General features: G+C 33.1%; 27 protein-coding genes, 1 non-coding gene and 6 pseudogenes across 34 annotated transcripts in view; 18 read left to right on the forward strand and 16 right to left on the reverse strand.

Annotated features, from left to right (window-relative positions):
* The window catches only part of LOC25499069 (RNA demethylase ALKBH10B), a 4,986-nt gene extending 4,120 nt beyond the window's left edge, over positions 1–866 (reverse strand). Inside the window, exon 1 of the mRNA XM_013594221.3 lies at positions 218–866. Within this exon, the coding sequence (XP_013449675.1) occupies positions 218–659 (442 nt within the window). The 5' untranslated portion in view covers positions 660–866. The remainder of the gene's footprint in view (positions 1–217) is intronic.
* Positions 867–14,311: 13,445 nt separating this feature from the next.
* Positions 14,312–23,253, reverse strand: LOC25499072 (SKP1-like protein 1A). The gene is made up of 2 exons (XM_024769424.1): positions 23,231–23,253; positions 14,312–14,777 (listed from the first exon to the last, which is right to left on the reverse strand). Exons 1-2 carry the CDS (start codon positions 23,251–23,253, stop codon positions 14,312–14,314), a joined length of 489 nt encoding a protein of 162 aa, XP_024625192.1.
* Positions 17,556–20,606, reverse strand: LOC25499073 (E3 ubiquitin-protein ligase SP1). The gene is made up of 7 exons (XM_039827532.1): positions 20,517–20,606; positions 20,372–20,424; positions 18,354–18,472; positions 18,168–18,263; positions 17,941–18,078; positions 17,780–17,845; positions 17,556–17,636 (listed from the first exon to the last, which is right to left on the reverse strand). Exons 1-7 carry the CDS (start codon positions 20,594–20,596, stop codon positions 17,556–17,558), a joined length of 633 nt encoding a protein of 210 aa, XP_039683466.1. The 5' UTR covers positions 20,597–20,606.
* A 728-nt stretch (positions 23,254–23,981) lies between the features above and the next one.
* LOC25499075 (SKP1-like protein 1A) lies at positions 23,982–24,457 on the forward strand (annotated as a pseudogene).
* Positions 24,458–29,059: 4,602 nt separating this feature from the next.
* On the forward strand, positions 29,060–29,548 carry LOC25499076 (SKP1-like protein 1A; annotated as a pseudogene).
* A 2,105-nt stretch (positions 29,549–31,653) lies between these two features.
* On the forward strand, positions 31,654–32,899 carry LOC25499077 (probable indole-3-acetic acid-amido synthetase GH3.6; annotated as a pseudogene).
* Positions 32,900–52,806: 19,907 nt separating this feature from the next.
* LOC25499079 (SKP1-like protein 1B) lies at positions 52,807–53,448 on the forward strand. The gene has a single exon (XM_039828009.1). It carries the CDS (start codon positions 52,807–52,809, stop codon positions 53,398–53,400), a length of 594 nt encoding a protein of 197 aa, XP_039683943.1. The 3' UTR covers positions 53,401–53,448.
* Positions 53,449–59,695: 6,247 nt separating this feature from the next.
* Positions 59,696–60,945, forward strand: LOC25499080 (SKP1-like protein 1B). The gene is made up of 3 exons (XM_024771055.1): positions 59,696–59,900; positions 60,015–60,210; positions 60,873–60,945. The coding sequence occupies exons 1-3, from the start codon at positions 59,696–59,698 to the stop codon at positions 60,943–60,945; spliced, it is 474 nt and encodes a 157-aa protein (XP_024626823.1).
* Positions 60,946–63,420: 2,475 nt separating this feature from the next.
* LOC25499081 (uncharacterized) lies at positions 63,421–66,929 on the forward strand. Of its 5 annotated transcripts, none has more exons than XM_039828357.1 (5): positions 63,421–63,665; positions 63,940–64,695; positions 64,779–65,492; positions 65,575–65,893; positions 66,077–66,929. In XM_039828357.1, the coding sequence occupies exons 4-5, from the start codon at positions 65,579–65,581 to the stop codon at positions 66,671–66,673; spliced, it is 912 nt and encodes a 303-aa protein (XP_039684291.1). In that variant the 5' UTR covers positions 63,421–63,665; positions 63,940–64,695; positions 64,779–65,492; positions 65,575–65,578; the 3' UTR covers positions 66,674–66,929. The 5 variants fall into 5 exon arrangements, 3 of the variants coding, with proteins under 3 accessions (XP_039684291.1, XP_039684290.1, XP_013449687.3); XR_005643275.1 differs by having other exon boundaries at positions 63,422–63,665; XM_039828356.1 differs by having other exon boundaries at positions 64,779–65,893.
* A 2,086-nt stretch (positions 66,930–69,015) lies between these two features.
* LOC25499082 (E3 ubiquitin-protein ligase SINA-like 10) lies at positions 69,016–73,270 on the forward strand. The gene is made up of 4 exons (XM_024771056.1): positions 69,016–69,084; positions 70,741–70,881; positions 72,087–72,725; positions 73,040–73,270. The coding sequence occupies exons 1-4, from the start codon at positions 69,016–69,018 to the stop codon at positions 73,268–73,270; spliced, it is 1,080 nt and encodes a 359-aa protein (XP_024626824.1).
* A 2,670-nt stretch (positions 73,271–75,940) lies between these two features.
* On the forward strand, positions 75,941–77,215 carry LOC25499084 (SKP1-like protein 1B; annotated as a pseudogene).
* Positions 77,216–77,778: 563 nt separating this feature from the next.
* Positions 77,779–79,110, reverse strand: LOC120576804 (sugar transporter ERD6-like 7; annotated as a pseudogene).
* Positions 79,111–82,972: 3,862 nt separating this feature from the next.
* Positions 82,973–83,046, reverse strand: TRNAT-AGU (transfer RNA threonine (anticodon AGU)). Its single transcript has one exon. It is a non-coding gene; the product is annotated as a tRNA-Thr (tRNA).
* Positions 83,047–83,883: 837 nt separating this feature from the next.
* On the reverse strand, positions 83,884–88,209 carry LOC25499088 (sugar transporter ERD6-like 7). Its single transcript, XM_013594239.3, has 18 exons — positions 87,759–88,209; positions 87,606–87,668; positions 87,029–87,118; positions 86,856–86,915; positions 86,695–86,760; positions 86,515–86,580; positions 86,301–86,376; positions 86,111–86,175; positions 85,929–86,021; positions 85,724–85,804; positions 85,428–85,512; positions 85,203–85,246; positions 85,050–85,112; positions 84,895–84,954; positions 84,758–84,811; positions 84,610–84,669; positions 84,325–84,439; positions 83,884–84,192 (listed from the first exon to the last, which is right to left on the reverse strand). Exons 1-18 carry the CDS (start codon positions 87,927–87,929, stop codon positions 84,077–84,079), a joined length of 1,428 nt encoding a protein of 475 aa, XP_013449693.1. The 5' UTR covers positions 87,930–88,209; the 3' UTR covers positions 83,884–84,076.
* A 1,655-nt stretch (positions 88,210–89,864) lies between these two features.
* LOC25499089 (elongation factor Tu, mitochondrial) lies at positions 89,865–94,851 on the forward strand. Its single transcript, XM_013594240.3, has 12 exons — positions 89,865–90,123; positions 90,215–90,290; positions 90,415–90,507; positions 90,600–90,674; positions 91,880–91,984; positions 92,097–92,187; positions 92,323–92,528; positions 93,370–93,453; positions 93,682–93,747; positions 93,820–93,882; positions 94,047–94,287; positions 94,490–94,851. Exons 1-12 carry the CDS (start codon positions 89,945–89,947, stop codon positions 94,558–94,560), a joined length of 1,350 nt encoding a protein of 449 aa, XP_013449694.1. The 5' UTR covers positions 89,865–89,944; the 3' UTR covers positions 94,561–94,851.
* An 868-nt stretch (positions 94,852–95,719) lies between these two features.
* On the reverse strand, positions 95,720–100,550 carry LOC25499090 (uncharacterized). Its single transcript, XM_013594241.3, has 5 exons — positions 100,374–100,550; positions 99,674–99,854; positions 98,839–99,256; positions 97,459–97,539; positions 95,720–96,481 (listed from the first exon to the last, which is right to left on the reverse strand). Exons 1-5 carry the CDS (start codon positions 100,452–100,454, stop codon positions 95,989–95,991), a joined length of 1,254 nt encoding a protein of 417 aa, XP_013449695.1. The 5' UTR covers positions 100,455–100,550; the 3' UTR covers positions 95,720–95,988.
* A 4,014-nt stretch (positions 100,551–104,564) lies between these two features.
* LOC25499091 (BTB/POZ and MATH domain-containing protein 2) lies at positions 104,565–108,198 on the forward strand. The gene is made up of 4 exons (XM_013594242.3): positions 104,565–105,301; positions 106,121–106,469; positions 106,744–107,020; positions 107,663–108,198. The coding sequence occupies exons 1-4, from the start codon at positions 104,874–104,876 to the stop codon at positions 107,839–107,841; spliced, it is 1,233 nt and encodes a 410-aa protein (XP_013449696.1). The 5' UTR covers positions 104,565–104,873; the 3' UTR covers positions 107,842–108,198.
* A 1,459-nt stretch (positions 108,199–109,657) lies between these two features.
* Positions 109,658–114,880, forward strand: LOC25499092 (sm-like protein LSM2). The gene is made up of 3 exons (XM_013594243.3): positions 109,658–109,782; positions 109,862–110,020; positions 114,551–114,880. The coding sequence occupies exons 1-3, from the start codon at positions 109,780–109,782 to the stop codon at positions 114,668–114,670; spliced, it is 282 nt and encodes a 93-aa protein (XP_013449697.1). The 5' UTR covers positions 109,658–109,779; the 3' UTR covers positions 114,671–114,880.
* Positions 114,881–117,264: 2,384 nt separating this feature from the next.
* LOC25499093 (NADPH-dependent aldehyde reductase-like protein, chloroplastic) lies at positions 117,265–118,219 on the reverse strand. The gene has a single exon (XM_013594244.3). It carries the CDS (start codon positions 118,178–118,180, stop codon positions 117,413–117,415), a length of 768 nt encoding a protein of 255 aa, XP_013449698.1. The 5' UTR covers positions 118,181–118,219; the 3' UTR covers positions 117,265–117,412.
* Positions 118,220–124,003: 5,784 nt separating this feature from the next.
* On the reverse strand, positions 124,004–125,167 carry LOC25499094 (NADPH-dependent aldehyde reductase-like protein, chloroplastic). Its single transcript, XM_013594245.3, has one exon. It carries the CDS (start codon positions 125,031–125,033, stop codon positions 124,251–124,253), a length of 783 nt encoding a protein of 260 aa, XP_013449699.1. The 5' UTR covers positions 125,034–125,167; the 3' UTR covers positions 124,004–124,250.
* A 5,921-nt stretch (positions 125,168–131,088) lies between these two features.
* On the forward strand, positions 131,089–132,631 carry LOC112416436 (uncharacterized). The gene is made up of 2 exons (XM_024770248.2): positions 131,089–131,683; positions 131,769–132,631. Exons 1-2 carry the CDS (start codon positions 131,555–131,557, stop codon positions 132,066–132,068), a joined length of 429 nt encoding a protein of 142 aa, XP_024626016.1. The 5' UTR covers positions 131,089–131,554; the 3' UTR covers positions 132,069–132,631.
* Positions 132,632–136,051: 3,420 nt separating this feature from the next.
* Positions 136,052–138,792, forward strand: LOC112416716 (mediator of RNA polymerase II transcription subunit 33A). The gene is made up of 4 exons (XM_024771057.2): positions 136,052–136,377; positions 136,538–136,648; positions 138,001–138,348; positions 138,465–138,792. Exons 1-4 carry the CDS (start codon positions 136,079–136,081, stop codon positions 138,790–138,792), a joined length of 1,086 nt encoding a protein of 361 aa, XP_024626825.2. The 5' UTR covers positions 136,052–136,078.
* A 967-nt stretch (positions 138,793–139,759) lies between these two features.
* Positions 139,760–148,565, forward strand: LOC25499095 (mediator of RNA polymerase II transcription subunit 33A). Its single transcript, XM_024769984.2, has 8 exons — positions 139,760–139,889; positions 140,181–140,547; positions 140,900–141,110; positions 141,363–141,477; positions 142,460–142,621; positions 143,299–143,971; positions 146,279–146,485; positions 146,652–148,565. The coding sequence occupies exons 1-8, from the start codon at positions 139,833–139,835 to the stop codon at positions 147,767–147,769; spliced, it is 2,910 nt and encodes a 969-aa protein (XP_024625752.2). The 5' UTR covers positions 139,760–139,832; the 3' UTR covers positions 147,770–148,565.
* A 515-nt stretch (positions 148,566–149,080) lies between these two features.
* Positions 149,081–152,159, reverse strand: LOC25499096 (isoamylase 2, chloroplastic). Its single transcript, XM_024770734.2, has one exon. The coding sequence runs from the start codon at positions 151,989–151,991 to the stop codon at positions 149,397–149,399; it is 2,595 nt and encodes an 864-aa protein (XP_024626502.1). The 5' UTR covers positions 151,992–152,159; the 3' UTR covers positions 149,081–149,396.
* Positions 152,160–154,260: 2,101 nt separating this feature from the next.
* LOC25499097 (CSC1-like protein At4g02900) lies at positions 154,261–158,997 on the reverse strand. Its single transcript, XM_013594248.3, has 9 exons — positions 158,867–158,997; positions 158,193–158,294; positions 157,937–158,056; positions 157,701–157,781; positions 156,394–156,734; positions 155,848–156,093; positions 155,430–155,754; positions 154,949–155,182; positions 154,261–154,670 (listed from the first exon to the last, which is right to left on the reverse strand). Exons 1-9 carry the CDS (start codon positions 158,981–158,983, stop codon positions 154,431–154,433), a joined length of 1,806 nt encoding a protein of 601 aa, XP_013449702.2. The 5' UTR covers positions 158,984–158,997; the 3' UTR covers positions 154,261–154,430.
* A 147-nt stretch (positions 158,998–159,144) lies between these two features.
* On the reverse strand, positions 159,145–160,980 carry LOC120577078 (CSC1-like protein At4g02900). Its single transcript, XM_039828010.1, has 3 exons — positions 160,684–160,980; positions 159,588–159,930; positions 159,145–159,448 (listed from the first exon to the last, which is right to left on the reverse strand). Exons 2-3 carry the CDS (start codon positions 159,899–159,901, stop codon positions 159,145–159,147), a joined length of 618 nt encoding a protein of 205 aa, XP_039683944.1. The 5' UTR covers positions 159,902–159,930; positions 160,684–160,980.
* An 11,929-nt stretch (positions 160,981–172,909) lies between these two features.
* Positions 172,910–194,257, forward strand: LOC25499098 (protein HUA2-LIKE 2). The gene is made up of 17 exons (XM_039828011.1): positions 172,910–173,077; positions 173,201–173,389; positions 174,403–174,494; positions 177,584–179,497; positions 180,662–181,112; positions 182,520–182,628; positions 182,768–182,880; positions 182,994–183,181; positions 183,273–183,738; positions 183,851–184,535; positions 184,723–184,869; positions 190,891–191,015; positions 191,141–191,217; positions 191,430–191,491; positions 191,656–191,774; positions 193,280–193,447; positions 193,915–194,257. Exons 2-17 carry the CDS (start codon positions 173,246–173,248, stop codon positions 193,945–193,947), a joined length of 4,893 nt encoding a protein of 1,630 aa, XP_039683945.1. The 5' UTR covers positions 172,910–173,077; positions 173,201–173,245; the 3' UTR covers positions 193,948–194,257.
* Positions 194,258–212,953: 18,696 nt separating this feature from the next.
* Positions 212,954–217,845, reverse strand: LOC25499100 (putative DUF21 domain-containing protein At1g03270). 2 transcript variants are annotated; one of them, XM_024769862.2, is made up of 13 exons: positions 217,459–217,845; positions 217,286–217,362; positions 216,363–216,446; positions 216,162–216,275; positions 215,800–215,883; positions 215,570–215,641; positions 215,264–215,331; positions 214,860–214,947; positions 214,693–214,766; positions 214,221–214,614; positions 213,852–213,892; positions 213,690–213,750; positions 212,954–213,242 (listed from the first exon to the last, which is right to left on the reverse strand). In XM_024769862.2, the coding sequence occupies exons 1-13, from the start codon at positions 217,703–217,705 to the stop codon at positions 213,231–213,233; spliced, it is 1,416 nt and encodes a 471-aa protein (XP_024625630.1). In that variant the 5' UTR covers positions 217,706–217,845; the 3' UTR covers positions 212,954–213,230. The 2 variants fall into 2 exon arrangements, with proteins under 2 accessions (XP_024625630.1, XP_013449706.1); XM_013594252.3 differs by having other exon boundaries at positions 213,669–213,750.
* An 11,841-nt stretch (positions 217,846–229,686) lies between these two features.
* On the forward strand, positions 229,687–230,723 carry LOC25499101 (uncharacterized). Its single transcript, XM_013594253.3, has one exon. It carries the CDS (start codon positions 229,865–229,867, stop codon positions 230,402–230,404), a length of 540 nt encoding a protein of 179 aa, XP_013449707.2. The 5' UTR covers positions 229,687–229,864; the 3' UTR covers positions 230,405–230,723.
* Positions 230,724–230,965: 242 nt separating this feature from the next.
* Positions 230,966–241,139, reverse strand: LOC25499102 (multiple RNA-binding domain-containing protein 1). Its single transcript, XM_024770511.2, has 16 exons — positions 240,985–241,139; positions 240,635–240,702; positions 240,446–240,553; positions 240,235–240,349; positions 239,389–240,116; positions 239,089–239,220; positions 237,018–237,104; positions 236,817–236,931; positions 235,163–235,486; positions 233,656–233,720; positions 232,917–233,088; positions 232,209–232,313; positions 232,014–232,115; positions 231,734–231,910; positions 231,480–231,611; positions 230,966–231,345 (listed from the first exon to the last, which is right to left on the reverse strand). Coding segments are annotated over exons 2-16 (2,529 nt in total). The 5' UTR covers positions 240,637–240,702; positions 240,985–241,139; the 3' UTR covers positions 230,966–231,180.
* A 5,321-nt stretch (positions 241,140–246,460) lies between these two features.
* Positions 246,461–256,746, reverse strand: LOC25499103 (multiple RNA-binding domain-containing protein 1-like; annotated as a pseudogene).
* Positions 256,747–258,104: 1,358 nt separating this feature from the next.
* Positions 258,105–267,299, reverse strand: LOC112416516 (mRNA-capping enzyme). Of its 2 annotated transcripts, XM_024770537.2 has the most exons (17): positions 267,104–267,298; positions 266,382–266,505; positions 265,864–266,012; positions 265,150–265,233; positions 264,985–265,047; positions 264,647–264,778; positions 264,353–264,553; positions 263,656–263,775; positions 262,612–262,658; positions 260,910–261,072; positions 260,611–260,748; positions 259,954–260,076; positions 259,766–259,864; positions 259,335–259,424; positions 259,173–259,257; positions 258,770–258,900; positions 258,105–258,649 (listed from the first exon to the last, which is right to left on the reverse strand). In XM_024770537.2, the coding sequence occupies exons 1-17, from the start codon at positions 267,116–267,118 to the stop codon at positions 258,506–258,508; spliced, it is 1,908 nt and encodes a 635-aa protein (XP_024626305.1). In that variant the 5' UTR covers positions 267,119–267,298; the 3' UTR covers positions 258,105–258,505. The 2 variants fall into 2 exon arrangements, with proteins under 2 accessions (XP_024626305.1, XP_024626306.1); XM_024770538.2 differs by lacking the exons at positions 259,173–259,257; positions 259,335–259,424 and having other exon boundaries at positions 258,508–258,649; positions 267,104–267,299.
* A 1,710-nt stretch (positions 267,300–269,009) lies between these two features.
* Positions 269,010–271,832, forward strand: LOC25499104 (small nuclear ribonucleoprotein SmD1b). The gene is made up of 4 exons (XM_013594256.3): positions 269,010–269,170; positions 269,257–269,333; positions 271,167–271,358; positions 271,473–271,832. Exons 1-4 carry the CDS (start codon positions 269,157–269,159, stop codon positions 271,535–271,537), a joined length of 348 nt encoding a protein of 115 aa, XP_013449710.1. The 5' UTR covers positions 269,010–269,156; the 3' UTR covers positions 271,538–271,832.
* A 7,461-nt stretch (positions 271,833–279,293) lies between these two features.
* Positions 279,294–279,878, forward strand: LOC25499105 (outer envelope membrane protein 7). The gene has a single exon (XM_013594257.3). The coding sequence runs from the start codon at positions 279,448–279,450 to the stop codon at positions 279,661–279,663; it is 216 nt and encodes a 71-aa protein (XP_013449711.1). The 5' UTR covers positions 279,294–279,447; the 3' UTR covers positions 279,664–279,878.
* The last annotated feature ends 5,658 nt before the right edge of the window (positions 279,879–285,536 follow it).

A 285,536-nucleotide genomic window follows, 5' to 3' on the forward strand; every position in this document is an offset into this window, starting at 1 on the left:
ATTTTCCAAGCCCATTAAAAAATTCATAAAGTATGTGCTTGTGCCAAACCCAAGCTATTACTCCATTAAAAAAAAAAAAAAAAATTAAAAAAATCAACTTTCCTGAGGAAAAAAGAAATTTACAAATCAGTATCAAATTAAAAATAACAAAGCCAAAAGTGAAGCTTGAATCAAGAATACTACTTAAAAAAAAAAAAATCGTTGTACTATTCATTACCCGAATCAGTGATCTCACTGACCAGCGAATCATCTTCCACCGTCACCTCCGCCGGATCATCAACGCCGCCATTTCTGACACTTTCCACCACTTCCTCATCGATCTTCTTCACTCCTTCAACCGATTCAGTTTTGTTCTCAACAACCTTATGAAGCTCGAGAGTCACATCAGCAATAGAATGATACTTCTGCATCTGAATAACAGGGATCCAGTTGAACCGCCGCCGGTGTACGGCCGTAAAAGCTGAATCGTAATCGTTGGAGGATGGAGCAATCTGCGCAAGGTGACCACAGAGAGCATCAATGATCGCGTTGGCGGCGGCGAACTCGCCGTGAAACCAAGCAAGCATTGCATCTTTGGCGTAGGAATCAACAAAAGGCGGCGCTGGTTGAAACGGTGCCGTTTTGGGTTGATCCTTCCGTGATTCCTGGATAGCCGCCATGGTTAGTATTGAGTTCACAAAGAAAAAGAGAAAAGCGAGAGATAGAGAGAGAAGAAAGTGAGATTTTTTGGAGATGAATGAATGGGGTTTTAGTGTGTTTTTGTTAAACCTTTGAGAAATGAGTCACATGCATTGTAATAGATGGAGAAAGGGTTTAAGGAATTAAGGAAAGAGCGTTTTGAGTGAATGCCGTATTGTTGAGTTCTTTTCTTCTTTTAAATTCTAACGTGGCACCCTTGCCACCTCACTTCTCTTCTCTTGGTTGCCCATATCTCAATTATTAATTGTTCTTCAAGAAATCTCAATTATTAATTAGTTGTCAAATTATCATTTTTTTTATCATCAGAATTGATTACTCGTACTTTGTTTTTATCGGTTAAGATTCATACAAATTTTATCAAAATTCAGAGAATGTGTTAGAAATGTTAAGTTGTTAGATGTCTGATTTCAATGTATTGGATTCTACACTTTAGGTAAAATTTAATTGAGTCAAAAAATAATAATATTTTCTTCGGTTCTACATTTTAGGTAAAGTTTAATTGAGTAAAGAAAAAGATAATATTTAAAATATTTAAATGAAGAACGAGGCTAAATATCACGATAATTTCACTCAAGAGATGAGTTATACTTTTCAATGAACCAGTTAAATCATCTCTTCGTTAGAAAACATGTTGAGTATACCATTAATATTGTGTCACATAAGTGATGTTTGTGTGAGTTAGATCTCCGTAAAAAATGTCATTTTTGCAAAATTAAAAGGAATATATATATATATATATATATATATATATATATATATATATATATATATATATGAAAAATAGATTTGTGTGATTTATTTATCTCATTATATAAATTAACAGATAAATATTTACCAAACAAATAAATAAACAGATAAATATAAGCTAAATAAAATCTTAATAACATATATTTGCGGGAATACTTTTTTTTTATTAGCCTTCTAGAAATCTAGAACAGATAAAAATATTTTAATTATGATGAATTAATAAATAAAAATGGGTTAACAAAGGATAAATTATTGAACTTTTTAATGTTATACGAATAATATTGCACAAAAAAACTCAAAGGTATCATACTCATTTGATGTTCAACAAGAAAACCAGTTAAAAATTTTACTCTTAAGTTAATTGAACATAAAAAGTTGGATTATTCAATAAGTTCAAATGAATCCATTTTGGAAGAGGGATTCGGGTAAAATCCATTTTAGAAAAGTTTGGGGCTTCGGGTAAAATCCTTCTCCAATGAGTTTTTATTTTTTTATTTTTTTTATTTTTAAGTTTGGGGCTTCAAAAAGCATCAAGTAAAGGATGAGAAAAAAAAAAAAAAAGTTAACATTAATACAAACCTAACAAAGAATCCATTTTAGACACGTAACAAACAATAATAAATATGCAAACCACTGATCATTACAATTGTTAAGAGCTTCTAAAGATATACGTGGACGTCGCATTGTATTTGTGAGGGTTGATACTTGATAGAGACATGAGAACGAGAGGGGAGAAAAGAAGAAGAGAAGGTTGTGTAAAAAAAAATAAAAATAGAAAAGATAAAGAGAGAAGATAAAAGTGCAAAGTGCGAGAAATCAAATTAAAGTAAATTACCAAAGAAAGCGAGAGAGAATAAAAACGAAAGTGAACTTGAATTTTACATAGAGAGCATTCTCAGAAATTTAGATAAGAAAAATATAAATTTGCTTTTTAATTTTGTCATTAATTTTATATGTATTCAGAACACTCATCAAATTATCAATGCACCAAACCCAATAGTGATGGACGTGGGGGTGTATCGGAAAAAAAAAAAAAAAAAAAGTTTCACATTAAAATGAGAAAGGTCTAAAAATGTAAATAAAGAGAGACATTTATTACCTTATTACAAATCAATTTTTTAATGATGAGTTAGATGTAATATAAAATGATGAATTCTTCTACACATCATCATTTGAAAATGTACGAGTACATTCTGATGTGGCCCTCATCTGTCACACCTCTCCACTGAATGTTATCGTGGAAGCTCAACACCAAACATTCTTCATTTGTTTATGCAATCTACTTCCCCATCAAACTGATTCAAAGCTTAAGCTTTTTCTACTTGTGCTCTTCTCCTTCATCATCTCGTGGAGCAATGTAGATTACACAACCATGGACAACAACGATTATAATTTCGTTTTTGGCAAGTTCCGTCACTTAGTTCTTAATGTGATACTTTTGGATCTATAATTGATGATTCCGAATGCAAAACCTTTAAAATTCGATGCAATGGCCGAACCAACTAAACTTTTTATTTCTAATAATGACAACGAAAACTTCGCATACTTTCACATTGTTGGTCACTTCATGTCCCACACGGAAAAGGTTTTCGACATTGACCTTGTAGGACCCAAGATCCATGATTTCGCTTCTCCAATCGAAATCACAATCCAAATCACCCACCTTTCATCCATATGCCCATTCTCTTTTCTATCGATGACTTCCTTGACCCCATAAATGAAGTTCTCATAAACATACCACACAACTCCTTAATGATTACGTAGAACTCCCTCGCCATAGACCTTGATCTCACAAACATGGCAGAACGAAAATTGCTTTGCCATGTGATCTCCGATATCGACACTGGCATAGGTTGGACTGGGGGAAGCAGGTTTGATGAAGAGATGGAGAATATTTTATGCATAATGTACAATTATATTTTCAAACAAAGATGTACTAACACCATTTAAAAATACGTACTAACATGTTTATATAACACGCTCTTTACTTTAGGAAACATATTCACATACTCCATGCGATCTTAAATATAAACAAAAGTTTAATATAATTTTATTTAAATTTCAACCAAATACATTTTAGCTTTTGTTAGCTAGATTGTTTTGAGTAGACATTGAAAGCTTCATTCAATCATTAATTACGAAGTTAATATATCAATTTATCAACACAACTAAAATGACCATAAAAAAAAAAACCAAGTTGTTTGGACTTCAATGACAAGTAGCTCCTTCCAAGGACATACCCGGGGAATACTGGGTTCGATTTTCAGTGGGAACAACGTTTGGTCAGTGCGCATGTCTCTACGCACGAGCCGGATTAATCGTTCACCATTAGTGGGTCGGAAACCGGTGTGAAAGTAAAAAAAATGACCATAAAACTGAACATGGGAACAACAGAATATTAAGATCTCAACATAAGAAATCATTATAATCTTATATATATGACCAATAAAACCAAATTATTCTCCTTAGTATAGTTACCATCACGCTTTCCAATTTCAATTGGATAAGCTGACAGGAAAAATATATACATATAAACAGAACATATATCATTATAGACCTTATTTTTCAATCCAATCCACTCAAAAACGAATATTAGACACCTAACACATTGAAAATGAAAACCACCAACGAATGTTCACACTATACATCTTAACCTCTTTTCAAGGAACTAGTTTTTCCAACATTTGATGTAGTTCTAATCCTCTTCTTAGCTTGTACAATAAAATCTGAAAAATGGTCATTATGATTTTCCATCTTGTTAACATAATTTGCTTCCTCTAGAACATGGTTGTTCTGCCCCTTACCGACGTTTGACATTGTTCTAATTCTGTTCTTTTCACGTTCAATGAATTCACTAAAAGCATCATTAATATCCAATGATTTCTTATCTTGTTTCTCCAAGTTCACCAACCCAACCTTCATAGGTTTCCCATTATAAATTTTACCCATCATCCCTTGCTTTATATTTACATTTCGATCATCCGGTTCAACCTTGACAATTGTTTCGGACTGGACCAACCTCGGATCAGTAACCAATTTTCCCTTTCTTTCCGATATACCAACATGGGGTGAAGCAACTTTGGAAGCATTGCTGTGTACCATTGAATGATCAAAAGTGATCGGGATTAATCCTTCTCCACCTCCTCCTTCTATGTTAACAATCTTGATATGTTGAGGCTTAAGTTCTTGGTTTTGTTGCTTCATTCGATGCATGGTTTTGAAAGTAAGATTGGTTGCAAGTACTTGACGAAATTTTCTACATATTGAGAAGTTTGAGGTTGTGGTGTTGTTTCTTTCCATTGAAAATGTCTAAAACTTAGAACACAAAAAGAGTAATATTGGTTATATACTTATATTGGTTAAGTGTGATTAGCAAGAGGGTTGCCTTATATAGTGCAAAATATTTGAGTGTGAAAATGACATGGGGGATTTTAAAAGGATTAAAAAAAATAGAACATTGGTTTGAACGGTTGAAATAATTGAATTTGAAGAAGCAATTAATTGGGTAAGATTCCAAACAGCTATTAATTATATAGATAGCTTTTTTTTTTTTTCCTCAAATTTTCTACGGAATGTGATGGCAGGGATCAATTCCTTCTTGTCCCATACAACACTCGAAACTAACAAGTCACGTTATACACGTTATGGCTTTTAACTTTTGTATGAATCTCCAGCGTTTTGTCCCCATATGTTTGTTGATTAGTCCTTTTCTAGAAACTACTAGTAAATCACCAATTTTAAGCTATGTTTGGTAAAAGTTGTGGATGACGTGAGCTGCATGACCGTGAATGAGTTTATAACAGTTAGATAAGTGATAGTACGGATAGAAGATAAATTAGTTGATTGAATTTGAGATGTTTGATAAAATTATCGGTTTTTTTTTTTTGCAGGGGTTCAAACTCATGACTTCACATATACTGTACTATGTTTTTTTCCTTTCAATTGAGTTAAGTTTACGATGACAAATTATCGATTTAACTCATAATATAGAATGTTATATAAATATTTTGTAATCTATATTTCAATTTTTAATTACAATAACCCTTCCGCTAATTTATTTTTTTAATCAATATTTGAATTTGAGATGTTTGTAAATTTAGTGTTTTTTTATTTTTTTAATGGTCGAGGTTTGAACTCCGGACCTTGCATATGTTATGCATTGTCCATACTAACTGAGTTAAGCTCACAAGGACATAAAATTAATGGTTTAACTAACATTTTTATTTTTTTTTATCTTAGTCTTCTTATTTTGGACAATCTAATTTATTAAATCTATAACAGTATATGATGTTTTTGAGTTTGTTTTTTACTTTTCCAATATTACCCTTCCTAAGGAGATAGTTATTATAATTTTATTTAATGAACTCCACTATCTTAAAGGGAAATAATTAATCGTTTGGGAGAGCTCAAGTTTGATTCTTAGTGGAAACAATTATTAATCACACTTTACTTATCTATCGACCGAACTCTAGATTATTAGTGGTCCTTTTACCTTGAAACCGGATGGTTAACAAACCAAAAAAAAGAAAGGAAGTAGTACAGAAAGAGTTTAGCGGTTGGGTGTAACATTTTGTTCTACCAATTTTATCCTTTAATCTTTTTGAATGATTCTCTTATGCACATCTTGTGCGAGTTGAATCACTCTTGTTGAGTTATATTTCATTTTGGTTTCTTCAAAAAAAAAAAATTGAATAAAATTTCACAACCACTAAAATTTTTATAGATAAAAGTGGAAAGAGAATTTTCTTAAATTATAGTATAATTCTGTTTAAAGGATTAATGTGATAAGAGATTTTTTTTTTAAAAAAAAAAATTATATAGTATAATCCATCCTTAAAAAAATGATAGTATAATTTTATTAATTTTTATATATCAAATTCATGGATACTTACAAGATTTGGTGATTTATTTAGAAATTAGAACATAAAGAACGGAGAAGAAAAGAGAAATACAGGCAGGGTATTGGATTCAACAATACTTTGTAGTATAGTATTAGAGAAGTAAAAAATTACTCCATTGCATTGATTAAACTGTTACTTTTTCCATCCTATAGCCTTTTCCCGCGCCCTGTAAAATTTCTAAAAATGCCCTTGTGCATTCCGGATTTTAAAATCCGGATTCATGTTTACTATTTCGGATTTTATAATCTGGACAATTCTTATGTATAATCAGCAATCAGACTCTCTCACATTTCAGCAGTTTTGAGTTTTGCTTTTAAAAACAACAAAAAAACTAAAAAAAAAAATGGTAAAAACCTGTCAAATAAAATCATAAAAATAGCACTAAAAAAAATCTAAAAATCAAATAAAACTAATGCAAATTTTTTCGGATTTTTCTGAGAATATGAAAAATAAAAAAAATAAAAAATGGGTCTAAACGATGGAATTTTGGATTTTGAGGGGCGGAGTCCTGTAAGAAGTCTCTTCTATGGGAGTCATGGTCCTTGAATTTTTTCTGATTTTCTGGGGAAGTTTCGGAGCAATCCGATCAAATAGTCCAAAAACCCAATTTTTAACTAAGAACAGGTAACAATGACCCTCCCTAAAAAAAAAAAAAGTAACAATGACCTAAAACAGAAGGATGAGAGTTAGGAAGATTAATAGTGTTCCTAAAATGACTATCTCTGTTACAAACATGTTTAGAATTTATGCTGATACAGTTCGGATTATATAATCCGAACTGTTTTACCTTGAAAAATGGTGTTTAGGGGGTTTCCGGATTATGTAATCCGGAAACTTCATGTAACACGCCCTATTTTTTGAAGTTTCTGGATTATAAAATCCGGAAAAATCCGTTACTTATTTTTTCACCCTTTAATAAAAGAAAACATCATTTTGGATTATATAATATGGAATGCTCCAAGAATAATTTTGAAAAAAATAAGACGCGTGAGGAAAGGCATTGAGCGGAAAAAGTTACACTCTTGCATGAATCACGTGTTGTGTATGAATCCAGTGGGAAACAACTCAAATGTTGAAATTAAGCCCAGAACGTTACTCTCCGCATAAAGAGAAGAATCCATTATATATATTTTTTAGACTTTAGATTGATGTGCATAAAAACCAACCCTAATCCTATTTTATTTTATTTTTATTAAAAAGCCACTCATTCATTAATTTAAATTGGTAAAAATACTAAAAAACACAATTCCGAATTATTAAAAGCAAAAAAAAAAAAAAGATGAATATGTGAATAATACCACAAAATCCAGACTAAACAAACCAATGTCAAACATAGTAGGACGGCAAAGATAAATACTTAGGGACAAAGTGACAAATGATGTCTCAATTCAAGAGAAAAAATACTTGAGTCCAACATCTCTCTTCCATACAAAATTAAATATATTTGCCATAGGGATTGCGGTGAGTACAATATCTGAAACTATGATTTAGAACTATTTAAGTTATGCCTTAAGAATGATCTCAAAAGGGGTATTTATAGCCTTTCATGGGCTTGTATTTCTGTGACTTAGGCTCCAAACAACTTGTACCCTAAGTTATGTTCGGAGTGTTCTAGACGTTTCTAGAAGCCTTCTGAGGCGGCGCCCTTAGAAGGACGCGCCTATGGTCGTTTGGGCCCTTCTGGAGGGTGTTGTGCCCTTAAATACATATTGCCGGTCCACAACCTCCCAAACACGAGTATTGTTGTGATAAGACAAAGTGATTAATGATTAATTATGAAGGATAGTGCACAACCCCAAGTATGAGTCTTAGGACAAGATGAAATTATTAATTATGAAGTTGATAGTCCAAGTATAATATTGATATATAAGTAGGATATCTTTATCGTTGAAATTACATGGGTTTGTATGTACAAACAAACTCTTGGATTCTTCAACCCAGTCAAGATCAATTGTGTTACGTCGGTCTCACACTTGTCCTTTTCAAACAATCATATAACCCAATAGAAACAGCATCACATAATCATTAGTACTAGTTTTTCATGTCACTGTTATTTGATTTCAGGCCGTTATTTAATTTCTTTTGCCCAAAGTATCCTCAGATAATAGCGAAAGTATAATTTATATGTAAATCAATTTTAATTAAAATCCCAATGTTTATACAAATCAATATGAATTATAATCTTACAGCCATAAAACCCAAATTATTCCCCTAGCTACATTTCATATCATATACTTCAAATAAAAAAAAAAAACCAAACCATGCCCCAATAGTGGGACCTTATTTCATGTTACATTACTCCTCAATACTGAAGATCAAAAGCATAGAACATAGTCAACGCCAAGTCAACACCAAACGTTGCTAACTCATATAATCTTTGAGGATCACCAATTATCATGGCTTCTTCAAGAAACTGTTGTTTCGAATGCTTGATGAAGCTCTCATTTTTTTCTTAGCAATCTGAATGAAATCATCAAACTGGTCCCTTTGGTAATTTTCCTTATAACTGTTATTACCATTAGCTTCATGATCTGGTGCTGCAGGTGCAGTGTTGTTATTCTGCTCCCTATCAATGTTGGACTTGGACATTGTGACGGTTCTGATTTTATACGTAGCACGTTTAATGAAATTGTTGAATGTTTCATCGTTATCAAGCGGTGTCTCTAACTTGGATTTCCCTATATATTCATCATCTCTTAATGTTGCTGTAGTTGTATTACCTTTGATTCTATGGCCTTTTTTTGTTGGAAAATTCATCAGTTTTTGTCTTGGAACATGTTGTTCGAGTGAAACAACCTTTGTTGTCTTGCCATATTGTACTTTTGAGTTTGATGAGTTTTTGTTACCCATGGATGGAGACACAGATTTGGTTTTGCAAGATAAAGAATTTGAAAATTCTTATAATGGTTCACAAAAAGGTTTAAGCTAAGAAGATTATGTGATTAAGTGCAATTTGAAAGAGGTACAATAAACTTGCTTTATAGTGTTTGTTTATGAGGGAGGGGTATAGATGGAAAGATGGAAAAACTATGAACTACTAGAAAGAAATTAAAAAAAAAAAAAAGGTGTTTTGAATTGTATTAGAAGATGCTATGCTATATTATGTAGAACTTAAGTTTCATAATGAGATTTTTTCTAAATTAATTAACAACTTAACAAGCATATTTATAACTAATATAATATGATGGCTTTTTAATTGCCAAATATGGCGGCTTGATAAAAGAAAAGCATTGAGAGATGAAGGTTTTCAAAGGAACAGGTAGATGGTATCGGATTCTTGAAAGACTTGTAGAAATATACAAAGTTCATTTACAACTTGCAATACACAAACAATCACATCATGCTAGTTTCCTATGTAGGAGCTAGGAAACATGGTTCAATTTTTTGGTATGGGAATGTCATATTATTGTTAATTAATGTCTTTCTGGTGGAATACAACTCGCAACACTTCTAGATTGTAGCACCATAACAAGTTATAGTTCTTAGTACCAAATATATGCAAAGGTTGGGGTTAAACCCCAAACCCCACTTATTCACATAAAAAGTGATTTTCTTACGATTAATATACTTTACTATAAAAAGAGTTTGTTGTTGATATTAATTAATCTAAATATAAATAAACTTTCAAAAATATTCGATTCAAATTGAATCAAATACTTTTGACTTTTTGTTTATATTCAAAACTCGAGGGAGTACAAATTTTAGTGAGTTGTATTCTAGAGACTTAAGTTTCGAGCAGTTGAAAAGAATTTACATGTCTCAAGTTCTTGTGAGTTCATACATAGTCACCAATCTATATATATATATATATATATTAGAATTGTAGATATAGCACCACCAAAAAAAGAAAGAATTGTAGATATATTTCGTTTCATCATATGACTTTAGCATTTCTTGGTTGAGTTACTTGCCCGTTTCTTATGACTAAAGGTCCAAATTAGTCTTTAAGTAGAAAACATAGAGACCGGCTATAAAAAGTATTAATTTGGTTTCGAAAATTTCAAATTTTGTGAATATAGTTTGAATTTAATTCATATACATTGTTGGCATAAAAAATAATTACACAGTTAATCAATCATAACCTTTAGATCATTATAAACATTTGATTTTTATCATAACTATATTTAAAATCACACACACGACTGATTGTAATGCGTCGAAGGTTACAATGTATGCAAATTACAAGAGTATATATATATTTTTTTCCTTCAAAAAAAGAGTATATTGATGTAGTATCAAAAGAGTATATTCGATATTGTTTTGTTTCATGAACTATAAAACTACGGACTTGTAAGAGATTTGAGAGTTAACACGGAAATGATTATGTTGGGATTAAACTTCATCAACCTACTCATACGTATTTTCGGATTAGTGTTGCGGATTCCAACCATCAATCGATATTATCACATATTGCTCAACAACATCATTCGTATCCAAATGATGTCGTGATTTCTATTGAACCGTTTAATCGTCGATTTCCCAAACTATTAAACTTTCCAATAGTCAATTGTATCGTTGTATAGTTGATTTCCCAAACTAATATTCAAGGATACAAAAGCGTTGAGTTCCAATATTCAAAGTGATTATTAAATCTAAGTTCCATGTCTAGAACCTAAGCATTGATAGAAGCTATTCTAAACTAGATTCAAAGGGTATTTTTCAATAACAATTCAAATCCATAAGATAGAAATGAAAAGCAAGAATAACATCAATATCTTAAGATAATTTAGAATCACACAACATCCAAATCAAAGGTAATACATACTAATAGAGTTAACTACATTTAATCCCAACAAAAAGAGTTTAGCTACACATTGTCATGGTAACCTTACAAGGAGAAAATAAGAGATGGAATGGAAGCAAGCCATGATGTCTCAATGATCTTGTGAATCCCTTCAATCCTTGTGCCCCTTGCTCCTTAATGGTCTCTCTGTTTTCTTCGTGTTTTCTTGTTTTTTAAGTATCCAGGTATGCATTTTCCTACACAAACAGTTGGCATTAGATGTAAAAAGCATAAATGAATGATTCTTCAATATTTGTGCGCTTTTCACTAGATAACTTGCAAACTAAGTAATCAAAGTGCCTAAAATGTATGTCTTATTTAACTGTTTTCTGACACTTATCATATATATATTTTTTGGTTGCATACAAGAGTATATTTTCTTATAAAGACTAAAATATCTCTAAAACTTATATTTTTAAAAGACAATTGTATGCTTATAAGTTATAGTTCTTAATGTAAGCTTAAATAAATATAAGAGAGTTGTTTAGCTTATTTCTCATGGCAATGGGTCATAATATGTCTTATCAACTTTTAAAATAATCATTAAACACTCGAACATTTCTCTTTAGGCCCTTCAATATCCCCTAAGACCCTCTAAATACATATCTAGTAGTTATCTATTAGATGTATGTTTATTTTAAAAGTTATCTCCCAGACGTATATTTGACAAGGAAAAACGTATAATAGACTAACCAAGAGTGAATGGTAGAGAATGATTAAAATAAGAGATGAAATAAAGCTTTTAAACATACCTTGTACAATGCTCAAAAACCACTCTCGAGATGAAATAAAACTTGATTTCTGCTCTTCCTCCTGCATTTTCGCTCGCACCCAACTGAAATACCCAAACTACCCATGCGTTAGTTAACTGACGCAAGTGTAAAAATGTGTGCATGTTAAGTGATGCTGCGTGACTTAACACTCTTTTTTTTTTTAATTTATTTACTATATTTAAATTTATTTATTTACCATATTCAAATTATTTTATTTACTTTATTCTAATTTATTTTTTCACTTTATTCTAATTTATTTATTTTCTAAATTGTTTGCTCACTTTATTCTAATTTATTTATGAAAATAAAATTAATTTATTTACGTATTTATTTTATTCTAATTTATTTATGAACTTAAAATAAATATTGATTCAAATTTATTATTAAATAAATACAAATACAAATAAAAGGAAATGAACTAAATTAATACATTAACAACATCTCATTATATTAATCAACTTCATACAATAATTGATACATTGATACATTTATTCGAATTCAATAAATAATTTATTTATTTTCTTTTTACCCTCTTGGGGTAAAAAGTTTTTTTTACCCTCTTAGGATAAATAGTAATCAGCCTTGGGATAAATAGTGAGCAGCCTTCTTAGAGAAAATACATCATCAACCATTGGGCTAAATTTAAATATGGTTCTTTTTATATCCCAAGAAGATTCTTTTTACCCACGGTAAAAAGTTTTTGGGGGTAAAAAGAAGCGAATTTAAATTTATCACAAGGGTTGATCACTTCCTCCAAGTTGGCTACTCACCATTTAACTCAAAACTAACCAACATTTACCGCAAGTGACTAGAGATATTGAAGAAAAAAAGAGAGAAATAGAGGGAGAGAGTAAGGAGGGGGAGAAAGTGATATGGTGTGAGAAATTAGAGAAGTATGGAGGGGTATTTATAGGTGGGAATGGTAGTATAGGTTTTAAATACCATTAATGTGGTCAAAAAACGTGTAAAATTTGGTAAAAAAATGTGTGGATTGAATGTTGAAAAACTGACCAAAGACCAAAAAACGGTTGTACTTCAGTTCTGACCACCAGCCAACGTGCGTGAGGTAACTCGCGCACAGGCCAGTGGTGCGTGACTTAAGTCACGCAGAGCTTATAAGGTGCGTTAGTTAGGTTGCGCATAGGGGCTTTTTCAACAAATCATCAGCTGGGTGGCAGCGAAATGTACTGGGAAGAGCTGAATTCATAAAACTTTTAAACAGCTTTAACCCATTATTCCATGTTATTATCCTCCTAAATTTAGATTCCTCTTGAATTTCTACTTCAATACATACCTTTAACTGCTTCCCCGGTGATTCCAGAACCAAAGAACTTGCATACTCAACAATCTCAATTGATCAACTCCGGTAGCAGGTAGCACCTCTAAGTGCAAGATGAAAATTTTCAAGTGTTGAAATCAAGTCTTTCTCAGTGAGAATCTCAGCTGAAGACTTTGGCAACCTCATCACATATTCCACTTTGAGGCGATGAATTATGGAGACAAACAACTCTCACCCAATTTGTATCGATAAAATCCTCTAAGTACATCTTCCAATGTCTTTATTTTCCTTTAAACTATCACCAATTTACATTTTTAAGTCAAAATTTTACATCATAATAAAATCTAAGTAGTCTTCCAATGTCTTTAATTTCATTTAACCTCAAAGGGAGTTGAGTCTACCAAAAGAGACCAGACAACATAACAAGTTAGATTCGCGTTGATCCGAACACATGGACATTTTATAGATTAAATCCAATTTGTGTTAGCCATCAAATAATCTTCATATGTTTTTGAAGGAAAGTGATCATCTCTAATGGAAATGTCATCGAGGGTTCCATAAGTTGACGAATCCATATCTTAAAATTTTCAGCCCATTGAAGTAGTATTTAAATTTGAGACAACATCGGGTAGAAACAAAAAATATATAAAAATGACCATTGCTTAAAGAGTTGCATGATTATTTCATTATTTACCATTAAAGCAAAATGTATATGAGTAACACAAATATGATGTGGCCTTGTGAGACCGCCTATGAGTAGTCTATAAAATTCAATATGAATTCCTTAAAAAATAATGATATTGATTAATAAAAGAATAGTTGTTGATAGATGAGTTGTTTGGTCCACCATGGAACATTACTTAAAATTATAAAATATGGAGTATAAGTAAAATAATTCATGAGATATACCATGTTTATGGTTAAGATTGTGATTTGATTGATATCCTTTAAAAGTCAACTGGAGGTCGGACCACTTGTGAATGATCCATAATAGTTTGGAAAAGAAATTTAGTAAATTAAAGCAAAATCATAAGGAAAACACTAAATTAGATTCTAGTAAATGATTGTGAACAGTCACTCAAGACAAATAATTCTAAACAGTTAAATTGCAATATGAATATTCATTCATTCACTCAAATGCCCATGCGTTTTCGTTTCGAACTTTTGCTTCTTCCTCCGGATTGAAATCATTCTCGACGCTAAATATCTCGCGAATTTCCTCTGGTTTCTTATCTTTGATATCGTCAGCCACAGTCTGGCAGCAGAGATCCAACAAGTTCTTGATATTCAAATAGTTTGCTGCAAGGAGGATTTGGAAAAGCGTTTGCTGATCAACCTCCTTCGCGAAATCAGCATCCCAGTTCTTAAGATCATCCTCTGAAACTTTTTCATCAGAACTCGTCGCCTCGACATGCTTCTTACAGTATTCAATCACCTTCGCCAATATCTTGCCAGTGACATTAGGAACAGGGATTACGTTGTCGGCACAATCATCCTCGATTATGTGCTTGATCGTCTGAGATTTAAGTGCCACCGCCTCGGAAACCTCAAAGGTTTCGCCGTCGTCACTCTTGAGAGTGATCATCTTCTTTGATGTTGAAGACATGGTGATTGGTGAACGTCGAAAGGTGTGAAATCGCTAACCCTAAACTTTTTTTTCTTAATTAGAGAATTTGTGAGCTTAAACAATCGTATTCTCTTATTTATAGGCTATTTTGTTACATATTTTTAAAAGAAATATACGATTTTTCCGCTTATAGATATATATTTCCAATTAAAAAATATACGCAATTTAAATTAGTTGATTATTTCCATAAAAAAGACATTCAAAAATAATTTTATACTTTAATATTTTCATTCATGCTTTACAACATATATTTGTTGAGACCAAAAAATATTGGTTGAGGTATTTTAGGAGTTAAAATCACGACAATGTAGATACATTTCCTTAGACCATCCTCCTCTATTTGGGGGATTTGGATCATCTCCATTGAAAATTCTTTTAAGTTTTCTCCATTTTCAATCTCCACCATTAAAATACAACAACCACTTTTTATTATAATTTAATTCTCATTTTCTCTCTTATGTTTGATGGTTGAGATTCCACTTGAGAAAATTTGAGAGAATTTTCAATGGAGAGAATCCTAATCCCTATTTGGTTGTTTAAGTGGGTCTCACATGTACACATAATTCGTTTTATATTTTTTTTAATGTCAATACTTAATAAGCATCAAATTCCTCCAACCCAGTACCACAACAAAATTTACTAATAAGTCTCACTAATAACTCTACATTGTTACATTTCTAAAACATTCGTTTATTTCATTAGAAAATATTAAATGAAATTACACAAAAAATGAAGAGAGAGAAGGTCCTTCTATAAGCACTATTCTCTATAGATCATCATACCTGATATATATTACACTTAAACAAACAATTTAAAAAAAAAAATGATTTATGGAGACTTTTGCATACACTCGCAATACCTGTTTAATTACGTGAAACAATTCAATTTGGTAAAAAAAAAAAAAAATCAATTCACAAAAAAAATTGAGGTTGATTCATGTGGTTGAACTAACCATAATTTTTGTCGTAAACTAAATTAAACTAAACAATTGCCCTGCGCGGTGTACAAAAAGTAAAGATTAAAATATGGTTTTGGTCCCTGCAAAATGTTTTATTTTGATTTTGGTCCCTGTAATTTTTTTTTGTTGTTTTTGCTCGCTGTAAAATATTTTGTTTTTGAATATAGTCATTGAAGGGATTATTTTCAAAAGTAAAATATTTTGCAGAGATCTTTTTAAAAATCAAAAGATTTTGCAGGGACTATTTTTCTAATAAATGAGTTCAGGCATCATGTGTCACGTGTGCAAATCATCACAAAAGTGGGGCCAAAGACCAAAATCAAAATGAGACATATTTGCAGGGACCTAAAACAAAAAATAAAAATTACAGGGACTAAAACCAAAACAAGACATATTTGGAGGGACCAAAACCATATTTTAGCAAAAAGTGAATGTTTATATATCGTACCGTTTAATAAAACCCAAGAAATGTGATCAAACATTTCAATTTTCTTTGCTATGTTCTCAGGCGAAATTCGAACGTAAAAAAAATTTGGCAACCACTTCTTTTGTGTCAAATTCAAAATACTAGAGTTCTAGATTTTGTTGAATCATAATATCAACCATAGTATCATGTCCATGAGGCCAAGGTTTTTTCAAAAAGAATTCTTGATCGCGATATGCGACATCAAGATCTTTGTTGTCTCTTACTCTCTGCAACCACAACACAATTACAACTTCGACCTAGTTTAAATGCCAATCAAAACACATGTTACTCTTGGATTATTAAGGCATGAATATTCAAGATTCCATGACTTATGTCTAGTTAAGCTTTCATAGTTCGTTACGAAAAATTTTCGCAACTTGGTTTATCCGTCCACGGCAAAGAGGGCAATTTTTTAAGCGCGAGGAGCAAGTTGTACAGCAACACATATGCCCGCACCTGAAATTTAAAGATAGACCTTAGGGATTATGAATTGTATTCACATAAAGAGATTGTTTTAAGAGAAACAAAAATAGTGCATAGCTGGGTGACTGTAGCAACGTAGCATGCTACTAGCCTACTACCATATAAGCAGAATAAATTTGAATTTGTGGTTCAATCGCAGATTGAAAGCTACGGTGAGTATAAGCATTAAACTAGAATAAGATCGGTGACTTACGGGAGAAAAGCAGCATTGTATTTCTCATCAAGGCATATCACACACAAATCTGGCAAGTCTCCTTGACCACCTGCTAAGAAGTTGTCATCAATTTCACCTGAGAAATGGTCACAAATTCTTACACCTATCGAAACAGTCATTACAAAGTTAATAGACTTTTAGCAATTTACCTTCAATACCTTGTTTTGACTTCTTAGCAGCTGCATCTAGTACCCTGCATAAAATTATGAAGTACTTTGTTTAGAATAAGCAAAAGAGGTGGTATTGGAATGTTGACTGGTGTAGAATCGTAATGCAAATACTTTCACTTAAACTCGGGTGAGATTCCTAAGAGAACAACATTGTATAACTTTTTCTGGTTCAACGATAGTATGTGGTTTTTAACCATTAATAAGAAGAATGTTCAGCATTGTGTACCTTTTTAGCAGTTTACATTGTCGCCACCTTAACAAGATGTATTGAATAGTACGGTTAGCTATTAGACACGAACCAACTATTGCTAAGCCAATGGATGCATGCTTAAACCACCTAACAAGGACATCGCAGTAAGAGACACTAGAAAAAGATAAAGACACTTCAATCCAAAACGTATTAGAAGAATCTACCAATTTTTAAAGCAACCTCAACAAATTCCCATTATTTGCAATTATAAGCTGATCAATTGTTTTGGGAGAGACATAAAATGGTCCTGTGCGGGGTTGTTGAATCCGAATGGCGCCAGCATCATCTTTAGTAACCTGATCGTAAAGTTTAAAAATATTTCCAAAGAAATATTTAAAAATGATTGATTAGTCGACAACAATCCCTTTTAATATTGAAACATAAGGAGACCATATATAAAAATGAAAACACAAGTTTAGAACAACTTACCTCACCAACAACTGTTACGGTAGTGCCAATAGGAAGTGTTCGTTCAGTTCTATTGAAACCAAGCTCCTAAAAACATGGTTTCAATTATATTGGTTTTGCAAAATATTTTTGGGGATGATGAAGGAAGAGATAATGGATGGAGGAAAGAGAAACATTCCCACCTTGAGACCTCGGATATAATGCAATGCTTTACTTATAAGCCTTGGATTTGACGGTTTAAATACTTCATGTTTAACAGGTAACACAAAATCTTTGGCCGACTGAGCTCCAACCACATCCACACGATCAGTCGAATCTTCCTATAAATAAAAGTGATGAAATTATATTTAACAACGGCAACAACAAATTGAAAGAAGAATCAACAAGAGGGAGAAAGAAAAAGTCACACCAGATACCAAGGAATCTCTTTACTCGTGAACGACGTTAAAGCAGAATCTTTTATCCAGGAATCATTGTGTTTGTGTTTGAGAAAATGTTGTTCTACCTATTAAAAAATTATACAGTGAGTTAGCATTGATTGTAAATATTAGACATTATTATCATGATTTTAAGAATACTATATGTACATATGTACCGCTTCTTCCACAATTACACCCTTTAAACCACTTAATTCACATTCAATTGTGCTTTCAGATGCAACTTTTCCAGAAATTGCAACGACCAATGCTGAATTTTGAGTATCTAGTAGTTGCTCTGCAACAACACAACTTTAAAAATAAAAATAAAAAGTTTTGATTTCTATACACTATAGAAATAGGCATAAGTTTTGCATTAACAATAAGTACTTGTAGGACTACATATTAACACAATCTCCGATTTGCAAATGGACCTATTTACTCTGCGAAAACATTTTTTGATTTCATTTTAATTTGTTAATAAGAAGATGAAATAATTTTGAAGTGAGGGGTGCATACTATGCAGAGGTTTTGCTTTGTAATAACTTTTTAAAGTAACATACAAAGATTGTAAAAAATAAACTAAAGTGAATAAATATTTACAGAAAAATAGCTTCTGACATAAAGCTCAGCAAAAACAACATAATCACATCGAATTATTGGCAAGCAATCCAAATAGTTATCTCAAGGCCTACTAGCACTTTTCAACAAAATGCTACCAAAACTTAGTCCTAGTAGCTACCAATCAAAAAAGAATAAAATCAAAGTACCAACAACAAGGCATCACTTGAATTAATTAAGCTACAGATTAAGTGACCTTCATCATCATCAATTGATCGCTGCTTCTCATTAACTGGTTTCAGTAAGAGTTTTTGTTTTAAATAGCAGTAGAAAATATCACTCGTTGATACTTCAAAAAAGAAATTAGTATATGCAGTGTGCAGATTCTTTTCAGAATTTCTTAGCTTAAATACCTAATCATATATGGCAACAAAAGCTAAAGAAAGTAGTACACTTGTTGTAACTGAACATAGGAGGGGTGGTTATCATGCAATTTTTGGTAGAGAATAGTTTAATTAGTTGAGGTTCTGTATTGGTGCACTAATAGTATATTTGCAAATTGAGCGTGTTTATAATTGTCCAGGGGTTGCAGGTGCTCAAAATGTCTCGTGTTCAGTTCTGGGAGTGGAGGGAGCAGTGGAGTTTAAGTCGTTATGTGCATTTGTCAATAAAATATGTTAACATTTCTGACAGTAAGCGGAGACAACTGGTATGACAAATATGCGATATCTTGGTGTAAGAGGGATTATAGTGCAAAATATTGCAGTTCTGTCCTTGTGTTGGCTGGTGTATGGTTTTCATCGCTTAAATGTGTTCGTGTCTGCAAAAATTTGGTCTGTCAATATCTAATTCATTTGGAACGAACCAAACCAAATTGATTGGTGAAGGAGCTGATGTATCTGGTTGTTTTACTAATATGTAGGTAGGCAATATGGACGGGATTGTCATGAAAATCGGAGCCTAACTCATCCTTGCAAAACCGGCTTGTAAGTTGAGGAGTGCCTCCTCTTTATAAACTCTTCTCAAGAATCCTATCTATCCGACGTGGGACTAAATCCACCCAGTGAGTGTTGGCTGCTAACAGGGATCAGTACAGTTTCTTTTTTGCAATTCTTCATATTGCATCTTGATTGGTTTGGAAAGAGTTAACTCATAGATGTGTTGATGGATTTTTCTCATAAGGTGAAAGTGAAACTAACTCATGTCTTAGGAGTAAACAAGATACAAAACTAAATTGCTTTAGTCGAGAAGTAGCAGTTTGGAAGGCGGTTTAATTACATGTTTGGTTGCTCACTAGCATGTATGCCCATCAATTGTGGCTGAGGCGTCGGACTCAACCATGTATCTTTAGTTTAGGTGGATGATATATGGCTGTGGTAGGGGCTGATTTTCTGCTGCATAATTTGCAGATTTTTCAGTAGTTAGTCAATTAAGCTTTGGCTCAATTATATTTTCTTATTTTCTTAAAACCTTTTGTTTATCTAAGTTTCTGGACAGTGAAAGTAATGTAATTATAACTGCCATAATAAGCATATCATAGCCTCACACTTTCAGCAAGTATAACAAGAAAAAAAAAAAAAAATTGCAATAATATTAACTATATATGCTACCTTGAGTTTATGAAAAAGACACATACCTAGCTCCTTTAACTGATTGACCCGGGTCACAGATTTAAGAATTTCCGCATCCCTGCCCACCAGTCATGAAAAAGACACATACATAGTTCTTTAACTTTTTTTAATGAGTCTTATGCGTACGGCAGCAAAATATTAAATACTTACTTGCAAATGGTTATTCCGAGACAGTATAGAGCAATTCCACTAAAGTAACAACCAATTCCATCCCAAGGAATCATTTTCATCCAGCTTCAATGGTGATCAATACTACTTCCAATCACCAACATGCAAAATCATTCCAAAACCATCAAAAAATATAAAATTAATCTCCCATTCCCACCCCCAAAATTAAAATGAGAGAAAACTTACAAGGGTTTGCAGCAGATAGTAACGTGTTTGTTATGTTGCTCCTCTTTGTGCATGTCAATTGAGCAAGAATGGTGTCATTTTCAAATATAGGGTTTATACTTTCTTTTTGTTTGACAAAGCGTAGGGTTTATACTTGTTATTAACCAAGAATTATCATTATTTTATTTTTTTTAAGAAAAGAATCAATCAAGTATCAATTTATATTACATTATTAATTATTTTAAGAGTGAAAATCCAACAATCCCTCACAAATTTTTGTACCGAATCCCTCACAAGTTTTTTGTGGACCGATTCGGTCGGTAAAAAAAAAAAATCCAAATTAGTCCATGGTATTTTCATATGTGACATATTAGTCCCTATCTCATTGTGTTATAGGGATTAATTTGTCCCCAATATAAAATTGTCGTAAACTAATTTGAGTTTACTTTTTATCAAGGAGTGAATTGATATCTGAAACAATTGTGAAGAGTGATTTGGGTCTTCAATCTAATTTTAAAGTAAATTTTAACAAATACATACAAAAAAATATGTGAAATGGATTTAATGTGTAGTTTTATCATACTTTCTAAGGTCTTGCTAACCAGTGCTCTCAGGGAAGTGGTTAAGGAAACTATAAGTATAAAATTTATATTAAAAATATAAATTTCGACTTTTGATTAAGAAATAATTACACCATTTTTTTATAAAAAAGTTACTTGTTTCGGTTGCTTAACCATTACCCTGAGGGCAATGTTTGGCATTCTCATACTTTCTACCTAAATTTGGTGAATATACCGTTGGATCACGAGGGGAGCGCGGAGGACCGTCCACATCGAGGCTAGAACAACAGCACAAGCTAGAGAGACACCACACTCTTACCCAAAACCTTCCAACACTCCCCCTCAAGTGTGAGTCCTTCACTTTAACGTGTTCCCCTATAGCGGAAGCTTTTTACTTTGCCTGTCACTTGCTGCTTGTACAGTCGTTGCTGCTTTCTGCGCAACTGACCGGCGGCCTCGGTCGCACCCTTCGTCGAACCGGGGCTCTGATACCACTGTTGGGTCACGATGGGAGCGCGGGGGACCGTCCACATCGAGGTTAGAACAAGCGCACAAGCAAGAGAGACACCACACTTTACCCAAAACCTTAAGGCAATGAGTTTATGGGTCCTCTTACTTATAAGGTGTTCAACCTTTACTATTTTATCCAATGTGGGACATATAACTCACACTTGCAAACCAACACTCCCCCTCAAGCGTGAGTCCATCACTTTAACGTGTTCCCCTAGAGCGGAAGCTTTTTACTTTGTCTGTATCGCCGTTGCTGCTTGTACCGTCGTTGCTGCTTTCTACGCAACTGACCGGCGGCCTCGGTCGCACCCTTCGTCGAACCGGGGCTCTGATACCACTGTTGGGTCACGAGGGGAGCGCGGGGGACCGTCCACATCGAGGCTAGAACAACCGCACAAGCAAAAGAGACACCACACTCTTACCCAAAACCTTAAGGCAATGGATTTATGGGTCCTCTTACTTATAAGGTGTTCAACCTTTACTATTTTATTCAATGTAGAACATATAACTCACACTTACAAATCAACATCTAAGTATTCATCGGTTGGTGACCGTCATACTTTCTACATATGAAAGAGAATGATTGATTAAAATAGATAAAAATAAAAATAAAAACATATGAAAGATAAAAACAAACACATCAAAAGTCAATGACACTCTCCTTAAAAAAAATTATCAATTACACTCATATGAAATCCCTAACTTCTGACCCTATTTTAAATCCTAAAATATGTTTTATCAAGGACTCGACATATATATGTTGTAAAGTATGAATGAAAATATAATAGTATAAAATTATTTTAGAATTTTTTTTTTTCCATTTAAGTTTGACAAAAATGTCGCTTTAGTCTTTAAGTTTTTTTAGTTTTAAATAGATCTTTTAATTTTTTTTAACTTGTTAATTCAATGCACCTATTTAAAGTTTTTTTTTAAGTTTTTCAGTATCACATAGGTCCTTAAAACGGTAATAGGTGCTTTAAGTTTTTTAAAGTTTCAAATTGATCTTTTATGCTGTTAATTTAATGCACCTATTCGAAGTTTTTTAAGCTTTAAATAGGTCCTTAAAATGGTAACAAAGACTTATTTGAAACTAAAAAAACTTGTGTGTTTGTTTCATGTTATAATTGTAGATTCCTGGAAATAAAATCATAAAAACATACATGCATATGTTTGTTACAAGTTTACTAACTTTTATTTCCGGGTATAAAATATTTATGGGAATAGAAAAAATTTCCCAAGGAAAAGGGTGGGAATAAAGTTCCCATGGAGATGTGAATAAATTCATAAATAGTTACTTATTATAATCCCTATTATTATAGTTCCTAAGAATATTATAAAGTTAACCAAACATATTTTTCCTAAATACCTTGAAATAAAATTCTCATCTTTATATTCCAAGGAATGTTATTTCTAGAAATAAATTTGATAAACTTGAAACAAACACAATACTAGTGTATTTATCCGGCGTTGCCCGAGTTAGACATATTCAAGAAGATAAAAAAATTATATGTATGATATCTGCAAATAAAATTTATCACGGATTAGAATAGGATGAATATCTTAATAAATACACACAAATATAATAAAATTATAAATACTCGTAAATTTATAGATGCACATACAAATAAAATTAATTAGATTTAGTAAAAGTATTAACACATATATAATAAAATTAACTTTTAGGAATTTGTGTTATTTCTGTTGAAATATTTCTGTTACATAAAATATTAGGAAAAAATTAAGTAAAATATTTAATAGACAAGATCAATAGTTTGTTGAGATATTTATGCCAATCAAATATTGATTTTAAAAAATAAAAAAAATAATAAAAATATTGCGAATAAACGTGGAAGTGACATGTGACATTAAAAACATTACTTTATGTATATACTATTGTCAAACTAAGAGACTAAGACGTATTTTGCCAATTATTTTTGCTTGTCACGGAAATAATCAATTAAGTTTAAATCCGAAGCATATCCTTTTCAATTGGAAATATATATCCGTAATCGGAAAAATCGTATGCCTCGTTAAAAAAAATATGAAAAATCGTATATCTCGTTAAAAAAAATATGTAACAAAATAGCCTATAAATAAGATAAGTACGATTGAAAAGTTTAAGCTCACAATTCTCTAATTAGAAAAAGAAAAGAAAAAAATTAAAAAAAATTAGGGTTAGCGATTTCACACCTTTCGGCTTTCACCAATCACCATGTCTTCAACATCAAAGAAGATGATCACTCTCAAGAGTGACGACGGCGAAACGTTTGAGGTTTCCGAGGCGGTGGCACTCAAATCTCAGACGATCAAGCACATAATCGAGGATGATTGTGCCGACAACGTAATCCTGTTCCTAATGTCACTGGCAAGATATTGGCAAAGGTGATTGAATACTGTAAGAAGCATGTCGAGGCGACGAGTTCTGATGAAAAAGTTTCAGAGGATGATCTTAAGAACTGGGATGCAGATTTCACGAAGGAGGTTGATCAGCAAACGCTTTTCCAAATCCTCCTTGCAGCAAACTATTTGAATATCAAGAACTTGCTGGATCTCTGCTGCCAGACTGTGGCTGACGATATCAAAGATAAGAAACCAGAGGAAATTCGCAAGATATTTAACGTCGAGAATGATTTCAGTCCAGAGGAAGAAGCAAAAGTTCAAAACGAAAACACATGGGCATTTGAGTGAATGAATGAACATTCATATTGCAATTTGGTTTCATTATCCTTTCTTTTATGTTTTTTTTTGTGTTTATATATATATATATATATATATATATATGTTTAAGATTATGTGTGTTCAGTGACTGATTTGGTGTTTTCCTTATGATTTTGCTTTACTAAATTTCTTTTTCATACTATATACTATATTATGGATTCCCTTATGTTTTTGCTTTACTAAATTTCTTTTCCAAACTATTATGTATCATTCAGAAGTTGTCCGACTAATGCTTAACAAAATATTTAAAACTCCAACAATCAAATCGATGTCTTGACCATAAATATGATATAGCTTGTGAATTTTTTTTTTTCTTTCCAATACTCAACTAAGTCATAAACCACGTTTGTGTTGTGCCAGTTATTTATACTATTTTTTTTAGCGTTGATGCGCTAAAGGTCGACATGGACCTGCTGGTGTCGGCTTGACGATTTTACTAGTAATGTCTGGTTGTTGATTCTCTCTTGTTCTTGCATGACGACTTGTCAATCATTCTCTTCTCTTCTACTTATAACCAAAAGAATGAAGTGGTACTATAAAAACCTTAAGTTTAATGCATGAGAAGATGTACTTTTTCTAGGAGATTACTTTCCTATAATGTTTCATGAACACCATTTTCTCTATACACACATTGTACCACTTTCATGTGAGAGTGTTTGAGAGATACAAAAGATGAGTTTCTTGTGTGTGTAGGGACCGCATGGACACATGTCACAATTATATGTGGGTGTACATGTGATATATGCCACCTAAGATGATTTATGTATCACTACCTTAAATTTAATGCATGTTGACCAAGAGAACGCGTAGGGTTTATATTTGTTGACCAAGAATTATATTTATTTATTTTTTTTACTTTTAAGGAAATAATCAATCAATTATCAATTATATTACATTATTATTTAAGAGTGAAAATCCAACAATCCCTCACAAATTTTTGGTGGACCAATTCGGTCGGTGAAAAGAAATCCAAATTAGTCGATGGTATTTTCATATGTGACCCTAACTCATTGTGTTAGAGGGACTAATTTGTTCCCAATATAAAATTGTCGTGAACTAATGTAGATTTTAACAAATATATAAAAGGGTTAACAGTGTTTTCACCTCTGTAATATGTCATTTTCTGTTTTCGTCCCTATAAAATTTTCGGTTTGATTTTCACCCTCGTAAAATTTCATTGTTATGTTTTTTCAAATTTTGCATTTTGACCTAATAAATTTCCAAAAATTGCAAACTGACCCCTCAATTTTTCAGAAATTATAAGTTGACCCCTCAATTTTTTTTTGAAATTTGCAAATAGTCCCCTACTTTAAAATGGTAATAGGTCCTTTAAATTTTTTGAAGTTACAAAATAGATCATTTAAGTTGTTAATTTAATACACATATTCAAAGTTTTTAAAGATTCAAATAGGTGTTTAAAACAGTAATAAAGTTGTTTGAAACATAAAAAACTTAAAAACTAACCCGATATTTTTGTCAAATTAAAGGACAAAAGAGTTATTTTGTCAATTATTTTTAAATGTATTTTTTTTTACAGAAATAATCAAATCAATTAATTTTAAATCCGAACCATATTCTTTTCAATTGGAAATATATTTCCGTATTCGGAAAAATAATCGGAGAAATCTTATATCTCATTAAAAAATGGTTAAATATGTTTTTGGTCCTTATAAAATTGAGATTTTTTAAGTTCAGTCCTTACTTAATTTTAATAGTATTTTTAGTCCTTAAAAAAAATCATGCACTCAGTTTTAATCCCTACTAAATTCAAATTTGGTTAATTATGCTTAAACTCTTAAGTTTTTGAACAATTTTTTGCATGCGTGTTAAGTGTAACACCCCATTTTCCCAACATATAAATAATATAAAATAGATCAGAGTTCATCACAAACAGGATGTCACATTTCGTTCTTCAAAATAATATTTAACACAAATAGAGTTAAAAACCACTCTTTATTTAAACCATCTGCTTTCAATAATTTTCAACAACGTCGCAGCGGAAAATAATTATTCTTTCAACAAAATTGCCACTAAGGCCTCAACATAAACAACGTCATTAAAATCCAACAAAATTGGTCCAACAATAAATTCATAAGAAAAAAAAAACGTAACAATGGAAATAAACAACAAAGTCCCCATTCCGTTACGTATCAGAGCGACTTCTAAGACGACACGAGGAATCAACTCACATCAGAGGTTACTCTTGGTTATCTGCACGTTACCCACGTAGAGGCAACATTCAAACAGAAGGGATCAGATTTCACATTCAACAATAATAAGCATATAATTCTATAAAAAAATTTAACAACATGAAACAACAACAATTTATCATCAACAATACTAATAAACAATGAGTCAAGTAGAGAATTTAACAACGCAAAACAATAGTAATTCATCATCAACAATACTTCACATAATTCCAACTACAAATCATCAATTAATTTTGCTCAACAATGTATCAACAACGACAACTCAACGATGCAACCACAACGACAACTCAACAACTACAATATGCATGTGGTACCATCAGAGCATCAAGCTCTCTTCGTTAATGTCGTAATTTGACTTGACAGGCTACAACCCCCTTTGCTTAAAATTAACAGAGCATCAAGCCCTCTTCACTTAGAATTAACAGAGCATCAAACCCTCTTCGTTTAAAATTAACAGAGTATCAAGCCCTCTTCACTTAGAATTAATAGAGCATCAAGCCCTCTTCGCTTTAAATCAACATGCATTGACACTACCAATACAACATCATATAACATCATATTCATCAACATATACATTCATATAATAATTCATCAATCATGAACAACATCATATAACATCATAATCATCAACATATACATTCATATAATAATTCATAACATCATAATCATCAACATATACATTCATATAATAATTCATCAATCATGAACAACATCATATAACATCATATTTATCAACGTAATACATTCATTCTTACATCTTCGTAAAAACATATTCAATCATCCACAAGAGAATTTCACAATTTAACAACATTATTCTTCGCAAATAAACAATTATTTCATTCACAGACTTATAATTACGAAATTCAAGCATGCATACCTTAATTATACTCCTAATACTCAAGTTTTGGAGTTTGGGAACAAAACATAAGTTTTGTGTTGACTTGGAAATAGTTATGCCAAGTTTCCTTAAAATTTCTCCAAGACCTACTTGGAGTGTTTTCATAATAACTCAAAATCCACAAAACATTTTTAAGTCAAACCAAAGACATTGGAAAGCTAACAAAATTATCTAAAACTTTCATGTTTACACAAAAGGCCAATTCAAAACAGAAACGTGTGAAAAAGACCCAAGAACATGAAACAGAGTATGCTGTCACTGTGCAATTTCGCTAATGGCGAAAATCTAGCTATTAGCGAAATTGTTATAGAGGATTTCGCCAATAGCGAACTTCTAGCGAGTTTTCCCATGCTGTTACGATTTCTACACACTTTTTCACCCAAAAATCCAAATTTCATCTACCCAAATTCCAAATTTGATAGGAAACTTAACCTAAGATTATTCTACAACCTGAATAACAATTTTCACCATGATTCATTGGATTACCTACACTTTCAACAATCAAATTGAAATTCTAAACCTAATTTCATTAACATCATAATTTCAACAACAACAATGGTAAACTCCTTTTCATAATTATGAAACTCATGATTATAGAATGTTAGTCCCACCCTTACTTTAGATTAGATGATTACAGACTCTACAAGCTTGCTCCTCTTCTCTTTCTCTGACTTCTCACTTTCTCTCTTTTCTCCCAAAAAAAAAAAAAACAGTTTGCACGTATTCTAATTTTTATAACTCTTACTCTCCCCTTTATATAAATCCTTAACCTACTTATTTTCCCTTATTTCCAATTCTGCCCCCAAGCCTCATTATTCTAATTAATTATATTCCTCCACTAAATAATAAAATAGGGGCTACTAATAAATATGAATACACAACAAAAATATCACTCATCAAATAAATCAATTAAATTATAAAAGACTCTAAACTCAATCAAATAAATAAATCATAAAATAGGGCGTTACATTAAGAACATTACTAAAAGTTCCTCTGTAAAAAATTATCTCAAAATTTGATTTCCAAGTCTAATTTTTTGTTGCTTTTATCTTGAACTTTTGTCGTTTAAAAAAAATTCATATTTAATTCATTTCATGTTAAAAAATTCTAAATTTTAGTAAATGAACCTTTTGAAATGTTCTAAATATATCTCGGAAAAATCGTTCAAAAATTTAAAAGTTTAAGGATAATTAAACAAACTTTGTTTTAGCAGGGACTAAAATTACATGTAAATATTTTTTGTATGGATTAAAAAGACTATTAAAATTAAGTAAGGACTAAACTTATAAGTTTTCAATTTTATATGGACCAAAAATATATTTAACCCCTAAAAAAAAATATGTAACCAAATAACCTATAAATAAAAAGAAGTACGATTGAAAAGTCTAAGCTCACAAATTCTCTAATTAAAAATAAATAAATTAGGGTTAGCGATTTCTCACCTTTCGGCTTTTACAAATTACCATGTCATCAGAAACTAAGAAGATGATCACTCTAAAGAGTTCCGACAACGAAACCTTTGAGGTTCCCGAGGCTGTGGCACTTGAATCGCAGACGATCAAGCACATGATCGAGGACGATTGTACCGACAACGGAATCCCAGTTCCTAACGTGACCAGTCAGATATTGGCGAAGGTGATTGAATAATGTAAGAAGCATGTCGAGGCTGCCGCCGCCGCAGCAAGTTTTTATGAAAAAGGTTCAGAGGATGATCTTAAGAACTGGGATGCTGAATTCATGAAGCAGGTTAATCAGGGAACGCTTTTTTAGATCCTCCTTGCTTCGAACTACTTGGATAGCAAGAACTTGAGGGATCTCTGCTCCCAGACTGTGGCTGACGATATCAAAGATAAGAAACCAGAGGAAATTCGCAAGGTATTTAACATCGAGAATGATTTCAGTCTGAAGGAAGAAGCAAAAGTTCGAAACGAAAACGCATGGGCATTTGAGTGAATGAATGAATATTCATATTGCAATTTAGTTTCATTATGCTTTCTTTTATGTTTGTTTTTGTTTTTTTATGTTTAAGATTATTTGTGTTGAGTGACTGTTCACTATAATTTACAAGTTGAGAATCTGATTTGGTGTTTTCCTTATGATTTTGCTTTACTAGATTTCTTTTTCATACTATTATGGATTCCCTTATGTTTTTGCTTTTCTAAATCTCTTTTCTAAACTATGTTATAATCATTCATAAGTGGTCCGACTAATACTTAATAAAATATTTAAAACTCCAATATCAATAAAATCACTATCTTAACCGTAAATATGATATAGCTCATGTTTTTTTTTTGTTTTTTTTTTCTTCTTCTTCTTCTAAATACTCAAGTTTTTGTAATTTTAAGTAATGTTCCATGGTGACCATTTACAAAGATGGTCCACTAAACAACTCATCTATCAACAACTATTCTTTAAGGAATTCATATTGAGTTTCATGTACTACTCCTAGGTTGTCTCACAATGCCATATCATATTGTGCAACTCTTTAAGCAATCCTCGTTTATATATGTATATAAATATGGAGCATATCCGGTGAGAACTAATATACATTGTGAGAATTGAGAACTATTAATAACAATCATTAGATATATAAAACGGCCCAAATTAAAAAACTTCAACATCAAATGAGCCGTGTCGCACTCTATCACCTACTCAGTTATCTTCCTTGTAAAAGTGTTTTGGTAAAAAGTATCGATGGGGAAGGCAACGGTGAAATCTTCATGGTAGAACTATTGAACAAGAATGAATGAGATTGAAAAAAATTAGAAATCATCTAGACCCATAGAGTTCCTCCAATGGACCAAAAAATTAAGATATGAATTGATCAACTTATGGAACCCTCTTTGACATTTCCATTAGAGATGCTCTTATAAACTTTCCTTGAAAAGCAAATCAAGGTTATTTGATCGCCAACACAAATTGAATTCAATTTATAAAATGTCCATGTGTCCACATCGACTCAAATCTAAGTTGTTAAGATGTGGAATATGGTCTCTTACCGCAGACTCAGTTCCTTTTGAGCTTAAAGGAAATTAAAGACATTGGAAGATTACTTAGATTTTAATGGGAGTTGATCAATTTAGACTCTGCTATGGGAGTTGATCAATTGAGACTATTGAGTATGCACGGTTTTTGATTCAGGAATTGAGGATGAAGCTGTTGAAGGTATTTACTATTTATAGAAGTAGAAGTTCAGGAGGAATCTATCAAGTAAATAACCAAACAAAATGAGAATGAACAAACTTTAAGTATTAACATCAAAAGCAGCAAAAAGAAGCCAGCACAAACACAAATACAAACATAACTGAGGTAACTCTGTCAAGAATGGTTTTATGCAATTAGTTATTAAATCATATACTATAAACTATGCTTCTTCGAGTTTATGAAAAAGACACATATCAAGTATTGTATAACCTTGCCAAGAAATTATAGAGCAATTGCACTCAAACAACAGCCGATTCTAGCCCAAGGACTCATCATCGTCCTCACCATTGTGGTGGTGGGTGGTCGTCGTCATCATCCAGAAATACTAATTTCCTTTTAGTAAATTTTATTAAAATATTATTTTTATTTTCCATTTTTTATTATTATAAAGTTCATATTTTATTTAAAATGATAAAGTTCCACCTTTAGACATTTTTGAGAGGTCCATATAGATTGACCCCTTAAAAACTTACAAGGGTTTGTGAAACGTTGCCACAGTTATTGACATTTTTAACTCTTCATTTCAATGAGTTCTTTTTCTAGGCTTTGTCATAGGAGAATTTATTGGAATAACACACTCCTTTTGATCCAAATCATTGACCTCATCACCATGGAATTAAAAATGTATCATTTGTAAATTTTTGTCATTCTTATTGTAGGCTTTATCATAGGATATATTCTTGGAATAAGAGACCCTTCTTGATCTAAAACCTTTACCTCATCACATTTGCATTAAAAATGCAATTTCATTAATTTTAGGATCAAATAATTCATTGCCTATAATTTTGTAAACGAAATTGATGATTTACTCTGATGTGATTGTGATGGATGACTTATGTTGTGTATAACACAATTGTGGCTTTGTCTTTCTCATCTCAGGAACAACCTCCATGAAACCAAAATTGATTCCTTACTTTGATACAAGCCTTTCAAAAGCTGCCTCCTTTCTTGGTCACCGAGGCTGTATCGCTGTTCTTCAAAGGTAAACTTAAGTGATCAATATAATTTTTTAAAAAAAATTTCCAAATTTTGAAAGTTCTTACGTTCATTTAACAACGAGTTTAAATTTGAAACTTACATGATGCAGGATGTTTCCTCCAAGGCCAAATGTAAACAAGATCCTATGGTTTCTCTACGCTGACAAAATTACTACTACAACTAAACGTGGTATTAAGGTTATGGCAGCCTCTTCATACTCTTTACAAAGTGGTAAGGTAACTCCTCGACAACTTGCATTGTTCTCTAGTCCCCTCGAAGTTATTATTGGATCTAATGTGGAACAACAAATGTATTGCCACCTTCTCTGTGGCCTTAGGAATCTTGATGTTATAGATGGAATTAGTACTCCTTATGCCATAGGTTTGATTAAAGCATTTAGTTTTTTTGGAGTTCTAATGGGAGCAGCTATGTGTTGATCTTGGTTGTGGATTTCCAAGTCATGAAATTTCAGATGAGGAAATGAGAGAAGCTGTAATCAACACTATTGGTGGTCCTCAACATGAATTGTCAAATAGAATAAGATTAGTTTGTGAAGGTAAGAATTGGGGTGGGATTGTACATAGATTGTTTCCAAATGTTCGGTTTATCAAGTGCGTTACAACAGGAAGCATGAAGCAGTACTATCAAAAACTTAAGTTTTATGCCGGAGATGTACCGATTGTAGGAGGAGATTACTTTGCTTCTGAGTGTTGTGTAGGCTTAAATTTAGACATAACACAATCGCCCGAGACAACATGGTTCGTACTACTTCCTACTTTTGCCTACTTTGAGATTCTTCCATTTGAGATGAATGATCAGAATGATGAGGATGTTGTTGGTGAGCAAACAGTGGACCTTTGCAGCGTTGAGGTTGGAAAGATGTATGAAGTGGTTGTTACTACTTACCGCGGATTTTATCGATACAAATTGGGCGAGAGCTTTTGGTCTCCATAATTCATCGCCTCGAGTGGAATTTTTGATGAGGGTACCAAAGTCTTCAGATGAGATTCTCACTGAGAAAGACTTGATTTAAGAAGTTGAAAATTTTCAATTCAAATTGCACTTAGAGGTGCTATGGGAATCGATTCAATTGAGATTGTTGAGTGTGACATGATTCCATGAAGTTTTCAAGTTCTTGAAAAATTATCTTTTGTTACAGTATCATGCCTAACCTAACCAATCTGCCACTACTTAATTTTCAATCAGATTACATTTTTAAACATGATGTATACAAGGAGCTTATTTTCTTTTCACAACAATAAAAAATATCTTGTAATTGAAAGATTAGTTGTTCATTAGACATGTAAATTCAGGGAAAGGTTTTTCAATTCTTTATGAAACTGCAGTGAGGGGGGAAGATCATGCTTTTTGTGGTAAAATCCAAGGTAGTTAAAATCCTGATTTTTAATCCTAAAATTCTACGATTTTTAATCATATTGTTAATATACGCGAAATTCATTCTGGTGGAATTATTTATAATCCACTTTTCTATGAAACGATTCTAAGATTATGGCCGCGATAGTGGAACTACAAAAGACAATTTTAGTTTCTATTTTGTTTGAGACTTGTGACTTGTAAGTTTCATTTTACGTTTTAAAACCAATATGAAGCAATATCATCCTTTCATTCTCCAGTTCAACCAATCAACGTATCCTCCCACTATCAACAATTAAAAAACAGTTGCAACACACAGATAAATAATTCACCCATCATAATTAAGGTTACCTCGTGCGTGCTGCACCATCAAATAACCGTCGTTGTAGAGTTCATAACATATCAACGTTGAACAACAAGAAGAAAAAAAATATTTTGATTCACTCTTTAATCTTTTATAGTGATTGATTGAACATCCATAATTGTTTATGGGTGAAAGAGGGTGAAATTTTAGAGTAACAATGAATGAAATCAAGTTTGAAGAAAATTTATATAAAAGGACAATTTTGATATTATTGTTAAATTTTAAGTAAAATTGGGTGTAACAAAAAATACATAGGGTGTGAATAGAAAAATTCGTGTATTAAATCATATATCAATGATTTCACTGCCCAAAGTGTTCCTTCAATTGTTTCCTAACTCTGTAATCTAACCTAAAAAAGAACCAACTCTTAGCCTTTGATTTTTGTAAGGATCTTCTCTTTGATCTCCTAAAATTCGTTCAAGTTACTCACAATGACTTAACCTCTCATGTGTTTTCCATCCCATTAATCTCTCCCCAAAAAGACATCAACATTTTCCAGGAGTTCCCTTTTTGGTTCTCCAAGATTCACATCTTAAACCTTTGAATCTTATCCAAAGATCTCTCAACTTTTAGTCTCTAAGATCCCTAATGGTTTGTTTGGTTTGGAAGAGAAATTGTGAAGAGAGAAATAGGTGAGAGAGAGTAAGAGAAGAGAGAATTAAGTAAAAAATAGAGTAGATTTGACGTATTGTTTGGTACAAGAGAAATAAGAAGAGAAATAGAAAAGAGAGAAATATTGATTGTTTTAAAAGTACAAAAATATCCTTGAATTGGAAAATGTATCGTAAAATAAAATAAAATAAATAAACTATATTATGGAGAGAGAGAAAGAGAGAAGAGGGCAAGAAAGGAAATGTCAGAATTTCATCCCTTGTTTAAAAAACAGGTGGGTCCCATGCCTATTTTTTTCTCTATTCTATTTCTTTGCTGCTCCATGCAAGAGAAATGAGGTATTTCTCTTCAATTTCTCTCCCTATAACTCTCTTTCTCGCCTACCAAACACACCATAAATGTTATCTTTTTTGGTTTCATGAGATTCATGTAACCTCTTCAACAAAAGGGTCAAAGGCGGCTTATACAGTGTTTCTGATCTGGACAAATCACACCACAATTTCCCAATCGTACACAACACTCTTTTCCAATTGTATGTCAATGGAGCAATATTTAATAGTGTCATGTCCAATGCACGGTTTGATACTTGTTGCCGACCAAGAATCAATTACCAATTTTTTTATGAGGAAAGAATCAATTAATAGTTATATTATATTTAAGTAGCAAAAAGACGGACACGTATTACGCTAATGTTTAAAAATTACTAATGGTATTTTCTTTTATGAAATTTTGATTTGGATTAAATACTTGTTGCCGACCAAGAAATCAATTACCAATTCTTTTATGAGAAAAGAATCAATTAACAGTTATATTATATTTAAGTAGCGAAAAGACGGACACGTATTATGCTAACGTTAAAAATTACTAACGGTATTTTTTTTTATGAAATTCTGATTTAGATTAAAACTAAAAGTGTAAATGTTTCATGCTTTCAAGTTATAACATACTAAATTAATTATGACTATTTATTTCAATGACATCAACAATATAACAAAAAAACATAATCTAAATTATTTTTTTGATGACATCAATAACGATCTTTATTATAGAAAAAGTTTTTAAAGGTAAAGTTGAGATAATGAAAAAGTAAGTATAAATATACTTATTTAGTTTGTTACATTTTTTAAATGATAAAGGAAAAAAAACCAGACATATAGTGTTTGTTACATTTTTTTTAATATTTAAATTTATTCTTATCTATTTTTTACATGTGTTATTTGTATTTAAAATTGATGGCATTTTTGAAAAGAAAAATCCAGCCCAAATGAGCTGAAATGCGTTGTTTTCTGCATATATAGTATATATAACAAAAACAATTATATTATAGTATTACATTATTTGTTATTTTTAAATAGATTTTAAAGAAAATTTAACTCACTTCTACCAGTAGAATAATATTTATTGTTCTTATGAGAATAACTCAGTTTTAGTAGAGACAATGCATTGTAATATGGAAAGGTCGTGGTTCGAATTTCGAACACCTTAATTATTCTCTTCAAGATGAATTATAGTCTCAATTACTTGAGTAAAAAAAATTATTATGTCATCTAATTTTACATCATTAGATGAATGTGTAAATAATTGCGTTGTATATTGAGAGTGTATATTAATTAAATTCATTGCAATATAAATGGGTGTCAGGGTGCAGCTATGAGGAGTCAGCATCCCATCTGTTTCTCCATTACGAAGTGTTCGGGTCATTATGGCATCATATCAGGTCTAGGATCGGGGTGTTTGGGGTAGACCCTCTCAATATAAATGAGCATTTCTTTCAATTTACTCACTATACCGGTCACTCAAAGGCACACCGATCATTTCTCCAATTACTTTGGCTTCTTTGTGTGTGGGCTGCTATGGGGGTGAACGTAATAACAAGATATTCAACAACATAGAAACGTCTATTAATATACAACTATTAGATAAAGTTAAATTCCATTCTTTTTGTGGCTTAAAGCTAAAAATGTCACGTTTGTATCACTTTGTTATTTTTAAATATATATTTGAAATCAATAAAAATTTTATGAGGAATGCTAACAACAGTTGGTCATACACTCTCTATTAGATACTCTCTCAATGTATGGTGTCACGTAGCCTTCTTTTATTATTCTTTACTTACTAACCGGAAGACCAGGTTAAAAGGCTTTCAAAACTTTTTTTTTTTTTTTTTTAATATTTTATTGTTATTACTCTCTACCATCATCACTGCAATGAAAACAAACACCGACAGCTCACTCAAATGGAACATCCTTTTCCGTTTGCCTTGTCCTCTTCTTCCATCTACCTTAACAACCTCCTTCACCTCCCGTCGAGCCAAATTTGAGGTGAGTGGTGGATTTCGATTGACCCCCACTACAGGTCTGAACCTCTCATGACTCATCCATGGAAGCCAGAAAAATTGAACTGATGCAAGTTTGAGCAATAGCTGATATTTCAAAAGAAATTAATGGAAACCATAATCGTGATTGTTTGTGGTGGTCTTTTTTGTTAACAATACATCTTTTGGAATTTATTCATTTAAATTAGGCTTAAATAAGTAAAAGGTCCTTGTAAGTTGGTGCGTTTTTGGTTTTAGTCCCTGTAAGTTTTTTTCTTGCGAAACAGCCCTTGTAATTACCAAACGTTTTGGAACTCGTCCCTGCCATCAAGTTCCGTGAAAAAAATGGTTTGCTGGCTAACGGACGCCTACGTGGCACATGATGGTATGGCAACTGGTGCCAACTGGGTTAAGTAGAAGGACTAAAATCAAAAAAGAATTTTTACACACGGATGTAATTAAAAAAACCGTAAACATCAATTTTTGAATTTTAAAAAACTCTTTCCTTCTTCTTCATCTCTTTGATCTTTCATTCTTCTTCTTCTTCAATCCTTCCATATCCAACTTTCAATTGCATGCGCCCTAAAACCAGGGCCGTTCCTAGCATTTTAGGGGCCTTAGGCATAGAATGAAAAAGGGCCCCTACATAATTCTTTTAGCTCTTTTTGTGATTTTATTAGCTCTTCATTTTATTTTTTTTGTTTCTTTTCACTACCAGATAAATCTTTTTTAGGCTACATCTTAAATTAAATCAAATACTCAATAGAAAGCAAAAGAAAACAAAAAAAAAATAGTAAAAGTAAAGAACTGTAGCACATACAAAATAGACTGAAATTTTAGCATTTGAGAAATATAGACTAAAATTTTAGCACTTGAGAATAATAGCACAAAAAAAAGTAGGGTGGACCACATGATCATAAGTGTGTCTCATATGATCTTACTTTGTCAAATTTAAATTTGCAATCTTTTCAATCAATCTAAGAAAGTTGACACTATTATATTAATATAATTTATTTTTTTATCCTCTAAATAAAAGATTAAAATTTATTTTTCAAGTAGACCCCTTTTCAACTAAAATATCGTTTGTTTTGTTACGAAGATTCTCACAATTTCTTAGATAATAAATATTACCAATATTTTATAATTAGTGAGACACACGTTATTAAGAACAAAGGGCTGAAAAAAATCATATCAATTTCTTGACACATAATTAGAAAACAAGAAAACACAATTTTTTTTATAGGTAGGGGGTGTATATAGAAATCAATGTTTAATATGCAAGTATATATAGCAAATCACACCAAAAGGGCCAAAACATTAAACAAATCAGCCCATCATCTATTATTTGACAACTAAGTAGTCGGGCCTCATAATGAAATTTTCTAAACATACCCCAGATAAACCACTTTTTGCTATATGCATCCCTACCCTAAAATTATTTTTGTGGGCCCCCTACGGGCATGGGCCCTAGGCCGTCGCACCCCTGGCCTATGCCTAGGGCCGGCCCTGCCTAAAACCCTTTTCCTTCAACCATGTCTTCTCATTCCATTTCTCAATCATCATATTAGGCAACTCATCAATTCCCTAAAACCCTAAAATGCACCAACTTACAGGGCCCTTTTCCTTATTTAAGCCAAATTCAAATTATCAATGTTGAAAAGTCACTACACACCCCAGATGATCAAATATTTGATAAATAAAGCAACGGTATAAGCACCACAACTAAGTTCTCAATAAACTTGTGGACAGCTGAAATGATTAACAAACAATCATCGGAAGAACCTTAAATTCTTCAACATGCCACACCTTTGAAAGGAAAACAATGCCATATGGGTTCACTTTCACTAGGTTAATTTATGAAAAGGTAACATAGCCTTGTACTTATATCAGATAAAGAGGAATGCTAGCAACACTCTCTTTTGAGCACTTTCTCTAGCACTTACTCTTTTATTGGTTGAATTCAATGTAGGACCTACACTTTGGGGGTGTTTGTTTCCTGGTTTAAAAAGTTATTCCCAGGAACATGGAGGTTGGAATTATAGATTCCTATGTTTGTTACAAAGTTAAAAAAATAACTCCCGGGAATAAAGAATTCCTAGGAAAAAAATAACTTCCACTTACCCATGATTTTATTCCCAAAGAAAGTGGGCGGGAATAAAAGATTCCCATGTAAATGGTACTAAAATGGAAATAACTACCCATATACCCACTATCACAAACAATTCCCATGAATCTGACAATTATTTACCAAACACAATTTTCTAAAAATACTCAGGAATAAGATGCCCATTATTATTTCCCAGGAAAGGTTAATCCCAGGAATGAAATTTTAAACCGTCAAACAAACGCCCCCTTTGAAAATGGAATCCACATAAAGTGGTGGGACATACAATGATTTTACCCAATAAAAGAGTGAGTGCTAGAGAGAGTGCTCAAAAGAGAGTGTTGTTAGCATTCCTCATCAGATACATTAGGCATAAATATAACACTAAAAGGGAAACATCACACAACAATGAGGAAGATCATGAACAGACTTATGCTGCAAACCAATTTGCCATTATACAAAGATCTATGAGAAATCATGAACAAAACACATAATACACTAACCACACTAAAATAGAAAACCAACGTTATTTAATTTTCATAATATAACCAGTTGAACAATTCCAAATCATCACATCACATGATAATCATTTGCTTTCTTACTTCATTCTTTATCATCTAGCATCAAATAAAGCAACACATATGCATTCAATCACACACACACACACACATCTTTTTGTATGTGCCAAAACAACACTCCTTGAAACTCCAAACCTTATCAAACACCAACTACAAAGAACTCAATAATCTTGGTAATGCATATCTCCATAATCATCTCTGGCAGAAGTAAGATCACTCTCAACCATATCCGCAAGACCATGCTCTTCATACCTCACCCCTTCTTCCAGAGCAAGTCGACCCAGCGCCCCAACAACAACACCAACAGCTAGTCCAGCTCCAAAGCCCATTTTACCGCCTTTTGGCCCCGGATCAAACGAGGATGAATATTCAAGTGGCGCAGACGGTCCACTAGGCCCAACAGCAGCATAACTTTCAATACATTCAAAGAAATGGTGTGGCGACGGTGGTGGTGGGTAAGCACCACTGGGATAATAATCGGGAAAGTAACTGCCACTAGAATAGTTATCAGAGTAATTTGTGTAGTAGTTATAAGGTGAAGGTGGTGGAGAAGGTGTAGAATAGTTATCTGTTGGAACAAAATGTGTTTTCACAATAAACCTTATTAAGTTTTGATGATAACAAGGTATTAAAAATTGTCAATTGGTTATTACTAATAATTGTTCAAGTGTACAGGACCAAAGGCTACTCAAGTTATTTCAATAGGTCTTGGAAGAACAATGGAAAGAAAAAGAAATTCTGAGCATCTGAAGAAAACTGCTCCTGAAGCTAAACTGCTCCTGAAGCTAAACTGCTCCTGAAGAGATGACGTCATCAGAAGCAGAAAGTCATCAGAAGCAATATTTTCATCAGAAGCAAAAGTTTTCATCAGAAGCAATATTTTCACCAGAAGCTACATTTGATCCTTTAATCAAACTGAAGATTCAAAGTTGCTGATTCTCAATTCAGTCTTATCAAAGAAGAACGAAGAACTGAAAGGGAGGTATCAACGGATATATGGATAACACTGAGCACTTGTCTCTCATTAATAGAGTTGACAAAGTACAAGTGTACAACCACTACCTCCACTACTCTGTTTTCTGTCTACGCTACAAGACAAAACAACAGCCATGCCTGCAGAATTTGTACAACTCAAGATGGGAATGAATTTGAAGTTTATTCTTCAAAGGACTACACCCAAATCAGGCAAAGGATCACTGGTGGATAATCAAAGGATTTCAAACGACTCTTTAGACGTGCTGATTATCTCAACGTCTCTTTCACGCCTCTATATAAAGGAGTGAAGACTTGAAGATAAAACAGAGATATACATCTGTCAATTTGATACTACAAAGCACACTGAATTTCTGCACTGATTTGATACATCTTAGAAATTCAAAGTCTAGAGTCTTTTCTGTATTGTATTGTGAACACCACTGATTGTATATCAAGTGTTCAATTCAAACTCAATTCTCTGTATTTTTGTTTGATTAGAAGTCTCTTGCCTGCGTGCTTGAGCATTAGAAGTCTCTTGCTTAGTGCTTGAGCATTGGAAGACTCTTGCTTGTGTGCTTGAGCATTGTTTTGTGAAGTCTCATACTTTGAAAGTATTGAGCAGTTGTAATCTTTGTGATTATAGTGAAATCTCCTTGGAAGTGCAAGGGGGACTGGACTACTTCCGTGTTGTGGAAGGAACCAGGATAACTGCTTGTGTCTTTGTCTTTCTTTTCTCTGCTCTGTTCTTTTCCGCTGCAATCTGACTCTGATCATTTCATCAGAAGCAATCAAACTGCTTCTGAAGTTTTATCAGAAGAAGTATTTTTTAAGAGAAAAAGAAAACACAATTCAACCCCCCCTTCTTGTGTTTTTCACCTTCAATTGGTATCAGAGCTTGCTCTGTTATCACAGCACTTAACCGTGTTACAGTTCAAGATCTATTAGAAAAACATGTCTGGAGATGAGGAATCAGTTACTCCAAAATACACAAGCGTCAAGCATGACTATGATACTGCTGACAAGAAAACAGACTCTGGAAAAGCTCCAAGGTTTAATGGAGATCCAGAAGAGTTTTCTTGGTGGAAAACTAATATGTACAGCTTTATCATGGGATTAGATGAAGAGTTATGGGACATACTGGAAGATGGAGTTGATGACCTGGATTTAGATGAAGAAGGAGCTGCTATAGATAGAAAAATACATACTCCTGCTCAAAAGAAGCTTTATAAGAAACATCACAAGATAAGAGGAATCATTGTGGCTTCTATACCTCGCACCGAATACATGAAAATGAGTGACAAATCTACTGCGAAGGCTATGTTTGCTTCTCTATGTGCAAACTTTGAAGGCAACAAGAAAGTAAAAGAGGCTAAAGCTTTGATGCTAGTTCATCAGTATGAACTTTTCAGAATGAAGGATGATGAGAGTATAGAAGAAATGTACTCAAGATTTCAAACTTTAGTTTCTGGATTGCAAATACTGAAGAAAAGCTATGTTGCCTCTGATCATGTTAGTAAGATTTTGAGAAGCTTACCTTCAAGATGGAGACCCAAAGTAACTGCTATTGAGGAAGCTAAGGATCTAAATACTTTAAGTGTTGAAGATCTTGTTAGCTCACTCAAAGTGCATGAAATGAGTTTAAATGAGCATGAAACCTCTAAGAAGAGTAAATCCATTGCTTTACCATCTAAAGGAAAGACCTCAAAGTTTTCCAAAGCCTACAAAGCCAGTGAATCTGAAGAAGAATCACCTGATGGAGATTCTGATGAAGATCAATCTGTAAAGATGGCTATGCTGTCCAACAAACTTGAGTATCTGGCAAGAAAGCAGAAGAAATTTTTGAGCAAGAAAGGTAGCTACAAGAACTTCAAGAAAGAAGATCAGAAGGGATGCTTCAATTGTAAGAAGCCTGGTCATTTCATTGCTGATTGCCCTGATCTTCAGAAGGAGAAGTTTAAAGGCAAATCCAAGAAATCAAGCTTCAACTCCAGTAAATTCAGAAAGCAAATCAAAAAGAGTTTGATGGCAACCTGGGAAGATTTGGATAGTGAATCTGGTTCTGATAAAGAAGAAGCTGATGATGATGCTAAGGCAGCCGTTGGGTTGGTAGCAACAGTATCATCAGAAGCAGTATCAGAAGCTGAATCAGATTCAGAAGATGAAAATGAGGTATATTCTAAAATCCCTAGACAAGAACTTGTTGATTCTCTAAAAGAACTTTTATCACTGTTTGAACACAGAACCAATGAGTTGACAGATTTAAAAGAAAAATATGTTGATTTGATGAAACAACAAAAGTCAACTCTATTGGAACTAAAAGCTTCTGAAGAAGAACTCAAAGGGTTTAACCTCATATCAGCAACATATGAAGATAGACTCAAGAGTCTTTGTCAGAAGCTACAAGAAAAATGTGATAAAGGTTCAGGCAATAAACATGAGATTGCCTTGGATGATTTTATTATGGCTGGAATAGACAGAAGCAAAGTTGCTTCTATGATCTACAGCACATACAAGAACAAAGGCAAAGGGATTGGATATTCTGAGGAGAAATCCAAAGAATACAGTCTCAAGAGCTACTGTGATTGTATCAAGGATGGATTGAAATCCACCTTTGTGCCTGAAGGTACAAATGCTAAAACTGCTGTTCAGTCAAAACCTGAAGCTTCAGGTTCACAGGCTAAGATCACATCAAAGCCAGAGAATCTTAAGATCAAGGTAATGACAAAATCTGATCCTAAGAGTCAAAAGATTAAAATTCTGAAAAGATCAGAACCTGTTCATCAGAATCTGATTAAACCAGAATCTAAAATTCCAAAACAAAAGGATCAGAAGAACAAAGCAGCTACTGCTTCTGAGAAAACAATACCAAAAGGTGTCAAACCTAAAGTATTGAATGATCAGAAGCCACTCAGCATTCACCCTAAGGTACAAGGGAGGAAAAGTAAAACCTCCAAAGCTAACCCAAAAGGACCCATGAAGATATGGGTACCTAAATCTGAATTGGCCAAAAATGCAGGTGTGCTTAAGGGCAAGAGAGAAACAAAGGTCATGGTACCTAGACAGCGGATGTTCAAGGCACATGACTGGAGAGAAAGCTTTGTTCCTTACCCTTACAATGAAAGATGGAGGAGAAGTGAAGTTTGGTGGCAACCAAACTGGAAAGATCATTGGTACAGGTACTATTGGTAATTCCTCCATCTCAATTAATAATGTGTGGCTAGTAGATGGTCTGAAGCATAACCTATTGAGCATAAGTCAATTTTGTGACAATGGGTATGATGTAACGTTCAGTAAGACCAACTGCACACTAGTTAACAAGGATGACAAATCCATTACATTCAAGGGAAAGAGAGTTGAGAATGTCTATAAAATAAATTTCTCTGATCTGGCTGATCAGAAGGTAGTTTGCCTTCTGTCAATGAATGATAAAAAATGGGTATGGCATAAAAGGTTGGGACATGCTAATTGGAGATTAATTTCTAAAATTAGCAAGTTACAACTGGTCAAAGGATTGCCTAACATTGATTATCATTCAGATGCACTTTGTGGTGCATGTCAGAAAGGGAAAATTGTGAAAAGTTCGTTCAAATCTAAAGACATTGTATCAACCTCCAGACCCTTAGAATTACTCCATATTGATCTTTTTGGTCCAGTTAACACTACATCCTTATATGGAAGTAAATATGGATTAGTCATTGTTGATGATTACAGCAGATGGACTTGGGTAAAATTCATTAAAAGTAAAGACTATGCATGTGAAGTGTTTAGCAGCTTCTGCACTCAAATACAATCTGAAAAAGAATTGAAAATTTTGAAAGTCAGAAGTGATCATGGTGGAGAATTTGAAAATGAGCCATTTGAACTTTTTTGTGAAAAACATGGGATTCTCCATGAGTTTTCCTCTCCTAGAACTCCACAACAAAATGGAGTTGTAGAGAGAAAGAACAGAACTTTACAAGAAATGGCCAGAACCATGATCCATGAAAACAACTTAGCTAAACATTTTTGGGCAGAAGCAGTCAATACTTCATGTTATATTCAAAATAGGATCTATATCAGACCTATGTTGGAGAAAACAGCATATGAACTCTTTAAAGGAAGAAGACCCAATATCTCTTACTTTCATCAGTTTGGATGTACCTGTTACATCTTAAACACTAAAGACTATCTGAAGAAATTTGATGCCAAGGCTCAAAGAGGAATCTTTTTAGGTTACTCTGAAAGGTCAAAGGCATACAGAGTGTATAATTCAGAAACACAATGTGTTGAAGAATCTATGCATGTAAAATTTGATGATAGAGAGCCTGGAAGTAAAACTTCAGAGCAAAGTGAAAGTAATGCAGGTACAACTGATTCTGAAGATGCATCAGAATCTGATCAACCTTCTGATTCTGAAAAGTATACAGAAGTTGAATCTAGTCCAGAAGCTGAAATCACTCCAGAAGCTGAGTCTAATTCAGAAGCAGAACCTAGCTCAAAAGTACAGAATGAAATTGCTTCTGAGGACTTTCTAGATAACACTCAGCAGGTTATACAACCTAAATTCAAGCACAAATCTTCACATCCTGAGGAGCTAATCATTGGAAGCAAAGAAAGTCCTAGAAGAACAAGATCACATTTTAGACAAGAAGAGTCATTGATAGGACTGCTTTCAATAATTGAGCCTAAAACTGTTGAAGAAGCTCTCTCAGATGATGGATGGATATTAGCTATGCAAGAAGAGCTAAATCAATTCCAAAGGAATGACGTGTGGGATCTGGTACCCAAACCTTCTCAGAAGAACATTATTGGAACAAAATGGGTATTCAGAAACAAGCTGAATGAACAAGGAGAAGTAACCAGAAACAAAGCCAGACTTGTTGCTCAAGGCTACAGTCAACAAGAAGGCATTGATTACACTGAAACATTTGCTCCAGTTGCAAGATTGGAAGCAATCAGGTTACTTCTATCCTACGCAATTAATCATGGCATAATATTATATCAAATGGATGTCAAAAGTGCCTTTCTTAATGGTATCATTGAAGAAGAAGTGTATGTTAAACAACCTCCTGGGTTTGAGGATCTTAAGCATCCTGACCATGTTTATAAACTTAAGAAATCACTATATGGCTTGAAACAAGCTCCCAGAGCTTGGTATGATAGACTAAGTAATTTCTTAATTAAAAATGATTTTGAAAGAGGACAAGTTGACACAACACTCTTCAGAAAGACTCTTAAGAAAGATATTTTGATTGTGCAAATATATGTTGATGATATAATATTTGGTTCTACTAATGCATCTCTTTGCAAAGAATTTTCTAAGTTAATGCAGGATGAATTTGAAATGAGTATGATGGGAGAATTGAAATTCTTTCTGGGAATTCAAATCAACCAAAGTAAAGAAGGAGTATATGTTCATCAAACAAAATATACAAAGGAGCTTCTGAAGAAGTTCAAGCTAGAAGACTGTAAAATGATGAACACTCCAATGCATCCAACCTGCACCTTAAGCAAAGAAGATACTGGAACAGTAGTAGACCAGAAGCTTTACAGAGGTATGATTGGTTCTCTGTTATACCTCACTGCATCTAGACCTGATATTTTATTCAGTGTATGCTTGTGTGCAAGATTTCAATCAGATCCTAGAGAATCTCATTTAACTGCAGTTAAGAGAATCTTCAGGTATCTGAAAGGAACAACTAATCTTGGACTCCTGTATAGGAAATCCCTAGATTATAAGTTGATTGGATTCTGTGATGCTGATTATGCTGGTGATAGGATTGAAAGAAAATCAACCAGTGGAAATTGTCAATTCCTGGGAGAGAATCTGATATCCTGGGCAAGCAAAAGACAAGCAACTATTGCTATGTCTACAGCGGAAGCAGAGTACATTTCAGCTGCAAGTTGTTGCACACAACTACTTTGGATGAAACATCAGTTGGAAGACTATCAGATCAATGCTAACAGTATTCCCATTTATTGTGATAATACTGCTGCTATTTGTTTGTCAAAGAATCCAATTCTACATTCAAGAGCCAAGCATATTGAAATCAAACACCATTTTATCAGAGACTATGTTCAAAAAGGAATTTTAGATATACAATTCATTGATACTGAACATCAATGGGCTGACATATTTACAAAACCTTTGTCTGTTGAAAGATTTGATTTTATTAAGAAAAATTTGAACATGCATTTTGTGTCTGATTGAAAAATTGCTTGCCTCTGAATAAGAAGTTTGGTTCTGAAGTTTATTCAGAAGCATTTTGGTTCATCAGAAGCTCTTAATTGAGGTTCTGAGGAAAATGTGCTTCTGAAGATGACGTCAGCACTAAAACTTCAGAAGTGTTATTCTTTGCTTCTGAATAGCTTGGTTAGTGGGAACGGTGGAAGTTACTTTATGTAACAGCTGTCTCATTACCCAAAAGGTAGTTTTCTGAAGAGTCTCTGACGTGGTTTATTTGTATTGGAGTATAACAAAAAGGGCAATGATGTTTTATTCGCTTTTTAACATACTTACACGCGCCCCCAATTTGTCATTAATGCTATGTTTGTTTGTCTCTATTGAATTGCAAACGGTTTAATAAAAACACTAAGTCAATTCACACACTACTCACTTCACAACAAACACTTTCTATTTTTCGTCTTAACCCTCTGCGAAAGTAAACGCATTCTCTCATCCTCTCAAAACACCTTAGAACCCTAATTCTACTTCGAATCAATGGCATCTTCAAGTTCTGCCGGTGGTTCTTCATCGAATATGGATATAGATACTCCTGCTTATGAAATCAAAGGAAGAACTATGTCGATTGAGGAATGGGAGCTAATCATTCAAGCGGAAAATCCTGTGGATTTCACTTCTCTAACTCATCATGGATGCGACTTGGTAAGATTCTACAAGAAGCAGAAGCTAATGAGTTACTTCAGTCTTCTCAACGGTCCTACTTATGAAGTGCTTGTCAGACAATTCTGGGTAAGAGCTTCAGTGTTTGACAAAGTTGCTGCTAAACAGGAAGAAGCTCAGATGATTCTGGTTGATCCTACTTTGGAGGGAAAAACCAGAGAAGAAATGGGTCTACTCGCCTTCACTGGGACTGAGATTAGATCAAACGTCATGGGGATTCCTGTAACAATCAATGAGCATGTGATTGCTCAAGCCATGAGAAGGGATGCTTCTGGGACATACGATGGAGAAGAGATTCCTAACCCCAGAACAAGCCCATGGAAGGAGATAGTAAACAACACTATCTACGGATCAAAGGATGCTAAGCCTTACAGCACCTTAAGCATGGAAAAGAAAATGCTGCTGAAGATCCAAAATGAAAACATTTTTCCCAAAGGTGAAGGAAATGATCAACCTTCACTTGGTCACAAAGTCTTTCTGCATCATACCATCTCTCAGGAAACAACAATGAACGTTCCCAAGTATATGTTTAAATACATGATCAAGGAACTCAAGAAGAGCCAGATGGAGAACAGGAAGTTTGTTCCCTATGGAAGGCTGCTCTCCATAATCTTTCAAGAAGGAGGACTCCTAAGTGCCCTGAAAGACGTGGGTATTTATGATAATCAGAAGCTGGGAGCAGTCACAGGAAAAATAATCAATGGGGCAACTCTAGTCAAGATGAGGCTGATTTCAACATGCAGGAAACTAGATACAGATATGCATGAATCTGATGTCATATCTGATCTAGTCACTCATCACATCCCTATCTGCAAGAAAGATCCCCTGGATGTGCAGAGGGCCTACATCTTAGACTACTACAAGAGCTACAACAAGAAAATCAGCCTGAAAGATATCCCAGAAGAAATGTATGGTGGTGAGCTGCCTGTGGCCAAAAGCAGAAAATCTAAGAAGAAGCAGATCACCAAGGAAGAATACCTTGCTGAAAATGCTACTGAGGTGGGTGCTCAGAAGCATAAGAAAGCAAAGAAGGAAAAATCTGCTATGTCCACCATTCTTGAGGAAGTGGAGGATTTGGATGATGTCCCTCTTATCAAGAAAAGGACAAGGAGTACTCAAGAAACAGCAGAACAGCCTGCTTCTGAACAAACTGGTTCTGAACAAGCTGCTTCTGATCAAGCTGCTTCTGAAAAGCCTCCAAGTCCCAAAAATAAAAGAGAAGCTGCTCTTCAGACCATCAAAAGGAAGAGGTCTAATTTAACAAGAAATCTGAAGACAGCTGAAGGAAGAAGGGAACAAATGTTGGAAGAACTGGAAGAGAACTGGGATGAAGACTCAAGCCCTAAGAAAGCAAAAAGGACTGCAACTTCTGAGCCCATAGTCATGCCCAGCTTCGAAATGACTGCAGAAATGGAGCAGTATACTAGGGAGGTTGCTGCATCCAAGATAGCAGAGAAGAAAAGGATGAAGATTTTGTATGAAGAAGAAAGGGATGAACGTCTCAAGGCTGCAGGGTATGTGCCTACTCCTGACATTGCTGCTTTAGCATCGGAGTTAGAAACTGTTAAGTATGGAGCAACTCTGCTTTCTCAAGCCTTGAAGAATAAGCAAGCTTCAGGAGCAACTTCATCAGAACCAGCTTCAGAAGCTCCAGAAGCAGTTCATCCAGAAGCTCAGTCTTCAGGTAATCCATCTAATGCTCCAACTAATACTCAGATTCCATCTCTACCCTCTTCACCCTCTTCATCATCAACAGAATCAGATGACAAACCCCTTAGCCAACACATAGACAAGCTTCTTAAAACCAAACCTACCAAACTAACAGATTTAGGAACACTTGACTGGGAGCAAACTCAAATAGAATTTTCTAAGAATAGAATTAAACTTTGTGAGAAATTCAATTTGCCTCCTACTCATCCACTCTATCCAGATAATCCTGAACCTGTTAGTGTACAACAACCTCAACCCAACCCAGAACCTACAACAAACTCACCACATAACTCAACCACACAAAAAGCCTCTGAAGTAGCTTCAGATGCAACTACTTCAGAAACTCCCCAACACCAAGAATCCTCAACCCTTCACAACTTAGAAAAACATCTAGGTGGTGAAATGCAACCAACACCCACTAAGGCCTCTAAGACAGTTCCTGAAAAGACTGTTTTGGAAACCCAAACAGAAACCCAAACCATCCCTGAGCAAACTGTTCAGGAGCAAACTGCCTCTGAACAAGTTGCTTCTGACCAAACAGCTCCTGACCATCAAACAATACCCTCTGACCATCAAACAACAGAACAACAACAACCAGACTCACCCACTATAATAGACTTAACCTCTGACCAACCAACCACATCAAATACAACTCAAACTGAACCTTCACCCATCCCTGACCATATCCTAGAGTCTGAGTATATAGAGGAACAGCTGATCAGACTTAGTGATGAGATTCAGGCACTGATTCTTCGCAGAACAGTTCCTGCACCTCCTATTCACTATTATGATCAGTGGATGGATCTTCAGAAGAGCTTTGATGAGTTGCTGGATCAACTCAGAACCAAATGTGTGTCATCTCACTCTGCAATGCTGAAGAAGCTTTTGGATGATATGCATGAAGCAGCTAAGGACAAAGAGCTGAATTATGTACCTCTTCTGGACATCACTCCTTTCTATCCTGAAGAAGAGTATATCACAAGAGCTGCAAGAATTCATGCTGGGCATGTAAGAAGAATGAGGGAAAAGGATGAGCTACTTAAGAAGAAAGATGAACAGATCAAGTATCTCTTAGAACAGCTGTATAAGCAAGCCCAACCTTAGTTGCACACCCAACTCTAGCTTGTTTTTACTTTTGTTCTGTGTAGTCTTATCTTTGTACCTTAACCTTCATTTATAAATATTATCATTGTTTCTGAAATATTATGTTCTATTTTTTTTAACTCTAATGATATTTATTGATTTTAATGTCATATGCTCTGATACTTCTTGCTCTGATACTTATTATGTTTTTATTTGGTTATATGCTCTGCTACTCTGTCTTTTGTTCTTATTCTTTTTGTTGATGACAAAAGGGGGAGTAAATGTATAGTATTTTTAAGGCACTAAACCCCACTACAACCACTTCTAAATTTCTTTTAAATACTTCTGATTTGATTTTATGAGTATTTTATTGAAATTTAATTAATAAGAATAGAACTTAGGGGGAGCTTACAAACCTCACCTTAAGGATCTATTAGACTCAGGGGGAGCTTACAAACCTCTATCCCAGTGGTCAACTTATTAATTAGATCAACAACAATTGAACATTTTAAATACTATTGTTTGTCATCATCAAAAAGGGGGAGATTGTTGGAACAAAATGTGTTTTCACAATAAACCTTATTAAGTTTTGATGATAACAAGGTATTAAAAATTGTCAATTGGTTATTACTAATAATTGTTCAAGTGTACAGGACCAAAGGCTACTCAAGTTATTTCAATAGGTCTTGGAAGAACAATGGAAAGAAAAAGAAATTCTGAGCATCTGAAGAAAACTGCTCCTGAAGCTAAACTGCTCCTGAAGCTAAACTGCTCCTGAAGAGATGACGTCATCAGAAGCAGAAAGTCATCAGAAGCAATATTTTCATCAGAAGCAAAAGTTTTCATCAGAAGCAATATTTTCACCAGAAGCTACATTTGATCCTTTAATCAAACTGAAGATTCAAAGTTGCTGATTCTCAATTCAGTCTTATCAAAGAAGAACGAAGAACTGAAAGGGAGGTATCAACGGATATATGGATAACACTGAGCACTTGTCTCTCATTAATAGAGTTGACAAAGTACAAGTGTACAACCACTACCTCCACTACTCTGTTTTCTGTCTACGCTACAAGACAAAACAACAGCCATGCCTGCAGAATTTGTACAACTCAAGATGGGAATGAATTTGAAGTTTATTCTTCAAAGGACTACACCCAAATCAGGCAAAGGATCACTGGTGGATAATCAAAGGATTTCAAACGACTCTTTAGACGTGCTGATTATCTCAACGTCTCTTTCACGCCTCTATATAAAGGAGTGAAGACTTGAAGATAAAACAGAGATATACATCTGTCAATTTGATACTACAAAGCACACTGAATTTCTGCACTGATTTGATACATCTTAGAAATTCAAAGTCTAGAGTCTTTTCTGTATTGTATTGTGAACACCACTGATTGTATATCAAGTGTTCAATTCAAACTCAATTCTCTGTATTTTTGTTTGATTAGAAGTCTCTTGCCTGCGTGCTTGAGCATTAGAAGTCTCTTGCTTAGTGCTTGAGCATTGGAAGACTCTTGCTTGTGTGCTTGAGCATTGTTTTGTGAAGTCTCATACTTTGAAAGTATTGAGCAGTTGTAATCTTTGTGATTATAGTGAAATCTCCTTGGAAGTGCAAGGGGGACTGGACTACTTCCGTGTTGTGGAAGGAACCAGGATAACTGCTTGTGTCTTTGTCTTTCTTTTCTCTGCTCTGTTCTTTTCCGCTGCAATCTGACTCTGATCATTTCATCAGAAGCAATCAAACTGCTTCTGAAGTTTTATCAGAAGAAGTATTTTTTAAGAGAAAAAGAAAACACAATTCAACCCCCCCCTTCTTGTGTTTTTCACCTTCATTATCAAATGAGTTGCCTATGGAATGAGAACACATTGTTGAAGAAAATGGGTTTTAGGGCGCATGCAATTGAAATTTGGACATGGATGGATTGAAGAAAAAGAAGAATGAAAGATCAGAGAGAGGAAGAAGAAGGGAAAAGTGGTTTTTAAAATTCAAAAATTGATGTTTACGTTTTTTTAATTACATCCCTGTGTAAAAATACGTTTTTGGTTTTAGTCCCTCTACTTAACCCAGTTGGCATCAGTTGTCATATCAGCATGTGCCACGTAGGCGTCTGTTAGCTAGCAAACCATTTTTTTCACGGAACCTGACGGCAGGGATGAGTTCCAAAACGTGTGGTAATTACAAGGGTTGTTTCGCAAGAAAAAAAATTGCAGGGACTAAAACAAAAAACGCACCAATTTACAGGGACCTTTTACTTATTTAAGCCTTTAAATTAACATAATCGAAGATGACAAATCCTTTTTTTTATTTTTTTGAGAGAGACAAATCCATTTTCTTGTATACGTCTTCTATGGTGTGAAGCAAATGGCAGCCAGACAATTAATAGATAGTGCAGATTTTTTTTTATCGGCAATATAAAAAATTGCAGTATTATTTGGAAGTTGTAATGGGTCTTTGTCCAAATATTACTGCATTAGTATACCAACTAGTTTCAAATAAAACTATAAAAAAGTTAAAATTGGAGAGAACTTGTAGCACCGTGGAAGATTGTAGTAATCTATGGTTGTGTAGTTTTTATTTCCATTCACATAAACAAAATCTGAGAGGACTTGCAATGTTCTGTTTTGCAGCAGAGATGACCTTTGAGTTTTAAAAAATATGAAATAAACTTTCTCAACTTTCAAAGCTTGTAAACAGGTACAAGTTAAAATATCTGACACGTGGCACCATACATTGAGAGTGTATGAGCAACTGTCCTTAGCATTCCTCAAATTTTATATATGAAGTAGTATGTCTTATATGTTTCTCAAAAAAAATTACTCCCTCAAAAAAAAAAAAAAAATTTTACTATGTTAAATCTTTTATTTTTTGACGGAATTTACAAAATATCATGTTAAAAAAAAATATGTATACAAAACCGCCAAAATATAAGAGAAATTCGATTGAAAGATTGAATCTCACAAAGTTTCTCATTAGGAAAAAAGTTAGAGTTAGGGTTTCCACTTCTTTCTGAAAATCTCAGTCGATCACCATGTCTTCAACAACCAAGAAGATCACTCTGAAGAGTTCCGACTGCAAAAGCTTCGAAGTTTCGGAGCCTGTGGCTATGGAATCGCAGACAATCAAGCGCATGATGGAGGAGAATTGCGGCAACAACGATATCCTTATTCTGAACGTGAAGAGCAAGATATTGGCGATGGTGATTGAATACTGTAAGATGCATGTCGAGGCTGATTTGGATTCTGAATTCGTTAAGGTCAATTATTCCGATTATCTTACGGTTAAGGCTATTGAGTGCTCTAAGAAGCTCTTCAATGAAGTGAATGAGGCTTGGGGAGTCACAGGTAACGTTTTGGCTAAGGGAATTGATTACTGTGAGAAGCATGTCGATGATGCAGCCGCCAACGCGAGTTCCAGTGATCTTAAAGTTTGGGATGCTAAATTCGTGAGGCAGATTGATATGGATACGCTTTGCGATCTAATGCTGGCTGCGAATTACTTGAACATCAAGGGTCTGCTGGATCTTACTTGCCGGGCTGCACCGGATCAGGCTCGTAGGGAAAAGGAACAGATATTTTTTAAATTTGCTATTGCTTTGGTTTTGTTTTGGATTTTTTTCCGGTAGATTAGGTTGAGGGACTATGCTCAATAGATGAGACTGGTATCTATTATGATTTATGTTTGGTTAAGTTTTCTTTATCTTTTTTTTTATTATTGATTATGATCATTAGACGAGTCTATGATGAAATTGTAATTGATTTATATTTTATACTAATGTTCTATAGTTAGTTTCAATGATGATTAACTGCATCTATTAATTTGATTTCAACAAGCTCTAGTCAGACTCTAATTTGAAATACTGTTCCAACAAACATTAGTTCAGACTCATACATACATGGCAACAACGTAACTATTTACCTGTTTTGGTTCAACTTGGATTCTTTACATTCTCTCTTTCCATGCATATTCCATGGATTTGGTTTAAAAGCTGAGTTCACAAGATAATTACATGAGTCTTAGGCACATGTTTAAAAATTCTATTCACGTGTCAATCATGAAAGGCACATTTATCACTTTTTTGTATCAAATTTGTCTCCTTATATAATTGTAAAAATAAATAAATTTCCTTATTGCATTCCCATGGACAGTGAGCAGTTGTTACATAATTTAGCTCTCCAAGGTTTTGTTACATAATGTAGTTCCCTTCAATCCAAGATATACACCACTAAACTATGTTACAATGATTTTGAATATGGAATCTCAGAAATTGATCACTATTGAGGGGCATTTAAAAATTACAGTTTTAGCCTATGTGCCTTGAATGTTATTATTTTGATATTTGTCAAGTATAGATGATTAATATGTTATTTTCTGCTCTGGCTTTTCATCAGTTGTATCTGAATCTTTCAAGAAGTAAATATCAAGACTAAAAGCTACTCTTTAATTTTACCCCAATTCTTGATACTTGTTTGAATCCACATCCTTTATTTTAATGACAAATATTAGTATGTTAGTTTCTTCTTTGCTAAGATTCGAACATGAACCTTTTAACTCATTTTCCAAAATTGTTCGTAAAGGTAAGCATTCTCCTTACAATTATCAACAACAATTTTTATTAGGTTTAATTGCAGTTTTGACACCCCGAGTAATTTTCCAAGTGTGAGATTTTAACCCATACTTTTAAATGTGCGATTTTGGTCCCCTAATGAACATCATTTCTGATTTCGTAACCTTAAGTCGGATTTTGACCAAATGTTGGCCAAGTGGTGCTGACATGACATTTTAAATCGATGTGTCTTGTCTCTATTGAACAAATTGGTTAGAATGGATATTTAAAATAAAAAATTGAAGAATTAAATCTAGTGTCACCTGCTTCTTTCACCATACACAATTAAAGTCAAAAAGTTATATTTGATTCTAACAACTTAAACAAGCATAAAAACGAAACCTGCAAATAATTTGCTAGAGCAGATAGGCCAACACTTAATTACTTATTTCGTTAGAGCAGAATGAAATTAAAAAATTCTTGCTTGTTTGGGATTCATTCATCATTCATGCATATATAACTAAGTCAGGAAACTGAATTTATTCAAACTATCCTTTATTTTTCCTACATTTTGAAACCGCTAGCTCAATGTAAACCGTGAAGTAATTAGTTTCTTCAATGGAGTGTAATTTGGTACGCCTCTATTTAGTCCTCTTCTTATATGGTTGGAAATTAAAAGTACAATTTTACTTTTCGTAAGTATTCAAAATGTTCCCCAAATATTCTAGAAGTTCTCTTTAGGCAGCCTCGATGTCTCCTAGCCCCCCTAAAAAATTTGGAAGATAACTTTTGTAGGATTTTCTTTTAATTTTAATATATTCGGGAGATAATTTACGGAGGACATTTTTCAGCACAGTGATAATTAACGAGTCTAAAAAAAATCATCAATCAACCCAGAGAAAATCACCGAGAATATTTTGTTTCAAAGAAATTTAGTCTCCGTGATTACAACCATAGGTGTCAATTTCATAAAGCCTTTAGCCCACGCCCCACAGGGTAAGTGTCTGGGGCAGCGCTCCGACAACAATAATTAATCAGTTATTTGCTTTAAATCGCGGTCCTTTATTGTTTGCTTGTTAAAACGAGAAAAGGATATTTATATCAATGAAAATTCTGTATAATGAATCTGTATTGTAGAATAATTGATTCCTTTATTTGTTACAGACTCATTCACTGCTAGCTTTGTCTACTATACTCAACGGCAACTGTGCAAATATACTTGGAGGAGACATGTAAGTGCAAATGTGGCATTCATTCATGTTAGAATTCGTAATTTTGAGGAAATTTAACAAAATCATAGAAATGGATATTTTTTGTGTTTCCAGGTCGAGGATATGTGTGAAGAATCTCCCTAAATATGTTACGGAAGATCGACTGAGAGCACAATTTTCTCAGAAAGGAGAAATAACTGATGTCAAGCTTATGCGTACCAAGTATTGTTTCTTTCCTTAAATCATAAAATCCTTATTCCAATCCTCATGGAAACTTGTTTAGAATTTTAACTGCTCTATGTTGTTTACTGTTTAACTCAGATATGGCAAAAGTTGACTATTTTCTTTTATCGGATTTCGTACAGCCGAGGAAGCTCAGGAAGCGATTCGATATTTGAATAGTTGTTACCTTTACACGCTTAGAATTACTTGTGAGGTCGGTTGTTTATACCATTAATTTTTTCTTAACTTCTTTCACACTATTATTTATATTACTGAAACTGAGAGCCATAAAAAATGTTTGACCATGTTTTCAATTTCATCAACCAAGCAGGTGGCTAAAAACCCCGGTGCTTTAAATCTTCGTCGTCAGTGGAGTCGACATTCAACAAAAAATGACAATAAAGCTATTACCTGAGATGTTAACAGTCATGCTAGAGCTCAAGGACATGAAGAAAATTCTACTGAAACTTAGTTTCCATCGATAGAATTATATTCTACATCGATGAGGGTTCTTACGCCACTCCAAACCAATATTCTGAGTCAAAATAATCTGCAACATTCTTGAATCTAAATATCCTAGCTGACACATTGAGCCCATATTAACTTAGGAAGAGTGAATACTAAAGTTATTTTTTAAAATTGTAGAAACATATTAACCTAGTCATTGTATTATTAATTTTTTTAATAACATCTTTAAAAAAGCCAGCATTTGCTCCAGAGTTCTGAGTGTTGAATAGGTTTAAATTTAGACATAACACAACTGTCATACCCCAATAACGACCGGAGACAAAGCGGTTCATAATACTTCCTTCATTTTCCTACTTTTAGTTTCTTCTGTTTGAGATGAATGCAAATGATGAAAATGTTGTTGGTGAAGAAACACTGGACTTTTACAGAGTTGAGGTTGGGAAGATGTATGAAATGGTTGTTACTATTTACAGAGGATTTTATCGATACAAATTGGGCAAGAGTTGTTGGTTTCCATAATTGGTCGCCTCGCCTCAAGTGGAATTTGTGATGACGGCACCTAAGTCTTTAAGTGAGATTCTCACCAAGAAATACTTGATTTCTTCGGTTGAAAATTTTGAACTTTCCCTTGTGCTATGGGAGTTGACTCAATTGAGATTGTTGAGTATATATGCAAGTTTCTTGGTTTAGGAATCGACGAGGAAGCAGTTGAATGGTTTAAAGTTGTTTAAAAGTTGTATTTCCTCCATTGAGGGTTTAGGAGCGTTGTACAAGGTGAAGAGGGATAGAGGTCAACTAGGGAAGTTGATGATAATCATCCCAAGGCATGGAGCTTTTGATCCCTTGAAGACTATGAAGCTTTTGATCCCTTGAAGACTATGAAGCTTGTTGCAACACTATGTTCCTTTGCGGATTTTCCAGTAACTTTGAAAACATGTAGTTGCAAATTCAGCTAAAACAACCCAAGAGCGCTAAGCTGGAAATAGTTCTGGTTCAGCTTAGCTTAACCAAGGTCCTAGTTTCAAATTCTACACCAGAAATGTAGGCGTTAAAACTCACAAGGTTTGTTTGAATTGAGGGTTTAGGAAGGGAGAACTTACTTTTCTTTTTTAAATTATAGATAATGTAAAATGTTTTTTTAAAATAAGTAAGTATGTGTTTGGCAACACGTTTTCAGTGTGCAAACCTGCATTTACTTTTTGAAACGTGGTTTCCAGATTTTTCAGGTTGTTTGGGTGAATGAAAAGAGCGTCCAGGAAACTCAGTTTTGAGACCAAAACGCCAGTTGTGCTGAAGTTGGTATTCCTAGCTTCTGCGTCTCACATAATCGATTCTGAAACAAATAAACTTTATTTTCCAGCTTTACCCCTTTGATTGCCATTTGCAGTTATGTATGTCCCTGTTTCACATTTCTTTCATGTTTCAAGTTGCAGTTGTATTTCATTCTTTAGGTTAGAGATGAAGCACTAATGGGCCTGTTATATTTTCTTACAACCCGGCCCATTAGCTTAAGTCACCAGCTAAATAGTTTTTTTTATTAAAAGAATAACATTTTTCTTTAAACAGGCTGTTAAGCGACCAACTAACGTTTTTCTTTAAAATAACTCTTGTAAATAAATATTATTTTAAAATGAATTTGAACCAAAAAAAAATTATTATGATTTTACATAAATTGAAATCATTATAATTTTTTACATAAATTGAAATAATTATCAAAACTATCCAAAAGTAAATTGAAATAATATTGTTTTAAATATTATTAAAAGGATAGTTTGGTCATTACACATACAAAATCAATTTTCATTCAAACTATCCAAACAACATCAACTCATATGAATCACTTTTAAATAAGTGTATCCAAACATAAATCAATTCACATCCAACTCACTTTTAACAAAAATCAATTCTCTTAAACTCAATTCTATCAAAATCAATTCTCCCCACCGCCAAACCAAACACACACTAAGTGTGATTGAAGTATTATATGATCAATTATCATGTTGTTTGAAGTTTTTAACAAACATTTTACGGTGTTCGTAGTTTGAAAAAATAAAAGTAAGTCCTCACCTCTCACCTCTCTTCCCCTCCAACATTTTTCATCCAAACAAATCCTTAAAAACTTTGTCTTTCATTATTTCGTACCCAATTTGAAGGATTATACTATGTAGTTGGACACAAAAGATTCTTGCTATACGCAAAAATTAAAAAAATCATGTTAGTGACAGCATTGCAAGATGCAATACGTACGTTTGTTTTTAAATCGGATATCATTTACACGCACTAATTCCTCATGTCAGCTAGGACCATAATGGATTGTGAAACTCTCCCTCAAGAGATGCAACACACAATTTAAACTAACAATAGTTTTTCCATCTGATAAAACAAATTACACTAACAATACTGACATGCGAGTAGAAATAAATAACAGTGTTAAGAGAAAATTGTTTCTTTTTTGTCAAGTAGTCTAGCGGTTAGAGAAATTCATCTTAAAAATGAATAAGTAGGGTGTCCGGTTTCGAATCCCGGCATTATTTCTTACCAAGTGAGCTAAGCTCACAAGGACAAGAGAAAATTGTTTTTAGGCTTAAATATGTCTTTTGTCCCTGCAAATATAGGCCATTTGAATTTTCGTCCCTGAATTTACTAATCCTTCTAATCTGCCCCTGCAAATATTAATCATTTGACTTTTGGTCCTAATTAGATTTTTTTGCTGAGGTGGGCTGTCATTAGCGACGTGGTGCCCATGTGGCAAGTGATGATTGGGCGAGGTGGTTTGCTTAAATAAGTCTTTCATCCCTGCAAATATAGGGCATTTGAATTTTCGTCCCTGAAGTTACTAATCAGATGTGATTAGGACCAAAAGTCAAAAGATTAATATTTGCAGGGGCAAATTGGAAGGATTAGTAACTTCAGGGACGAAAATTCAAATGGCCTATATTTACAGGGACGAAAGACATATTTAAGCCTTGTTTTTATTCACCAAAAAAAGATGGAAAAGAAAAAACTGATTTTTGCTAACTTAGACCAACAAAAAACATGAAGGTCCAAGTTAGCAAAAGTGAACATTTTCATTCATCTTTATTATTTAAAACTAATAGCTTGAGGGTTACTTTAGTATTTTTCATTAAAACAATATTTGTTAATCTGCACTAATTTGCTATGCACTTTTGCGAACTTAGAATTTTTATATAAAAAAATTATTTTATATTATCAACGCATAACTTGTTTTTTTACTGCAACAATCAAATTTAAATATATTTGGAATCAATCAAACTTTTAAATCGGAAGCATATATTTTTCAATCAGAAGTATATTTTAAAACGAAATAAACGAAGATATATCTTGTTGAAAAATATGTACACAAAACAGGTTATAAACATGAGAAAGAAGATTTAAAGGTTGAAGTTCACAAATTCCTAGTCAAGAAACAAGTTATCGATTTCACACCTTTCTGAAAATCTCAGTCGATCACCATGTCTTCAATAACGAAGAAGATGATCACTTTGAAGAGTTCCAACGGTGAAACCTTCGAGGTTTCCGAGGCGGTGGCACTTCAATCGCAGACAATCAAGGGCATGATGGAGGAGAATTGTGGCAACAACGGAATCCCTATTCTTAACGTGAAGAGCAAGATATTGGCAAAGGTGACTGAATACTGTAAGATGCATGTCGAGGCCAGTTTGGATGCTGAATTCGTTAATGTTGATCATTCTGATTATCTTAAGGTTAAGGTTGCTGAATACTGTAAGAAGCATGTTGATGTCAATGATCTTAAGGCTTGGGGCGTCATAGGCAAGACATTGGCGAAGGGAATTGATTACTGTGAGAAGCAAGTTGATGCCGACACCGCGAATTCCAATGATCTTAAAGCTTGGGATGCTAAATTCATGAAGAAGACTGATATGAAAACGCTTTGCGATCTCATGCTGGCTGCGAATTACTTGAACATCAAGGGTCTGCTGGATCTTACCTGTCGGGCTGTACCGGATCACGCTCGTAGGGAAAAGGAACAGATATTATTTTTTAAGTTTGCTGTTGCTTTGTTTGTGTTATGTTTTTTATTTGTTGGTAGATTGGATTGAATGACTACTATGTTCACTAGATGAGACTAGTATCTATTATGATTTTATGTTTGTTTTTGCTTTCTTTATGTTTCGGATTATTTCGATTATTTGTGTCGACTATGTTCACTAGATAGATGAGACTAGTACTCTATGACGTGTTGTCTTCTACTTCTTTTTACTCAAATTCTTTATCAAACTATTTACAATTATCAACAACTTATCCTTTTTATTCATCGTTATTATAGATATTGTTGCATCTACGACCTTTACACTTTCCTTCAATTTTGATATACGAATTAAACTCGGTTCAGTGCGTGCATGTTTTGTTTTACGGTTGTGAGAATTGATTTTGATAAACTTGATTTCAATTAAAGAGCTAGATAATGAAGGCTTGAGATCTAGAAGTGTTTCTCTTTATAGATCTCATGTTGGATTACTCCAAATGCCAACAATTCATATGTTGGGTCGGTTAATACAAGGTTTTGTTCCGACTTCAATTGAACCATCCGAATGAGTCAGTTATTGAGTCGGATACACAGTTTTGAAACCATAAAAACTAAAATATCTCTAAAATTTATATTGCGACTCTTGTTCGAGGGAAGACATTGAGAAAATGGTACAACAAAGAGTTTGTTCTTGGAGAATTTGTTTTAGACTAATTTTTTGTATCTCTTTATAAGAAACTTTATGATAATAGATTGGAGAGAGCTCATCTCTCCTCCATACTATAGGTCAATTTGGTTTGGAGTGATCTTAAAAAGAATTGGTCTAAAGTGGGTAAACAGATATCATTTTGTTCTTCTCCTTTAATTATTGTTTGTGATTTATTCATTCATTCTAATTATTGGTTGCTGCTAAATTTTGTTCCACATATCAAAATATGTGAGTTTTTTTAATCAAATTCACTATAGGTAGTCTTATAATGTAAACTAAGAATAAGAAAGAAAACATTTTATCACGGCAACATATTAGATAAGCATAAGGTGGTCCAAGCCATTGATTTAGGATTAAAATTACATTTTTTTTAAAGGGTTTAGGCCTCCAAACACACGCACACTCACACACACACACACACACACACACATATATATATATATATATATATATATATAGACACACACAATGCATTGTTCCAAGTGGTGGGACTTGGAGCCCTTAAGCATGTGATTAGGGAATCGATTTCCGACTCATGCGTATGGAAAAAATTTGATTGAGACGGAAGAACACACCTTGTGCACCCTACGAATTCCTCTACATAGATTAATCAGTGTATGATGGTAGTGGTGACTTCGTATCAATTAAAGAGTTCTAAAGAGTTTTCTTTTATCTATTTGAGATAAATATTGCCCGTTCGTGCTAGTTCCTATAGGGTGTGTTTGGTTGTAAGAAGAAAGTGTGAAGAGAGAAATTGGTGAGAGAGAGTATAAGAAGAGAGAAATAGAGTATATTTAATGAGTTGTTTGATATAAGAGAAAGAAGAGAGAAATAGAAGAGAAAGAAATGTGATTATTTTTTAAAAGACAAAAGTACCCTGGAACTTAAAAATTAATACAATTGTGTATTGTTGAAATTTTATTTTTATCAAAAGCTATTATTATTTATTACCAGTACAATATAAAAAAGGAATAATTCATGCAATTACACTATTTTTCAATTTAATTAATACATTTATCTAGTAATGTATTTTAGATTGAAACTAGCACTGGTGGGATTTCAATTATCAATTAATACATTTTTCTAGTAATGTATTTTATAGTAAGTGCTATTTTTCAATTTAATTAATACATTTATCTATTTTTTTTTATTGATAATTGATGGTAATTAATTGTTCTTAATTATTACGTTAGTAATTTTTTTCTTACCAGAGTTTGAATTTTGTCCGTTAACTCTCTCACCTCGTTCAAAACTTTAAGCTCACTTGTACAAACAACTCCAAATTAATCCGTGGTAAGAATCTACAAGTCCTAGACATAAATCCGCACGGTCAAATGGAAATGAAATTTTTCGTCAGCTTTTCTCAGAGTTCCTTCTCTCACAATTTCAAGCACGGAAAACAAATTCATAACCGTTGGTTGCGACAGTTACGGATATCTCAACAGTAATTTCAAGGGTGCCACTTATTCTACAGGATGCTTAACAGTTAACAAGATGTTATGATTTTGATCCTAAAATGGTAACTGGGAATAACACTGGAAAATGCACAGGCCTAGGTTTAGGGTGTTGCCAAGTGGATATTCCTTCTAGTATGAAAAATATCACAATTGAAACATTTAAATTCCCAACTTCTACACTGTCTATGGAAAATTCTTGTAGCTATTCCTTTATTGCAAAACAACCATGCTTTTTATTGTCTTTCAGACATTAACGAATGTGTGACATCAAATTGTAATAACACTGTTGGGAATTACAATTGTTTCTGTCTGATCGAACAATTCGGAAATGGAACAAGGTTAGGAGGGTGCAAACTACCTGATGGAAATACACCTTGGTAAGCAACAAAACACACCTAATTTTAATTTATAATCATTTTTTAAAAAATTTATGTATTTATTAGTTATATATGCTACTGATATTAGTTTGTGGAACAATCCAAAATTTGGGTTCAAAATATTTCGGATGCAGGAGTAGGAGCAGTATTTATTGTTCTATTTGTGTGGATAATATCCTACTTAATATACCAAAAAAGGAAACTTGTCAAATTGAAAGAGAAATTCTTTAGGCAGAATGGAGGTTCTATTTTGAAACAGAAACTTCGTCAAAGAAAAGACTCGTCTCAGCCACTAACAACTTTGATGAGAACTTAACCATAGGTAGAGGAGGTTTTGGTACAGTTTTCAAAGGGAAACTAGATGATAATAGAACTGTTGCTATCAAAAAATCCAAAACAATAGATGAAAGCCAAAATGAACAATTCATTAATGAGGTGGACATTGTCTCTCAAATAAATCATAGGAATGTGGTCAAACTCTTAGGCTTTGTTTGGGAGTTGGGTTTTGGAGGGGAGGGGAGGGAAAGGAAAGGCTTGTGAGTGCTAAACCCTTGTTTGTGAGTTTTAAAAAAACAAGGGAAAGGTTTTGGGGGGTTTTGAAGGGGTTAATTTGTCCAATTTTAGAGTTCCCCCAATTTGGGGGGTTTTGGAGGGTTAAAGATGCAAATTGACCATATTACCCTTACAATAATACAAAATTCCAATTTTAGCCCTAACCTAATTTCATCTCATTCTAACGATTCATTTCACTGTAACTGTGCACGCTCTCTCTTCTCCCGACGGCGACGTGAATGGCGATCTCAACCTGAACGGCGGCGAACGGCGGCGAGCGGCGGAGAAGGAAGCTGAACAACACAGTTTCCTTCATCTCTCTCGATCCTCTTTCTTCTGGTATCAATCTCAAACTATCTTCCATTCTTTTCCAATTTCTTTTCCTTTTGCTATTTCATTCATGAATTGATTTATGTTTTGTTGTTTGATTCACGATTTGATTTATGTTTTTGTGTTTGATTCACGATTTGATTTATGTTTTTGTGTTTGATTTTTTAGAGTGAATCATATCTACTCAATGGATACTGTATAATCACTATTATTATGATTTCACTATTATTATAAATAAATGTTGTTTGTTTCACAAAAATGTATTATTTTGTGTTGGATTCAGTTTAAATGGATCATGAAATGGCTCGTCAAACAATTATGGAATTGATTAGACGGAGAGCAAGACTTCGAATGACACTTGTTCATGTCATATGTCTTATAGTTTGTTACTATAGGATTAAAATCCATTCTCAAAGTAGGATAGTTGATCGTAGTTTGACCCTTGAGAAGGATAGAGTACGCAATAAGATAATGAATATAGTTGCTACTAGTGAAGGTCGGAAGATAATAAGAATGAGTCCTAAGGCGTTTTTGGATTTATGCTCTATATTACAACAAGAGGGTGGTCTTCTACCAACACAAAGGGTAACCGTAGAGGAACAAGTTGCTAAAACTCTTTACCTTCTAACACACAATGTTAGAAATAGAGAGATTCAATTCTGGTTCCGACGCTCTGGCGAAACTACTAGTCGTCATTTTCATCGGGTGCTCCGATCAATAATTGAGATAGGGCGTACCTATCTCAAACAACCAGATGGATCACGCATTCCGGTAGAAATTCTTGGAAATCATCGATTTTACCCCTACTTTAAGGACTGCGTTGGAGCAATTGATTGTACACATGTTCGTGTAAAAGTACCATTGGCTGAAGCTTCAAGGTATCGTGGTAGGAAAAGTTTTCCTACACAAAATGTGTTGGTCGCATGTTCTTTTGATCTTAAGTTCACTTATGTTTTGCCTGGATGGGAGGGTACTGCTTCTGATTCTAGGATATTAAAACATGCACTACAGAGAAGAAATGGTCTCAAAATACCTAGAGGTAGTTAAAACTTATTGTTATCATTTTCCCTTTTTTTCCGCTTCTTTTTCTTATGTATGTTGGTAATAATTATTTGCTTTTAGGTAAGTTTTATATTCTTGATGCTGGATTCATGTTGAGAAAGGGGTTAATTACACCGTTTAGATCAACACGTTATCATTTGAAAGAATTCTCAGCCAGAAATCCCCCTAGAACAGCTCAAGAGTTATTCAACCTTCGACATTCATCGTTGCGTAATGTTGTTGAAAGGGCTTTTGGGATTGTGAAGAAAAGATTTCCTATCATTTCAAGTGGCGCTGAAGCAACTTATGGAATCGATACTCAAAATTATATTATCCTTGCATGTTGCATTTTGCATAATTTCTTGATGGGGGTAGATCCTGATGAAGACTTGATTGCTGAGGTAGACGAAGAAATCGCCAATCAAAGTGCATCTCAAACTGGTCATGGCCATATAGAAGTAGATGAGGATGAAGAACATTCACATTTAGGTCTAAATTTTAGAAATTCTATACTTGGTGCCATGTGGACCAATTACCTATCATATCATAGTAGATGATAATGAATTACTTAGCTATTATTCAGTGTGTATGTTTCCAAATAGCTATTGCCAAAAATATTGGAAACTTGTTTGTTCAAAATATTCTATAATTTGTAGCTTTAAGTGGAAGAATGTGTGTTGTTATTGTTTCTAAATATTGGAAACTTGTTTGAGTAACTTGGATATTGATGTTCCTGATATATTGAATAAACATACTATTTGTTGCAACTGTTATTCCAAGAGTCACCAAAGAAAGGTATACATGAGTTCATCTCAAATTTATCTATAAATTTATATGATGATTTTATAATATGATATCTTTTCTTCTAATATAACAGAATCATGTCTACCTCTAAAAGAGAGACGTGGACAACAGAGATGAACAATGCTCTTATTGATGCCTTTGTTCATCAAGTAAGTGCGGGAAACAAACAAGGTGGGACCTTTACATCAATAGCATACACCAATATAACAAAGGAGATGTCCGAAAAGTTTCAAAGACCTTTTGACAAGGAAAAGGTGAAAGATAGATGGAAATTGGTGAAAAGAAATTTTACTAAATGTCATGACATTTTCAATGGCATGAGCGGTTTTGCTTGGAAATCAGACACACATATGTGGGATGCTTTACCTGAAGTTTGGAAAACATTAATTGAGGTACATACTTATAACTTACATTAATTGAGTTGTTGGGTTTGCTTGCTTATATATATGGCCTGAACCTATGTCAGCATGTGCACTTATTTGAATTGTATAACTTATTTGATGGGAACTTATTTGAATGCATATTAGCATGTTCTGAAGCTTTATAACATCATTTTTTATAATTTTTTTTTATAGGCAAAACCTGAAGCTGCACAATGGATGAACAAACCTTTTGTTAATTATGACAAATTGGTTATTGCTTGTGGAGATGAAAGGGCCACTGGAGGAAAGGTTATGAATGATGAAGATATTCGCCAAAATCATCCCCTCAATCGTGAGTCAGAATCCATTGGTACTAGTGACCAGGTGACACTAGAGAGTTTGCAAGAGGGCGGCAATGAGCAGGATGTCACTTCTCCTGAGGTCCAAATTCCCCCAGAACCTAGAGCCAAAAGATCTAGAAAGTCCCGAGATGAAGATGAAGTTGAAGGGATAAAAGCTGCCCTTTTGAACGTTGCTGATGCTTTTAGAGAGAGTATTGCATCTCATGATAAGTATTTTAAAGACAGCATTGCAGCTTATGAGAAAGCTAATTTAAAACTTCCAATTTCAGAAGAAGAAGTTTTTAAACTTCTTGAGGAATTGCAAGTGGATAGTCATATGATCATTCGGGCATATTCTTATCTTCTAGAGTTTCCTGAGAAGGTTAGAGCTTTACTTGGACTTCCAAAACACTTGCGGAAGAGTTTTCTATTAGAATCGATGGTTGGTCAAGGTTACTCGTCAAGGTAATTTATCCATTTTCTCAACAAGTCAAGGTTATATCTTGGCATTGGTGTATGAGTAGGTTGAAGATTGCAGCTTGTTTACTAATGGTTGTTTCATCTCTACATATTGTTTTTGGTCTCTAATGAGGATCTTGAAGTCCTAGATTATGACATTAGTATAGAATTTTGTAATCTTGTATTGGGATTTAGTTACTAGCATATTTGACACATTTGTCATTTTTATGTCATGTATTGATATAACAGGATATGTTGCATTTTCATTTTTAAATGTCTTATTTACAAGTAAAATATTTGTCAAAAACTTTCTCTAATTTATTTGAAAATAAATAAGTTGTTTTGAATAAGCGGTTTTTGAAAAAGATGTCCTAATAATCTGTTTTGCATAAATAAGCTGTTTTGAATAAGCTGTTTTTTTAAAAGAGGTTGTAATAAGCTGTTTTGCATAAATAAGCTGTTTTGAATAAGCTGTTTTTTGAAAAGAGGTCGTAATTAGTTGTTTTGTATAAATAAGTTGTTTTGAAAAAAGAGATCGTAATAAGTTGTTTTGCATTAATAAGCTGTTTTGAATAAGTTGTTTTTTTTTAAAAAAAAAAAAAAGATCGTAATAATTTGTTTTTCATGAGATAAGCTATTTTTTAAAAAGAGACCGTAATAAGTTGTTTTGTATAAATAAGTTGTTTTTTATAAAGTGATTGTAATAAGTTTTTTTTTATTCTATATATAATTTGTTTTTCATGAGATAAGCTCTTTTGAATAAATTAGAAGATAAATTACAAAGTATAACATAATGTATTAATTTTAAGAGAAAAAAGGGTAAAATAGGAAAATTATAACATAAGCCCTTCATCTCCTTTCCTTGTTGGTGTTTTAACTCCCAAACAAGGGGAAGGTTTTCCTCCTTTCTCCCTTCCTTCCCTTTCCTTCCCTTCCCCTCCTTAGCCTTTCCTTTCCTTCCCCTCAAAACTCGCAAACAAAGCCTTAGGGTGTTGTCTAGAAACAGAAGTTCCTCGGTTGGTTTATGAGTTTGTTAGCAATGGTACTCTTTCTGAATTTATACACACACAAGGTAAGATGAATGATCCAACTTAGAAAACTCGTCTTAAGACGTCTTATATACCATAGCTTCCAAATCTCTTTATAAGATGAAGGGTTTGTTTCTTCTGTATCAAAAGTTCGAAGTAGATATTGCTCTAAGGTTGAGCAAGATCCATGTTTTCACCATTGACAATTCCAAAATACCAAATTATCTTCACCCATATTAAAATTTGGCCACTGGTAATCAAAATCATACAATATTGTTTCAACCTGTTCAAATAATAATAAGAATATAAATAAACAAATAATTTTATTTAATGCAAAATGAAGGAATATTGTATCCTACAAGTCTCACATTGAACAGCTTTACCAGATCTTGAGGATTTTTATATTAATGTGTCATGTACAACTGATAGTAAGTTATAAAGAAAGAACTCATCACCGTGTTCCTTGATTACTTTGGATTAAATATTTAATATAACGTAATCATTTCACGGTGAAGAGATTATTTCTTTCTAACATTTTTTTTTTTACTTTTTATTCTTTCTAACATTTTTTTTTTTTTTTTTTGCAAAATACTTCTTTTAGAGCCCTTTAATTTTGATAAAAATATCGGGTTAATTCTTTAAGTTTTTAAATTTTTATATAAGTCCTTATAGCCATACACAAGTTTCCAATGAACAATTCGAAAGTACACTAATTAATTATTTATGCGATTCAAAAAGTTAATTACAATTAATTAAATTTGTGTGAAGTTTTTTTTATAAGCCAAGAGCAAAATGACATCAAAAAGAATAGTGTCACAAGTTTCCAATGAACAAGTTTCCATGAATGACGTTTTCAAAAGTACACTAATTAATTATTTATGCGATTCAAAAAGTTAATTACATTTAATTAAATTTGTGTGAAGTTTTTTTTAATAGCCAAGAGCTAAATGACATCAAAAAGAACAATGTTCAACTAAGTTGGTACCCTACTCTATTCTGTTGTCAATTGATCATAAAATTATTTTAAAAAAAAGGAAAAGATTACATAAAAATTGGCGGAGATAAAACTTGACCAGTCAACAACCCTAGTGGGAAAAACATAAAAAAAAAAAAAAAATCCACAAAGTGGATCCAACCCTGAACAATTCTAACAAAGGATTAATACCAAGCGGGTCTAAAGTTTGGCGAATGAATCGATCCTCAACACGAAGTCGACTCACGAACCATCAACTTCCTGAAACAATGACAACAAGCATTAACGACTCTTTCGAGTCCACATAGTCCCATGTCAATCAACAGATGACTGGGATACATAACCACGAAAATGAGGTGCATAGTTGATGAGCATCAAACCAATTCTTCAAAGCTGGAAGTGGATTCGACCGCCAACACGGTAACTAACAAATTCACGATCACCAACTGTTTACTACGGAGAACGACAATAAATTAACATCCATTCATGACCCTCATATCGATACCAGAGTGGAAGCAGATCCGAATCTTTGAACCTGCATATCTAAACAGATCTGAAACATTAGAGAATCATCGATCATAAACGCTTACCTCAACCAATTTCGTATGAACATTACGCGTGAACCCAGATCGAGGGATGGGTCCACACGTCGAAAACCAACAGACCCCTATGGGTTTTAACAGAACAATACCCAACCACCATCACAACATCCAAGAAGAAAGCAGTGATAATTTTTTAAGACCAACAACCGCAACAGTGACGGCTGTTCCAGAACAAACAAAAAGAATCGACCCAAACAAATTTGAGCACCCAAATCCGAAAGGGTTTCAAAAGGCAAAACAAACCCAAACCATCAGATGCGGTGGAAGTTGCGAGTCCAGCAAAAACGTTGTAACACGCTGGCGAGATGGACAACTGAGGAAGGAACAACATGTGCTTGAACGGCCGTCGGAAAGGAGAGGGACGGGCGGTGGTGTGGAGGACAGATGTCGTTCGTCGCACCACTAGTCAATGGAGGTTACATCTTTAAAACAGAGTTTGATCAGATATGTGGTTGTGTGTGACGATGGAAGGAAGTGAGAGTCGAGAGAAAAAGGAAGTCAGATGCCAATTTGTGTGAAGTTAATTCATTTTACTTTTAATAAAAATATGAGTTTCAGTTTTAGGTTAGTTTATTAATTTGCAAGGTCGTTTTAACATATTCATAGACTCAGTTTTAGTTTTACAAGGGATGTAAAAAAAATTGTGGGCCAAAAAAAAAGTCATTTTAAAAAAAAAATTAAAAAACACACTTTTGTGGTACTTGAACAGATCACCATACACTCAAACAAAGACAAACCATGCCCCTGAAGCATTGTGAACAAATTGAAAAGTATTCGCTTTCAATGGATATAACCATTATTTTAGTGTGCATAGCCCAGTCTCGACGGGCTATGGACCGGCCCTAGAATAACCACATAATCTATCATAAATTATTGATGCTTAATATATGAAAGTATAGTAACTTTCAGTATAACAAATTTCATTCCTTTTCTTTTTTGGTACAAAACAAATTTCATTCCTACTAATAAAAATATAATATCATTGGATACACATTTATTTTTTGACAAAGGATACACATGTATTAAACTCTATCATTTTGTAAAAAAAAATGTATTAAACTCTATCGACAAAAAAAAAAAAAAAAAAAAAAAAAAAAAAAAAAAAACATGTATTATTTGTCAAAAAAAACACACATGTAGTATTAAACTCTAAACATATGGAGAAATGTATGTACTCATTAGTAAATTTTTCCGACATATTATTTTTAGACAGCAGGAAAGCCCTAAACCCAAGTGTAGCCATATTTTGCGTTACATTCGATAGGGATTTGGAGAAATCGGCGGCGGCGGCTAAAAGCACCAAAGGACGAGTCGGTAGCAAAACGTCATTATGCTTCGTTGTTTTTTTGTGAGTATTTTGCTAAATGTAATTTTTAACAGCTTCATATTTTCGTTTATCATAGAACAACGTGATTAGGCTTAAGTCAAAAACTTGATTTTGATTATATGTTACTTATTTGTAATCACTATTTAGTCAAAACGTGCACATGCACGGGAGCCTGTTGATCCCGAAAAAGATGATGGTAAGAATAGCCCCATTCCTGTGGTGATTTCCAACCCTAAAGTGCTTGATTGCTACATTTGTTTTCAACCCTTAACCATTCCCGTCTTTCAGGTATGCATTTAATTTTTTATTTTTTTGTTAACTCTTTTCTAGTGTATGTTCACTCTACTGGCTATTAAGTTTTTGGTGTGGTTAAAATAATAGTGTAAAAAAAAAAAAAATTGTCTAATAAAATTTAAGACTTTGTACTATTTCACCTAAAATAATAGTTTTAGTAGTTTTATTTAGACTAGTTTTATTAGTTCAAGTCCATCTACAACCCTGACAATTATTAATTGAAACAAAATAAGCCACCAACTTCTTCTAACATTTCATTTTTAAAAACATCTTTCATATGTAAAAAAAAAAAATTGGGAAAATTTTAGTATAGCCACACCAAGCCATAGGATATAGGTCCTCCCATGACTCTCAAGTGCAATGTGAAACTCCGTTGTGTTGTGGTTTTGAGTAGTGTGGTTATAGCACTAAGGGTGTAGGACTCTAAACACACCCTTTGCGCTAGCGACTGAGTTATTGATAGAGGTAACCTAATGGTAGGTAGTTTGACAAAATTTTTTAAGGTGAGGAATACCCCTATTATAGACTCATATTTAGGCTTTATCTCATACAATGTGGGAGTCTTAACAAGTAATTCACTTTAGAGGGTATAGTAAGTAATATCAACCATTTATTAGAAAATTAAGGATGAATATTAGAGGTACTTCGTTGCAATCAAGAGTTTAAAAATTAACGATACTTAATTTTCTCACTTTAGAAGAGGCAATTTCCTCCACATATTATGCGGCTTTCTAGGCAGTAGAAAAGAAAGGGGAACCAAAGTTGTCCATATGGAGACACAAAATACTTAGACAAAAAAGGAGAAAGATGCATAACAAATGATGTCTAGTAGTGAAGAGAGTGAGCATGATGATGATGATGAATAAGTGATTAGAGATAGTGATTCTATTTAAGGAATTGAATTTTTTGGATGAGTTATTTTAAGCCTCGGAGAGGCTTGAGGCCTATTTGCTTTACATTTGGTTTGAATATTAGTAGCAATGAACTTTGAATAATAATTATGAATGCCTTCAATTGTATATATCTTTCTATTTTGAGAAGAATAAACTAAGAATGATTAGATTTATGTTGGTTATACTTTTGATTGCATAACTTGCTAACAAGCCTTACAAAGAATTCTCTTATTTTATTTATTTTATTTTATTTTAGCAGGTGGTTCAAAGTCTAATTTGATGATTTTCTTTTTTGTTGCAATTCAGTGTGATAATGGTCATATTGCTTGCTCTACCTGCTATCCTAAACTTAGGAACACGTGTCCCAAGTGCTCATTGCGCATTAGCTCAAAACGTTGTAAAGCCATTGAGAATCTATTGCTATCTATTGAATTGTCATGTTCGAATGCAAAATACGGTTGCAGAGAGAAAATAAGTTACATTGGAAAGATGAACCATGAAGAACAATGCATCCATGAGCCGTGTTACTGCCCTCTGCCAGATTGTGACTTTGTTGCATCATCAGAAGTGTTGTCTAAGCATTTCAGCCATAAACACGGGGATTCTCAGACCAAGTTTTCTTATGGTCTGTCCGTTATTGTCTCCTTGAAGTCTAATGATGAAACTATTGTTCTTCAAGAGAATAATGTTGGCAAACTATTTATTCTCAATAATAGTACTATGCTTTTTGGAAATGCAATCAATATTTGTTGCATTAGTCCAAAGTCTTCTCAGTACGAGTGTGGTTATGATATATTGGCTAGATCTCAAGCATGCAAACCGAAATTTCAGTCGTTTGCGAAGAATGTGCAACGGTTTACTTTATCAACTCTTTCATTAGAGTTCCTTGTGATTCCATTTGGTTCTTCTGAACCTCTCGAGCTAGAAATTTGCATATCCCCCATGGTACCTCCTATATCCTTTTCTTTGCTTGTTTTTTTCCTATCAAAATCTTATTATTTTCTTTTGTTTTGAATTTATACTCTAGCATTTAATCTCAAATTCATCAGTTTTTCAAATGCCAAAAAAAGAATATTACTGTTTTCTAATTTTCTATTTTTGGATTAGTTCTTGAAATATCAGTCTCAACTCAAATTTTCTTTTATTGATTTGATCATGAATTTCTTTTACCCTGTTGTGCTGTAATAAATTTTGCAATGGGTTTTGTTTTCTTTCTGTTGCTTTTGTCATGGATTAATGTGTTGCCAAATGTCTTGCAGATGCTAATATACATATTGACCCTCACTAGAAAGAGGATCCCACTGAGGATTAAGAGTTCAGACACGATAGCCGATGTGAAGGAGAAGATTCTTGACAATGAAGGGATCCCAATGCATATGCAACGTCTGATCTTTGCCGGTAAGGAACTAGATAATAGCCTGACCCTTGCCAATTACCACATCCAAGAGAAGTCAACCCTCAAATTCGTCCTCCGCATCATGGGGGATTAGATGACCTCCGCACAATCCCCCGATTAATACATCCAAGAGCATGCAACCGTCCACCTCATTGTCTGCCGCCGTTGGTGACCCTTGTCATGAAGACAATCACCATATAAGTTGAGAAGTCATACATTATTGATAACATTGGGTCTTTGACTTTTGCATTTCTTATTAAGAATTTGACTTTTGTTCTTTTTGTTTTATCTTGAGCTGCATAAGGTTTTTTCTTTTTACTTGGGATGATTCTCAGTAATTGGATTTTCAACACGATCTAAAATCGTACAGTATTTCTCACATAGATACATTCAATGACTTCTGTGGTAGAATCTGATTTAATCTTAATTTTGACACCGAACTATCCTGGTAGATAAGAGTCAGGTAACTTCAATCACTCCCTGTGTTTGAAATAAAAGTGGTGAATTGAAACGAACTTGAGCTGTATTTTTTATTCTCTAAGTGTAATCTTCTTTATTGGAATTTACACCGTCATGCAAGAGAATTTGGTTAGTCACTGAATCTTCTTTATTCGAAAACAAGTTTGAATTCTTCATTTTGTAGTGGAAACTGAAACATTAACACTACTACTACTACTATCAGGGTCTCTATGAAACTAAATTCCAATAAATGTGTGTAATCCTCAACACAAATCAAAAAAAGATAATCATATTAGACTGCAGCGAAAAGCAATTACTTTTTTTTTGCGTTGACTTTTTATGAGTCATGTCCGACAGTTATTAGTCAGTCCAGTTGGTTCTTGCTGATACGTTGGAGTTGTAACTCCTCATTTAATTTTGGTGTAGTCTTTTTTTCATGGATGTACGGAGGGACTAAATTGACCATAAAAAATAATGCATAGTATTTGACCCTTTTTTTCAGCATTACAGGGAATGGTTAAGTATAACAAGGAAATGACCTGATCAGTTATGCAGTTACTTGAAGTTTCCTTGGTAACATTAAATGTAACATTGAAGTAGATGGAATCACACAATCAGTACAATCCAAAATTTCATACCTTAGTGCCTTTCCAACTCGCTGAATCATAGTGGCAACCACTGCATTGTTAACCCTGGGAAGAAGTGTTCTCAAATGGAGATTCTCATAGCACAAAGGATATTTGGCACATTTGCTAAAAAAATGAACAAAGCAGCGAATAGGCATGGCAATGGGACGGGGTGGGGATGGATTTTACATTCCCCATCCCCATACCCGATTATCATATACTTACCCGTTACCCTACTCATACCCAACGGGGATGAGAAATTGAACCACATCCCCATCCCCGACGGGTTCGGGTATCCCTGCCCCATCCCCGTCCCCGCATTGAATAATTTTTTTAATAAAAAATAGAAGTTTTTTTGCAACCCCTGGAGAAATGTTGTAATACATTATCTAGCAATATGCTCACTTTAACATTTGTTAGATGGATTGATTTAGTTGCTCATTTAAATATCAATGATAATTTTTATAACATGACAATTATCAAACAAAATAACATGGCATAGCAACATAAAGTAATTTTCTGCATTTGAGACAGCTTTGGGTATAGGTTCGGGGTGGGTACCTATATACCCGTTACCCTTACCCATCCGTGTTTCGAAATCGGGAAAAATCCAAACCCATACCCAAACCTAGTCAAAACGGGGAAAACCCGTCTAATTGGGTTTGGTTCGGGCGGGTAACCACGCGTATGGGTTTTGCCATGCCTAGGCTAGCAGCGAATACATGGCACAAGCTCTAAGTATCAATCATTGAAAATATCTGCACATCACATAATCAGTACCCGAAGATTTCACTTTGTAGTAAAACATGTTCAAAACTAAGTAACTATCAGTTTGCTCAAATTCTGCCAAGCTAGAGTGCTATAGCACTGTTACAACCGCCATTTGACTACGCTTTGTCATGAGCCATCGCAGAACATTAATGATTTGTTAAAATTCCATTATGCTGCATGGAACCATCAAAAAAATTGTTTTCACTCATCACCATCGAAAAAATTGTCATAAACCCTCAGGAAAACTAGTATCAAATTAAATTTATCAAAAAACAAAACACCACAGTTCTTGAACTACATGGATGACAATATAAAGAAACAGCTGAACAGTGAAAATCTTGCGTATTCATGCCATCGTGGTTAATAACAATCAATAAAGATCAAGCAGGAAAAATTGCAGGATAAACTTTACTGTTACATTGCAGAATCTGCCACCGAATTGATCAGCTTATAATAGCATGCTTAGCTATTATGCAAGCACCATATATCGTGAAGTCCATGGAAGCATATGAAAACCACCTAACAGGGATATCTCTGATAGATCTGCTAAAGTATATAGACTGTCCAATCCAAAATTCACTATAAGAATCTATCAATTTTTAAAGCAACCTGACCAAATTCCCTTGATTTGCAATTATAAGCTGATCAATTGTGTTGGGAGACATAAAGTAGCTGTATCTGAGGTTGAATCCAAATAGTGCCATGTCAACATCATCTTTAGCAACCTGATGATTAACATTACTAATTGTAGGATTTGATACTTGTTGACCAAGAATTAATTGTCAATTTTTTTCCAAGGAAAGAATCTTTACAAAATTATATTATATTTATTAAATAGATTTTAAAGAATATGTGACTCATTTTTACCAAAAAAAAATAGATTTACTTTGTCATCTATTTTTGGACGGAATCTAAGAAATATCATCTTAAAAAATATGTATACAAAAACGCCTATGAACAAGAGAAATACCATTGAAAGGTTAGGGTTAACGATTTCACACCTTTCCGAAAATCTCAATCAACATGTCTTCAGCAACAAAGAAGATGATCACTCTGAAGAGTTACGACAGCAAAACCTTCGAGGTTTCCGAGGCGGTGGCACATGAATCACACACGATCAAGCATATGATCGAGGAAAATTGTGCCGAAAATGTAATCACTATTCCAAACGTCAACAGCAAGATCCTGGCAAAGGTTATTGAATACTGTAAGAAGCATGTGGAGGCCGCTGCAAAGGCTAGTTCTGATGATCTTAATTGTTGGGATGCTGATTTCGTTAAGGTTGATAAGGCTATGCTTTTGGAGTCTGCGAGTTCCAATGATCTTGAGGTTCAGAAGAATGTGGAAGCAGGCTGGGACGCTGCGGTGAGTTTGGATGATCTTAAGGCTTGGGACGCTGAATTCATGAAGCATGTTGATCAGGCTATGCTTTTCGAACTCATTCAAGCTGCAAATTACTTGAACATCAAGAGCCTGTTGAAGCTTACCTGTGGCGGACATGATCAAGGGGAAGACGCCGGAGGAGATTCGCAAGACGTTTAACAGTCAGAATAACTTCAGTCCAAAGCCGAACGAAGAGGAGGCAGCTCGTCCCGGGGAAAACCCATGGGAATCAATAATTGTGGTTATTTTTGTTTTGTTTTTGTCCATGCATTGCCCATGTTCCTGAAGGGCAAACAAACTAACTAGAAGAGAGGGCCCTAGAAGAAATTCTTATTTTGACCATATAAGTTGTAAGTTATTTGTTATAAACTCGAAAGTTGACTTTGCCAAACTAAGTCTTAGATTGTGTTTAGGGGTTGAGTTTTGGAGGAAAATCATGGAAAGAGTTATTTTTTATTTCTAAATTAAAGAAATTATGAAATGTGTTGAAAATCAATTAAAGAGGTGATTGAAATATTATACAACTATATCTATCAAGTCATTCCTTATATATATATAGATTTAGCCTTCCAAAATCTTCCTTTACCCTTAAATCCATCCATTAGTTAAGACAAATATACAATTTTATAGATCATTTTGAATATTGATAACATGGTGGGGTGACTAACCTGGATGGTACAATTCATCATTTCCGAGCTATCAAATTGAATTACTCGTGACTGTCTGGTGTTTTTTTAACAAACTGAGAGCCTAAATTGTGAGTGTCGGGCAATTCGGATCCCAAATTTACTAAATAGTTAATTACTCACTCAATTGAATGATGTCGGTTAAAATGCTCTCTTTGTTAAATAATTTTGTTAGGGGTGCTAATGTGTCACGCTAAATGACATTGTGGTTTGTTCAAGTTGATGACACGAAATAAATTGCATGAAAGCTTAAACTTTGTTGGAAATCAAAAACTCAAAATAGAAATGCTTGAAAGTTAAAAGACTTGAAATTAGATTACTTGAAAATAAATTGCGAAGAAACGTAAAAGTTTTGATTGAAAAATGCAATTGGTGAAAGTTTAAAGGAAATTAAAGACATTAGAAAGCATACTTAGATCCTTAAAGCTTGAATCTTTGCTTTAAAAATGAAACACAATTTTTTTCAATCTTACTGTTATTGCCAATACACACAAGAAGTTATTCTTGGATCAAATGTGAACCATCAAATGTATTACCATGTTCTTGTAATTGGAGAAAGGTTTTTCAATTTTTTATGCAACTGCAGTTGGGGGTGGGGGGGTATTTCATGACAATAGTGATTCATCACTTGCATATTCCTTTGTTGTTCCACCAAACACCACAAAATCGAAAACTTCCTACGCGTTAACAGCTGACTGTAGTTGTTCAAGGCTTTTACCTTCGGTTTCTGGAACTACTAAAACTTATAAATAATATAGCTAGTGCATTGATTGCAGCATAAAGAATGAAGGTACCTGAAAATCATTAATACAAGTAAATTGCATGTTCTATAGGTTTATCTTGAACTTAAATGGAAAAATAATTGTCATATTATAATGCTTATCATTACTCCTTTAGATGAAATTAAGTTGAAAAAAAAATTATTTACCATAGGAGCTCCAACCCATGAGAAAGTTGAAAGTATAGGAGCATAGCCATGCACCAAACCAGTTCACTAATGTGGCTATGCTTCCGGCATGCCCTTTAATATTGGCAGGAAATATCTGAAACAAAAGGTAATATTTGAGCAAAACCATACTGATTCCGATAATCCTAATAAAGAATACATGTTTTAGGACAGGCATATAGCTCCTCCCGAAATCAAGGAAAAAGAAAAGCAAAGAAGGGACGGGGGTGTACCTCAGACATCAAAACCCATGGAATTGCTCCCATTCCTATTGAAAATGATCCTACGTAGACCTAATGTAGAATGAATTCATATTTCTGAGACATATAATAAAAAGGCATCAACAGAGAAAGAGTAGAAACCATACCAGTATACCGGTTACTGCAAGTACTGAGACTGCTCCCACAGCCACATCATGAACCTGTTACTCACACATGGATATCAATTTTACATAAATATTAGGATTAAAAACTTGAACCTGTAATGTTCTTAGTTGGGATGTACCTTGAGATAGAATGCAACTGCCGTAAATATACATCCTGCAACCAATCCTGATCCAGATACCTAAGTGAAACCAAGAAATAACAATAACAATATACATGAAGAGGTTAAGAAAATGAAAGTTTTAAGATAAGTTTTTTTTTGCTTCGAGTTTACCAAAAGTAGGGGCTACCTGCCTGCTTTATCTATGAGGGCTTCTCCAACACCTGTGATCACAATCTGCAAAATTAAAAAACATAATTGAGTTGGTTTGAAGGGCGGAAAAAAACAAATTTTCCATGAACTATTGGACGAGTTAAAAATAAAAACCTGAAGGATAGCAAAAAGTATGCTCCCGGTCGTGGAAGGAAATCCTATGACAAAAGTACACAAATACACCAGAATAAAATAAAAATCTGAGTTCTTCATCAAGTTAAATTTTACAACATGATTTCATTATAGGTTGAAGGCAATTGTCAGACTTTGAATGAAAGGTTACAATTAGAGACATACCTGCTAGGTCAAAAATACTGCTAGAATAAAAGCTAATTCCATTGATTCCACCCAATTGCTGGCAAGCCATAAGCCCTACTCCAATCTGATCATGAATAGATCAAAATTAATTATCTCTATGCCTTTACTCTGTACTTGGTTGGATTGAAGAAAAATAGGAAGATTAAAATTTTGATTGGAAATCACATGAGATTTGTTTAATACAACAATATGAGAAAGTGGAAAATAAACTATCATTTTCCACACACAGCATTGAAGAAAAGGAACTGATATCAAAAGTGGAATTTTAGTTACCTGCCGTGACTCAGCGCAAATATCTTTTTTGAAACAAATCCAGCACCTTCGGTTTTGCGAGCCGTTCTAAACTAGTTATATAATCCTGTGTGGCAGTGACAGATACAAAAAACTTAAAATGGCATTATATTTGGAGTTGTATTTAATATTGTGCATGAAGCCAAAGTCACACAAAAAAAAATATCCAACAATAACACATGTTAACCTGAATTTCTTCTGCTTCTTGAGAATGATTCTGAAAAATCCATTTTATGACACTTGCATATGTTCAAGTTATTAAACTGACATTACATTTGACTATATAAGGTTCCTATCTTCATAGCAGAAATTGTGCCAAAAGAACGCCGAGGAGCCTTGACTACCTTAAATCAGGTATGTTTTGCTACACATTGTTACTTCATGATCATGATAATAAGTTAATAACTTATGTATAAGTATCCAAATCAATATGCAATAAGGTAGCGATGACTTATTAATTTCTTCTTCTTCTTCTTCATCTTCTTTTGTAGTTCATGATTGCTACCGGGTCATCTGCCTCATTTATAATTGGAACAGTACTTTCATGGAGGGCTTTATCTATAATCGGTCAGTTCTCTTGAAATTTAAATATAATTCCACGAAGAAGAAGACTATACGGAGAAAATACAAATTTAGAACATTATAAATTAATTGAAACTTTTCAGTATTTGATAAGTGTTTGCAATTGCAGGCCTTATTCCCACTGCTGTGTTGCTTTTGGGTCTGTTCTTTATTCCAGAGTCTCCTAGATGGCTGGTAAGTAATAAATTTTCATATATTTAGAGTAAATTATGAAGTGATTATCATATCAAGAGTGCTATGTACCGACCAAATAATGACTGCAGGCAAAGAGAGGACGCACAAAAGATTTTGTGGCAGCATTGCAAATACTTCGTGGTAAAGGTGCTGATATATACAATGTTCTTAAAGTAAAAAGCTTGACTTTTCAAAACTTAAATCCATTTTAGTGATGTAAAGAACATACACAAAAACATTGACAGCGCAATTTTTAGTGGCAAACTCATGAAGCATGATTATCATTTACTCAACATGTTTGTATAACTTTTACTTAATGGAATTGATTCCAGTGCGGGAAAATCAGACTTGGATTTGATGTAACTTTCTTTGCTTTTCGCTGAATGAATGCATGCAGTACTCCTTCTTTGGCTCCATCTTGACTTTCGGTGCGATGATTGGCGCAATAACAAGTGGACCTATTGCCGATTTCGTTGGACGAAAGGGAGTAAATTCAGGAAAATTATTATGGTCGTTCAGGGATTAACCTCCAAATTGTTAATTATTTTATTTGGTGTATTCAAGATAAATAAAAAGTTAGTTTTGCAATATAAATGCAGGCAATGAGAGTGTCAAGCTGTTTCTGTATTGTAGGGTGGCTTGTTATTTACTTTTCTCAGGTTCTTACTACAAAACTTTTGTGATATTTATTGTCATAACTCATAACTGCTCTCCAAGGATTAACTAATTTTTTTTCTTCATATAGGGTATAGTTCCTTTGGATATTGGGAGACTAGCAACAGGCTATGGAATGGGAGTTTTTTCATTTGTGGTTGGTTTTAGTTCTATTTTTTCAATGAATTTTTTTTTATGGGCCTAATGGTAAACACAGATACTCAAATAAATACAGAGGGGAAAATGTTATGAACGTTCGAAATTGGAATTCCACGTAAAATATCCTCAGATTCGAACTACTAACCTATAACAAATGCAAGTATAAAAGGAAATCTCTTAATAATTCAAAGACATTTAACATCTAGGACCTGGCTGGATCTTACCTGTTAGAAAAAATGATAAAGGGGAAGATACAATAGGAAATTGACAGATCTTTAACATTGAGGATGGACATTTGAATGTAGGAAAAAAATCAATGGGTATTTGAATGGTTTTCTTTTTTAGGAATCACCCCTTATGCATCTCTTTTTCTCTTCATTTTAAAAAAGCGGGTTTTTTGATATTTCTGTTTTTTTCATCTTGATGCGGCATTGTTTGATTCTTTATCTTGTTGCGATGTTTGCTTAGTTTAGATTTACAGGTGATTTTAGATTCATTGCACATTCAATCATTTTGATATTTAGTTTACTTTAGTGTTATCACTTTTTCTCGAGGTATAACAATTTTATACAATTAACACGAACAATCGTGATATTTGGACACCACATCATTTCCTACTCATTCAACATTTTATTTTTTATTTATCTCTCTTCTTATCGCATCACAAACAAATTTATACACTAGTATAGCTAGTATGATGTGTACACCAAATATTTTCCTAACACAGGTGTGTTTTAACTTTTAATGCATATTCATCTTTTTAATTTTTTAGTTTTAATTGAATTTGGTTTTATTTTGGATCTACACTACTTTTTTTTTTTAACCCTCCAGGTTCATACAGGAAATGAAACACAATCTAGTAATCCAGAGTTCGGCCGAGAGGTAAGTAAAGATGACCAAAAATCGTTCCCACCAAAAATTGTTGCTCTTTGAAGTCTAATGATGAAAGTATTCTTCTTTAAGAGAAAAATGATAGAAAACTATTTATTCTCATTAATAGTGCTATTCTTTTGGGAATTCTGCTCTTCACCCAACTGTTTTTCCTCGTTCCCAACTGAAATTTCCATAATGCCCCTGCGTGAGCTAACTCACGCAGAGATTAACACTAACGTGAGCTAACTCACGTATGGATATTTTTGGAATTTCAGTTGGGAGCGAGCAATTTCTGTTGGATAAAGAGCAGAATACTTCTTTAGGGAAATGCAATCAATATCTATTGCATTGGCCCAAAGTCTGCTCCATCCGAGTATGGTTATGATATCTTCACTATATCTCAAATATGCACGAAATTACAGTCGTTTGTGAAGAATATCCAACGGTTTACTTTAACAACTCTTTCATGAGAGTCTCCACTGACGAAGTGTATCCCATAATGCATGTATGACATTCAAGGTGATTGAGGAGTAACATGATATTTGGAGGAGGGACACTAAATCCCACCAAATGAACCACTTAGATCTAAAAGAGATTCGAAGAACACTAATCGCTGCTAAAACTGTGAACCAACTCTTCTGATTTTCTGTAATCAATCCAACTAATTTGCGCAAATAAATCATACTTAGAAACTTCCCCCATTTTATTGCTTTTAATAGGTTTAGCTAATTGCCTCGTTGAAACTACAATCCATGTGGAGACAATATACTTACTACTTTATTAGTTGAAAATAGTTTGATGCACTTGTCAAATTAGTCGTTGTTTTACGCGAGATTTTTTTTTATTTCAACAAGGCAGTTCGCTTTGCTTATTTTGTATATATTTAGCTTCTTTTGTTTTTTTTTTTGAAAGAGTGATTTAGCTTATTTTTGTGTTTGATTTTATTTCAAATAAAATAAATAATATATTTTGTATATACCGGGATGTTTCCTTTTATTTACGGTTAGTTTTTACCTTATTTTTATTTTACGGATCTTAGCTTTAAAAATGAAACACAATTGTTTTCAATATTATTGTTATTGGCAATACACACACAAACTTATAATTTACTCTCCACCACTTCTTACTCCATATTTTGTTTCTTTGTTGTTTTTTTGAAGGAAGGAATAAAAATAATTTGCTTTCATTGAGAGTTGAACTCAAGACCTCCCGCTTACTAAACGGGTGCTCTAACCAACTGAGCTATGAAAGCTTTTTGTTTCTTTGTTGTGATTGTTGTAATTTTCAATATTTTTCGAATCACCAATTAAGTTTATAAAATTGTAAGGAATTATTTAAGAAACTCCCAAAAAGATTAATTTCAAAATCATTTTGAAATTTCATTCTTTTATATCAAATCAATCGATTACAAAATTTTGGTCACCGGGGAAGTATCACTGTTCTTCAAAGGTAAACAAAATTAATCAAATTAATTTCTTTAAAAGTTCCACCCAAAAATTTGAAAGATCCTTATGGTTTCTCTATGCTGACAAAATTACTACGACAACTAAAAGTGGCTTAAAGTTTATGGCAGCCTCTTCATACCCTTTACAAAGTGGTAAGGTAACTTCTTAACAACTTGACATGTTTTCTAGTCCCCTTAAAGGTAACTTCGCAGCGTTGTGTGGGTTTAAATTTTGATTTAACGAAGCCGCCTAAGACAACGCAGTTCATAATACTTCATACCTTTGCCTACTTTGAGTTTCTTCTGTTTGAGATGAATGAGAATGATGAAGGTGTTGTAGGTGAACAGAGTTATTGGTTTTCATAATTCATCGCCTCAAGTGGAATTGTGATGAGGGTTGGTTAAGTCTTCAGCTGAACTTCTCACAGAGAAAGACTTGATTTCATCAATTGAAAATTGTCAGCCTGCACTTAAAGGTGCGTTTCTTGGTTCACGAATCAACGATGAAACAGTTGAAGGTAGTTATGGAAGTAGAAGTTCAAGAGGAATCTAAAATTTTGGGAGGATAAGATGTTTAAAAGTGGCCTTTCCTCTCTTGAGAGTGGTTTAGGAGCAATTTGCTAGGCGTAGAGGGATAAAGCTCAATTACAGTATCAATGGATGAAATATAATAGTTTTTAGAATGCTTTAGAGTATACTTCATGAACCAATGAAATCAAGACAACCAATAGTGAATTCAATCATCAAATATAGAAATAAACAGTAAAACAGATATGGATGTTGATTCATCAACTTGCATCCTTTGTTGTTTCACCAAACACTGCAAATCGCAAACTTCCTACGCGTTGATGGCTGACTGTAATTGTTCAAGGCTTTTACCTTTGGTTTCTGGAACTACTAAAACTATAAATAATATAGCTAGTGCATTGATTGCGGCATAAAGAATGAAGGTACCTGAAAATCATTAATACAAGTAAATTGCATGTTCTGTAGGATTCTTGAACTTAAATGGAAAATAGTTGCCATATGATAATATTTATCATTACATTTTTAAATGAAATAAAGCTGGAGAAAAAATGTATTTACCATAGAAGCTCCAACCCATGAGAAAGTTGAAAGTATAGGAGCATAGCCATGCACCAAACCAGTTCACTAATGTGGCTATACTTCCGGCCTGTCCTTTAATATTGGCAGGAAATATCTGAAACATAAGGTAATATTTGAGCAAAATTGGTGCCATCGTTTTACCAAGTAGAATCATACTAATTCTAATAAACCTGATAAAGCATACACATTTTATAACAGGCATATATAGCTCCTCCCGAAATCTAAGTAAAAGATAAGCAAAGAAGGGATTGGATAAGGGCGTACCTCAGACATCACAACCCATGGAATTGCTCCCATTCCTATTGAAAACGATCCTATGTAGACCTAATATCAGCAGTAGAGAGAGCAATGTTACATGGAGCATGAATTCATATTTATGAGATACTGGCAGAGAAAGATAATGTAGCCATACCAATATGCCGGTTACGGCAAGTGCTGGGACTGCTCCCACAGCCACATCATGAACCTGTTACTCATACAAGGATATCAATTTTACATAAATATTAGGAACAAAAACTTGAAGCTGTAATGTTCTTAGTTGGGATGTACCTTGAGATAGAATGCAACTGCAGTAAATATACATCCTGCAACCAATCCTGATCCAGATACCTACTTGAAACCACGAAATAACAATAAGAGTATCATACATGAAATGGACATAAGCAAATGAAAATAAAAATAAGTTGTTTGTGCTTTGAATTTACCAAAAGTAGGGGCTTCCGGCCTGCTCTATCTATGAGGGCTGCTCCAACACCTGTGATCACAATCTGTGAAAATAAAAATCATGATTGAGTTGGATTTGGAGGAAACACAAATCAGATTTTCCGAGTATTATTGGTTAATTTAAAAATAAGAACCTGAAGGATAGCGTATATTATACTCCCCGTTGCAGAAGGAAATCCTACAATAAAAATACATCAATAATCCAAAACAAAATAAAAATCTGAGTGCTTCATGAAGGTTATTCATGTTTTAATAGATGCTTTAATTTGGAGCTATAGGTTACATGCAAAAAGTGATATGCAAGAAAGTATGATGGTGTCAAACTTGGAATGAAGAGTTACAATTACAGAATTAAGTACCTGCTAGATCAAAAATACTGCCAGTATAAAAGCAAACACCATTGATTCCCCCTAATTGCTGGCAGACCATAAGCCCTACCCCAATCTTGTCATGAATAGATCAAAATTAGTTATCTCTATGTCTTAACTCTGTACTTGCTTGGACTGAAAAAATATACGAAGATGAAAATTTTGATTGGAAATCACATGAGATTTCCTTAATACAATATGAGAAGGTGGAAAATGAACTATCATTTTCCATACAAAAGCCTTAAAGAAAACGAACTAATATCAAAAGTGGAATTATAATTACCTACCGTGAGTGAGCGCAAATATCTTTTCTGAAACAAATCCAGCCCATTCGGTTTTGCGAGCCGTTCTAAACTAGTTATATAATCCTGTGTGGCAGTGAAAGATACACCAACTTAAAACGGCATTATATTTGGAACTCTGTCTTTGACATTGTACATGAAGCCTGAAGGCAAGGTCACAGAAATATATCCAACAATAACACATGTTAACCTGAATTTCTTCTGCTTCTTGAGATACATCAGCATCTTTTCCACGAAGTATTTGCAATGCTTCCACAGAATCTTTCGCGCGTCCTCTCTTTGCCTGCAGTCATTATTTGGTCAGTACTTAGCACTCTTGATATGATAATTGGTTCATACTTTACTCTAATTATATGAAAATTTATTACTTACCAGCCATCTAGGAGACTCGGGAATGAATAACAGACCCAAAAGCAACACAGCAGTGGGAATAAGACCTGCAATTGCAGACACTTATCAAATAATGAAAAGTTTCGATTAATTTATAATGTTATAAATTTATATTTTCTCCATGTAGTCTTCTTCTTAGTGGAATTATATTCAAATTGCAAAGAAAACCGACCGATTATAGCTAAAGCCCTCCATGAAAGTACTGTTCCAATTATGAATGACCCAGATGCCCCACTAACAATCATGAACTACAAAAGAAGATGAAGAAGAAGAAAAACAAATTTCTATGTCATTTCTACCTTATTGCATATTGATTTAGATACTTATACATAAGTTATCAACTTATTATCATGGACATGAAGTTACAATGTGTAGCAAAAACATACCTGATTTAAGGTAGTCAAGGCTCCTCTGCGTTCTTTTGGCGCAATTTCTGCTACGAAGATAGGAACCTTATATATATAATACATAAAATGCAAGGTCACTTTAATAACTTGAACATATGCAAGTGTCTTAAAATGGATTTTTCAGAATCATTTCATTGAAAAACTAGAACTAAAACTAACCACAAATGAAAAAACTCCCATTCCATATCCTGTTAGTAGTCTCCCAATATCCAAAGGAACTATACCCTATATATATAAGAGGTAAAAAAAGGTTCAGTTAATCCTTGGAGAAAGGTTATGAGTTATGACAAAAAACATCACAAAAGTTTTATCGTAAGAACCTCAGAAAAGTAAATAACAAGCCACCCTGCAATACTGAAAGCGCTTGACACTCTCATTGCCTGCATATATGTTGCAAAACCAACTTTTTATTGACCTTGAATACCCTAAATAAAAATAATTAAACATTTGGAAGTTAATTCCAAAACAACCATCATAATTTTCCAGAAATTACCCCCTTTCGTCCAACGAATTCGGCAATAGGTCCACTAGTTATTGCACCAATCATCGCACCAAAAGTCAAGATGGAGCCAAACAAGGAGTACTGCATTGTGCATACATTCATTCAACGAAAAGCAAAGAAAATTACATTAAATCTAGGTCTGATTTTCCAGCACTGCTGCACTGGGATCAAATACGTTATGTAAAAATTATACAAACATGCTAAGCACATGATAATCATGATTCATGAGTTTGCCACTAAAAATTCTGTTGTCAATGTTTATGTGTAAGTTTTTTACATCACTAACATACATTTTTAGTTTTGATAAGTCAAGTTTTATAAAATAAGAACATTGTATTAATTTCTTGCTGCAAATTGCTTAATAGTTCAGGAGCCAAAGCTCAACTGTATGCTAATCATTTTCAGTCAATTTCCTATGTTTTGAATGAACCGTGAATTTGGTCCCTAAACTATCACTTTCTCTCCATTTTGATATATAGAAATATAACAAGTAATCCCTAAACTATAATTAATCCATCTAATTCTTAGGTTCCTTCAAGAATATGAGAGAGAATGATTACTGGCTTACCTCTTCCAAAGACAGATTAAGATCCCTCCTGATAGCATCTTGAGCTGGAGATGAATACCCAGTCTGGAAAAACAAAAATAACAAAAATTATATAAAACTCTTGAAATTGTATAAAATAATTGCTGATTTACAGAGAAAGAAGTGAAGACTTACACAAGCACCAAATTCATAAGAACCACAAACTGCAATGAATGTGGTGAAATAAAGCATCCATGGATAATGATGATCTTTGTTTGCATGGACAAGTTGGTTGTTGTGTTCCCCTATCAATGGTTCTCTCATTCCTTTCTGCTTACCATCCTCCATTTCCTCTTTGATTTCCATTTTCGTTCCTATCTGTTTGCGTAGTACAATTTTAGGTCCTTGTTAGTTAGTAGTATTGATGATTATGATAGTGACAGTGTCTATATATTGGAAACACTGCAATGAATGCTGCTATTTTTTTATATTATTGGCGTAGTGATGAAAACGTACTCAAATAAATACATTCGTGATAAACATGGATTTCACATAAAATGTTCTCAGATTTGAACCACTAACATTTAACAAATGCAAGTATTGCTATAGAAGGAAGGTAGTTTATTTAGGTTTGATTACTTTGGAAATCTCTTAATAATTCAAAGATTTTTAACATCTAGAACCTAGCTGGATCTTATCTGTAAGACTGTAGCAAACATGATCAAGAGGATACAAGAGGAAATTGGCAGATCTTTAACATTGAGAATCAGCATTTAAATATAGGAAAAAAATCAATGGACATTTGAATGATTTTTTTCTTTTAAGGGAATCACTCCTCATGCATCTCTTTTTCTCTTCATTTTAAATAACCGGTTTTCTGGTATTTGTGTTTTTTCTTTTTCTCTTTTAGTGATTTCATGTTTTTTTTTTTTTTTTTTTTTTTTATATGGGTGTTGTTTGATTTTATATCTTCTTACCATGTTATTAACACGACGAGCAATCAAAATATTTAGACACTTTATTATTTTTTACACTCATTTAAGATTTATTTTTTTTATCTTTTTTTTTATGCACTAGTATAAGGGTGTACGCCAAATATTTTCTAACACAAGTGTGTTATCACTTTTGTTGCATATTCAAGTTTTTAATTTATTTTTTTTTGTTTTATTTGAATTTTGTTTTAATTTTTTATCTACTCCACTAATTTGAACGGCATATTTTGTTAGAAATTTTTTTTTTTATTTCCCGTCTTAATGCGGTGTTTATTTGATTCAGGTTGAAATATTAGCTTTGAGTAAATACAGATCTGGCATCGTCAACGTTGCAGATCCAGAGACTTGAATATAGTTATAGTAGTCATATTTGTAGACATAGGTACTTTGTCGTTTTATGCTATTAACATGGATATTGTGAGTTTGTTCACAGATTCATCATTTTTGTTTTTAGCGAATTTAGATTTGTATTGTATCGATGTACTCCATCAATTTGAATGAATGAATATCGTTTATTTTTGTAAAAAAAAAAAAAAAAAAATCACCAATATAGATTTATTTATGCTATGTATTTGTTTATCATGAGACGTTAATGTTGTTCTTTTCTATGTAATCTTTGACTTCATTTGGTTATCAGTCAAATATTTTAGCTATATTTGAAAATTTGTGGGTGTTTTTTAAATGGTCAATGTTAAAAATTGTTATTATTATATGTTGAAAATGAAGTTTAAACTATTAACCTCCTTGCTATTCTGCTCGTTAAATCCCAACTTCAATCACTAAGTCAAGGTTTTATCCTTGGAATTAGTGTAGTAGTCATTTGTGTAACTACATAGTCGGATGAAGAGTAAATACTAAGTTATTCTTTTTTGTTTATTGTTAATTATCTGATATTTAAAAAAAAAAAAAAAAAAAAAGTTATGATAATTTATAGTTTGATAGAGAAGTAAGTAAAATAGGATAAAAAATACTAATTCATTCTTTGAGATTGTATGAACAAATTATCTTAGTTCAGGTATTATTAATTTTTTAATATGATCTTTAAAATAGAGAAATTCTTTGTGTGTAGATTTATTATCAAATGCATATGTTATAATTTGAAAAATAATTTGGACATATGTTGCAAATTATGAACTAATATAATTTTTGCAACATGTAATAATTAGTTCATAATTTGATCAGAATTTTTTTAGTTTATGTCTTATTTAAAAAATTCAGAGATATACACAAAATAATGAAAAATCTTGTTGGGCCTTACAAATATTCCGGGTCGGAATCGGGCGCCCATTCTAAAACCCTTCTCTAAATCTCGTTTCATTTCACATTTCTTCTATCTCTGAACCTAAAACCCTCTTCGCCCCCAAACCTCCATTTCTTCGATTCGCTTCAATGGCTACTTCACTCGCTCTCAGAAACTCTTCTTCTAAACGTCTTTCACCTTTCCTCTTCTCCTCTCAATTCCACACTTCTCTCACTCGTTCCCCGATTTCTCAATCACCTCTCACCGATGACGCTACTCCTTCCTCCTCCATTCCTTGGTGGAGATCCATGGCTACTTTCTCTAGAACGTAATTCTCTCTCTAACACTTTCTCTCTCTTCAATTTTTAGAAATCGGAACTATTTAATCGATTAATTTTGTTATTGTTTTTTGTTTGCAGAAAGCCTCATGTTAACGTCGGAACTATTGGACACGTGGATCACGGAAAAACCACACTAACTGCTGCAATCACCAGGGTAAGTATCTGTTTTATCCGATTTATTAGTTTCGATGTTAGTTGAAATTTTAAGTGAAATTAGTATTTGGTGTTGGGTTAATTAGGATTTAGAGGTGATGAAATTGATTGATTTGATTGTGTAGGTGCTTGCTGATGAAGGGAAAGCGAAAGCTGTGGCGTTTGATGAAATTGATAAGGCTCCTGAAGAGAAGAAAAGAGGGATTACAATTGCTACGGTTAGGACAAAAAGTTTTACTCTGTCAGTGCATACAGATTAAATCCTTGTTTTTTTATGGAGAATGTGGTTAATTGATTGTTTAATTTTCAGGCACATGTTGAGTATGAGACTGCGAAGAGGCATTATGCTCATGTTGACTGCCCTGGACATGCCGATTATGTTAAAGTAAGGTTTACATTTGGATTTTGGAAAAATATTGCCAAGAAATGTATTGTTTATGATTTAATTTCTATACAGTGACTTTATATACATGTTTAACTGTTTTTTGACCTATTGGAAATAGGTTTTGAGAAGTGTTATGATGTTTCAAGAGAATAAAATATGATTGGATATCGTGCTTTACACTATCTGTTTTTATATATACTTGCTAATTAATTAGCTTACTCGCAAGATGGCTAAGTTTTTAAGATTTATGAAGCAGTTGAATACTTTTACCTGGATTATTTATGATTAAAGGTGGTGGAATGAGCTCAAGTAATTTAGGCTTTAACACGATTATGTATTTGATCCATGTCATAGAGATTTGATTAAGTTTTATGTTGGTTGTCGGCTGCCTAACACAATCCTCTCCTTTTATCCTTGCTTGGGACGGAGCCTTGGGGCGGTAAAAAAACTAACATGGAAATAAAATGAGCATAGCGGATATGAGAATGTTGCATTGAATATGTAGTAAGACTAGACAAGATAGGATTAGGATCGACCTATCGTAGAAAAGCTGGTGGAAACTCAGCTTAGTTGGTATGGGCTTGTGGAGAAAATACCCGTAGAGTAAGGAGAGTAGATAAGATGAAGGGTAGTCAAATCGCTAGAGGCAAAGTAAGAAGTTGAAAATCTATAAGAGAAATTATTAAGAAATACCTAAAAATTAATGAGCTTAATATATATATATATATATATATATACCAAACATTATGGCGTCATTTGATCCATGTAGTCGATCCTACTTATTGTTGGTGGGATAAGAATCGGTTGTTTGTTGTTGTTGTAAGTTAACAGAATTCTCAATATTGTCAATTTGGGTGTTTGTGTAACTCCATCCTCTATTAAAATTGAAAATGCAAAGGAGAATTCAGATTAGTATGTATCTATTTCTCATTCTAATTCTAACCATAATATGTAAGGAATTAAAAAGATAAATAGGTCACTTAAAAGTTTGTCATGGTTTTGCTGTCTCATAACAGGTTTGTGTTGCACAGCTTTATTATTACAGCATGCCTTAATGTCCTGTTGGGTGTTTCTATATTTGTCTTCTTTTATGTAAATCACAAAATGATTTTTTTTTCAGCCATCAACACTATTTGATGAGGAATGCTTCTGCGGTTTTGCGTTTGTGCAGTTAAGCATATATTGAATAATTTTTTGTTTTGCAGAATATGATTACTGGAGCTGCCCAAATGGACGGTGGTATCCTTGTTGTATCTGCACCTGATGGACCAATGCCTCAAACTAAAGAGCACATTCTTCTAGCTCGCCAAGTAGGTATTCTATTGAAATGGTTTGTAAACAATAAATGCAAACTTTTAGGTCTACCGTTACTTCCTTGCTTCTAAGGTCAATAGTCATTTTATTTGTACATGAATTGTGCAGGTTGGTGTGCCATCTCTTGTGTGCTTTTTAAATAAAGTTGATGCTGTAGATGATCCAGAATTGTTAGAGCTTGTAGAAATGGAGCTCCGTGGTGGGTTTTTCTCTAAGATTTCATCTTCCCACCCTTTTCCCTGTTCATGATAAGAATGAACCTTGTAACTTCCTGTAGTCGTCCTCGTATTTGTTAAATTTTGAAGTTGATTTTTGTTAATTATCTATCTGGCAGAGCTTCTGTCCTTCTACAAGTTTCCGGGGGATGATATCCCTATCATTAGAGGTTCAGCATTGTCTGCTTTACAAGGTACAAATGAGGAGATTGGAAGAAAGGCCATTTTAAAATTAATGGATGCTGTTGATGAATACATTCCTGACCCTGTTCGCCAGCTTGAAAAGCCTTTCTTGATGCCCATTGAAGATGTATTCTCAATTCAGGTAAAAGGCCATGGGTTCTTTTTTTGTTATCTTAAATTTTTGAAGAATGCCAACTCATTGAAATAAATACGAGTTCGGTTATTGTATTCTTACAATACCTGTTAGTCTTGGGGTATTTTTAATCATTTGCTGTTTAGCCTTGACACAACCCAATGCCCCAATGCAGCATCTATTCAATATCAGTTGGATATGGGGCCCATTTGTTATAGCTTTTTTTAAAATAGATTTTTGTAGTGTAATATGTTTGTTATAATATTTTTAACAAAGAAGTTTTCAAGGAAAGCTTCAAATGAAAAATTCGTTTGAATAGCTTAACTTAAAATGTCATTCTAAGTATTTCATCATTTGGTTATAATTTTTTTTGGATACTAAAATTTTGAAAAAATCTCAAAAAAAAGCTATTTCAAATAGCTTTTCATAAAAATCATTTTTGAAAGATGTCATTTTGAGAAAATATGTGATTTTTACTATGTAAAATCTCGAACAATAATATTTAAGTTAGTGGATGTCAAAATCTCTTTTTTAACTCATATCAAATGAGTTTGAAATAACTTTTACTATTTTTGAGTAAATTTCAAAAAAATCCATTTTTAGAAATACATTGAAAAATCCATTTTTCTAAAATCTAAGACAAACAGGCCCATGATACCTTGACAAACATTGTTGTCTCTTTTGTTCAATTTTTTTTTTTAAAAAAGAGAGAGAGAGAGAGAGAGAATATCAAAGTATCACAATCTACCTTGATTTCATCTTGTATATTGCAAAGCAAGATCATAATTAAAAGCAATGATATCCAGAATGTCATGTCTGCTGCTTTATATTTTTAATTATTTTTTTTAAGGGACGAGGAACAGTTGCTACTGGTCGTGTTGAACAAGGAATCATCAAAATTGGTGATGAAGTTGAGGTTTTGGGTATGACACAGGTATGTTGATTGAGTCATTTACTGGATTTATGGCTGCCCTTGAATTCTCGTCATTCCTCTTGCTTAATATACTGAAAGCTGATTTATTTTGATTCTATATTTTATTTGCTGTTGGTGATGATTAATGTTTTATTCTGGTTTGGACAGTGGTCAGTTTTTTATCATCTGAGTTTTGATAAATTCCTTGCATTGTAATGGTGTTTCCTAAAACTAAGTTTTTCCTGGTAGGGCGGTCCTCTGAAAACAACAGTTACTGGAGTTGAAATGTTCAAGAAGATGTTGGATCAAGGACAGGTAAGTTATCTTCATATTGAGAGATATTTACATAGTGTATATTAAACTAATATGGATTTTCACATTTTGTAGGCCGGTGATAATGTTGGTCTTCTTCTCCGTGGTCTGAAACGTGAAGACATTCAACGTGGTCAGGTTAGAAGAAATGATCAAGCTTTTCCTCTTTGTTAGTTACTGTCTCAAGATTGAAGAGAACTTTATATTAATCTGTTCTTGTTTCAGTAAAAGTTTGTAGAGTTCTCAAATTAAAATGCTAGAATCGATATACCACTTTACTGATGTTGTCTTGTTTTGAAAAGGTCATTGCTAAACCTGGTGCTACAAAAGCATCCAAGAGATTTGAAGCAGAGATATATGTACTCACAAAGGATGAGGGTGGGCGACACACTGCTTTCTTCTCTAACTATAGACCTCAGTTTTACTTGAGGACTGCTGATGTCACCGGAAAAGTAGAGTTGCCAGAAAATGTTAAAATGGTTATGCCTGGAGACAATGTTACTGCTGTGTTTGAATTGATCGTGCCTGTTCCACTTGAACCAGGTCGGTATATAATTTAATGAGGATGTCATTTTTATTTTTTTATTTTTATATAAAAAGGACAATATGGATGTTGTTTTTGCATGTTACTCAATCAACTCCCATTTTTTCATATGTTGCAATGTTATCCTCATCATAGGTTGAGTTTATTATGCACTTTATGCTGTAGTGTGGAAAGCTCACCACTTGTTATTTTATTTTACAGGGCAAAGATTTGCCTTGAGAGAGGGTGGCAGAACAGTTGGTGCAGGTGTGGTGTCGAAAGTGATTAGCTGAAAAGCGCTCTAAGTGAAATTTTAGACACATTCACAACAAGGGGTTAAGAAGCCCCAGGACCTGACTATTCTATTGAAAACACAAACCCTGTGATAATCGATTAAATATTCAGCGGTGATTGGATGAACTGAGTAAATTTTAGAAAAGCTCATCTTTATGGTTAATTTTGTAGTTCATAAATTGTCAACTGGCTCTTGATCAAGCCTAAAAAAACATGCTTTTGATAGCTGCAGACCTTTCGTGCTTTATGAAAAATAATATGTGAATGAATCCTCTCTTTATACGTTAACAGTCTGAATCATAGTTGTTGGATTTTGCAAATCTTTTATATTTTAAACATTGCTCATTTTGTTTCAAACTTCGTTGGTTTTTAAACATCACTCATATCGGTTGTTTGTTTCCGATATTGATAGGTTGAAGCATGATTGTTACTTGTGCTTATGATATCTTGTGTCTGAACTCCAGCATTGCGATATTAGCACCCAAATTATTTATTGTAAGACAAAACTCTAGCATATCTATATATCTGCCATTTTATTTCTTTTATGTTAAATGAATTGGTTATACAAGGTTTTAGATATCAATTGATATCACACTAGTTTAAGGGAATTACATCTATACGGGCATTTTTAGTATTTAGTCAGAAATCAATTATTTAAAAAATGGATGAAATCAATTGTTTCTCAGCTTTGTTCCATCACACAGATGTTTTTCAATTTTAACGTATGCTCAACATTTTCAATCTTTTTAATCTTCACTTGATTTATGGATGTAATTTAATAATAAAGTTTATCACATCTAAAAAAATTATGAAGTTTATCAATATAGTATTTATATTTATTTTCCTTCACTCTAAAAGTAACTATCAAATTATCAAATTATGTTACTTTCTCGTATTTTTTAGTAATGATATAGACCGAAAAAACTAAATGGGAAGTAATAAATATCAAAGTGTATTATAGGAAAATTTCATTTAGATTGTAACAATTTTTTTGTTAAAATGATATATTGTGTGATGGGGAATAATATAGGCACAATTTATAGTTTTTTTGTTCCTGCCTTAGTGTGTGGCACAAGTGTCCATTGCACCAAACGATTCAGGTTAAAAGCGAAAAAAGAGCTTTTAGTGGAGTATGTGAGTGATTTTGGCGATGCATTCTTGACAAGAGTTCTTATTTTATAATAATTATTCTTGGCTTAACTACTAAAGAAAGTCAGTTGCTTGATTCCATAACAAAATTCTATATTACAAACTACAATACCAAGCAATGCTTCCTACATCAAACTAGGATATTACTATTAACAACAGCATATGATTCTTGACCAATTGATGTTTTAAAGATTTCTTAGTGGAATTGTTTAGCCATCATCACTTTAGACATCCAAATTTACAGTTCAACAAACTACATCCTGGGAGATGTTTGTTACTCAAGCAATACTTAGCACTGCCACTGCTAGCAATGCCGCAGAGCCGAAGTAAATATCTCTAATCCTTTTATCGAGTTTTTGAATCATTTCCTCTTCTTTCAAACCCAACTTCCCTGCATTCTTGCTGATGCTGACAATTGTGGCCCTTAGCTTACTTACTGCCCAAGAAAGCCAAACCAACCCAAATCCTAACCCGGTATTGAACAAGCTGGACGCAGAAAGAAGAACCCTTCCACAAGCTTGTTTACAGATTACAGATAGTAGAACAGCAAGGCCTGTCCCAGCAATGCCTGCAGAAATTTGTGTAAGAAACTCAGAAAGCTCAGGACCGGATTTCTTCAGCGAAGGAATCATTGTTTTCCGACTTTTTTTCTTGTTGACCATCAAGGACAAAAGGCTCTCACATGCATGTGAATAGTTTTTGTAGAGATCCCTTTCTCTGTCAATTTTCTTGTTCTTCTTTTGTGATGGTTTGAATTTCACTTTCTTAGGACTGCAGAGCAAAGAGAAAGTACATTAACTTTATATTTTTGAGCAAAATATTACTATAACCAATTAGGCATTGTATATTTCAGTAGGTATGTAGGTGAGACTACGAACAACTTGGTAGATGCATTCAACTTAAATGAAAGCAATAATGTGGCCAAACAATTGAACCTGAAAAATGTAGTTCATCATGTTGAAAATTTATCTGTGGTTCCATACTTTCATACCCTTGTCTGATGTTAGTATTAAAAGAAACTCTAAAAGAAGATAATCCTTTCTCATCGGACAGTTATTCAAAGAATCAGTTTAGATGGACAATCCTCATAATCTCAAGTATTCATGAAATAAAACATGCAAGACAGTCATGCATATGTTCAATCTCTCATTAAATGAAAAGCCTTTACAGAAAACCTCCATTTGTCTTGCAAAGAATAGCGTGATTGTCCAAATTCTTGAATAAAAAGTAGCTTCCAAAAGAAACATTTACAATAAAAATTGGTTAAACAGAATTAAAAAAAGTCAATTAAAACAGATTCATAGAAACCAAACTTAGAAATCAGTACTTTTGCATTATTCAAACACAAATTAAGCCTAAATACAATAACAGTTATTTCCTCTAGCATATGATAGTACTCAGTGAAGCTCACTGAAACACAGGAACAAGAAATATATTTAAATTTTAAATCGCCAAACTACACATAATTAGTCTCAATTTGACTATTGTCAACTCAAACAACCCTCAAAGCATTCGATAACACCTCAAACACCAGAAAATAAGATTTATCTGCAGCCCACATTCTTATTTCTGTGGTGAATACATAAGTTTGTTTTCTTAAATAGACTTTTAAAATTTAAACAACAGAAAGATGCAAGTGTGCAACATTTATATGCTAAACAAGGTTGGAAGACCAAAATATCAGAGCATAATATCATAGTAAAAAAAAGGTCAACAATCAGAAAAAGTAAAATTTTCATAGTGCATACCTCCTTAAAGGAGCAATTAAGGTTGATTGCATCTTCACTGTAGATGGACGACTCTGTCCTTCTGCTTCATTGATATCCACCCTGTCCATATAGAATCTCAGCACATGTACTTGATACAAAACTAACAATAATAGAATGGCAAATCAGGAGACTAAAAAGTGGTATATGATATCTATTACCGAAGAACATAATGAAAGGATCAAAATGTCACAAATGTATTGAATAGTTAAAGGCGAACAGCTCTAGAAGAAAGCTGATTCAACTATCATGAATAAAAGGTTAAAATCTATAGCTGGTCCTCATACATGAGCCCCCCTTAATGAAAGGTTATCAATTAAGTTCTTATACATTCCTGTTTAATGCCATCCCTCAGTTGCCAATATAATACAGTGAGATAGACCGACATAAAACAAGTGTAAAGAATAGGAACCAAAATGAAAATGTGTGTGTGTGTGCGGCTTGTATGTGTATGTGTGTGCGTGTGAATGCGGGAGCTGAACTAAAATGTTTTTTTTATCAAATTGAAAACGATTGTCAAGAATAAGTACCGATAATTTAATTCAAACTAACTAAAAGTAACATCACAGTCCTACCAAAACAAGAAAAACAAGAGGTGGGTAATTTCTTGACGTCACAGAAGTATATACTTCGTGCTTTCTGATCATGCGGCTCACGTGAATACACAAAATATGCGCAGTGGTTAATGCAAAATAAACCAGGGACGGTTGCAACTGAAATATGGTTCTCAAAGTTTGCTATAACCACAAAAAGTTATTAAAATGGGGTTATTTAAGTTAAAAAAAATCCAGATAGTCAGATATGAGTTTTCTTCTATTTTCTCTGGTTTCTTACTGGAGGACCGTCTTCTTTTGGCTAGCATTAGACCTGCTTTCCCATCATTTCTCTCCCTAACTTCCTTTGCACCGCTACAAATTTAAACCTAAGTTTCTTTACCCTACACCAGGGATCCTCTATCAATTATGCACAACTTCTTTTTCTACTAGGTGAGATCAGCTACATGTATCAAATGATGACATGATACACTATTAGGCCTTCATCATGCTAAGACATGCTTTTTATACGCAAATGTTAGTTGTTAATAACTATTAGTAATGTTAGTTTCTAAGGTTTGGACCCTGAGCCTCTTGGTTAGAACTCCTATAGCGTCCCTTACCTCACCCACCGAAATACGACTCTAATATTTACACAACATCTAAAAGGATAAAATTTTGACAGTGTACTAGAGAAGAGATATATCATTTGCAAACATAATGCAATTCTTAATTAGATGTTGAAAATCTAATAAACATAGAATGGTTGATGCTGATCCAAATATCAACATAGATTATAAAGAAAATTAGATGATAATTCTGTTTTTACCTGCTGAAGTATGGAACAAGCATTGAGTGCTTTTCAACCTTATGTAAGCTCTTTGACAAGTATGACTCAGCAACTACAGAAAGAAGATCTTTCATCTGAATCTCAGTGCCCATAAATGTGATTTGACCATCAAGATCAACGGTAATCTTTGAAGAAAAGGCTGAATCTTGAAGAAAATACAGCAGAGGCTTCTTGATGTCAAATTTGTCATTAGGGTATAAAAGAGATGATGAAAATGGTTGTTGAGGTTCATCAATGCCTGACAACTGCAATTTCATCAAGTCTAACATCAAGGATATGTTTGCACTATCTTTACGCGATTCAGCAGTTCCAGACTTTAGGTGCTTTGAAATTTTATCATGCTTAGTGCATTGTTCAACAATGCCAAAGCCTAAAAGTACAGCGTTTGAGCAGGATTCTGTAATAATCAAAAGTAAATAATGTTACTCAGAAGCCAAAATTAGATACAGCATAAAAACAAAGGAACTAGCAATATAAATCATCTCATGCATTCATCTGCTCTCATGTTTTCATGTCAATGAAACAAATTGGTAATATATCATTTATGAAGCACTGAAACATACACGACACTAACACGTCGACACCGATAACAATTTGAAAAATGGAAGAAATTGAATGTAAATACATGGCACGTGCATTGTTATCGTGTCAATGTGCGCCACTAACACGCGTTCAATATGAAATATCGGTGCTACATAGTATACAACATCTGAGAGAGAAAGTCAACCTTCACTAGTTCTAATACATGATAATGGTTGGATGATAATCAAGCGTTATAGAAAAATTAACAATAAAATGGTTAGATCAAACATACCTTGGGCATCAACTGATACAGGCCATTGAGGTGAGGAATTAACATTGACAAACTGATTGTCATCAAACCATTTATTTTGGGTTTCCATCGACTCGGCAGATAGACTTGGCTTAAGAAAAGGACACTGGTAACTGAGCACGTCTGGTTTTGCCAAAGAAGAAGGCAAAAATGTTTGATAGTCCTGTCATGGAAAATATTAAAAATGAATAACGAGCAATTGAAAAGTTATGATGTATGCACAATTGTCCTGACTATTAAAGCAAAACTAGCAATATAGTAGCAACCATATGGACAATAAGTAGCAAAATTTTATTACTTTAAGAACTAAAAATGTTTCAAAAACTAACGCTATGAATACATGGAAGAGTTTGTAAAGGAATTTTTTTATCATTGGTAAATATTTCCTTATTTGATATGACAGATACGACTCTATGCCTATCTCTTAGCTCAAATTAGTCGAGCTACCCAACCCCCCCGATAGATAAGATTTTGATAAAAGTTTATAAAAACAAGGCATGTGGTATCAGAGTTAGGCCCAAATTTCAATATGGTATGAGAGCTTATTGATTCAGGTCACCTACCGGTATATCTCAAATGGGATAAGTGTAAAATGGTCATTAGTGTCACCGTTAATAATGATGATTTTCCCCCTTAATTGAGAAATTGTTATATAACTTATGAAGAGATTTAGATATGTTACCTTAAGATGAAGTTGTTGTTGTTGTAAGACAAGGCCTGGAGGGTAGATATGAGAGGCCATAGGACACAGTCTCTGCACCATGTTTTGAAGGAAACCAAAGAGAGACTATCGCTCCTTCCACTAATCCCTCAAATCTGAGAGGGATGGAGATTTTGTTAAGTAAAGTTCGATAATATTATTAATATTTGTGTGGCAGACATAAAATAATAAGATTTTTTTATATGACCCACTTGTTTGTTTACAATTCAAGAAAAGAAACTTCCAAATAAGTTGAACCAATGGCGAGCAGGGCCTGAGCGTGAATCCCATACTAAACGACAAAACCAGCTGCATGTGTCTCATACATACAATTTTAGTAGAGGCATACCGACGTGTAGTGCATTTTCCATCTTTACTAGAAAATATTTATTGTTAATATTGAAGGACTAGAATTTCAATACATTTATTATCCAAAAAAATAAAATAAACCATTGTGTTTACTCCTAATATTTTCTCTTCCCATTTTTCTTTTTCTTTCTTAACATTTTTACCACTTTATCATTATCATTATTTACATGTCTCCGTGAGCATAGCTCATTTAGTAAGGATAATGCATAATATATATGCAAGGTTGAGGGCTCAAACCCCGGACACCATCAAAAAACAATTATCATTATTTACATATCAATTAATTTAAATGATCAAGGCTGGTTGGCTTTAGGGACTGCCACTAAAGGAAGGGTTTTAAACCTCTAAAATTTTTAGATCTCATATTAAATCCTGAATATTTTTCGCTTGAAATATATTTTTGTCATTCAAATTCTTTAAATATTTTCGCGTCTAACTCGGTTATTAGTTATATAGAGAGTTGTAGAATTTTAATTCATCTTGCAAGTTTGATCACAAAGTTTATGTAGATATTGTTCCCGAATCAAGATAATTGCCTAATTACCACCACTAACCTCTTTATTTACACAAAATCAGGAACTTGATGACGTCACCTGGTTTGCTCATTTCTTCATAAACGTGTTATATTGCATTGCATGGTCGTGAAATTCCGCCAAATCAAGTTTCGCTAAATATAGCAGCAACGCTCTTGTTCTATATCTCATCATAGGCGGAAGTAGAATAAATGCATAAAGCTTCAACTCTCTTGGATAAAAATCAAGGATCCGGGAGACTATTACAATGTAATGATATAGAGTTATTGTTGTGCATGCAGATCATTTTTTATTTTTTTTTTGAGGTGTTTGGTTGAAAAAATATGATATTTATTAAGTTTTAATTATAAAATGAGTGACATATATAGATAGAGTCTGTTTAAACATCCAAATGAGATATTGCATTGTGTATGGTTCGAGAGTGTAAACATGATTAACACGGTTGATTTTTTATGTCAGTATATGAATTAAATCATATTGTTTATGAGTGTAATGGTTATGCACTAACGATGCAAATATTTTTACACCTTCGTCCAATGTGAATGCATCGTTTTTTTTTTTTTTTGGAAGAGAATTCATCATCTTGTCAATCGTTGTGTAGTTTTATTTTGTAGTCATTTGAAATTACATACATGATTATTCCATGTGACTTAAAAAATGTTGTCGCATCTTAAATGAATAAGACACATCATAAAAAAAGTAAATAAAAAGAGACATGAGATCAAAATTCAAACAAAAAAAGTTAAATACGAGGATAAAAATTTTTGAAAATAGGAAAACCAAAAATACATCTAAACTTAAAGATAACTTTCAAATACCCCTTCTAATCTTCTTGGTAAACAAAGATTATTTAATCAAATTCTTTGAATTTTGTTACGTCTAATTCTTTAAAAAAAACACATTAATGTATCTGATTCATATTATAAATCTTTTTACATTAAACATTCAATGAATATAAAAAATTAATATTTATTTAATAGTTTATAGTAATTAGACGGAGAGAGTAAATGTATTTCTTTGGACTATGAAGTCGGTTCTCTGTGGTTTTGAGATGGCTTCGGGTTTGAAGATAAATTTCTCCAAAAGCTCTTTGATTGGGGTGAATGTTAGTGATGAGTTTATGGCAAGGGCATGTGACTTTTTGAATTGTAGTGCCGGAGGTATTCCTTTCAAATACTTGGGTCTTTCGGTGGGAGCAAATCAAAGGAGTATGTCGACTTGGGAACCTTTGATAGAGACAATAGGTGGGAGGTTGAATACGTGGAGTAATAGGTGCATTAGTTTCGGAGGTCGAATCGTCCTTTTAAATTCGGTCCTTAACGCCTTATCTATCTTTTTTAAAGATGCCGGTGCAAGTGTGGAGGAGGGTGGTTAGAATCCAAAGAGAATTTCTTTGGGGAGGGGTGGGTGGGGGTAAGAAGATTAATTGGATGAAGTGGAAGTCGGTGTGCCAGCAAAAGAGGAATGGGGGAGTGGGGGTGAAGGATATCCGGGTGATGAATATAAGTTTGTTGTCAAAATGGAGGTGGAGATTGATTGATGGAGAAAAGGCGTTGTGGAAAAGTGTGTTAGTAAAGAAATATGGTGGAGCCGTGGAGAGTTTGATGGAAGGAAATAATATGGTGTGGCCAACACATGTATCTCTTTGGTGGAAGGATGTGGTAAATCTAGGAGACTTTGGTAGGTAAGACTGGTTTAATTCGATGGTGGAGAGAAAAGTGGGTAATGGTATGTCTACTAGCTTTTGGAATGATAGGTGGAGAGGAGAGAAATGTTTCCGCTTAAAGTATCCTAGACTCTATTCGATTTCTAATCAAAAGGAGGCGTTGGTGGGGGAATTGCATCTTGGGACGGAATGGAGGTTCAATTGGAGAAGACATCTTTTCATGTGGGAGGAAGAGTTACTTATAAGCCTTAAGGAGGATGTGGAAGGGATGGTGTGGTCGGAGGAGGAGGATGGTTGGAGGTGGAGTTTGGAAGGGTTAGGATTTTTTATGGTAAAATCGGCATATAATAGGTTGGAATTGAAGGGTTTGTGTTGAGGGAAGATAGATGGCGGAAGGAAGAAAAAAGGGTGTTTGAATCGCTTTGGGAAAATCCGGCACCCTCAAAAGTGGTGCCTTTTGTGTGGAAGGTACTACTCGATCGAATCCCATCTAAGGTCAATCTAGCAATGCGCCAAGTGCTACCATTGGAGGGCTCGACCATGTGTACGTTATGTATAACGAGGGAGGAAACTTTGCTTCACCTTTTGCTTCATTGCGATTTTGCTTCTTCGGTGTGGTTGCAACTTATGGTGTGGTTCAACTGTTTTTTTTCCTATCCCTCCAAACCTCTTTGTCCATTGGGAGTGTTGGGGAGGATTGGAAAGAAATAGTAAGATTAAAAAGAGTCGTTGGCTTGTATGGCTAGCTACTTTATGGATCTTGTGGAAAGTTCGGAATGATGACATATTTAACTGGAAAAGTTATGAGGTGGAGGAGGTGGTGGAAGAGATCAAAGTGCTATCTTGGAGGTTGATTTTGAGTAGGACGAAGCTCTCGGTGTGTCTTTTCTACGAGTGGTGTTGGGATCCAATTTGGTGTCTCAATAGGGAAGGAAGGAGGTAGGATTGGCTGCATGGGGGTCTACGGTTTGGGTGTTGGGCTGATACGGCAGTGTTGTTGTGAAGGTTTTGAGGTTCTGTTCTGTCCATGCAGGCTCTGTGATCATGCGATGTTGAGTGTGTGCTGCTGGTGGCAACTTGTGCAGCGCTTGTTGTTAGTTGTGCATGGGTTTCAGTGTTTTGGGTGATCGTTTTTGAGGCGATAGTATGCCTATTATTCCTCATGTATATAACAGCCTCATTGTTCGACACTATTTTAGGTTTGGATAGTTTTTTTTGGTGTGTAGATGTTACGTATATATGCGGCATCTTTTTGCATTTTTCCCAACCGCGGGTTTGTGCGCCTTGCATATTCCCGTCGAGAATTATATTTTGCCTTCTCAACAAAAATTCCATTGGGTGTATATCTTTTTTCTCATTTTTATTTACTTTGTTTTGAAAAAAGTTTTTTATTTACCGTTATGTACACGTGTTTGTTATAGAGGAAAGCTAGTGGTCCACGACAGGTAGATGCACGTCACATCAATACAATTAATACACTTTATTTTTTTCGTACAAATTACACTATTTTCTCATGTCCGCACAAACATTTTACAATTAATCGAAAAAACTTTCCCTCAAAAAAATTATGTAATTAAAAACTTACTAGTATTTAAAGACATGCTCATGTTCTTACAATAAGCCTTTTTCCGTCATTTCATTTTCTGTGTTTTCTTCGTCATTCATTCTTCTCTCTCTATCTCTCTCCCCCAAATTCGTACCAAACCCTAGAATTTCATCTTCCAAAATCTGACAGATTTCGTTATCACAACCCTAGATTTCCTAATCAAACCCCCATTCCGCTAAATCCATATCCTAATCATACCCTAATTTCCCGCATCGATCGAATTCCTTCATTTCTCAAATCATTCAATCGACGAAGTTTTTCTCGATTGAATTGAAAAAAACTCTCGATTTCATTACAGTGGCTCTCGCATGGGTAAGATTCTCCGAGAAACCGCGAAACCATCTTCCAATCCATCATCACCATCTTCCTCATCGGAACCGGCGACAACTTCTTCGACATCGATAACCGAAACAGTGAAAGGCTCGCACCAGTTCAAGATCACTGGGTACTCGCTTTCGAAAGGGATCGGGATTGGGAAATACATAGCGTCGGATATCTTTTCGGTTGGTGGGTACGATTGGGCCATTTATTTCTACCCTGATGGAAAGAGTGTTGAGGATAATGCTACCTATGTGTCGCTTTTCATTGCGCTTGCGAGTGATGGGACTGATGTTAGGGCTCTTTTTGAGTTGACCCTTTTGGATCAGAGTGGGAAAGAGAGGCATAAGGTTCATAGCCATTTTGAGAGGACTCTTGAAAGTGGACCTTATACCTTGAAATACCGCGGTAGTATGTGGTAAGCTCTTAATTGTGTTATTTTTAATTTAAAGATTTCATTTTTATTTCGGTTGGATTATGTTTTCCATATGGGGTATTTGGTTGATTTGATTTTGGTATGTTACATTGTGTTGATAGAGTTTTGAAGGTTAGATCTTACATGTTGTTGATGATATAGTTGTCTGATCATTTTCTAACGAAGTACTTGTAAAGTTGTAAGCTAGATATTATGGGGTTGTCATATGCTTTCGCACCAACACTTTTGATTGAAGGTGTGTCTGATACTTACATGATACTGACACATGTGATTACATTCAGTTATGTCATTTTCATATGTTACTACCGGTGTCAACATGTTAGTGTTGTGTTTGTGTTTGTGTCCATGCTTCTTAGCCGTTGTGTGATTCTACTATCTGTCTGATGGAGTAGTTTTGTTGAATGATTCAAGTAACAAAATGTTTTGTCTCTTGCTTGCAATGAAGCAAGACACTCCTCGGATTTAGGCATGACACCTACACATATGATAACATTGAATTGCGTCATTTTATCGAATTATTACCAGTGTTTGCGCTGTGACCAGTGTTCATGTTCATGTGTGCTTCATAGCTTGCTTGGCTGCTCCTCAATGTGTTGGTTGGGAGGTGCTGTTGAAATGGAATGAATGGAATATTAATTTGAGAATGGTTGAGGAAGGGATAATGTCGTTTGATTGGTGTCTATTGGCTCTCAAAAGAACAGCTTATATTGTGTGTGAATGTATGTGTGTGCAGTCTTACTTGTGCTGTTTTTGCACACATTCACATATCTGATGCTGATTATTTGATATCTTGTGTTTCAGGGGTTACAAGCGGTTTTTTAAGAGGACAGCTTTAGAGACATCTGATTACCTTAAAGATGATTGCCTTTCTGTTAATTGTAGTGTTGGTGTTGTGAGGTCACGCACGGAAGGCCCAAAGATATATTCCATTGCAATACCACCTTCTAACATTGGTCACCAATTTGGTCAACTGCTGGAAAATGGTAAAGGAAGTGATGTGAGCTTTGAAGTGGATGGGGAAGTTTTCACTGCTCATAAATTGGTGCTAGCAGCTCGTTCACCTGTTTTCAGAGCCCAGCTTTTTGGTCCTATGAGAGATCAAAGTACCCAGTCTATTAAAGTTGAAGACATGGAAGCTCCAGTTTTTAAGGTTTTATTTAATATTTTACTTAATATCTTAAATATGTACAGGAAATTGATCGTTAATCATAATAACCGAAGATGGTTTTTTTTATTGATTTGATGAGGAGGATATGCCATTGTTTTGCCTTTTGTAAATAATTACACAATAACTATTTGGTTTCCATACAATTGCAAGTTGAGACTTGCGTCGAATGAGAATGAGGCAATATTGAGCATGATAACTATGCAGGGCAAAATGCATGTTGAATGACCTTTCATTGTTCCTTTTATCTTGTTTGCAGGCATTGCTTCATTTTATGTACTGGGACTCGCTGCCTGACATGCAAGAGCTTACTGGGATGAACACAAAATGGGCAACAACCTTGATGGCCCAACATCTTCTAGCGGCTGCTGATCGTTATGCCTTAGAGAGGCTCAGGCTTATATGTGAAGCGAGTCTATGTGAAGATGTTGCCATTAATACCGTGGCTACAACTTTAGCCTTGGCAGAGCAACACCACTGTTTCCAGCTGAAAGCAGTCTGTCTCAAGTTTATTGCCACCTCTGAAAATCTCAGAGGTATGCTTTTCTTCTCTAAACTTATTATACTTAATCACTCACTGATAAAGGAGTGTGATATAAGTGAGTAAAATTGACACCGAAAGGTCTAAATTCTGAAAGTTGATATCAACTCAGTAACCATTATTCAAAGTTAAATTAGTTGCTGAATGTTGTCCTTTGGCAGCCTGTCACTGTTATAGCCTCCAGTTTGGACTTGCTGAATGAAAAAATGATAAGCTTTGTATGATTCATATGGTTTTGCTTTTTTTGTCATCCTTTTCCATTTACTACTAATTTGTCCTGCAAGTTCAGTGATTGTTCCAAGTTTACCCTAAAGTCTTTTGCATGACCAGTTGATTTGTACCAGCAAAATACTCTTGTACTTTTATAGTATCCTAAAACTTTATTATCACAACAGAAAAGATGACAGATGATGCACTTGTTATAGAACAATTAGTATGTCTATCTTCCAGGATATGTTGAAACATCTATGCTGTCAACACATCTAATTGCATAAGCTATTGATGGATATCACCACGATCCCATTAGAAATTTATCTGGCCTAACTTGAGCTAATTTGTTGATATTACCAACCTTTTTTATTCTTCATCCAAGACCATTTATATCTACTGAACTATTTTTATTATTTTGGTTCTTCAGCTGTGATGCAAACTGATGGATTTGAGTACTTGAAGGAAAGTTGCCCATCTGTTCTGACTGAGCTACTGGAGTACGTGGCTAGATTTACTGAGCATTCGGACTTTTTGTGCAAGCACAGGAATGAAGCAATACTTGATGGTAGCGACATAAATGGAAGGCGGGTGAAGCAAAGGCTTTAGTGTGAAGTGGACTCTGAGCAGCCAGCTTTATGTACAACCCTCGTCAACTCTCCTTTTTAAATGATAGTGAGAGCCATAGTTAGAGGGAGGATGATGATCGTTTATAGGATTAGAGACAAGTTTTAATTTTCTTAGCTATATTCTTGTGTAAGAGATGTGTAAATGTAATTTGTGTTGGTGCTGTTACTGTTCTGTTAGGTTTCTGTTATATCTTCGTGTTACTTTTTAATTGGATAAAAACATCTGTTTGAAAGTATGGATTGCTGCTACTCTTGTTTTTGTATTCTTTTATCTTGGACATTGTGTATGTTTCTTCAATTTAGCAGCGCAAATCATCTGTAAAATTCTTGAGAGACATCTTATCATAGGGATCCCTTCTATTTCATTATTGTTTAACTTCCAATGTTTGTTAAGCAGCCTTCAGTTTGGTTAAGGATAGAACTGTATTTGAATCTTCTGAACACCTTAGTGGTAAATGGATAAGTCAAGGTCCTTTATATAAAGAAAATACATGAGATAAACATGAGTTAAGATAATGGTGATAGAGTAAAACGTGGTAGAGGGGGGATACAGGGAAAGTTATTTTAATTAAATTCCCTGTTCAATTGGCGGAGGATCAACAATCCACCTTGCTGTGTTCAATTCCCTGTTCAATTGGGGTATGTTCAACTGTGATTGCACATTACGTGCAATCTACCATGCTATGCAGATGGTCTGTTAGAGAGGTTATACAAACATCATTGTAGAAAATGTCATTCTCTACTGAAAGATGGCTGTGCTAAGGGTCACTTTGGTTAATCTCTTGCCAATTGTATTCACTCATTAGCTAACCATGAAGTGGAGCATAGCGACTAAGCATGACCTTAGATAGGTTCGTTCTCTTCAAATTATGGAATGTATTGTTGATTTCTTAATTGCTCCTCTAATAGCTGCGATTAGCTTCAATTTCGCTTTGGCCAATTTACCCCCTTTGTTAAAAATAAAATAAAATAGCACCAACAGATATTGTTTATTCTCATGATTCAAATGCATGAGTAAAGCTTACACTTTTTTTTTTTTTTTTGAGTAAAGCTTACACATTATAAGTAATTAAGTATGCTTATTAACATTTGTAACTGTAATAAAATGCTCTGTAAGTTCCATAAACATTGATATGTAAAGGTTATGGTTCTAAGATCGGATTCTCAATCTCCTCACACTTATAGAGTGAGTCAAGTTATTGGGCTACTTGAAAAAAAAAATGATTTGTAAAAAGAAAATGCTTATTAAGATGCATTTTCTTTTTATATTGTTAAATATACAAATGACCAATTTTAAAAGTATAAAAAAAATACAAGAAAGGATTTAAGAAGAATTATAATTTTTTTAAAGGAAGAAGAATTATAATTTAATACTTCTTTTTATATTATTATATTTATAATTATCGAGTGCTTTTAATGATTTTGTTTTTGACAAGTACTTTTTCGATTGGTTTCATAGAAGTGATAAACATGAACTAAAAATCATACACATAACTGTGATGTCTCAAATCAAACTCGGATGAATATATTCACTTTAACAATATCAATATTGCTACTTCAATCAGACATTACTGACTACACACTACGATAAAAACACATTTACAATGAATTTCTATTATCCTTATAATTATCCTATCAAATTATCATTAAAAAAGATTGTTAGATGAATATAAATTCGAATCCTTATAATTATCCTATTAAATTATCATTAAAAAAGATTATTAGATGAATTTGTAGCTGTTGTTATTTGACAAAAGAAATCATTAAAAAAAACTAAAAATTGCTAGGTTAAATAATTAAATTATTGAAAATAAGAATCAACTAAACAAAAAGGTTAAATTGTTGAACCCTTGTTTCCTACTACCACCACTCGCTCCCGCTGTTCACTCTCCGTCCCTGCCAGTTATCCATATCCAAAATGGTAACGATCCTATTCTTCTTCTCTTTGATTTCTCATTTTTTTTCGTTACAGTAATTTGATTTTTGCTTTTTCTATGAAGCTGTTCTTCTCGTACTTCAAAGATTTGGTGGGAAGAGAAGTGACGGTTGAACTCAAGAACGATTTAGCCATCAGAGGAACCTTGCATTCTGTTGACCAATACCTCAACATCAAGCTTGAAAACACTCGCGTTGTTGATCAAGACAGATACCCTCACATGGTATATCTTTCTCTTTTTAGGGTTTATTAATATTTTTTATTTTTTAGCTTCGTTTTTATCATCGTTAGTTATTTTATCCAATGAATTTTAAGTACCGGATTTAGGGTTTGTGGTTTCAATTCGTAATTAGGGACATTATTTCATCTGATTGTGATTTTGCCTTTATAATTATGCGGTATATGATTTTTGCTGTTATAACTACCCTCTTAGGTCTCATATTTAAGCAAAAATTTGTTTTTTCATATTCATTTGAATAACTGATGTATCTGGTCTATATTATAGAGTAGATAGATACATCGGTGATTCAATGAATCTAACATAAGAACTTTTGCTTATATATGAGATCGGAGGGAGTATCTAGTAGTGCTACCATTAGTTAGTGAAAATTTACAGTGAACACTAGTAGTACACAACTAAACTGCGCTGGTTGCTTTGTTTATCTTTGTGAGAGTTTTATCCGTCCATTCCAAAGGTGAAGTCTCGTCCTTTCCTGCTTATGTTATGTTATCTGTTTAGTTTGACAGGTTAAAATAGTGATATACGGTTATTAGGTATTTCTTATTTGTGTCATTAAGACTTGTGGTGTGATGTTGGAGGTCTGAGGCATATATGGTCATATCAGGATACCTTTCCCACTCACCTGCCAAGGTGTTTTAGCTAGTATACGAAGAAAAAAAAAATTGTATATTTTGCAATCTTAAATTTAGAGTCTGTTTTAGTGTCGTTTGTTGATTGATGAGGTTTTTATGCAATTAAAGATGCAAGTGGATTAGATGATAATAATAGTAATGATATTAAGATTGATTAGGAAGCCCACTTCGAGCCACCGACAAGCAGCTCTAATATCAATTGATAAGTATTCAAACACTGGGGAACTCTCCCTCTTAGAAGCTTGCTATCAAGTTGGAAGAACCAAGCCACTTAAATACTCCACCGAGCATCTCATACTACTCGATATGGGAGTGGGGCACTGCGTACTACTCGATATGGGACCTGGACACCCCATAATGTCCAAGTCCCTATCGGATGGAAGGGGTGCAAGTTTCTTGTTTGAAAACGTCACGAGCAGCATTCAGTTACACAGAGCAAAAATTTTAAAAATAGATAATGTGATTACTATGCTTTGATTATAGTGTTATGCTAAATTATCTGGATTTTATTTGTGTAATCTGTACTTTAGATATTAATCAAATCACAAAGATGTTGAAATTCGTTGGTGTATTGGGTTCTTAATAGAACCATGCATCTTTTGGTTCTTATTTTGCGTCAGCATTAGGTTCCTCGTTTTCATGGTTAGTGTGTTGCTTTGTTACTCTTCTTATGTATGCCTCCTCGTCTGTTATTTTGATGAAGGCCTCCTCGTCTGTTATTTTGATGAAGGACTCCTCGTCTGTTAATATGAAATGAATTTGCATTGATGTATATGTATATTTGGGAGTGCTTTTCCCTGATAAGTTGCTTTCGTTACTTTGATCTATGCTAAATGTTATGGCTTAAACAATGTATTCAATGAGATGCTATTTTTAACTTCATCCACATTTAATCAGAGTTGGACCATCAGTAAATATGCACAATTATAGCAATGGTAGGGGGGATTTGTTGTTGACATTTGAGTGAGGCTATAGATGTTCATCTTTCCTATTTTTGGTATCCTATTTGTTCATGAATTTAAAGAGATAGAAACAGTTGTAACATATCCTGAGGGCGTTTGAAATTGGGATGTATGTCGGACGTCAAATTTGTGATTTTGATCGTATGTAGGATCAGAAGGACTGTAAAAAATCATAAATGTAGGGAGCATGACATGAATAGTAAGATCATATAATTATTTTTACGATAATATAACTTATTAGTACCTATAACTTATAATTACACAAGAGTTAGCACCGAGATGTATGCTTTTTGCAGATGATGTAGTCTTGGTGGGTGAGTCGAGGGAGGAAGTGAACGGGAGGCTAGAGACCTGGAGGCAAGCCTTAGAAGCGTATGGATTCCGCTTGAGTAGAAGCAAGACGGAGTATATGGAATGTAACTTCAGCAGAAGGAGAAGTAGGTCTACCTTGGAGGTGAAAGGTGGAGATCATATCATACCCCAAGTTACACGATTTAAATATCTTGGGTCCTTTGTACAAAATGACGGAGAAATAGAAGCAGATGTAAGCCATTGTATTCAAGCTGGGTGGTTGAAATGGAGAAGAGCCTCAAGTGTTTTGTGCGATAAGAAAGTACCACTTAAGTTGAAAGGAAAGTTATATCGGCCAGCAGTCAGACCGACATTGTTGTATGGTACGGCTCTGTTGTCAATAGCGGCCTAACGCGGCGCGATCGCGGCTGAAAACAGCCTAGCGCGTTAGAACGCGACCGCATCGCGTGTTAGGGAAAAGCGGTCCAAAACCGGGTTTCGCGGCCGCTTTACGTGGAGCGGTAGCGGGTCAAATCGCCCACTTTTCCGGGTCGAAACGAAATTACGAAATTATCCCTCACTTAAGTAACGTTAGAAGGGTTAATTTTGTCATTTTCAAAGCCCTATTTTCTTTCATCCATTCCATCGTAGAACACAGCCGCTTCTTCTCTTCTCTTCTCTTCTCTTCATTCCATCGCAAAACAACACTTCACCTCATCTCTTCATCTCTTTCACCTCGTCATCTCAGATCAACACTTCATCTCTTCTCTTCTCTTCATCTCAGATCTCACTTCACCTCATTATTGGTTATAAAAATTAAAATAAATGCTTATTTATGATTTCGTTGACCCATATTGCTTGCTGAAAAGTCATACAATGAATGTGCCAGCTAATTGCTTGCTATTCTTAATATTATTTTAATGTTTTTAATGCTTTTTTTGGTTACAATGTTTTTAATGCTTATCTTTACCAAGAATTTTATTTTTAACGGTAATTTCCTAACTATACTCTCTTTTTCAAATGATTTGATTGTCTTTAGCCTTAATTTTTTGAAGGAAGCCTTAATGATCCTTATGTTTGATATTCTTTCAAAAAAAAAATCGTATATTTAATATATTACTTCATATATATTTTGATAGTTATTTTTCTGACAAATTATTTTAATAGTTAATACTATTGGTTATTAATTATTTTTCTTAATTTTAATATTATTTTATTTCAAATTATGAATACTTCATAAATTTTGAGTAATATTTAAGGTATTTTAGTATATTTTTTGTATAGTATGGTATTTTAATATTAAATATATTAGTGTCCGCGTCATGTAATAGCGCCCGCGTCGCACCCGCATACCGCGCCGCGTCAATTTTTGGGGTGGTCGCGCCGCGTTTCCGCTTTGACAACTATGTGGTACGGAGTCTTGGGCGGTTAAGAGTCAACATGAGAATCAAGCAAGTGTAGCAGAGATGAGGATGTTGCGTTGGATGAGTGGTAAGACTAGACAAGATAGGATTAGGAATGACACCATTAGAGAGAGAGTGGGGGTAGCACCTATAGTAGAAAAGTTGGTAGAAAAATAGGCTTAGATGGTTTGGGCATGTAGAGAGAAGACCCGTAGATGCCGTGGTAAGAAGAGTAGATCAAATGGAGGAGAGTCAAGTTAAAAGAGGTAGAGGAAGACCTAGGAAAACTATTAGAGAAACCATTAGAAAGGATTTAGAGGTCAATAAGTTGGATCCAAATTTGGTGTATGATAGAACACTATGGTGTCATTTGATCCATGTAGCCGACCCCACTTAGTGGGATAAGGCTTGGTTGTTGTTGTTGCTGTAAAACTCAAGAATTTAAAAGCTACAAATAGTGATTATAAATAGATAAAAATGAGCATTACAAGAATAATGTAGTTCACAAGAGAAGCTGAGAGGAAATGTAGTTGAAAGGCCATGAACAAAGTCTTAAGTGTCTAAAAAAAGAGTTCAGTGAGAAAAGAAGAAAAATATGAGTTTCAGATCAATGAGGCTCTCTAAACTATTACAATCCCACTGCTCCTACAAATGTCCACGGCAATTCCAGCTGATCTTTTCTATGTAACAATCCACTCTGTAGGATTGCACAATTATACGAGTAAACAAGTGATTTTGACAACCTTGTTTGTGAATTTGTTTATATTCGACCAATATCTCTGTGTTTGAATGGGATGCCTCACAATAATTTAAGTCTTGTGGCCCTGAATTTTAGGTTTTTTTGGTATGCCATTAAAAAAAGATATAAACATAGTTTAATATGTTGTATTTTTACACTGTAGAATCAGAGTATACCTTAAATGCCTGGGTATGCTGCTATGATAAAATAGATAAATGAGAGATTTTACAAGGGTGTTTGCATAAAGGTTTAGAGAATTTACCTTTGGGTTCGAGGGAACTGAACAATACAATTAACTAAAATTTTAACAAATTTTCAAATCACCTCATCAACTTTTGCATGCAAAGAGTACAACTGTATGTTGTTTTCCGTTTGATTTTGTTATATTTGGCTCTCTTTATTTGATTGATCAGACCTAACTTGCTTCAGATTTGATTGTATTTTAATCGTTCATTAGTCTGTAACATGTCATTGTTTGATTTCAGCTTTCTGTAAGGAACTGCTTCATCAGAGGATCAGTGGTGAGATACGTACAATTGCCTCCAGAAGGTGTGGACATTGAACTGTTGCATGATGCCACAAGGAGAGAAGCCCGGGGTGGTTGATTTGTTAATCTTGTAATGTATCTTGGTATGAGAATTCGATCGGCTGGAATATCATAGATGTTATCATTCCTGCTTAAGAGAAGAAACTATTACGAATGTCAAGACTATGTAACTTAAGCATCACTCTGTTTTATACACAACATATGCAGTGTTTTAGTACATGAATATCTGAAGTGATGAATCTCATGACATATTTGTTGTTCAAAATTACCTTGTCTACCCAGATGCAACACATCGAACCCCTTTTATTTTGTAGTGACTTGATGAAACTTCTGGTTGGTTTAAATGACGAGAACAATTAGTTTGTTTACAGATTCAAATTTCTTTACCTTTCTTTATTACTTGTTTTAAAAATATTTTTTGTTTTGGATAACTTTTCTAAAAATGCTTGAATTATATTAGTAAGTAACAGTTAACACTTTTGAAGTTTGTTGTTCAAAAAAACACTTTTGAAGTTTGAATGTAAAAGTTCAAAGTAAATGGAAATGAATGTTACATATTAGTTAGTATTTCCTTCGTAACGGGTTTGATTGTTTCTTTGTACTGTCATAAGAGATCATATTTGATGTATGTCTAGAACGTGAAATAAAAGATGCTAAACGGTAGTCTCTGCCTTCTGTTTAGGAAAGGTAGAGTGTCTTTCCGTATTTGTGATCTATTGAATCTATATGACGATTCTCAAATTGCCATGTCGTTCCATTTTTTTTTTAAAAGCTTAACACCTAACAAAATCACGCTGACATTAACTCCTCAGGCCAAAGAGTGTGTCGTCAACCTCATTTTGTCTCTGCTTCCACCGGTCGCTGCTTCGCCGGTAGCTTCATTGCTGTTGTGGATCTGTATATTTTACTTCTAATAATCAGTTATTTCTTTCCCATATTTAGTAGATTTCCCCCTCGTTGTTCTGCATATTCTTTGAAACAGGAGCCTTTCCATCACTGTAGAGCAAGTGAGTACATGTTTGTCCAATATACTGTTCTAGGTCTTAATGTTTTAAATTTAATGACAGAGTAATCTACTATTTGTTGAATTTCAAAACTACAATTAATCTTGTTACCTAGAGGATTTGATATTTCGCAATCAACCTGTGCTAAATTGAAAAATGCACTCATAATTAATGTCTTTTATATTTATTAATTGAAAGTAGCGAGCACCATCTGAAACTCACACATACAACTATGAGGTTGGGTTCGAATTCTTGTGAAAGTATCCAGCATAGCAATATAGACATTGCTAGTCGAGCTAGACTTTACCATCTTTCTTTTATATTTTCAACTTTTGTCGAAATAATTAACTTTCGGAATGTTATGTTTTGAAGGAAAGTGCAGAAATTTGATCAATTCTATCAATAAGAGGAGAGTCTGGAAATGAAAAGGTGTGTTTGCTTTTCTTTTACATTTCCAATCTCCTCACACCGTATAAATCTATTTTAATTGTCAAGTGAGTGCAAAATTATGTGTGTCCCTTTGAAGGTTGAAGGGATTGGAGTTGTCCAACGATCCAAATTGACAAAAAATGGAGTAACCAACCTCTACTAAATATTGTTTTCAAAATTAAAATTTTTGATGGTATTATTTTCATCCTCCAAGGCTCCAACACGATTCACTGTCGTTCCAAATCACTTAAGGTGTGTTTGGATTGAGGGTTTGGGAGGGGAAGGGAGGGGAGAGTTCACTTTTTATTTTCAAATTATGAACAATGTAAAATGATTTTTTAAAATAAATTAAATGTTTTTGAAGTATTATATAATCTTTTATCATGTTGATAATTCAATTTTCCAAAAATCATTTTATAATGTCCATAATTTAAAAAAGAAAAGCAAACCCTCCCCTCCCTTCCCTTCTCAAACCCTCCATCCAAACATACTTAACAATTACATATTGTTATGTTTTGTGCTGAAGGGGGTGTGGCTGCTAAGCTGTTGTGGAGATCATTTTGTTTTTCATTTTGAGGGGGCTACTGCTAAGATGTGTGTAATTACATGCACAGACTGGCTGCAAATACTTGTGATGCTCCAGGAGACAACTCACAAGATACCTGAATGACACTAGGAATAAAGATACATATTGACATGTCAATACTATGGACTGAAAGTAAGCTCTTAAATACTAACATAAGCCGTTGGACTTTTATTTCAAGTTTCATTTTGAAATAGACAATGTCATTTCTTGAAATTGTGTATTACAAAGAATCACAACACATTAATAAACCCACTTTTGAAGTTCCAAAGCTTTAATATTTTCAAAAAAATTCAATGTTTCAAAAAGTATAGCCCTGTGATCAACAAGCTTGTTTTTATCATACATAATGGTAGCGTAATACCTACTAAACCAAGTTGGTTTGTTGATTTTCCATTGTAGCAGGTTAATATTGATGTCCTTCAACAATAACGTTGTGTAAAATTATAAATGGCACAACAATTGCAAGATTTCACACTATGCTCTTTTATAAATGGCACAGCAGATTCAATGAATTAATTGTTTTCTCTATGCATTGAGAAAATTTATTCTTCTCTATTGCCAAACATAGTGAAAAACCATGAGCAAGCAAAATCAGATATTTTTTCCTCTCTCACACAAACAAACAATGGGAACTGAAAAAATATGAATTGAAATTTGTTATTTTATATCCAACGCACAGAAAGAGCCAAACTATATATAGTTCTTAGACTGTTGTTCTAAGTTCTAAGATTATTAAAAAAAAGCTAAACAATTATTTGTGAATGAACTAAACTAAACTAAACTAAACATAGCCACCGTTAACACGAATAATTTGACCATTAACCCATTCAGAAGCATCAGTAGCCAAAAAACCAACAACAGGAGCAACATCTTTAGTCTCACCAAGTCTACCAAACGGACTCTCTTCTTCAGTTTTCTTCACCATCTCCTCCGTTTTCCCTTCGAAAAACATCTCCGTTGCAATCGGTCCCGGTGCCACACAGTTTGCAGTAATCCCCGTTCCCTTCAGCTCCTTCGCCAGAATCTTCGTCATCGCTTCCACAGCCGCCTTCGACGCTGTGTAAGCTCCCATACAGATCTTCAATGCCGCCACCAATGACGATGTCAGCAGTATGATTCTCCCTCCTCCGCCACGCTTCAAACGATTCGCCGCCTCCTTCGTACAGAGAAACGCTCCTTTTAAGTTTATATTCATGATACGATCGAAGCTTTCAACGGTTGTGTTTGCTATGGTAGGGTACTTGGCGTCGAGGACGCCGGCTGAGTTAACCAGGATGTGGACAGGCGATTTGAAGGCTTCTTCGGCGGAGTCGAAGAGAGATTTTACACCCTCCGGATCAGACACGTCAGCGCGGACGGTGATGGCTCGAAAAGTTGTTTGGTTGGCGTTGATCTCGGCGGCGACGGAATCAGCATTGTTGGAGTTGGAGGTATAGTTGATGACGAGTCTTGCGCCGAGTGAAGCAAGGTGGAGTGCGATCTCTTTACCGATTCCACGGGAGGAACCGGTGACGATTGCAACTCGGTCTTGAAGCGGTAGAGAAGCCATGTGTCGTTCTTCTTAACTGATATCGCTCTTTCTCTGTATTTTGTACTTGGTTTTTTGGTTGGTTTAGTGTGATAAAATATCAACCAATCAAAATGTAATATACAAAATGTAACATTCAATGTCAAATAAATAAGTCAATTTATTTTAGGAAAAATTACATTAAATGACATTTATCTTATTTATTTGTAACACATTAGTCCTTTATCTTTTTTTTTGGTTCCATTTAGGTCATTTATCTATTAAAATGTGCACAAGTTAATCCTTTTCTTCATTTTTCTATTAAAAAAACATGAAAATATTAATTTTATTAATAACTTTGTTTTATGAAATATTTTTTAATAAATAAATTCATAAACCCTATAAACATTTCATCCTCGTATTCATCATCTTCATCTTTTTTCTTAAATCAAAAAAATTGTCCATCCAAATAAACCTTCAAATTCCTTAAATATTTTCGCTTCCATCTTCTTCTAAACACAAAATTCAAAATCCCCAAATTTCATAAACCCTAATTTTACCAAACCGATAAATTTAGATTTTGGATTTAAAGGAAAAAAAAATCTCACAATTTGGATAGTGAACCTCTCATGTTTGAGTGCTCAAGCATAGTTTTAGTAAAGATCATCACAGCTTAGATCTTGTAATTTTCTCATCAAATACAATCATCACTTTCCCTATAGCTTTCCTATCTCTGATGGTAGTGAAGGCGAGGTTGGCCTGCAACAATAAGACTGATGGTAGTGAAGGCAAGGTTGGCCTGCAACAATAAGAAATTGTTATACCATTGTATAGCACTGGTCCAAAATCCAAAAAGGTTAAGAATCTAAAAAGTTAAACAACTAGCTTATATGCACAATCATCGTCAAATTCACATCAAACACCATTATAATCAAATTTCATAGAAAACAAGAAACTCGATACTTTGAATTCTCGGTTTCTTTCTTTAAATCCAAAATTCATATTTATGGGTTTGGCAAACTTAGGGTTTATAAAATTTGAGTATTTTGAATTTTGTGTTTAGAAGAAGATGGAAGTGGAAATATTTAAGGAATTTGAATGTATATTTGGATGGACAATTTTTTCGATTTAAGGAAGAAGATGAAGATGATGAATACGAGGATGAAATGTTCATAGGGTTTATGAATTTATTTATTTTTATTAAAAAATATTTTATAAAATTAATATTTTCATGTTTTTTTAATAGAAAAATGAAGAAAAGGATTAACTTGTGCATATTTTAATAGATAAAGGATCTAAATGGAAAAAAAGAAGATAAAAGACTAATGTGTTACAAATAAATAAGATAAAAGACCTTTAGTGTTATATGATGGGTTGAATTTGATGTGAAATTTTAATTGTTGCAAGACCTATAATGTAAATTAATTAAGATTGAATACCTAAATATATAATTAAATTAAATGTTACCTTAGGATTAAAATTGATTTTTTTTTTTATAGAAAAATTGGCTCATTTATTTGTTAGATTTGTATATTACATTTTGATTGGTTGATATCTTGAAAGGGTAAATACCCCCTAAACAAGAGAGGGTTATCTAGGCCTCACCGATAAACCCTCATGACATATTTCTAAGAAGAAGAAAAAAAAAACATTTTTAGATTTATTAAATAATTAATATATTTATGATTCATTGAATAATCAATGTATTTAGTTTAAATATAAACTAAATACATTAGTTATTCAAAGAATCTAAAAATATGTTTGACTTATAAATGTGATCGGAAAAACTACTTTATAGGTCAAATGCATCCGGCCTTTTAAGTTTTGCAATTTTCGTGAGTTAGTCTTTAAGTTTTATAAAATTTAAATAAGTCCGCAGTTTATAAATTTATCGGTATCCGTTTAAAAGACTATGATGTGTCCTCGTGAGCTTTCCTCAGTTGGTATGGACAATGCATAATATATGCAAGGTCGGGGGTTCGAATCCCGGCCACCACAAAAAAAAAAAAAAAAAAAAAAAAAACTATGATGTGCCTGTTAACTTGCTGAATAGAAATGAAACACTATGTTAATGTCTTTCTTTGATCGACTATATACTCGTCATATCTCAGTCATAACTTCATCTATCGCCCTACGTACATCTCCCATTTCTCGGAGATAACGAGAGATCCACTCTATTCTCTAAACTCCAATGTCTCGCTTAGTTAGCTAATAGAGTTGTATTAAGTTCTCGCAATGCTTGCGATTTGTGAATTAGGTCCTATGGAACTTAAATGTGATAATCAGTCGGCATTGCATTTTCATCAAATCCAGTTTTTCATGGGAGGACTAAACACATAGAAGTTGATTGTCACTTTATCAGAAAGAAGGTCCTTTCCGACATCATTAAAACCTCTTTTGTAAGCTCCAATGATCACTTATCCGATATCTTCACTAAAACTCTACGGGGACCTTAGATTGATTATATATGTAACAAGTTGAATGCATATGATATATATGCTCCTACTTGAGGGAGAGTGTTGATTATTCTCTATTTATCATGGTTGATTTAGTTTCATTATTTTGTTTTATTGAGATATTCTCTCGTGTATATAAGTTTGTATGCATCATTGTAATAAACAAGCCATTCATTCAAAATCGTTTAAGTGATTGCAATTGCAAATTTAATTGGATGGCTCGCAACTGGCATATAGAAGTGCCTCTATCCACATCTCTTACAAAAACAAAAATATATATCTAACGCTTCCTAGATCAAAAGATCAATCTCAAATTGCACATCGGAGAAGCATTAAGTGTAAAAGTAAAGACATCGATATAATGAAATAGGATTTTGTACATATTAGTTAGAGAAAATATTTAGATTATTAGGTTTATAACCAATATATACTCAATCCCAACACCAAAAGATTAGCTACACATGATGAATAACATACAAGACGTGGTGTTGCATCAACAACCTATATCTACAAGCTTTCGACATTCCTACCTTGTTTCTACTCACTCTCTCTAAAATTTGGTGGCGTTTACGGTAGGAGATGTGAATAGGTCTCCTACCATAGGAGACTTAACTTCTTCTTGTTTTTTTTTTGCAAAATTGATGTCAACCATTGGATGTACTTGAAATTTTTTGAAGACCATGGTATTATCATACTCTCTCAACACTACATTCTTTTTACATTCCATCATCATTCTCTCTCCCCCTCCATGTTTTTGATTACCCGCCCACCACCGCCACCAACAGCAGCCTTTCATGGTTTTTTTAACTCATCCTTTCTCTGTCAAACACGTTGATCTTCAACAGATTTCTCTGTCAAATGTTGACACCGACCTTCTTCTTCCATGTATTTGGATCCAAAATGAAAAAAAAAATATTACAATCAATTGTTAGATCTGTTTTCTGCAAAGCATTCACATTCTTCTCTTTCTCTGTCGTTAGAATTGTTGAGAGTTTAAAATCGTTGAGAGGAACAAAGGGGTGAACTGAACAATATTTGGATATAATAATAATAATAATCAATATTCATTCTAAGATCTAAAGAACTATGAGTTCCTTCATCACCTTATGACCATACTGTTCTTCCTTCTCAAACTCACCCTCTTGAATTGTAGGAAGATATCCCATTAGAGTATAAGCATGTGTTTGTTTTTGTTGTCTTTAGAAATTATTTTGGGTAATAAGCATCCAAATCTAGTGATGTTTATTGTTGTGATGAAACGCTATTACAAAGGGGTGAATTGAACAACAAATTTGGAAAAATATGGTGTAAAACATCCATAATAGTTAAGATAGACCTTCATAATCTAATGATTGTCATCCATTTTACAAAAAAAAAAAAAAAAAAGTTAAGTCTCCTACTGTAAGAGACCTAAAGCCTTTGCCCTAAAATTTGCTATAAGATTGAATGTGTAAGAATGAGGTTGCAAACCTCCATTTATAGTTTCCAAAATTGAATTTTCGTATATCGAGTGTATTGCTTGTTGGACAAATAATTGTTTCTTCCCCAATAAAATTATGTCATGTTAGCCAAGTGCACATCTGCAGTTAATTTCTACCGTGTCTTTACTGAGCCAAAGACACTATATGTCGAAACAAGCATGATAATTCACAATTTGGTAGTGTCTTGCAATAACGATCATTCCCTTGAAAAGCATCAATGCTTTAATTTTGTGATTTGTTAGATTTAAAATTAACATAAAATTAAAATTTGATCTTAAAATGTGTTATATATTAATGTAAATATGGGTATATTATGGGTTCAGTGAGACCTATTTTATAATCATTGGTGGGTTGTATAGATATTTAAAAAATATAGTTGAGTTGTTTAAATAATTGAGATTTAGGAAGTAAAAAAAAGAAAATTAGTGTGGTCTATTTGTGCCACCAAATTGGATATCTTGAATATGTATTAGCTCTTAGATCGTCTCGCCAACTGTTTTCTTCGTTGGGAGAGTTGTCGGCTTAGTCAGGTAGGACTTTTGAACCGTCATTACTCGTTAGACGAGCCACATGCTTTGCTCGGCATGCTTTAAAATCTAAAATTTATATACAAACATAGATGGAAAACATGAATTTGAAGATTGAAAGATGATAAAAAAAGAAAATCATGGATTTTTTATTTATTTTTTTTAAGGGAAGAAAATCATGGATTTGAAACTTTTAAGTAGAGTGATAAAAAGATAAATCATTGTCTGAAATGAAGTGGAGAGATCATAAATGAAATTCTAACTTTTAAGTACATTGATACTTGTAACATTTTTTGTGAAAGGAAACCAATTACCATTACATACACCCTTGATGGAAGTTAAATATCCAACACAATTATTAAACCGGTGAAGAAAAAAAAAAGGCTTAAACTCACTTTTTTATCCCATAAATTTGCAGAAGTTACAATTTTGGTCCCCTATTAAAAAAATAGCAAAAGGGACCTCATGTCTACCTCTTTTGCAAAACGTCAATTTTGACTCAGTCAACCGTATGTGGCACACCACCTGTGTATTTATTTTTATTTTATATTTTTTTTAATTTCACGCGTATAATTAATTAAAAAAAAAACCAAAAAAAAAAGGGTGAGTGAAACATATTTATTAATGGAATTAAGTAAATCAAAAATAAAAGAAAGAAGGAAGGGCACATGAGTGAAACACGCACCGCCCCACCTCTCTCCCAAACAAATCAGAAACCACCAACCCCTCCTCACCTTGCCACCATTTTGTTGTCAGTCCGCCACCTCCCTCCCCAACAAAACACACAAATTCGAGACCCGCAGAGATGGCGGTAACATGCTCGTTTTTCATTCTCAACCGTCATTCATTAATCCCTTCACATGAATTTGTGGTGAGTTTCTTATTCACATGGCTCCGGCCTTCATCAAATCATCTTCAACATTTATCAATTCATCTCCTACTTGAATCAAAACCCAGAAACACGAATTCATCTCTAACATTTATCAATTCCACTCTTGCTTGAACTGAAAATCAGAAACCCAAAAAAGAAATGGTCCAATCTTAAAATTGAAAACCCTAAAAAATAATTTAAGAAAACCAAAATGAGCTTCAACAACTCATAAAATTCAACTTTAAAGAAAAGATTGTTGACAAAGATGTAGAACTGAGGTTAGATGAGGTATTGGGTGTTGAGGAGTTGGTGGTTGAGGAATGGGTTGTGGTGGTAGTTTATGATTGCTGCAATATTGATGGAGGTTAGGGAGATGGTTGAGAGAGAGGAAAGGAGAAAAGAGGTGCCCTCCCATTTTTTCCTTTTCCTTTTCCATTTATTTTTATTTTATTTCATCATTATTATATTTTAATTTTATAAATACACGCGTGGTTTTTTTTAATTCAGAAAATACACTGGGACACATAGGATTGATCAGATCAAAATTGATGTTTTGCAAAAGAGGCTAAACATGGGTCACTTTTGCCATTTTTTTAATAGGGGGCCAAAATTACAACTTTTGCAAACTTAGGGATTAAAAAGTGAATTTAAGCAAAAAAAAACAAAAAAAAAAAAATGAAAAACTACGATTTCTAAACCTCGTATTACACAGGACAGAACACACATCCCTATGTCTAGCTTGATATAAAAGTCCTTAAAAAGGTTGTCGTGGATGAACTAAACAAAGCCACCATTGACACGAATAATTTGAGCATTAACCCATTCACCAGAATCAGATGCCAAAAACCCAACAACAGGCGAAATATCTTTAGTCTCACCAATTCTACCAAACGGATTACTTTCTGCAATCATCTTCACCCTCTCCTCCGACTTCCCTTCTAAAAACAACTCCGTTGCAGTCGGTCCCGGCGCCACGCAATTCGCAGTAATCCCAGTCCCCTTCAGCTCCTTCGCCAGAATCTTCGTCATGGCTTCCACTCCCGCTTTCGATGCCGTGTACGCGCCGTAACCTGGCTTAAACGCCGCTGCTAGTGAAGTTGTCAGAAATATAATTCTACCTCCACCGCCACGCTTTAACCTGTTCGCAGCTTCTTTTGCACAGAGAAACGCTCCCCTTGCGTTCACGTTCATGATACGATCGAACGTTTCAACGGTTGTGTTTGCTATAGTTGGTAACTCGGCGTCGAGGACTCCGGCTGAGTTGACTAGGATATGAACTGGTGAGTTGAAGGCTTGTTCAGCGGAGTCGAAGAGAGATTTTACACCTTCTGGATCGGATACGTCGGCGCGAACGGTTATGGCTCGTGGAGTGGTTTGATTAGCGTTGATCTCGGCGGCAACGGAGTCAGCGAGGTGGGAGTTGGAAGTGTAGTTGATGACGAGTCTTGCGCCGAGTGAAGCAAGGTGAAGTGCGATCTCTTTTCCGATTCCGCGGGAGGAGCCGGTAACGATTGCGACTCGGTCTTGAAGTGGTGGTGATTGGGGAAGTGAAGTTGCCATGACGGTGTATGTGAGGTGAGGAATGAAAAGAATTATGTTAGATGGATGGATCTGGCGAGGGTACTTAAATAAATGACGCGATTCAAATTTTGGAGAAAAGGTTGCGTAAGCTCATATGTCATATACTCAGGCATACATGAGAGAAGAAGACTATAAAATACAATATGAGAAGACTTTAGAAATATATTTGTTTAGCTTGAATTATATTATATTCGTTAAAATGATGCTTCTGTCATCAAGTTGTTCTATTAGGGGTACGGAGATATGTCATCTTAAATAGTGATTTTTCATTCTTAGATATTCAAGGAGTAACTATAATAGTTAAGTAGTGCTAACAACATTTTCTTTTCAATATTCTTTTCAACACTTACTTTTTAATTCACTCAAATCATAGTGGGTCTTGCACTTTAAAAATGAGTTCTACTTAAATGGATCATAAATTGATTTTATCCAATAAGAAAATGAGTGTTGAAAAAAGAGTGTTCATAGCATTCCTCAATAGTCTTTCACTATTGAAATTTTAAAATAGTTTGTGATAATTTAGTTAAAGAAATCTCTATGTTAAATTGATATGTTCATATTATTATAGTAGTCTTTAAATATACTTATTTATTGTCATATTATTCTTCATAAGCATTTACTTACTGTCATATCATTTCTTATAAGAAAATAATTATTATCAGCGTTGCACGGTTATTTTAACATCGAAAACTATTTTGACCAACAAAATGCACATTTAAAGACTATTTTAAATTTTTGATATATTGAAGGATTATTGTGACTATTTATTATCAGTAGTGCTATATACAACGAAGCCGATTATCCCGAATGTATAACAAGACAACAATTCACCAATGAAAAAGCAGGCTTCACGGATATCATGGGAAAGTCAATATGAAAAATGGAAGTCAACAAAAAGTCAAAAACGACTTGGTGGAAAACACATATCGTGATGGGTCGTGAAACTGAAATTCGCAATGAATAGCATCATTGATTTATTATACACTCAGAGACAATATTTATCCAAAATTATGTTGTGGCTTGTCCAAAATTATGGTATAATCTTAGACGATATATGGATATTAGGAATTATTGTTGGATTGATACGGTAAAACCATATTTTTCATTCAAAATATACACAAATATATTAAAAAATTAACATTGCATACTGAAAATAAAAGAATATACTCGAACATATAAAGTAGTAATAATATAGGTTAATATAATGTAGTAATATATAAGATTAAAAATCAACAAACAATATATGAATGCATTATATAATGCTAATAAAATAATAAATAACTGTTAAAATTTAATTTTGCGGTTAGGTTTAATTTGGTTTCGAAAAAGTTATCTAAAATTCAATCAAATCCAATCTTAACGGTTTTTACAAAAACAACATCCAAATGCATTCAAAATATTTTGGTTTTTTGTGGTTTTCGGTTCTTTTACCAATTTACGGTTTTATTTTAAATCGGTTTGAATTTGAACATCCATACATTCATCGCATGAAATGAAATAGGTTACAATTGATTGGTCCAATTACGCACTTACCTAGGCAAATTTTTGTCAAAGATGGTCATGCAAGAAGCAAGCAAAATACATAATCTTCTTTCAATCACTCTTTTTTCCAACTTCTTTCAAAATACTTCATCTGTCTCATAATGTGTGATCCATTTATTAAAATAAAAAATTATCTATTTGATTTTAAGACATTTATTAATTACTTATTTCCCAATTTATCTTATAATTAATACTATAATCATAAACTCAAAATTAATATAAATCAATATATTCCGTTGTGCATGTATGATAATGGTGATTACATACTTCATTACATGATAAATGATGTAATTTAGTAAAAAGGATCGGACCCACATGATACTTTCCTAATTAATACTTCTTTCCGAATCTCAAACATTCTTGTTGTAATGAACTCCTTTAGGTGAGCTTTCATTTTCATGTTATTTCTTAAGCTCAACGTGAGTTAAAACTTTTTGTAGTTAAAGATCAGTGATGTTATAATTAAAATTTGCATTATAATATAGGGTTCTGTTAACCGGTGCCCTCGGAGCACTAGTTAAACATATCATAAAAGGAAACTGTTTTTGATTTTATTATAAATTAATTACATAATTTTAATGCATTAATTATTATATAATTTCCTTTTTTATATCCTTAACCCGTGCCCCGGAAGCACCGGTTAACATTTCCCTATAATATATTGCAGTGTATTTAGCTCCTTTTAAACAAGTTGTTTTAACTTTGCTCTTTGAAATTTATTAGGTATGTCTGAAAACATTACGTATCTTCAGATGGTTTAACTAAGTGCAAATATACATTAAGTAATATTAGTATAGAGATGATAAAGTTTCATCGCTAGTCTTTTGAGCTCAAAAGAGGATGAAGATGGAAACTAGTTGATTTAATTTTGATAGAGATAATGATCTTCAACATCTATTTTTTTTTTATTTTTTTTTTAAAGTTTATAGAGAAGCTTCATAGTGTTATTCTTGCATACTTTGATTTGATATATGAAGTATGAACCCGACTAAGTAGTACTCCTATGAGAGTCATGATAATTGAGTCGAAAAAGTTATAAGGCCAAATGAGAATTTTTTTTTTTTTCTGCCCTTATTTAATTCCAAAAATACAAAAATGCCCTAGTTTTGAAAAAAATTGCATAAATGCCCTACTTTTCAGAATTTACTGATACCTTGCAACCCCCACTTGCGGGGTACCTTAAAAAAAATTTAAAAACTAACTACCCCGCAAGTGGGACTTGCGGCCTCCTTTTTTTTTTTTTTTTTTTTTTTAAAAAAAATTAAATAACTATAACTACACTACACGCCTATATTTTTTTTTTTTTTTTTTAAAAATTAATAGATTGCTACGCCTGGTAGTGGATTGCGGTAGCTCCAACAAACATGGGATTCCGCAAGTGGGGGTAGCAATCTATTAATTTTAAAAAAAAAAAAAAAAATATAGGCGTGTAGTGTAGTTATAGTTATTTAATTTTTTTTTTAAAAAAAAAAAAAAAAAAAAGGAGGCCGCAAGTCCCACTTGCGGGGTAGTTAGTTTTTAAATTTTTTTTAAGGTACCCCGCAAGTGGGGGTTGCAAGGTATCAGTAAATTCTGAAAAGTAGGGCATTTATGCAATTTTTTTCAAAACTAGGGCATTTTTGTATTTTTGGAATTAAATAAGGGCAGAAAAAAAAAATTTCGCCAAATGATCCCATGTTGCAGCATCTAGGGGTGTATATGGGTTGGGTCAACCCAAAAAATCCGTCAAACTTATCTAAAAAATTTCAGAAAAGTGGGTTGGGTTGGATGATTGGATGAATATGGTTTTAAAAAATGAAAAACCCATAAAAAATAACGGATTTTAGGTAAAACCATACCAAACCCACTTACCAAAAAATATTCATATTTTTATTTTTATTTACATTTTCATAGGGAGGAAGGAGAAGAACAAAGGTTTTGGTTATAATCTTTCTATAAAAAAAAAGTTTTGGTTATAAATCATGTCTAATTTTTAAAATTGACATAACACATCCTCTATATTGAAAATCAAAACATGTTAGAGTTACAAATTATGATGTTTCACTTTTTAATTATTTTGAAGTTAACGCAATTTTACATCATCCAACTTTAATTTGTTGCAAGTATTTTATGATGAAATTTGTTATTTAATATTATAACTTATTATTTTATAAATATAGTGAAATAGATTACACAATTTTTTTAAGAAAATAAAAAGTTGAGTAATTTTTATGAGAAAAAAAATATGAGGACTGTAGTCATTTAATATTATAAAAAAAACAGAAAAATAATTTGGGTAACCCACTACCCAACCAAAACCAAACCGAAAACTAGTGGGTTTGTCCAAACTCACCCATTAATATAATAGGTGGACATTCTACCTCACCCAAACCGGAATACCCTATATGATTCGGGTATTGGGTTTGGTCAAACCCAACCCAAATCCACCCAGATGCACCCCTAGCAGCATCCTAAGCGCATTGTAAACCGATTTCATAACTAAGTCGCGTCCTTAACTACTATTTACCACCTGAACTCTAGGCAAACCTTCTCTCATTATTTCTTGCATTTTTTTTTTGAAGGACTCATTATTTCTTGCATTGTTTGCTTCTAATTTTATTTTACATATTAAAAACCTAAAATGTTATATTTACTTGTCATTTGGAATCTTGAATAGTTACTCTTACAAAATCGGAAATATTTTGGCGTATGAACCTTGCAAGTATAATACTTTCCTTTCACTTTATTATAACGGTGTATATTTGCACACTTGCATTTCATATTCGTAACAATACATTAATAAAAATTAATTATGAATCAAACATTAAACAACTAAATTATTAAGTTAATGATATTTTAAAATTTCACCAATGACTAAACTACTAAAAATGCCCTTCTGTGTCCAGGTTCACCATCTTCTTCATGTTGATTTCATGTCTGAAAAAAGGGTAAAAACCTATGTGGTTTCATCGGTGTTTTTTCTAGTATACGATGAGAAAAACAATTCTAACTTTCTCAATACCTTTATGCAAATCCATGTCCTCAACTTTCTAAAGACCTTTTTGAAGAAAATGAAGAAAACACACCAGTCGGGGACCGAGGCCAAAGAAGTGAAGTTCAAATATGAACGCCCAAGGATTTTCTGCTACTATTGTGGCAAATTTGGTCATGTCGAAGATTATTGTGAGATACTATTTTCTCAGGCATCAAATGATGGTGTCAAGCATGGGGTCCTAGTACTCATGTCGAGGCTAGGGGTGGAAGCAGTTGATGACTAGATGATAACCACTCTATGAATCCATATTTTTCAATGTAACTAGAGGCACAACTTTTGATGGTGCATTCAATACTAGCATCGTAAAAACTTTAATGACTCAACAACAAATATCTAAAACGGTCACATTTTGTCGATGTCCTAAAAACTCCACGTTTACTGGCACAATAAATCTATAAGGAGGCTTCCATTTTTCAGGTTGCAAATAGCAATGATGAGGACAATCTAATTAATTGATAACTTAATTGCGAGTAATCATACATTTTGCTGTGGTGTTTGGATAGAAGAAAACGTGATTCTGCAGAACGTGATAAAGTGTCCAAACGCGGGTTTGATTGAAGCCACAAGTTCAAGCTTCTGCGTCAAAGCAAACGCCAGTTGTAGCTTCAACTTTTCAGTGACATGTATATTTACCAAATTACCCATAAGCTATACTCCAATTTCCTACGCATAAAGATATTTCTCACAGTTTTCTTCCTTTTCATTACTTCACATCACTTCAAACTTAAATTTTCTTAATTGTGAAGATTTTGCATATCCAAGCTTTCAATTATCTTCAGCTTTTCCCCTATTTTTTCAAATTTCATGGTTAATCTCATTACTCATGGTAGATGTGTTGGTTGGGTGAATTTATTCCTTCAGCTTTTCCCCTATATATGATGCTTATGAGCTACTTGTGAGAACCATTCCATTGCTCTGCCAAGGCCTGAAGGTAAATACATATTCATTTTTTTTTCTTTGATTACTTGCTTCAATATTGTTAATTTCTATTTCTCTTTTCTCTATTTGTTACAAGTTTTACATTAATTTTTTCATCCTACATCAATGCATTGTATGTGTTTGATAAATAGTCTCAAAGAAAAAACAATTTTCTTATATTGGTATGTTTATGTTGATGAATTTTCTTGACCTGTAGAAGTGATTGTTCTGTTATTATTGATGTTTATCTTTATTTTTTTCTTTCTGTTTTTGTGTTTTTAGCAAGGAGTCTATTGTTTTTGTTTAAGGTACTTGGTGTGTTCAAAGTAATTGAATGAACTAATGTAAGAAAAGAAACTTATAGCTTCAAGCCATTGTTGTAATTCTAATTTTTGTGCCTTTACAAAAAATTCTAAAGTAACAGAACTTCTTCTAGCACAAAGTAACAGAACTCATTCACAGAACTTCTTCTAGTATTGTTTTTGTTTTCTGTTATCATTTTCATCTGCACAAAACAAGGGTATTGGTGTTAGTTTGATCAAGTTGCTTATGTATAGTTTGTTTCATTTTTTTTATCATACTTTTGTGTATATAGTATTATGGACTCACTTAAGAGGAAAGTTTCTGCTAACCCCCCTTCAACTAACAATGAGGGTCAAAGTTCCAAAGCTAGTTGGAGGGATCTTAAAGCCACCGAGTACTTTGTCAAGGCATGTTTGGATCAAGTTTCCAAGAGTCAACGCAATGGTACTTGTTTTACCAAGAAAGGATGGCAATGTATTGTTTCCCAATTTAATGAACAAAGTGGACTGAATTATGACAAGGTAAAATTGAAGAATATGTATGATAGCTTGAGAAAGGAATGGAAAGTATGGTATAACTTGTTTGGAAAAGTTCCAAGAGTCAACGCAATGGTACTTGTTTTACCAAGAAAGGATGACAAGGTATTGTTTCCCAATTTAATGAACAAAGTGGACTGAATTATGACAAGGTAAAATTGAAGAATATGTATGATAGTTTGAGAAAGGAATGGAAAGTATGGCATAACTTGTTTGGAAAAGTTACCGGATTAGGATGGAATTTTGAGAAGAATACCGTTGATGCATCCGATGAGTGGTGGGAGAAGAAAGAATTGGTATGCGAATCGCAAATATCTTGTTTAGTAATATTTTTAGGCTTATATTTACCTTAGATTTATATGTTAGGTTATGAATATGCAGGAAAATCCTCAATATGCAAAGTTTAGAGACAAGGGACTTCCATTTGCTCACCAACTAACCACACTTTTCAAGGATTTTGTGGCTAATGGAGAGCATGCTTGGGCACCATCAAGTGGTGTATTACCTAATGAGAACTTGGGTAATGATGATAATGATGTTGGCTTGGATGTTGAAGGCTCGGGTGATAGTGAAGATGCAAGCATTGGAGCAACAACTGGTTTTGGAAATATTAACTTGAATACATCACAAGGAGCTGCTAGTCAAAGTAGTGGACAAAAGAGAAAGAGTTATTGGGGCTGAACAAAAAGGAAAGAAAAAAGCTACTCCTTCAACGTCAATAGCTGAGGCTGTTAATGATATTGCGGAGACTTGCAAGTCGCGGAATGAGGCTATAAGTAATGCATCTATTGGTGAGGTGATGGCTGAGATTCAAACCATGGAGGCAGTTACTTCTGATTTAGAGTTTCATACAATGTGTTGTAACCTAATGATGTTTAAGCCAGCTAGGGAGATGTTTGTATCACTGCGGGGTTTTGAGGAAAGAAGGTTGATTTGGCTCAAATTTGCATCATTCAACCCTACTCTATTCATGAGGCCGTGATTTGGAAAAAAAATTGGCTCAAGAATTGGCTTAGTGATGTGTCTTGGATTTAGCTTATGCTTTTGGACTTAGTTTATGTATTTGGTTTCTTAGTTTATGTATTTGGTTGCTTAGTTTGTGTTTAGATCTTCATTATGTCGCACTATGTGTTAGGATTTCCCTTTATAAATTTCGTATTAAGAACTCAAGTAGTATGGTGATATAAAACCTATGTATTATGCCTTGTGAATTTGAATGAAGTGAATTTGTTACATGGTTGCCTCTGTTATTTTTTATATGACTTATTGGTTATATTATTAAATGGTAATGGAAATTATTGTGTCTGGCAGACAAGTGTGAACTAGTTTGTGCTAAGCTGCAAAAGGATGTACTGTATGTAGATGTGTTGAAGATTGGGACTACAACAAAATTATCATCTGTGTCAGGTAATAAAGCATCTTACAGAACTTGTTTGGCGCATGTATTATGCTAAAGTTCACTTTTGTAGGTTTGCCTTCTTAATTGGCAATCCCCGGTTTCTAGCTATTTTAAATTATAGTTGTTTCTCTTTATCTATGTTAGTCTAGTAATCTAGTGTTAGTATATGAGCTTGAAAGGCTGATGCTTATATATCATGCTTATATGTTAGTTGGAACCTGTGAACTAATTACCTTCATTTTATCTGATATATAACAACCTTAATGATTAGGAGTTTTGAGGCTGGGGTATGCTTTTTTCTGCTGCTACCTCCTTCTCAGGTTTGTTGCCATTTTTGTATATGGCAGCCTCAAGTCCTTAACAGTTGCAGCTAGGTGCTTTTTTCTGGTTCTGTGCGCGTGTTCTAACTGTTGGGATTTTCTATTTTGTTGTTTTGTTTCAGAGGCCTTATGTTGTTGTCTGCTACCAGTCATTCATAATAATTTTAAATTGTCGGCCACCTTTTAAGATACATTCAATGCACGTATTTTTTTTTAGAAGATTAAGAGGATTCATTGAATACCAGTAACCTTCCTTCACTAACCAAATTACAAACAAGATAATTATGGGCTCAAGGGTATACAATGCACATGTATTTTGGTGCATGTATTATACTGACAGATGGGATACAATGGATGGTAGTGTTTATATATTGTGATTTATTTGCTTTACTTCACAATGGATGGTGTGTTTATATATTGTCATTTACACACAAGTCCATCTTTATTAAAATGAATGTATGGAAGGAACAATTGGAACACAATACACAAGAAGAAGAAGATGATGATACATTTGAAGAATCCTATATTTTGACTGCACTACTTGGTGAGTATGCAACAAAAATTTATGTAAAGAGCCATGTAGAACTAGTGAGCTCACAGGTCATGCATGGGTTCAAGAAATATTGCAAGGGAATCCCACTCGTTGTTACGAGATGTTTCGAATGGAAAAACATATTTTTCATAAACTTTGCCATGAATTGGTGGAATATGATTTAAAGTCTTCTAAACATATGGGGGTTGAAGAAATGGTTGCAATGTTTTTGGTCGTTGTAGGCCACGGTGTCGGTAATAGAATGATTCAAGAAAGATTTCAACATTCGGGTGAGACTGTAAGTAGACATTTTCATCGTGTACTTCATGCATGCCTTAAATTGTCCTTCAAATATATTAAACCCGAAGATCCTATGTTTCGTGAATGTCATGTCAAAATAAAAAATGATCAACGTTATTGGCCTTCTTTTAAGAATGCTATAGGAGCAATTGATGTTACACATGTGTCATGTGTAGTTAGTGCTAGTGAGCAACCAAGGTTTATTGGAAGAAAATGATATCCAACACAAAATATTATGGTTGTATGTGATTGGAATATGTGTTTCACTTTTGTATTAGGTGGTTGGGAAGGCACTGCCCATGATGCCCGTGTTTTTGACAAAGCTCTTACTACTGCTAACCTTAACTTTCTGCATCCTCCTCAAGGTATGTTATATATTGCCTTACTAGATATGATTTGTTATATCAATAATTAATTTATTTTCATATTTTAATAATTAATTTATTTTTAGGTAAGTATTATTTGGTAGATTCTGGTTATCCAACACCAATAGGGTACATTGGTCCATATAGATGTGAACGTTATCATCTTCCTGAATTCAGACGTTCAAGTGGGTTCGAAAATCATAATGAAGTATTCAATTACTATCACTCAAGTTTAAGATGCACAATTGAAAGAACTTTTGGAGTATGGAAGAATAGATTTGCAATTCTGCGTAGCATGCCTAAGTTCAAATATGAGACGTAAGTTCATATAGTTGTCGCAACAATGGCAATACACAACTTTATTAGAAGGAGTGCTGAAATGGATGTTGATTTTAATCTTTATGAAGATGAAAATACAGTCATTCACAATGATGATCATAGATCAACTAACTTGGATCAATCCCAAAGTTTCAATGTAGCTTCTTCTTCAGAGATGGATCATGCTCGAAACTCAATCTGCGATCAAATTATAGCGTATAAGCTAAATAATTAATTTGTAATAATTTTCAATATTATATTGCACTTGAACTTATATTATCTATTATCCATATGTAATATACTTTACAACCCTGCCATTTTTTATACATATTTAGAAATCTATGATTATGTATTAATAATTTACGTATATTTTAGTTTACAATTGTGTAATTTCTCATTTGTTTTACATCTTTTTATGCTTATATTATTTTATTAAAAATCACCCAATTGATAAAAATATAATATTAAAAATAACATAAATTAATATTATTTTAAAATTAATTTTGGAACCAATAAAATTCATGTATGATAAGTTGAAATAATTTTTTAATGAGAATGAGTTTTAAATACAATTAAAAGGATAGTTTAGTCATTACACATTTAAAATTAATTTTGATTCAAACTATCCAAACAACATCAACCCACAAGAATCACTTTTAATAAAGTTTCTCCAAACATAAATCAATTCACATTCAATTCACTTTTAACCAAAATCAATTCTCTCAAACTCAATTCTATCAAAATCAATTCTCCCCGCCGCCATACCAAACACACACTATGAATCCATATTTTTCAACGTAACTAGAGGCACAACTTTTGATGGTGTATTCAATACTAGCATCGTAAAAACTTTAATGACTCAACAACAAATATCTAAAACGGTCACATTTTGTCGATGTCCTAAAAACTCCACATTTACCGGCACAATAAATCTATAAGGAGGCTTCCATTTTTCAGGTTCAAATAGCAATGATGAGGACAATCTAATTAATTGATAACTTAATTGCGAGTAATCATAAATATACATACATGTCAATAATTCATCGACGACCTCATTCTAGTCATGAAAGCAACAGGAAATAATGTCAACGAACAATCTCTCTCTAACTTTACCACTCACACCCTGTACTTAAACACTCATATGGAGAATGTTCATCATCTTCCTCAGTTCAAGACTCGAATTTACATTATTTTTTAGCCATATTCCAAAACGCCATGAATATTTTAATCTGAAACTATTGCGACCAGATGTAAAAATAGTAGAAGTGGTGGTGTAGCAAACCTTTGGCACAACACAACACCATGGTGTACATGGATTAAAATGTTTGACTCTAATTTTTTAATATCTAAAAAAAAATATTAAAAACTAAAAATGATTACATAAACACAAACAACCCCATGCATTGTCATTCACCTCTGAACACTCTCACTCTCTCACATTTCTCTCGTTTTGTTTGATGGCTATGGCCGTTCCCGCCCAAACCATCGCCGGCTACGATCGTTTCCCATGGGACGCGATTCTTCTCCAAACCAACTCAGCTTTGATGAACAACACCGATCCTAACGTATGGGCGTCGCAAATCATCTCAACACTCCGTTCCACCGCTGTCACTCTCCCTTCCGTCGACCTCGCTCACCGTTTAGTCTCTCATTTGTTCTGGAACCATCACTCTCCCATCGCTTGGAAGCTTCTAGACATTGCTGCTTCACTCAACCTTCTTCCTCCGTTGCTCCTCGTCGCTCTTCTCTCCACTAGGTTCTTCCACATTTCCGTTACTTTTTTTCCTTTTTTGACTTTTTTCTTTGCAATGTACTCGAATTAGGTTTTTCTTCTTTCTTTCATGATTCAATTGCATTGTAAATTTTAATCCAAATTTATTATTATTAATATTATTATTATTTTTGAATGATTTCAGGATTGTTCCGATGAGAAAAGTTTATCCACAAGCTTATAGACTTTATCTGGAACTCGTGAAGCAATATGTGTTAATGCTTCAATTTCGTAACAATTCTCCTAACTATGAAATGTGAGGTTCAACTTTTGTTAATATGATTATGAAATTATCACGTGTTTTTTTTTCTTTCTGTGATCAAGTTGTATAAACTCTAATGTTTAATCTTCAAAAAACTCATTTTTTAGGGTAATTATCTTATGAGTAAAAGTTGAGTTGAATTTCAGCACACAGTTAGGGAGTAAACCATCAATCTAACCCCTAAACTATCACCATCTCTCCAATTTAGTTATCTAAATATAATAAGTATTCCCTGAAGTATATAAAATTTGTCAATTTAGTCCCTGTTATTTAGATATGATTGACTGATTTGCCTGATTTTTATATACGACTAAATTGACATATTTCATATAGTTTTGGGACTACTCGGTATATTTTTATAGTTTGAGGACTAAACTGGAGAGAGTAATAGTTTAAGGACTAAATTGAAGGTTTATTCCAAGGTTAGGGTAAATTAAGTGTGTTTTCATAGCAGTTGAATGTAACAATTTCAACGAATTTTGCTACTGAAGAACTTTTTTATTAGCTCCTTAATATTTCAATGATTTTTGCTGCCAAATGTTTGGGATATTCTGTTCATAAAATTTTTTATTAGCTCCTTATCATGTTTGCATTAGCTCCTAGACAATTTTGCTACCAAATGCTGTCACTGTCTATCCGTTCACCTCAGTAACTTGGATAAAATTTTAGAGATTTAAAGTGAAAAATGCTATTTATTGCGAATGATTGCACACGAATCATGTCGTGAGAGCAAAACTGACATGTTTTGATTGGATCATCATTTATTGACTACCGTGATTTCCGCTAGTCTCTGTATATTCCGCCAAACAACATTTTTTTTATTGGTCTGTTTTTGTTCGCGATTCCTTCGTGAGTATATCATTTGCAATATATAGCATTGCTCATTTAACATATTACATAGAGTTTTTCTTTTTTACTTCTCGAAAGGCAGAGTATATTTTCTAGGTTATAGGCAACAGACATCAATTTTAGGCATTTTCTTAAGGATGTATATTAAAAAAAATGCATCTAGTGCAATGTTGACGAAAGTAAGTTTTGATTTTCTTAAGATTACAGTGTTATCTCTAAAGATTACATTTATTTGCTATTATATATTCGTATGGTTACTTGTTAACTTGTGATAATTACTTGCTTTGATGCTTATCATTAATAAATCACATGCTTGTAGCAATCCTATTTGACTGTAAACATGAAGGAACATTTTATTATAAAGAGAACAGAAACCTGCTCTCAAGTGGCTTCTCCATTTTTTAGTTAGTTTTTTTTTTCTGTCTCTCTCTCTCTTTTTGGGGATGGGAAATGTTCCTTGTGTATTTGTAAACACTGCTAATCCAATGGTTTCACAGGATAATGGAATCAATTGATAATGTTCTTCAGCTTTCGCAAGTATACAGCCACAAGGTGTGTGAACCGGGAGTTGCTCTTGTTGAATTTGTCTTCTCAATTTTATGGCAGTTACTTGAAGCAATTTTGGATGATGAAGGGTTATTAGATCATGTTCCAGAGAATAAGCCAAGATGGCTAAGCAGATCACATGATATGGATATTGCTGAGCATGACTGCATCAATGAAATGAAAACTGAGCAGAAGGAGGGGATGCAGAGGAAAAACACAATGATAGCTATTGAGATCATTGTACAGCTTTTACAAAATAAAATGACATCAAGGCTTCTTTGCTTAGTTCATCGAAACATGTAAGAACCTAATTCTGATATACTTGGCATCAATGATGTAAACTGTCTAAATACTTAATTGAGCCAATCTTAATTTAGATTTTGGAACCTTCAATGAAGAATGTTATCTTTTGTAGGCCATCATACTGGGGATCATTCAATCATCAAATGCAGCTAATTGCATCAAAATCTTCAATTTTGAAGAATTTGAAACATATTACTGCAGACACCCTTTTATCTTTGATGGAAAATATTCACGGGGTTGTATCATGCAATACAAAATCTAAGCTGGAGTCCAATGTAGTCATACCTGCTGGTTCTCAAATAGCTTTTGGTGGTCAATGTGAAGGTAGTAGTTGGTCTTCGATTTGGCTTCCTATTGATCTAATACTTGAAGATGCTTTGGATGGAGGGCACGTAGCAGCTTTAAGTGCTATTGAAATTATTACTGGTATGAATGTATGATTGATTTTTTTATTTATTTTAAATCATAATGTTGGGTAAGGTTCCTCCACAAAGCAGATAATCAAATTAAACACAAGAAGAAAAATCCATAAAATAAAAATTCAATACAGCATTGTTTTCTAAGTTGCCTACTTCTCCACCAACATCCTTTTTTAAAATCCACAGGTAAAAATTGTGGTATACCAGACCTGTTTCCTAGCTGACAGCTTTCACATATAAAACTCTTATCAATTTTTATTTTAAGTGGCGTAGGACTATAGCTTCCATTTGCATGCTCAATCTGACTGACCTGCCATTATATACTCTTCGCAACTCAAACTCGAAGAACATGTAGTCAAGTCAGATCACCTCATTTCTTTTCTTTGACTTCATGTTCTCTCTTTAAACTCACCACTGATGTATTTTCTCTCTAATTCCTCTTCATTTAGAAAATGATTTTTTACTTAAATGAACAAACTCATTTTTTGATTTATAAATGTAAGAAATCTTTATTATCAGCAAATATTCCAGATTTTAGATGTTACAGACTGTAACTTACAGTAGTGCACCTGGAATGGGGACAATTTCTAGCCCAACTCTAGCACTGAATCTGATTACTTGATACTATTCCCACTCAAAGGATTGTACTTGGGTTATTTTTTCACACCAATTCTGACATGGCCAAACATACTGTCTCATCACATTTTCAATTTTATTCCTTCAGCCCGAGATGCCATCCTTTGGTTGTCATATAGAGTGATGGTAGACTATGCCCTGAAGTAGTTTGAACAATACTTATCCTTTTGGTTTGAGTTTAGGATTAACACTAGCTTTGGTGCTAAGCAGAAATGTATTCCAAGTGAGGATACTACACGCTCACATGAAAAAACAATTCAGATGGCATCTTTTGAGAGGGGGGTTGGGGTTAGCACATAATACTTTGAAATAGATAAAAAAAAATTATCTACTTGTTTCTTTAATTCTTCTCTTCGAATCAAAATTATATATTTGATGCTCTTATTGCAGATTTGGTAAAAAGTCTACATGCAGTTAATGGCACTATGTGGCACAATACGTTTTTGGGTTTATGGATTGCGGCACTGCGGTTGGTTCAAAGGGTAGGTATTAATCAACAAAAGGGAAGGGAGAGCTAACGAATTCTTTATCAAATTTTGCATGATTGATTTATTCTTGTCTATGCGATATAGTCAAGCATCAATGTGGAAAGGTTGTGGTTGCATGTCATTTAAATTACTTTGTCAGTGTAGCCACATGTAGTTTTACATTTAATCGATCAACTGATTCTTTATATGCAATCCAGTGACCCTGGAAAATTCCATGCAATTACACTCAGCAAAATCTCAGCATAACGACAATTATAATGTATATTATTGCCCATGTTATTTTAGGAAAGGAATTTGAGTGAAGGTCCAGTACCTCGTCTTGATACTTGTATGTGTATATTATTGAGCATTACAACCAATGTGGTCGCAAATATTATTGAAGAAGAGGAAGGTGAACTGATTGAAGAAGCTGAGTGTGGCCCTACAAATCAAGGAAAGAATCAACAGGTTCTGGGGAAGCGTCGCGGGGAATTGATAACTTGCTTACAGTCATTGGGTGATTTTCAGTGTTTGCTTACTCCACCTCAAGCTGTTCTCAGGGAAGCCAATCAAGCTGCTGCCAAGGCTATGCCTATTATGCTGGTATCGGGAAACCCTGTGGGTAGTGGGCACTCAAAATCATCGAGCATGGATGACTTGCCCATGAATTGTTGTGAGTAATTTATTTGTTGTGGTAATAATCTGTAATTTCCTGTTGGTTAAAGAATTTGCGCTTCTGATTAATATGTTCCCTTTTTATCGGTATGTTTTAACTGAGGTAGGGCTAGGATCAATTATTGGAGTAAATCAATGTTAAATATGATAAAAGGGATCTGTGGAAAAAGAGAAAATATGGCGGGGCTAATAAACTGTTCACAAATTTTTAAAACGAAGGGCAGTAAATTTTTTTTTTTTTTTTGCCTTCCTCTTTCAAATCATAACTCTATTTCGTAAAAGCCTGTTCATGTTTGTTTCAAGCCTCTTTGGTGCACAAGTGTGACACTGTCGATTTTTTTCTCTTGCAGTTGGCAATTTACGGCATCTAATTGTTGAGGCCTGTATTGCAAGAAATATACTTGACACATCGGCTTATTTTTGGCCTGGCTATGTGAATGCCTGCAGCAATCAAATTCCTTCCAGCATTTCTAACCAGGTGGATGGCTGGTCTTCATTGATGAAGGGATCAAAGTTAACTCCTGGGTTAGTTGATGTCTTAGCAGCAACTCCTGCTTCCAGGTAGGCTCCATTGATGACTCGTATCATTTCTATGCTCTGTACCCTGTCCTTGCCTCTTAAAATGGTTTTAGAAGAGAATGATTTGGGGAAGGTGATTGGTTAAAGAAACTATCCAACCTGGAAGGTTTCTTTTCTTTCTTTCTTGCAAATAAAGATTTTCTATCTCTCCTGAATGCTGGGTATATTAGATGCTTTTTTTAAAAAAATTACAAGGTAAGGCAACTGAATTTAAGCTCATTGATTTGATTAAAGCTTAGCGGAGATCGAAAAGGTTTATGAAATTACAATTGATGGTTCAGATGAAGAGAAGATTTCTGCTGCTACCATTCTGTGTGGTGCATCTCTAGCAAGCGGATGGAATATACAGGTAATCCTAACACTTGCTACAGAGAGAATACAACTGTTTTCTTGCTTAGTTTCTATTATAATTTGGAATTAGAGGGAAAGAGTGACAAAAGGTGAAAAACAATAGAAAATGAATATAGAGAATTTAAGAGAAACTTTAGTTTAATCTTAACTATCTTTCTGTACAATAGCCAGAAAAAATGACTAACTTTCTAAATATTAATAAAAATGAAGTTGTGCTTATACATTTGTAGAGGTTCAGAAACATATGTAGGATGTGTGTTAAAAGTCTCACATTGGATGAGACAAGTGTTGTGCATAAGTTTATATAAGTGGGGGCAGTCTTCACCATACAAGTTGGTTTTGTAAGGGATGAGTTAGACCCCACCCAAGTTCTAAGAGTTAACAAATTCCAAATGTTATTGGCTTGAGAAAGGAGTAATGAACCATCTTTTAGGCATTTGACTTCATTAACAAGACAACAATCTAGTCCAAAAGTATATTTCAGTTTGCAATACACTGCTCAATTAGATCCATAGAATTGTATGTGAAAATGATATTATCCACGTACCAGAACAAAATGACAGTGATGAGAATGATGAAGAGTGAAGAATGAAGGATTACGTTGCTAGACTCTAGGCCACAATATTCTTATTTGGAATTGGTGGGTGAGTATGAGAAAAGGTGAGAAAATGTATGAAGAGAATTTGACACAAACTTCAGACTAATCTGAACCATGTTTCTAATTCTAACATTAATAGCAATGAAGCTGTGCCTCTATTTATAATTATAGAGGTCCAGATACAAGAGAGGCTGGTTACAACTAAGTGCTAACTATAGCAGAAAATGTAAACAAACTTTAACAGAAAGCTTAGAGAAAGTATTATGTTCAGCAGGCTTCTAGTATGACCGAGCAATTTTTTTAGCTTTTTTAGTGTCTCCGGAAACCATCTTTAATTTGTCTATAATTTTCTTTTAGTTTATGTTGTTATCTTTGTTTGCAGGAACACACTATTATTTTTATCACAAAGTTGCTCTCACCTATTTGTTTGCCTAATCACACTGGGACTGAAAATCATTTAATCAGCCAAGCACGATTTCTAAATGTCCTTCTTGTTGGAATCTCATCTGCAGACTGTGTTCATATTTTCTCCTTACATGGTTTGGTATGTTCTATTTGATAGTCCTTGACTTACACATGTAATTGTCAACTACCCTTTTTCTATTTTTAAGGTGTTTGTTTTGCAGTCTAGGAACGTTCTCTGGATTAATTAAGTTTTTAGTTTAAAGGGAAAAAATAGTTTAAAAGATGATGGAGGAAGGGGTGTTCTACCAGAGAACTAACTGATGGTGCATGTGCCTTGTATCTAGGGACGGACCTAGAAGTCTTGACTAGTGAGGGCAACACACGCACGCACGTACGCACCCACCCACCCACTCACATGCGCGCGCAAACACACACACACTACTTTAATTTTGAAAACATAAATATACATCATAATTCTTTCCATAAAAAATATACTTCATAATTGTTCTCTTGGAATTCCGCGTTCGGTTCTTAATAATATTCGTCGTGGAGAAAACTCTTTCAACAATTATAGTTGTCACACACGCACACATATATGATATATATATATATAGAGAGAGAGAGAAAACTATAATTGAGTTTTCTATATACTAACAATATATTACAAAGATCATTATTTGAGTTAAAAATAACATAAATATTATTCAATTTTTTCTCCAAAAGATAGTGAGGGCCAATGCCCACATTCTCTATAACTTGGGGCCGTCCCTGCTAGTGTTTCTGATGCTGATACATGTTGTTGTTTTTTCATTTCAGGTTCCATTACTTGCGGCAGGGCTAATGCAAATATGTGAGGTTTTTGGCTCATGTGTTTATGATGTCTCATGGACTGTCGCAACCGGAGGAAAACTCTCTCCTCAAGAGGTGTTCTCTAATGCGTTTACTCTTTTGCTTAGATTCTGGCGGTTTGACCATTTATCCATTGAACAAGTAAGGGGCAATGCAGCAACTCCACCACTTGGAAATCTATTTAGTCCTGAAAACCTTTTATTGGTTCGAAACAATAGAGTTGCATCATTTGGAAGATCAACAAAGGATAGTCTAAAGCTCAAAAGATTATCAAAAATTGTACGCTTTCCTAAAGAATCTATATATATTGATTCCTTTCCAAAACTAAACTTTTGGCATCGACAACATCAAGAACGCATTGCTTCGACCCACTCTGGTTTTATGCCTGGAGGGCATGTTCAACAGATTGTTGATGCTTTACTAAGGATGATGTTTAGGAAGGTAAATGTTGGTTTTGAGCCTTCGACACCTACGACCTTAGGAAGCATCAGCTCTTCTCGATTCGGGTCTGCATTGGATGATGCTTTAGTGAAACTAAAAGTGCCTGCCTGGGATATTCTGGAAGCCGTTCCCTTTGTGTTGGATGCTTCTCTGAATGCTTGTGCTTATGGAACGGTCTCTACCCGTGAATTGGCTACAGGTTTGCCTTGTTTTATTTTTAACTTGAGTTATATTGAGTTGGTTATGATTATAACGAGGGATTGATGCTTTGAAATGTATAATTGTCACAAAATGTGGGGTGAGGACATCTGCATTGGAGTACAAATGTTAAGCTCCAAATGATAAAACCCGGCCCCACCAGGACCTGGCTGCCCCCGCCCCGAATTTAACGGAGAAAAGCCGATTTAACTGGGTGCGGGTGTGGGGGAAATATGGATTTTTAGTACGGGGCGGGGCCGGGGGAGGGTTATACTCCCCCTGCACCCACCCCCGCCCCGCACCCGCTTTTTAAAATTTACTTTATTAAATTTTATAATCTTATTTCCATAAACACCAACCTATTTTAATATATTATTATCTTTAGAAACATGTTTATTATAATTATTTTGCTCTTTTGAAAAAAGTTTATTAGATCTTTAATTATTAATATAATTATTGTTTTTTGCTGCTATGAAAAATATGAAAAAATATGCATTTTTTAAATATTTTATAAAAATTGAGTTTTCACGGATGGGGGCGGGGGCGGGGCTGGCAGACCCGTCCCCATTGGGGGCGGAGTTGGGTGTTCAATTTCTACCCCCAATATGGTATGGGTCGGGGTGGGGGCGGGTGCATGGAAGCGGGGGCGGGGATGCTTAAATCTACCCCCGCCCCGTTGCCATGCCTATGTGTAGGTTGAAAAGGGAGGCATACTTAACTATATTTACTTCTCTTTCTTAAAGAATTATAAAACTAAAAATGTGTTCGGAACAGTATCTTTTAATTAGTTTCAAAAAGGTGGAAGAAAAAAAAAAGGTTCAAAATTGCAACTGTAGAAGAGTAGTTCAATATTTTAAGATTGTTATGTAAATTGTTTTCAAAATATATTCATTTAATTTTATAAAAATTCAATATTACAAGAGTGAGTGAATTTTTTTATGAATTTGTAATATGGAATTGACTGATGATGATGATGATGATAATAATAATAATAATAATAATAATTGTTGGTTAACAACAAAATAACATAACGTTGTCAACAATAATGAATCTGCAATAGTGGACAACAGTGTTTTTCTTGACTGGAACGTGCAGATCAAACAATAAGAAAGAATAGTATAATTTTCTTTTAAGAGAGCAATAATATAAAAACGTGTACGGCCGGAACATGGAATAATTACGATGAAGGAATAAGTAGAGGCTATGATCACATAAAAAAAAAAGTAGGGGCTATGATTGTGACTTGTGAGGGTCTGAGACAACAATGAAACAAAATTTATGAATGTCTCAAAAAGTCTCTTAGTTTTTTTGTGAGATTGTTGAATTAGCATTTCATGTGTTTTTTGAACTAAAAAGTCTCACAAAATCCACTCTACAAAAGAATCCGTTAAAATTTTAAGATTTTTGAATACCAATAGACATTTTATAAGTTGGTAGAAATCTCAATCGAATACCATGGGATTTGGTTGCCTTGAATAAAAAATCTTGATTGTGTTGATTGAATACCATGAGATTTACTTATGTTCTATAAAAGTCTTATTGAATACCACCGAATTTTTTATCATTAAAAAGTCTTTTAAAATCTCTTGAAATCTTAATTCAATACACCCCCTTGTATCTTTCTTTTTATAGATAAACTAAATATACTTTTCTTTAGATTGAATACCCAAGATCGTTGAATACAAATTTCATGGTAGAATAAGTTTTTATAACAGTTCTAAATTTCCATACATTTTTTTAACAATTTCTAATTACTAAACAAATAAGGTATTGTATTTGATATATTTCAGACAAAATAAATTATATTTTATAAAATGTTTAAAAAATATTTAGAAAATTTAAATAAATTGTAATACTCTATCATGTTTGAAGTTATGTCACTACAGTAGTAAACTGCAGGCTTTCTGGGGTCAGGATTCACTGCAGCCAATCGTTTATGAGGCATTGGATGTGCTTTATTTATTTCATGACCCTTGATTTATTTTAATTGAAAAAAATGCAAGTTGGGGAGAGAAAGAGAGAGGTGCATGCTGGGAATCTAAATATATCCCACAAGCTACCGAATCTACAAAACTGCTGTAATAAATTGAATTGAGTATAATTCACATAATTACAAACTTGGTCTTAGATCACCATGATGCTTCTTTATTATTTCATGGAATAATTTTTTCGTTAAAATTTGTCTTGATATTGAAACCACGTGTTTGGCAAGCTTATACTGGATTGTTAATACTGATACTTCTAATATTTGTTTGGATTGTTAGTTGTGTAATTTGACTTCTTTGTGTTTCTATTTGTTTGTCTTAAGGCCTCAAACGTTTAGCCGATTTTATTCCAGCATCTTTGGTTGCCATTGCAAGCTACTTTTCAGCTGAAGTTACAAGGGGCATATGGAAGCCAGTATTCATGAATGGAACTGATTGGCCTAGCCCTGCTGCAAATTTATCCCTTGTTGAACAACATATAAAGAAAATTTTAGCAGCCACAGGTGTTGATGTACCAAGCCTTGCTATAGGTAATTAATCTTAGTCACCACTACATTTTTTAAAAAAGAACAACAGTACTGACATCATTACAAAGACCCATATTCAATAGGTTGGTCCTTGACAAATTAATCAACTAGCTGTATTTTATTACAAAGGTCCGTTGTATTAACAGTATTCTAATTTCCCTGTAAACAGATGAGGAATATCCAGCTACACTTCCTTTGCCTTTGGCAGCTTTCGTAAGCCTATCAATAACATACAAACTTGACAAAGGCAAAGGAAGATTCCTCCTTCTGATTGGCCCAACTCTTAATGCTGTTGCTTCTGTTTGCGTCTGGCCCTGCATGCCCATTTTGACCTCTTTATGGATCCAAAAGGTGAAGCGTTGGCGTGACTACTTTTTGCTACGTGCTTCCGGAACTGTCTTCCATCACAACAAAGATGCGGTAGTTCAGCTGCTAAAAAGTTGCTTCACATCCACTCTCGGACTTGGCTCTACCTGTATGAATAATAATGGTGGTGTTGGTGCCCTTCTTGGTCATGGCCTTGCTTCCCACTCTCCAGTTGCTCCAGGGATTCTCTACTTAAGAGTGTACCGGTTTATTGGAGATATCATGTTTTTGAACAAAGCAATCATGTCTATTCTATTGCTTTCAGTTAGAGACATAGCAAGTAGTGACGAGTTACCTAAAGGCGATGTAAAGAAACAACTAAATAAAATCAAGTATGGAATGAAACGTGGACAAGTTTCTCTTGTCAGATACATGGCACGGGTCAAGCAAGCCGCGTTACTTGGTGCTTCATTGGTTTGGATATCAGGTGGACAAAAGTTGGTTCAATCATTGATAAGAGGCACTGTTCCTTCCTGGTTTTTATCGGCTGATACGTTGGAGCAGGAGGATGGAGAAACTGGAGTGCTGGTTGCTATGCTTAGCGGCTATGCACTGGCGTATTTTGTTATGCTTAGTGTAGCATTTGCATGGGGTATTGACCATTCTTCAGTTCCACCAAATCGACGAGCAAAGGTTATTGCAATTCATTTGGACTTCCTTGCAGACACAATGGAGAGGTTTACAACACTGAGTTGCCATCATGCTACTTGGCAAGCCTATGTGTCAGGTTTTGTGAGCTTGATAGTGTGCTGCACTCCAATGTGGATCCGTGAGGTTGATGCGGAATTGTTGAAGAGACTGAGCAAGGGATTAAGACAATTGAATGAAGATGAGTTGGCTCTTCGCCTTTTGGAAATTGGAGGGATAGGTGTCATGGGTACAGCAGCTGAAATGATAATAGAATCTGCACGTATGTTGTAATTCTATCAGAACTAGCAAATACTAAACCATTAACACCTTTTAGGCTTTAACTGTAAATGAAGGTAGCAATCTTTAGTTTTAGAAAGAAAAAAAACAGCTGTTTATATACCTTGCAATGATTTCCTAGTTCGTCACAATGTTCTTCGTTTACATTAATCAGTTACAAGTGACAACAGAACAATTTTGTTTCCAAATTGACAAGATGAAATACTTTTTTGCCTATTTCAGTAAACTCCTGATCAGATGGCTTTTATACAGGCAGTGTGTTTTTCGGTAATTTGCTGCTGTCAATATTTTTTTTCAGTAACCATTATGGGAGTGATGTACATTTTGTGAGTGATATATTTCAAACAAAAAATATGTGAACATGGTAATGCTTAAATATATGAAACTATATAGTTGAATCCCCTTTCAGTAGTTTTCTCTTCATTCTTGTATGGTATCACTTAACAGCATCGAGGACCAGAGTTAGCGCCACGTGAAATTTATGGATGGACTTTGCATCGCTGCAAGAGATTTGTTCAGAAGAGAGTGTGGTGAAGGCTCCTCTAAAGTGAGCAATTCACTTTAGAGAATAAAATGAGTAGTACTATCAACCGTTTATAAGATTGATATTATGAACATGCATAACATATCATAGGTGGTTACAATATCAACCATTGATTTTTTCACTTTACTAACTTAATACTTTAAAGAACCAATTCTGAATAGAGGAAATCATTGAAATACTGTCTTATTTATCACCTCTAAATATGGTCGAGTCACTTGCTTAGAGGTACTAGAACTCGGTAACGTTACAAAGCAATATCAACTTCAATATTTGAGAAAGAGTAAGGATCATGTAGCTAAACAAGAGTAAACAGCAGTTGCATTGGTATATAATTTCAATTAAAAAAATTATCAGTACTCAAACTTTTGACTATTTAGAAATAGATATAGGATAGTTTGTGCTGCACACACATTTTTGTCATTTGATCTTTGACAAGGTGTCAAGTTAATCTTAGACACCTAGAAAGGAATTGATGTAAGGAATAATTATTTCAATGATGGATTGTTCTAGGGTATTTCTTACTATAAAGATTTAATAATACAATTACTGACTTGAATGTACAAGGGAAAAAGGTTAAGAGAGTCTGTCTCTTAAAATAAACTTAAAATATGTTTATCTTCAAATAAAGTTTTAGCTATCTCAATAATTTAAAGAAAAAAAAAACAGAAACTTTATTCGTTCACATTTTCTTTAGAGAAATCTTCATAAATATGACAATGGGTCAATGCATGGCTGATTGCATCATCAGTCACTGGTGGGAATGAGAAACAATCATGATGAAACTATTGAGTATCTTTTACACATAATACAACCATATATTGTCCAGGGCTCATCCTCATCATTTTTTTATTATTATCGTATCATAATTATTGATTTACAAATCTACAACTGAGAGGGAAATTCAAGTAATGACAAAATTTACAGAGGATGAGGAGGGAGGAGGTGGATTGGGGATAGTATTTCTTCTAAGGAAAATGCTTGTTTTTACGAAGCATTGCTAGACGAAAGAGATGAAAGAAATCCTGGCCACATATCTCATTTTCAATTGCCGCATGTATTCCACCAGTTTTTGCTTTTTTATTTTTGTTCCTTTTGCAAGTGTAATTCTTGCGTTTCTTTTTTGTTTGCCTCAAACAAAGTGCAGCTGTAAGACTTCATTCCATAAGTAGACAAACCTGATGTTTGCTCAGGCGGGACAAAATCACCATTGGTCAAGAAAAACCCTGGAAATGGAAGTGCAGTGTCGACTAAGCGGTACCATGACATCCCTTCTGGAAGCAAGGGTAAAACTACAGTCTCTGGATGATCATCTGCATTGAAAGCAATAAATAAATCTCCTAATATATCAGAAGATACAGAGCTCTCTTGAAGCTCATTTTGTTCAGTCTTCAAAGTCATGGCCAGGAACTTGCAGGATGGATCTTCCCATCTTGGCGGAGCCTTGTCGATTCCTCGCCATTCAATGTTTTCTTCTTTTAAGAAATTCCTACTCTGAAGAAGATCACTCCGCCTCGTTCTCAAGGAAGTCAAAAAGGAAATGAATTGTGTAGTTTGCTTACCAAAACCTGTTTTCAAAGAAGCCCAGTTGAAGGGTTTTGTATCGCCATATGCAGAAGAACCACCAGAAGAGTGACCACACTCGTCTCCCATGTTCAAAATAGGTACTCCTAATGACACAAATAAGATGAATAGGAAATTACGGATTTGTTTGAGTCGTCTTTCAAGAACAGCAGTGTTATTAGTAGGTCCTTCTTCTCCACAATTCCAACTCAACTCCGCCTCTAGGTCAGCACTGCTGAAGCTGACCAAGTCCACAAGAGAAAGTCCGAAATTCCCGGCAATGTAATTAAAAGAGAATGATGGGCCTCTTCCGTCAGAATACAGGTCCCCGCTGCCACAAAGTCTTGTTGCAAGGTTGCTAAGAAGACTTTCACCTCTTAGAAAGTTCCTCACATCGTTGCGGAAGTTTGTATTTATTTCAGCCCATCTCATCCAATGAGGAAAGCGAGTCTCCTTTGGTTCCATGTCATTAGGATCCCAGCAATCTGCAATGATTTTAGTTTTCCACAGTACTGGATCAAAAGAAATTGCTTCGACCAAGGGAGGCCGAGACAAGTATTCGCCATGAAACCCTCTCAACAAATGTGAAGCATTTACAAAAGAGAAACCATCAATGTGAAACTCAGTTACCCAATGCCTAAGGCTATCCAAAATCAAATTTTGCATTATAGGATAGTTACAATTCAAAGCACTGTGTACTTTCAAACCACCAATCCCATTTGCATAATAATAAGACAAATCATCAATACCTTGAAGAGCACCAGTCTCAGCAGTATTGGTGAAAACAACTTCCATTATAACTTCTATCCCATTGGCATGCATAGTTTTCACCATCTCTTTCATAGAGTTTACAGTAGATACAGGATCACCAGATGGTCCGTAAAGGTTCATTGGAGAGAAAAAATGACAAGGAAAATAAGGTCCCTTTTTCTCATCAAATGTGAAAACTGGCTCCAACAAAACAGCATTGACCCCCAGATCTTTAAAATGCTGCAATTTTTTAGCCAAACCAGAAAATTTCCCAGCTAAATCACTGGAAAGTTGACTAGATTCATGCTCGGTAAAACGCTTTACATTCAACCTATACACCACTAGTTTCTCCATTTCCAAATTCGGATGATAATCATCACTCCAATCAAAAGCAGGTTCCTTTCTCAAAAATCCAAGGTTCTTCGCTGAACCAATACCATTCTGAAAAGAATTCCCAACAATTCTAGCATAAGGATCCAAAACAACACCTTCAGCATAACTGTTATTCCGGTTAGCTCCTCTGAAACGATAGCCATAGCTCACAAAATTCCTCGCACTCTCAAAAGTGATATGCCAAATATCACCTGACCTATTGACATAAGGATCAAGATCAATCTCCAAAGCAGGATTCTCCAGACCACTATCATCATCATCATCATACAAACACAATACCACACTCTCAGCATGCCTTGAAAAAACAGCGAAATTGATCGACCCATCACGGGAAAATGAGATCCCCAACGGATCCGGGCGACCCCGAAGAAAACCAACAGGCACACAGAAATTCCTTTTCAAATGGGTTCTAATTTCCAACCCAGAAAATCTCAACAAAAAAGACAAATACAAAGGAACTTGTTCAACATCAAATTCCAATTCAACTGAAAACTTTCCAACAGAATTTTCCACAAAAGGGCTCACATTCATCCCTTTTCCATCATCCACACTTGATGAATCATCCCTATATAAACCCCAACACAACACCAATGTTTCACCTTTAACATTACTTAACTCTAAAGAAGAAACCTCAATATAAACAAAAAAACAATCTTTTTTCTTTTTAACATAAACCTTAACCAAACCTTCACCAATTTCTGTCCTAAACAAATAAGAAAATGATGTTTTGATATCTACGGATTGTGTAAAAGGAATGAGTTTCTGCTCAGTTTCTTCTATAGACAATCTTGATGACGTGGCAAATAATTTTGAAGTGTGATTATGAGAAAAGGGTATAATGAGATCTTGAATTTTTTTACTAAGAAATTGGTTGTGATGCTTAATTTGGATAAATGAAGATTTGGTTTCATACTTGTGGTGATTAAGTGGAATAAGTGAGAATGAAAATGATGGCAAGAGATTAGCCATCTGGGTTAGTGAGATTGATAATTAGAGTGTGAATTCAAGTGATGCAAAATTATTACATAGGATTGAAGATGGTGTTGTGGGTGTGGTTGGAGATTGTGTTATTGTTTGGAGAATCACATTTCTTTCTTTCTTTGCTTTTTTTCCTCGCCGTTGGCTAAGCCATCAAAAATTATTTTCATTTTGAATTATTTTCTCAAAAAACAACAAACATCTCTTAATATTTTTTTCCATTTTTTTTTTTTTTTTTTTTTTGTGGTGGCCAGGATTCGAACCCCGGATCTTCATATATTATGACTTGTCCTTATCAACTGAGCTAAGCTCACGGGACTAAAAAAATAATTTAATAGAGAGATTGATCTAATAGACCTAAGAGAAATAATATTTATACGACTTTTAAAAAAAAAAATTATACAATACAATTATTTTGGGACAACTATTTTTCATTTTCTTATTGTGTTTTTATTCTTTTTCTATTGTTTTGATTTTCGTATCAATATTTATCTTTATGTGTATGCTTTTGATCGTCCTCCATCAGATGTTTTAGAAATGGTTATTCAAATAACATACTTTTAAATGCAATATATTTATGAGATAAGAAAAAAGATAGAGAAAATAAGTTCTTGAACAAGTATTTGAGAAATTAAAGGTGTTTAAATATTAAAGGTTTAAATATGTATTTCATCCTTGCAATTAGGAATCGTTTAAAAATTGGTCTCTGTAATCGCTAATCCTCGCAATTTACGCTTGCATTGTTTATTTATTTAAAATTTCGTCCCTCTCCCCACTTAATCACCGGCACGTCACTAATTTGATGACGTGGCAATTACTGTCACATGAAATTCCAATTTTACCCCTGGCTTTCCAATTATTTCTTCAATATTTTGTCTTCTTCTTAAGGGCAAAATTGGAATTTCACGTGTGGCAGTGATTGCCACGTCATCAAATTAGCGACGTGTCAGTGATTAAGTTGGTCAAAGGACGAAATTTTAAATGATTAATGATTGCAAGGATTAACGAATACAGGGATCAATTTTTAAACGATCCCTAATTGCAAGGATGAAATACATATTTAAGCCAATATTAAATATTAACAATACGACACATTTTTTCTTTATATGTTACTATTTAAGTCTATTTTTCAGTTGAATTGGAATTTGATGTTGAACAAGTTACTTTGTATTTGTCTTTTTTGTTGTCTGGGTTGGAAATTAGGACTCATGAAAAGGAATTTTTGTGTGCAAAAATGATACTAGTAGTGTCTTGTTTTCAAAATGAATACAATAAAAACATCAAGGGTGTGTTTGGTAAAAAAAAGTTATAAGTTAGCTGATAGCTGACAAGTTAGCTGATAGCTGAAAAGCTAGCTTATAGCTGATGGCTTATAGCTGAAAAGTTAGCTGATTAAAATTAAAAGTGTTTGGTAAAATTAGCTGTTGAAGTGACTATAAATATAAAATGACATAAAAGGACATGCTTGATTAATTTGTTTTATATCATATATATAATTTTTATCACTTAACGCATTTATTTTTAAATATTTAAATATATTTCAAATTATTTTCATCTCCAAAATAATAAATGTATTTATGAATTCAATCGAATTTTTTTATTTAACAATTTTTATTTTATTTTTATGAATTTTATTTAACTAAACTTGCTTCACTATTTATTATAAATTTTATATAAAATTATATATTATATGAATCATGAGCAAAGTAAAAAAAAAAACAAAAAAGTGGACAAGAAAATTTTAAAAGCCATACATGGTAAACATGGTTAGTTTAAGAAGATAGTGGGTAGTTTTTTTATTATAATAAAATAAAATAAAATTAAGAAAAGGTTAAAATGGGAAGAAAGTATAAAAAGCTACAAGCTATAAGCTAAAAAGCTACTTGGATTAGCTTCTTAAAAAACGCTATAAGCTAGTGAGAAAAGCTTTTTACCAAACACATCTCATTTTATCAAAACAAGCTTATAAGCTAGTCCAACAAGCTATAAGCTAGCTTTTTTGTGTTACCAAACACACCCCAATTGTATGCAATCCGTATAAATGTACTGTGTTGAACAACATTTTTGTTGTCCAAATAACATTTTTTCTTATCATAAAAGATATCGATTCTGCTTTGCTTTGTACAAAAAAAAATGTTGATTCTGATTCTGCTATATCGGTCAATGAAATATACATACTTTTCAAAGTTTATTTACACTGAACACAGTATTTTCTATATTAAATTACAAATTTACAACAACAAAATAAAACAAACAATTACAGACGTGTATATACAACAACCAACATTTTTCCCTGGTAAATAGCAATTAAAGAGCTACAAAATGTTACTTGGAGCTGGAAATATATCCAATAGTATGAATGATGCAATTGGTTGTAGGCATGCTGCTTGCTGCATCTTATAATTTACTCCATGGCCATTTCTTGGAATCTCACATAGCTACTGTTGTAGAACTGGCTGCACTGCCAGCTTCATTATCAGATTCTGGCTTGCTACTCCGACAAGCTCTCTTTGTCTGAATAAGAGGATTCTCCTCTTCATCTTCAACGTTCACTTGTTTTTCAAACTCATCGCCCTTAAAAACTGGGTGTACGTATGCCTCCTGAAGATAATGTCTCAGGTTCAAGTTTGGTTCAATAGCCCGTTCAAGTGTATCTTTCACCATGGCATCCTGTCATCAAATCTCATATATCAGACTAATGAGGTTAAATACTAGACTACCATTAATATCTGATATTAGTAAATTCATCTCTACTTGTTGCAAAAGATATCTCCACACTTCTTTGCAACTATGTTTACTCTCAATGGAGCGGTGATTGAAGCCGCGTGACATCAACCAGTTCTTCTCTATATTGAAAATCACGATTACATTTAAAACCTTGTTTTTGGTCTTAAGTTAACTAACATACACAATATTTAATATATGTAAATGGTAATTGCTTAACCAACCTCTAGGGGGTATTTTACAAATGCAGATTCGAAGCGCCCTTTGCAATATAGGTGGAACCAGATTGTCAAGACAGGTTGCGCAACAAGTAATAGTGTCGACTTACTTGTACCTCTTGTACTAAGCAATCCCATCAGAAGAATTTGAGATATAATCAAGCCGATAACTACTCGACGGTGGACATCTGGCCAAAACGTTGCTCCACTCTCGTATTGCTGGTTATACACATTGATGATCTTGTGACAAGAAAAAGAACTGCTAATCAAGCATAATCAGAAACAAAATGATGATATATATTTGCTTAATAAGTTAGTATGTTTATGCGGAAAAAGTGGTGAAATAGTGTAATAGTAATACAATACGTGAAGCAATAAAGCAGTATACTAAATGTCAGTTCGGTCATATGATTCATCTTTATTTCTTGTTTAGATATGCATTTATCATAAGGAACAAAATATGTAACATACTCTATTCAGAACTCACCTGGTGCCGATAGACCATGTAGGAAAAAGCAAAGAAGACTACGATGAAGGGAAGAAGTAAAGGTGTGACTGGAGCATAGACATGCCCCAGCATGAAATATAACTGGATTCGAGGTTCAGATGTAGCAAAATTCAAGCTACCAGGATCCATAGCATTCTGTCTGTCTTGCTCCGTTTTCACTAAAAATGTGTTTTTAAGGTGGAACGTGATTAACGAAGATAACCTGAGAATTTCTCCAGCAATTCCAGCCCACCCGTCTATCATAATGTATGTCATGAAAAATGTGGCTTTCATGGGGATTGTACTGCCAACAGTTTTTGTGAACCTGCAAAAATTATTAATAGAAACATCATGTCAGTTGTTGTCAATATCAGTGCCGAAATGAAAGCTGTCTAAACTCGTCAAGCTCAGAGCCTACTCTGAAGAGGGCTCATTGATAAGATGCTCGAGTTGCTGAAATGCCGATCCTGTTACAATGCTCCCAAGGAACACATTAATGAGAACAAACAAGTAATATTTTGAAGCTGATCTCCGTTCCAAAACAGAGAGCGATGAATAACCTTCAATTTTGGACATTGCCATGAGGACACTTGGAAGCAATATGAGAAATAACTTTAATGCTAGCCCTGGCAGAAATCCTTGAATAACAGACTTTACAGATGGCCTGCAATGAGTAACTCCATTACTCTACAGAATGACATAAAGATGATGTACATTCCATTTTAGCAATGGAAAAAGGAAACCACAACAGTAATTATCCTTGTTGATGATAGTTCCCTTAAGTAATATGAAAAAGGCAAAAATGTATTATGTATTACTTTGTTCGAGGGGAATTAGACGGCGTTTTCCAAATTATTCAGATGGTAAGCATTTAGAGGTCATGAATTGAAGAGATTAATTAGAAATTTAGAGTACAAAATTAGTATGCTAATTAACTTGTACTATATAAGATTAAAGCACTTACTTTTCAATTATTGATTTCAAGAAAGGAAAGACCTTCTTGATTGACTCAATGTTAGCTAGAGATTGGACAAAGGCTATAGGTATCATAAAGAAGAAAGTAAGGAAAAACAAAGAGACAGTGGTGAGCAATCTTCTAAGATTCAGGTCAAAATATGGAATTGCAAGATTTTCCCAGTAGACATCCCTAGGCTCTGGAGCCCATTCTGTCAGCCAAATGGTAGGATCACTAGTTTGTTGAGTTTGAGCGCATACAGCCGCCCCCCATCGGGTTTTGAATGAAACAAATGCTGCAGGGATAATAGCATTGGGGTCGTTTATAACATTCTCTCTTTCTTCAGCTTCCTGTTAAAAATGAACACTATGACATTGATCGTTTTTAACATATGAAGATATTATAAGCGGGCACGCACAAGTAAAAACGAATGGAAAAATTTAACAACAGGTATCTAATCCGTTATGACTAACTATTTGATATCATGAATGGCTATCCTTTTATTTTTCTCCTTCACTTTTTTCCAAAATGTAGCCTCACATTATCATGCCCTTAAACATTCATATTATGACAGCTAAAAGCTCAAGTAGCAGTCACTCTTGAGATTATAAGATTTAATAGACTAGCCATGTATTTACTTTATGAGTTACTGCTAGAGAGAACGTAAAGTATACATGCCGTTTACAATCTGTAGAACAGGGAGATGACCAACATAACTAGCGAGACAACCTAAATAATAATCAACTACGAGCCAACCTAATTGGCGTGCGAAATGAGAGCATAGAATGAAATTAAAAAACCCAAAATGTCTTGAACTACTTACCTAACTGATCTGCATATCCATTTTATCCAGTGATGAAGTAAAAATGATAACAAACTACCATATTTTGATTATACTTCTGAATATTAGAAGGCTATATTTTAGATTAAGGGAATGTCGCAAAATAAAATGGAATAGAATTATCTCTCATTGTTTGGATTGGTTTAAAATAAAATGGAATGAGATGAAACATGAAATGTTTTATATTGTAATCTATCAAATATCTATAGAACCGCTCTGTACATAAATAATAAAAGTCTATCTCTTATCAATTTGTTCACTTCCCAAATAAAAGAATCGAAAATTCACTCCATTTAATCATAAAATGTTTTGACAATGATATGGTAATTTTAATTTATTATATTCTACTTCGTTCCACACATCTATAAGTCAATGCGTTATATGGTCGTCTAAATGAGTAGATAATAAAATCTGAACAAAAATACTAACAAAAGTGGCACTGAAATAAATATTGCACCCGTCAATCAATACTTACTTGTTGGCTCAACTTCTCAATCTCTGCAGTATAGTAATCAATGGCATCAACTTTAGTCCCCAAGAGACCCATCATACCTGTCTATATACATAGTAAGAAATCAAATTGTGAAATATAAAATGGCATCAGTTGATATCACCATATGATTCTCATAATGAAGGAAAAGATAAAAGAGAGTCTCTTTCGCTCAAATTAGGAAAAGTTAATTTTATTGTAAATCATGAAAAGAAAGCTACCCGAGTAGTTGGTCTCTTTGAAGAGTCTCTTTCATATTTGTTATGATAGTAAACATGCCAGTTTTGCAATCTCTTCTTCTCTGCAACTATTGATGCAAGCATGTTTGCATTATAAACAACCTATAATTCAGAAGAAATTAATCACATGTTAGACCACAAGAAATCACAAAAATAACGCTAGTTCAAGATTCATAACAGAAAGTCTTCAATTTGTAAATGGAAATCTAAATAAAATTACAAATAGTGATCAACATACTTGATGCATCAGATAGTGATCAGGATGGTTGACGCAAAAAAAATGCTCAATATGTTCACTGACTGATTCATCCATATCTGGGGGAACATTCCTAACCAAGACCTGTGGAATAAAAGAAAGAAAAGAAGTGGTTACTAAGAAACAACATTCAGCTTGCTCAAGGACAACGCAAAATTGGCTGAAGCTATCCGCTCAGTTCTTGCAGTAACAGAAAGTAATGCTAATATACAAATGAGATATGAAAGCCGCAACCCAAAACTCTATTGGAAAGTGGCCCCATAAAAAACCATAGAATAGTTTCACAAGCTGATAACCAGTCTAACTGTTCTCATTATTGTCACAAGTACAGAAAAGGATTTGCTATTACTACCATTTCCCCTGCATATATACATACAAATTACAATCACATATAGGCATATCCTTTGCGCATCTCATAAAAAAAAAAAACTTTCAATATTTCCCTTTTGCATGTGGAGCTTGACGAATACAGCTGGTCTATCTTAGAGTTTCAAATGTATTTATTCTTCTGCAGTACGAGCATCACTTAATCAGCTTTTCCGAACTAATAAACTCCAAAGCATTCTAATTAACATTGCTATGTATGTTTTACCTATGAAGGGAAGAGAAGCAATCTCATTGTTGCAATAATCATGTATTCCTTATAAAAGACTTACAGTAAATTGATCTGGACGACGACGTTCAGATGCCAAAAATCGCAATCTCATTGTTGCAATAATCATGTATTCCTTGTAAAGACTATAGCATGTCCAAGCTGAGAAGACATACGACATACCAATATGCGCCCAAAATCTGAACAAAATGATGTGAAACTCGTAACATATAGTATGAAGCAACCAGGTTATGTATCAAGATTCGTGATACGAAGAGTCTACAACTCTATTATGACAAAAGAAGTCAATTCAGTTATTATTCGGACTCTTAATTGGTTTGTCTAGAATAAAAGACAAAAATCAAATTTACAATGTACTATTTTACTAGCAAAATATATAACTCCTTCAATTCTCAATAATATTTGTGGTGTGTTAGGGAAAAGGGAGTAATATAGAGCTTGAACAAATTTGTCAAATGGATTAGCGCACCTTTTTGATCCAAATGGAATGTTCGATATTGAAAGCTTGTCAATATCGCTAAATGTCAGACCCTTGGCTGCTGGTGCTTCCAAAGTTTTTCCAGTCCAGTTAATGGGAACCAAAACCATAAAAGCCAGTAGGGTAGTTGGGGCAAATATTTTGACACTGTACATGAGTATTCCCATCAGAAAAACAAAATAACTAAATATTAGAAAACAGAAAGTTTTCAAACTGCAGTTGCGAACACTCAAATCTTGACAATAATTTAAGCCATTAAATGGAAACTGGGTGCACGTTAACTAACCCAAGAATATAAATACGAATAAAGACGGCAGAGTCAAGGCCTGCATGATCAATAAGCTCAGGTTCAGGCATATGCAATGCTGCAGGCATCCAATTGAGGAACCTAATGTAGGTTCCAAAGTCAAGGTTAACAAATTTCTTGACAATTGATCTGGAATTTGTTGGGCTGCTTCTTATCCCCTTCAGATACCATTTTGGGAAGTAAACCCTATCATTGAAAGGCTGAAGTCGCAACACTGCAAACGCTAAAAGGAACATAGTTGCGGAAAACAGATTGATGCCAGCAGAAACGCCAATATCGACTAGAGTTGCCATTTTCTTCTCCCTTTAAAACACACTTTAACCTACACATATTTAAAAAAATAAGTCATGAAATTGGCTTTCCGATTTCAAGTAGCATGACTTCTAAATTCATTTCAGGCAATATTCATCCGAACATTGTAATTATAATATATTATATCAGAGATTTTTTTTTTTAATTAGAAAGGTGGAATTATTATTAATAACGGTGACATAACTCCGTTCATTGAGGTTACAAACTCTTACCATTGAGCTCACACCTCATAGACCGATGATTCAATCTTTCACAAGACACTTACAAATAATGAATTAACCAATTAACAAATATCTTTGTCAGAAATCACAGAGCGTGTAGTGAATAATATGGTTACATGTTTCCATAATTGCATTTCTGAGAAGTTCATGAAACAATTTTCGTGACATCCAGCATTATTTATATAATATTTATCCCGCATTGAATTGAATAAAAACAGTTTTCTAACTAATTTCTACACCGAACCATCCAAACTTCGTTCTTCACATTTCAAATTTAAAACATGGAAAGGTGTTTTGCTTATCTATAAATTAAATTATAGCCTTACATACAAGCACCAATGTTCAATTCATTTATGTATATTCAAGCATCTCGACACAAAAATCTAATTAAATTTTATGATCATATATATATTCTACCGTCTCAACGCAAACAAAACATAATCGAACTATTTTTCCTAAGACATTTTCTAAAATTTGAAAATAAACATGAAAAAAAATCTAAAAAATGAGATTGAAATGTGAAATGCAATACAGAAACAGACCGTTTGTTTTTAATAGAAGTAATTCACGGTGCTAATCTTCTTCTTCGTCGGAATGGTGAAGGCATGTTTGATTTGGCGGGAAAATGAAAACTGGATTGGTAGTTAATTTCGATGATTGATTCTTCTCAACGTTGTTAGGTATATGGTCTGTGTATAAGAAGAATTGAGAGCAGAGAGAGAGATAGAGAGAGCGATGAGAGGAAATGAAATGCAGAAACGTTGTGAGGGAAGAAAGAAGGCGGCAATGGTTACCGTTCGTTCTTTGAGTGTACGGTGCAGAGCGCCAAAACCTTCGGATTTCTCTCTCATTCATTCCTACCTACCACCCTTTTTCAAACCTTCTAAATAAGACGGACCGACTTCAAGTAGTCTAGTGGCTAGAACTCACATAATTTAATCGTGGAGAAGTGGATGTTGGGTTCGAACCCCGATCCCTGCATATAATATACAATATCGCTGCCAATTGAGTTAAATTCACGGGGATATAATTTATGATTACAATGTCAACTTGGTTGTTAGAGTTTATTTGTTGAGTTGGAATCAGATGGTTGTTTATTTCTTTTTAATTATCGTTTTAGAATAATACTCTTGAGTTAGAAAATGGATATTTTAAGGTTTTATTTGGATTTTTAAGGTTTTATTTCCTATTATATTTGCATTTTAATCCATTAAATCTATGTTATATTTATCTTAAATCATCATCTAAACACAAAAATTAAAACCTCAAATTCTCAATAAATCTCTACCCCGTAATGCCTGACAAACATAATTAATGATAAGAAACACTCCGACAATTGCAAGAAGAATCCATCCACCTTGATTAATTTTGACGATTACATAGAAGATATATAAGAGGTCCCCGTGAGCTTAACTCATTTGGTAAAGGATAAAACATATTATATGCAGGGGCCGGGGTTCAAACCCCGGACACCCCACTTATTCGCCTTTAAGGTGAATTTCTTTAGCCACTAGACTACTTAATCAATAAAAAAAAGACATATAAGAGTTCCACAATCAATGATAAGCAAGTGAAGGCGAGTACTATAATTCAGTTGCAACGCCACACCAATATCATGATTAAAATCACATGGAATGTAATAACTAGAAAGACAATCACCACTCCACTACCTGTTAGCGAAATTGTAAATGCACATCATACAGGTGTTTGATTCAAGGGGGTTGTGGATTTATTAAAAATTTGAGGTTTTGGTTTTTGTGTTTAGAAAAAGATTTGATGTAAATATAACGTAGATTAATGATATTTGAAGATGTATTTGTGTAGCATTTTTTTGATTTAAGAAAGTTGATGAAGATTCAAAGAAAAAAGATGAAGATGATGAACATATTCATTTTATTTCTGATTTTTATTTTTATTTTTAATAAAAATATATTTTAAGAAATAAAATTATGTATTTTTTTAAAAATGAGAAAAAAAGATTTATATGTGCTTTTATAAGAGATAAAGGTCTTAAACGGAAAAAAAAAAAAAAAAAAAAAAAAGATAAAGGACCAAATCAAAAAGCGAAGGAGGGAGGCAAGCAAGGAGGAGAAAGTCTATTATAGTCACAACCCTAAATCAAAAAGATTTAAGCACACTCATATAAACTAACAAAATTAAAACAAAACTAATTTAGTCACATCAATTAATATCATTGAATTTCATTCTCTTTATTTTTTCCATTTTATGTGAGTGTGCCCAAATCTTTTTGATTTGGGGGTGACCCTAGAAGACTTTCTCAGCAAGGAGAAGGGCAACAGCTATGGCAAGGCAAGCATAGGGCGGCGGTGGCAAGAGGGCGGTTGGAGGAGGGAGAGAGTTAAGACAACCATAATTTACAAATAAAAAATATATATTTACACGAAAATCAAAGCAATAAAGAGATAAAGTTAAAAAATAATATGAGAGAGAAAGTTGTCACAAAAGTTACAATAAAATAAATGTTTAAATATCATTTCTTAAAAAAAAAAAAAAAAAAAACACAATACTCCCAAAACTATCAAATCTAATAACGGCCTGGTGCTTTCTCTTCCAAAAATTTATGCTTCTAAGTGTATCATTCGTAAAAAAAATAAAACATGTGTAGAAACCCCAACGACAAAATGGTACACCAACAAATTCTCAATGTAGGAAGAACCATTATATTTCAGTCCAAATTACCTAAGTCATTTGGATCATATGTTTATTAATGTTGTGTTCTTAATCAATAGAGTCATCACACCTCTATTGCAACATAAATCTCCTTTTCAAACTTCATTTAATACTATCCCTAATAAAAAATCTCTAAAAATTTTGGTTGCTTATGCTACGCTTCCACTTTACAAGCACATTGAACCAAATTAAATGTTATATCATCCCTATCCATGGAAAGACTTACAAGTTCAATGCACCATGATTCACATTCTCTACCACGACAATCAAAATGTTATCCATATTTTGTCAATCCATCTTCCGTAAAAGGACCAAACATCTTGAAATAGACTCTCATAATGTTAGAGAGAAATTACAAGCCGACATTCTCAAACTGTTACCAGTTTCCTCCAAAGATTAATTTGTTGACTTCTTTACCTAGTTTTTGCTTAATGCTTCCTCGACCATTCATTGCTCTACTATCCAAATTTAATATTGTAGATATATGTCAACCTCCAACTTGTCGAGGGATATTGCACCATGAATAAAATATGGGAAATGAGAATGTAAATAGTAGTAGCTTGTAGTCCAAGTACAATACTACTAGTACGTAGTACAAATCTAAGATAGTACATGATAGATGGTAGTATAATATCAACAATGTATAAATACTTCATGTACTCTCTTATTCGATCAAGGGAAAATTTACACTTTCATTCACTTGACAATGCTAGTACCCGTAAAGAGGAAGGTGATGGTCTTGCATGGCCAGTAAGTTTTGCAATGTCCAGTTCATTCATTTGTACACATCTCTCCCTTTATTTTATGTTGATGTTGATTGGACTATAGTGAAGAACGTGGTACTCCCTTCGTTTCTAAATATAAATAAATTTTACTTTGTAGATTTATTTAATTAATGAACCGCACACATCATTAATTGAATGAATTTAAGAAGTAAAATTTACTTATATTTAAAAACGGATAGAGTATTAATTGTGCCCTGATTTCTAGTCTTTCATAGATCTGTTCTTCTCTTCTCCTTTTACCATTTTGGTAAAATTGATTAGGCATGAATTCTCTACTGAGAGTTGTAGCATACCCATTTATTATCAAATTTATCTATCAGTTTTTCCATTATATCGCACTCCACATTCCTTTTCTCATTGTCCTTTTTTTTGTTTGAAGTACAATACGCCAACAGTTGACAAGTACCGATGAGTGAAGACATACGTCGCGTACGGAGAAAAAAGCTCCCTGCACACACGATGAGATTTTAAATGATTCAAATTTCAAGGACAGTTTTTGGAGGATAAAATTATCCCATAAATCAATATTCAAAAATGAATTTTGTGCTTACACGTTGGGTCCGTTTGTTATTCATTAATTTGAATATGTATTTGAGATTTTATATCGTAAAAAAATAAAATTAAAAGATATCTTTTAAAAATAATTTTTATGAAAAATTATTTGAAATAACATCTTACTTAGCTTTAAAGATTATTTAAAATTTTATCATCCAAAGAAAATTACAACAAAATGATAAAATATTTAGAATGACATTTTTAGATAAACTATTCAAACGAAATTTTCATTTGAAATTTTTTTATAAAATTCTTTATTAAACAATTATTAGCAAACATATGTTATACTATAAATATCTATTTGTAAAAAAACTAAAATTCATTGTATTGTTGATCATTTGGAGTCTCTTATCCCTTAAACAAGTTAAAACCCCTGGTATGCCACCTAATATAATGTGACTATGCTCTTATGTCATGGGCATACATATATTTTTTAGGCTAATCTGCTGGTTCTTAAGAAAAATTATCCTTGTTAATATATAATTTAGTCGAGAGATAAGTAAGTTTAACAACAAAAAGATCACACAAGAATCAAACACAAGTTTTTTTAAATAATTCGTTATTGATAGAGTTAGTTAACCAATTAAACCAAATTACTTGGTTAAACTAATATTTTCATTCTCACGAAAAATTATAAAAACGTATTTGGTTGATTTTTGATGAAAGAGCCTTTTTTAATTTGGTTTCATTTGTGAAATTCACCTCCAACATGCATGAGTTAGGTACCGTTTGGCCTGGCTTTTTTTCGGTCTAAAAACTACTTTAAAACAAAGTTAAAATAAAGCTCTTTAAGAAAAAGGCTAAAGCTGTTTGGTATCTTTATTTTTTTTTAATTCTAAAGTTATTTTTGAGTTAAAAGCTGTTTGGCAAAATATTGTACAAAACTTTGAATTTATTATTTTTTGGTGGTGTTTGGGGTTCGAACCCAGGACCTTGCATATATTTATGCATTGTCTATAAATAAAAAAACTTTGAATTCATTATGAATTAACATAATAAATAAATAAATGTCTAAAATATTTTTTGAAGGGAAAAAATGTTTAAAATATAAAAGATATATTTTTACCAATACTATATTTACTCAATGACGTTTATTTTGTGTAACATGAATACAAATTTGTATCATCATATAAACGACTTGTTAAATATTTGAATAAGAGAAATAATTTAAGGAGGTTCAAATAATAACATAAATAATATCAAAGTAGTTTGGAAAATTAAAAACAATAATCATTTTTTTAAAAAAAGACATAAATCATCACAAACTCAAACATTTATACTCTCCATCAATGCAACTCCTATTTGATTTCTAACTTTATTCATGTAGCCTCCATCTTGCACTCTTCCTGAACTGATTTCTTCATTTATATTGCTTTCTTCGTCACGCTCAATCATATATTCAGAGATAACATCAAATTTATTAAACTCTTCATCTTCTACTCCACACATTCGAATAAAGTTGTGGAGTGTTGTTGTTGCAACTATGATCTTTTCTTGTTTGATTAGTGAAAATGGTCGCATATCACATAAGATATGCCACCTTCTTTTTTTCCAAACTCCAATTGTTCTTTCAATGACATTTCTCAATGAAGAATGTGCATGGTTGAACACTTTATGGATACCTTCTGCTTGACTACCATCTCTAAAATCAGGAATGTGATATTTTTCACCTTTGTATGATGAAAGGTACCCTTTCATGTTTGGATATCCAGCATCAACCAAATAATATTTTCCTAAAAAATATAAAATTTATTGTTAGTTTATGTGTAAACTTAAATTTAAAGATACACATGTTTTGAAATTTATTATAAAATGAAATTATGCGTACCTTCAGGAGAATGTGGGAACACACTTTTCATTTCTTCAATCACAGATGAAAGAATACGAGTGTCATGTGCCTCAGTGAAAAGAATTGTGGAGCTGCAGAATATATCTATAATATGTATATCTGTGTATATATAATGAGAATAATTGGTTTTTTCTTTTCCAATTATATAACAAATTTTTTATAAGAATACCATATTTTTAGTGTTGGTCAAAAAGATAAGAATTTATATTATATAATATTATATTTGTTACATTGCTGGTGTCATTGAAAAAGATATGTTTAGTTTTTTTAATAAGAAAAAGATATGCATAGTTTGTTATAATACAAATGTGTAAATTATATATAATTATAATTCTTTTAGGCAACTACACTTGTACTTTTAATTAAAATCAAAATTTTATAAAAATAATTATACGCATTACACAACACTAACAAAATTTATACGCATTAGCATAACAAAAAAAAAAACAGAAAGAGGAACATAAAGTATTACTCTAAACGCTAATGTATGTGTGTATTTCCGTGGTTGAAGAAAGGGAATAAAAATATTCGGTGTCATTCATTGACAGCGTGAATACAAATATTTGCGAGGTTGTGATGATCAAAAGATATTGAAATTAATATATAAGTGATAAAAAAATAATAAAATTCCTTAAAAAAATAGATAATAAATTTAAATGGAACCTCATTAAAAAATTAAATGGACCGGTTAAAAAAAATAAAATAAAATAAAATGGAAGAAAAAAGCATATTGAAAAAATAAAACAAAAGGTTGCCGGCGGGAGTTGAAGAGAGGTGCTTGTGAAATAAATTGGGGAGAAATAGTTTTTTGAAGTAGCATTCAACAACTTTTGGTTAAAGCTCATTCCATTCAATTTTATGTATTCTAAAAAAAGTACTTTTTTTCGAAGGTACTTTATTGATATTGTGTTTGGTCTAGCTTCTCCTTAAAATTGTAGAAAAGCTGAAAAAAAGTCGGGCCAAACGGTACCTTAATTTCCCCGGCGCTAGTCCTTTGGTGTAGTTGTTCATCATGCTTTTTTAATTTATGTTCCTTTTCAAAAAAAAAAATACACAATTCCTACCTTAGCTTAATATCAAATAACCTACCTTAGCTTAATATCAAGTAACATTTCCGTCCTTTATCATTTTTTTTTATCTTAATTTAATCCTTTATGTTATAAAATGTTAACATAATTATCTGTTTTTATCAAAAAAAATCATCAAACTCATAAACAAATCAAAATCTACATCATACAAACTTATTTTTGTATATAGAGAGAAGATAAATAGAAGGGAAGATGAAGAGGTTTTGAAATAATCCAATTTTAAAACCGGATCATAATATTAAACTGGTTCATAAATGTGAACTACTTCTAACCTGGTTTTAAACTAAATTTAACAGTTGACTAGTTTTTTATTAAGGTGATTTTTAAAAATTGAACCAAACCATTGGTGTGATCCAATTCGATTCAATCTACGAATCATGAACACCCCTAAATACTCACACATAGCATGTCCATACCTCATCATACTTTTATCAATATTTGTAAGTAATTGATCATACCTTATAATCTACGAGAAGGACCTTACCCTAATTTTGGAACATTTAATTTCCATTTTTTTCAAACAAAATTGTTAGCATCATGATTAAACTCGCAATACAACGTTCCCGTGAGCTTAACTTTGTTGGCAAGGACAATGCATCATATATTGAAGGTTCGGGGTTCAAATTTCGGACACCACAAAAAAGAAAAAAGAAAAACTCGCAATGCAACATGTACATTGTCGCCACGTGAAAACTCTCATTAGTATCTCTAGCCCTATGGATTTCTAGTTTGACAATTCACTTCCACAAGCTAGAGTCAAAATGTAACATCTCAGACGACTTTAAGTATTGCAACTGACCCCCAAACCAACACGAGACTTTTTAGTGTGTTTGGTCCTCACTCACACGCTTTATGAGAAACTTTTCAAAAGGTGACCCATCACAAAATTGCTCCAATTCAAGCACGCTTAAATGTGGATTTCATATGAAATGAGTTGCCAAAAAATGTATCTTGTTGGCATAGGTAGTACCAACAATTTTTATAAATCTTCATTCCACAATGCAGTCACATACACACACGGTATCAAGATCCCTCTCATTCCGGTGTGAATTCAATTATTTTTGCTTTGGAAGATTTCAAGAGCCGCTCATTGCCATGTCTTGTGCACCGATGATCACCCACACCCTCAGGGCGTTGCATGTCCACCAACTTCCACTTGGTTCGTCCCCAAACCACATGGTATCAGGAGATGTATGCTCTTATACCATTGCATGTAACACCCAATGTTGACGAGGGCGATGAGTGATTGTCAGTGCGTAAGGCATGACAATGAGCGGCTCATGACATCTTCTAGGAAAAAAGAAACGAATTCACATCATAATGAGAGGGGTCATCACACCGTGCAGGTATAAGACTGCATGGTTGCAAAAAGGTTTATAATAATTGTTTGGTACTACTTGTACCAACAAGATGCAACTTCTTTTTGTTAGTTGATTTCATAAGAAATACACAGTTAAGCGTGTTTGACTTTGAACAATTTTATAATGGGCGACCTTCTGGGAAATTTCTCGGAAAATATGTGAGTGAGGATAAAATACGTTGAAAATACCCGTGTTGGTTTATGGGGTTAATCAGAAATACTTAAAGTCGTTTGAGATATTACATATAAGCTCTAACAACCACACGACCTCTAAAAATTGTCACACGCATGCTTGCCTTGCAACACTTCACACCACAAATCCTTGGCAGCTCAGAGAGACAATATGCCAAACTTAAATAAGGAAAAATTGGTGGCTCATTTAAAAAGTCCGGTCGAATTTAATGTGGTTTATTTTGAATTGATTTTTAGATATTCAAATTATAAATTATAATTTTCATTAATAGATATTATAAAAAAAAAATAAGAAGAAGACTACTTAAAAATCACGTTAAGTTGTTTTATTTTGTCATGAAAAAAAAATCATGTTGCATATCCCCACGAGCTTAACCTCAGTTGATAGGACATTACATAATATATACAAGCATCGAGGTTCGAATCTCAGACACTCCACTAATTCTTCTTAAAATAGAGAATTTCTAACAACTAAACTACTTAAAAAAAAAAAAATCATGTTGCATTAAGAAATAAGACATCCAAGCTATAATTTATACAACTATACGAAGAGATATGTTATATCAAGCTAAAAAATTATAGCAAATATTCACAAACTATCAATAAACTAATCACATTTCTCACTTCAGCGGAATACATGGTAAATTGGTGGGGTGCATGGGAGTTGTTAGAGAAAGCTCAACGCTCTAAAATACCCGTGTTTATTATTATTATTATTATTTTTTGCATTATATAGGTTTGTTCTTATATGAAACAACCATCAAAGTTTTTTTTAAGAAAATATGCTTATAGTATTTCATTAGATATCAAATCGTTAATACATATTGAAACATAATAAAAAATACGGAAGTTGGACTCAGAAAGAGATGCCTTTGCTAATTCATGGACAACCCCATTTGCTTGCCTCCTAGAAAACTCAACATAAGAATTTGGTAAATAAAGAAAACAATAGGGCCTATTATTATCCATAATGACCTCAAATATTTTTATGTCGAATATTTTTATGGACAAGATTGCCACTTATAATCCAATTATTTATCAAATTTCAATCTAAATATATGCCTAAGTTATAGGAAATTTGAAGACTAACAATATTTTAGTTTTTTTTTTTTGAAGCAACTAACAATATTTTAGTTGAACACTTCTTTTCTACAAATTTTCTCATAGCAATCTAAAGTTTTTTTTTTCAAATATGAATATAAATTTAAAAACAAAATAAAATATAAATATACAGAAATACAATAGAAAAATGCAGTTAGGGCACAATGTCCATTTTTCTTTTAGGGCGTGTAGTGCCCATCTGTCCCTTAATGTAGACACCCATTGTCTTTTTCACATTTCTTAAGAAATGTTGTGAGTGTAATTAATGTGTCTGTTTTGTGTGTTAATATTATGAAATTGTCTTTTGTTTGTATGTGTATTAAATTTGACTTTTCATATTTCAAGACAAGATAATAATATTAATTAGGGGCATGTTTAAGAAAAAAATAATAAATACATCTAGTAATTTAAAAAGGAGTTTACATTTAGAGACAAAAATAAAATCAAACGGGTAGATATATGGACGGATGATGAAGTAGTAAAAAAATAAAGTTCTTAAAGATATCAGCAATAAAGGTGTTCACATTGTAAAATAAAACATGTATTAAAAATGTTCACATTAAATTTTACGGTATATTTATACGATATAAATTTTTTTAAGGGTCCTGCTAACCGGTGCCCCGGACACTGGTTAAGCATACCATAAAAAAAAAATTATATCATAAAAGAAAACTGTTTTTGACTTTATTATAAATTAATTACACAATTTCAATGCATTAACTACTATATAATTTCATTAATTTTCTTTTTTATATCCTTAATCAGTACTCCAGGGGCATCGGTTAGCATTTCCCTTTTTTTTAAATATGGCTTTCACAATATACAAATTATCTTTCTTTTTTTTACCTTTTTTAAAAATATCTTATTTTTTAACCTTAAAATTGATTAAGAAATTAAAAGAAATCTGATATTGAAACGAAAAAAAAAATTGATATTAATATTATGCAATTTTATTTAACATAAAAATTTAAAGTAAGGAGGATATGTCACGCTACAAGATACATGATCAGTTTAAAAAAGAAAAAGAAAAAGAAGAAAAAATACATGATCATATGTCACAATTATAAGAGATACAGCACACATTTTTTTTAAGCGAATAGATATACAGTTCAAGAAAAAAAATTCTAAAAAGGTACTTGGTTAATAAAAAGCAAACTATGTCCTCTCGAAAAGAAAAAAAAAATCAAACTAGGTATAAAAATAATCTCACTTTTTTAATTACATATATTCCTTAAAAGGTTAAAAGAAATCTGATATTCTAAGATTTTTATATTCTTTCAAAAAAAAAAAAGATTTTTGTTTATATGAAAACTTAAAATAAGTACTACAGTATTACATTTATGAGGGGAATGTGTCACAATATACGAGATAGATACATAATCGCAAGTCACAATTAATTTGTCACAACACAAAAAAGGCACGTGATTAATTTGTTTATATTTGAAATTTTTTACTTAACCGGTATACAAATTTTATCAACAAAAAAAAATTATATCACTTTTTTACCTTGATTAAGAAATAAAAAAGAATATAATATACCAACATAGTATGACACCATAATTGAGTCCTTTAATAATTTGGTCCATGATCTGACTGCCTACCGATGCGGGGCGTATGAAAATATTTACGGTAAGATTTTAATCCCTTATACTATCTACAATAAAATCCTTTTACCATCGTTAAAGATGGTATAAAGGATTGAAATCTTCCGATAAATATTTAACATCCCTTTAACCATCTACAATTGTTTTTAAACCATCTTTATTGAAAGATTTCAATCCCTTTATACATTGCATATAGTATTATGTATTGTCCATATCAACTGAACTATATTTACGAGGACATTGGATCAGAACATATAAATGCTTAGAAAAAGTCACAACATATATTTATAATAATTTTTTCCTTCAAACACTTTTTTTTTATGTTTTTTATATAATAAAAAGCTAATACACTTGTTCAAAAAAAAAAAGCTAATACACGCTTGACAAAAAAAAAGAGAGCTAATACACGTATTATTATAAATAAAAAACTATTTCTTATTATAAATAATAATTTTGACCAAACTTTTATTCTAAATAAAAAACTATTTCTTAACAAATCATTATTATGAATAATAATTTTGACCAAACATTTTTTGGTCAAAATACAATGAATTATTTTTGTTTTGTGAATGACTAGTGTTTTTTTAAGCAATAATATCTTATGCACACAACTGCGGTGGTTAATTTATCGAGTCAGGTTAGATCACATCAGATGACAAAGTTCACTTTTAAGAGATTTACAACAATTATAAAATCAACCCAACATGACTACATTAGCCAATACCAAACAAACAAGAGGGCATGACCATTTAACATTGTTACTGATTTTATGTCTAAATAATTATTTTTTTGGATTACCGACTTACCGTGTTATAAGTAAAAACATTTCATGCTTAGTAATGATTGATTTCCGTAAATCACACAATACAAGTTCTTATACATGAATTGAATTTTTTTTTCACACGCAAGAGTCAAAAATTAAACCCATAATAATCATCAAGTCCATATCCCTTATCACTCGAATCGGTTCATTGTTAGTATACAACACTATATGCCAAGTCCTTTTAAAAAAACTCAATATGCTAAATGCCAACCAAAACACAGCCTTTTAGTGTAACCGATTTTATATCGGGATAAAAAGATAAACTTATATTATACAGTCAATATTCAACATAAAATTTGGTCAAATCTCTATAACATAAATCAAATAGCCGATTCAACTTAATAAGATACTAAAACCTAATACTGTAATTTTTATAATCATTTAAATTTTTAGTGTCCCTATGTCCAAAAAATCCAACTCGGTTATTTTTTATTTTACATTACCATGTTATAAATACAAAATTTTCACCATAATTTAACAGTGATATTTCCGTAAAAAAACCTATCAAACACAATATAAACTCTTCAACCTTAACCAATTTTTTTTTTCATCACTTAAATCAATTCATTCTTGGTAATTGGTATACAACTCTATAAATAAGTGCCAACCCAAACGTAGCTTTTTATTCATAAGTTTTTTTTGTTTGTTTTTTACAACACTGAAATTTAGGTTTTTTTTGTTGTGACTTGAGAAAATGATTATAAAAGGGGCCGTTTTTTATTTTTTCGAGTGAGAGCAAAAGGGCGCAGTTTATGGATTGTAACCAACACTAAGCTTCACTCTCCGCGGCGCTTCCCAACTACTTCCCATTCCCTTTCTTCCCCAAACCTCTTTCAATTTCATTCTCTTAACTCAAATCAATTAGGGTTCTCTCTCTTTTTTACTTCGGTGAGTTTTCCTTTTCCTTTTCGTTTTTGTTTTTTCAATGCTGTCAATTCTATCGAATTTTTCATGCACCGTTTAATTATCATCATTGATCGATTTTTTCGTTTTAATTCATTGATTATGCAGAAATCGTGAAGTAAGTTTTGAAAGGAACGGTTTCGTGTTGATGTTATGCCGCCTGGACGAAGAAAAGGCGCCAAGAAATCAACGGCCACGGCTGGTTCTTCCCGGTCCCGGTCCCGGTCCCGCCGGCAATGGAACATCGGCGATCTCGTTCTTGCCAAGGTTAAAGGCTTCCCTGCTTGGCCTGCAACGGTATGTGTTTTTTTTGTAATCTTTACTTAAGCTTTGAATTTCTTTGTTAATTATGCTGTTGTGAATTACACTGGATCGTTTTTTTTTTTTTTTGTTTGTTTGGTGTGCAGTGATTAGGAGGGTTTATCATTGATTAGGTTAATTAGAGGTTTTGTTTTTCTGTTCTATTTGATTGAAAGTTACTGTGTCTGATGAGCGATGGCTTTGATGAATTTTCAATTTCCGTTGCATTAAGCTTGTGTTGGGATCTTATAATTTGGTGTCACATTGATTTTGACTGAATCTGATCATAATCCTATGGAGATGTTTAATTCAAAGCTTTGGATTTCTTTTTTAATTATGTTGTTTGGAATTACACTGGATCGTTTTTTTTTTTTTTTAAATATTTTTTCTGCTGTTTTTTTTGGTGTAAAGTGATTAGGGTTTATCATTGATTAGGTTAATTAGCGGTTTTGTCTTTCTGTTCTATTTAATTGAAAGTTACTGTGTCTGATGAGTGATGGCTTTGACGAGTCTTCAATTTCAGTTACGTTAAGCTTGTGTCGCGGTCTTATAATTTGGTGTCACATTGATTTGGACTGAATCTGAGGATAATCTTATGGAGATATTTAATTCAAAGCTTGAATGTTATGCTTGATTTTAGTGGGGTCTAATGGCTTCTCAAAATTTGATTAGAAATGGTGATGTGTAACAGAAGATAGATAGATCAGAGGGTTAAGCAAGCATGGGACCGTGCCTTGCAATTGCAATATTTTTAGCTTATGGTCATATATTATGTATCTTGTATATGTGTTTTATTTTGTTTGAAGCAGTCTTATACTATGAAGCACTACACTGACACCGGATACAACACTGACATGTCGACACCGACAATGATTTGAGAAAATGAATTATTTGAACACAAGCACATATGTCGCTGTCGGTGTTCGACACGTCTTTGATGAGAAAATGAATTGTTTGTTTGTTTTTAGAGAGATTTAATTTGGCTGATTAAATTCTTTTGTTGAGGACAGGTAGGTGAGCCGGGAAAATTGAAATGGGTCCGCCCAATAACTGCATCTGATCTGAAGAAAGTATTTGTTCACTTCTTTGGAACCACCCAAGTGTATGTATTCTAATCCATATCTCATTTGATTGAAATGAATATGCAATTACTATGCCTTTGCAATGATGAGTTGTATAACTTTGTGAAAAATGTACACTGTTTGATGTTAAAAATACTATGGTCAGACAAAGTTACATTAGTTGTATGATATTGTTAATCCCATGTTTTTGACTTAGGGATAACACGGTAAATAGTAAGGGCTAAGAATGGCGTGAACATGCAGTAGTCTAATTGACGTGTTTGAGATTTGGTATTTTTTGGAAATTCATTGAGGGCTGTGGTGTTAATAAATAATTTTCCATGTAAATAGTCATTCTTTCTAGAATTTATTGATTAGGCAGGTTCATAAACTAAACACATTGTTGATGAGGGAAATGCGAGGCATTATAATTGTCGTTGAGAAAATCAAGTATGTGAATTTAACTGACTTCATAGTGTGTTACATAAATGTACACGAGTGCATTTATTTTATCACAAGCTCAACTATTGATTTTCCATAGTTATAGCTCCTCCACTTTTCTGCATAAACGGAATACCTAACTTTAGAGGAGTCAAATCAATACTATTAATATGTTAAGGCAGCTTTCTTTTTGCATGGATATTTGGAAAATTTGAGAGTATGTCGTCTATTTTAATACTCTTTTATTACCAAGGAAAACTGATGGTTTCAATAATTATAGTTCACCTGCAATGATAATTTTTGTATTTTTCTTGCATTGTCGGTGCGTAGTTATTAAATTTTTACAATAATAAAAGACTAATAGCATAAAATAAAAGCTATGAACTTAAAACACATGGTAAGAATTAAAATACACCAAAATTATCACAATTCACAAACTTAAAGATTGAACAAAAACTCCCAGAAGAATTAAGGGTGATTTAGAAAATAGAGGTGTAGACGGATACTAGAAAATAAACAAATATAGAGAGATAAACAGAACAGACAAGGGGGAAGAGAAAGGAAAAAAGAGACTCAGAAAACAGAAAAGGAAGAAGAGAGTATGAAAATTAGAAGATGAAGAAACAGAGAAGTTGTCTGATAATACGCTGTTCATTGGACGTGGGTTATTCGCTTTAGATGGTAGAGGAGATTGGTCAAGTATCGGGTTTGAGTTTGACCTGAGAGTGAAATGTGTGAATTGCAACAGAAGATGTATGGTGTTTAGGGTTTAAAACACGTTTTTATTTTTTTTATTTAAATCTAAAGAGATGTATCCAAGTTAATTCGGTACAACAGTCAATAAAACAAAGAGAAAATTACACTAATCTCCACCGAGGTTAATGTAAATACTACCAACTACTCTTCTATTTTCCTAAAAATCATTAACCTCCCATGCCATTAGAATTTTCTGACTTCCGTTAGAGAAACAACAAAACATTATTCTGCATAAATTGGTATTCCTCGTTCTCCAACCGAATCACCATGCTGTTCATATCACTTACACCACCAGATTCACCATGTATAAATTGAATTGCAACAAAAGATGTGTATTGTTTAGGGTTTAAAACCGTTTGTTCTCCATATTTTTCGGTAGTGAGAACCTAGTGTTGGTTTTGATTTGGTGGCCAGGACCAAACATTCTATAGGATCACTGTATGTCGTCTTTCTCCTCCATAGACAAGTTGAAATCTCCGATTTAGGTTTGGTTGTAAATCTTTTCCAAGGATCTGGACACGAACTTGATCAAAACTCAAAAGCCTTACTAGGTTAGAAAAGTTTAAAAACTTGATGTTTTCCCCTCTCTTGAAGATCTTTATTGGCTTCTTTTGATTTCTGTTTTAGGTTCTGGTACAAGTCCATCTTCTGCCATAGTTCTGGTTCACTTGTTTGTTATGATGATTCAATGCTTTCACTCTTAGGACTTAGATTATAGATTTTGAGGTTTTCAAAAATATTTTGGAATGCTCCCCAATGGTGTCTCAAGTAACATAAACTTTTGAGATACCTCCATCTAGATTATGTTCAGCAATCAAGTTGTGATTATATATCTTCAATATCCCACGTTTTGTGCTTATTATTGTGGCTCTAAGGTGGATTGTCGAACCGATTAGGTTTGTGCTTTGTCATTAAAGCCACCTTCACCAATCTCATCCACTGTAAATATTATTTTCATCCAGCTGTAGAACTAGCAAATTCTGCGTCCTTCAAATGAAAGTGTTGATTTTAGTAGGGTCAAATAGAATGGGTTGTGGTAGTTGAAGGTATTGGGTCTTCAGAAAGGAGGGCAAGTTGCATCAGAGTCCTTATGAGAACCTCTGACACCATGAAAAATAAAGGTTCTGTAATAATTTTTCTATATATTCGATTACAGGCAGACTTCCTATATTAATGTACAAAATATATAACATACATTCTCCTATTACTTTAGAGAATTGATAATTACCATTTAGGTGACAGCTACCTATCTAGTTGATGACAGATAGCAAATTTATAAAAAGAAAGAATATATGATAACAATTTATGAAACAAATAGAAATTAAACGGAAACAATATATTTTTCAGATCAGAGAAGATTGTTGAGATATTTGAAATATTCAGTTATAATAGGATGTACAGAGCTTATTTGAATCTGATATATCTCCATCCAATTATTTACAACAGAATATTTCAAACATCTCAATGAAGATATTGCAATAAGATTTGTTACGATTGAGTAAGGTATGATATGTGACTTAATGTTGATTGAATCCTACGCTTTTGCGGATGAAGAGGACGAAATGATTTAGACCAAATTGAAATGGGAAGGTGGAGTTTGTAAAGCAGATTTTGAATTTCCAGTTTGACATGATTTGGTGTTGATTGAATCCTATGTTTGTGTGGAAAAAAGGGGATGAAATGATTTACACCAAATTGAAAGGGGAAGGAAGGATAGTAAATGATGTTTTGAAATTTCATGGTTCAATTTTTTTAGTTTTAAGTTAATTGCGTTGTATTTAAGAGCTTGTATAACTGTTTTCAATGTGGATTCGATGCTTTGATTGAATGAATGTTCAGGGTTATTATTATTTTTTTTTTAATTTTTTTTTAAGCTAACTGCATTTGTATTAAATACAGTTGTCTTAATTTGAAATGGCATCTTATTCTGTAGTGCTTTCTGCAATCCTGCTGATATTGAGGAATTTACTGAAGAGAAGAAACAGTATCTTGTCGAACAGTATCTCAGAAAACGCCAAGGAAAGAGTGCTGAACTTGTTCGTGCCGTAACAGAGATTATTGAAATTTACGAAGAAAGATGTAATGGAGTTGATGAAACCAGCTCTGCTGGTGAAGATTCTAATGCAGATGAGGTAAATTCACCTGACCTGTCTGTCAACTCAGGGTTCAGGGATCAGGTGGATACTCCTTGGGAAATCAATTCACAAATGAAACCATCAAATTCTGTGACCGGCAAACATGAGCTAGTTTATGCATCCGAGGACGACTTAGTTGTTGCACGAAGGGGTGAATCTTATATTATTCAAAAGGCCACTGCTGATGCTGTTGCAACTGCAACTGTAAAATCACCTTTTCCAGTGAAACAGGAGCACGAACCAGTTCAAAGGTCCCAAAGCTCTTCACAGATCCAAAACTCTGTTGCACGTCGTAGTGATGGTGTAAAGAATGGTGGCAATAATGATGGCAACATACCATCTGACACAACTAATAATAAATCTATTAGAAGGATTAAGCATATCAGGAAATCACCTGACCTTTTTGGCTGTAATGATACCGATTCATCTGCATTTGCTTCAAATGTTAGCATGGAGGGAAATGGTTCTGATATTGTTACAATCAATTCTGATGTCTGTAGCTTAAATGAGGGAAGTACAATATGTTCTAATTTAAAACTTGAACAATCTGAGATTATTGAGTGCTCCGAATATGTTGGGTTAAACAAAGTCCTTAGTCATGAAGTGAAGGCTGTAATTGGTAAAAAGAAAAGAAAACCAAACAGGAGGAGGAAAATCAATAATGCTGGTGCTCAGAATGCCAATCAAAGTTTGCAGAATATGTCTGAAAGTCCGAAAGAGAGATGCTCCAACCAAGATGGAGATGAACACTTACCCCTGTTTAAGCGGCGCAGAGTTAGAATGGCTATTAATTCATCATTCACGGAGGAAGAACACAATCAAATTGCACAAGTACAAGAGAAAAGCAGCAAGGAAGTTATTATTGACTCCTCATTGCAGATAATCGCATCCTCAAATTGTGAAAACAGTTGCTTTGCTGATGGAGACTCATCAGCATCGAATCGAGTTTTGGTCAATGTTTCTCGTAAGTTACTAGCTCCCTGTTCTGAAAATGGGTCAAAAGCTTCCGAAGTTAAGAAAGACCAATCATTTGGCTCCTCTGTGGATGATGAATCTTCTTTACCTCCATCTAAACGAGTCCAGCGTGCCTTAAAAGCAATGTATGCCAATGCTGCTGAAGAAGCAACTTGTATTGAATCATCACCCTCTATAATGACATCAAGTGGTAGAAGCTGTATATCCGCAACCAAGAGATGTTCCTGTGGCAATGATTGTTCTGATAACCGCTTGTGTAATTTATCAACCTGCTCAAATCCAATGATTTTAACACAGGATAATACGTCTTTTGAAGAGGACAAGACCAAGTCTCAATTGCACAAATCTGGCAAGGATGTCATCCCAGGTGCTGGACACCAAAGTAGTGAAGATCTCAGTGATTCTGGGGTTTGTGTGTCTGCTAAAATAGATTCAAAAGTTCTGATGCATGAAAAACTTTCACCTAATCTTGATGTGAAATGTTGTCTAGTTGGAAGCAATAAAGATTCACTAGGTTTATTAGTACCCCCAAAGGCTGATGAAAGTATCAGGCCTGTGATCCATTCAAATGCATCTGATACATTAGATCATCGTGGAATAAATCTTGATCCTGTGGCGGGTCCCAATGAAAGTGCCAAATTGTTATGTCAAAAGAGTATCAACATGCCTCAGAATTTGACGGTTGTTTGCGAGGATATGAAGGGAACAGCTGGCGACCGAAGTAAAATCAATGACACGTAAGCTTACTTTTTTGCTTGTTACAAAATTAGTTTCTGGGCATCTATAACCTTAAAGCAAAATAGAAAGGATAATGAAAAATAAACGATTTTTACAGCCTGCTTATCTTTTTTTTTTTTTTTTTTTTTTTTTTTTTTTTTTGTAGAATTTTACTTCTATTTTCTTATTAATCTTCATAATGGAGGAAACTTTCTAGAGAAGCTAAAAAAATTTAGCTCACCAGTGAAGTGCTTAAGCATGCCATTTTAAGTCCATTCCAAAGGCCGGGATTTACGGATTTCAAAAATTGCTCTTCAAATGTTCATAAACTTATGTTATTCGCTTGAGTCTTGTTTCCCCCCTTGTCTAGTATTGTTTATTATAGAATTTGACAGGATGGATTTATGCTTAGGCTTGCCTAATTAAAATCACACTTCTGCAAGTAGTTGCATTTTCCAGCTTAGACCCTGATAGGTACAGTTGTTGATTAAGAAAAACAGAAATAGCACCTCCTGAGTTAACGGAAACCAAGAACAGGAGTAGAGGAGGTCTCCTTTCACAAGAAAAACAGAAAAGAGAAAATTCCCCCCTCACGAAGAAATCTCAAACTCTTCCCATTATTCAAAATAAGTTTCATGTCTCATGTCCCGACTCTCCCTAATCATCCTCCCCTTCCCTGATCATTTTTTGCCTGTTCCCAGAATCCTAAAAATCCCTCACTCCATTTGCATGTTGCCACCTGTCCAGGTGGTTCTTCTCTACATTCCACTAACTATCTGCTGACTGGGCATAACCATCTTGGGTGAATTCATTACCCCTCTGGTATAAACGTTTTATTGTGCTCTATCAAATTCAATTATACGAGGTCATCTTTTGTGCAACGTTGTCAAATAGAGACTACAATTGTGTTATATCATAGAGGAATTTGAACAAACCGCTATTATCCGCAATCCACAATATGTTCATCTGTGTTGTCAAATAGAGGCACTATTATTTAGCGGAATTTGAACAAACCACTATTTTCAGCGTTCAACAACACTTGTTTGGTGGAGTTTTATAGAATAGAATATATTAGGCAATCTTTTAAAGATAATGAAAGTGAAAAAGAACAATTATTCAATGAAAGTAATCTATGTTTTATTTCTTTTAATTCAAGAAAGTTTATGTATCTTCTTTCGGTTCAGGCATGTGGTTGTGGAAGAGGTAAAATTTGAAAGACAACAGGAGGATATGATTTCTCTATCAATATCCAATGATTGTTCACGGGAAAAGGGTGGTTTGGGCATTCCGGCAAGCTCATCAATGACTGACGGAGGAGTTTGCCTTCCACAAGGCTCACCTCCAAATACATCAGTTCGCCATATTTCTACATCAGACAGTAGTAATATTCATCAAAATGGAAGTTGTAGCCCTGATGTACTCCAGAAGAACATCTTATCTGGTCCTATTGATGGACGGAAAGATGGGGTGGAAGCAAATCAACAACCAAGATCTACAGGCAAGTCAACTGAAGCGGGAGATGCTGCTTTGTTATACTTCGAAGCAATGCTTGCGACATTGACAAGGACAAAGGAAAATATTGGTCGAGCAACACGCATAGCTATTGACTGTGCAAAGTTTGGCATTGCAACAAAGGTAATATGACAGTCCCTTTTTAATCCTTATTTTCTCCTCCCTGTGTCTCTATAAAATGTTAATCATCTATTTATGAATGCTTTTTGAATTGAAGTCTACTTTTGACATTGCAAATGAATACGTTCAGGATTTTAAAAAAAAAAAAAACTATTTTTGGACAAATGATTTTTGTGATATAAAATAAAGGAATTATATTTACTAGCTTTGATAGTCAAGCGTTATCCAATTTATCTATCTCGCGAACTCATTGTTATTTGTAACTCTCAAGATCTCTTTGTGCGATCACCTTATCTACTTGACTGCTTATTGGGGAAAACACTTGGGTGCCTTTGGTTCATTTTAGACGAGAGAGAATGTTGGATGAATGATTAAAATAAATTATTTAGATGAGAGAATGAATGGTTAAGAGAGAGATAGGAACAAAGGCACCAATGGCACCAAAGGCAAAGGCACCCAAGTGCAACATGCTTATTGGGCTTCCATTGGGTACAATCTAGATTTACATGGAGCATTTTTTGTTATTGTTGAGAGTCCTACATTAGATGTGATATGGTCTGAAAAAGTGCTTATAAGTGGGAGACATCCCTTACCTTACTAGCTGGTTTTGTAGGGTGAGTTAGACCAAATCCAAATTTTCAGATGGTATTAGAGCTTATCCAAGATCTGTTGGGTTATCTCGCTATTGGACCACTCAAGTCAAATTCTAGATATTCAGTCCTATGCGTGAGGAGGGTGTTTTAATAGTCCCATATTGGATGTGATATGGCCTGAAAAAGTGTTCACAAGTGGCAAACATTACAAGTCGGTTTTCTAGGGTAAAGGCCCAACTCAAATTTTAAGAGTTACCTATAAGTAATGAGACAAATATAATTTTTTTCTTTTGGTAATCATAATGTTCTAATTATTATGTTCATGGTTGAAAAACTTGTTGGAAGTATATGTGTTCATCAATGATGGGATGAGACAACTTTGATTTCCAAGTGTTACCCTTGTTTTTGAAGATGATCATTATTTACTTTTCCTTTCTATATTCTTTAAAGTATAGAATGATGATAGGAAATGATTTGAATAGTGTTTTTGTATTATGCATGAGAGGGTTTTGCTTATATTTTAGTTGCCTATTTGGCCTGACAAGATTCACCTTCCAGCAGGGAGAGCATCTCTCCATCACTTTGTACCCGTCTTACACACAATTCGATCATACGATTCCTGTCATCTATATCAGGGGATCATGGTTTAATTTATTTGTCCTGGAGTATAACTAAGAAGTTTGCACACATGCTTTGATTTAAATTCATGACCTTTATGGTAGTTAAACCATTTAATTGCTGTTCCTTATTAAAAAAACTTATATATTTTCCTGACAATATGTGCATTTTTGGGGGATTTGGCTGTGGATGTATCTAGGTGGTGGAAAGTCTTGTCCACAGTCTGGAAAATGAGCCAATCCTTAGTCGAAGAGTGGATCTGTTTTTCCTTGTTGACTCGATTGTTCAATCTTCTCGAGGTTCAAAAGGTAATTGTTTATCTCTTGATTATTTTTGAATCTTGCCAACAAAACGAAGAACATGTGTATGGGTATATGCTGATGTTGAAAAAAATATCAGTGTATATGCATTTAGTATCTGTTGATGTATGGAAATTTGATTTTCCAGGAGATGCTGGTGGAGTATATCCATCTGCTATGCAAGCATTCCTGCCACGCCTATTGTCTGCTGCTGCCCCTCCTGGAAATACCGCACAAGAAAATCGAAAGCAGTGTCTTAAGGCAAGTTGATGGAACTTCCTGTTTTGTAAAAGTTAAACAAATATGCTCTTTAATCTCGCATCTCTTTTTTTGTGTCATTATTCTTGTTAACCTCTGCTCTAAAAATTATGTAGGTGTTAAGGCTGTGGTTAGAGAGAAGAATCCTACCAGAACCCATTATTAACCATCACATCCGGGAACTGAATTCATATAGCAGTTCAGCTTCTGCAAGTGTTCACTCGCAGCGTTTGTTGAGAACAGACAGGGCTTTAGATGATCCTATAAGAGAAATGGAGGGTATGCTTGTTGATGAATATGGAAGGTTCGAACCTGTTTGTATTAAAAGTTAGACTTAATTATTCTATCATGCTTTACCGGTGTCTGTACTTAAGTCATCACATTTACTCCTGCAGCAATTCAAGTTTTCAGTTATCTGCATTACACATGCCCTGTATGGTTGAAGATGGAGGGAGTGATTCTGATGGAGGGAACTTCCAGGCTGTCGCGCCTCAACGTGAGTCTGAAGCATATGAAGTACAAGAAGTGTCTCATGCATTTGAAAAGCATAGGCATGTGTTGGAAGATGTTGAGGGAGAGCTTGAAATGGAAGATGTGGCACCTTCTTTAGATGTGGAATTGAATTCGATTTGTAATGTTTATGGAGGAAATGCATCACAGCTTGATAAGAAACTTCCTCTGTCCTTTGCTCCTCATTTTTCACAAGATGTGCCATCGTTTTCCCCACATCCACCATCATACGCTCCCCCACCACCACCTCCTCCTCCTCCACCACCATCCCCACCAACAATGCATCTCATGTCAGCTACCTCCGATCAATATCGCACTGCAGCCGATTCAAAAGCTTTTTCAGATTCACAGGTATGTTCCACAACTTCTGCTTGGATCTTTTACCCAATTGAATCAGAGGCAGCAACAAACCATTCATTCTATAATTTTTTTTTCTACTTTGGGGTTGGGCCCATATTTACAGACAGTGCATGGCAAAACATTTCATTCTCTGGCTCAGCCCTTAGCTGCACCAAGAAATAGTCGACCTATGGATGCAATGCAGTTTCAAATCCCAAAATGTAGAGACGTGCAGATGAAAATTACAGAGTCTACTTGCTATTCTAACAGTTATCCTGTACGGCCACCAGAAAATTCTAGGAGTGCTGATGGTTTTGCTGTGCATAATAAAGGTTACATACTACGGCCACCGCACCGCGTGCCATCGGATCAGTTTTCTTTTGTTCATGCAGAGAATCGTCAGAAGTCCCAGAGGGAGGTTCCACCACCCCCTTCATACTCCAATAGACACCACTCGGTGCAGAATCTCAAGAGGGAAAACTTCTATAACAATCAGGAGAGAGATGGAATGAGATACAATACTCGTGCACCAAGTGAAGAGAGATGGAATACTCGTGCACCACATGAAGATCGATGGAATTCCCGTGCACCAAGTGAAGATAGATGGAATACTCGTGCACCAAGTGAAGATAGATGGAATTCTCGTGCACCGAGTGAAGAGAGATGGAATACTCGTGCACCAAGTGAAGATAGATGGAATACTCGTGCACCGAGTGAAGAGAGATGGAATACTCGTGCACCAAGTGAAGATAGATGGAATACTCGTGCGCCACATGAAGAGAGATGGAATACTCGTGCAGCGTATTCTGGTAAGATTTTTTTATTTTTTTTATATTTGAAAAAAGTATTCTGGTAAGATTATGATAATTGCTGATGCATGTGATATTTGGGGGCAAGGGGTGGGTAGCCATGCCATTGTTTTGCTTTGGTTATGGATGAATGTATTAATGATTATCTTTGAATTTCTGTTTCATGTTTCTTGCTATCACAACAAAGGTGTGCTTGCCCCTTATGGTTGTCATCCAAGTGAATCAACAAGATCGCGAGGTCATGGTTGGAGACTTCCTTCCCCATCAATGAATTACAGATACTCCATGCCTTTTAGACATCACTTCGATGATGCAATTCCAGCAGCAAACCGAGGTATTTACCATCTGCTTAACAAATGTCCATCATGGGATTTTTTTCATTCGCTTCTTTCGTGAGTTATGGGATATTACTGGAAAATCTTAAGGTGTATGATGATAACATTTCAGGCCCAAGCTTTTGGCGACCGAGGAGAACAGAAATTACCCGGCTATGAAGGCTGCCATACTTCTGCCTGTCCACAAGCCTCTTTTGATATTTTTCAACAATTAGTATTGTTGATTTCACTCGTTGAATGTTGGATATGACTCACTCTTTGGCGTGGGCCCTATCTTTGTTCATGAGAGGTAGTTTTTTTTTCCATCTTTCTGTACAGGCAAGAAAGTTTCTCTGTAGAGTTGGCAGAATCTGCGCAGGGTGTGGCTATGATATGCTAGATCTGTATATAATTAATTAATTATTGCAGCGTCTTATGCAGAATTCAAAGCAGGAAGAGTCATTGTAGAGTGGTTGGAGAGCTGTAAAATTTATAGGCTGTCATCATGTATCAAAATTTTTGTCGCCAACTATATGATTTATTTCATGGAATCCCTTATAGATAGATGTTTAGACCAAAAAATTTAAATTTTTTAGGGGCAGTTTTTTGAAATTTTCTCCGTTTGTGGAAAATCATCTTCCCTGAGGGAAGTTGAGCCGGTTGAGTTCCTCCTCTCAATTGTTTGCTTTTATTTCTTGTGTTATATCATTGACAAATACTCAAGATTTTTTGGTGAATAAAAAACATTTTAATGCAAATCAATGATATATTTTATTTTATTTTAATTCTTCAGTACGTATTATGAGAAATGCTTCTCTTCATACACTTCAAAAAAATAGTGCTGCCTGAAATTTGGTAGTAGACAACAGGGTATTTGGAACCTAAATAGTGCTGCCTGAAATTTGGCAGTAGACAACAGGGTATTTGCAACCTAACCCATTTTCTGAGTTGTTACAGGATCTGGAATGTTTATATTGTTAGTTGGAATATAAAAGTGCAAGGGGATAAGTAGAGAGGATTGGTAAATTTGTTGGACCATGTTTCAATTTAGTGATTATGTATGTTCTTAATTGGACCATATTTCATCTAGTCAGTCACGTGCAAGAATGGCCTAATCCACTTCACCGTCGTTGGACAGAGCTGTCATGGATACTTGTGTTAGAATGGTTGTATAAGAATAAAAACTAGTTCTTAAATCTTGAGAGTCAATTTTGGGTAACGTCTTTAGTTCTTGAAAGTAACAACTCTTGATGTAGTTTTGATTTTGAATAGCTTGTGTGACATCTTCTATCAACCCTTTCTTGATAAGCATTTCACCTTCCATCCGTTCAACTTTTCCTAGACTTGATTAATGACAGGCAAGACGACAACCTTCTTGGATATTACGAAGATGATTGGGAGGCCTATATATTTAGAGTAGGTATTCAGTCTTTATCCCAATCTTTGAATATTTCCACAATAGATCACCTTCGACTTGTTCATATTGACCACTTGGTGAAGTCTTCTAAAAATGACATGTAGGATAACAGAGAGAAGATAGTCGTCTGCAATGATGATTAGGTGAGATATTTGTGGGGTTCTTGTTTCTTTTTTTGGATATTACTCCTTATTATATCTACGTAGAGGTGAAAGAGAATCACCTTGTTTCAATCCCCTCTTAGAATTAAAGTTTTTACTTGATTGTCCATTGATAAGATCTCATATCAATATCATAGAAGACAATAGAGATGCCCCCAAAGTTAGATGACTTTTGCTTTTTTGGCATTCTAGAAAGGTTCAGTTCGTGACTTCTAAACGTCTATTTTTTGTGTTTATGAACTCTTCGGAAGTATCCCAAATATTGTTTTATAAACTTAAAATCAAATAGGAGAGTCAAAATAGCAGCCATCAAATTAGATCAATCGATTTTTCATGTATGCCCAAAGATGAAATTCATGGCACCTTGGCCATATCAAGCTTCAATGTCGCAATCCTTTTTTATTTTGCTTTTTTCTTTAGCAAGTAGAAACATTCAATTGTTACAAGGGAGTCATTTAGTTAGTCTGTCTTTAATCCATAATCCATAATAGATTTAATCCATCTATTTTAACTCACTTTTCGCAACAAAAAAATAGCACAATTTACATATTTAATTGGTATAACAAGATTTAAAATAAATATATATTTCAATTTATCAAAAAAACTAGCGAGATTTATTTTCATAATAATATTGTGCCATAGCATGTGTAGGGAATTTGAGTTTTTTTTTTTTTTTACAAAAATGCAAATGAAGTTAAAAACATACTCTTTTTACAACTTTACATTTTTTTTAAACTTAATTAAACTAGAGTTTCTTTTGTTTGAACCGGATATCTTCCGTACGTATCTGCAAAAACTAATTCATCGATGTATGCAAGACTATAATGGATGACAAAACGTAAATAATTGGCTCTCTTCTTTGTTATGATATTAATAATTATAGAAAGACTGACTTCATGGAGTTGGTTTGAAACTTTGGAGTGTGTTCCTCCATCAAGGTCTGAAGTTTAATTATTTTTTTATGTCAATTTTAGTGGATTAATTTAACTTTTTCAAAAAAAAGATAGTAAAGTAACATAATAGAATGAAGAATAAGATACTGTGCAAGATAAGATCCACCTTTATATATAATAATATTCCAAGTTAATTAACACAACAAACTTCCACATAATCATAATTAGCTTCCAAGTATCTTAAATCAAATCTAACAAATCTCTAATTATATCTAAGTGGTTATTATAAAACAAACACACATTTTAGTCAAATTTACTATTCCAATAGTAATTTTTATCAATATTCTTGATTTGTCAGAAATTCTTTGTAATAAAAGAGGAGGAGTATAGAAACTTAAACCGACGAAGAAAATATGATGGCAGGCGCGAGATACATGTGAGGGGTTAGGGAACTAGGGAAGTATGAGAAACAATGTACATCATCATCAATTACATGATTCTCTAGTTTTCCAGAGTGTGTAAGGGACCAGTTAGAAAAGAGCCAATTATTCTTGTGAGTGGTAGTCATCAAGTTGGTAAAAAGAGAAGTCCTAATAATAAATAGATACTATATTGATTATGTGATATATTTTTTTTCTTAAATGTTTTTTTTTCGTTAACTTGATTTCAAGTATCGGTTTGATTCCATAAGTAATAAAAAGTCCGATTAAGTCCCTTAATTTTATTTAAAGTATCACTTTGGTCTTTTCTGTTAATTTAATTCAAAAAAAAGTTAAATTTTGGTCCATTAACTTATTTAATTAGTATTAGTTTGGTCTCTTATCTTATTTAATTAGTATTAGTTTGGTCCTTAAACTTAACATTTTTTTGAATTAAATTAACTGAAAGGACCAAACTGATACTTTAAATAAAGTTAAGGGATATTTGAAATCAAGTTAAGAGAACAAAAGAACATTTAAGCCATTTTTTTTTATAACAACCAATTGTGGTTTTCTTAAATGGTCGAACATTCTGGTCACAATGAGACTTGAGTTAAAGTGTATACTTGTAACGTGCTTGCTTAATCTAAATTTCTCATTAATAAAAATTGATAAATAACATTTAAATTCTGGAATTAATTTTTCATTTTGTTTTTTAACTAGGTATCCCGATCAATGTCAAGAACTAATCACTAGCAGAGATACAAATAAACATCTATTTAAAATTTGAGAATTTTTTTAATACCCACGATTAAAAAAGTTGGATACTCTACATAGAATTTGGCTTTCATCAATTCAAATTCTCTCAATTTTTTTGTATTTAGGCCATTTTCAAGGGTTTTTTTTTTGGTCTTTATAATATATCCAAACTATATTAGACTCTAATTATCACTATATTGATGACTAGATTTACACTAAATATAAGAAATGTAGTTGAATTTAACCGTAAGGAATGGTGGTCCCAATGGCAGTAGAAAAAATTAATTCTAAATTTAAATCTCCTTATAAATGACAACATTTTTAACCATATGTTTAAAAGATCTAATACCTCTAATTTTAAATATGAGACACATAATATGTATTTTTTTCAAGCAACTAAGAATTTAGAAAACCATTTCTTAAGGTCTAATTTCGACCCATGCATACCGCAATATCTCATGACAAGGAATGAAAAAATGTATTTAATCAGTGCAAGTTTGTTTGATTTCCCATGTGGTAGTTCCATTTGATATACCATGTCTTTGGATCGGCGTTGAACCTTGTATTCTTGTGTCCCTGGGTGAATTCAAAACATACAAAGAAGGTGGCATTTAGGGTGGGTGAGGGAAAGAATTTCCCATCATAGAAAAGTAGCTTTTAACCATTGGATTAAATAGAAACATTGATCATATTATAGTCTCTCTGTACTAGATTATTTCTCACTTTATCTTCAACCTCTCAACCATGAAACAACCCAGAAAAAATTTGCTTTTTAAGTAAAAATCTCATGGAGGAATAACTCGTCAACGACAATCATCAAATATGACATTTATTTAATGCCCATTAATGGATTATTTCCCTTCACCTTCTTCATTTAAACCCTTTTTTCTTTAAGAGATCTAGATCATTTTCTTCTCTACCACTAAACTGAACATTCAAATTGAGAAGGGTTTTATAACCCTAAATCCTTTTCTTACAACTGCTGCTACATGCATGTTTGACTTCACCTTCATGAAACAGAAAGTTGATTTTGGAAGCATATATAAAATTGTTGTATATAATCATTTGACATGTTTAAATGTTCGTGATTCAAAATGATCTAGATCTCACAAAACCAATACTATGATATTAAAAGCAACATGTAACTATGAGATTTTGTTTTAAGGTGAGTTTGTTGCTGATGGAGTGATGGTGGTGGTGGGTGAGTCACTGAGTTGGGATGGAGGAGAGAAGGGTGTGGGATATAGTGTGAAAAAAATCTAGTGGTGAGAGTCTATAATAAAACTATGGTCTTCATTTGATCTAAGAGTTATAAATCAACTTTCCCATTGTGGGGAATTCTTTCCCTCACCCACCCTAAATACCACCTACAAAGAATCATATTTGAGGTTCCATTTAAAGTCCGGGTAAAATTCTGTATGGATTTATTCATTGAATTTGACATTGAGGATAATCGAACCTGAGACATTAAGAGGAGCACACTCCAAGATCCCAAACCAACAACTAGACTAAACCCAAATGGGTCAATCACGCTAGACTTAATGTGTAACAAGTTCAAATTTATTTTTCTTAATCTTAAAGCTAATAAAGCGATTATTTTTATTTAAAAGTAATTATTCCCTTCGTCTTAAATTAAACGTCCCTTTGAAATTTTAGACGATTATTAACAAAATGGTTGGTGATGGTGGTGTTGGTTCTAATAGTAAAATATGTTAATTTACTAAAATACTTTTATTAATTATAATTATTCGAGTAACTAAACTATTATGTTCTATAGATATTATAAAAAAAAACACAAATAATTTGAGATTAAAAAAAACTTAAAATAAAATAAAGAGAGTATTTACTAACCGTGCTATAAAAAAAAAGTTAAGATCACACAACAAACTCCACGAGTAATTCGAAAAACCCCAATTTAATTATTGTTAAAGTAATTTTTGATCAGATTTAATTATCTATTGATCAAACTCTTAACTACTAAGTCTTTTATTTTTTTAAGCAAAATTTTCCCTAACTACCAAGTCTTTTCATTTTTATAACCAAAATTTACCAAATCTTTTCATTTTTTTAAGCAAAATTTTTCCCTTAAGAACCAAGAGGTTAGTTCCCTAAAAAAAAAAAACAGAGGTTAGTGCAAAAAACAAATTTATTTATTGTTATAGCGTAAAACATGTGTCAACCATAATAATGAAAACCAGTCAACGTGAATCATGTTCAAAAAGCAGAAAATTGTCTATCTACGTGTCTGTCTATCTGCCATTATTGGACCACAAAATTGATGAATCAATCAAAATGTTTTCTCATTTTCAGATTATAAAGAAAGAAAAAATGTTGAAACAAAGTGTGAACGACCCAAATCAATCTTAGCATACACATAGTCTTACTCCTATATAAAGCAAAACCGAAAAAATAGTAACAAAAAATCACCACATCTTCAACAACCAAAAATCACCAAACAAAGAAATGGGTGCTTCACATTCGGTCTCTGAAAATTCAATCCATGAATTCACAGTTAAGGTAGTTACCTACTTTTTCTCAAACCCTTTAACTCTTTACTAAAAAAAACCTTTTTTTTTGTTACTTTGCTTTTGAAGATTATTTTGAAAAACCTTTTTTTTTTTTTTTTTTTTTCCTTCTTACAGGATGCAAGGGGAAAAGATGTGAACCTAAGCACTTACAAAGGGAAAGTGATTATTGTAGTTAACGTTGCTTCGAAATGGTTCAACCCCACTTTCTCTAATTCAATTTTTTTGTTGTGTTTATGATAAAAATTCATTCTTTTTTTCTCTTTATGGTTTAATTGTTAGTGGGGTTTAGTAATTTAATTAATTGTTTAATAGGGTTTTGCTAGTTTTTTAATTGGGGTTTAGTTGATTTAATTAGTTTTTAATAGGGTTTAGCTAATTTTGTTTATTGGGTTTTTAATTACAGTGGATTTACGAATGTCAATTATACCCAGTTAACTGAGCTTTACAGCAGATACAGGGATAAAGGTATGATTTTTAAGGGTTTGAAGTACTGATTTTTGCATTTGGTGTTGAACTCTAAATTTTGTGTTTTTGTTATGATTGAACCATTTTGAAGTTACTTAGACTGAAGGGTTTGAAGAAATTCTGAAATTGATTCAGTTGAGAATAATTTTGTTGGTTGATTTTAGGACTTGAGATATTGGCTTTTCCATGCAATCAGTTTTTGAATCAAGAGCCGGGGAATAGTCTGGAGGCAGAGCAATTTGCCTGCACAAGATTCAAAGCCGAGTATCCAATTTTCGGAAAGGTAATGTGCTGTTTGTTTGTGTACAGAGTCTTGTTTCTTTACCTGATAGTTTTTCTGTCCTGGATGTTTTTGAGCTTATTGTTGAATGATTGAAACTCCAAAATGAATTAAAAGAAAAGAGTACAATGATTTTTTGGTTTAGTTGTATTTATGATTTGTCATAGACTGTTAATCGGTTAAGTAATTTTAAGTTGGTCTATAACGGTCAGTAATCTTTTAGTGGGAAGATTTCACGTTGCAGAAGGCTTAATACTAAACCCTTCTATTAAACTTGTTATGTCATCGACCGAATACCATATAGGATTTACCGAAACTGTTGTCCATGTATAATAGGTCGTATTGATTGAAAACATAAATTAGGATTGTTGTATGCGAAAAAAATCATTCTATCAAGACAATTCTTCTTTTTTAATGACTTGACTAGGTACTAGGATAAATTTCTTTGTTAAAAATCCACTCAAATGAGATTCAGGTCAATTTTTGAAAGAGTGTACCTTTCTGTGTTTATACTTTTTTCTGAGCTTGCTTTTTTTTTGTTCTTCTTTTCAAAATCAAATCTCCCGGTTAATCATAATATGACAACTAGGAAAACTCAAGATTTGTCCAAAAAGATGAAAAATGCTAGCAAGACACTTTTGACAGTCATTTCAACACTTTCTATTATTGGGTGAAATCTCATGTGGACCCTATTAGTGATGTCCACTATCTATTAGCTGGATTTCACCTAACGAAGAGAGTATCAAAGAGTGTGCTGCTGACATTTTTCTAAAAAGGTTTCTACAATGATCACATCTTCTTACCTTGTCATACACAACTTTTCCAGAAATTATTGTCTCTTGGTAGTTCAGACCTTAGTTATTGTTTTCCGGTGACTCATTATTGTGTAAGTGTGCCCCTCATCGAATTAAAATTAGCTTAGATGACTAGTGTAAGTAGTTTACTGTAAATTATAGAATCCATTGGCGACGGATTCGGCCATGCACTTATGAAGCAATGTATTTCTTCATCTGTGTTTCACGCCTTACTTTACTCACATGTTTATCCAACCCTGCAAGTTGACTTGCTTGTATATCCTATTGACCTGTCCAATTCTATTGGAAATTGAACTTGAAAAAACTGGTTCCTTTTGTTTTATTTTTTCTTTGCAATGAATTTTAGTGCTATGTATAAGTTAATTACGCCGTGTGCCATTACTGGATTGGTCTACAACTCTGTTGGATAAGTCTAGAGCTATATATTATTTGTTTCGAAAAGAAAAAAGCAAAGTAGCATCTCGTCAAATGAGCAACTATTCAATGTGTTGGTAGACGGAAATATATAGGGAAATTTGTCGTGGTGTCAGCTAGGCTTCAAAATAATATGTCCTGCCTCTGAATGTTTATTCATCTTTACAAATGATGATTAGGAATACTCTTAAAAGCCTAGATAGTTCTGCATCTCTTTGCTATTTACAAACTTTGCCATTGTTAGTTAACCATATATATTTGATTCGTTATTATTTGCAGATACGTGTGAATGGACCCGACACAGCACCTCTCTACAAATTCCTTAAAGAAAAGAAATCTGGTTTTCTGGGGTCTAGGATAAAGTGGAACTTCACCAAGTTTTTGGTTGACAAGGAAGGGCATGTGCTCCAGCGTTACAGTCCAACCACCTCACCATTTTCCATAGAAGTAATATCTCCCTCTCTATTTCTCTCCATGTCTCTGTTATGTTCATTCCATTCTAATTTTGACATATCAACCGGCCTTAAATATTATGGGCCCCACCATTTATATGATTATCATCTCAACCTAAGATGTAAGGAGTGGACCCTATCATTTTTTAAGGCTAAAGATGTCAATATATGAATGGAGTGAGCATAATCTCACATGTTTTTCTAGGTGTATGCAATAATTTCTCATGTTGATGTGTATGCAACTAGAAGCTTAGGGCCTGTTCACTTAATAGAAGGACAACTAGGCAGAATGTATTTTCAGAAACAATGAAAACAAAAACAATGTTTTGACATTTTCAAAATTTCTTAAACTGCTGAATCTATTTTAAAAAATTGTAAAAAATAAAATAAAATGGTGAGCATATGCTGTTTTCATAAAACAAAATTGTTGGCTCATAAGTTTTTACATTGTTGCCTTTGTAGAATGACATCAAGAAGGCATTGGGAGAGACTTGAAAGGATCTACAATCCCTTCAAATTATTGCGGGTGCAGAAGATGATTAAAAACAAAATGAATGTATATTTGGTAGATGTTTCTTTTAGTGATTATTTATTGCATATGTTATGTCTAGAGGTTTTGTTTGGCTCTAACTGTTGTATCAAAATTCTCTTTTGGCCTTGTGATATAATTCATTATTTAAAAGAGTTGATTAGTGCTCTGTGATTGTTCTGTTTTGAGCTGTTATTTGTTTATATAAACGCATAAATAGGAATGTGTATTACATTTGGCTGGTAAATGCAATAGCTATGTTTTCTCTTTTTCTCATTTACCTTTCTTGTTCTAGATAGATCATTATACAAAATTGAAACAAGCAAACAGGGAAAATTAAATTGTACTCATATCTTATGGAGCAGGAGATTTAAATGATATCGGTTGGATTGTTTTTTAAAATCATTCCGGTGAAGGTTAGCATACACAAGTGAAGCTTTTTGTGTATCATACAAAAATGAGTTTTTTACCATTATACTCTTATTAGGAGCAACTATTTTTCTTATGTACTCCAGTATGAGTTAAATTTAAAGTTACAAAAAAAAAAATTCAACATAAAATTTAATAAATATAATGTTTATAACGAAGTTAAATGAAGGAGTATATAGAATGGTGGAGATTTGTTGGTTAATATCGGTTTATAAGACCATCTCCAACGGGAGGGTTTTAAACATTTAAGACCCGGTACCTTTACCCCTATTGGGGAGAACTTTTTTTAGGGTCTTTTAAGACCCCCACTTCACGCGGGACCCACACTCTTTTAATATTAAAAAATTAAAATGTAGTGATATAAAGTTGTTGATAGTTTATTAGTGGGTTTCATTTAAGAATTTTGTGTGAGATTTGGGTTGGAGGGATTGAGTGCTTATTAGGTACTACTATTAACATTATAAATTAGTGATGTTTACGCGTGGGACCCATTCAGATACCCAAAAATGAGTATCTTCGTTGTGGATACTCTAAGAGAACTTAATCTTTATTTTTGGTTACCGTAAGAGAACTTCTTTTTGAGACAAATATAAGAGAACTTATTCGTTCAAATGTTCATAGTTATTGTTAAATATTTTGTTATCCTTTTTCTTCTATATATAGTCACCACCACATCTAAGATTAAATATAAGTGAAATTTGACAGATGTATTTGATACAAATTTTGCATCAAATATATCAATTTTTGTTGGTCAAACTTTCTCTTCTACTTAAAACTAGAGGGAGCAATGATATAGTTTACATTTGGATTTTTATTCTTGTTTTTGACATATGTGGATGTAAATATCGAAAAAATAAATAAGCAAATCATTACTATGGAGGGTAATTGTTTTCAGAGACAGGAGATGAAGCAATGTCCAAACTTACCACCATAGTTTCCTTGTGTGGAATTGGAATTGTTTTGAGTAATATATAACTCAAATTTATCGTAAGAGATCTTATAGTGATGGTGGATCGATAAAAAGAATGATCCGAGAGTGGTGGTTTTGCACAAAAATCCAAGGTGGAGGTTATAGTCGATGGTAGGGGTGTAAAACCGAGTGTTTGCAAGTACACTCTATAAACCTTTGTGCAAATACTTCTCTTAAATTTCACACTTATGTGCACTACACACAAACCCTTTGAAAATATAAATTACAGTGCTAAAATATGGTGTACGAGCTGAATTTTTGGAGTAAATTAAGTTTTTTTTAGTGATGGAACTGTTTGAAACATAATGTGTGTGTAGTGCACCATTTATAATGCTTTCATGGGTTCGCGAGTGTAACAATTTCACCTATGCGTGTATGTGTTGGTGTGTTCGTCTAGTGGCTAAAGAAGAAAGATTCATCTAAGAGGAAATTAATTTAGGTAGTTTATACGTGGAGGACCAATCAGTAAGACTGCATGATGATGATGTTTTTGATTTATGGGATGTAGAGAGACACTTGCTTTTTAGTTATTTAATTTTTTTATTGTAGGTATTGACAGTGTAATTGTGAGTGATATATGTTGCTCCTGCAATTTCCTGCATAATAATAGCACATTTCATGCTTTCATTTGTGAAATTTTACAAGATTTTTTATTAAAAAATAAAGTATAGGTCCATCTGATTAGTCCACGTACCCGTATAGGACTTGAGTATTCTTTTTTGAGCTTATATTTTAACAAAGTTTTATTACCAGATCCGATAATACCCAAAATCCATTAGAGTCAACTTTAAACGGGTTGGATAATCCGTTTTGACAGCTTTATCTTAAGAGACCATTGTGTGATACTTATACAGTCTGATGTATGTGATATTGGTTTTGACGCAAACCAAAAAACATGCAAACATTAGTGTTTTGGTCTTTGAATGTGCGCAGATGTCACATGTCGCTATAATCCATGAATCTATCAAATTTACTAAATATATATTTTTCGGCTATAATTTACTAAATATATTTGAAACAATTTATCAATTTAATCAACAAATGTCTCTCTTTTAACTAATTTGATTTTCAAATCATCTTTAGTTACTAATTAATTGGATCTATAAAATTGATAACAAAAAAAAAACTCAATGATATTTTAAAAACTTTGATAGATTCAAACTCTAGTGAAGGTTTACTTTAGAAGAATTGTGTGTGATTGTTGCGTGCCCGAGAAGGTAGGCAATCAAACTACAGATACACAAACATCATCTTATCCCTTTTGATTTCCATTCAAGCTCTGTTGAGATAAGGTCATGAAAGCTTCCTTCAAAAACCATCCCATAATAATAACACAAAGTGAATTATTCACGTGGATCATGAAAGCAATAATCACACTCAATGAGTCCATCTCGTTCAATTACTAACAAATCATGTGACATCTATTAGATTGAACAATACTCCTCATCATAGTCTTTTTCTTTTGGGAATAATATCTACTGAGTTTTTTTTATGTATAATATGGTTAAATATGTTTTTGGTCTCTATAAATATACTAATTTTTCATTTTAGTATCTTTAAAAAATTTCTTTAACTTTTAGTCCCTATAAATTTTTCAATCATCACTTTTGGTCTATACTTTAAAGTCAATTCATGTGTAATATTTGTATTTTTAAATGAAATTGTGTAGAATATTATAAAAATCTCTAAAAAAAATAGAATTTTTCAACGAAACATAAATTAAATATGAAATTTTAACCATAAAAAAAATTAAAATTCATATTTAATTTATATTTTGTCAAAAAAATTTAATTTATTTGATTCAAAAATATGAATTCTACATATGAATTTATTTAAAATGAGATTCAAGAGTGAAGATTAAATTTTTTTGAAGGACTAAAAATCAAAGAATTTTTTTAGATAAATTAAAATAAAAAATTTGTATATTTATAGAGACCAAAAACATATTTTACCTAAGATAATATAGCGATTTTTTGTTTAGCGAGTCATGAAGATATTTTCTAATTTCCTGTCCTGTACTACGGTCAAAATCAAGACAAAGTCATAAATGGGCCCAAACTTGAAATGAAGAGCTAGGGCCAGGAACAAAGCCCATCATACACGTTGTCGTACACGATAAATGTTTTTTTGACATCCATTGTTTCTTAGAAACATATGGAAATGATCAAAAACACTTCGGTTGTAGTTAACTACCGCTGACTTATAACTAAAAAATCGACGGTAGTTAACTACCGTTGAATTTTTTTGATAATTTCCATGTATTTTTAAGAAACAATGAACGTAAAAAAAAGCAAGCCTCATCGTACACACTGGACTCAACCCACTAAGTCATGCAATGTGGGACCTTAATTCAACGAGAATGAAAACTGAGAAAACAACACATTCATGGCCAAATTCTACTGTATGTCGGTAATTAAAAATTGTTCAAATTTTAACAAAGATAAATGTCAATTTCTAGAGTGAGTTGTGTTATTTTCACGCACAAACTTAATATTAAATTTGGACGATAAATTAGATGCTTAACAACGTTCAAATATTGGTTGACAAATAAGTGGTTAATGAACATCATGAACCATATATTAATCAAGAAAGTTATGATGAAATATATATGATTTGTAAGTGTTCAATTCATTAATCGTATTTTGTGTTCAAATATACCCTTATAATTTATGGTTAATGATGTCTAAAATTATGGTTGTGTTCAGTAGACAACTAATGAATTACGATATTTGTTATATTCATTAATCACCCATTTAAATTAACTACGTTACTGAACCCCCTTCCGTCTTTGAGCTAGATTTTGAATTCTTCGTATTCTGGTTCTTGTGCTCAATATTATCGATTTTGTTTCTCTTTTTTATTCTTGTTCTAAACATTGTATTGGTTAGGAGTTCCCCTTGTGCTCGATTTCTTTCATTATATATATGATTCCCGTGCTATAATTTATTTTTAACTATATCAACTATCTAATTTGTTGTTGAAATTTGATGACAAATTTGTGTTTCAAAATATCATTTTTCTATAAATAATAACTCACAATCCCTTTATTCATCCTCACACTTGAAACGATGGTGACTTGATCGATGTCAAGATGACAAAAAGAAAACAAAACAAATATGTATATATACATTAACACTGAACTCACATTTATTTCTCCATTATTTTTTTCCGATGATAATGACGAAGAGTGTCTGAACTTGTACATTCAAAAGAGCATTTGTTAGAGTTTTAAATACAGATATTTGTGCACTAGATCATGTAGAACCCACCCCCATTATGAAGTTGAAGATCTTCTTGTGTTCAAAAATGAAGTTTGTGAACATATATGATTTTGGCAAGCTGGGTTGAAAATGACTTGTACGTTTATTGGTGGACACATTACACGTGATTGTGGACTCTATTGATGGCATTAATAATTTGTGCGTGCAAGAGAGCATAAAATGATAAAAGATTATTGCTGTATAGTGTGATTCTTGCCTCGTGTGGAAATGCATGTCTTATTTTTATTCAACAACAACAAATTCAAAAGGAAGATAGATACACTTTGCACCCCATTATCATTGGTCTCTAAGACCCCAAGATTCTCTATGTCTCTCCACACGTTCAAGGGATTAATCTCAAAGGTTATAAAGATCTTTTTCTTTTCTTTTCTGTGGTACACCAAATTTCGTGTATAAGTATCCCGTGTTACATTATTTTATACATAAGTATTTCTATATTTTTTTTTGTCTCAAAATGTTAAATGAGTTGGGTTCCAGGAAAAGGATTAGGGCAGTCATATGTCACTTTACATCGTTAGTGTCTTAATTGTCATTAACCACAAAAATGTATGGAGTATCTCATTAACCAATTAAGAGTCTCATTAACCACAAAAATGCATGTATGCATACATTTTTTTTAAATAGATTTTTCTTCTATCATTCAAATTGATCATAGTTTTACTTCGTGTGATTTAGAAGTAACTATGAGACATTGGTAGCAAACAGCTGGAAGTTTATCTTTTTGCTGTTTTAATTTATAAATTTGTATGCGTATAAAAAATTATAGATTTGTTTATAACCTATGCTTATTGCGCAAGAAAATTCTTAGATAATATTGTAGTGGATCTTTTGCTATTTTAACTATATTTATTTAGGGAGCTTCTATGGTGCAGTCAGTAAATTGACTTTTTTGAAAAAGTTAATTTTGATCTTAATGTTTAATTCATTTTTAAATTGTTGATTATTGATTAATGATCAATAGTAATTCATCTAGTAATGTTTGCAACATCTTGGACTTACAGATACTATTTTATCGTTGACATCTTTAACATGCAAACATAGTTGATGATATTATGTGATAGTCTTAAGTGGTACACTTTGTGGGATGTTACACTTAAAATAAGATATGATAAAATTAGATTAAGTGTAGTCTTATTAATCTGATGATACTATGGAGACTGAACTTTTGATGTCACTATACAAACACACTGATGTATTATTCTCACGACTTCACCATAGAATTTTCCATTTATAAAATATGTTTCCTTTATGCTATCACAGTGAAACTAATATATATGGAGTATTCAGAATTGAGTCCTTATATTTTTATTTTTCCTCCAAATAGTTTTTTTTTTTACAAAAGTTATATCAATATGTCACTTTTTTTTTTAAAATGGTCTCTTATTTTTGCAAAGTTTTTTTGGGTCAAATAACTTCGTGACTAGAATTCACTTTTTAAGATAAATAAATGAGGTTTTGATGTTCGTACTTCAACCCTACATATTACAATTCATTATCCCTAGTTGATAGCTATACTCATGCTGACCATATTTTCATATAATACTTTTCAAACACAATCTAAGCCAAAAAGACCATACTGAAGTCTAAACCCTGACATAGTGGATATAGATAAATTCATTGGAGTTACATTTGAAACTAAAAAAATCTGATAAATCACTATTTGAGCCAATAATTTTTCTATTGTGATGCATATATACTTTATCTTACTCATCTTGTAAAGGGGTGTATTTTCAGAATGGAAAATTCTATGATGAAATTATAAAAATGATTTTTTTATGAAGTTAACACTATAGCATAAAAAAATGTAGTGAGTAACACCCCATTGTTTGTACAGATTCAGTCCCCATAGTATCATCAATTTATCAGATTAACAAGACTACACTTAATTTAATTTTATCCTACCTTGTTTTAAGTGTAACACCCCACAAAGTGTAACACTTAAGACTATCATATAATATCATCAACTCTGTTTGCATGTTAAATCATCAACTCTATTTGCATGTTAAAGATGCCAACGATAAAATAGTATCTGTAAGTCCAAGATGTTGCAAGCATTACCAGATGAATTACTATTGATCATTAATTAGTAATCAACAATTTACAAATGAATCAAACATTAAAATCAAGATTAGTTTTTCCAAAAAAGTCAATTTCCTGACTGCACCATAAAAGCTCCCTTTCAGAATATAGAACCTTAGACCTACAATTACTATCTAATCACAAAATTTGACAAAAAAAAAGAGTCGGTCAAACTTCCGGCTCTGATTTTAGAGTTAGGTCAAGAGGATATGAAAGATTAATAAACTGAGTTTTGAGCAACTAAATAAGTGGAATTAAACATCGCATCTTAACTAAATTTTAAGTTATTAGATATATGAGTCATCTCATTTATATATTGTTCAACCTCAACTGCTTAATCTAATATGAGATTTCTAACTCACAATTGATACATCAACAAATAATATTTGCACTTTCATTTGCAATTTAACTGTTTACTCTCGAAAAATCATTCTCCCATCTACGGATTAAATATCTAAAATGAATAAAAGATATAAGTCCTAAAAAATACTAAGGCCCCGTTTGGGTTGACTTATTTTGAGCTTATGTGGGCTTATCTACTCTCATAAGCCTTTTTAAAGGTGTTTGGGTAAATAAATAAAAATAGCTTATGTGGGCTTATGTAACCTTCTTCGATTATTTCTTGATCCACTTTTTCAAAACATATATTTTAATTATAATTTTTTTTATGGAATATTTTAATTATAATGTTAGTTATCTTTGGCGGTGCATGAGTAACAAAATTGCTATATACTTATCTTACTAAAGTAACACACGTAACTAAGATTTTTTTTTTTTTTTGAAGATTTTTATTATTTTTTTGTTACGTAACAAAATGAAACTAAGTAAAAAAACAAATTTAACTTGTCTTTTTTTGGTAACAAACTGTACACTAATATCTATATATATGATAAGTTTATTTACACCTCTAATGTTAATTTTGTCTTATATGAATATTGATATTTTTTTTAAGGACAAATATTGATTATACTATATATATATATATATATATATATATATATAGGGATAGGATCAAATGACAACATGGTGTCAAAATTAGTTTGACACCAAATCTTATCCATTCATTTCATTTAATCCAAAGGCTTAAAACTATCACCAAATTAATTAACATACATCAAATACTCTCTATCACCTAATTAAGAAACATATCTATCATCATTAATTCATAATCAAACAATACCTTCTTGTTTTTGGTAGATTCAAACCCTTTTTATTTTCCCCTAATTTTTTTCTTTTGGCCATAAGCACAAACTCAAACTTTATAATTTTTATAAAATCATGATAAATCTTAATTCAGTTAATTATGAGACACAACGAGTCCTATAAAAAAAATTAGACCTATGAGTGACAAAATAATTTAATTAGCATGAACAATTCAATAATCATTTGTCGAGCTTGTTGATTTTTTTTAATACAATTTAATTAATTATTAAAAAAATATGAGTATATGAGATAAAGACAAAGAAATATTATTGATGGTGATGATGACTCAAACAACCATAGGTATATGAGTTCAACCATTCATTTTATAAAAAAGTTTAGAAAAGAAGTTTGAGTATGATTATAGAAATCTGGGAAAATTTATAAATTTGGGGAAATAAAAAAGAGGAACAAATAAATTTGGGGAAATAAAAATGGAATGTTTGATTATAAATTAATAATGATAGTTATTTTTCTTAATTAGGTGATAGAGAGTATTTGGTGTATATTAATTAATTTGGTGATAGTTTTAAGCCTTTGGATTAAATAAAATGAATGGATGAGATTTGGTGTCAAACTAATTTTGACACCATAGTGTCATTTGATCCTAACCCATATATATATATATATATATATATATATATATATATATATATATATAGAGTCAGGATCCATTGACACCAGGTATCAACGGATTCGTTAACACCAAATTTCAACCATCAATTTTTTTAATCCAAAGTTGTAATTGTTTCTTAAATTAACTCAGGTGAGCCTTCACCATATAGTTGTCACATATTTTTATATGGCATCTTGTTTATGATTTGCTTATGGCTATAAAATATTGGTGAAGTTAAAGACAACTGGGTATGAATAAATAATAAAGAATCACTAATCCAATTAGAAGGCTTATATAGGTCTTTTATTCAGTCTTGTACATTTCCTAGTTTTACACATTAAGATATTCCTAACTATCTATCTAGTGCGTGTGTGTCTTGGTCTCACTCATGATATTGAGTTTGGAATTTTTACTAATGTAAGATTTAGCTTGTGCAGCAACCATGGTTACATGAATAGTTGGTTCCTAGAGGATTGTTTTAAGAGGTAATTGTGTTAGTTGTGTTGAATTTTTACAGAATTTCCTGCTGGCTCTGTTCTTAGCTTTCTGTTTGATCTTGGGCGTTACGTGTATGGGCGGCGCTTTCTCCTGCTGGCTCTGTTCTTAGCTTTCTGTTTGGTCTTGGACGTTACGCGTATGGGCGACGCTTTTGTATTGTTCTCGCTGCTAGCGTTTGCACGTCTTGTGCAAGCTTGGTATCTAATAAATTTGTTGATTTACACAAAAAAATAGTTTATTTTATTAGTTTTCTGGATTGTATGAATATTATTGAAATATTTATGATTTTGTACGAAAACTCTATAAAGTATATGAAAAAAAAAAGGTGTGAAGTACATTACTGGCGGAAATTTCCGTCAATAAAGCAAATTTGCGTAATCATTACTGGCGGAATTTTCCATCAGTAATGAAGAGGTGGTTTTGACAAAACATTGTTGAGGGATTATTCCGTCTGTAATTACTGGCGGATTGTTCGGTCAGTAATTACTGAGGGAATAATCCCTCAGTAATATTTCGTCAGAACACCCACAACATTACTGAGGGAAAATTCCGCCAGTAACATTATTGACGCCAATATTACTGAGGGATCGTTTTCGTCAACAAACTCACCAGTAATGTGTACTACTGAGGGATATGATACACTACTGAGAGATTAATTCTGCCAATAATAACCAAAATTCAATGTATTTATTTTTTAATATTTTAATTTATGGTTAACTATGTTCTGGATCCTTGTAAATATTCAAACTTTTGGTTTTAGTCTCCAATAAAATTTCACCGACAATTTTGATCTCTATTTTTTTTTTTTGTACAAAAGAGGGCAAAATCTCATTGATCTCTACTTTTATGAATCCCAAAAATAAGAGGAAGGTGGAAAAAAATGCAAGTAAGAATATATAAAATTTTACAACGTACCGTAGGCTAGTTATAGTTAAATATAAAGCATTTATTTTAAGAAATATATATAAAGCGTTCATTAAAAAATAAAATAAAGCATGACAATTTTTTTTTTCAAAGGAGAAAACGTGGCAGTAGTTTTATTAAAAAATAAGCTATGAACTTGGCCGTTATTTTTTAAGCCATGAACGTGTTGTTTTATTAAAAAATAATTAAATTAAATTAATAGGGTTAAAATTGGAAGAAAATATAAAAACTACCAACTATAAGCTCAACAGCTACTTGAAATAGCTTCTCAAAAAACGCTATAAGCTAGTGAAAAAAGCTTTTTTACCAGACACATCTTATTATATCAAAACAAGGTTATAAGCTAGTCCAACAAGCTATAAGGTAGCTTATTCGTGTTACGAAACACAGCCATGATGGGTTGAATTTGATGTGAAATTTTAATTGTTACAAGCCATATAGTGTAAATTAATTAAGATTGTATACCTAAATATAATTAAATAAAAATTAAAAGTTACCTTATTAAAATGGATTTTTTTTATAGAAAAATTGACTCATTTATTTGACATTTAATGTTACATTTGTATATTACATTTTGATTGGTTGATATCTTAAAAGAGTAAATACCCTCTAAACAAGAGAGGGTCTCTAGGCCTCACCGTCATGTTAACTTGTGCCGTAAGGGCAGATGTTAAGTAACTCAGAAATAGAAACATTCCCTTAAATTTTGTGCATTCAATTAATCAAAAGTAAAAAAATTAAATTCAAATGCATTTATTACAACAAATCATTTTCACTTTTGGCTCATTAACTTATGCTTTAAGGGTACAAGTTGACATTTCCCTTAATTAAATACTGAATCATGCAAAGATTAGGGGGGAGACAAAGAAGAGCCTTACTATGAAGAAGTAGATGAGAAGTCCCTCTCAAAGGGAACAAGCTCAAAAGTGTCACTAATCTATCTTAATATGGACAATGGAAGATGTCCCAATTTTGCAATCATGGGCCATAACAAATAATCCACCACAAATTTGATTCCTTCAATTCATATCTTCCCCTAATATTATCCCTCCCCCGCACCACATATATATAGGAGAGTACCATTCACATCAAATACTCAACTTAGAGTTAAGAATATATCACTCTCACCTACCAAATCATAAACATTTTTTAACTTGCAAATGGCAGGTATAAGTAGTATTTTCTCATTCTCATCCATGAGAGGATCTTCTTCTTCTTCTTCCAAGCTTCGACCATGGCGAAAATGTTCGAAGCACATTCGGCAGCAAAAGACACGGCTTTACATTATTTGGAGATGCACTGTCTTACTCTTGTGCTGGCATGAGTAAACAAGCAATGTATGTGTCATGTTCTTGGCGCCACTGCATATATATAGTTAGTCATGTGTTGATTAACCTTACCTTAATTACCAAATTAGACTCAATAAAATAAATTTACAAATAGATGGCTTCTTTTGTTCTTGTGATGGAGTTAGATGAAGCAGGGGGAACCCTTTTGAATGTGTAAATTACAAACTATATTTTAGTATCATGTTTAAGATACCTAATCTAAACTAAGTTTATCAATCGATGCTCAGCCTCATGCCTCAGTTTGATTCATTATTATACCGATGTGGACAATCTTTTTTGTAAAGTTCACTCGTTTCTTCTTTTACTTCTATGATAAATAAATTGAAGTAAATGTAACTTCTAGAGATTAATTATTGTGATCATGGGAAACTTTTGTTGCCTTGTGAGTTTGACATAACTTGTTCCCTATTATTATAAGCAACAACCAAATTATGTTTAAATGATGGAATATATATATATTGTATTGAATGAATATTTGTTTGTCCATAAAAGAAGTGGTATACCCATTTGTTATTTCCTTTCAATTTCCTACAACTTTTGGGAGATGTCTAATTTCCAACAACTTGAATATTTTAGTGCATTGATAGTTATTTGTTGGGCAATCTAAAAATCTACATCTTACCTTTGAGTAATGACATGCTAAAAGAGGGGAATTCAAATCATGATATGCCAATTGTTCTATTAATTTGAAATGACAATTTGGGAGATGTCTATTTTTATATTCAAGTGATTAGAGCTCAAGATTAGACTTAATAGAAATTAAGTTTTGCCAAACAACATGTTTGTAATGAACTCGACCAAAGAAAAGTATTTTGATTAGACCAATAAATTTTAACTAAATGTAAATTTTAATAATTAATCAAGTTAGAAGTTTCACCATAAAATAAAATTAATCTCTACACATAAAATGTTTTATAAAGAAGAGAGATTTGAACACTTTTAATATATGCAGATGGTAGAGATATTGCATAATATATGTAGGGACTGGAGTTCGAATCACGAACATCTCACTTCTCCACATTTAAAATGTGTGAGCTCCAACAACTAAGATACTAAAAAAAATTATGTTCGATAATGCCGTGTTGAGTTGATCAGCAGAAAATGGCATGCAACTAAAAAGAAAGGGCTCTCTAGGTTTATAGCCTTTGAGCATCTTCTAGAACCACCCTACGCAAGGGCATAACAACTAGTCTAAAAAAGAGGAAAGACAACCTGCTGTTTGGTCATAATCCTAGGATTGGAGCAACCAAATCCACATGATGAGGACCACGTTGCCCTTATATTCTCCTCAACTGGTGTTTCCCTTCTGTCCTTTTCATCATTATTTTTTTAGTTTAATTGTTATGCGTCGACCGTTAAAACTTTTTTACATATGTATTTAATCGAGTAAATAGTCAATTTTCTCTCTGAAATTATAGTTTTTGCCAATTACTCCTTTGAAATTAACAAAACTTCAACTACCCTCATGAAATTGCATAACGTTAATCAATTTACCCCATCCGTCAAATTTTTCTGTTAACTGTTTACGATTATGATCAAATACCCCCCTGAAATTTTGCACTTATGTGCAAAATGCCCCCTAAACTTGAAAATTCTTTATTTTTTTTATGCTTGACTCAAAAGATATTAAAAGCAAACAAATTAACAATTATTGATCATATAAATATGTATGGAATGTATGTTTATGCAGCTATTGGTCATATAAATCTTTATGGAAGGTATGTTACTCTCATGCATGTGTTTTAAATATATACATATATAAAAGACTTTTTTTTTACACAAGTTGGTAATTATGTTAGAGTATGCAGTCATAAAGTACACAAGTCTTTGATAATTGTGTGTCCATAGGTTAATATCTATAGAAGGAAGAAGAAACATGGTTTGTTAATAAATATGAAATATGAATGAAAAGACTGCACATGACAAAACCATGATTTCTTTGGCATATATTCATTCATTTTCTTGTGAATAGAATTTTTATGACAATAGGTACAATATACTGCTTGAAGAACTAAATGTGTGATTTTTGGTAAGAAAAAAAATCTAAATTTTTAAGTTTAGGGGGCATTTTGCACATAAGTGCAAAATTTCAAGGGGGTATTTGATCATAACCGTAAACAGTTAACAGAAAAATTTGACGGAGGGGTAAATTGATTAACGTTATGTAATTTCAAGGGGGTAATTGAAGTTTTGTTAATTTCGGAGGGTAATTGACGAAACTTACAATTTCAAAGGGGAAATTGACTATTTACTCGTATTTAATCAAATCAGGTTGTATAGATTTTTGTCAAGATATTTTGGAAACTATGTTATAAAAGTGGCATTGTAAAGCAATTTGATTAGATGATTAGATGCATGTGTAAAAATGTTTTACGTAAGTGCAATATTTTTCCCTCTATTTATAAAAAATGAAGTTTTGGTTTTCATATTTTAAAAATTAGTTTTCTTCTCTATTTAACTTTTGTTTTCCTTTATTTTGATCTCTCATCTCATTTTTGGGTCGTTTTTTAATAACATGACTTATTCATTTATGACATGTCAACAATTATTTTTTATATATTGACATGGATATTTAGCGTAGTCTAACGATCTTGTAGAACCTTAACTCAGATCCTTGAGTGATGATGTTGAATGACCTTTAAGTATGACAATTTCGACAACAACAACTTTTTTCTTCACACGAATGGGGTTATGTACATGCACCCACTCAGACGGTCAAATCAGAAAGTGTCGTGGAATAATTTATCAATGCAAATACATACTTTTTTGACTTATGCTCTCTCCACTCCAAAATACATATATTACTTACGTGATGCATTCCTAAACTTTATTCTGGCGAAGTTTAGAATTTTCGTTCATATTTACAAACTAAAAACACATAGTATAGAAAATAAAAATAGTTAATACTATCACAAAATAATTGTGGTCAAAAGTTGCATTCAGTTTTTTTTTTTTTTGTATTGTCAAATACCATAAATTTATACTTTGAAAGAGCATTTTGATGGTTGTTAATGCTTCAGATATTTTTAAACATGGTGGTCCACAGAGGAGTACTTATCACGTAGAACCCACCCCATTTTGTGAAGTTTGAGGTCTTCGATTCACAGGGAAAAGTTTCTCAACATATATGATTTTGGCAAGCTGGGTACACGTGATTGTGGACACTATTGCTGGCATTAAGTCTCAATAACAAAAGATACTTACATATCTTTCTAATGTTCGGCTAACGTTAACAAATATATTTACATATCTTTTATTAAAGGATTAATTAAGTTTTTAGTCCCTATAAATATTCACAGTTTTGTTTTTAATCCCTACAAAATAAAATCACACTTTTTAGTCCCTGTGACATTTTCCTTAAGCATTTTAGGGACTAAAAATGTTGATGGAAATTTTTTATAGAGATTAAAAATGCAGACGGAAAATTTTATAGGGACTAAAAACACTAACGGAAAATTTTGTAGGGACTAAAAAGTGTGATTTATTTTTATATAGACTAAAAACAAAATTGCAGATATTTATAGGGACCAAAAACTTAATTAACCCTTCATTAAAAAGGTTGTATTTCTACATCGACAACAAACACGGATGCAATGTGGAGGTATTAATGGGTCAGCCAACCTCATTTGCTTACTATATTTTTAACAAATACTTAGATACAGGGGCGGTTCCCTTCAATAGGATGGGTTAGCCCTTGCTACCCAAAAAAAAATTATTCTTTAATTGATTAGTATCTATTTGTATCTAGCTATCCCAAATAAATTTGGTTGTCGAAAATGAAAAAATTACTACATCATTGATAGATTAATTTGTATTGGTTTGATACTTTTAGTCTCAATAACAACTATAGAGAAAAAAAATTCAACAACATAAGTTAGAAACAAATGAAATGGATAATAAGTTCTTACAAATAACCTATTGTTTACGTTGAAAAGACATTAACAATCTTTTTATTTAACAATCAATTATGAATAAAATCGGCTTCTTAAAACATGTTTTGCCCAACCTTTTTTAACATCTGTTGTCAATTTTTATTTCATTTGTTGTTGCTTGAATTTACATTTCATATAAATAAGAATTATTGTGATTTTTACAAATTGTTATGTTTTGGATTAAATTTGTTTTTTTGTATCAAACCAATTTGATACTTTTATTCTTATATAAATTAATGCAAGACTAAAAACACTTCTTTTTCTTTTTTTGTTGGCAAAATTTTAAGATGAGATAGAAATTGAATAATTTTTTTTAAGGTCTAAACCTATAAAATTTTAATTTATGGAACTAAAACTATATTTTATCCTTAAATTTTATATACAGGTTTTAAAAATATTTTATTTTTGTTTATATTTAGCCCCCGCATAGAATTTTCTCTAGCTTCGCCGCTGCTTAGATATGTATGCAACGTCATTTCACTTATTTGATATGGTTGTCTGCATGTAGTGCATTTATAACACTACAACGAACTATATAAATAAGAATAATACATATGAATGTTCTAAATGCATCAATTAAGCAACCAAAAGAAATAACTTTGTATAGAAAAGTATTAAAATTATTACATTGATAAAAATAATGTTGACTCCATTTATAAATATTTTGGATCAATCTCTAATCGACAATAGAAGCCGAATCAACGACTTACATTCGAGTCTCTTTACCATGTGAGTCAATCTTAGTCGGTTATTTTTCTTCAACAAGAACAAATATGAGACCCCAAGGTTCTTCATGTCTTTCCACACGTTCATGGGAATTGGTATCTCAAAAGTTATGAAGATCATTTTGTTTTTCAGTTGTCTAGTACACCAAATTTCTTGTGGAAGTATCCCATTTTTAACTACGATAATATGAAGATCGTTTTTCTATTTTTACTTTTGATTTTTGAAATAGTTTGATTATATAGTTCACACATTAAATACGGAAAATGGAGTAAGACAAATTCATCAAATGTCCGGGTAGTCTTTTCTAGTATGAATTTGATATATCCTTGCGCGTAGAAATTAATCCCTACAACTAAATATGATCGTAATGGATGGTAAAAATTCTCTTTCAAAAACTTATTTATGTTGCAATTACGAGACATTTACATCACTATGAAGACATTTTATATTTCATTCTATAGTTATAATAATGATGACTACACGAATGCTTAATGACAATAATTTTGTATTGTCATTTTATATTTCATTCTAATTTTTTCTTGATTTGTGTTTTAAAAAAAATGATAGTTATTAATTAGGGTACATGGGATTGTCAAAAAATTAATAATTAGGGTACAGTGTCTCTATTATTTTATCTCTTTTTTAAATCATAGTCGTCATAACTTTTCTTCTTCTTGATATACTAAAGAGGGGTGATTTATGGTTAATTTTGACCCGAAATCATCCCACCAAATTGTTTTTCTTTCTCTTTTCGTTTGTTTTTGTGATTTCGTCGTCTAGCACAACTATGTTTATTTTGATTTCTCATCTGTGTGTCGTGTATTTTTTTTATTTTCCGTCTTAGTGCAATGTTTATTTGATTCAGGTTGAAAGATTAATTTTGATCAAGTGCAGATTCAATCAATAACATTTACGTCGTCAACGTTGCAAATCCGAAAACATGAGTATTTCGGTGGTGTGAATATAGTCATATTTGTAGGCATATATACTCTTTTGTTTTATGTTATTTACATGGATGTTGTGAGTTTGTTCGCATATTCATCTTTTTTATTTTTCTTAACTTTGAATTTGTATTGTATCAATGTGCTCGGTCAATTTAAATGAATGAATATCGTTTATTTTTTTAAAAAAAAAATTAGGGTACATAGGGGAGTAATTAATTTTAGTTAAATGGTGAATGATACATAGATTAGGGGGGACAAGTAAGACCCTTAGCATGAAGTAGAAGGGGATGAGAAGTCCCTCTCAAGGGGAACAAGCTCAAAGGTGTCACCAATCTATCTTAATATGGACAATGGAACATGTCCCATCCTTGCAACCATGGGCCATAACAAATAATCCACCACAAATTTGATTCCTTCAATTCAAATCTTCCCCCTATTATTCCCCACACTCACACATATATATAGTAGAGTACCATTCACAACAAATACTCAACTTAAGAGTACCATTCACATCAAATACTCATATTTTCATTTTTGAACTTGCAAATCATAACCATTTTGAACTTGCAAATGGCAGGTATAGGTAGTATATTCTCATTTTCATCAGTGAGAGGATCTTCTTCTTCCAAGCTTCGACCATGGCGAAAATGTTCGAAGCACATTAGGCAGCAGAAGACACGGCTTTACATTATTTGGAGATGCACTGTCTTACTCTTGTGCTGGCATGAGTAACCAATGTATGTTTCATGTTCATGGTGCCACTGCATATCTATAGTTGGTACCTTAATTAACAAATTAGACGCGATAATATTAATTACTAATGGCTAGCTTTTATCGTAAGTTATCACTAGTTTTTTTTTCTTCTTTTTCCTACGTAATACACACTTTAAGTTAGGTTTAGTTAGTTTGGTTTGTGATGCATGTAAGCTAAGTATATTAATTGTATGCTCATTGCTCAGCCTCATGCCTCAGTTGATCCATTATTATACTGATGTGCACAAGCTTTTTTTGAAAAGGTCACTCTTTTCTTTTTTTACTTTTATGCTAAATAAATTGAAGCAAATGAAAGTTCTAGAGAGATTCATTATTGTGATCATGGGAAACTTTATTTCCTTGTGAGTTTGACATAACTTTGTTCCCTATTATTATGAGCAACAACCAGATTGTGATTAAGTGAATGGAATAAAAAATCATGTTATGTATATAATGTTTAAAGTGCGATTTTAATAGGAAAAATATATTGCATTGAATGAATATTAGTTTGTTCTCTCAAAAAAAATAAAGGAATATTTGTTTGTACATAAAAGAAGTGGGAGATCTAAGTTTTTGACTTAATGGAAATTAAGTAAGTTTTTGTCAAACAACATATGTTTGTAGTGAACTCCACCAAAAAAAAAGTATTTTATCTACATTTTTTTTTTATAATTAATCATGTTAGAAATTTCAACATAAAATAATCTCTACAAGTAATAAAGTGCAACTAAAAAGAAAGTGCTCTCGAGGTTTATAGCATTTGAGCATTTCCTAGAACAAACCCTACGCAAGGGCATACTTGGTCTAGGAAAAAAAGAGACAACCTGCTGTTTGGTCATAATCCTAGTTTTGGAGCAACGTAATCCACATGATGAGGACACGTTTACCCTTACGTTCTCCTCAAACAGTGTTTCCCTTCTGTCTTTTTCATTTCATTTTTTTTATTGGCAGACAAAGCGGAAGTTTTTCTTTTCTTTTTCATTTCATTTTTATATAATCATACTAAATAATGTCGATGATGAATTATTCCAATATATTATCAAGCACAGGCTGCACAGCAATAATAGCACGATTGTTTTTACTCATTATTGTTAAAAAAATTATTTTCAAATGTTACTTTGCTATAGGACAAAATTAATAAAAGGGGTTGTTCTCTCTCACTTTTTTTTTATTTTTTTATTTTGAACTTGTGTACTACCCAAACAATTCGACTTTAATTGAAGCGCATTAACAATTTGCGCTCAATCGTGAGATTAGACATGAAGTATGGCTTGATTCAAACAAAATTGCTTAGGAAACCAAGTGTCAAAGATAACTATTAGAAATCCTAGACCAGCATTTTACAAAAAGACTAAGAAAAGTGTGATTCTTTGCCAAAAAAAAAAAGTAAGAAGTGTGACCAATATCTCCATGATGTATTGTATCATCCTAACATCAAAATGCATCAATAGCTATAACATATAGTAGAAGAGTGTATGTTAAAATTTCGTCTTTTATTGTCCAGGAAGCTCCATCATTATCAATGTGAACCATCATCCACAAACTTGGTCAAACTTTCACCTGAAGGAAAGCAAGATTATTTCAATATAAGATATCTAAACATTCACATGATATCTGTCACACAGCAATCATGATAGTAATAGAATGGTTACCAAAAAGGTGTATTTGGTTACAACCATCTACCAGGTTTCACACAATTTATGGAATGAGTTTGATGATGAAATGAAATCACACAAAGATCTAGATCAGAAACTAGAAAAAGTGGTACAAAGCCTGATTTACAAACTTAAATCTAACACATGAGGTATTTATGTTACCATGATTTCAAAACCATCTTTAACTTGAATAAAACATCCACGTATTTATTTGCAGCAAACAATAAGTTAACCTTTAGCATGCAATAAAAAACTGCCCCAACATAATGATCCACTTTCTATTCCAAGCTTAAACTTTCAAAGAGGAAAAAAAAAAATGGCTCCAACTTACTACAGGCTTGTGACCCATCACCTTTTGGCCTAATGGAACTCGTGCCACAGATGAAGCAGCTGCGACAGCAGCAACACGTATTCTGCCGAATTCATTATGCATTTCATAGTCAGCAAGTCATTAAACATATAAGAGCTATGGGAAATAGTGAGAGATTGAGACGGAAAAAAAAAATCACGGCACCTCCTATGTACATCTATATCTGTTTCATCCCAGATTTCTTCCTGCATGGACAGAAAAAAATTAGCAAAGTTTATCCATTCCATGGGCTACACAACATACAGCATTTTGTCTGTTGTGCCTATAACACAGAACAATGTCTATCTGTCACATAAAGTAATGATGATAAACATAAATAGACAACAGTGTTGTCAATCACGGATTGACTATAGCGCAGCCATTTGAAACACTCTGAACTAAATAGCGCATCGCAGAACAATAGTGATTTGTTTGAGTTCCACTGTGTTAAAGCATTACAGTTCTGCTATAGCCGCTATTTGATAACACTGATGGATAACAGGGTTTGCTGGAGATTAAGGTAAGTAGGGCTACCTGCAGGAGTTCTTCAAAAACATCCTCTAGGGTTATGATGCCAATAACTTCCCCATCTTTATCATAAGGAAAGTCATGGACACTATTTGGTGACGTGTCACTTTCTTCGCATTGTTCGTCGGCATTATTGGGATCATTATATCCTCTAGGGTTATGATGCCTAGAAAGTTTGTCAATATTGATAACATTGTCTGGTTTCTCATAAGTCCCGGCTAGCAATGGCACAGTCAGTTGAGAACGGTGTTTGATGCCTACTTCATCCTTCGAGTTGTTGAAGTCGCCAGCTTCCTGAAGGTTGTTTTTCTCTCTTATAACCTTAACTACAACTGCCATATGACTGTTTCCTTTTTGAAACTCGTTAAGGATATTGTATAAAGGCATATCTGCTGGAAACCTGTGTTATTCATGAATAATAACTTTATTCAATTGATAAGTTATAAAAAATAAAATGAAAGGACACAATTGGCCAAACCTAGGAATTTTCCGGATGTTGAAGGAACTAACTAGACTCCCTGTCTCAGGTCTTACAGTAAGAAGATTTTTTACCTAGCAAAGAGTAGCAAAGAGTTTTTAGCAGCAAGTGGCAACAAAAAAAATTCGATAAAACATTTTGAGAGCACTGTGGATAATCACACTTACTAGCAAGAGGCCAATTATATTTTTTGGATTTCCACTGTATACAGGGATACGACTATGACCTCGTTCAAGAATTCTCCCAATTGCTTCCCTGTGATAAAACAGAAAACAAGTTATGACTTCACTTCAGCTCTATATAACACTTTAAGCCACTTTGGATAAACTTATCAGGAAAGACTTGTCAAAACAAATCAACATATAATTTGGTATTTAAGCATAGGAAGAATTTGAATGTCCAAAGTTACTTATATAAGTTATATTTCTTCTAACATTGTCCACTAAGTAATCTTATGTATTGAAGTCTTAAAGTTTGACACTGGTACTACTATCATGTGAGGAAGAAATAACTGAACTTGCTGTGACTTCTATATAGATCCGAACAGAAATGCTTACAGAAGCAAACGCACCAGTCCAATTTGGAAGCAACATCCAAGGAAAAAGTTGAATCGATTGATGTCATAGCCTGCTCTGCAGTCTGCATAGCAATGTAGAATTTTTTCCTATATTAGAATAAAAACAATATAGTAGATACATTTGTATTTAATTTATCAACTGAACGACTGGACGAGCTTGAAAGATAATTGAAGTTATAACAGATTCATAGACAGCAATCACTAATAAGGTTATGGTCGGGCAATAAATAGAACCTGGCCGATTAAGCTCATTAGAACAATTCACCTAACAGAGTGAATGTACTGGTAATCAGCATTTACCTTCTTAAAGAGATCTAGTGCTCCGCTGATAATCGTTGTCTCATCATGTGTGAGTTCACCTCCTTTACCAGCCTTTAATGATCAACAAAATGAAGTCAATGGAGATAGAAAGATACACGAAATTTTGACAAGGTGAAATTAGCAGCAATCATTTATAAAAGCAATATCTTCTTGACTTAGAAAGTTGTAAAACACACACACACACACACGTGATAATTCAAACACGTTACCTCTTTGCTATGGATTGAAACAAAGGCTTTCAATTGTGCTCGCCTAAACATTACATCATCGTGTCCAAGCAAATAATCCAAACCCTAGAAGCACCAAGGATATACTATAAGCTCCATAAAAGCCATAGTTTGTTGCAAGTAGAAATTCAAACCCTTTTACTACAGGGCATGTGGTTAAGGATTCCATGGAATAAAAAAAATGATCTATTTGAGCATAGAAATCATTAAATAATTAAAATCACAATAAATATAAGAAGCAAATTTGACAAACGCCTTTATACTATGTTTGAAATTAGAGTGTGATGTAATATTAATGTAATTCATTCAATAAAATTGATAATTTGGGTAAGTATAATATTTACCACTCCAATAGGGTAAGCAATTGGATAACAAATGAACATCAGGAAGCGTACAAGCCCAATAAAACTAGCTCCAACATAGAGTCCATGTTTTGTACATATAGCTTGCGGAATGACCTAATAATCCCATGTGACAAGATAACAGTCAGTGCAATGTCCTACTTGATTATGATGCAAGCAAACTCAACTAGAAACATAATGTACCTCTCCGAAAGCCAGAACAAAAGTTACTGATAACAACACTGCTACAACAGGGTGGAAGATTTTATCCAGGTAAAGTGGAAGTGCCTGCAAATTAAAAATCCAGTCATATTTTACCATAATTCCACTTTATTATATCACTTATTGAAGCATTTTCACACATATCTAAATGGCAAGATAATATTAGATACATGTGCAAAAAAAAAAAAAAAAAAAATACACTGTTCATATGAGTTTTAGGGCATATTTGAATCAACTTATTTAACCATATCTATTAACATAAGCACTATTGCACTAACTGTACAAGATATTTTATAAAAGGGTCTTGTTAACCGATGCCCCCAGGGCACTGGTTAAGGAAACTAAAAAGGAAAGTTTTAAAGTGAAAATAACACTTTTTATGCTTTTGAGGAGTTGACAGCACATGTTCCAATGCAATACTTACTACATTTGATTCCTTTTATAAAAACAGCTTATGACATACATTCATAAAGTGTTTTTAGCTTATTTCCACCAGCTCTAGCTCTCCATGATAGCCGGTGGAAACAGTTTATAACTTATATGAAAACAGTTTGACCTAAAATTGTCTTTTGTTAGAAAAATATTGTATGCATATGTAACACGCACACGCCACAAATGACCCTATCATGACACACTGACACTGACATCAGACACTAACATTGACACACACCCGTCAACACCAATAAAATTTTGAGAAATCACATGTGTCATTATCATAGTGTTAGACAGACACGGGGACACATGTCAGACACATCAACACCAATAAAATTTTGAGAAATCACATGTGTGAGTGTCATAGTGTGACATTGACACATGTTAGACACCAAGACACATCTTCGATCAAAAGTGTCGGCTTTACAGAGTGCATAAGCATGATTAATAATGAAATTGGAAAAAGTACATACCTCCATGGCACAGGCATTGCAAAGAAGCAAAGTAACAAGTAGCTGGTGTTGTTTTTGAAGAACAGGAAAAATAGCAGCTGCAACAACAAGAAGAAGAATGAATAAAGATTAAAGAACAAAAAACAAAAAACAATAATCTCAAGAAAGAAAGCGGCATTATATATTAGTATTACCAGCTTGTTTTCTCTCGGTGGAAGAACCACTTCTCTGAAGAATTTCAAGGTCAACAGGACGTTTAGACATTAAACCAAGCGTAAGACCAGACATGATACCAGCAAAGAGAACAAGCGAGAAAGAAACTCCGGCGTAAACAAACCACCATAACGTACCGAACGGAACATCGTCGCCGTCGGTAACGAAAGAATCATTCTTTCTAGCGAGGAGGTTTAGAAGAAGAAGAAGAAGGTTCTGAGGGAACATTTTTTTGTTATGAAATTCAGAATTGTGAATTTTGTTCTTTACTTAATAATAATAATAGTAACTGACTACAAACATATACCATGCGGCATGCGCCATGCTCCTCGCGTGTTCAGTCGAAGGGTACTACGGACAACGGAGAAAAAAGTGCAACTAATTGTTACCCGTTTTGAAGAGAAAATTGTTAAACGACAAAATACTCGTGTCGTTTAGTTCGTTTTTATATATTTTTTATATATTTGATTCGGTTCATAAATAGAATTGGATTTTTTTTTTGAAAGAAAATTGAATCGGATTGTATTCTTTGTTTATTTCCTAATATTTTTTCTTATCAATTAATTCAAGTTTTTAAGTCAATTTCATGGGGTCTCTACAGGGATGGAATGGGAGGAAAAAAATATAGACAAATTGAGTGACGAGAAGTAAAGAAGTTCTGACCCCTTGACCTCTGCCTCGTCTCATTGACATCCCACTTCACTTTACATTCCATTCCATGTGAGTTCCACATTTTCTTAATTCAAATTAAGTAGGGAGAGAGGGAGGTTGGATGATGGATGAATGTGTGTCTACTAAATATTTTTAGGATCATCTTAAACAATTTGAATATCATGTTTTAATCTTAAAAAGTATGTCTCTAATAAAAACAAAGTATACAAAATTCAAAGAGCCATTTTTTGTTTAGCTCTTATTTGGATTCGCTTATTTTAAACTTATATAGTCTTATCTACTCGTATTATATTTTAATAAGCTCTCATTATAAGTTTGTCATCGGACTTACATAGAACCTTTGCGAATTAGCTCAAATTGATTCTCTATGTCCCTTCTTTTTCTAAACTAACACGCTTATCTTCCCTTTTAACACACTTTTTTATGGTGATGAAAGAGGGTCGAACCCAACAAAAGTATTTTTTTTTAAAGGAACACAAGTATTTTTATATACCGCTTGTAAGTTTATCATTGTTTGTTTCCGTAAGTTTAGTTCAATTGATAGGGGCATTGTACAATATACACAGAGGCGGAAGTTTGAACCCACACACACTACTTCTCCAAATTTAAAATATGTGAACTGCTCCTACTAAGCTGATTGAACAAAAAAAAAAGTTCATCATTTTTTTTATATTATACCACTTATATTTATCTTTTATTCCAACTTATTTCATTCTTTTGTTTTTATGGTACCCGAATTAAATTATTATATTTGTAATATCCTTTTAATAAAAACTTGTATTTTTTTAAAATTAAAACTATATTAACATTTTATAATTGTTTATATAATGATATATATAAACACTTCAATTTATGTAAGTCTTTTTAGTGTATATATCAAAACCTAAATAATTTATTGAGCCCAATAGCTTATGATATAAATTCAAATGATATAAGCATTTATATAAGTTGCTTATCCGAATGAGGCTTGAATTGTAAATGACATAAGAAACTCGAAAATAACATCAATAATTAATAAAAATCATGTACAACATATTAAGTGTATGTTTGTTTACAGCTTCTTTTTTTTTTTTTTTTTGAAAAATAAATATGGTTTTTAGTTTTTTTGACACAAATAAGTATTTCATCTTTTTGGCGCGAATTTTTTTGATAATAAATTTTTAAAAAAATGTTTAAAATTTCTCGTAAAAATAATTTTATAGAGATATCATTTTTAAATAAATTTGTGTTTTTTATTTTATTAAAACTCTAACAATAAGCATTTAAGTTAATGAACATCAAAATTTTCTCTTTTAATATAAGTCAAATGAGTTCGATATAGCTTTCTATTATTTTTGAATAAGCTTTCATAAAAATTATTTTAAACATACAAAGAAAAACACTTTTTGTCAATATATAGTAAACATACTCTAGCCAAAATTTTAATCCTCTTAATTTTAAAGTCATGTGTTAAAAGGCTTTGTTGCATATGCATATGACCGACTATGACATTTTCCATATACTTGAACATTTAGGTCTAGTCTAATCATATTAAATGTTATCTAACGATAAAATTTTAAAAAATCACGTCTTTGTAGAGTAAGAATATGAATTAAATTTTACCAACTATAACAACATTGTTTGCCAAATTTTAATTTATTAATATTTTCAGTATGATTGACTCATTTCCACCACAATACTCATAAATTTTTGCGATGGTAGGCTCAAGTTAATTGCGTGTACGCTAGCGAGGTCCGTTTAGGTTATTTTTAAAATTAATTTGTTTCTTCTTGTTTTTGGAATTTGCTTCTTTCTAAATCTGTGACTTGGATTGACATAAAATTTAAGTTTGTGAGTAGAGGTGAGCAAGAGATGGGTTGAGACATGTTATACCTCCTCATAACTCAACCTTAAATTTTTGTTGGATGAGTTTTTAGACCGTAACTCGTATCTAGACTTAAACTATATTTCATATTATGTGAGTTAAATTAATTCAATCTATTTAAGACAACATTGGGTTGATTTGAAGGACAATAGGAACAATATTACGAGATGGTCATTCTATTATGACTAAAAGTTGAAAGTAAAAGATCGTGTTTTCTTTATCATATTTTATCATATACTCTAACTCAAAACATGATTCTACTACTACAGCAAGATTTCTACCTGAATTAATATAATTTTCCATTGGGCTAGGTTCTATGGGGCGGATCCGAATAATCTTCATGATCATTTAGTGCAGTTTACTTACTTGACAGGTGTTGGTAAAGTTAAACGTTCTTTTCTGCAGCTAATTTGGATTCTGTGTACTTTGATTGTGTGGAACGAACGTAATAACCACTTGTTTAGTAATGTTGTAACGGACGTACCCAGGTTGTTGGATAAGATTAAATTGTTATCATTAGGGTGGCTGAAAGCTAAAAAAACTCATGTTTGTTTATGGTACTCAGATGTGGTGGTCAAGTCCTATGTTATATCTAGGCATTGCATAATCACTGTGTTTTGTTCTTTGTTTTGGACTATGTAACATTTTGTATCTTGTAGCAGAATCCTAAGCATACCTTGTGCTTGGAAACTGCTACGTTGTGTTAATATAATTCCATTTTGATGTGTTAAAAAAAATATAATTTTCCATTGAATATTTCGTTTATAAAAGGCTTGTTAATTGTTGTTATTAGTGCATTAGAGCTAACAATTAGGGTAGGGAAGAGTTATACTCAACCTTTCCTTAAAAAAATAAAGTTACACTCAACCCTAAAGCGTTCTAAATTTTAGTCGGTTCAAATCTTTAGATCTTAATATGTAATTAAACAGACAAAAACCCAATAATTGACGGATCAAATAGGACAAATATGAAACGGGTCTTTCGCCTAGGTTGGGTCTTGCTCGTCTCTATTGACTATTGAGAGGTTAGGGACTCTTAGGTTTTGGGTTAAGCATTAGTTTAGAAAGAAGAAAAAAACTTCATACCTCACATTTATTCCATATTCCATATTTTAACAAAAATATTGTCATTTTGAATTTTAATTAGTGTGTTTGTCTCCTTATTTATTTTATTTTTGAAAGTACAATCCAGAATATAAAATTATATTGAAAATTAATCAGATTTTAAGTTTTTTAAAGTTCAAATGTCTGGAAAGAAATTCTAAAACTTGATCACAATTTGACAGTGACTAAATCATTGCTCCACCATGGTTAACCCTTTTTTGAAAAAGAAAATGAAAATTTGGAAAAATCAGTTTTGAATATGTTGCAACATAAAATGTTCCACCAATTAAAATTTTACAATATTCAATTTTTTTCTTCCATTTTTTTAAAACTTGGCTCCGGTTGAATTGTGGTTGGTTTACTCAAATTTGAACTTAAGGACTTAAATACAAATTGTTTAAAATTAGAGGCATAATTAAAATCAATTAAAATTTTAGGGACTCGTTTAGAAAAATGTTCGGCTTTCAATAAATATATTTGACAAATTAAGATACTCAGTTACAACTAACTATGTTCAGACCTTTCAACAAAAAAAAAAAACTAACTATGTTCAGAGAGTTACAGTCTACAGATTAACGAAACCTTTAATTAATTTTTATCAGTGGCTAATATTTTCGAAGTTCTTAGCATGGTTCAAAATATGTTGAGTATGGAAGAAGAAGAAGAAGAAGAAAAACTCAAAGCTTGCATGGAAAGGTGATAAAACATAAAAATAGTTTATAAAGCCAATTTTTATGCAACCCAATTTTATAAACTAGTATTTTTATGCTTTATCAATTTTTTTATCTTACAAGCTAATTTTATAAAAATAAATGAGAGTATTGTTTTACAATTTTTTCTTTCATGAAAGATAATTTATTTATTTTTTGTCAAAAAGATAATAATTTTAATAGAGTATTTATTACAAATTGAAAAATTGGTATCTTTAAAAATAGGTTTAATACATGCTTTGGTCCCTTAACTTATTTTTGAATTTCATTTTGGTCCCTTAACTTTAGGTGCTCTGATACGTAACAGGATGAGAACTTTGTTGCATGCTTTTCTATTCCTTACGTATTGTTTATGAATTTACATGATTAAGTTGTTAATTGGATTTTTATGAGATGTTTTGATGAGGCCTTCGTGCCAAGACTTTTTATGTTGATGAATTTAATCTGCTGCAAAGTTTGAATTAATATGTTGAAGGATAAATTGTTATTTATCTCATTTATGATTTTAAGAAGTGTAGCATTCCGTTTATGTGTTGAAATACTCTGATAATTATTATGAAATTTTTAAGTTGGAAAAACGAGGTGTTACAATTGGTATCAAAGCAGGTCAGTCCGTCCGGCCAAGTAGATGAGTCGCGTAGTGTCGTATGACAGTTGTAATAATGTCATTATGTTGTCCTGATTGCTGTTCGTTGTGTTTCCTGATAAATGGTTATGTTTATTATGTGATCATGTTTGATTGATTAACTTTAACGTGGTTTGTATGTTTTGTTTGAAGGTTCTATTTGGCTATATATAGTTTAAGGTAATTAAGCAATAGTTGAATTCATTTTCTTGTGTGCTTTGAATTTCGAGGACGAAATTCTTTTAAGGGGGGTAGAGTTGTAACGTCCTCTTTGAATTATTTAATTTATTTGATTGTTTTGATAGGTTTAGAATATATTTATATGATTATGTGATTTATTATGTGGCTTATTTTAGTATTTAATAGTATAAATATTGAGATGTGGGGCTGTTTTGGAATTTAGAGGAGTTTAGTGAAAAAAGAGGAATAAGATAAAGTAAATAGAGGATATATAAATAGAAGAAGACCTAGTTTAGAAAGATTAGTACGTACGATCAGTTTTTGGAGAAAAGGAAGAAAAAGCCAAGAGAAGAGAAAGAGACCAAGAGAGCTGCGATTTTTTATTCTAAGGTAAGGGTGAGACTAACTCTCAATGATTTTAGATTATATAACTTCTGATGTTGATTTAGCAAGAGGGTTGAGGTTAAATTTGGGATTTGGGGTTAGGTTTTGATCATTAGATTTTGAATTGAAAGTGTAGAAACCAAGACAAAGATGAGAGATTGTGTACTGATCATAGGTATAATCATATAGCAATGTTGTAAACAGTTTTGGGGATTGAATTGGAAAAAATTGGGACTTTTGGTGAAAAACTGCAGAATTCCCGTAATCTGGTCTGTCGCGATTCGCCATGGCGGAGAGAAATTTCGCCTGGCGGATCATACCAGTAGCTTTTCGCCATTTCCTCACCAGTAGTTCGCCTGGCGAAACATCACAGTAGCCACTCGCCATTAGTTCGCCTGGCGAAATGTTCAGTGGCAGACTACCCTGTTTCGTGTTCTTGCATCTTTTACACACGTTTCTGTTTTGAATTGGCCTTTGGTGTAAACATGAAAGTTGTATATAATTTTGTTAGCTTTCCAGTGGCTTTGGTTTGACTCAAAAATGATTTTTAGTTTTTGAGTTATGATGAAAATGCTCCAAGGAGGTCTTAGTGAAATCTTAGGAAAATTTAGTATAACCTTTTCTAAGTTAATCCAAAACTTATGGAATAATTCCAACCATCAAAACTAGAAGTACTATGAGTTCAATCAAGGTGTTTAAGAGTTTTTAACCTATGTTGTGAGTTGATCTTGGGATAGGAATGAAGATGTTAATGATTATAATGAGGTTCAGAGAGGATGATTAAGATGATTTAATATTGTTGCTTTACGTTGATGATTAAATGTGAAAAGATCTATATAATGTGAAAGTTGTAGATATGAAGTTGTAATGGTTGTATTTGATGATTATTGTTGATGTTGACTTGCTGTAAATTATTTGATGGTGTTGCCTTGCTGATGTGATGTATTAATATCATTAAGATGCTAATGTTGGTTTAAGTTGTTTAAGTTATAAGATGTTGGTCCAAATTATTGGAGTCATATGAGATGTCTAAGTTGTTAAGATGTTGAGTCCATTGCATACTCATTTACGTTGGGTGAGAGCTTGATGCTCTGTAATGTATATTTATACATAATATGTGAAGGGAGAGGGTTTGATGCTCTTTGAGCCTATTTACGCTCAATACGTTGGGGGCTTGATGCCATGGTTGATACCACATGCATGATTAAGAAGTTGAGGTGGCATATGTCGAGTTTAAGTTGTAGAAGTTGCATTGTCGTTGTCGTTGAGTTGTCATTTGTCAATGAGTTGTTAATAAAGAACTAAGTGAAGTGTTAATATTTATTAATCATTATTGTTTATGTGGTGTTGCTTATATTATTATTAAGTGATGATTATGTTGTGTTGTATATAATTATTATTATTATTAAGTGATGATTATGTTGTGTTGTATATGATTATTATTATTAAGTGATGATTATGTTGTTGTTTATATTATTATAAGATGATGAATATGTGGTTGTTTATGTGATTATGAGATGATGATTATGTTGTGTTGTCCATGTTATTATGAGGTGATGATTATGTTGTGTTGTTTATATTATTATGAGAATATGTTTATGATATGATGAATTATGTTGTTATTCAAAGATGTTTATGATGTGATGTTTATGTTGTTATATGATGAATGTATATGATGTGACGAATATGATATTAATGTTGACTAGAAGTTGATTGATGATTTAATGAAGTACTATACGAAGAATTATTATTATAAATTGATGAAGTTTAAGTTGTTAAATATAATTGATGAATTATATGCTTAATATTATTGTTTGTGAAATCTCACCCCTTCTGCTTGGAAACGTTGCTCTTCGTATGAGTAACTTGCAGTTGATCGAGTTTAAGTTGTTGTTAGATTGCTGTCATTAGTGGATTATCTCTCACGTGTATCTTTAGGTGCTCTGATACGTAACGGATGAGAACTTTGTTGCATGCTTTTCTATTCCTTACGTATTGTTTATGAATTTACATGATTAAGTTGTTAATTGGATTTTTATGAGATGTTTTGATGGGGCCTTCGTGCCAAGACTTTTTATGTTGATGAATTTAATCCGCTGCAAAGTTTGAATTAATATGCTGAAGGATAAATTGTTATTTATCTCATTTATGATTTTAAAAAGTGTAGCATTCCGTTTATGTGTTGAAATACTCTGATAATTATTATGAAATTTTTAAGTTGGAAAAACGGGGTGTTACAAATGTAACAAAGCCGGTAGTACCTCTTCATCTCCACCCAAAGCCGGTAGTACCGCTTCATCTCCACCCAAAGCTTGCCCCTGCAGAGATAAAGAGATAAAGTTAACCAAGTTTAAGAACAAAATAATTGAAATGAAATGTAAATGAATGTAACAATGCCGGTAGTACCTCTTCATCTCCACCCAAAGCTTGCCCCTGAAGAGATAAAGAGATAAAGTTAACCAAATTTAAGAACAAAATAACTGAAATGAAATGTAAATGAATGTAACAAAGCCGGTAGTACCTCTTCATCTCCACCCAAAGCTTGCCTCTGCAGAGATAAAGAGATAAAGTTAACCAAATCAAAATAACTGAAATGAAATGTAAATGAATGTAACAAAGCTGGTAGTACCTCTTCATCTCCACCCAAAGTTTGCCCCTGCAGAGATAAAGAGATAAAGTTAACCAAATTAAGTCAACAAAATACAACTGAAATGAAATGTAAATGAATGTAACAAGGACACCTTTGCCAAAGCAGCATGCATAGCGTCCTCGGTCTCACTCGCAGCAGTGCTTGGTAACGAAACAATGTCCAAATTTTGTGGAAAAAACACAAACGAAATAAAAGTCATTGACAAAAAGCAAATAGCAATCGAAAAGATCAAATATAACGCACAATAGTAGATACAGAGTTTAAAAGTGAACAAATGAAAACAGGTCAAACACATATAGCTTCAAAGACCAAACAAAACGAAAGGAGTTTCAAAGAATAAATAGAACGAAAAGTTTCATGTACACAAATGGAATCAAGTAGTCAAACAAAAAGCACAACAAAGTAGATCGGAAACGGACCAAAACGGAAAGACAATCGATCGAAACACATGAATACCGTTCAAAACGACGAAATAGGTGAATCGAACGTTCGAAATAGATGAATCGCACGACGAAATAGGTGAATACCGTTCGAAACGTGAATCGACCGTTCGAAACAACGAAGAACGTGAATCGATCGCTCCCGAAGAACGTGAATCGACCGCTCGAAACAATGAAGAACGTGAATCGAACGTTTCGAAACAACGAAGAACGTGAAACGACCATTCGAAACAACTCAAAACAACGATGTATCATTCGAAATCAAAAAAGAAATTAAATCGATAAGACAAAAAAAGTAATCGCAAACAAGTGTATCGAACCAGAAGAAAATCTACCTTGTTGTTCTTCGCCATGTGTTCAGAGAGTGTTGTTCTTCATTGAATTGAGTAAACAATGTTGTTTCAACATGCAGTGTTGTTGAGCAGCGGGTAAAGGATGAGTAAAACGAAAGAAGTGGCTGAAATAAAATATTTATACTACCCGCACAAAATTCAAAAATTCCTGCTCGCGTTTTGGATTGCGGATCGGATCTGAGGTTGGGCGTGGATCGGAATATTGTATTGGGCTGGTTAATTTGGAGCGAATCGTATTGGGCTGTATTGGGCTAAAAGCCCAAACAATTCAATTAATTCGTTTTTTGACGCTGAGATGATTAAAAAAAAAACGTTGTGATTGATGGATTTTTAGATTTAGTTTTTTCATATCGTGTATTTGGGAATCTATGAAAGTTTTGTGAAGAGGGAGAAGGGAATTGATGATAGATCTATGAAGAGGGAGAAGGGTAAATTTCGGTGGCATCGAGGGTGGGTAGGGAGAATACTTTCCCACCATAAAAAAGTACCATTTTTAATCATTGATATATTATTATTTTAAAGCAATGGTTTAGATTCACTCAATTTTTTTACTTGCAACTTTTTTAAACAGTACCTGGACAAAAATGATGACCCCACAAATAATATTTTTTTTTATTATAATTCAATTTGGACTTTATATGTTTAATTTTGGGCTTCAAATTTTTTTGCTAAGAATGAGCAACGTAAATAAAAATTTTCTTTTCTAAAAATATCATAAAATTTCAAACAAAAAAAAAATCAAATCAAAGCTTTTCCAAAAAATTGTTGGCATCCAAGGTTTTTCAAAATTACTCCCCATTTAATTTCTAACAAACCTTAATTAATTTACAATTTTTTTAATCACTTGCCGTAACAAGAATTTTAAGTTGTAAATGTTACATGGATGCAAGAAAATGCAATATAGCCGTATAATGTTCTTAGAGCTTCATCGAATTTTTTTTCGTTAATTACAAGGCTCGTTAAAAAATATGGTTAAGCTCTTTAAGCAATTTTTTTAGCTGTAATTTTGTTTTTAAGCAATGTTATCGGCTTTGTTGTGGAAGAACAGTGGTTGTTCTATGTTTTACAAAAATTAAATAAACATAGAACACCCACTGTTTTTAGTCCAATTTCATGTGGTTTCTTCTTGTTTCTTCAATTAGATAACCAACAAAGAATTAAGCTTTTCCTTCTTTCATTCGTAAGTTTTTATTTTCTCATCACCAGTTCCATGCCTTTTCCTTGAAATATTTATTTCATCTTTCAATCGTTTTGCATGCTGAATGGGGTATATTTGATCATAATCGTAAACAGTTAACAGAAAAATTTGACGGAGGGGGTAAATTGATTAACGTTATGGAATTTCAGGGGGTAATTGAAATTTTGTTAATTTCAGGAGGGTAATTGACGAAACCTACAATTTCAAGGGGGGAAATTGACTATTTACTCCAATTGTGAATGAAAAGAATTTAAAAGCACACAGCCGCACCAACTCAAACTAGGGTTACATATGTTCACCCGACAACAAGTACAATATATGGATTTGATATGATGAGTCCAGCCCATTAATCTTTTTAGTTCCATTTTTATTTTTTAAACTTTTATTCATATTTTAAAAATTATGAACAGTTTTTTTTAATAAAATTTTAATTTTGATTAAAAGTAAAAATATAAATTTCTTTTGCTTTTAAATTAAAACAAATCAAATTAATTATGATTATCGATTTCAATGAAATTAAAAATGTAACAAAATATATAATCTAAATTCTTATTTATTTGATAACACAAACAACAATCTTTTATTATAGAAAAAATATAAATATATTCATCTAGTTTGTTACATTCTTTAACAATAGTTTGTTGCACTTTTTAAATGATAAAATAAAAAACTGAACATTTATGTTTGTTACACTTTTATTTTAATATTTAGATTTATTCTTATCTATTTGTTACACATGTTATTTGTATTGAAAATTGACAGCATTATTTTGAAAGAGAAAAATTCAGCCAAAAAGAACTGAAAGATGTTGTTTTCTTTATGTATAGTATAGATAGATTTACTTTCTTTTTTTTGTTGAAAGATACTAAAATTTACTATTTAAAGTATAGGAACTGTGCTATATGGCATTGGCTATTGTTAAAGGTGTCAAATGGGCTAGTCCGTCCTGGGTCAATGCGTATATTGGGTTGGGTCAGTACGCCCCGACTGATGTATGGGCTGTACAATTGAGTTTGGCCCGGTCATAAGGAACTATGCTATATGGCATTGGCTATTGTTAAAGGTGTCAAATGGGTTAGTCCGTCCTGGGTCAATGCGTATATTGGGTTGGGTCAGCACGCCCCGACTGATGTATGGGCTGTACAATTGAGTTTGGCCCGATCATAACATGGGTAAGTGGCCTGATAGGCCAACTCAGATCGTATATAATTTTTTTTAAGTGATGAAATGTACAAAAAGTTCACTCTTTTTTCACAAACACACCAAAAGGATCGATAACACAAACAAACAACTCACAAAATATTTATCACATCATCAAATATTATTCAAACAAAATAGTTAGGGCATAAATATCCACCCAACCTTGCAAAGTGCAATATCACCTGTCACTAACACCCGTCATCAAAAAGTTTTTCAAATCAGCAGTTATAGGTTTAAATGTCATTTATTTGTTTCTATGTAGTCTTACATATCATATTCTAATCACAAAATCATATGTAATTGCTGTCTTTTTTGTGTCCTCAAAATTCAAGGTTTGGTCACATATGATTACCCTTTAATGTTGGTACTTGATGGGTGAAAAGATATGCTCATCTAGCTTAATTGTTGACTCTGCAATAAGCATGACTGCGTACAATTATTTCTAAAAAATGGATTTGATGCGGTCAAAAATTTTAAAGTGAAGCCACAACATATATATTGTTGAATTTGTTTTTAGACAGTTCATATTCTAAATATGAATATAAACCGTCTGATCCTTATTCTCTAAACAAAGTATAGTGATTATAAAAACTTTTGACGACACCAAACCCCTTTTTAAATCTTACCCTTTATTATGTTTTTGCAACATTTGTTTATCTCACTCTTTATTTTCTAATATATGGAAAAGTGCCTCTCCCTCACAAGTTATGCATGATGCTAACTTATCTATCATTAAACTACGCTCCTCTCATCAATGCTAGACTAATTAATTAAAAAATTGTTCAGTTAAAAAGGTTGGTGGGTGAACCCTCATTTAGAATAATTTGTACGTCACCTACAAAGGATCATCACACAAAATGGATGATGAGTTCTTAAACAAATAGAAACGCAACTCACACTCTTTGTAAACTACCTATCGAAAATGCTACCCCTTTCAATTTGCAAGTATAAATATAATCATCACTTCAAAGTGTACCTATATGAACTCCTAAATTCTTGTAATATCTGATGATTAGAGTTGAAAATTTCAAAATGAAGAAAATTGAGATTTTCAAGATAATGGCAATGGCTCTAACATTGTTGGCAATAGTGCCAAAGATTGAAAGCGAAGGTAGGCCTACTACACCAACAAATCAACGCCCACTTTGTGCATCTCAGTTTGCACTAGTAAACTATGCATGTGGAAGGTTACCCTTCACACCAGGGGTACCACCTGCCCCCTTAGAGCCCCCGCCAGCACCTGATGATGATGGTGGTGATGATGATGATGGTGGTGACGATGATGGTGGCAATGATGAGGGGCACAAAAACCACCATCGCGATCATGGGCATGGACATGGGCACGGTCACAAACACGGACACAAGCATAGACGTCACCAGACCGCTGAGCAAGAAAATTGTTGCCGATGGGCTAGGGAAGTGGACAACCAATGTGTTTGTGAACTTCTTGTTCGTTTGCCACCATTCCTTGTTAGGCCTTTACATCTCTACACACTCAACATTGGTGAAGACTGCGAGATCACTTACTCCTGTGGTGGTCCAATATGATTCTCAAACTTGCATTGATTATGATGCAGGTTATACAGTTATTATTATCCTGTGTTTGTTTGGTTTTTTTTCTCTTCAAAGTTTTTACATGTCAATGTTATGTTACAGTATGTCGGGAAAGAAAAAAAAGGGTTTATAGTTATTGTTTGTGGCTCCTATAGTATTGTTATTTAGCTTGTGCTACTGTTAAGTCCCGTATACACTGCGATTGGTAAAGGTTGTAAGCAATGCTAGATTTATTTATTCGTGAATTTATGTTTGATATGAATTGAATAATTATGTACCGGTATTAGCTAATTGATTTTAAAATAATTCCATATCTTTCACGCCATTTTCAGAAGATACCTCGTGAGTTGTAAGACCAATTTGTGAGAGTAAATTGTTCAAGCGTGTAGATGTATATTTTTTCATTATGACATAGGTTCCTTTACTCAATTGATTAGCCTTGGCTAATAATGCTTTTCATATTGTCATGAGAATTGATAAATCACCAGTAGCAATTTTGCACCATCAGTGTCTTGAATCTTTCTAAACAAAAATCTCGTTTTAGTATAAATCAAATTAATTCCTAAAATTGTGATATTAACCATACAGTATGTCAAACTCAATATATTCATGACCATATAATTTTACTGCATCTTTTAAACATGGTAATAAATAGTAATAATTGCAAGAACACCAAACAGCGACAAATTAAACAATTTACTACAATCTACAAAATTGACATCCCTGAACTTCGGGATATATACAGAAACCTCAAATTCTTGAACGAAGCACTAATCAAACCTTTCAAACTTCATATTTCCTTCATCTAACATACTGATGCCCTTCCTTTTCTTGGATAAGTTAGTATCTTGAAATCCACTATGTTCATTAAATTGAGCAGCAGTTCGAGCCCGCAGTTCCTCCAAACTCTCACCTTCTTTCGCTCTCTCTATTACCTGAAAATAACAAGGCCCGTTGTTTTTCAACTGTTTGCAATCTAATTTGAAAGTATGTACACCACCTAAAACAAGGGGAAGTGTAGATATTCCCTAAAGAGAATTTCTCAAATCAATCACTGAGTTTCACTTACCAGATGTCTGCCATACAAGTGGGTACTTGAGAGTGCTGTAAGTGCATTTTGTGCCTCCTGCTGAGTAACATACTCCACAAAAGCAAATCCTCTATGATTTCCAAACTTCATTGGTAATCTTAAACTTTTAATCTGCACAGTGAAAGGAAAACTTCTAAAAATTTGTAGTAAACAGCTAAATGTTCATATTCTGGCTGAGAGAATGAATGTTTGCTAGCAATTGTACTAAAATTATCATTTTTAATAGTAATCACCTGGCCAAACGGGCTAAATAATTGTCTCAGGTCCTTCTCTGTTGCCTCAAAGGCAACATTTTTCACAAGTAACTTGGTTGAACTCTTATCTTTCTCAACTTTCTTTTGTACTTTATCATCATCATTCTTGACATGACAGAGTTGTAAAATAAGAGCATGACCGTCCAAAACAGTCCCCTATACCCAAACCAAAAAAGTTATTAAAAAATGAAACAACCATAACCATCATTAGGATTTAAATACATATAACATGCATCTTTTGATTCAAATGTGCAAATACCTGTAAATCGTTGCAAACACTCGTAGCAGTCTCTGTGGAGTCAAACTCAACAAATCCAAATCCCATAGAAACATTTTTCCCATTTTTCAAATGCTTCTTCACCTATTTTAGAAAGCAGTGAAACAAAAAAAAAAAATGAAAAATAGCCAAGTCATCAAAAGTAAAATGAGTCACCTAGCACTCAAATCCATTTACCTTGACACTCAAAATCCGCCCCTCCTTCATGTGTTCACTGAAATGTTCCCTCAAAACCTCGTCTGTTGTCTTGAAGTTTAGGTTCTTGACAAACAAGGACCGAGCCTGAAGTATGATAGCTTAATCAAATGATAGAAGAGTAATAATTATGGATTATTTAGCAATGGTTAATGTACAAAATATCAAAATAAATATTGACTGAATTGCATAGTAATCTGTGGAGGACAAAATTAGAGTGGTGGCAAACAATTTCCCTAAAGGCAAGGCCAGAGAATGAATATGTCCATGGGATAAACGTCCTTCAAATTGACAATCAATACAGAAAATGATATTTCACTTCAAAGTTCTGTTCTTATTGACATATAAATTATTGAATGAATAACAAAGAGATGAAGGCCATAACAATAAATTATTGAGAAGTTCAGAGACCCGATTTATAACATTTTTAGTTGAGGAATCTATATTAAAATTTGGAGTTCAGCGATCAATAGAATAATTCAACCTAATAAGTAAAATGAATTTATCATTTTTTTATTGTCAGTTTTATTGCATATACAACTTGTCCTATGCATTTATATTTTATTTTTATCCATTGACCTCACATTTCTCTCTTTTCTATTTTACATCAATTCTTGCAAAAGACTAATGCATCAAAACAAACTAAACCAAACACAACTAGAGCAAAAGAATGGTAAAAATAGGCCAAACCTCTATTCTGTCTGGATCAATATCAGCATCTGATATTCTTTCCACGTCTTTCTCTAATATCCCCCTCTTGACATCCTTTTCACCAATTACAATATTCACCTCATCATTTATAGATGTTAATTTTGGGGTAAGAATATCGGAAGGAGCCCACTCCAAGTATAACGGAGCATCCCTACATTGAATAGAGCACAAATCAAGTCAATAACCATCAATAAATAAAATATGGGATCCCTATTGTTAGCTTAGTGGAGGGGGATGAAATTGTGGTTGTGCAACATCTCAAAGTGTCAATCCTTCCCAACTAACAAAATCCAAGCTTTAGTCCAATCACTGCGGAAATAAGATTAAAACTACGAAGTTATGGGCATAGTTCTGGATTATTGTACACTCTAACGCCACCCCCCACACACTTCCCTTTTGGGTGTAAGACACATATTTTTGACAAAACTATTCTTTCAATTTTATCCTTTATCTTTTTCAAATAACACAGGAGAGCCAGAGCACATTAACTTTTGCACAATACAAACCAGCATCATACATATTGCAATTTGCAAGGAAAATGTTCTCTCTTTCTTTCCTATGAAGATCGACTCGTATTCAACAGAGGAAGAAACAATAAATTCATTCAGTGAAGATAACATAAATGACTGATTGTCTATTCATAGAAGCTAATAAAATATTGCTTATCACTTAACAATGTTGCATGGAACTAGTGACCAAAAGAAACAAAAGATCTTACTTGTAACGCTTGTAAGCTAAACCTCTAAAAGCAGCTTTAGCTTCTGCTGGTTCGAGAAAAATAACCTGAAATATCATCTCTAAATAATTCAAAGCTTGAACAAGAAGAATTTAGTGTTTACCTATTCATTAAACAATGAACAAATAACAATAAAAGCAATAACTTTCAAGATGCCTCCCTGCTGAAGACAAGCTCCACCAATCAATTAAAACAAATATGCAACAAAATGCCTATAAGTATAATAAAGTTCCCATAATACATATATTAGAAAGAGTTAGGATCCATTGAAACCAAGTGTAGATCAAAAGGCTTATACCAAATATCATCCATTCAATTTGATTGATCCAATGAATCATATATTCCATCTATGCAAAATAAAAAATAAAATAAAACTCTTAAGTGAAGCATGCGTGCAATTTCATTTTTTTTTTCTCCCCGACACAATATACTGATTGAACTAATGCACAATGTTCAGCGCTGCTCAGAGTTGCAGAAGCCAACGTTGGGGTCATACCACTTCTCCCGTAATGATCAGGCTTTAGATTTTGATTTTAGATAGCATATAGTATTAGAGTTCATTCCTATCAGTTTGTGGTTTGTTGAACCTTCAATCATCAATATGAAAATAGACAATTTGGGTGCAAATTTGTGGCCATATAAATATATCTCAATCATGTCAATTTCAGTAATCCTCCAATGCTAAGTGCTCTTGTTTTAGAATTTGGGATTAATTTTTTCATGACGCATCATAATAATATATATAAACTTCGTACAAATCTGTAAGTCTAGATATTAGTGAGACACACTGATGAATTAGGTTTCTATGATATTTATAATGGGAATGAAGACAAAATCACACGCACGCCTCAATTAGTTTTTTTATTTATTTCACAGATGGAATATTACGAGCCATTTGATACATTATATTTAACAGTCGAGATTTGGAGTACATTACACCTAGTCTTATGACTTACACCTAGTGTCAACGGATCCTAACTCTACAAAGAAATCCAATAATACAGCTCATGGTGCAGAGGAGAACATGTAGAACCAAAAGGACCATAATATTTATTATTATGAAAAAAACAAATATAAATAATACAATAACGGTGTGGTAATATAGTTTTTAAAATGTAAAAGAATAAGCTTCATGCAAAAGATTGTAATTTGTTTTTTCTTTAGGATATTAGGACACAAGACTGTTCCACAACCACATATTATGGAAGAAGAAATACTATCGAAAGTTGAAAGAATAAACTTCATGCAAAAGATTGTTATTTGTTTTTTCTTTAGGATATTAGGACACAAGACTGTTCCACAACCACATATTATGGAAGAAGAAATACGTTGAAAGTTGAATTAAGACATAATTGAAACAAAACTTTAGTAGAAATTATAACAAAACTAGGCTATATGATAGAATAATAAGATATCAAAAGTACCCACGGCCACCCCCCAAAATAAAAAATACATAAGACACATCATGAACATAAGGAGAGGGAAATACCAGGGCCAATGTTTTTGTCGAGGGCAGAATTATTTTATCCAAACTACCAAATTTCCCAAACATCTTTGCAAGATCATTTTCCGTAGCACCATATGGCAAATTTTTCGCTAAAAGTACATGGTTACTTCTTTTCCTGCCATCAACTTTACCCTTCGCATGCTCCTCCAGAGACTCCACGTTCACTCCAGCTTTTCTAAATGCATTTTTTGTTTCTTTAATCCCGTCAGTTTCTGCCAGAGAATACCGTGAAGCAAGACCATCAGCTTCTGGATCCAGAAAATCACTTTTACTAACACCATGTTTCCGAGCAGCGTTTTCTACAATCTATTAACATCAACACATGATTAAAATATTTTAGGAAGTATAATCAATAAGACAATGATGTTAATTCCATCACTAAAAAACAACATATTTGCACCCACCAATAAAAGGAAATATTATAATCCCAAGGAAAAATGAAATTATGACTGCATTAGAAAATGGAAACATCAACAGTTTTACCTATTTTCTCAATAAAAGAAAGTTGTCAACAGTTTCTCACACCACACACTACATAAGCCCAATATAAAAAATTATACTTTTTTATATATGTATGGAAGCAAAACTTACTAACCCTGGATATTTTTTATAGCAAAGGAAAAATATTTGAAAAGCAAGAGGAGATAAACAAATAGAAGAAAAATAGATCTTTCAAAAAAAAAAAAAAAGAAGAAAAACAGGTAATCTTCCAAAATAAAGTACAACAGTTGGCAAAGTGTGTGCTTGATCAACCTAGCAGGACTGGACAAACAGAATAACACAGTACAAGTTATCAAATTACAACACAACCTTTTGTTCTATTTTCTGTTAGGTGATCAATGCACAACGCAAGTTGTTTTGAGGAACATGAGGGGATGAAACAATGGAGAAGGTACATTAGAGAGAGGAGGAACTTCGGGGAAAATAGCTATTGAGGATGAAATGAAAAGGTTGGGTACTTTAATACTTTTCGACTTTGTTGTGAGTGGGACAAAAAGCTATCCCATGGATTTATTACTAAATAAGAAAATTTAAGAAGTGTCATATCCTTCAAGTTTCGCTTTGTTTAGTTAGACAACCATTCTTCAAATCAAACATAGAAGTAGTTTTGTGCCGTCCAGTCTTTCATTTTTTTGCAAATTAAATGCGCCTAAAAGTTCTTAAGATTAAAACAGCTGACACACCCAATCTCTATGAATGTTAGAAATAGCAACCTCAATGAAATATCCATTGTGAGACTATAACAGTTCAATCCTACAGGTTTTGGGGGCAAAACATAAACTGAGCATCCCTCTTCAACAAGTGATGCTCCCACCATCACCCCCCCCACACGCACACACACCAAAACCTAACCAAAGCACAAGGAAACCCTCCCCAAAAATAGAATAGACTTGTTTCATGAGGAAATGGTTGCTAACAGTGCAGGAACAAGTGCTTTGCTTCTGAACTAGAGCAACAAATACATAAAGAACAACGTCAAAATTTGAAATCATGCCACAAGTTGTGACTTTCTATAGAAAATATGAAGATAAAATAAGCATTATTCAAAACATGAATGAACTATTGAAAAATTGGCAACTCAAAAAGGATGAAATAATAGAATCATAAATTTCAATTTCATCGTAAGGAAACATACTGTATCAGGGCGCATGAACAGACTATTCCATGCTCTGGTATCTCCTTTAGCTTCAGCTGCTTTCCTTTCTTCATCTCTTCGTTGTTTGAGAGTTTTAGAGCCTTGGTCCTTGTTCCTACAACATGTAAACCATAAAATGACAATACATGATAATGCAAATATACAATTTAACATTGTTGATGAAGCAATATTATGCCTTACTCTTCATTGTTTGAATGTCTTGGTATAGCTGGCATAACATGCAATAATCTCCCCTGGAAGATTGAATTGTCCGACTCTTCTAGCGCCCTGATAAACATTTATCATACAATTGCATAAATTACAATCAACTGTTGACAAGCACCAGCTTAAGCTTTGAGATAGTATTAGTGTTGCTAAACGTAGCAGCTATCTGAAGTCTAGTGATGTTTTAGCTACAGATACAATTCAATTGACGTGGAATTATGCAATTCCAACCTACTTCGATTCATTGCAGAAAACATTACCAATAAATTTCAAGAGGTTCTTAGATGTTTTAGAACTTTTTGATAACTCAAACCAATAGTAATCCTATCATTTTCCAGGATCCGGCTCCTCTAAAATGGGCAACTCACTTTACAGGACAAGGCCCAAGTGGAAAATCCAAATTTTGATCATTTAAATACAAAATATACTATTTTAGCTAGTTACAAGTATTATTTAAAAGAAACAAGAACAAAAACAAGACACTCTTGGAATTCCCTCCTTAACAACAGAAGAGACAACAAGCAAAATCCAACCCATCACATGTCTACCAATACACCAAGGTAGTCAAAATCGAGATCCTAGGCAAGATCGGAGAGAGGTCACAAGATCGTAAATCGGGAGATCGTAACACGGATCGCAAGATCCTACCAAATTCACAAATCGACATACCTATGTGTATGCATAAAAAACCCTTCAGAATACCTTAATTACTTGATGAAAAACAAATAAATTATTTTCTTTTAGGACACCTTATTAATTAAAAATAATATAACATAAAATATTTTATTTTATTATTAATTTTTTTTACGGGAATTTTACTGTGTTTATGTGTATGGATTTTTGATATCACATTATTAGTTATTAATTTTTTGAAAGAATTATTAGTTAACAAAAAAGAAAGGAAGTTGTAAAAGTAGTAGAAAAAAAAGTGTGCAGCAAACAAAACAAAATACAAACGTAAAAAAAAATACCTCAGCGTATAACAAAAAAACACAAGACAACACGACAAAAAAAAAAGAAAAAGAAAAAGGAAACATCGCGCATGTGCCTTTCACGTGTTGTATTTTAGGGATTTAGAAACAACGTCGTTTTAAGAAAACAGGTTGTATATCCGACCCGGAAACAACAACTCTGCACAGCATGAACAGCAGCAGCCGACGCGTACCATTTCATATTTTTCACGATCTTCTGCGGCGATCCTTACCGCATCCATCAGATTACGATTCCAACCACACCCCAGCACGCCAAGGGGTGACAAGATCATAAAATCGTACAATCCTACGAGTTGGATCACGATTTTGACTACCTTGCAATACACCCTTAAATAGACAATGGATGGACATTAAAAGACTGAGAAGAATCCTTAGAGACATGAACAATTCACAAAAGCCAAATACAAGACAAAGGAAGCATAGGTGACACAACATCATAAAGTATTTTGCTCCTCAATTCTCCCAGATCCTCTAAAGCTAATCAAATGAAATTGTTTCAAATTGAAAAGACACACCCTAAATTAACCATAACCACTAAATAAGTAACTCTGCGTGAAGGTGGATAAGGTTGGGTTTTATGGAACGGGGTGCCTAAGTCTCCCATCAAGTAGTATGGGATGCTCAGTGATATGAAACACGGATACAGACACGGACACTGCCACGCCGACACCACTAATAATTTAACAAAATTTCATGATTCAATGTAATAATATGTGTCGGTGTCATATCGGTGTCGGACACGGCGCAAGTCTGACACCGAGACGCATGTCTGACACCGAGACGCGCCTAATCCGAGGAGTAGTGTTAAAGTGGATTGATTCCCTCTTGATGATAGCTAGCTTTCAAGGGAAGGTTCACCAAGTGCTTGGATTGGACAAAAGATTATTTATGCCTACATCTGCAACCTGAAGATTCTTTAAAAAAAATGACTTAATGCTTCAAAAGCATTCCCTCACAAATTCTACAACTCAACCATAAGCAAAAAGAAAGATTTACAATATAATAGTTGGTATAAATTAAGGTGAGACTAAAGTTTCTATCCATCTAGTTGTTACCTGGCTGCAAACTCTGGAGCTGAAAAATGAATATAAGCTATTCCTTTGGATCGTTTAGTATCCTTATCAACAACCAAATGAGCCTGTGAGACACTGCCAAACTGACTGAAATGCTCTTCCAATTCCTCCTCACTGCAACAGAATAACAATAAAAATATAAAACCAACTAGAAATATACAAAATATTAAGGTCAATTGAAATTAACTTGCAGAAGACATTCATTCTTGTAGAAAAACAATAACAAGAAAAGTAGGCAAAATAATATGAAACATGCATCCATAAGATAATTTGAGAAATTACGTGGTCGAATATGGCAGATTACGGACAAACAGTCGACACGGCTCAGAAACTCCTTTCTTATCTTCTGGATTTGATAATTGCCCCTCTTCCTCAGTTGCATTCACTTGAGACTTATCATTGGCAACATCCTTTCCAACGGTATTTTTTTGGTCTTCTAGATCTAACTCTTGAGCACCACTTCTTGGGGTTGTTTCAGAAGGGTTATTACAACGATTTTCTTCATGTTCAGTAGCATGACTATGTTTATCTTTGTCATCGTCGTCAGAAGACGCCGAATCACTGCTGTCATCATCACTGCTTTCAGAATCAGACCACTCCGTTGTCACTTTACTCTTGAAATAATCCATATCAGAAATTACTCCATCATGCTTAATATCACGCGACTTGTCGGATTTAGGGTTATTTGGTAACTCATCTACATGTGAGTCGCTTAAGATAGGATGGTTTGCAATTAATGTACTTTCGGTCTCCTTATTCAGTGTTGGTTGGTTGTTACCATCATTGGATACAACTGAAGTATCATTTGCCCACAGCTTAGACATTGCCCGAGGTTGCATGACCTGAAGAAAATCTTGAAGCTTTGGGTCATCAATGTCCATAGAATTGTCTTCATGTTCCTTAGCTCTAGCATGATTGCTAACATCTGTGGTGATCACTTTATCGTCCTTTTTTGTTGAATGTCGACTCCACGGACGAGGAAGATTTGCATCACCAAGTTTTTGAGCCACCTGGTTGGTAGATAAAAACATGGTCGAGCATTTTTAATGGCTCTCAGTTTCAGTAATATGATAAATAATATAATAGTGTGAAAGAAGTTAAGAAAAAATAATGGCATAAACAACCGACCTCACAAGTAATTGCTTGCGTGTCAAGGTAAGATTTATTAAAATATTTAATCGCTGCCTGAGCTTCCTGGTCTGTACGAAATCCGATAAAAGCAAATTGGCGACTTTTCCCGTTTCTGAGTTAACCAGTAAACAACACAAAGTTAAAATTCAAAACAAGTGTCCATGAGGATTGGAATAAAGATTTTATGACTTTAGGAAAGAAACAATACTTTGTACGCATAAGCTTGACATCAGTTATTTCTCCTTTCCTAGAAAATTCTTGTTTTAGTCGATCCTCTGCAACATATTTAGGGAGATTCTTCACGCATATCCTGGACCTGGAAACACAAAATATCATTTTTCTATGATTTTCTTAAACTTCCTCAAACTACGAATTCCAATGCCACATTTGAACTTACATGGCTCCTTCTAGTATAATTGCACAGTTGCAGTTGAGTATAGTAGACAAAACTGGCAGTGAATGTGTCTGTAGCAAATAAAAGAGTCAATTATTATACAACACAGATTCATTACATAGAATTCAGAATTTCCATTGATATAAATATCCTTTTCTCACTATAATCTAACAAGTAAACGATAATAAGCATTTTTATAATATCATAAGCGAGTATTGAATAAGCACTTATGAATAATCTATTTCTACTGAAAGAGGATAAAATAGTCAAATTGTTATTGTATAAGTCATAAGTTACAAGCTCAGATAAGTCAATTCAAAGTGCATAAACACAAGTAGATGAAATAAACTTACGGTTCAAGAAGGCGGAATTCAGGAAAGGGAGAGAGAGAGAGAGAGAGAGAGAGAGAGAGAACGGTGCAGCTATGTTCTTCGCGTGGCTAGGTCTGTTGAAAAAGATAACAAAATGGGTCGAACTGAATCGGGTACTTTTAACCCAGATTCTCGAGGTAGATCGATCCAACCCAGCCCACATGGGTGTAATGAGGAAATTTTACCCTATACCCTTACCTCTATACTTTCACCCCTGCAATTTACCAAAAATTCTAATTTTATCCTTTTTCCAATTTTCCAACTTCAGTTCACCCCTACCTACCATTTTTTCCGAACGAAAAGGTAAACTGGACACCAAACTTGAGCGTTTCCAAACACAAACTTATAAGCAGTTACATTGTTTGCCTTTTTCAATTAACGAAAGACAGAAAAACCCAAAAGTTGTTTTCCACTTTTCAAATTAGAATTACATGTTCTGTTGATAGCAAGCAAAAAAGGGGAGCCTCTTTTTTTTCAATCCTCCGATCAATTCAATTGAAGAGTGAGTGAGTGGATTGTAAAAACTGAAAAACAAAGCGTGAATGAATTTTACCATATTCATATTGAAATCTGAATATTATTCCGGCAGATTTTGTTTTGATCTGAATGGATAGTTTTAAAAGAGAAATCAAATGAAAATAAGAGAAGAAATTAAGAGTTTATGAGAATTGGAATTGAAAAATAATTAGATTTAATAGATAATAAATATGATTATGAACAAACAGAAAATGAGAGATTCAAAAAGATTGTTACATGAAAAGTAGAAATCGAAAAGAAAAATGAATGATGAATGTTGGAATACCATTGGGTTTCTAGGGAAGAAAAGGAAGAAGATCCGTAGCAAACCGGAAAGCTTGAAAAAATTGAGAAAAATATAATTAATCTGGATGCTCTTATGTTTATATAGGAGGGTATAATAGGAAGTTTGTGTAAAATGTTGGGGTGAAAGTATAGATGTAGAGGTATATAGTAAAATTTCCTCATTGCACTTGCGTCATCATTTTGAAAATTTTATTTTCTAGATTTTCGTTTTTTATTACAATTTTTAGATTTTCTTTACTATTATATTCAGTTTTTGATGTTTAAAAATTCATATTTTACTCATTCTTTTTTTAAAAATTCTAAATTTTTTGGTAGAGTTCTTTTTATAGTGTTTTAATCATGTCTGCAAACAAAATTGAGATTTTCAAGATAATGGCAATAGCTCTAATATTGTTGGCAATAGTTTCCAGCGTTAATATGTCTTCACCCCCTGTAATTTGGACAAGTTCCGGTTTATCCCCTGTAAAAATAAAAGTTTAGATTCCAACCCTATCATATGAAGATTCTTCACAAAACACCCCTATAATATTAAGATTCTCCACAAAACACCCCTGACCCCATGCAGACGTTGATGTGGCACGCCACTGTGTAATTATTTTAATTTTTTTTTTAAAAACCTGACACATGTGTAATGGACACTGACTGTATAATTATTTTTATTTTTTTAAATGGTACACGTGGCATTTGTGATTTAAAAAAAACAAAAAAAACATAAAAAATTAAATAAATTCTGGAAAAATTAATAAAAACGAAAAATATTCTGGAAAATAAAAAAAAATAACGAAAAAATTAATTAAAATAAAAAATATGATTAAACAAATTAAAAAATTCTGGAAAATTTAATAAAATAAAAAATAATCTGAAAATTTTAATAAAAATAAAAAAGAATCTGGTAAAATGAAAAAAATTTGGAAAAATTAATAAAAATTTAAAAAGTTCTAGAAAATTTTAAAAAATAATAAAAAAATCTGGAAAAAGTTAAAAATATGAGAAAAAAATATATATTTCAAAAAATTTATATTTTTGGAAAATTCAGGAACTTAATATATTTCGAAATTCATAAATATAATAAGAAAATGCATTTTCTTTTTTTAAAGAAAAAGTTCAGATTTTTCTTTCGAAATTAAAAATTTTGTTTTTTTTATTTTTTATACAAAAAATAAAAATATTGGAAAATATTTCAATAATTAAAAAAACATAACATTAGATCATGAAGAATAGAAGTAAGGGCTTGTTATTCAATAGTATAACATGACTTATATACCGGTGTGACGGTGTCAATCAAAATCCACTGTATCTTGTTATTCATCTAGATTATATTTTCGAATAAAATAAAATTCTAGAAATAAATTTTCATAATCAAAATAACTATATAATATTATATTTTCGATTTTTTATAATTTTAATTTAATTCAGAATTTTTTTATATTTTTTGAAAATTTTGATATATATATATATATAAATTTTTTCCATAATTTTTTATTTTTTTGAACTTTTTCCAGATTTTTTTTTCGTGATTTTTTTCTTTAATTTTTTCAGATTTTTTTTATTAAATTTTCTATTTTTTTTCATTATTTTTAATAATTTTTTCAGATTTTTTTTTTTTAAAATACAAATGTCACGTTTACCCTTTAAAAAAAAAATACAGTCATCACGCCACATAATCAGATTTGCACAGTCAGCATGCCACGTCAGCAATTATGCACAGTCACATAGGTCAGGGGCTAAAATCAAATAATCTTATTTTACAGGGTTGGAATCTAAACTTTTTTTTTACTGGGAGGTAAACCGGAACTCGCCTAAATTACAGGGGGTAAATACATATTAACCCTGATTTCAAATGTTAAAAGTGAAGTTAGGCATACTATACCAACAAATCAACGCCCATTTTGTGATCTTAGTTTGCACTGGTAAACTATACATGTGGATGATGATGGTGGCAATGATGAGGGCACAAAAACCACCACCATGGGCATGGGCACAGTCACAGACACGAATATAAACATAGACGTCGCCATACCACAGAGGTGATAGAACATGCACATACATAATCGAGAGAAAGATTAGAATGATCTCTACACACTCACACTTAGAGAGGAAACTACAGAGGAATGATAAAACTCTTCTATTATTGAATATGAGAGGTATGAGATGTTTGCTATACAATCTATATCAACTGAATACAAAAGCCAAGTATTTATAGGCTAAGTTGAGTAACTTGCACTACAAGCCACTAACAAACTAACCAACTAATTAGTTACTTACTAACTAACTAACCAATAAACATAGTTGGATTTATCCTCTACTAACTAACATCAGAATATGAATTATACTTCAACACACCCCCTTAATTCAGATTCTACTAACATCTTAAATTGGAACAAAACTAAAATCACGAGGCTTTTTCTTCTCAAGCCTTGCTACATCATTCATACTGCTACTAGCTTGATTCTTCAGAATCTACTTGTGCTTCTGATAATGAATGTGAATCAGCATCTCTTGCTTCTAACTATTGTAGAAAACTGAACTTTCTGCTCCAATCCTTATTCCTTGAACACACTTTGATAACCTGAATATGCCATCAATTCCACGCATAAAATCAACACCTTCTTGTGCTAACTCGGTCACTTTTTCCTCATATGACTGAACAAACGCTTTCATAGCTGATTGTGTAATCCACTTGAACGTCTTAATCACACAATCACCTTCATCACTTGAAACAACAGCACCCATATCCATTTTTTATGCATAATTCGATCTATCTCTCTTGGTAGTGATAGAACCCCTCTTTCTTGGATTCTTTAGCCTCTCCGGCATAAACCTCACAACCAAGACTGAATTCTCAAGTGAATAACAACGAAACATCATAACATGAATTCTTTGTTTAACATTGCAACCTCCTTGCAATTCTTCATAAAACTGAACAATACTTAAAATTAAATATGAACAAGAATAAACGTTTTAACCTTGTTCTTCTTCTTCGGTTTCTGAACCAGTTTCTTGATTTTCATTATGTTTTCCCTCTATCTCCATGTTTCTCTCTTGATCACTTCTTTCTTCTTCAGCTCCTTGTAGAGCTTTGTTTGAAACAGCTCCTCTTTGAGCTTTCCACGCCTTATTTGCACTTTGGGTAGAAGAATCTACACTTTTGGTAGAAGAAATTAATCCAATCTGAATTCACCTTATCCATACTTTTATGGACCAAAACCAGAGCCTTATTATCTCTTTCTTCTGAATTCACTTTATCCACACTCATGGATCTTGAAAAGAGCTTTTTTTATCTCCTTTCATGGATTTCTCGCAGGAAGCCTCTCTTCCTCTTTTTGAATACCACTTTGGATCTTTTCTAGCAATATCTGCAAACCAAAGATTTCTTGTATCCTCACTACCCACTTCTCCCATTTCTTGACTTGAGAAAACTCCTTTTCAAAAGCCATTATTGACACCACATGTATTAATAACCAAGTGCCAATCTCATATGCATAAACCATTACCACATCTGCCTTGTTGTTTAGTTGATAGTGAATTGCATTCTCTTTGCGGAATCTATCCTTGAAACCCCATGGATCATGAACCAGAGGCTCTGATGCCACTGATAGAACATGCACATACATAATTGAGAGAAAGATTAGAATGATCTCTACACACTCACACTTAGAGAGAAAACTACAAAGGAATGATAAAACTCTTCTATTATTGAATATGAGATGTGTGCTATACAATCTATATCAACTGAATACAAAAGTTAAGTACTTATAGGCTAAGTTGAGTAACTTGCACTACAAGCCACTAACAAACTAACTAACTAGTTAGTTACTTACTAACTAACTAACCAACAAACATAGTTGGATTTATCCTCTACTAACTAACATTAGAATATGAATTATACTTCAACAAGAGGAAGAAAATTGTTGTCGATAAGCTAGGAAAGTGGACAACCAATGTGTTTGTGAACTTCTTGTTCATTTGCCACCATTCCTTGTTAGGCCTTTACATCTCTACACACTCAACATTGGTGAAGACTGCGAGATCACTTGTCCAATATGATTCACAAACTTGCATCAATTATGATGCAGGTTATACATTTATTAATTATTATTATCCTATGCGCGTGTTTGTTTGGATTTTTTTTTCAAGGTTTTACAGGGTAATGTTATAGTATGTCGCAAGAAAACAAAAGGGTTTGTAGTTATTGTTTGTGGTTCCTATAGTATATTTAGCTTGTGCTACTGTTTAGTCCCATACACACAGCCATTAGTAGAGGTTGTATGCAATGCCTCCATATAACTAACTTTATTTATTCATGAATTTATGTTTGATATGAGTTGAATAATTATGTACTGATATTAGCTAATTATTTTAAAATAATTCCATATCTTTCACGCCATTTTCAGAAGAGGACCTCGTGAGTTGGAGGACCAATTTGTGTGAGTAAATTGTTTCATTATGCCTGGGTCCCTTTACTGAATTCATTAGCTTTTAAGTGTAGCGAATAATGCTTTTCATATTGTCATGAGAATTGATAAATCACCAGTAGCAATTTTGCACCATCAGTGTCTTGAATCTTTTTAAACAAAAATCTCGTTTTAGTATAAATAAAATTAATTCCTAAAACTGTTATTTTTAACCATACAGGAAGGCAAACTCAATATTCATGACCATATAATTTTACTGCATCTTTTAAACATGGTAATAAATAGTAATAATTACAAGAACACCAAGCAGCGGCAAATTAAACAATTTACTACAATCTACAAAATTGCCATCCCTGAACTTTGGGATATATACAGAAACCTCCAATTTTTGAAAGAAGCACTAATGAAACCTTTCAAACTTCATATTTCTTTCATCTAACATACTGATGGGTGATGGCCTTCCTTTTCTTGGATATCTTGGTATCTTGAAATCCACTATGTTCATTCAACTGAGCAGCAGTTCGAGCCCGCTTTTCCTCCAAAGTCTCACGGACATTCGCGCTCTCTATCACCTGAAAATAATAAGGACCGCTGTTTCTCAACTATTTGCAATCTAATTTGAAAGTATATACACCACCCAAAACAAGTGGAAGGGTAGAGGATTCCATAAACAGAATTTCCCAAATACATCACTGAGTTTCACTTACCAGATGTCTTCCATACAAGTGGGTACTTGAGAGTGCTGTAAGTGCATTTTGTGCCTCCTGCTGAGTAACATACTCCACAAAAGCAAATCCTCTATGATTTCCAAACTTCATTGGTAATCTTAAACTTTTAATCTGCACGGTTTTCAAGTCATCAAACATGAGTGAAAGGAAAACTATTAAATACTTGTAGTATACAGCTAAATGTTCATATTTTGGCTGAGAGTGAATATTTGCTAGCAATTGTACTAAAATTATCATTTTAATTATCACCTGGCCAAACGGGCTAAATAATTGTCTCAGATCCTTCTTTATTGCCTCAAAAACAACATTTTTCACATGCAACGTAGTTGAACTCTTATCTTTCTCAACTTTCTTTTGTACACTTTACCATCATTCTTGACATGACAGAGTAGTAAAATAAGAGCATGACCGTCCAAAACAGTCCCCTATACCCAAACCAAAAAGATTATTAAAAAAAAGCCTTTGTAAAACAACCATAACTATAATTAGGATTTCAATCAAATACATATAGCATGCATCTTTTGATTCAAATGTGTAATTGTAAATACCTGTAAATCATTGCAAACACTTGTAGCAGTCTCTGTGGAGTCAAACTCAACAAATCCAAATCCCATAGAAACATTTTTCCCATTTTTCAAATGCTTCTTCTTCACCTATTTTAGAAAGCAGCGAAACAAAAAAAAAAAATGAAAAATAGCCAAGTCATCAAAAGTAAAATGAGTCACCTAGCACTTAAATCCATGTACCTTGACACTCAAAATCCGCCCCTCCTTCATGTGTTCCCTGATATGTTCCCTCAAACCTTCATCTGTTGTCTTGAAATTTAGGTTCTTGACAAACAGGGACCGAGCCTGAAGCATGATAGGTTCATCAAATGATAGAAGAGCAATAATTAAGGATTATTTAGCAATGGTTAATGTACAAAATTTCAAAATAAATATTGACTGAATTGCATAGTAATCTGCGGAGGACAAAAATAGAGTGGTAACAAACAACTTCCCTAAAGGCAAGGACAAAGAATCAACAGTCCACCAAGGGATAAACGTCCTTCAAAATTGACAATCAATACAGAATAATATTGCACTTCAAAGTTCTCTTCTTATTGACATAGAAATTATTGAATGAACAACAAAGAGATGACTACGGGCCTTCAACAAAGTTTAAAATGTTTAGGGGTAAAAAACTCAAGTTACAACAATATATATCACCTAGGAAAGAAAAATTCAGTTTTAATACTTATCAGGGTTTAATACCAGTATTTCCAATGTCTATCATTCTTTCATATTTTAACCACATAAAGGACTGTGTCGGTAACAAAAAGTAACTTAATTGCCCAGAAGGTCCTAAAACTATTTGAGAATTTTTAAATAGGCCCCTGAGCGAACAAAATAATTGGGTCCTTGAAATGTCTACAATTTGTAGTAAAGTCCTTGAAATTAAAAACTACCCAAGTCCTCGAACTTTTAAATAATTCATAATTAGATTCTTGAAGTTTTGAATAACTTGTGAAAATACCTAAATTCAGAGACCTGATTATAAAATTAGGGATCCAATTAAAAATGTTAGTTTAAGGACCTAACAATAAATTATTGAGAAGTTCAGAGACCGGATTTAAAACATTTTTAGTTGAGAAATCTATATTAAAATTTGGAGTTCAACATAAAAAGTAAAATGAATTTATCATTTTTTTATTGTCGCTTTTATTGCATATACGACTTGGCCTATGCATTTATATTTTATTTTTATCCATTGACCTCACATTTCTCTCTTTTCTATTTTCCATCAATTCTTGCGAAAGAGTAATGCATCAAAACAAACTAAACCAAACACAACTAGAGCAAAAGAATGGTAAAAATAGGCCAAACCTCTATTCTGTCTGGATCAATATCAGCATCTGATATTCTTTCCACGTCCTTCTCTAATATCACTCGCTTGACATCCTTTCCACCAATTCCACTATTCACCTCATTATTTATAGATGTTGATTTTGAGGTAAGAATATCGGAAGGAGCCCACTCCAAGTATAACGGAGCCTCACTGCATCGAATAGAACGCAAAGCAAGTCAACAACCTTCAATAAATAAAATATGGGATCCCTATTGTTAGCTTAGTGAAAGGGGGTTGTGCTGCTTTTCCCAAGATTATTCTACCAGCTGAAGAGAGAATGGGAGAACGAAATTGTGGTTGTGCAACATCTCAAAGTGTTAATCCTTCCCAACTAACAAAATCCAAGCTTTAGTCCACTTAACCCCACCTCCTACACACTTGTCTTTTGGGTGCTTAAAACGCATATTTTTCACAAAAATATTCTTTCGATTTTATCCTTTCCCTTTTTCAAATAACACAGGAGAGCCAGAGCACATTAACTTTTGCACAATACAAACCAGCATCATACATATTGCAATTTGCAAGGAAAATGTCGTCTCTTTCTTTCTTATGACGATCAACTCGTATTCAACAGAGAAAGAAACAATAAATTCATTCAGTGTAGATAACATAAATGCATGGTTGTCTATTCATAGAAGCTAATAAAATATTGCTTATCACTTAACAATGCTGCATGGAACTAGTGACCAAAAGAAACAAAAGATCTTACTTGTAACGCTTGTAAGCTAAACCTCTAAAAGCAGCTTTAGCTTCTGCTGGTTCAAGAAAAATAACCTGAAATATCATCTCCAAATAATTCAAAGCTTGAACAATAAGAATTTAGTGTTACCAATTCATTCAACAATGAACAAATAACAATAAAAGCAATAAATTTTAAAATGCCTCGTTGCTGAAAACAAGCTCCACCAATCAATTAAAACAAATATGCAACAAAATGCCTATAAGTATATTAAAGTTCCCATAATACTTATATTAAAAAGAGTTACGACTTACGACCCATTGAAACCAGGTGTAGATCAAAAGACTTAATACCAAATCTCATCCATTCAATTTGATTGATCCAATGAATCATATATTCCATCTATTGAAATTTTAAAAAATAAAAAATAAAAATAAAAACTTTAAGTGAGGCATGCATGCAATTTTTTTTTCTTTCTCCCCACCACGATATATTAATTGAACTAATGCACTGTTCAGCGCTCCTCAGAGTTGCAGAAGCTAAAGCTGGGGGTCATATCACTTCTCCCCTAATGATCAGGCTTTAGATTTAGATTATAGATAGCATATAGTATTAGAGCTCATTCCTATCAGTTTGTGGTTTGTTGAACCTTCAATCATCAATATGAAATTAGACAATTTGGGTGCAAATTTGTGGCCATATAAATATATCTCAATCATGTCAATTTAAGTAATCCTCCAATGCTAAGTGCTCTTGTTTTAGAATTTGGGATTGATTTTTTTCATGTGGCATCATAATAATATCTACAAATTCCAATTGAAGCTTCAAGAGATTGATGTCAAGTTTGGTACTAATCTTTGAGTCTAGGTATTAGTGAGGCACACTGATGAATTCGGTTTTGATGTTAGTAGAAATGACAACGAAGACGGAATCACACGCGTGCCTCAATTAGGTATTTTTATTTTATTTCACAGATGGAATATTATGAGCCATTTGATACATTATATTTAACAGCTGAGATTTGTAGTAAGTCTAATAACTTACACCCGGTGTCAGCAGATCCTTACTCTAAAAAAAATCCAATAATACAGTACATTACCATCATGTACAGCAGATGGTGCAGATGAGAACATGTAGAACCCAAAGGACCATAATATTTATTATTATTAAAAAATTATATATAAATAAAACACTAACGATATGGTAATATAGTTTTCAAAACGTAAAAGAATAACTTCATGCACAAGATTGTTATTTGTTTTTTCTTTAGGATATCAGGACACAAGACTGTTCCACAACCACATATTATGAAAGAAGAAATACTATCGAAAGTTGAATTGAGAAATAATTGAATGAAAACTTTATTAGAAATTATAATAAAACTAGGCTATATAATAAGCTATCAAATGTACACACGGCCACCCCCCAAAATAAAAAATACATAAGACACATCATGAACATAAGGAGAGGGAAAAATACCAGGGCCAATGTTTTTGTCGAGGGGAGAATTATTTTATCCAAACTACCAAATTTCCCAAACATCTTTGCAAGTTCATTTTCCGTAGCACCATATGGCAAATTTTTTGCTAAAAGTACATGGTTACTTCTTTTCACGCCATCAACTTTACAATTCACAAGCTCCTCCAGAGACTCCACATTCACTCCAGCTTTTTTAAATGCATTTTTTGTTTCAAAAATCACTTGAGTTTGTGCCAGAGAATGACGTGAAGCAAGATCATCAGCTTCTGGATCAAGAAAATCACTTTTACTAACACCATATTTCCGAGAAGCGTTTTCTGCAATCTATTAACATCAACACATGATTAAAATATACTTAATACACACAAGCAACCTGCTGGCGACACAGCATCACCAAAAACATTTTAGGAAGTATAATCAATTAGACAGTGATGTTAATTCCATCACTAAAAAACAACATATTTGCACCCACCAATAAAAGGAAATATTATAATGCCAAGGAAAAATGAAATTATGACTGCATTGGAAAATGGAAACATCAATAGTTTTAACTATTTTCTCAATAAAAGAAAGTTCTCAACAGTTTCTCACACCACATAACCCCAATATAAAAAATTATACTTTTTTATGTATGTATGGAAGCAAAACTTACTAACCCTGGATATTTTTTTATAGCAAAGGAAAAATATTTGAAAAGCAAGACGAGATAAACAAATAGAAGAAAAATAGATCTTTAAAAAAAAAAAACAAGAAGTAAAACAGGTAATCTTCCAAAACAAAGTACAACAGTTGGCAAAGTGTGTGCTTGATCTACCTAGCAGGACTGGACAAACAGAATAACACAGTACAAGTTATTGAATTACAACACAACCTTTTGTTCTATTTTCTGTTAGGTGATCAATGCACAACGCAAGTTGTTTTGAGGAACATGAGGGGACGAAAGAATGCAGAAGGTACATTAGAGAGAGGAAGAAGCTCAGGGAAAATAGCAATTGAGGATAAAATGAAAAGATTGGCTACTTTTTTACTTTTCCAATTTGTTGTGAGTGGGACAAAAAGTTGTCCCATGGATTTATTTTTGAATAAGATGTCATGAATATTGAGGCCTAACTCATCCATAAAAACCGGCTTGTACGGTGAAGAATGCCTCCTCTTTATAAACTCTTCTCAAGATTCCTATCTATCCGATGTGGGACTAAATCCCACCCGAGAGTTGGCCGCTAACACACCCCCTCACGCTTCAGCCCGGCCCAATGGGCCTGAAGCGTGGAGATGCAGGAAGCCCAACGATGGACCCGATAGGCTCTGATACCATGTCATGAATATCGAGGCCTAACTCATCCATAAAAACCGGCTTGTACGGTGAAGAGTGCCTCCTCTTTATAAACTCTTCTCAAGATTCCTATCTATCCGATGTGGGACTAAATCCCACCCGAGAGTTGGCCGCTAACACCCCCCCTCACGCTTCAGCCCGGCCCAATGGGCCTGAAGCGTGGAGATGCAGGAAGCCCAACGATGGACCCGATAGGCTCTGATACCATGTCATGAATATCGAGGCCTAACTCATCCATAAAAACCGGCTTGTACGGTGAAGAGTGCCTCCTCTTTATAAACTCTTCTCAAGATTCCTATCTATCCGATGTGGGACTAAATCCCACCCGAGAGTTGGCCGCTAACATAAGAAAATTTAAGAAGTGTCCTATCCTTCAAGTTTCGCTTTGTTTAGTTAGACAACCATTCTTCAAATCAAGCGCCTAAAAGTTCTTCAGAATAAAACAGCTGACACGCCCAATCTCTATGCATGCTAGAAATAGCAACCTCAATGAAATATCCATTGTGAGACTATAACAGTTCAATCCTACAGGTTTTGGGGGCAAAACATAAACTGAGCATCCCTCTTCAACAAGTGATGCTCCCACCATCACCCCCCCCACACACACACACACCAAAACCTAACCAAAGCACAAGGAAACCCTCCCCAAAAATAGAATAGACTTGTTTCATGAGGAAATGGTTGCTAACAGTGCAGGAACAAGTGCTTTGCTTCTGAACTAGAGCAACAAATACATAAAGAACAACGTCAAAATTTGAAATCATGCCACAAGTTGTGACTTTCTATAGAAAATATGAAGATAAAATAAGCATTATTCAAAACATGAATGAACTATTGAAAAATTGGCAACTCAAAAAGGATGAAATAATAGAATCATAAATTTCAATTTCATCGTAAGGAAACATACTGTATCAGGGCGCATGAACAGACTATTCCATGCTCTGGTATCTCCTTTAGCTTCAGCTGCTTTCCTTTCTTCCACTCTTCGTTGTTTGAGAGTTTTAGAGCCTTGGTTCTTGTTCCTACAACATGTAAACCATAAAATGACAATACATGATAATGCAAATATACAATTTAACACTGTTGATGAAGCAATATTATGTCTTACTCTTCATTGTTTGAATGTATTGGTATAGCTGCAATAACATGCAATAATCTCCCCTGGAAGATTGAATTGTCCGACTCTTCTAGCGCCCTGATAAACATTTATCATACAATTGCATTAATTGCAATCAACTTGATGACAAGCACCAGCTTATGTTTTGAAACGGTATTAGTGTTGCTAAACGTAGCAGCTATCTGAAGTCTACTGATGTTGTAGCTACAGATACAATTCAATTGACGTGGAATGATGCAATTCCAACCCACTTCAGTTCATTGCAGAAAACATTTCCAATAAATTCCAAGAGGTTCTTAGAATGTTTTAGAACTTTTCGATAACTCAAAACAATATAGTAATCCTTTCATTTTCCAGGATCCGGCTCCTCTAAAATGAGCAACTCACTTTAGAGTGTAAAGTGAATAATATCAATCGTTAATTAAAAAATCAAAGGTAGATATTGTAGGTACATTATAACAAGTCATGAGTTTGTTAAAATAACAACCTTTGATTTTCTCGCTTTACACTTCACTAACTTTAGATGATCTAAATCCCATTTTACAGGACAAGGCCCAAGTGGAAAATCCAATTTTTGATCTTTTAAATAAAAAAATATATTATTTTTGCTAGTTGCAAGTATTATTTAAAAGAAAAAGAACACAAACAAGACACTCTTGGAATTCCCTCCTTAACAACAGAAGTACAGTAGAGACAACAAGCGAAATCCAACGCATCACATGTCTGCCAATACACCCTTAAATAGACAATGGATGAACATTAAAAGACTGAGAAGAATCCTTGAAGACATGAACAATTCACAAAAGCCAAAAACAAGACAAAAGAAGATAGGTGACACAACATCATAAAGTCTTTTGCTCCTCAATTCTCCCAGTTCCTCTAAAGCTAGTCAATTGAAATTGTTTCAAATTGAAAAGACACGCCCTAAAGTAACCATAACCACTAAATAAGTAACTCTGCGAGAATGTGGATAAGGTTGTGGGGAAGTTTTTGATAAGAACTTGGGTATTATGGAACGGGGTGCCTCAGTGGAGTGTTAAAGTGGTTTGGTTCCCTCTTGATAGCTAGCTTTTAAGGGAAGGTTCGCCAAGTGCTTGGATTGGACAAAAGATTATTTATGCCTACATCTGCAACCTGAAGATTCTTTAAAAAAAAAAAGACTTAATGCTTCAAAAGCATTCCCTCACAAATTCTACAACTCAACCATGAACAAAAAGAAAGATTTACAATATAATAGTTGGTATAAATTAAGGTGAGACAACAATTTCTATCCATCTAGTTGTTACCTGGCTGCAAATTCTGGAACTGAAAAATGAATAAAAGCTCTTCCTTTGGATCGCTTTGTATCCTTATCAACAACTAAATGAACCTGTGAGACACTGCCAAACTGACTGAAATGCTCTTCGAGTTCCTCCTCACTGCAATGGAATAACAATAAAAATATAAAACCAACTAGAAATATAAAAAATATTAAGGTCAATTGAAATTAACTTGCAGAAGACATTCATTCTTGTAGAAAAACAATAACGAGAAAAGTAGGCAAAATAATATGAAACATGCATCAATAAAATAATTTGATTAATTACGTGGTCGAATATGGCAGATTACGGACAAACAGTCGACACGGCTCAGAAACTCCTTTCTTATCTTCTGGATTTGATAATTGCCCCTCTTCCTCAGTTGAATTCACTTGAGACTTATCATTGGCTACATCCTTTCCAACAGTATTTTCTTGGTCTTCTAGATCTAACTCTTGAGCACCACTTCTTGGTGTTCTTTCAAAAGGGTTATTACCACGATTTTCTTTATGTTCAGTAGCATGACTATGTTTATCTTTGTCATCATCATCAGAAGACGCCGAATCACTGTTGTCATCGCTATTGTCATCATCACTGCTTTCAGAATCAGACCACTCCGTTGTCACTTTACTCTTGAAATAATCCATATCAGGGATTACTCCATCAGGCTTAAGCTCACGTTTCTTATTGGATTTAGGGTTATTTGGTAACTCATCTAATTGTGAGTCGCTTAAGATAGGATGGTTTGCAACTGATGTTCTTTCAGTCTTCTTATTCAATGTTGCTTGGTTGCTACCATCATTGGATGCAACTGAAGTTTCATTTGCCCACAGCTTAGACGTTGCTCGAGATTGCATGACCTGAAGAAATTCTCGAAGCTTCAGGTCATCAATGTCCATAGAATTGTCTTCATGTCCTTTAGCTCTAGCACAATTGTTGACATCTGGGGTGAACGCTTTAGTGTCTTTTTTTCTTGAATGTCGACTCCATGGTCGAGGAAGATTTGCATCACCTAGTTTATGAGCCACCTGCTTGGTTGATGAAAACATGGTCAAGCATTTTTTATGGCTCTCAGTTTCAGTATAATATAATGGTGTGAAAGAAGTAAAGAAAAAATTAATGGCATAAACAACCGACCTCACAAGTAATTCTATGCGAGTCAAGGAAAGATTTATTAAAATATCAAATCGCTTCCTTGGCTGTACGAAACCCAATAAAAGCAAACAGTCGAGTTTTGCCATTTCTGAATTAACAGTAAACAACACAGAGCAATTAAAATTCTAAACAAGTTTCCATGAGGATTGGAATAATGATTTTATGATTTAAGGAAAGAAATAATACTTGGTACGGATAACCTTGACATCAGTTATTTCTCCTTTCTTAGAAAATTCTTTTCTTAGTCCATCCTCCCTAACATGTTTAGGGATATTCTTCACACATATCCTCGACCTGAAAACACAACCACAACCAAATCATTTCGCATATTTTGGTTTTGACTCGGAGTGTTTTCGTTATATTAAGACAGAATGTGACATTTGCACTTACATGGCACCTTAATAGTAGACAAAGCTGGCAATGGAATCGTCTGAGACAAATTAAACACTCAATTATTATACAATACATATTTATTATAAAGAATTTTCATTGATATAAATATCCTTTTCTAACATTAATCATATAGCTATAGTGATATGTGTTGATTGAACTATTTACTTTTATTTATCATTAAAAAGAACAGCACCATAATTTAAAAATTTATAGCATAAGCGCTTATTCATATAAGTGCTTATGATCAGTTTCGATTCCAGACACAAGAAAATAAGTAGATGAGAAGAACTTACCTCTTCGGTGCAGCTATGAAATTCGCGTGGCTAGGGATGTTTGAGGAAGACGGTGAAGAAAGGCGTTCATATTCAAACAATACGGGCCGGACTCATTCGGGTTACTTGGGCCCTAATTCTCAAATCGGGTTATCTCTTGTTTGCTACGTTTTGGGACATTTAAAAATGGAAATTCCCAGTTTCACATGTTTAATATAAAATTTATATTTGATTCATTCAATTTTTAAAAAATTAAAAAATTTAGTGGAGAATTTTTTTTATAATGTTTTAAATATGTTTGGAAAAATCATTCAAAAATATACGCTGTACAAGGACTAAATCTGTACAAGAGATAATTTTATAAGAGTTAAAAAGTGTGATTTATTTTTCTATTTATAAATTTTAAAGAATGCTTAATATCCACGATGACGAAGACATAGACATGTTATGTCTTTCAAAATTCTCCTTCAAGAGATCTAACATAGAATCTTATTTAAACTATTAACACATGAGTTTGACCACAAAAATTGACAACAATTTAAGTTAGTAATATATTTTAAATATATGGCTAAATACGCTGAGTGTATAACAAATAGACACAAGTGTATCAAGTCATCACCCTATCCCTCAAAAAAAAAAAAAGTGTATCAAGTCTTTTTTTTTTTAGAGGAAAAAAAGTGTATCAAGTCATTAAGCATCCATGTAACCAAAGAAAAAAACATTCATTAAACTTTCATCGAACATAATTAACGATTGTTTTGAATATTTACTATAATTTTTTTAGATGTTCAAATTTGCATGATATTCATTATAATCATCTAATTTTTCATGTGTTCAAATATGCATAATATTTTAAACAAATATGCATGATATTCATTATAATAACCTAAATTGTGTTCATATACGTATGAATTATGAATTTTAGTTCCCGTGAACTTAGCTCGGTAAGGACAATGCATAATATATACAAGGTACGGGGTTTGAATCCCGGCTACCACAGAAAACAATACATATGAATGTTTTTTTTTTAGGGAATACATTAATACTTTGTCCGTCTTAAATTATAAGAAAAAAAAATCATTTCACATTTATTAAGAAAACTAAAACATGATAATTTGGAGTATAGTTTTTTGTGTTTTCTTTAAAACTAATTTCATGGGAACATATAAAAACAATTTTCATCAATTATTTGCTATAGAAAAAATGAGAGGGAGAACAAATTAAATGCAATTTGCACTTAATTTCATTTTGGAAAAGATTTTTTGAAATAACATAATTAAGGGACAAAAGTTTGTCTTTTTTACTTATAATTTAGGACAAAGAAAATGGGTTTTTTTCTTCTTATAATTTAGGACGAAACAAGTATTTATTAACCACAACTTTGTGTTCAAATATACATCTAAAAATCACAATTAATTGTATTTTGTTGATAGTGAATGAATTGTGACACTTTGTTCTATTCATTGATCATTTACTAAACATAGTTATTATAAATGTAATTGAACTGCACACTGACCAATCAAATTATTGTGGAACAATTGTGTCAAAATACCACACATCTTATTTCTTTTCTTTTTTGGGTTACAAAAGGGGAAGAGAATCTAATTTGTAGCAGGTGGAATATTTGTATATCCCCTTCAGAACCATTTGTGTTGAGCTTTTTTTTTCAACAATCTCTCAGGAACTTGACTTTGTTTTATGCTAAAAAATAATAAAGAAAATTGGCAAAATTGCTAATATACAACAACAATTAGTAACCACAAACAATATCAGAGAACCTAAACCTCTTCTCCAAGGTAGGTAAGGGATGATATTGAGAATGAATGGCAACAAAACTTGTACGGCTTTGCTTGTGTTCACTTAGTCTTGATTGCTCTTCAATTAAGTACTACCACATATTGGACGTGCTTTGCTTTTGTGATAACTCACTTGCGCCGTGATGAGACCATATGCTGGTGAGCCTTGATATCCCTGTCTATTCTGTCCGCATACAAGGGTAGTCGAATGATCTCACTAATCTCATTCAACAGGACCTCTTCTGTGATATTATCCTTTATGCTTCGCATTACCTGTACCAATTTTTTTTTACAGAAAAGAACGTTCAGAAGGGTTTTTACACGAGCTAATTAAACAAAAACATGGATAGTATGAAGAAGAATTTAATATAATGGAAAAGGTAACATTATAACCTTTTTATAGGTAATGAATTCATTTGGAGTTGCTTTATCCGTTCTGATCCGCATACAGACCCAGTGATGCTCCGCAGCATCCCAGTAGCACTCAATAATCCTCCCTGAATAGAAAGAAATATCTTCTGCATCTGAAAATTATATAGAGCAAAAAATTAATTAAAATTTATTGTTTACTTTTTACAGATACAAAATTTTGTTTAATCAACCAGAATTATATTATAGTTTAGACAGACTCCGGCAGACATGGAGTTTTGATCAAGGAATATTTATAGCTCACTACACAAGTCAATCCATGCATAGCCAAAAATTGGATCATTCATTTAAAGTAGCTGCCAACAACAACAACCTAAATGACAGCAAAAACATTATAATGGTATAAAAAAATAACAAGGGGCACAACCTTTAAAAATAACAGTATTCCCTTCCATTAACTTCTTCTTTCCATGTTCAAACAGAAAAAGAAGGGGTCGATTACCAGCTCCCACCTGTCACCACCATAGGGTGAGTTAACACCACGTGAACTAAATTGATTTCTGAATTCAAGGTAAAGTACATAGACAACCTCAAAGTGGAAATCAACAGAGTTCATCTCAGGGTATTTCCACTTCAGAAGACCTTCATGTGTGCGAGGGACATACGGATCATCCCAACCCTGACAAAATCGGACATAAATAAAACAGACAGGTTGAAAAACCAGACAGCATCTGTACATAATTGTGATGGTATGTTCATGGTCAGTCAATATTTTTTGCAAACCATAAATGTATATCAATATTTAGATTTTTCAATAGTCAATAATGACTCAAATATTTCAAAACAAGAACCAACTGGAAAAATTTGGACTGCTCACTGGCAGAGCAACAATTCTGTATGTCATCCTCAAAGATCTGGTTTTCCTAAAAGCCAAGTGTTCATTGACTCAATAATGCTATACATCCAAGCTCAACTGGGGACGTTTAGTATTTGAGGGAGATACTAATTTCTAATTATTACCTGGAACACAAGACCATCTGATGAATGTGAGAGGCCTGGAATGAATTTATGAAGGAGCTTTGACACAGTAGATAGTAACCAAAAACCCTTCCTCCTTACCTGAAACAAAAATACAAGAATATAAACAAAGAGCTAATCCTACTAGTAAATGTTTCTGAGAATAGAATAGAAAATGTCACTATACGTACACCAAAAGGTTCCAAGTCGTATATATAGTAAGGACTTGCACTCTTGGAAAGGGCTTCTCGTTCCATGTTACGAGGCTCAATTACTTCTTTCTCCAGCAACTTCCACCTTTCATAGAATGGCATCTGCATGCATTATAACCACAATGGTCAAGTTAAAAATCTGCCAAGCATATGTGTAAACACTAATCAAAGACTTACAAGAAGCTCGGCATGCATTATTGTGTATTTTGTGTCATTTTTTAAATGGTTTACAATTTCATAACATAATAATAAGTAACACTACTGCCCTGATAACGATGTTTTAATTTATTTAATTATAATAAGCAATAAGTAGCTGGAGTTAATATGTATTGCTTAGTGATCCCAATCAAGGCTCCACAACAAAAATTAAAGGTAATCTCAAATCCAATTAGGAAGCTTATGGGATGCTCAATCAATGCAGGATTGTTGGGAGATATTAATAAAACTGATTAATTCAAAGACCTTATCAGCAACATGCTTCAGTGTTTGGCTGAACACTAAAATTAGAGACTCAAAGGTTGCAAAATGTATAAACAAAAGTCGACTGGTGTAAATTTCTGAATAAAAAAAATTGTAGAATGAACCAGCCAAGAAGTCAGTGAGATCTAGAAACTACAGTTGTCAATAAACGTGTACCTGTGTCAGAGAGACTTGATTGATTGCTATCAAATCATAAATGAGGTATCTTCTTTCTTGCTTATGTGTATGTGGATCCGTGTCAATAATCATCTCCCCGTCTAGTAATGTGTAGTGGTGATTCCGCTCAGGTGTACCCTTGAAGGTTTTGTGATTAAAAAGAAAAGGAAAAAACATTCAAGAGTTATTCAATAGGGAATGAAGTATATAATTTAAGGAGCCACTGATATTCCAGATTTCCAGATATATATAAAGTGAATTGGCCACACAAAAAAAGTGAAGTAAATAAATATATATACCCCTTTAGAGTATCTGCAAGGAAACCGCATAGAGATCCTTTGGAAAAGAAATTTTCTGTCAATCAGATAACATCCATCCCCAGTGATTAGCATCATATACCGTGTCCCATCAGCTTTCCATGTGGCATAGTAATACCTCTGTCTTAAGAGTTGCAAATTTTCCCTGCAAAATCAAATTGATCGGACATCAATTGACAACAACATAGTGGATAATTAACAAATACAAATATTTAAAATGAATATTTTAATGATTACTCTCCCCTTCTGTGAACTTAACTGCACCAAATGAAAGTATTCCCTTTTTCTCAACATAATAAATACTAAACAGGTATAGGAATAGAAGTGCTATTTGACCACAAAGCGTCTATTAAGGATTAACAAACAGATCCATAACCAAATCTATTGGGACGAACAGCATGTTAAGTTTATTGAGCATATTTTTTAATGCAAAAGAAGTTTTCTTTTGAGTATTCATAATAAACTCAAAGGAACGTCTGTGAACCCAAAATACAGGGCATGAGAAGTACTCCACTCCAGAAGAAACATATTACTATGTGTTGGAAAATACATCAATAATTTATTTCCCTATGTAATTGTTCCCCATGATATTATTCTCTAGTTAAGTCTAGAGAATTCCATCATGTCATTTTTCCAATGTAACAATTTTCTAGGCTAGTCTAGGAGAACATTAATTGTATTCTCTCTATAAAAACCAGCCAAAGGCTGAGGAATAAATCATAAAAGTATTCACCCATTATCTTTCAATACTATGGATAAGGTATAATTTGACAATAGATGAAACATGTTGATTAATTGAGGCCAAATTAAAATATACATTTGGAGAGAAATCTGGAATGTGAACTTGCACCATTTTATTCTATGCAAATTTCTCACAAATCCAGTTCTGATAGTTTTGATACAATTTAGCTCAAAATTTAACTGATGAAAGTTTAATTTAGTGTGGAACCATGAGTTCATTTACATCATAGGGTGGGAGTTGATGCATCACTCCTAGTAAGATCTCGTTACATCATTTCTGACCCTGTTACAAGTTATAACTGTTTTGTTGTTTATGCACGAATCCAGGTATGTACTATGTAGGTAAAAGTGATTTACAATGTTAACCTCCTAAATTTATGTACAAATCCAGGTATGTAGGTAAAAGTGATTGACAATGTTAACCTACTAAATTTATGCATCAAAAAGTCTAATCAGCTATGTTCCTGGGACAAGCTAACTATCCAGCAGCATACATTACACATTTAACCCCTCTTCCCCATTTGATTCAATTGTCAATATTTGAAACATGGTTCTGGATAGAAAATAGAAGATCTAATATAGCAAATTAAATGCCAGCACTTCTATACTCTGAGAACTGCTAAATTTATGCCAAACCAGTTTTGCAAAAGATATTGATTGCTAAACGAAATTAATCAACACTCGACAGCACAAGATGCTCTTTTACAAGGAATGATTGAAGTTTGAAACAAATTAAAAGCAAGTCGACATTTTAGAATTGTTTTAATTGTCAATTAAAAGCAAGTCGACATTTTAGAACACATTCTGGGTATTATTACTTCTTTAATAATTGATCGAAAAACAAGTAAAGTCCATATCTCAGTAATAGATAAGCCTGTCAAGAAGTTAAGTATAATTCATGATACCATAAAAATCAAAATAATCAGATTTGGTAAGTTTGGACCTGTTCAGAGAAACAGGGTGTGATCCGGGAAAATGCAGTCCTTTTCCCTGAAAAGATAGCAATATCAAATTTGTGTAGCTAAAGATAATACATACAACCCCTTACCAGAGATATGAATAACATTATTTTAGTAATATAGTAAAGAAATATTAGAGAAATGGAGTAGAGAAATATTACAGAGAGGATAGGAAATAATTCTAAAAAGTTTAAATCAACCATTGGGCATTAGCTCAACATTAATGTTCAAAATATAATCACTTCAAACTCAAAAATGGAAGCCAAAACAATGCTTAGTATTTCACTCCACTAATTTGCCCTAAAGTGAAGATAAATAAGAATATTTATACTAATTTGTCATGCATCAATAAAGGATAATAATACTCGATAATTTACCATTTCAAAATCCACAGTTAATGTGCATCATTCTTTATTCCAAAAATATAGTATTAGTCATTGTGTAATAGATGGTCATTTTGCTCTTTTCAAAAAGTTAAAGTTTGAAAAGGAATGTCAACGGGCCTTAATTATGAAATGATGGAGCATCACCCGAAGCATTAAAAAGCCATTCTACACTTCAGAAAGTAAAAATAAACTCAGATGAAAGATACTTGTTAATGTTAATATATATATATATATGTGTGTGTGTGTGTGTGTGTGTGTACAGGTTGAAGTGACTAATACATGAAAAAAGTATGAATTTTAAGAAATTTATAGAAAAGAAACTACAAAGGTACATACATGCCAAAGATGAATATGAAAGAGACAGAGATAAGTCACAAATAGGTTTTGAAAAGTGAGGACTATTACCAACACTGCCAATGTGTAAAATATCGTATTTTCAATAATATTTAAATAGGTGGAAAGCTTTATTTAAAAATGATTGTTTGTCACATTCAAGAAAAATAAAAACATAGCAGGTTCAGTGATTCGCGACGTCTCTTCATTCCATTCTTAAGTATAATACTTGATTAAACAAAATATGATGAACTTGAGTCATGTTTAAGACAAATATACAGAAATCAACAAATAGTCACGAATACTCACCCCTGTGCCCAACTTGAGCAGTTGATAGCAAACTTCTCGCATTGCACGTAGCTGGTTTGAAGGAATAGGATCTCCCAAAACATCATCATTTGTCATTACTTCATTCCTCACAATATTCTCCTAGAATATCAAACAAACATAAGGAAATATACAACTCCCAGAAAAAATTTGAAGTGTTTTGAAGTTTCTTAAAGATAATTTCAACAAAGCAAACTTACGCAAAAAAATTAAGTGGTACGAAGAAAGAAATTTGATATTAATATGACAACATATTAATCTCATAGTCAATTATTCACAAAACTGCATATCAGAATACAAGCAACACAAAATGGCAAAATATTTACCCAAGGAAGACAACAAAATACAGTTGTTTTCTGCAACAATAAAGGAAATATAATAACTTAATCAAAAGTTTCCTCTCCGGTTGTGACAAACTTGTTTTGGGACGGGAGATAAATGTTCAAAAAATTCTTTATCAACGCCAACAAAAAGTTATGCATGTATAATACATCAAAGTATAGCTTGAAAGACAAAAAGATGCAGAGTGAAGCCAATTGTATTTAAAGGCTATATCAAATTCTCTTGAACAGAAATAGAATAAAAACATAACTAAACTGACAGAATCATATGTGCATACAAGCTGCAACCATATTTTCTGAAAAGATAACCAAGTTATGCATACGAAATGTGCATGTACCTCCTGTAAAATGTCTGCATAATTGTCAGTAGCTGAGACAGATACACCATGAAAGTCAGGATCAGGAAGACTCTTCCATTCTGGAGTTTGTGGACAAACAAGACTTTCAGGCTTCCTTTCATTAAAAAACATGTACAAGGAGTCGATGTAATCCTGCTTGTATATTCCTGGAGGACGTGCCTGAGAAAATTTATGTATTGCCTGGAAGGTAACAAGCATAAGTATGTACAAGTAGAAAATTAGAGTGAAGTGGCTGTTGAAACAAACCTCTGAACAATTTATGATTTTACTCACCTCAGTGACAGAAATTGATTCTGTACGCACAAGAAAATGAACAATCATATAACCTGTACGATTATGCCCATGAGTGCAATGTACAAGTATATATTTCTCTGCGTTTGGTCTTCGGGAGCGAAAATCCAGAACCTACAAAGAATGTATAACTAGTATAAATCATAAAACCTCAAAAAGAGTTATTGTGAACTGTACCATCATTCCTAGGAATGCTAACAATAAGAAGAAGAAAAAAATAGAAACTTTTTACTATCAGACTGAGCATTAAACAAAAGAATGAGTAGAAGTAACACCCGTGAACTGCAAGTTGAGACATTAATGCTACAAATGGAAGCTACCTCATTGCAAAACTTTTGTACAGATTCGTCATCAGGTACAGAATCTCTTCCTTGGCATCTTATCTGCACAAGCAAGTCAAAATTATAAATTCAAAGCAAGACAAAATTATAAATTCAACTGCATTTGAAGCTTCAAAAACAATAGCATAAAATATCATATGCTACCTTGACATGTTGTATTCTTTCTTTTCTCCAATCTGATAATGGATAGTAACGAGTAGTATTTGTCAGATCAATCACTAAACCAAGCTGCAAATTTAATAGAGTTGAGCATTAAAATGCTGGGTGCAACAAAACTATATACAAGACTGAAAAGAGAAAAGGCACTCAGACAACTTATGCACAGAACATGATGTAAAACAATAATACGGTAATACTGAAAGACACTCGTAAGTTGCTTAAAGTCTTCATTTTATTATGTCAATCTTGGTTCAACTATTCAGGTGAGGTAACAGATAGAACATGTAAAGTAAAAGCTTCCTTATATTACAAATCTCGCCTTTTATGTATTTATTACCATCAAGCAAAAACACTTGTTACCTTATTCTTCCTGCTTTTTATGTCAATTATTCAAATCCTAAACTGAAAATCAGGCAGTGCTCTGTCAATAAAACTTACCTTGGAAAAAAAATTGTGCAAAGCCCATGAACAAATAAGAAGAGGTTTGGCATTTTACATTTTTTTCCAAAATCATAATGTCAATCACATAAAAAGATAACAAATCACATCAAAATATTTAACAACAATTCTATCGATGAACTTAAATAATGATATGAATGGCTCATGTTATCTCCCTTTATGTTGCTAGAAAAGGTCTACTTAACTTTCCAAAACAGAACGCAATTAACAAAGTACATTGATGGCATCTGGTAAACTCACTTCTCTACCTAAAGCTCTCTGTTGAAGAATTGCTTGCTTGGGAGTATATTTATTATTTGGAATGTGATCATTGAATGATTCACCAAGTGGAACCTTTGAAGGGATTATGCATCCTAGTTCTTGCCCATGTGCTGGGCAGCCTAACCAACCTGTAACACAAGATCAACTAAACATAAAAAAAAACTGTAAAATGAAAGCATAAAATAATAGTGATAAACATTGTTATAGCTTACAAGCATACAGAGCAATAAAAGATAACTCATATTGAACAATCGACACATTTAACATACACAATTGCAGGAGGATAAAAACCCTTTCAATGCTAAAGGTAATGTATAGCTTGATTTATTTACATGGATTCCTTCCTTTGTACATTTAAATTCTAAAATGAAAGAAAAATGCAACTTTCTTACGGTACAATGAGATTTAAAGTACAATGTATTATCTCTATTCTCGACACTACGTTCACAAAATTCATTAACCAAGTCTTCGGTTGTATTACATAAAATTAAACCTACCAGGAGGAAGCGCATTCCTATCGTAAGTTGTAGAATTCGTATTATAATTATAAGGTCTCCGTTCTTGCCCTCGATCCATCTGAGGGAGCTTTCTTTTTAAATCTCTGCGTGCATCTTCACCATTCTGTCGCATAAACAACTCGTAGTAAGAAACAATATATGAGCTACCACAACAAAAAATCAAAAGACACGTGAAATTCATCAAGAATAATCTAATAACACTATCAATCACGACACTGACATTGACAAATCGACACCAGTAGTAATTTGAGAAAATGACATAATTAAATGTAATCACATGTGTCAGTGTAAGACACGTCTTCTGTCAAAAGTGTAGGTGCTACAAATAACTGAAGCGCAGATATCATGTTTCTGGCAAAAGGTGCACACACACTTCTGCATAGCAAAGTTCACTGAGCAAGTAATAATCACCCCAACACACTTGGATTGGTTGATAATCCAATACAACTAATCAGATTTTCAAAATACTGAAGTTTTTTTTTTTCTGAATTGCATTAAATTATACATAAAATCGATCAAATCAATGTTAATCCAATAATATGAAGATTATTTTAACAAACAGAATATTAGTTTTAATATTACTCAAATGTTAATTTACTTGGTTAATCTAGATTTAAGTTGCGAGTAACAAAACCGAACAAATTGAAAGAAGAAAAACGCAAACGTGTATGAATTGCGGTTTTGAAAAAGGAGGAATCTACCATTTGATAGTTCATTGGAGAAGAATGAGAGTGGAGATTAGGGTTTTGGTTGGATGTGAAAGAATCAGAATAATCGATTTTCGGAAGTGAAGATTTTCGTTATGCGTTGTTTTGTTCGACGCCACCACGCATATACGAGTTTTCTTCCCCCCTCCTTCACCAACCGACGTTGCCGCATTCTCCTTTATCTCTTTTTCATTTCCTTTTTTACACTTTTGCCCCCATTTTATTTCAATTTTGGATTTTAAAAATTTGTTTTTTTAGGGGACGATATTCCTAACAAATTTAAATTACTTTTATTATTTTTTGTAATTATTAAAAAAAAAATAGATTGAGTTAATTTCAATTTGTGAAAGATCCATGATCATATTAAATAGACTACAGTTGAACACATAAACAATTATGTGATCAAATCACGACCCTCGCATGACAATAAATGGATATATGTGAATCAAACTCAATTACTACCGATTAATAACTATTATGGAATCATTGTTTCATACACGTCACATATAAAAAGGATGTTAATCCTTGGTGAAATATACATTAAAAAATTTGGTAACCATCTAACAAAAGGTAGCAACGTCGTCCTTCGTCGCATTTATTCAACTTGGTCGTCATCTTTAGTTCAAAAATGATTCATTTCTGTCATCTTTTGGAGCTGAGGGTCCAAGTCATGCACAATGGGTGACAAACCTTAAAGTATTGCTTTTCTTTAAAATCAATGCCAAACATTATTTTTTTTTTATGTTTCAAAGAAAATATGTGGGGTGTAATTTATAAACAACACTCGTATTTCTCGATCCAAGTATGTGCGTTCTATAAATGAGAAGATTGTGGGGGCATTTATCCAAAATTACGACATAAAGGTGGTGTAACAAACTTGATATTGAAAAACAATAATTGTTTTAAAAAAAAATGAAATATTAATGAAAACACCATTAATCAGAACCTTAATAAGCTAAAAAAATCACGATATTAAAACTCATATCATAGTATATGAACAAACACTAGATCTTAAATGTTAAAATATTGAAAAATTCTAAAGTCTTATATGCAAGAAATAAAAGTACAAAAAGAGGGGGCATAAACCAAAACCCTCGAGAAAACAAAAGAAAGATCAAAAGAGATAGAACTACCTAAAAGCGAGTGGAACAGCATCTCACCAAAAAACTAGTGTGGCGAACAGTTAGAAGTACATATCTTAAACCCTTTGCTACTATGAGATTGAGATTGGTGCTGCTTTAATTTGTTCTTCTTTTTTGTTAGAACCGCTAATTGAAATTGTTTTTCTTCCTTCGCATCCATATTAGCCCGGGGATCACTTAAAAAATTCTTAGTTTGTTGGATCTGAGTAGGAACAAGCCATAAAACTTGCATGTTATGGAAGTCCATCACCACTATAAACTTACCAAAAGTGTCATGAACTAATGAATCACCAAAAGAAAGTGAGTTTGATGCTCCTTCCTCGCTCATCTTTTCATGAAAAAAAATGCGACTTAATCCAAATTAGATATTTTATTGCGATTCTTTTAAATTTTTCTTGATATGGCCGAGAAAATCCTCAATGTTGCTTTCCAAATTCCAATTACACACAAGAAATGTGATCACGAGCATGGGTTTATTTGCTTGTACTTTATATTTCTGCATTACTAAACACAACGATCTATCAGCAACTTCAGAACTTATTTCAATGACGAACATTTTTTTTTTTATAATTAGAAATTTAGATTTAAAAAAAAATGAAAAGGTTTAGCCATGATTAACCGTGGTTAAACTTTAATAAAAAAATTGTTTCACATTTTAGTTGTTTTTTAAAATTTCAAATAAAATTTTATAAATGTGGGGCAATTTTTTTTTTTTCCACAATAATGTGGGGAAAAACTTTGAATTTGTGTTTATATATAGTTTATCGAAGGATTTTTTTTTCCTCTTCTTGCAGCGAGGAGTACAGTACTCTAAACACTAGTGTCGTTCGGAGCCGAAAAAAACCTCACCGTGCTTCCGCCGCGATTTGCGATTTTCCACCGCGACTCTCTTCTTCTCCACTACCATGAAGCTCGTTAGGTATAACCTCTCTCTCCATTTTTGTTATTGTTTACTGTTTTCCTTTTCAATCTCAATCTAAAATGTTTATACCAAATCTCGTGCAGATTTCTCATGAAGTTGAACAACGAAACCGTCTCAATCGAGTTGAAGAATGGCACTATTGTTCATGGCACCATTACAGGTACTCTTTTCTCTCATTTCGTTGCCGCTTTTTTTAAACCCTAATTTTGCTCTATGCTTTCCATTACCACGTTTTTGTTAAACCCTAATTATTAGTATTATTATTACGAGTTTAATGGATATGCTCTGTCACTGTAAATTGACTTTACACAAACATCCAATTGAAGTCAACTGTTTCTCCATATCATATGCCATTTTAGTGGGGTGATTTGATGGAATACACAGTTGCTATTGGATGACAGTGTAAAATTATTTTGCACTGCCAGTGTGTATCCTATTTTCTCTATTATTATACACCAAGCATGATCATGTATTACACATGAAGCATTGTTTCGGGGGTTAAAAACTAGATCTGTTTTTAAACTGGTACTTCTCCCTTCAACTTATGAGGGGTTCCATAAGATTTTAACATTTGACATGAGTTGTTAATTGGTAGTTATTTCCTATAATATTATCAACAACTTCCTGCCATGCCAGTGCAATAGGTTACTTGTACAACATATCTAGGGCCCGTTTTGATTGACTTATTTTTGTGCTTATGAAAAATATCTTATGCAAAATATTTGATTGACTTTTATGTTATGAGTTCTCACTAACGAAAGTTGTATTTTCATAAGCTGTTTTTTTTCATAAACTACCTTGACAAGCTTATGAAATAAAAGCTTATTTATTTGCATAAGCTGTTTTGTATAAGCTAAAAATAAGCCAATCCAAATGGCCCCTAATAGGATATGGATTCCCTTTTTTCTTAATTTAGGGGGCCAAATGTTGATGTTCTGTCTGGAGTTGGTTGTAGTTTTCTGCTTCTTTTTATATATTGACTTTTTTCAGACAAAAAGTTTGCCAGTAGCCCCTAGATAGCTTCTTGTTAGATTAATAACTTTGAACTTTGAAATATCTCTTTGTTCAAACTTGCTATTGAATAGGATTATTTTTCCTTGCTTTTCTTTGGCGTTCTGCTCTCGGCATGAGAGTTCTTAATTTTTCATTTCTGGCTTGATAGAGAGATTGAAATACTTTTTTATTCTTGGTTATCCTTGCATAATAAATGTGATAGTTATCTTATTTTCTTGCTTTGAAATTTGAACAATGCCTTGTTCTCCCCTTATCTGTACAATCGGACAGTAGGAAGATGTTTGATTTCAATTCTCTTCTATTGTTGTCAGTTTATTGTTTTTATTTTTATTATCCTTTGCAGTATAAATTTTGGTAATTTTTATATACAAATTGTGTTTTGATTATAGCTGCCATATGCTGCAATATCATCAGCCATATTTTTGTATACTAATTGTTGCAAGCATGTATGATAAACTAATGGAATTTAGAGTTCCAATACTGTGTCGGTGTATCTGCATCAATTCTAAGACCCGTCTCTAATGCCTGTTCCATTAGTTTAGCCTTCCAACTTACTAATCCTAACTTTCCGGAAACACTTCATTCTCCTCCAATTGAATCCCCCAGAGTTCTGTTGTCTTCAATTGTAATTTTAGAAGGTCCAATGTGCAGGTGTGTCTACTAGCTTCATAAATAAGTAGCAAACACAATCACTTTCTTTCATGCAATGTTTATAATTAGTTGAAACTTGAAAGTGGACATGATTTGTGAGTATGGTGAATCCTTGTATTCTAAATCGGCAATATGTTACTGCTTATAATCCATATACAATCAAATTAAGCTAAGCACCGAAGAATTTCCCTGTATTCAATAAGGGAATACATATCGGTTCATGTCTAACTATCAACTAGTGAATTTTCTTGCCTTTTATCTGTAATGGGGTGAGAAGTGTTTTGGAGCATTAGTTGTACTGATCCTTGAACTTGTTGCTTTGTTACAGGTGTTGACATCAGTATGAATACACATTTGAAAACAGTTAAGCTAACTCTAAAGGGGAAAAATCCAGTTACTTTGGATCATCTCAGTGTGAGAGGCAACAACATTCGTTATTATATCCTTCCTGACAGCTTGAATCTTGAAACTTTACTTGTTGAAGAAGCTCCTAGGGTCAAGCCTAAGAAGCCAACTGCTGGTACTGTATACAACTGTTTGATAGTGACTGTGATGCTTTTAAATTAAAGTCATTATGTGTAGTTGGATTTTATCTATGTATTTCTGGTTTTCAAAGTTTTGATTTTAATTGCAGGAGGAAAGCCTTTGGGGCGAGGACGGGGGCGAGGACGTGGACGTGGACGCGGTCGTGGCCGTTAAATTGTGTATCACAAGTTCATGTATTTGACTTTGTTGTAGGGCAATTTTCTGACAGTTTGAAAGACACCGACAGTGTGTTATTGTTAATTAGTTTTGTGGAGTATTAATGATGTTATATTCTTACCTAAGTGCTTTATAGATCCAGTTTATAGTCCCTGCCGGGTAATGTCAAATGCCAATCAACTGAAAGAAGCTGTGTTAGTACGTATTAGATAATTGAGTTTATAGGAATTGCTGATCACTCACCGGTGTTGTCTGCAGTGGTAATGGTAATTGTTATTTGAACAGATGGTTATTTTCTGCGATCCACAATTTACGACACTGCTTTTGTTGCATATAGGTTGTTTGAATAAAACATGATAAATACAGAAGAAGCAAAACAAATTACATCATCCTAGGAAATCAATTAGCGGTGGCTATCAAACATGTTCTAAATGGTGTTACTTTCAAACCCAAATTCAAATGAACATAGAGAATTTTGTCAATTTTGGACACAATGTGTACAACCTGGAATTTAATTATCTAGACATGGCATAGACTTGGTAGGTTTATAAATGCTAATTATTCCAGATTTGGAACCTCATCACATTCGCTTTTGAATATTTCCTTCAACTCTTTAGTTTACTACCGCAAGTTCACTTTTGAATATTAGTAGAACTTCAACTTGTTATAGTTGTTTACTACTGGAAGTGCTTCTATCTTTGGGAAGCATGCATTCGAAGACACATTTTGTGACATTCTTTGCTTCTCAAAATAATCTTAAATGACATGCTTCAGCTCTCTGCATTTTTCTATTCTTTGCATATGGATTATTTAGTTTAGTTATCAATCAAGGAATGAAGTTTATCTTCACACACATTTTCAGAAAAGAAAAGCTTGGTCTGAATGTCAACTCAACGATGTAATGAATTCCCTAAATCACATTTCATAAAAGATAATTCTGTTTTTTTGAATTATTATTTTTGTATCCTTTTTATAAAGAATATTGTTGTATACAGCGAAATCCACTACACCACGATAATCCAAACAAACACTTGTATGGTTTTTTATAGGCTGATTAAACTTTGGCTTAATACATCCCTCGGTCCCTTAAATTATTTTAATTTCTCAGTTTGGTTCTTTAACTATTAAATGTTTCAATTTGGTCCTTATCTTTGTTTTCGTGATAAATATGGTCCTATTTTATTAATTTTAAATCCCTAAAAAAGTAGACCATTGGATAAGGGAAGTTCATCATATCTTACGTGTATCACCAACACTTAAGTATCTGAAATTTAATTTTTAAAAATTCAAAATATAATATAAATTCATTTATATTAATTTAGAAATAAATTAATTTAAAAAAATTGAAAATTAATTTTCGAAAATAAAAAAATTCTAAAAAAATTCTGGAAAATTACTTTTAATTTCGAAAGAAAAATCTGAACTTTTTCGGAATATATTTTCTAATAATTAGCCAAAATCGATTTTTTTTCGAAATTAAAAAGATTTTATAAAATTCTGAAATTTAATTTTCAAAATAAACAAAAAGCAAAAATTCAAAATTTTTGAAAAAAGGTCGGATTTTTTTCTACAAAAAAAAAATGGAAAATATTTTAACTTTTAAAAATCTAGATACCAATTTAAAAAAAATTCAGATAACTTTTTTCAAAATTTTTATTTCAGAATTACGATTATTTTAAAAATAATTTTTTCTATGAAATTATGAAGATTTTACGATTTTGGCTAATTATATATTTTGAAAAAGTTCATATCTTTCGAAATTAAAAGCCATTTTCCAGAATTATTTTTAAAAAAATCTGCAAAAAAAAAAAAAAAGATCCTGAATTTTTTCAAATTTTTTATAAATATTTTTATTTTTGAAAATTAATTTTCAAATTTTTTTATTTCTAAATTAATATAAAGGTGGATTCTAGGGTGAACCACCAACTAAGTGGTTTATGGTGAACCATGAATAAAAACCATCGGATTATCTTTTCCTACCAGATCTTACGATGTACCCAACACATAATATTTTTTTCTTATTTCTTCGATCTAACTAACATGTATTCAACCACCACCATCAACTCCCAAATCACCATCTTCTAAGCACAGTTTTGAATCTTGATTTATTTTCTTTAGCAACCGTAAACTCATTTCAAATTCAAGCAATCACAATAATTTATTATTTGGCATAATCTTTGAAAATGTTGATTGAATATACATATAACATCATGTTACCCCTTGATTTAATCCAATCTTAGGAACACTTCTCACGTAAAGATTCATTAAAAGATATATTTATAGCATGATCCCTTTGTTTTCATCCATTCTAGCAATTGTTCGTTAATTCAAAAAATGAAACTTCCATCTTTATAATTAAAACCGAGACAAATATGAGAGGAATAATCTTAGATAGGATATGTGAGAACGGTAGTGGAGGTTTGTGGACAGCAGTTTTCGGGGATGCAAACTTTGGTACGTTCATGAACTAGATGGGAGGAAGAAAAAATAATTAGTTTATTAAAAAAATAATATAAATAAGAAATGTGTGATCTACTGTATAATATCATATATGAACTTGATCAATCTAACGATTCTCAATAGTTGTTCCAAGTGGTCCACCGGTGAGGGACTTAGTAGAGCCCTCACCCTAGAATTCATCTAATATAAAAGAATTTTTATTATTTTTAAAAATTAAATTTCGGATTCTTAGGTGTTGGTGATATACGGTTAGATAACTTCCTTTATCCAACGGTCTTCTTTTTTATGGATTTCAAATTAATAAAATAGGACCAACTCGATGACGAAAACAAAGATAAAGACCAAATTGAAACGTTTAATACCAAACTGAAAAATTAAAATAAATTAAGGGACCGAGAGATGGATTAAGTCTTAAACTTTCAAGTGGTTGGACAACATAAAGATGGTTGCTCAAATGATCTTCAAATGGCTCATGTTTTCTAAAAAAGTTTATTGAGACTTACGACCCAAATCAATTGAGGAGTCTATTAACCAACCCTTTAACGTAAATTAGTGAGTAATGTGGTGAAATTGAGCCAATAGTATTAGTTTGATGTGTTTCATGAAACTATTGCCCGGAATAAAAAACATTTTTTTCTTTAGATTAAAATATGTTTTTATCTCAGCAGATATGGCTAGTTTTGGTTCCTGGTAAAAAAAAAATGAAATTCATCCTTACAAATTTTTTATTTTTTAAAATAGTCCTTGGACCAACTTTCTTGCTGATTTGTCTCATTCCTGCCTATGTGGCAGATGTTGATTGTGTAAAGTTGGCCACATGTCATCCAGGTAGCGATTAGTTAAAATTAACTGATTAAAAAATATCAGAAAATATATTTATGAAATTAAAAAACCAATTAATTTTAATTAATTAAAAAACAAAAAAAAAATAGCTGAAAATGTAACGCCCTGTTTTATTATTTATTTATTTTAATTGAGTTTAGATGTCTTTTTATAATTTAGTCTATTTATTTTGATGAGTGATATTTTGTTATGTTATATGTTGGTATATATTAGTATAATATATATGTTATCTGGCGTAAAAATATATTTGTTATTTGGTGTAGAAATATATATGTTATATGGTGTATAAATATATTTGTTATTTGGTGTGTAAAAATATATTTGTTATTTGATGTAGAAATATATATGTTATCCGGTGTAGAAATATATTTGTTATTTGGTGTAGAAATATATATGTTATAGAAATATATTTGTTATAGAGATATATTTGTTATTTGGGGTAGAGATATATTTGTTATTTGTTATATAAATATGTTATAGAAACTTGAATTTTTCTGTAGATTATGATAGGGCTAAGTGTCAGGAACATGTAGGTGAAAACGGCATCGAAAACAGATTAACGGTTTGATTTTTATGAGCGAAAATGTGAAGGTTGAAAATCTGATGCTGTCTTGAGATGTTGAAAAAATTGTGCCACGATGGGAGACCAACGTGCCACGATTATGTCACACTAGAAACCTTAAAAATGCAATTTTCTTCACTCCAATTGCTTCCAAACTTCTTCCTAAGTGTATGGACTTTATCCTAACCATCTTGAGATGTTTTTAGGAAAGAAATAACTTTGTATAAAGGGTCTAATGAGTTAGTCCTTGGGGTAGGAAAGAAAGTTGTTGAGGATTATATTGTGTTTCAGAGAGCCTGAATTAAAAGATTAAAGTAGCTGTTAATTTGAGTTACATATATTTATGTGGAAAAGGTATGATATAGAAAATAATGTTGTTATACCATTCAAGTTGTTATTATTAATGATGCTATGTTGTGAAGTTGTTGTATGTTGCTGTCTCTACTGTATTGATTATTAAATCATTAAGTTGCATATGTTAGTCAAGATTGTCAAGTTGTAAGTTGTTGTTCCAAGATATTGGAGTCACATGAGTTGTTGAAGTTGTCTAAGTTGTAAGTTGTTGAGTCCATGCATACTCATTCAAAGTTGAGGGTTTGATGCTCTGTGAGCTTTTGCTCTTTACATTGAGGGCTTGATGCACTGTGAGCTTTTGCTCTTTAAGTTGATGACTTGATGTCCCGTGAGTATAATTATACTCTTTATGTTGAGGGCTTGATGCCCTGGTTGGTACCACATGCATGATTAAGAAGTTGTATTTGCATTGTCGATTCGAAGTCGCTGATGTCGCATTGTCGTTAAGTTGTCATTTATCAATGAGTTGTTAACGAAGAACTATGAGAAGTATTAACATTTATTAATCGTTGTTGTTTATGTTGTTATATGATGTTGTTTATTATTGATGGATTATTGTATGAATGTATATGATGTGATGAATATGATGTTAATGATGATCAGAAGTTGATTGATGATTTAATGAAGTACTATATGAAGAATTATTATTACTAATTGATGATGGTTAAGTTGTTAAATGCATTTGATGAATCATATGCTTATTATTATTGAATGTGAAATCTCACCCCTTCTGCTTGGAAATGTTGCCTTTACAATTGGGTAACTTGCAGGTAATCAAGGTTAGCTGTTGAAGTGAGTGACTCTCTCACGTGTCGTTTTAGGGTCGCTCTTATACGTAACAGGATGGGGAATCTTGCTTGTTTTCCATGTGTTACGTTTTTATTACGAATTTATGTTGAAGATTTGTTTAGATTGGATTTAATAAGTTATTTAAGTTGAGGCCGTTGTGCCATTACGATATTAAATTAATGTTTTCCGCTGTATTGAGATTTAAATTGATGACATGAGATGACTGAAATAAATAGTAAATTTACTATATTTATATTTTAAAGAAGTGTTGTTTAGTTTTTTTTACTCTGATTTTATGCAAACATTTTCAAGTTGGGAAAACGATTGTTACATAAAAGGGAAGGGTAGAAAATCCAGGAAAATGAACGCTCTTCTTAGGATCTTCATCACCACCATCATCATCTTCTTTTTCAAACCAATGAAATTCTAATCAACTGAAAATTTTCCCCAACTATCAACAACCTGAAACTATTTCCAAAACAGACAGTGTTTACGCACAACAACAGCAAGCCCAGGACCCAAATCGAACAAGCAAATCCAGATCGAACTCAACAATAATCAACACTATCCAGATCGAACAGGAAACCAAATCGTGTATTGAATATAGGAACACAGTCAAATAGAATATGCAGAAACAACATAGAACAATGGCGACACAAAAGACGTTGAGGGTGCCGAGAGAGGAGAATAGAACAGAGAAGTACAAACCTATAACTATAAACTTCATAAATTTCTAGCCAGTTGCACATCAAACCTAGGAAAAAATTGTTGGACAAAAATCATTCATTCAAATCCTTTTTCATCGCCAAATTCATGACCAACCCATAAAATAAAGGCTTAATTACACTTTTGGTCCTCGTGTTTTGGCCTACTTACGAAACTGGTCCTGCCCTTTTAAAACATAACAAAACGGTCCTTCAATTATCATTTTTGTTGCATTTTTCGTCCTACCCCCCATTTTATTCTCCAAAAACGCAGAGAAATGACAGTTTTAGACCTACCCCCTATGCTCAACCATGAAATAATTAAGGAATAAAACATGTGAGTACAAATAATCCACTTTATTCAACATACTAACAAAAAAAAACCCTAATATCTAAGATATGTTTCAAATTAGGTTTTTTTGGTTAGTATGTTGAATAGAATAGATTCATTGTGCCCACATGTTTTATTGCTTGTTGATTTCATGGTTGAGCATAGGGGTAGGTCTAAAACTGCCAAAAACTGTCATTTCTCTGCGTTTCTGGAGTTTGAAAATAGGAGGTAGGACGAAAAATGCAACAAAAATGATAATTGAAGAACCGTTTTGTTCTGATTTAAAAGAGCAGGACCAGTTTCGTGAGTAGGCCAAAACACGAGGACCAAAAGTATAATTAAGCCTAAAATAAATTGAAGCAACAAACCAATTAACCCAAACTTGAGCAAAAACAGGCGGAAGATAATGTTGTGATTTTACATTTTAATTGAAAATTAATTAAATTAAAAAAAAAAAATTGGGAGTTTTGTGAATTGAAGGGCTTATGGTTTTAAGATGAAAGTTGATTTTGGATTTGAGTGGGAGAAAGAGAGAGAATGAGAAGCGTGCCTTGTGAAGAAGAGAGGAGATGAATTTGATAGAGAGACCTGATGAGTGATGGATGACCTCATGAGAGAGACATGAAGAGTGAATAACCATTGATTGAATAAAGATGAAGAAAAATTAAAGAATTGCTTTTCTGAACCATCAAGGAGATAGAATGAATACGGATAATTAGGGGAATTAGTCACTTCCTTAAATGGAAAAAGAGTAGTCCCTTTAGTCCCTGAATACAGGAAGATTGTAAAACAGTCTCTGAATATAAATTTTGTTTGTCAATTTTAAAGATTAAAATGACTAGCGGAGTCTACATTCAACGACTAAATTGACTAACAGAGTATGCATTCAGGGACTAAATTGACTAACAAAGTCTACATTCAGAACTATTTTGCAATTTTGCATTCAGGGACTAAAGTGGCGATTCATTTCTTATTCAGGGACTAATCTCCCGGTTAATTATAATTCTTCTATATAATTAATTTAATTATTTTTTAAAATTTTGAAAAACTAATTTTACTTTATTAAAATGATTTATAAAATTTAAATGCCACATATGCGTCACCTGTTTAAGTTGGTACACTAAGCATCTGCCACATAGGCAGAAATTGGACAATTAACAAGAAAGTGAGTCCAGAGACTATTTATAGTTGTTGTAAACCTAACGTGCTTTATTTACTTTTTTTTTTTTTTTTTTAAAATCAAATATCTTTGCATACATCTGCAATTTTTTTTTCGTGAGCATAAATTAGTTTGTATGAACAATAAATAAAACATGTAAGATCAGAGGTTCGAACCCGACCACCACAAAAAAAGGTAAATATTTTGAATCCGATAAGATTTACAATAATTGACAAAACTCTTCTTAAAAATATTTAATATCATCTCTTTTTCAGGATTGAACTCGAACCTAGAAACTCCTATTAAGCTTGAAAAAATAATTTACTACCATCTTATTTAAATACTCTTGGATATACATGATTTGTTTTACATTTAAAAATAAAAGACGAAAAAACATTTGATGCTACTCAACTCGCGACCCTATTAAAGAGTAATTTGATCAAAATTTGGGGATTAAATTCATTTAGGAAAAAAAAAAAAAAAAGATTTTATGAAATGGTTATTAATTACGTGTACAAAGCATAGTACTACTAGGAAAGCATATACGAATTGGAAGAAAGTTACGTTTGTGACTGGCAGGACTATGTTTTGGATTGGGAAGTTGTTTGTGGTGGTGAGTCACACGCAATGCATTATATTACTATTACTATCGAATTCGAGAGTGTGGTAAGGTAAGTAAAGAATATATTGAAACAAAAAAAAAGGATGGGAAAGGCAAAAGAAGCGGTTGTGGTTGCAGGAGCCTTAGCATTTGTCTGGCTCGCTATTGAACTCGCTTTCAAACCCTTCCTTTCTCAGACACGTGATTCCATCGACAAATCCGACCCGACCCGTGATCCCGACGACGTTCCTGCTTCTGCTGCCGCCGCCGTTGCTCCTGAAACTGATGCCGGAGATGCCACCGCAGCTGCAGACGCCTAATTTCAGCGCAGACATGTAGCTGGTGTTTTTTTTTTATTGCATTTTGTATTTTGTTCAAGTGAAATAATATTAGCTGTATTTTCTCTTCTGTTTTGTGGAATACTGTGTAATTTTAGGGTTAAGATTATTATTGATTCTCGTTATGTATTTTGGTACTTGTCTTTTTAGTTATTACAATTTGCAATCATGTTATAAAAATAACAAAGTTTGTGAAATCATTTTTCTATAGTAGCTTCAACCAAATCATGTCACGTCACTATGATTTTGTCCAACTTACACTTTAGATGGAATTTGACATGTTAAATTTGCGATTCTATTCACTAATATAAATTTGCTAGTAGCCCTTATGTAGCTTCTTGTTAGATTAATAATCTTGAACTTTGAATATCTCTTTGTTCAAACTTGCTATAGGATATGATTTTCTTTGGCATTCTCATTTCATTTGGACTTGAAAGTTGTGAATTTGTCATTGCTTGATAGAGAGATTGAAACACTTTCTTGTTCTGGGTTATCCTTACCTAATTAATGTGGTATTCATCTTATTTTATTGCTTCAAATTTGAACAATGTACTGTTCTCTCCTTATTTATACAATTAGGCAGTATGAAGATGTTTGATTTCATTTCTCCAATTCTCTTTTATTGTTGTCAGTTTTTTTTTTTTTTTTATTCACTGCAGTATATATTTTTTGTTAATTTTTGTATACACAATATATTTTGATTATAGCTTCCAATTGCTGCAATACCCATCTCTGCTATATTTTTGTTTACTAATTGCTGCAAGTATATTTGCATTTGATAACCTAATGAAATTTAGAGTTCCAAATTCCAATACTACATCAATGCAGCTGCATTATTTTAAATCTTATGATATGCTTGTTCGACTAGTTTATCCTTGCAACTTATTAATCCTAACTCTGCATAAACTCGCCATTCTCCTTCATCACATCCCAATTGAATCCCCCTGAATTCTGGTTTCTTTGATTGTAATTTTATAATGTGCAACAAACAGAATCATTATCTTTCATGAATTGTTTATAATTAGTTGAAAAATAGTTACGTGTAAAAAGGAGAATAAGGAATATGCCAGTTTCATGAAAGCTACATTTTTGAGTGGTGGGACTAGGAGAGCTGCTAAGGTTTGGATTAGGAAGTTGTTTGTGGTAGTGAGTTACACGCAAGTTGCACTACATTATCTTCATAAATTGAGAGTGTGGTTTGCTCAAAAAAAGAAATAAATTGAGAGATGTTCCGGCTGTTGCTTTCACCGCTCCTGAAACTGACGCTGGAGATAGCGCTGCAGACGCCTAAATTTGAGCACAGCCATGTTGAGGGTGATAATTATTCATTTCTTGTATTTTGTATTTCGTCCAATTGTCCAAGTAAAATAACATTAGCAGTGTTCTGTTGTTGAAATAGAAGCATCATATCATATTTGTGTTTTGTTTTGTTAGAATTAGGATTCAATACCAGGTTGTTCTCTTCATACATTGGGCAATTGGTAAGGTTTGTCTTTTAGCTATAGCAAAATCATGTCCTCAAGCTTTCACCGAAAAACATGATAACCACCTAACTAAAGAAGAAAAAAAAAACTACACTAAGCAAACTACTGTCCGTCTGCAACGAGCCAACATATATAAGCACCAAATCCTTCTTTAAATTACAAATCCACCTACGGTATCAATTAGGGAAGCACTAACAACCAATCGAAGCACCAAGATTAACTTTCTTTCCTTGCAGCACATCAAGCTAAGATAGCAAATGATGATAGACTTCTCACATCCTAACTTTTCTTTATCAAGATGTCGGATTTCATGTGTGAGTTGTTAAAGTCTCGTATCGTCTATGAATGAGTAAAATGTTGAATATATAAGGGATGTGAGTTGTTAAGTCTCATATCGTCTATGAATGAATAAAATGTTAAATATATAAGAGATGTGACCCATCAATCCGTTGTTTCTCCCGTTATCTTCAGACTCCCCAACATAACATATGACTCATATCTTTCTAAACCAAAATAGCTCCTACCCAGGAGCGGACCCATTGTATGACTAAGTGTGGCTATAACCATACCGAAATATTACCCATTTATTTGTATATACATTAGAGCGAAACAATTAATTATATATGATATATATAGCTAGTATTTCACAGTTCTATGCATGACCTAACAATTGATAATCCTTTAAGGAAAGGTGTGTTCTGAGTTCAACTCCCAGTGCCTTCATCCTTTAACAAAAGTTAGAGTTCATCATGGGTCCGCCCCTGCTCCTACCCAATATGGTTATGAACCAAATAATACAGATTTTCAGCATGAATGAATTCTTCCAAAGCAAACTCTAAGCACTCTTTGAAAGTGCTGTTATAATCAGAGCAAATGGTACATCACAGTATTGAAAGACCATAAAATGCAGCACTAGCACTCCAAATGTATCAGCTCCTTATGCTATTCCATCATCCCATCCTACTTCACACTGCACTTTGATACAAACACACACACACACACACTTTCAAAAGTCTAAACATAAAACATTGAAAGTGTATTTTAGAAAAGAGAAATGCTTTACATAATCTCTACTCTTAAAGCTTTACCAAAGTTTTCTTTTTTGTGTAATACCTAAACTTCGTCTTTAAATTTTAAAAAATCAGCCAAATTCATCCCCAAATTTTGCCAAATATCTATTTAGTCCCTAAATTTTTAAAATGTCAATCAAATCAATCCATCCATTAAGTTGGCATGTTAACGGAGGTGACGTGTACCGTTAACCACTTACAAGGCTTACCACGTCAGATGCCATGCAGGCAGGGACCAAATTGATTGATTTACAAAAAATTGCCAAGAACCAACTTGATTGATTTACAGAAAATTGCAAAATTTCCAACATATCTTTTTCCCCCAACATCTCTTTCTCATGAACGTCTTTCTTCCCCAAATATATAAATTTGGAACCCTAATGTTATAATTTGTCACCTAGAGTTCAAAATCCCAAAAATTTCTTCCCTGAACTTATGGCAAAGTTCTTCCCCAATTCAAAAAACTTAAAACCCTAATTTTTTTTATTCAATTCGAAATCCAAAAATCAGTAGTTATTGATAACAAGATTTGTTGTAATGAAAAGAGGTTGTCAATGAATGAATTCAACCCTTCTGTCAAAATATTTCCATCAAATTGGTCCTTCTATTGCATGTCTATCCATCATATTGATCCCCAAATTAGTGAAAATACCATCAAATAAGTCCTTGAATTTTCACACCATATATCACTGTGATCATTGGTGCATACATTTGTTGTACAAAGTAAAAAGTAAAAGTCAAAGACTTTGATTGTAAAAAGACAGACATTTGCTTACCATCATATGTCATACATTTGATGTTCATAAGTAATTACATAGCCAAAAAAAGAACATTACATAGTCATTAAGTCATCAAGTCATTTGATGTTCTTAAGTCATTACATATCCAAAAAGCATAAAGTAAACAAGTCCAAAAAGCATTAATTAAACTAGTCCAAAAGCATAATTTAAACAAGCATCACTGCTTTGGAAATCCTGGGGTTGGGATAAACTCCATGTACCTTCAGAATTTTTGGGTTCTTTTTTGGGTCGTGTTTGTGGGCTCTTGCTGCTTTTTGGCTTGGTTGTTGTCTACTCCAGCGTCAGACGCCTACTCCTTGTCACCGGCGATTGCCTTTTTACGATATGGGTTGTGTTTCCGCTTCAAACCGGCGTCGTTGTCCGTGTTTTGCTGTTGGGTTTCATCTTTCTCTTGATCCGTGTTTGTGTTGCTGTCTGTTTCTTGGTTGGCTGGTTTGGCGGCGTAGTTTCTGTCTCTGTCGTTGGTTTGTGGGTTTATTCATCGTGGCTTTCCTTGGAGACTTTCAGCCCGGCTGTCTTGCTCTTGTGCTTGCTGAACAGTGGTGGTGATGCGCGGTGGTGATGTAGTGGTGGTGGAGGTTATTCAATTCAGGTGGGGGTGGTGATGCGTGGTGGTGGTGAAGTGTGGTGTGTAACGCCCCAATTTTATTTAATTATTATTGGTTGATTTAAAGTCTTTTTATATATGATTTTATATAATTATGTTGATTATGTGGTGTGTCGTTATTTTATTAAGTAGTGTTATTTTATTATTTATTAGAATAAGTCTTGAAAATAGAAATAAGATTAAGTTGTGGGGCTGTTTTGAGGATTTAGAGAATTTAGTGGATTAAGTGGAAATAAGATAAAATAGATGGGAAGAGATAAATAGGAGAAACTAAGTTTAGAATTATTTTCACGTACAACCAGTTTTGGAGAAAAGGAAGAACAATAGGAGAGAAGAACCAAGAGAGAGCTGCTGATCGATTTTCTTAAGGTAAGGGTGGGACTAACATTCAATCTTCTTAAGCCGTTAATTCTGATGATTAGATTTAACAAGTTGTAGGTTTAGTTTGGAAATTGGAAATTAGGTTAAAAGTGATCAATTGAGGAGTAGATGGTGAAAACTTGTAGAATTGATGTAGAAGGTGTTTACAGACCTTAGATAATCCATATGGTGATGTTTAAAATCAGTTTTAAGCTTTGAACCATGAGATTAGGTGGATTTTTGTAAAAATCTGCATTCTGCCCGAGCCTGCATTCATCGCTCGCCATAGCGAGCAGCACCTTTCGCCTCGCGAGGGATGAAGATCATCGTAGTTGAAGCTGTTGTTGGTGACTGTTTATGTTCATTTGTTTTGTGAGAGGTGGTGTACTCTTACGTTGTCGTATTATAAGAGGTGGTGTACTCTCACGTAGCTGTATTGTCAGGTTGACGTTGTCGTCGTCGAATCGTTGAAGTTGTTGTTGATGACAAACCATGTAATATTAATGATTATGTTGTTGTTTATATTATTATAAGATGATGAGTATGTTGTTGCTTATGTTATTATAAGATGATGATCATGTTGTTGTTTATATTTGTTATGAGTTAATGATGATTAGAAGTGGATTTGACTATTAATGAAGCACTATATGAAGAATTATTATTATTAATTAACAATGTTTATGTTGTTAAATTTAATTGTTGAATTATATGCTTAATATTATTGTTTGTGAAATCTCACCCCTTCTACTTGGAAATGTTGCTCTTCGTATGAGTAACTTGCAGGTGATCGAGTTTAAGCTGCTGTTAGATTTCTGTCGTGAGTGGACTATCTCTCACGTGTGTCTTTAGGTGCTTTGATATGTAACAGGATGAGAACTTTGTTGCATGCTTTTCTATTCCTTACGTATTACTTTATGAAGTTTATGACTATGTTTTTAGACTGAATTTCTATGAGATATTTATGATGAGACCTTCGCGCCAAAGACTACTATTTTTAGACGTTGAAATAAATTCCGCTGCGAAGTTTTGAATATTTATGTTGATTGAACTTTGAAGGAAAATTAGTTAATTATTCCATTTATGATTTTTAAGAAGTGTGACATTGCGTTTGTGATGATTACTTTGATTATTTTTATGAAATTTTTATGTTGGGAAAACGGGATGTTACATGGTGGGAGTGATGATGTGTGGCGGTGGTTGGTGTTTTAAGTGAGGAGGTGGGTGCTTGTTGGGGTGATTTCCTTTAGAAGCGACCTCTGTTATACAGGTCCATGTTCGTCGTCACTAGCTCTTGTTTGTGCTTTTTGGGTGGTTTAGGTGTTTACGGAGTTTGAAGGGTGTGTGTCACATTGTGTTGAGCATTTTCCTTTTGATTTGTTTGTTGTTCAAACTTCGCATGCCGGACTTTTGTTTTACATATTGTGTGCTGGTTTTCGGTGGGCCGGTTCATTTGGCTTCGAGATCGGGAGTTGGGGTCTAGCTGCAATCTTTGTTTGACTTGATTTGGTGTACCGGGGGCGAGGGGTGCCCTGCT

Source organism: Medicago truncatula, chromosome 7, assembly GCF_003473485.1.
Source record: "Medicago truncatula cultivar Jemalong A17 chromosome 7, MtrunA17r5.0-ANR, whole genome shotgun sequence".
Classification (NCBI taxonomy): domain Eukaryota; kingdom Viridiplantae; phylum Streptophyta; class Magnoliopsida; order Fabales; family Fabaceae; genus Medicago; species Medicago truncatula.

Coding starts and splice junctions, on each gene's coding strand:
- LOC25499073 (XM_039827532.1), bottom strand. CDS start 20,596: ATGAAAATGATTCCTTGGGATGGAATTGGTTGTTACTTTAGTGGAATT. Junction 20,425..20,516: donor CTCGGAATAACCATTTGCAA/GTAAGTATTTAA, acceptor ACTGGTGGGCAG/GGATGCGGAAATTCTTAAAT. Junction 18,473..20,371: donor CAATCAGTTAAAGGAGCTAG/GTATGTGTCTTT, acceptor GTGTTGTTGCAG/AGCAACTACTAGATACTCAA.
- LOC25499072 (XM_024769424.1), bottom strand. CDS start 23,253: ATGTCTAACTCGGGCAACGCCGG. Junction 14,778..23,230: donor TCTAACTCGGGCAACGCCGG/ATAAATACACTA, acceptor CATGTCTTCAAC/ATCAAAGAAGATGATCACTC.
- LOC25499079 (XM_039828009.1), top strand. CDS start 52,807: ATGTCTTCAACAACCAAGAAGATCACTCTGAAGAGTTCCGACTGCAAA.
- LOC25499080 (XM_024771055.1), top strand. CDS start 59,696: ATGTCTTCAATAACGAAGAAGATGATCACTTTGAAGAGTTCCAACGGT. Junction 59,901..60,014: donor TAAGATGCATGTCGAGGCCA/GTTTGGATGCTG, acceptor GGGGCGTCATAG/GCAAGACATTGGCGAAGGGA. Junction 60,211..60,872: donor ACCTGTCGGGCTGTACCGGA/TCACGCTCGTAG, acceptor TTATATTGCGAC/TCTTGTTCGAGGGAAGACAT.
- LOC25499081 (XM_039828356.1), top strand. CDS start 65,579: ATGTCTACCTCTAAAAGAGAGACGTGGACAACAGAGATGAACAATGCT. Junction 65,894..66,076: donor TTTGGAAAACATTAATTGAG/GTACATACTTAT, acceptor TTTTTTTTATAG/GCAAAACCTGAAGCTGCACA.
- LOC25499082 (XM_024771056.1), top strand. CDS start 69,016: ATGAGGTGCATAGTTGATGAGCATCAAACCAATTCTTCAAAGCTGGAA. Junction 69,085..70,740: donor TGGATTCGACCGCCAACACG/GTAACTAACAAA, acceptor ATCACTATTTAG/TCAAAACGTGCACATGCACG. Junction 72,726..73,039: donor AAATTTGCATATCCCCCATG/GTACCTCCTATA, acceptor AATGTCTTGCAG/ATGCTAATATACATATTGAC.
- LOC25499088 (XM_013594239.3), bottom strand. CDS start 87,929: ATGGAAATCAAAGAGGAAATGGAGGATGGTAAGCAGAAAGGAATGAGA. Junction 86,377..86,514: donor CCTTGACTACCTTAAATCAG/GTATGTTTTTGC, acceptor CTTCTTTTGTAG/TTCATGATTGTTAGTGGGGC. Junction 84,670..84,757: donor TTGCCGTAACCGGCATATTG/GTATGGCTACAT, acceptor TGCTGATATTAG/GTCTACATAGGATCGTTTTC.
- LOC25499089 (XM_013594240.3), top strand. CDS start 89,945: ATGGCTACTTCACTCGCTCTCAGAAACTCTTCTTCTAAACGTCTTTCA. Junction 92,188..92,322: donor TGTAGAAATGGAGCTCCGTG/GTGGGTTTTTCT, acceptor TCTATCTGGCAG/AGCTTCTGTCCTTCTACAAG. Junction 92,529..93,369: donor AAGATGTATTCTCAATTCAG/GTAAAAGGCCAT, acceptor ATTTTTTTTAAG/GGACGAGGAACAGTTGCTAC.
- LOC25499090 (XM_013594241.3), bottom strand. CDS start 100,454: ATGGTGCAGAGACTGTGTCCTATGGCCTCTCATATCTACCCTCCAGGC. Junction 99,257..99,673: donor TGTATCAGTTGATGCCCAAG/GTATGTTTGATC, acceptor TGATTATTACAG/AATCCTGCTCAAACGCTGTA. Junction 97,540..98,838: donor CTTGTTCCATACTTCAGCAG/GTAAAAACAGAA, acceptor CTATATGGACAG/GGTGGATATCAATGAAGCAG.
- LOC25499091 (XM_013594242.3), top strand. CDS start 104,874: ATGGGTAAGATTCTCCGAGAAACCGCGAAACCATCTTCCAATCCATCA. Junction 105,302..106,120: donor AAATACCGCGGTAGTATGTG/GTAAGCTCTTAA, acceptor CTTGTGTTTCAG/GGGTTACAAGCGGTTTTTTA. Junction 106,470..106,743: donor TGGAAGCTCCAGTTTTTAAG/GTTTTATTTAAT, acceptor TCTTGTTTGCAG/GCATTGCTTCATTTTATGTA.
- LOC25499092 (XM_013594243.3), top strand. Junction 110,021..114,550: donor AAGACAGATACCCTCACATG/GTATATCTTTCT, acceptor GTTTGATTTCAG/CTTTCTGTAAGGAACTGCTT.
- LOC25499093 (XM_013594244.3), bottom strand. CDS start 118,180: ATGGCTTCTCTACCGCTTCAAGACCGAGTTGCAATCGTCACCGGTTCC.
- LOC25499094 (XM_013594245.3), bottom strand. CDS start 125,033: ATGGCAACTTCACTTCCCCAATCACCACCACTTCAAGACCGAGTCGCA.
- LOC112416436 (XM_024770248.2), top strand. CDS start 131,555: ATGTATGATAGTTTGAGAAAGGAATGGAAAGTATGGCATAACTTGTTT. Junction 131,684..131,768: donor GGTGGGAGAAGAAAGAATTG/GTATGCGAATCG, acceptor ATGAATATGCAG/GAAAATCCTCAATATGCAAA.
- LOC112416716 (XM_024771057.2), top strand. CDS start 136,079: ATGGCTATGGCCGTTCCCGCCCAAACCATCGCCGGCTACGATCGTTTC. Junction 136,649..138,000: donor AATTCTCCTAACTATGAAAT/GTGAGGTTCAAC, acceptor ATGGTTTCACAG/GATAATGGAATCAATTGATA. Junction 138,349..138,464: donor TGCTTAGTTCATCGAAACAT/GTAAGAACCTAA, acceptor TATCTTTTGTAG/GCCATCATACTGGGGATCAT.
- LOC25499095 (XM_024769984.2), top strand. CDS start 139,833: ATGTGGCACAATACGTTTTTGGGTTTATGGATTGCGGCACTGCGGTTG. Junction 141,478..142,459: donor CAAGCGGATGGAATATACAG/GTAATCCTAACA, acceptor CTTTGTTTGCAG/GAACACACTATTATTTTTAT. Junction 146,486..146,651: donor TGTACCAAGCCTTGCTATAG/GTAATTAATCTT, acceptor CCCTGTAAACAG/ATGAGGAATATCCAGCTACA.
- LOC25499096 (XM_024770734.2), bottom strand. CDS start 151,991: ATGGCTAATCTCTTGCCATCATTTTCATTCTCACTTATTCCACTTAAT.
- LOC25499097 (XM_013594248.3), bottom strand. CDS start 158,983: ATGTCGTATGTCTTCTCAGCTTGGACATGCTATAGTCTTTACAAGGAA. Junction 156,735..157,700: donor TTGAGAAGTTGAGCCAACAA/GTAAGTATTGAT, acceptor CATTTTTAACAG/GAAGCTGAAGAAAGAGAGAA. Junction 155,183..155,429: donor ACATGGTCTATCGGCACCAG/GTGAGTTCTGAA, acceptor TCTTGTCACAAG/ATCATCAATGTGTATAACCA.
- LOC120577078 (XM_039828010.1), bottom strand. CDS start 159,901: ATGGCAACTCTAGTCGATATTGGCGTTTCTGCTGGCATCAATCTGTTT. Junction 159,449..159,587: donor ATTCGTATTTATATTCTTGG/GTTAGTTAACGT, acceptor ACTCATGTACAG/TGTCAAAATATTTGCCCCAA.
- LOC25499098 (XM_039828011.1), top strand. CDS start 173,246: ATGCCGCCTGGACGAAGAAAAGGCGCCAAGAAATCAACGGCCACGGCT. Junction 179,498..180,661: donor CGAAGTAAAATCAATGACAC/GTAAGCTTACTT, acceptor CTTTCGGTTCAG/GCATGTGGTTGTGGAAGAGG. Junction 191,016..191,140: donor TCCATGAATTCACAGTTAAG/GTAGTTACCTAC, acceptor TCCTTCTTACAG/GATGCAAGGGGAAAAGATGT.
- LOC25499100 (XM_013594252.3), bottom strand. CDS start 217,705: ATGTTCCCTCAGAACCTTCTTCTTCTTCTTCTAAACCTCCTCGCTAGA. Junction 215,332..215,569: donor CACTAGATCTCTTTAAGAAG/GTAAATGCTGAT, acceptor ATTGCTATGCAG/ACTGCAGAGCAGGCTATGAC. Junction 213,893..214,220: donor TTTTTGAAGAACTCCTGCAG/GTAGCCCTACTT, acceptor CTGTCCATGCAG/GAAGAAATCTGGGATGAAAC.
- LOC25499101 (XM_013594253.3), top strand. CDS start 229,865: ATGATTAGAGTTGAAAATTTCAAAATGAAGAAAATTGAGATTTTCAAG.
- LOC25499102 (XM_024770511.2), bottom strand. Junction 233,089..233,655: donor TTAGCTTACAAGCGTTACAA/GTAAGATCTTTT, acceptor TATTCAATGTAG/GGATGCTCCGTTATACTTGG. Junction 231,346..231,479: donor ACTTGTATGGCAGACATCTG/GTAAGTGAAACT, acceptor TGTTATTTTCAG/GTAATAGAGAGAGCGAAAGA.
- LOC112416516 (XM_024770537.2), bottom strand. Junction 266,013..266,381: donor TAGGAATGCGCTTCCTCCTG/GTAGGTTTAATT, acceptor CTTGTGTTACAG/GTTGGTTAGGCTGCCCAGCA. Junction 263,776..264,352: donor ATGCAGACATTTTACAGGAG/GTACATGCACAT, acceptor TTGATATTCTAG/GAGAATATTGTGAGGAATGA.
- LOC25499104 (XM_013594256.3), top strand. Junction 269,334..271,166: donor TGTTCATGGCACCATTACAG/GTACTCTTTTCT, acceptor GCTTTGTTACAG/GTGTTGACATCAGTATGAAT. Junction 271,359..271,472: donor GCCTAAGAAGCCAACTGCTG/GTACTGTATACA, acceptor TTTTAATTGCAG/GAGGAAAGCCTTTGGGGCGA.
- LOC25499105 (XM_013594257.3), top strand. CDS start 279,448: ATGGGAAAGGCAAAAGAAGCGGTTGTGGTTGCAGGAGCCTTAGCATTT.